The following is a 276,981-nucleotide window of genomic DNA, read 5'->3' on the forward strand; positions in this document are numbered from 1 at the left end:
ATTATCTATCAGCGGGATAAATTGTTCTAGGGAGAGACAGAAAAATATAATACAAGTGTGACTGCAATCAAACTTCTACTAATTCTGGTATATAGTACCTAGGAACCATAGGTTGCATTAGAAATAGGTAGGTAGCTTGATTAAGATGATGATGAAAAGTGCTATAAAGTGGTAAATATTATAAGCATTATTATGAAACTCTCACAGGTAAAATGTCCTTAACTAGATTTAAAGAAAGTAACTCATATATTACATTAAGTGTGAGCTACTGGGCTGAATTTGTGTGGTGGGCATGTGTTCAAATACCACCAAAGTAGGTTTTTTAAATTAAAGAAAAAAAGAAGCCAAAGAAAATGATATTGGGAAAAAAATTCTCCAGTGAGTTCTGCTAGCCTGTGAAATGTGGACTGGACTAACTGGAACTCATCATGGACTGGGGCATTATGTAATGTGAGTAGGGGTAGCAGACTCTGACCTTATATAAAATAAAAATAAGAAATTGAATGTATTAATTGCTATTATGCTAGTGTTTAGAGATCAACAGAGAATTGTACAAACACAGAGTAGTAGGCAGTCCTGCCCTGAAGAGTTTACAATATAGCAGACAAAACAAATACAGAGTAGGGGAAAGGGATAGAAATTATCAGAAATTAACAAACATAGGGTTCTTCCCAATGCTCCTGTGACAAGTGGTTTGCAGCTTCTGAATAGATAGACAAATGGATTAGGAAAACAGATAAGAGAACTGCAACCCAAATTTAGCTTCTAAACTTTCACTGGATGGTGCATTTGTGGGGTGAGGGGAAGGAAGGGCAGTCCTGAAGTCCCTACTCTGGCAAAATTCTGTTGGCTTCAGTGGGACCTTTGCCTCAGGCTCGAGCTCTCTTAGCAGAATTACAATTCACCAGATACATGTATATGACAAAAAGAAAAGGAGTACTTGTGGCACCTTAGAGACTAACCAATTTATTTGAGCATAAGCTTTCGTGAGCTACAGCTCACTTCATCGGATGCATGCAGTAGAAAATACAGTGGGGAGATTTTATACAACACCCATTGTTTCATGTTCTCTGTGTATACAAAATCTCCCCGCTGTATTTTCCGCTGAATGCATCCGACGAAGTGAGCCGCAGCCCACGAAAGCCCACGCTCCAACAAATTCGCTAGTCTCCAAGGTGCCACAAGCCCTCCCCCTCCTTCCGCGGACACAGACCAACACGGCTGCCACTCTGAAACTTGTCATTATTACTGTTGCTGAAGAGGCCGAAGGTCCCAGTGGGGAACGGGGCCCCCTGGTGCCAAGCGCTGCACAGACACAGAGACAATTCTGGCCTCGAGGGGCTTGGCAGCCACAGACGTGAGCAGGGGGTTGGGGGAAGAGAGGGGAGAGGGTCACAGATACAACACTCTGTATCTGTGTGCCAGAAAATCCATGGCAAGAAAACACACACCTGCCCACTAATCCATCTCCAGCAGGATGAGGTCTAACATGCCGAGCAGCTGCAGAACAGTCTCTATTTAAAGGTTTCAGAGTAACAGCCGTGCCAGTCTGCACTCGCAAAAAGAAAAGGAGTACCCGCGGCACCCCAGAGACCAACCAATCCATCTGAGCACAAGTCCTCGCGAGCCGCAGCTCACTCCATCGGATGCACACCGTGGAAACTGCAGAAGACATCATATACACAGAGACCATGAAACAACACCTCTTCCCACCCCACTCTCCTGCTGGTAATAGCTTATCTAAAGTGACCACTCTCCTTACAATGTGTATGATAATCAAGTTGGGCCATTTCCAGCACAAATCCAGGTTTTCTCACCCTCCGCCACAAACTCACTCTCCTGCTGGTAATAGCTCATCCAAACTGACCACTCTCCTTACACATTGTAAGGAGAGTGGTCAGTTTGGATGAGCTATTACCAGCAGGAGTGTGAGTTTGTGTGTGTGGGCGGGGTGTGTGTGTGTGTGTGTGAGAAAACCTGGATTTGTGCTGGAAATGGCCCACCTTGATTTTCATACACATTGTAAGGAGAGTGGTCACTTTGGATAAGCTATTACCAGCAGGAGAGTGAGTTTGTGTGTATGGTTTTTGGGGAAAAAAAAAAAGTGGGGGGGGGAGAAAACCTGGATTTGTGCTGGAAATGGCCCACCTTGATTATCATACACATTGTAAAGAGAGTGGGTAGAGGGTCTCACCTTCAGGTGTGTGTTTTCTTGCCATGGATTTTCTGGCACACTTCGTCGGATGCATTCAGCGGAAAATACAGCGGGGAGATTTTGTATACACAGAGAACATGAAACAATGGGTGTTATATAAAATCTCCCCACTGTATTTTCTACTGCATGCATCTGATGAAGTGAGCTGTAGCTCACGAAAGCTTACGCTCAAATAAATTGGTTAGTCTCTAAGGTGCCACAAGTACTCCTTTTCTTTTTGCGAATACAGACTAACGGCTGTTACTCTGAAACCATGTATATGACAGGTATTCTTCTCTCCTTCTCCATCACGGGCACTTCAGCCAAAAACACAAAACTTTTACACATATAGTTTATCAAGAGTTAACAGGAAATCATCTTCTCAGTCCTCATCTGTCTCTTCTCCCCTCCCTGCTTCCTTTAGTCCTCTAGCAACAAGCATATCTTTGTCCGTTCATATAATATTGCCACTGCAGGTTCAAGAACCTTCTCCTCTGTAGCTCCCGCCATTTGAAACAGGCAGCTTCTTGTGTCTCTCTGCCTCTCCAAACCCTCTTACACAACTCAGCTGAAAAAACTACTTTTTCTCCCTTGCTTCTGGATCTCATTCTCTCCCTCTGCTTTGATATATTATTTAATGATGTATGGTAGGTAGATTATGCAACTTTGTCAAGTGCTTTGAGATACAGTTTTTATGAAAGCTGTTGCTAAAAATTGTTGTGTAAAATTGTACCTGAGCAATCTGCCTCAACTTGAATACATGCTCCACTGGTTTCCTTGCTCTCCCTGCTTATTCCTTTTGCAGCTAAGGCCTGGGCTACACTAAAAAATTAGGTCAACACCCCGAGTGACATAGTTAAGCCAACCTAACCCTCAGTGTAGACAGTGTTAGGTCAATGGAAGAATTTTTCTGTTGACCTAACTACCAACTTTCGGGGAGGTGAATTACCATCCTCTGCCAACAGGAGAAACACTCCTGTCAGTGTAGGTAGTGTCTACATTGACACACTACAAAGGTGCAGTAGCATTTCAAGTTTAGAGAAGCCCTGATCAATCTTTCCTCTTTGCAGACAATAACCCACTTTTGTTAGTAGGTGTTTATTATAGCTTTCTGGGTATAAGCAGCGACCCAGTTCATTTGAATCCTTTTTTGCTTTCTCCCCGAACTTGCATCTCGTTGCAGTTTAATTGTGAGGTGTGAGTTTGGCTAATTTAGTGTTTGTGAAACTAAATGGTTATTTACACTGGTGTTGCATGCTTGAAGTCAATAACGATACAAGATTCTCAAATAACAGGCTCAAATGGAATTATTTAATGAAAGACTAACAATCAGAGATTAGCAGAGCACTATACAGAAAGAAAGCATACTTTATCACCTCTTGTAGGTAGTGAAGAGAAGGCAGTTTGGTCCCTTCCTTAGTACCTGGTGGAATGCTGAAAGTGTTCATTCCCGGCCTAACTTTCCAACCCTTTTCCTTTTATAGGGGGTGAGACAAAGGAAACTCCTTTTTGGAGGGAAAATTGTTTTCCCATGATTAATTTCACTATGTGGTCTGATTTGACATTTTAGTTTTTCCTAATTACTTATGGAATTTCTTGGAATCTTTAGGTTACATGATTGATAAGCTAAAAGGAATTCTAATTCGGTCATTATGATTGACAGCTGTGGCAACTGGCAGTTTTTACTGAGTTAAAAACATCTTTCAATAGATCCTTATTTCACCCATTACAGAAAACTTCTGCAATAATAAGTACCTCTTATCAATCATAGAATGTAATTAAATCATAGGCACCCCTTACCAATTACCCAGTCTTGTTTATACCATATTTCTATTCAGGCTGTCAAGTGATTAAAAAAATTAATCACGATTAATTGTGCTGTTAATAATAGAATACCAATTATTTAAATATTTTTGGATGTTTTTCTACATTTTCAAATATATTGATTTCAGTTACAACACAGAATACAAAGTGTACAGTGCTCACTTTATATTTTATTACAAATATTTGCACTGTAAAAAACAAAAGAAATAGTGTTTTTCAATTCACCCAATACAAGTACTGTAGTCCAAACTCTTTATCATGAAAGTTGAACTTACAAATGTAGAATTATGTACAAAAAATAACTGCATTCAAAAATAAAACAATGTAAACTTTAGAGCCTACAAGTCCATGCTTCAGCCAATCACTCACACAAACAAGTTTGGTTACAATTTGTGGGAGATGCTGCTGCCCATTTCTTGTTTACAATGTCACCTGAAAGTGAGAACAGGCGTTTATATGGCACTGTTGTAGCCTGTGTTGCAAGATATTTATGTGCCAGATGTGCTAAAGATTCACATATCCCTTCATGCTTCAACCACCATTCCAGAGGACATGCATCCATGCTGATGATGGGTTCTGTTCGAAAATGATCCAAGCAGAGTGGACTGACGCATGTTCATTTTCATCATTGGAGTCAGATGCCACCAGCAGAAGGTTGATTTTCTTTTTTGATGGTTCGGGTTCTGTAGTTTCTGCATCAGAGTGTTGCTCTTTTAAGACTCCTGAAAGCATGCTCCACACCTCATCACTCTCAGAGTTTGGACGGCACTTCAGTTTCTTAAATCCTGGGTCGAGCGCTGTTCTGTTTTTAGAAATCTCACATTGGTACCTTCTTTGCATTTTTTCAAATCTGCTGTGAAAGTGTTCTTAAAACAAACATGTGCTGGGTCATCATCCGAGACTGCTATAACATGAAATATGTGGTGTAATGAAGGTAAAACAGAACAGGAGGACATACAATTCTCCCCCAAGGAGTTCAGTCACAAATTTAATTAACACATTATTTTTTTAACGAGTATCATAGAATCATAGAAGATTAGGGTTGGAAGAGAGATCATCTAGTCCAACCCCCTGCTCAAAGCAGAACCAATCCCCATCTAAATCATCCCAGCCAGGGCTTTGTCAAGCCAGGCCTTAAAAACATCTAAGGATGGAGATTTCACCACCTCCCTAGGTAACCCATTCCAGTGCTTCACCACTCTCCTAGTGAAATAGTTTTTCCTAATATCCAACCTAGACCTCCCCCACTGCAACTTAAGACCATTGCTCCTTGTTCTGTCATCTGCTACCACTGAGATTATCAGCATGGAAGCATGTCCTCTGGAATGGTGGCTGAAGCATGAAGGGGCATATGAATGTTTAGTATATCTGGCACTTAAATACCTTGCCGTGCTGGCTACAAAAGTACCATGCAAACACCTGTTCTCACTTTCAGGTGACATTGTAAATAAGAAGCAGGCAGAAGTATGGCCCGTAAATGTAAACAAACTTGTTTTTCTTAGCGATTGGCTGAACAAGAAGTAGGACTGAGTGGATTTGTAGGCTGTAAAGTTTTACATTGTTTTGTTTTTGAGTTAAGTTATGTAACAAAAAAAATCTACATTTGTAAATTACACTTTCACAATAAAGAGATTGCACTACAGTACTTGTCTGAGGTGAATTGAGAAATACTATTTCTTTTTACTATTTTACAGTGCAAATATTTGTAATAAAAATAATAATTTAAAGTGAGCACAGTACACTTTATATTCTGTGTTGTAATAGAAATCAATATATTTGAAAATGTAGAAAAACATCCAAAATATTTAATACATTTCTATTGGTATTCTATTGTTTAACAGTGTGATTAATCACTTAATTGGGGCTTCTCCCCACACCAAGTCCTACTACATAGTTCAAGCCAGACCTGCTGCCTTTGCTGTTATTTCGGTCCTGAGCTCCCCATGACATTCTGATTTTTAAAATCAGCACAATATCAATAAAGTAAACATGAGATGGATTAAGAACTGACTAACTGAAAGATTTCAGATAGCAGTTGTTAAAGAGCAGCCTTCATCAAATGTGGGTATTTTTACTGGGGTCCCGCAGGGATCAGTTCTATGCCTGATGCAATTCAACATTTTAATCAATTATCTGGAAGTAAATGTAAAATCACTGCTGATAAAATTTTTAGATGACAGAAAGATTGTTAGAGTGGTAAATACTGAGGAGGACAGGGCAGTGATACAGAATGATCTAGCTCACATGGTAAACTGGACCCATTTAAACAAAAGAGACTTTACTACAGCCAGATGCAAAGTTATATATCTAGGAACAAGGAATACAGGCTATACCTACAGAATGGGGGAAAGCAGCAACTCTGAAAATAATGTAGGGTGTCATAGCGGACAAGCAGCTCAACATGAGCTCCCGTCCAAAGGTGTGGTAAAAAGGAATAATGTGGTTCTTGGATGTATAAGCGGGAACAGTGAGTAGGAAGGGGGTGATTTTACCTCTGTATATGGCATTGGTGAGACCGATCCTGAAATACTGTGTATTGTTCTGGTGACCACATTTTTAAAAGGATATTAAAAAATTGAAGAGGGTGCAAAAAAGAGCCAAAAAATCATTTGAGGGCTGGAAAAAACACCTCACAGTGAGGGACTTAAAGAGCTCAATCTGTTCAGTTTACCAGAAGGAAGATTGAGAGGTGACTTTACTACAGTATATAAGTAACCTTCAACGGGAGAAAATAGCAGGTTCTAAAGGGCTCTTTAATCTACCAGTTAAATGCATAATATTAACTAACAGCTGGAAGCTGAAGACAGACAAATTCAAATTAGAAATTAGGCACACGATTTTAACTGTGAGGGTGGCTAATCATTGGAACAGACCACAAACAGAAGTAGTAGTTTCCGCATCTCGTGATGTTTTCAAATCAGACTGGATGCTGTGCTGGAAGGTATGCTTTAGTCAGACATGAGTTATAAGTTTTCCCTTGCAAATTGAAACATATGTAAACCTACCTCCATCTAGATAAAAGGTGGAATCCACAGTGTCACCTTGCCCATGACCTGATTTTTTTTACATAATGGAATAGCAGCACCACAAGCTTCACCTATACCCCAAAGTGACCCTCTCTAGGCTGTTCGATTTCTGTAGACTGTCCCTGGCTGCTTTGTCATGGCTGCCAAAAAAGGACAATCAGTACCAATTATTCTGGTGGTTTCTGTGGTACAGACACCAGAACAGGATTGCTATACACCTATTCCTTGGTAGACAACTTTCTGACTCACAAAATAGTTGTATGGAGTCCTTTGGGGTAGATCAGAGCTGTTAAATTACAGATACCCTTGGTCTGTACTTCAGTACTCTTCACATCTGGCAAATGCAGAATGTGAGTGTTTCATTAAATATCTTGTAACAAATGAAGATTACCACATAATGCAATGTAATAAGTTATTGCTGATATCAGATATCTGTATTCTTAGCAGTAGCTCTGCTAAGTAGCATAAAAATGATCAAAATAAATTACAATTCTCAGGTCAGCGGATAAATTATTTCATGGATAAACTGCCAAACAGAAAAATTAAAAAGAAAAGTCTTATCTCAGGCAGAAAGGTTCAGCCACATTGGCAACCCTTGTGCTTTACATTTTTCCAAAGGTTACAGGCAGCATTCAAAAGAAATAATTACATCTGGGGAAAAATAGGGTCACAGGGCCCATTAGTGCTTTTGTCAAAGTCTCTAATTCTTTGAGCTGCATGTGTATTATCTGGGATCATTGAAAGGGATGCTGGTTTAATTTCTGTAATTTGTTACACTTTGGAGGAAAGTGAAATAATTCAGGAAAACAATAATAATCTCATGCATTTCTATAGTGCCTTCCAGGACTCCAGAGTGGTTTGCAAAGTAGATGCTGGTAGTATTTCGTCCACTGCTGATATGAAGCCTCCTCAAAAGTGAAACACGATGGCTTAGCAACAGCATGGAACAGCCTCGAACAGGAAGTGAAGGAGAATCCCGTAACCAATTGAAACTGTCAGGAATTTATGGAGGTGGAACATAATTACCCAAGCTGGAATTTATCCAGGACACAGGGTCAAACTCTTTGACTGTTATGAAAAGTGCCAGAGGCTATTCAAAGACCACAAGATTGGTTTTACATCTCATTGAAAACATAGCAACTCAAGGAACACAGCAGCTCTAAGGCCACACTCAGGTATTGGGTCACTACTAACTCAATGGGAAGATCAGCTCCGACTGAATTACCAAATGCAGCAGGTAGGTTTTCTTTGGAGGTACCCCCTCCAGTACTGATGTAGTCTAGCCCTAGTAGTGACAAGATCCCAGTGGAGATGGGATGGCTGCCATTACACAGACAGCTATGTGCTTTCCATTAGCTGTGTAAAGATGACACATTTGAGTCCTTTATTTAAAGTTGGACCTGATGAACCTAATGTCTCCTTTTGTGTCTTTGCCCCACAATTTGCATGAGTTTGACCCAGTGAAAGCCCTCTGAAGGCATGTTAACCTGTAATACGGAACAATATCCAGATGGTGTTGTTCCGTGTTACCCATCTTGGTGTGCCCATTCATCAGTCCTACAGCCATGCAATGCTATAATATTATAGATGTTGTAATATAATTTCATCTGGTGACCTGAATTAATAGAGACTGAAAATATTTCTGAAACAGGTTTCTAGTAACCCTGGGTTCGAGGGGCCAGATTGTTAGCTGGTGTCAATTGGCATAGCTCCACTGACTTCAACAGAGCTACAAACATTTATACCAGCAGAGGATCTGGCTCAATATTTACCTCACTAGCCACCCACAGCAGATCATGACAGATCACAGACATTAGGAAGGGCCGACTGGATCATCCAATCCTTCCCACTGCGCTATTTGCAAAGCCATCATCTACCCCAGAATGCTCTCTGGTTAGGGCTCAGACTATTCCACTAGGACCCCAAGGTCACAGGATCACGTGTTCTGTGAGTTCCTTTTGATCTCTCCTCTCCCTGTACTCCAGAGAGGGCTGGTACCAGAGAGACTTTTCAGATTTCTTTAGATATCTCTTTAATCAAAAGGAATTTATGAGAGAGAGAGAAAAGTGGATGAGGCTGATTCATTGCAGGGAAGGCCAAAATGCCCTACCATCTTCTCTTCAAACAATCTGACTGAACTCTTCCCACGATGGCTCTGGGGCAGCAAGGCTGTGAGCACTGTGGGTGTGTTTCAATGTCTCAGACTTGTTGCTTTATTCACATAAGGGATGCATATTTACCAAAAATCAAAGGAAATGTTTTTTCCTATTTCTTGGCCATTTGGGATACTCTGAGATTTATTTTATTCACTAGTTGAAAGGAAAATGGAATCAAAGATAGCATCTTTATTCTGTGCCAAGCTCTTTCTTGTGTACCCCAGCGTAGGCTCACACAAAAGAGCTCTGACCACTCTAACTAGGTGCTTATTCTAAATATAGAATGGTTTAGCTTTGGTTACATAATTGCCTAGCGCACTTGGGCACATGACATTATGCTACAAAAGTCTTGTTCTTTCTCCCCCACAACCCCAGCTTCAGGCTGTTTAACTGAGTGCTGTAAGAATAGGATTATTTTGAAGCAATATCACCTAGTTTCTGCAGGGAAGACCAATAGAAATCAGATGCTGACATGCGCAACCCCTTTTGATGGGAACAGTGCCAAGGCTACTGATCTAATGATTAGAGCTAAAGATTGGTAGTCAGGGCTGCTACTGTTTAGCATCTTGTTTAGCAGCAGGGAGTTGTGACTGGAGGGTGACTGAGGGTAGGGAGTTGCCTTCTAGCTGAGCACTAGGCTGATAGCATCAATGATTTTCCAGTTGTCACTCCCAAAATCTGTTCCTGATCAATGATCCGGAATGAGCTCAGTTGAGGTCATGATCTTGCTTGTACTAAAACCAGTGTGACTCTTGCAAAACTCTCAGTGACTCTAAAAGCAGCAGGAGCAGACCTTTAGCTCGTATTGGCTAGATTGTCTCCTACTGTGACCCTGACTAATTATTTTACATTTGGTCTGCACTAATTTCCCTCCTATTTTCACAGTTACCTACATGATCCAAATCTCTCTTCTCATTGTTTGCTCTGTGTCCCATATTAACACCACTTGTGGGGCTCACCTTTGTCAACATTGTTATAAGTATAATGGAGAGGCTCACAATATGCTGGGATGCTTCACTCACTCCCCTTTCAGCTCAGAAACTGCCCTCTGTACTTACACCAACCAGAGCAATCAACCTTAACTTTGCCATTCCCGACTGTGATGTTTAATTTCTCAGCGGGCAATGTTCCACCATTAATCCTCACTGCACTCTTGTCTTTATTTGAGAGTGTATGTATGTGTGTGTGGAGGGTAGGCGAGTCAGACATGGACAGTGAGAAAGAGATTGGGACTGAGTGTAGCAGAAGTCCAAGATATAGTTTTGATCATATTTTGAACATTAAGGAAAATTAACAATATATTGTCTGTTGTCCACCAGGGATCCCAAGAGGAAGGTTTTCTGGGTCACCTGCTTGACAGTTGCTCACAGAAGCTTAGAGAAAATGACATTCATCTTGAGAATAATATATCTAGGAAAGAAGATGGCCAGCAGGAATCTTACTTTGGTACAGGAGTTGAATTGGGCTAGTTTGCTTCAGTGTGGTTTTTTGGGAGGCTGAGACTTTGTACTTCAGAATCCAAGATTTCACGTAAGAAAAAGTTTCTACTTCTTTTAGCTGCAAAAGAAACCTTGAAAATATGAACAGAGTGCAGCCAATGTAGTGATGTTTGCCTGAATCTGCACACAGCCTGAAACAATATCTCTGAGAGATGTGGACTGTATTATTCTCTTTTGTCTCATTCTGCTTTTTTACATCCTTGCTTAGCTATCATTGATTTGTCACCCCCACCCCCTTTGTTTTTGGTAGGATCAGTTCTAAATTCTGTCTCCTCAATTTTATCTTGAATTCTTTTATTTCCCACTACGGATTACACAGCTGCTATTGAAGTCCATCTTATCTTCATTACAGGGATGCTGGTTGGAAAATGGAATTGATTGTCACTGTTTTCCAATGAAAAAATATTTTATCAGAGAATGATATCTATTAAATGTTTCAGTGGGTGGTTATCTAACAAGGTATTTATACCATAGAATCTGAATGCCTCACAGTAATTATGCTAACTCATCAAGATTTTAACATTCTCTTCTTTGGTCCTCTGTTCCCAAGCATGTATTTAGGCTTTTTTGTTTTTCTGTTTATCATCATCATCATCATTCTGGGAAGGCTTTGGTGAAGAGCTTAGTTTTACATTTACTCTTCAATATGGTAAGATTTGTCATCATTCTTATTTCTCACAATAAGGAAATTGCTAGCTGAAGGCCAGCTGCAGAGAAAGCTTTTCCCATCACTCCTGAAAATCTTTCCCTTGTTGTTAACAGTTTTATTGTTACTGATGCGCACAGTTTTCTCTTGGCAGAATTCATGTCCCCAACATATTTTTTCTGTCTGCAGAATATAGGCTCTGGTGGAGAGGCACTACAATTACACCTTTCGTCCACGAGGGGTTGCTGTGGCATCAGAAGAGAAGGCAGCCAGCTGGCAGAGAGGGAGGGGGAAGAGACTGCGCTCCTCACAGTGGGGCCAGGTGAGGAGGCATGGGATGGAGAGAGCGGGGCACACAGGGCTGCTGGGGGGTCATAGAGTAGGGTTCAGAAGGGCTAGTGGGTAGCACAGACTTGGGCACGGTCTCAGGTGCTAGTGGGGTGACACCATTGAGCTGGGGCTGAATGGGAGTGGAGCTGCAGGGCCGCGTGGGGACAGGGGTAGATGTGCCTGACTAAATGGGAGAAGCTAGGTGTCAGCCAGGGTCTGCATGAGGCAGGCTCCCCAACTCCCTAACAATCCCCGCCACAACCTTGTTCCATACTTCTCCCACCCACACTTAACAACCCTCTAGGTTCACTCACAGGCTCCTTCCCTCTCCCTCAGCTCCTCCGTTACCCTTGACTCCCCTAAGGCTTTGGACTGCTTCTGAGGGGATGGGGAAATATGTTTCTGTATTGTAGTTTAAATGAATTACTCATAGTTCTGTATTAATATGCCTAGTAAGGAATCCATTTAAACAAAACAAAAACAGTCCCACCACAAACATTTCCTGAATCTTTTGTGTGTGTGTATTGTTACAGACATTACTTGCTGACTGGCATTTTAAAATAAATTACCAAAATAATTGCAATTGACATGATTATATTGTGCTATTTTGACAGATAAAATATGCAGAATTTTAAAATATTGTGCACAGAATTTTTATTTTTTTGGCGCAGAATTCCCCAAGGAGTAAATGATGCACATATACATTTCAGATAGATACTAGCACTGAGACTGAGGATCATTCCCATCCATCTGTGGTATTTCCAAGATCCCTGTCCCCTGGTTACTCCAGTAGCTTCCATTATATTTTCATGCTGTTTACTTGTTTCAGGGCTTTTAATGATTTGATAAATCTAACAAATCATCAGAAAGTTCATGATCTTGTTTAAGGCAACAAAACTCCAACTCCAGGTACCTGTATTTCATTGGACACTTGATTGGGAAAAAGAAAAGGAGTACTTGTGGCACCTTAGAGACTAACCAATTTATTTGAGCATACGCTTTCGTGAGCTACAGCTCACTTCATCAGTGAGCTGTAGCTCACGAAAGCTTACGCTCAAATAAATTGGTTAGTCTCTAAGGTGCCACAAGTACTCCTTTTCTTTTTGCAAAGACAGACTAACAGGGCTGTTACTCTTGATTGGGAAAGACTGATTGGACAGCAGTTTTATTGCTTTGTTTGAGATAAACTGGCAGCAATTGCAGAAGATGGATTATCTTGCTCCTGCCAAAGAACCTTTACTGCTCATAGTTTATTGCTCCAGAACACATTCAGGATCTGGTCCATACAGAATCCAGGCTGACGAGCAGGTGGTGGTGGAGCCGGCCTCACTCACCAGCAGTGCCCACGTGACAAAACACCCCCCTCCTAATCTCTTCAGTGAACTCGCCTAGGGCCAAACGCCTGTAGTTCTCGAGGGCCCTCCCCATCCTGGGGCCTACGGGGTTGGGACCAGCATAGGACTACAAGGTCCAGCATGCCGTGCGGGGGCGAGGCCGTACCATATGCAGGGAGGAAGTCTCCGTTTTCTCCAGGTAAAAGCATCGAGGTGCCGGGAAGCCGGTAAGTACATGGAGCGGCCCCCTCGACCTGCTGCGGGGAGGGTGGTCCCTGGAGAGAGAGGAGGGAGGCCCCCACTGTCACGGGGGGAGGGGCTGCGCCGCGTGGAATTTAGAACGTTGTGTAACTAATCGGGAGCCGGCCGGTTCGGAGGTGGCGGGCTGGGGCGAACACCCCCCCGCGACCGCGCGCTCGCCGGGCGGCGCGGGTCCGGCCCTGCCGCCAATCCCCGCTTCTCCGTGCCCCTGGCCCTGCCGCCGGACAGCCTCCACCCCTACCCCAGCCTCGTTCTCCCGGTCGTCTCCGCTTCTGGCCTCCACTCGCAGCCGCCCCGCGCCGCGTGTCCTTCTCGGCGCGGCCAGCTTCCCTAAGCAGCGCCCCCTGTGCCGCCCTCCTCTTCTCGCCGCCCGCAGCCCAAGCACGCTGCGTCCCCGCAGCTACCAGCCCCTGCTCTCCCCCAGGCCCCGCCTGGTCGGCTCCGGTAGCGCCTCCTCCCTGGCGCTCGTTTGGAAGGGGGCGCCCTCAGCGTGGGGTCGGTCTCAGAGCCTCTGTAGTCCTCTGCTGTACTCTATGTACTGCTTATTGTATTTTTCACTCCCTGCATCTGATGAAGCGGGTTCTAGCCCACGAAAGCTTATGCCCAAATAAATGTGTTAGTCTCTAAGGTGCCACACGGACTCCTCATTGTTTCTGAGTAGCGGCCGTGTTCGTCTGTATTCGCAAAAAGAAAAGGAGGACTAGTGGCAATTTAGGGACTAACCAATTTATTTGAGCATGAGCTTTCGTGAGCTACAGCTCACTTCATCGGATGCATTCAGTGTTTCTGTCTCGTGTTCACTGGGACACCCACAGTGTTACTCGCTGGTAAAATCTCGTCTTCGGCCCTCCTGCTAAAAGTAAGACGAGGAGCGCAGTTGGCACAGAGACTCTGACCCCTGAAGCAGACTGGTAGTGGGGGTTACCTCACAGCACAGTGCTTACCATTGTAATTACTGCCGCGTTGCCTGAGTTCTCCTTCGCCGGTAATGTAGGGCACCAGAGAAGTTTAGAATACTCTGGACGCTTTCTTTTCACTGCCATGAGGGTAACTGCTGCATCTGTGATTGTGGCTGAAGATCTAGGGTTCCTCATGGAGTGCCATCCTCTGGTTTTAATTTCTATCCTCTGCATGTTGCCTTATCTGAAAGCTGCACCCTCCCACAAAGTTTAATTGAGTTGAGAAAAATCAATGGCCTGATTTTCAGAAGTGTTCGGCACCTCAAGGCCCATTGGCTTTAGGCAGCTGCAGGTGCTCAGGACCTCTTGAAAGTCCAGTCACAAATAAATAGCTTAAATCATATATAAGTTTAACATTTAGTCCTTTCGCTCATATTATTGCAAACATTGAAATGGTGTGAATAGCGCTAGGGTCCCCAGTCTGCATCTTGTTGAGGTCCGTAGTGACTGACGATCGTCGTTATCTGGTGGTTGTTTAATGGCCTATATGAAAAGTTATACAGGCATCATTGGTTTTCTTTGCTGTCTATCTCAGATGAGAGACCAAGGATTGCAGAGGTCAGAGACTTAATTCCTCCTTCATGTGTAGAAGGGATGTCTTTCCGGGGCAAGGCTCAGACACTTTGGTGAATAAACATGCCTTTGCTGCCTGTGCAGTATCTGTGTGCTGACTAATTGGAGACTCCAAGTCAATCCAGCAACTTTCACTAGTATGAAAGTCAATGAAAAGAAAACAAACACAAAACAAAATGTGAAGATGCTAAATATTTTATTATCATTTATTTATTTAATTAATTATTGCAAGCAGGCTCATAGTTGTTCCACACATACAATGCAGGATCTATAGTTACACAAGTCAAATGATTGAATGTGGGAGCTCAGGTCAGTTTGGTTGTAAGTGACACACATGGTACTTAAGCTGCATCATGGACTAAGGCAAGTGAAAGTCAAACAAGCCAGTTTGTCTATAGAGGAAGAGCAGCAGGTGATTCATTAGCAAAGATCTTAATAATGAAAGGCAGTTAGGTTGAGAGGCATATTTCACAGCTGACAGTGTCTTTAAGATACCCCTAGGGATTTCGCAATAGCTCATTTACATGGTAAAGACTCACTGACACCTTACGGAAAACCTTGAGATACAATTGGTTCTGCCAAGTCTATTTCTATCTCTTATATTGGAGTTATTTTTGCCCCCCCCCTTTTTATTACTAAGAGATATTAGCATGAAAACAGGATCTTTCTTGCTTAAGAGCTCAGCTGCTCCTGCTGATTATTTCCCACCTAAAGTTGTCAGCCTCTGCTTGTGATGTTCCAATTAGTGGAAATAGCTGTGATGTCACAAACTGCAGAATGTGGCTTCAGGTGGGAATAAGATGTGGGAACGGATGGACCTATATCCTGTTTTCAGACAAATGTTCTTAATAATAAAGAAGGGAAGAAAACAAACAAAAGAGACACACATGTTTTTTTCTTTGTTAAAAGGAGACACTACCAAGTAGTTTAGGCCTCAAATTTATCAAAAAATAGGACTAGAAATGTTATTAATTCAAACTATTCCATAAAATATTTTGGAGATTGTGGAGAGCCTGGGGCATGTCTGTAATATTTCTATGAAAAGTATATGTGGCTCAGTTTACCTGTTTGATATTATTCTGCTTGATTGCAATGAGTTAAATCAAAGGAGATTGTTGGGGAGAAGCAAACAAGTGATGAAATAATGTCAGAGATGAGATGCTTCTAGAGAGAATACCAACGGTCCTTAAGGGAACCCTGGGGGAGTCATTAATTGGGAAATGCCCACCTGCTTGGCTCCAACCAGGCTTGCAAGTTTATTTTTCCCTGGCCTGAACCTAGGATCAAAGGGACGCTAAACCCTTAAAGACACCTTTGTAGAGAGGAAGGGGGGATAGGCTTTGACAAGGAGATGCTAAGAGAATGTGAGGGGCTGTCTGCTAGGGTATTAGGTTGGGTGGCAGTTACCTAAAACTTGCAAAGAAGGAATAAAGGTTAAGTAAGATTCATGCCGTGTAGACCTTTATTGTTTTAACGCATTTCTGTTCACCGATAATGCCTTGTATTGAAAGGATGAACTGTTCCTTGCTAGTTACAAAGACCCCCAATATACAAAGGGATTTAGGCACCTAAACCCCACATTTAGGTGTTTAAATCCCAGTTTAGGCTCCACTGCAATCCATGAAACTCCTGTGAAATGCTGTAGGTGTTGGTACCTAAGTTTTCAGGGTGAAAGGTTCCTAGGCACCTAAGTTTCTGCCTCTGAGCATGTACATTGCTGCCTCCCTCTAGGCAGCCTGATGCGTATCTCCTGCCTAAGCCCCAGAATGATCCACAAACTGGGGGAAGATAGGCGGATGAATGCCTAACTCCTGTGCGGGGCTTGATCTAGGAGGCATGATCTGGTCCCATGCAAAATCTGGCCCTTGATGAAGGTCCTGGGCAAGATAATGGATTGGCTGCTATGGAACTCGATTAATAAAGAATTAAAGGAGGATAGTATAGTGAATGTCAAGCAACATGCATTTATGGAATATAGATCCTGTTAAACTAACTTGATTTTTTTTTATGAGGGTGTTATAAATTTGATTGATAAAGATAATAGTATATTACATCAACACTAAGACTTCCGAAAGGTGTTTGATATGGTACCATGCAGCATTTTGATTAAAAAACTAGAACAATGTAAAATTGACATGACACACATTAAATGGATTAAAAACTGGCTAGCTGATATGTCTCAAAATGTAATTGTAAATGGGGAACCATCATTGAGTGGGTGGTCCTGCAGAGATTTGGTCTTGGCGTTGTGCTATTTAACATTTTTACCTGGAAGAAAGCATAAAATCATCACTGGTAAAGGTTGCAGATGACGCAAAAATTGAGAGAATGGTAAATAATGAAGAGGACAGGTGGTCGTCTTTTTTTGTATGGCTTGGGTAGGTAGCAACAACTACAAATTTATATCTAGATTTGATAGCCATCACATTGTCCTGGTGAATGTCCTTCAGGCCCCTGTGAAAGGACGAAGGGGACACTTAGATATGGTGGGTTTCAGAGTAACAGCCGTGTTAGTCTGTATTCGCAAAAAGAAAAGGAGTACTTGTGGCACCTTAGAGACTAACCAATTTATTTGAGCATAAGCTTTCGTGAGCTACAGCTCACTTCATCAGTGAGCTGTAGCTCACGAAAGCTTATGCTCAAATAAATTGGTTAGTCTCTAAGGTGCCACAAGTACTCCTTTTCTTTTTAGATATGGTGTGCTCCATTGTTTGTGCCTGGAGACCACAGTTGTATACAGGTGTTTGGTGAGGACAAGTCACTAATACAGAGTGATTTGGATTGCTTGGTAAGCTGAATGCAAACAAACAATATGCATTTTAATATAGCTAAGTGTGTGTGTGTGTGTGTGTGTGTGTGTATATATACACACACACTCGTAGGAAGAAAGAATGTAGGCCATACTTACAGGATAGGGGACTCTATCCTGAGAAGCAGTGACTCTGAAAAAGATTTAGGAGTGGTGGTGGATAATCAGCTGAACATGAGGTCCTAGCGCTATGCTGTGGCCAAAAGGGCTGATGCAATCCTTGGATGCATAGACAGGGGAAGCTGGAGTACAAGTGGAGAGATTGTTTTACCCCTGTATGTAGTGTTGGTGTGGCCGCTGCTGGAATACTGTGTCCAGTTCTGGTGTGCACAATTTATGAAGGATGTTGATAAATTGGAGATGGTTCAGGGATGAACCACCAGAATGATGAAGGGATTAGAAAACATGCCTTAGAGTGATTGACTCAAAGAGCTCAGTCTGTTTAGTGGAACAAAGAGAAGGTTAAGGGGATAACTTGATTACAGTCTGTAAGTTCCTGCGTGGGGAAGAAATATTTAATAATGAGCGGAGAAAAGTGTCCCATGATCCAATGGCTGGAAGTTGAAGCTAGGAAAATTTCAGTTTGGAGATAAATCTTTAACAGTTTGGCATAAATCTTTAACAGTGAGAGTAATTAACCGATGGAACAATTTACCAAGCACTCAGCTGGGATGTGGGAGACCCAAGATTGATTTTCCCCCTCTGTCTCTCTCTCTCTTCCCCTGCCACCTCCTCTGGCTGTTTTGTGTGGAGCAAGGAAGGTGCCTAACTCCTCCCTCAAGAAACAATTTAGGTGTCTAAGCCACCTGTCTCCAGGATCATGGATCACAGAGATAGGTTCCTAATGGTGTGAGAGGGACAGGGCTTAGCACACACCCCTGTTGTCAGCATCTCCCATTGGCTAGTTTAGATGGCTCCCCGCCTAGCATGCTTGCTTTTATGAACTTCATTCTAAGGCACCTAACTCTCCCCATTCATTATATAGGAAGCCTGCGTGCCTAACTCGGGCTTTGTGGGTTGCAGTGTTGTTCTGTGACTTTTTTCTAGGTACCTGAAAGTTAGGCTCTGTGATGTTCAACATTGCGACTCCTAGATTGCTTTTTGGATCCAGGCCAAAGTTTCCAAGTTCCCGATTCCTGTGGGAACCAGACCAAACTGACTGTTCTGAAGGAGCCCCTCTGTGGAACAGGGATGCTGAAGTCTGGGATCTAGTCTAAGAGTGGTAGAGTCATAGGACTCCCCTTGGAGTGAAGTAGAGCCCCAAGGCCTGCCATTAGGGAGAGCGTACTCACAAGTGATTGTAGTGATCTGTGATAGAAGTAAAAAAGAAATGTGGATAATTTTTTTCCTTTAATTGCTGGGTATCTAAACCAGAAGCCTTAGGCTTTCTTAACTGGAGTGAAATTGATTAGAAACGGAAAATGAAACTGACCCTCCTAATTCCATTGCCAAAGATAAATGAAATATAAAAGGAAAAACTGCATCAATGGAATGAGGGGAAAAAAGTACAGTGGATTTGTAAACACTTTCCAGGTTTGAATAATCAAAAGTGTCATTTAATAAAGCAGGGAAGGACAATGTTAGAGGTAAGAGAGAATGTTAAAGAGCTTTTGACACATCATGAAATCCTTTGGGGAGGGGGGAAATCTAGTTAGAGCCTAACATTAAAACAAAACTGCCGAACCCTAAAATGCCTCAATTAATAATAATAGAACTTATAAAATTCATGTTCAAAGCACTTTACAAACATAAGTAGTTAATACAGCCCTTTAAAGAAGGGAAACAGGTATATTATTGTTTTCCCCACTTGATAGGGAAACCGAGAGTGAGAAGTTAAGAGGTTTGCTCAAGATCATACGTTGAGCTAAAGGCAAAACCCGGACTAGAACGCTGGTCTCATGATTACCAGTCTCATATTCTAACTATTGGACCATACTGTCTCAGGCAGGATCATAAATGATTATTCATTTTTTGCCTCTTCCCCTATGATGATGAGAAGGCAGGTATCTTCTTGGCTTGTCACTTTGGCTAGGTCACCCCCTTCTTTGCCTCCTTCTACTGGCTCCCCTTTTCCACTGCGTCAAGCAGAAACTACTTGTTTTTACTTTTAAGGCACTTCATGGAATATCTCTACCCTATCATCTATTGAGACATTGCCCCTCACCCCTCCACTCAATCAATAATGACAGCCTTGCCTGTCCATTTGGAACATTTTTCAACAGGCACCTTTGTGTTTCCCACGATGGGAGGAGCTCCCTGTAAAAATCTGTAACTGTCCTCTTTTAAATCCCCTTTTAAAACCTACTAAAACCTACAAAACTCATGATAATGGTCAGGCAGCTGGTGTGCTGTGACTACTGCTTATTACACTAATCATAACTGACTCACTGTTGCCTTGTGCTCCTGCTGTTTGTTTTATGCTCCTGTTGTCTCTTGTTTTATACTTAGATTGTAAACCCTTTAGGGCTAGGGACCATCTTTTCGTTTTATGTATGTACAGTATCTAGCACAGTGGAGTCCTGATCTTTTATTTGTGGCCTCTAGGTAGTAGACAACTATTGCAGTATAATAACAAGCTTAGAACGGAGCTCCTTGTGCACCTGCCTACTGATCACTATGAAACTAAGGCACAGAGAAGTATAGATTCATAGACATTAAGGTCAGAAGGGACCATTATGATCATCTAGTCTGACCTCCTGCACAATGCAGGCCACAGAATCTTGCCCACCCACTCCTGCAATAAACCTCTCACCTATGTCTGAGCTATTGAAGTCCTCAAATCATGGTTTAAAGACTCCAAGGAGAAGAGAATCCTCCAGCGAGTGATCTGTGCTTCATGCTATAGAGGAAGGAGAAAAACCTCCAGGGCCTCTTCCAATCTGCCCTGGAGGAAAATTCCTTCCTGACCCCAAATATGGCGATCAGCTGAACCCTGAGCATAGGGAAAGATTCACCAGTCAGATACCCAGGAAAGAATTCTCTGTAGTAACTCAGATCCCACTTTGTAAGTATTGTAGCACTGAGGCGGGGGGTTGGTATAGGTATAAGACTACAAGTGCTATTCATTTTGGGTGCAGAACCATGATTCCAGCACCCCTGTACCTGCTAGGCCCCCTCCAAGTCAGTCCTACTCCTCCAAGCACCTCCAACATGTCACAATTTCCCTCTCTTCATACATCAAGTCTGCAAACCATCTTTTGAACCGCTCAGCTCCTTCTCATCACCTCCCTACCCCACAAACTTTCTTCTCAGACCCTCATCAACCTACAACTCTCAGGGTTACCCTCACCAGCATCAGGTATCCCCACTCTCCATCTTATTTCACCTAAGTCCAATCATCCACCTTCATTTTATTCACTCCCCATTTTGGATCTCCCCAAATCACCTGGTTTCCTTCCCAGGACCAAGCAAGCCCCTTTCACACTCGTCCCCCTTGATTAGGACTCTCCTTCCTTCCCTAAACTCCTGAAAATATCCTTCTCTCCCTGGGCTTGTGGTCTTATTATGATCTATACCAGGCATGGGCAAACTTTTTTGCCCGAGGGCCACATCTGGGAATAGAAATTGTGTGGCGGGCCATGAATGCTCACAAAATTGGGTTGGGTACTGGAAGGGGTGAGGGTTCTGGTTGGGGCCAGAAATGAGGAGTTCAGGGTGCAAGAGGGGGCTCCGGGCTGGGGTGGCGGGGGGGGTGAGGGCTCCGACTGGGGGTGTGGCTGGGGTGTGTGGCTGGGGATGAGGAGTTTGGGGTGTAGGAGGGTGCTCCAGGGTGGGACCAAGGGGTTCGGAGGGTGGGAGGGGGATCAGGGCTGGGACAGGAGGTTGGGGCGCAGGGAGAGGCTCAGGAGTGCAGGCTCTGGATGGTGCTTACCTCAAGCAGCTCCCAGAAGTAGCAGCATGTCCCCTCCCCAGCTCCCACACAGAGGCATGGCCAGGCAGCTCTCCAGTCAGTGGCAGAGCAGGGATTACGAAAACTTGGAAGACTTGTTTCCCAGGGCCCCTGCTTTAAGCACTAGACCACACTCTCCTCTCATAGCCAGAGATAGAAACCATGAGGCCTGCACTAATAGGGTCCTCTGCCCTAACAGGCCTTCATATGCTCACTTGACAGCTGATCAACCTGAAAAATGAGTTCTGGAAGGAAGCATTTGGATGACTTTGAATTTTTGGCCAAGGTTGGCCTGAATTGTTCCTCATGTACTCCCTTCTTCCGCTCAAGTGGTGAAGGTTCCTGTTTTGTGTCTCTGCAGTGGTCGCCAGGATGGCCAGAAGGGCCTTGAAACTTGTCTCTCTGGCAGCAGCCAGCTCTGGTTTCTACCTGTACAGCAGCAAGTACCTGGATCCCAATGATTTTGGAGCTGTTCGGGTGGGCAGAGCCATTGCCACAGTAAGTTGCACCCTGGCAGGTTGTGTGAGGGTAGGGTGAGAGATTTACTGGCTGGGTTAGAAGGATCCTCAAGAGGGAAATGTAGTTCACAGGAGCTCAGTCCTGGTGCTTAGTTTACTGTATTGATATATTTCAAGAGCATAGTTGGCTCTGAGCTCCAGGAATTTGGGTTTTTCTCTGTTTTATTATTTGTGTGGGGAAAAGAGGTTAAACACGTAGAAGGGCTAGCCGGTAATTTACAGTGAAGAGGAAGAGAGACGCTGTGACAATGAGTGAACACATACCTTATTGAGGACTCAATCTGGACAGCCCTGTGGGGCCTACACCCACTTTGCTATGGCTCTTTACCCCACATCCCCTTCATCCACTTCTTATCCAGAACTCAGTCCTTTGCATCACCCCACTGCTTTTTCCAGTCATTTTGCTTTGAAGCTGCTTACCACATCCTTGATGGTGGCTCCTCTTTCCCCTGCAATAACAGCTCATTGAAAGGACCATGTTGCTGAATGAATACTGTGTTGGGACCCTGCCTGTAATCTTTGTCTCTAGGGGTCCTTAGTGGGAGGAATTTGGGGAGGGGAAGGTGTCTGAATGTGTTTTGTGGGGGATTATTGTCAGGGAAAGGGTAAAATGGGAGAGGTAAGGCAGGAGACGCATGTGGGGGCAGCACACACACTGTTTCTAAAATAAATGCCGAAGAGCCCCACTAGTCCTGGATGCGTGTTACCTTCATTTCACCACAGATGTTGATCGCAGCATCCAAAAACATGAGCATGGCAGCTGACAGCCAGACAGGTTGTGACCCTCTCCATGAGAGCCCTCTCTGGAGAATCCATTAGCAGCCAGAAACAAGGAAGATCAGTAACTGTGTAGGAGATCAGTCTGCCCTGCACCTCTGTTGTGCCATACGTTTGTCGCTTCAGGCCAGGAATTCCATCACTTACAAGCCCCTGGTGCTAAGCAGCTGTCAGCCTGCATCGTCTGCACTTTTTAAAAACGCTTCATTAGTGAGAATTACAAGGAGTGCCTCCTGAGAGCAGGACTGCAAGAAGTAGGTTCTGTAGCTGATCTCAGAATCCATTACCGTGTATACATGCAGGCTGGAAAGATGTGTAGGCCAGAGCAGAAAGTGATGTGAGGAATGTCTGGGACCTAAGAAGATGTTTGTTTTGGAAGTGTATGGCAGAAACATCAACTCCCACCACCTTATTAAAAATAATGCAAAGTATGGTACTTAGCACTTTATCATTTCAGTGTCCCAGACTAAGGAGTCAGTAGAGGAGGTTTTGGAACAAACTGATAAGTTAAATAGTGATAAGTAACCAGGCCCAGATGGTATTCACCCAAGAGTTCTAAAGGAACTCCAGTATGAAATTGCAGAACTACTAAAGGTGGTATGTAACCTATCACTTAAATCAGCTTCTGTACCAGATGACTGGAGAATAGCTAATGTGATGCTGATTTTTAAAAAAGACTCCAGAGGTGATCTGGCAATTACAGGCCGATAAGCCTAACTTCAGTATCAGGCAAATTGGTTGAAATTCTGTTCTTTACTATAGTTAGCAGACATATAGATGAACATGATTTGTTAGGGAAGAGTCAACATGGCTTTTATAAAGATAAATCATGCCTCACCAATCTATTAGAATTATTTGAGGGGGTCAACAATACTGTATATGGACAAGGGTGATCCTGTGGATACAGTGCACTTGGACTTTAGAAAGCCTTTGACAAGGTCCGTCACCAAAGGCTCTTAAGCAAAGTAAGCAGTCATGGGATAAGAGGGGAGGTCCTCTCATGGATCAGTAATTGGTTAAAAGACAGGAAACCAAGGGTAGGAATATAATGGTCAGTTTTCAGATTGTAGAGAGGTAAATGTGGTGTCTCCCAGGGATATGTACTGGCACCAGTGCTGTTCAACTTATTCATAAATGACCTGGAAAAAAGTGAGGTGGCCAAATTTGCAGATGATACAAAATGACTCATGATAGTTAAGTCCAAAGCAGACTGTGAAGAGCTGGGATCTCACAAAATTAGATGACTGGGCAAGAAAATGGCAGATGAAATTCAATGTTGATAAATGCAGAGTAATGTGCATTAGAAAATATAATCCCAGTTACACATACAAAATGATGGAGTCTAAATTAGCTGTTACCATTCAAGAAAGTGATCTTGGAGTCATTCTCTGAAAACATCTGCTCAGTGTGCAGCGGTAGTCAAAAAAATAACAGGATGTTAGGAACCATTAGGAAAAGGATAGATAATAAGACAGAAAATATCATAATGACACTATATAAATCTATGGTATGCCCACACCTTGAATAGTGTGTGCAGTTCCGGACACCTCATCTCAAAAAAGGTATATTAGAAATGGAAAAGGTACAGAGAAGGTTAACAAAAATGATTAAGGGTACGGAACAGCTTCTTTGTAAAGAGAGATTAAAAAGACTGGGACTATTCAGCTTGGAAAAGAGATGGCTAAGGGGGGATATGACAGAGGTCCATAAAATCATGAATGGTGCGGAGAAAGTGAATGTGGAAGTGTTGTTACTCCTTCACATAACACAAGAACTAGGGGTCACTCAATGGAAATTAATAGGCAGCAGATTTAAAACAAACAAAAGGAAGTACTTCTTCACACAACGCACAGTTAACTTATGGAGCTTGTTGCCAGGGGATGTTGTGAAGGTCAAAAGTATAACTGGGTTAAAAAAAAGAATTAGTTAATGAAGGCTAGGTATATCAATGGCTATTAGCTAAGATGCTCAGGGATGCAACCCCATGTGCTTGGTGTCTGTAGCCTCTGATTGCCGGAAGCTGGGAGTGGATCACTCAATGATTGCCTGTTTTGTTCATTCACTTCAAAGCACCTGTCATTGACCACTGTGGAAATACCGGTGTGACGGGTTCGGTCACAGAGACCCCCTTGGGACTGTCACCTGATGGTCTGAGACTACCTCTGAGCCCATTTTCCCTGCCAGCTTGGGACTCCAGTACCCTGCCTTGTTGAGCCAGACACGCTACCCTGCTGCAAATACAGACTCAGGTCTGAACCATGTCCCCCAGAAGCTGCAGACTTAACTGAATACAGCTTAAGAAGTCCTCCTATCTCTAGCACCCAGATACCCAGTTCTCAATGGGGTCCAAACCACAAATAAATCCGTTTTACTCTGTATAAAGCTTATGCAGGGTAAACTCATAAATTGTTCGCCCTCTATAACACTGATAAAGGGATATGCACAGCTGTTTGCTCCCCCAGGAATTAATTTTATTAAGTATAAAAAGTAGGATTTAAGTGGTTCCGAGTAATAACAGATAGAACTAAGTAAATTACCAAGCAAATTAAAACAAAAGCACGCAAGTCTAAGCCTACTACAGTAAGAAACTAAATGCAAGTAAATCTCACGCTCAGAGATGTTCCAATAAGCTTCTTTCACAGACTAGACTCCTTTCTAGTCTGGGCCCAATCCCTTCCCTGGTACAGTCCTTGTTCCAGCTCAGGTGGTAGCTAGGGGATTTCTCATGATTGCAGCCCCCTTTGTTCTGTTCCACCCCCTTATACATCTTTGGCACAAGGCGGGAATCTTTTGTCTCTTTGGGTCCCCACCCCTCCTTCTAAATAGAAAAGCACCAGGTTTAAGATCGATTCCAGTACCAGGTGACATGGTCACGTGGTCTCTGAGACCCGAAGCCTTCGTTCTTCCAGGCCTGACTCACAGGAAGGCTTGCAAGTAAACCGAGCCTTCTACAGTCAATTGTCTTTGTTGATGGGAGCCATCAAGATTTTAAACCATCATTAATGGCTCGCACTTTGCATAACTACAGTAAGACCTCAGAGTTATATTTTATATTCCTAGTTTCAGATACAAGAATGATACATTCATACAAATAGGATGACCACACTCAGTAGATTCTAAGCTTTGTAATGATACCTTACAAGAGACCTTTTGCATGAAGCATATTCCAGTTGCATGATAGTCACACTTATTAGCATATTTTCATAAAAACATATGGAGTGCAACGTCACAACCAGATACTGGGCTAGATGGACCATTGGTCTGACCCCATATGGCCGTTCTTATGTTCACTGTACAAAAACCACTGATCACCCATACACCCCAGGGGAAACTGAGGTATAGAGAGGTGCAGTGACTTGCCCATGGCCACAGAGGGTGTCGGTGGCAGAGCTGTTAGAAGTCAGCAGTTCATTGCTCCCAGGCTCAATCCACTACTAGACCATGTTGCCTCCACATATTACAGGGTTTTACAGCAGCAGCCGCAAACAGAATATCCCACAATAAAATCTGCTGGTGGTCTCTAGCCCCTGTAAGTACTGGAATACTCTATTTTTTTTAAAAAATGTGTAGAATTCTTTTTAAAATGGTTTATTTCTTCTAACATACACAAGGCCCTGTATGGTCAGGTTGCTCCAGTGTGAATTTCTGCTATGCTGCTGCACTAATGACTCTGCCTTCCCAGCCCTAGGGATCTGCTCTTTATGAGGGTCAGAGGGTGTTAACTCCTTAATTTTCAAGTGTTTCTCCCTAACTATAAGGGATGGAGACTTCTTTAAAATGAGGGCTTAGATTCTATTGCAAACATGTGACTCTGGGAGCTCGGGACCTTGATGTGGGCCTATAATGCCTGTCCTTTAATCCAGCCTGGGCAGACCCCTACTTAGTCGGTAAGCTCCCATAATTGTTTGTGATTTTCTGGGGGGGAGGGAGGGCTTCAATCATGGTAGGTGAACTTCAAAATGTTCAAAACTTATATTCAGAGAAGTACCCAAAAGTGTGGATGCTTAACTCAACCTCTTGGGGCAAAGCCAGGCTGCAGCTAGGGGCACTGTCTCCAGGGACGTGTGCAGGCCAAATTCAGCAGCAACAGTTGTAAACATGAAAAAAAAACGTGGAGAGGGAAGACAACAAATCTGACCTGCCACTATATCCTCAGACCTCTGGCGAGTTTGAGTTTTGCTAGAAGGTTTGCATCAGTTCTCAATTTATCCATGCTTATTCATCTGTCCTTGTTAAACTTCCTTGCTTATGTGGCTTGGGGGAAAACTCTTGCCTGAGCTCAGGTTTGGGGAATCGGGTTTTGCTCATGTCTGGTCAGTCTTTGAGGGACCAGCAGAGAGAAAACACTGAAAGGCAGGGACATTGAGTGGGGACCTCCTCCCAGGAGATGGGGAGATCAGCTGATAACTTGAGGGGAGTGGGAAGCCAGCAACTGGATAACTCAAAGTGGAAGCTCCATCCTCTGAGAATTTTAAAACTAGACTCGACTAAAGGCTGGAAAATGCACTATTGGGCACTAATCCTGCATTGCCATCAAGAGGGACTGGATGATCTCATAGGTGTTCTTATATCTTATGAAGATCAGTTCCTCTGGAGCACAGAGTGCAAAGAACTAATCTTTGATGAAAGTGAGGTGCTCTTCGAGGCCTGGATAGCAGCAAGTCAAAGAAAACCTCTGCATTCTGGATAGCATTAGAAATCTGACAAAGCTGCTTTGTTTGCCCTCTGCTTCTTCCAGGGTCTAACACTGAATCTGCCTTTTCAGAAAGCATCAAGTTAACATCCTATGCCTTAGCTGAAGTGCATCTGAGACACTTTTGGGGATTTAGCAATGTCAGAGTTGCCTATCAGAATCATCATAATACTAATTTGTTGTTCAAGATTACGATGTAATTAGTAACTGCTTAATTAAATTCCCTCTTCCTCTGTAATGCAGGGCATACTGTAGCTGGTTCTTTTCAAGTTGGAAGTGATAATTACCTTCATGGACAAGAGACAACATAAGAACCAGCCCAAACCTTCACCCAAAGCTGATCCAAAGGTCCCCCTGTTCCAAAGCTATTTTTTGATGTTGGAAAATGCTTGGTAAAGTCTTTCTCCAAATACTTCTTCACGTACCTCTGCAGCTCCTGGCTTCAGCAGAGACAGGAAGGGCTGAAAAATCACAAGAAAAGGCTTCTCCTAACAGGTTTCCAACTTCAAAACCAGGAAATATCAGAAACCTCCATTCAAAAAGGGAGGCGCAAAACCCTGTTTGTATCTGATTCCCAACCTCACCCCAGAGCACAGAGCTTTGGGTTGAGGCTTGTCTGAGACTTCCACAGTTTGTCCATTGCTCATGTCTAGTGATTCTCTTTTTAATGCAGAAATGACATTGTCTCCTTTGTCTCCAGAGAGCTGGGCTTGTGAACATATTGGCTGTACTTTGTGTAAGGGGGCCCATCAAGGTTTATAGTGGTGCTGGGCATTCATCCCACCACAGAATCAAATGCCCGTAAGTTTTGAGATTTTGGAAATCATAGAATATCAGGGTTGGAAGGGACCTCAGAAGGTCATCTAGTCCAACCCCCTGCTCAAAGCAGGACCAATCCCCAATTTTTGTCCCAGATGGCCCCCTCAAGGATTGAACTCACAACCCTGGGTTTAGCAGGCCAATGCTCAAACCACTGAGCTATCTCTCCCCCGCACTGAGCTATCCCTCCCCCCAGATCTGTTTGTTGCAGATGGCCCTTGTCATTACAAAGGGACTGAGCCCCGAGGTGGTAGTGGAGATTGAAATCCAGATGGGAATTCTTATTGCACGTGCTACAATTAGACTCGTAGACTTTAAGAACAGAAGGGACTGTTGTGATCATCTAGTCTGATCTGCACATCGCAGGCCACAGAACCTCATGCACCGACTCCTGTAATAGACCCACAACCTCTGGCTGAGTAACTGAAATCCTCAAATCCTGATTAAAAGACTTCCATTACAGAGAATCTGCTATTAAGTGGTTCATAACAACAAGTGTTCCATGCCCAATGCTGCTAGAACTTAGAGAAAATGCTCTGAATATTTCCATCTCCATTCCTGCCCTTCCTGACTGTGGAGAGAGAGAGGAACTTTAGGCCTAGGATAACATTTTCAAAAGCATCTACGTCCCATTTCCAAACGTGATCTAGGATCTTCAGAGCCTAACTCCTCATTAATTTTAATGAAACTTACACTCCTCAGTGCCTGAGTCTCTTGTGGAAATAGGATTTAGGCCCATCGGTCACTTAGGCACTTGAAAAGGGTTACCTTGTCTACATTACAACTTTTAACCTAGTTTATGACCAGTTGCCTGGTCAACTCCAAACATGGTTTGTGTCCACCCAGTCACATTGTTAACAGGGTTAATAACTAGGGTAGCTAAGAGTGTTTCACCCTTGCTGGTAGCTTCGCTACATGGTTGTCTTCCTTAACCAGGTCATAGCATTGTTCTTTTGCATGTAGTTGGATCCCCATATTATATCTTTGTAACCAGGTTGACTGGTTCTCTCTGTGCATTGGACATCCCAGAAAGCATTGCCCCTTCCGCTGCTCTGCTTGCATATCTTTTGGCCACTCTCTCCCCGGCTGAGGCCAGGAGGAAGGGCTAGCTGCCCAGGTTTTCCCAGCACTCACTGGTATGAATACAGCCAGGTAGTGTAGTAGGTGTGAGTACAACAGCTGAAAAGCTGCTACGTGGATACAAACTGAATTGTGCTATTTGTAACCAATGAAGGTGACTGTAATGCTAATCAGTTACCAAACCACAGGAGTAGCTGTGGTACGGATGGGTGGTAGTCTGACCTCTCCTGTACCCATCCCTTCAGTAATGGCTTAGACATCACAATTGACACCATGGCAGCTGTTCTGACATTACCTATCTTGGATTTGCCTTCAGGGATTGGGTAGGAGGAAAAGGGAAAGACTCCCGTTCACATGCAAGCCTCAGGCTGTTTCTGGTTAGTTTCACATCCTGCTTGTCATGTACATTGTGGGGCCTGGCTTGTGGCTAAGACACATGATTGGGTATCCAGGCTTCTTTCAGTTCTGTTCCCGGCTCTGCAATTGACTCACTGAGTGACACTGGCCAAGTCACTTCCCTGCTCTGTCCTTCGATTTTCCCCACTTGGACATTTTCCTGACCTATCTCCCAGGGGGGCTGGGATGTTTAATTCATTAATGCCTGGAAAGTGCTTTGATGGCCTGGAATAGAAGGTGCTCTAGAAGTACAGAGTATTACTTGTTTTTAATAGTTCCATGTTACTGAGTTTCCTGCCCTGCAGGGAATTTTTCCATAAGTGTAAACCACTGATTTTCATTGACATGAATGTTTTTATTTGTATTACTTTTTGTTCCTTGTGACCCTTTTATTTTAAACTAAACTTAAATTTAGGGCCTAAAGCTAAATAGAAAGAGTCCCTTTAATAAAAGTTTGTTGCTTGATCAGAGATTATTGCAGAGTCTTCATACTGTTTCTGGCTTGGTTTTCAGACAGCTGTTATCACCTATGACTACCTCACTTCTCTTCGGAGTGTCCCATATGGATCACAGGAGTATGCCTACCTCAAATCACAGGTAAGGTGACCACAGCACAGGGCTCTGTCCCCAGAGGCTTGGCAAGCAAAGAGAGTTCTACCAAAGGCAATGCAATCCACCGAGCTACTGGCTTAGTCAGTCAGCCACTGGGATGATTCCCACTTCAGGCTCCTTGCTGCTTAGACTGAAGTGGAGCGCTACTGATGTAGTGCACTGAGCTGCTGGGGGAGTGGGAAGACAGGTGGCCTTGTGTTGCTTAGCAACAGCAAGAGAGTCTTGTCTCTGTCCTGCTTGGCCAGTTAGTAGGTGCGGGCTGTAACACAAGGTTTGAGTGAATTAACATGGGGCAGATATGGTGGACGAGTGGTGAATCCTCTGGGATCAGTCAGGGCTGCAGAGCATCCCTGAAGAAACTGAGAAGTAATTGGGCAATCTAAGGGACTCTTCGCTGCCAGGCTTTCTGTCACTGTGTTCTGATGTAACTAATTAATATGAATAAAAATAGCATCTGTAGTGACAGGAATGAAGATATAAAATACAACCTCTCCGCAAAGGGCTCTCAAACTTGTCCAGCAGATCTCTTGTTTCTCAGTTCTGGGCCCTCCCCACCTGCACTGCCAGTGCCCTTCAATCCTGACCCACAGATCCTTGTGTTTCAGTCCTGTCCCTGCCCTGCAGCCCCTCTGCCGAACTAGAGCTGGGGACTCTTCAGAGTAGAGAATATGGATTGTGCTGATCTATGCCAAATTAGGCAGTAATTTTGCAGTAGGACTACCAAGCCTATTTAATTTTTCACCTAACACATGTAGGAGTTAGACTCCTGTGTCCTGAGGTGAAGAGCTAGTGGATTGGGCCATCCATCCCCTTACTACCACCACCAGTGCCCCACACAACTCCTCTTAGTATTTAGTAACATATATTTTGGTTTAACTAATGCAAAGTGCTTAAGAGTGTCTTGCAGAGCAACCTGTGGTTGCTCTCACCTTCTCCTTCAACTAAAGAAATAATGTTTATTGTAGCTCTTCTGATCACAGATGAGTGTCACTGATGCACTTTAAGGAACTGGTAGTAGATGCCAGATTGACAAATTTGGGAGTCTGGAGCTTTCTCTCTGTGTTTGCCCATGTCTCTGCCATCTCCATAACTCTCCAGTAGCCCTGAGGACTATGGCTTGCACTCTTGGATGCTGGGTCCAATCCAGCACTGGTTGGTAGTGAGTGAAAATCACGACTTTCTGGCAGCTGTCCATTAGTCTATGCAAATAGAGGTGGTGGGTTCTCAGTTCAGTTCCTAGTGGACAGGCGTGCACAGCACACGACCTGCCCTCATAATCAACTGACACCTGTGTTGGCAACTTTAGCGTAGTGGCCAAGGACTGAGTGGGAGACTGAACTCTCCTAGAGTTGATCAGGCCTGTGAGCAGTGTGATGGGAGAAAGCTTGCTCTGCCGCTGCCTAAGTTGTAGCTGTTGGCTCAGAAGCCTCCAGATCCCAGGCTTGTCAATCTGGCACCTTCCCCAGCACTAGAAGTGTTTTAAAAAGACTGTACCTTTGAAACTTGGGTCTGCAGAAGGGCTGCATTGTAGCTGCTCGGAGAGAAGCTGAGGTGGTGGAGTTGCCGGTGCTACAGACTGCTTGTAGTTTGACAGCTGTTCCCAGCAGCCCTTGCAAAACTCCAACCTTTTGCCATGTGTCTCCATGGCCTCATTAACCTCTGTCATGCTGCATCTGATGGTTTGCCGATATGTGCTCTGGGCAGCAGAAAAGGGTCCTGTTCATTGGAGCTGTGCTGTACTCTCCCCACTTGGCAGCCAAGACTCGCTGTGTCAGCACTTGTGCCTTGGCAGGATGAGTCAATGCAATGCAAGAGGGCTTAGTGCCATGGCCTGCATTTTCTTCAAGTCTTGGGCTGCTGAGAGGGGAAAGCCAGGGATATGGAGGCTGTGAAGCAAATTCAGGCATAGCATGAGCAGCTGAAACTCCTTCAGTGAGCGTAGTATCCTGGCTTGTCTTGCTGTTGGGGGAGTATAATGGGGAGGAGCATTTTAGCTGACAATAACTAGGAACGTGGCCTTCTAGCACCAGACTTGGGATGGCTGAGCTAGCAAAGTGTCAGATATGCAGAAGACAATGACCCTGCAGTGCGACTGGGGAACGGCATACAGAGTCCTTTGTTTATAGTGCACTGGTCCCAATCCAGCCCCAGATGAGTAGTAACTGAAAGCCTTTACTACCTGACAGCTATTCAGTGGTCTCTGTGGACTGTGTTTGTTGGGTCTCAGTCTGGTGCCTCATGGATGAGTCATCAGAAAATCCACCATCAGACCTGGCACTAATTGGCCTCTTGTTGGCCATCAGTAGTGGCCAAGAGAGACTGCATTGCCTTCTCAGCCTGAGGGTGAGTCCCTCCAGGGGCATGGTGCACTGGCAGGTGGCAGTAAGTGTTTGTGAGGGACACCAGCCCCGGGGGTTGCCCATGCTGCATCTGTTCTGTAGATAAACAGAGGCCATCAGTCTTCAGGGCTCTCAATCTGGCACTGACATCTCCTATCTTGTCAGCCTCCCCACCCCCACCCTTTACTCCGGCAGTGATGCCAGCCTCAACCCCCTGTTTATGTGCTGCTCCCACGACTATTTTTTGTTTCATCGTCCAGGCCTGGACCGATCCAAACGGCCGTTACCACCTTCTCTCTCACATCCCTCGTCAAGGCCCACATCAGTTAACAAAGCTACAAGAAACTAGCCGACTGACAATGGCCCAATAGAGAATGACTTGGGGATAGCTGGTATTTATTTTAAAATATTGTATATATATTCTGACTGGCTGTTTCCTCCCATGTCTTCTGCCCTTTGTATGCTGCTCACTCACTTAGCCTGCCAACTCCATGGGGCAGGGACTGTGTCTGCCTGTGAGTGTAGACAGTACGCAGAACATTGTGGGTGCTGCTGGAATATAAAGAACACGATGCTCGTTCTGTAATAATAATTTCTGTTCAGCAGCTAAACAGGAGACTCTGAATAACCCACTGTTTCAGTCGAGAGATAGGAAACCTCAGTGGCAGCACTAGTTCCTGAGCCTGTTGGGGCCAAACAGGTACATAGTAATTAGGAAACAATTAAATACAAAGCAGATTAAGAAAGAAACAGGTTCCCTGGGGACTCATAGCCAGGTTCCCACTTAGCTCCAAGGAAACCTCTTCAATCTCACTCTCTTTTTCTGTCCCTCATGGGCCACTTTTGATGCTAATGTTCTCAGCTAGGCAGTTCTCAGCACCTCTTGATGATCTGCAAATTGGGGGAGTATTTACTACTTTCTGTGAGACAACAGTGTGAACTGGGATGTAGCCATGTCTCTCTGAGATCTGTTAACCTCATCTTGATGCTCTCACTTCTCTTTGCCTCTCCCTTGCTCCAGCCAAGAGGTGTGGGGAGCTACTTCTCTGCTAGTACCCCATGCCCTTTCCCAGCAACCAAGTGAGATGAGAGCCCTGTCCTTGCCACTCCTTCTGCCAATACTTATAGCTGTCAGTATCAGGAGTGAAACTGGCATGAGCCATGTAAGTTTCACACCTGCCAGAGCAACCCTTCCAATCAACCTTGGTGGCTTGGCAAGCAGGGTAACCCTAATCTTCAGTCTGCAGGGAGGAATCTCATGGCACTCCTGGCACTTCCCTTCAGTTGCTGCTAATGCCAGTAAGTACTGATCCAGTGATGTTGCGGTCATCTGTGGCCATGTTTAGCTCTGGAGACACTGGGTGCTCAGTAAAATGTATATGTGTGTGTCTAGTGTCAGGAGCACCCCGGGAGATCAGTACTTTCACACGTTTATGATATGGTCCTGATCATTCCTGCTGGTTCGCTTAACTTGTTGTTGGTGGGACACATGCTAAAGTGGGCATTGTCTTCTGCTCATCCTCTCGTGTAATTCAGATCACAAGGGAGATGAGGGATGTTGGTTCAGCCACCTTTGTCAGGTTGGTGAATTCTTACCTGATGTCTTTCTTCCTTCTCTGGATTGTGATATTTCTTCACGTTCCCTCTCCTTCTGGGAAAACACAGCCTCTCCGTAATGTCGCTGTCTCTCTAATCTCTCTTTTACCTACCTTGGGGCATTTCGAACAAGCTCATCACAATAGTATCTGGGTGCCACTGTTGATACTTCATAAATGGATGTTGTTGTCTTTCTGCAGATCCCCCCCTTCAGATCTGAAGGTGTCACAAAACACAAAGTTTGTTTCAGGGCTGGCATCAAAGCGTGGTGGTAGTAGCAATTAGATGTGTGCCATCTTGCCCATTGGTACAGAAATGCTGCATGGCCGATGTGACACCCTGGCACCTCCTTATTCACCACTGTCATGTAATTAGGATATGTTTTGTACAAAGTGTGCCTTGTGAGATATCATTCTAAAAGTCTTGAGCTGCTAGATATTAATATCTCATTGGCATGTATGTACTATTGTCGTATGTGAAGTTATGAAGTTTGGCTGTGTATGTGTTACTGAAACATATTGTGAGGTTGAAAACACCCACAAGAAGCCTTTCAGGTACAACAGTAAAAAGGCAAAACAATGTTAATGGCTTATTGAGGAAATGCACACAAGCACAAGGATTACCCTAGGAACTGTGTACAGTAGAAACCTCTCAGAGATAGCACTACACAATGGGAACTATTTGACCCAGGTCACAGCAAAAGAGCTTTCCAGCAAGTGGGAAGAAGATATAAAAGGGGGAAATGACATCATGATGGTACCTCACTCTCCCTACAACAACACACCTGGAAACACCTGAGGAACAAAGACTGAACAGGGGGAAGTAATGATCCCAGGCTAAAGGGATTTCTAGCCTATGTATGAAAACCTGGGAAACCCCAGCTGCAAAGCAAAGGCAGCTTGTGCCTTAAGAATCTGCCAGCCTGCTTATCACTCAGGGTGAGAATTTGCTAATTCATATCTTACCTATCTAGTATGTTAAGATCAGTTTGTGTTGTTAGTTTATTTTCTAGGTAATTTGCTTTAGATCTGTTTGCTATCACCTATAATCACTTAAAAGCTATCTTTTTGTAGTTAATAAACTTATTTTATGTTTTATTAAACATGTGCGTTTGACTAAGGTGTCTGGGGAATATCTCAGCTTGGTTATCACAAGTGTGCATGTCCTCTTCACATTGAGGGAGAGGTGGACTGGGTATTAAACCCATATACAGGCCAGATTTGACCAGGCAGGACAGTAGTGCTCTGGGTCCCAGGCTGGGAGGCTAGTGGTTGGAGAACCTGCATGTAATTGCAGCTGGGTGTGTCCCTACCTGTGTGAATGCTGGTGAAAGTGCAAGCTTGGAGGGCTTTGCAGCTTGTCACAGCAGCACAGTGCTGACACAACAGAAAAAGGCAGACAAATAGCGACAAGTTTTTAAAGTGCTTGTTCACAAGAGTGCCTTGTGTTAAAGGAGGATGTTGATATAATAGGCATCACAGAAACCTGCTGGAGTGAGGACAATCAATGGGACACAGTCATTCTGGGGTGTGATTATGTTGGAAAATACATCGGAAGGAGAGAACAGGTCATGCCGGGTGGGGGAGGGAGGCGGAGGGAGTGGCACTATATGTGAAAGAAAATGTAGAATCAAATGAAATAAAAATCTTAAATGAATCCACATGTTCCATAGAATCTCCATGGATAGTAATTCCATGCTCTAATAAGAATATAACAGTAGGGATCTATTTATCAACCACTTGACCAGGACAGTGATAGTGACGATGAAATGCTAAGGGAGATTAGAGAGGCTATCAAAATAAAGAACTCAATAATAGTGGGGGATTTCAATTATCCCCATATTGACTGGGTACATGTCACTTCAGGACAAAATGCAGAGACAAAATTTCTCGATATTTTAAATGACTGCTTCTTGGAGCAGCTGGTACAGGAACCCACAAGGGGAGGGGCAACTCTCGATCTAGTCCTGAGTGGAGCATAGGATCTGGTCCAAGAGGTAACCATAACAGGACTGCTTGAAAATAGTGACCATAATATAATAACATTTAACATTCCTGTGGTGGGAAGAACACCTCAACAGCCCAACACTGTGGCATTTAATTTCAGAGAGGGGAACTATGCAAAAATGAGGAGGTTAGTTAAACAGAAATTAAAAGGTACAGTGAGTAGAGTGAAATCCCTGCAAGCTGCATGGACACTTTTCAAAGACACTGTCATAAATATAAAGGGAAGGTAAACACCTTTAAAATCCCTCCTGGCCAGAGGAAAAATCCTTTCACCTGTAAAGGGTTAAGAAGCTAGGATAACCTCGCTGGCACCTGACCAAAATGACCAATGAGGAGATAAGATACTTTCAAAAGCTGGGGGGAGGGAGAAACAAAGCCTCTCTCTCTGTCTGTGTGATGCTTTTGCCAGGGACAGAACAGGAATGGCGTGTTAGAACTTAGTAAGTAATCTAGCTAGATATGTGTTAGATTATGATTTCTTTAAATGGCTGAGAAAATAAGCTGTGCTGAATGGAATGGATATTCCTGTCTTTGTGTCTTTTTGTAACTTAAGGTTTTGCCTAGAGGGATTCTCTATGTTTTGAACCTAATTACCCTGTAAGGTATTTACCATCCTGATTTTACAGAGGTGATTCTTTTTACCTTTTCTTATATTAAAATTCTTCTTGTAAGAAATGGAATGCTTTTTTCATTGTTCTTAAGATCCAAGGGTTTGGGTCTGTGGTCACCTATGCAAATTGGTGAGGATTTTTATCTAGCCTTCCCCAGGAAGGGGGCTGCAAGGTTTTGGTGAGGATTTTGGGGGAAAAGACTTTCCCAAACAACTCTTTCCCAGTAACTGGTTAAACGTTTGGTGGTGGCAGCGAAAGTCCAAGGGCAAAAGGTAAAATAGTTTGTACCTTGGGGAAGTTTCAACCTAAGCTGGTAGAAGTAAGATTAGGAGGTTTTCATGCAGGTCCCCATATCTGTACCCTAGAGTTCAGAGTGGGGAAGGAACCTTGACAGACACCATAATAGAGGCTCAACTTAAATGTATACCCCAAATTAAAAACCACAGTAAAAGAACTAAAAAAGAGCCACCGTGGCTTAACAACCATGTAAAAGAAGCAGTGAGAGATAAAAAGGCATCTTTTAAAAAGTGGAAGTCAAATCCTAATGAGGTAAATAGAAAGGAGCATAAACACTGCCAAATTAAATGTAAAAGTGTAATAAGAAAAGCCAAAAAGGAGTTTGAAGAACAGCTAGCCAAAAACTCAAAAGGTAATAACAAAATGTTTAAGTACATCAGAAGCAGGAAGCCTGCTAAACAACCAATGGGGCCCCTGGGCGATCGAGATACAAAAGGAGCATTTAAAGACTATAAAGTCATCGCAGAGAAACTAAATGAATTCTTTGCTTCGGTCTTCATGGCTGAGGATGTTAGGGAGATTCCCAAACCTGAGTCATCTTTTGTAGGTGACAAATCTGAGGAACTGTCACAGATTGAAGTGTCACTAGAGGAGGTTTTGGAATTAACTGAGAAACTGAACAGTAACATGTCACCAGGGTCAGATGGCATTCACCCAAGAGTTCTGAAAGAACTCAAATGTGAAATTGTGGAACAATTAACTATGGTTTGTAACCTGTCCTTTAAATCAGCTACTGAACCCAATGACTGGAAGATAGTTAATGTAACGCCAATATTTAAGAAAGGCTCTAGAGGAGATCCTGGCAATTACAGACTGGTAAGTCTAACGTCAGTACCGGGCAAATTAGTTGAAACAATAGTAAAGAATAAAATTGTCAGACACATAGACGAACATAAATTGTTGCGCAAAAGTCAACATAGTTTCTGTAAAGGGAGATCAGGTGTTACTAATCTATTAGAGTTCTTTGAGGGGGGTCAACAAACATGTGGACAAGGGGGATCCAGTGGACATAGTGTACTTAGATTTCTAGAAAGCCTTTGACAAGGTCCCTCACCAAAGGCTCTTACGTAAATTAAGTTGTCATGGGATAAGAGGGAAGATCCTTTCATGGATTGAGAACTGGTTAAAAGATGGGGAACAAAGGGTAGGAATAAATGGTAAATTTTCAGAATGGAGAGGGATAACTAGTGGTGTTTCCCAAAGGTCAGTCCTAGGACAAATCCTATTCAACTTATTCATAAATGATCTGGAGAAAGGGGTAAACAGTGAGGTGGCAAAGTTTGCAGATGATACTAAACTGCTCAAGATAGTTAAGACCAAAGCAGGCTGTGAAGAAATTCAAAAAGATCTCACAAAACTAAGTGATTGGGCAACAAAATGACAAATGAAATTTAGTGTGGATAAATGTAAAGTAATGCACATTGGAAAAAATAACCCCAACCATACATACAATATGATGGGAGCTAATTTAGCTACAACTAATTGGGAAAGATCTTGGATCGTTGTGGATAGTTCTCTGAAGACATCCACGCAGTGTGCAGTGGCAGTCAAAAAAGCAAACGGGATGTTAGGAATCATTAAAAAAGGGAGAGAGAATAAGATGGAGAATATCTTATTGCCCTTATATAAATCCATGGTATGCCCATATCTTGAATACTGCATACAGATGTGGTCCCCTTGTCTCAAAAAAGATATACTGGCATTAGAAAAGGTTCAGAAAAGGGCAACTAAAATGAGGGGTTTGGAACGGGTCCCGTATGAGGAGAGATTAAAGAAGCTAGGACTTTTCAGCTTGGAAAAGAGGAGACTAAGGGGGGATATGATAGAGGTATATAAAATCATGAGTAGTGTGGAGAAAGTGAATAAGGAAAAGTTATTTACTTGTTCCCATAATATAAGAACTAGGGGCCACCAAATGAAATTAATGGGCAGCAGGTTTAAAACAAATAAAAGGAAGTTCTTCTTCACTCAGGGCACAGTCAACCTGTGGAACTCCTTGCCTGAGGAGGTTGTGAAGGCTAGGACTATAACAGGGTTTAAAAGAGAACTGGATACATTCATGGAGGTTAAGTCCATTAATGGCTATTAGCCAGGATGGGTAAGGAATGGTGTGTCTAGCCTCTGTTTGTCAGAGGTGGAGATGGATGGCAGGAGAGAGATCACTAGATCATTACCTGTTAGGTTCACTCCCTCTGGGGCACCTGGCATTGGCCACTGTCGGTGGACAGGATGCTGGGCTGGATGGACCTTTGGTCTGACCCAGCATGGCCATTCTTATGTTCTTAGTGTGAGAGGAAGCCCGGGCTGGTGGGTCAGAGAGCTCAGTGGTACTCCAGTTCCAGGTGGCACCCCAGCGGGAACCCATCACAGTCGACAGGCTTGAATAGGACAAATATCCCATGATCCATGAGTTTAGTAAAATGTGGGTGCTGAGGACATGGATGTCGTCATATGTTAATGGGGGGGGCAGTGGAAGATGAGGAGGGACGGGATCTGCACTTAGGAAGTCTCTGGACATATTTAGAATCTGTCCATGAATTAACTGTGTTGGCTTCAGAATTGCTTTGTCAGGGAAAAATCATTTGGGGAGGTTAATTACCTTTGAGAGCAGAATTGGGATGTTGTCCTCAGTCAAGCTGCTGGTTATTGGACCTGGGCAATTAGTTGGAAGCTTCCACCTTCTGCTGTCACTATATGAAATACAGAGCTCTTGCTCCTGGGAGGCTATTTCTGGAATCTGTAGTGTTTGCCTCTTGAATGAGGGAGGCATTTATAAAGAGGACATTGGCAATTTGGTGTAGTGGCCAGATTTCCGGAGCCTCCTGTCTCTGGAAGGAAGAGGGAAATGTGTGTAAAGATGGCTTAAGACTTGCAGATGGTTCAGGCTGGAGAAGGAGCCCATGTCTATGATAAGTTTTCGTGATTCTGTAACAGTTGGAAGTTTAAAGACTGAAGCTTTACCTGCACCTGCTAAGGGACGTTCCAAGGAGCTCTCCATGGTGCTGCTCCAGAACAGCTCTGTTAAGGAATCCATGATGCACCATCCCCTTGCAGCTTCATGAGCATATGATCCTTCCACAGATATCCCCTGCCAGTGTATCTCCTCTATTAGCTGAAGGTACCCTCTCTACGGTGTGAGGTGAGTTGAGTTGAGTCTCCGTGGCCCATGTCAGCTGCTGAGGAGGGAGTTGGTGTGGTCATGTGAGAACATTACAGAAAAAACCTGTTTGTGGTGAACTGATCTGCGAACCTCAAATTAATTTTCCGTGAGACCAAACTGCCTTTGGATGGTGAACTGGCTTGGAAGCAGTGACAGAGAGGGCAAAAAGCATTATATCCCATCCCCATTATGTCTTCTCTTCATCATCAGTGAGTGCTGTCGCATGGCCAGCTCCAATGTAGAATGGCCAGCTGGTGGTTTGAGGACTCTGTGTGGGTGTGAGTGCTACAGTCTAGTGAACCACCTGCCAACGTGGGAAATATTAGAACTTTACACTGAAAATGTAACAGATGCTAAAATAAATCCTATAATAAGATACTCCTCCCCCCTTTCAGTCTCATCAATGGACTTACCCATTATGTGATTGTTACTTTGGTCTTGAACTCTTAAGTGCTAGAGATATCAATCCAGTCAGGTTGTGGGCTTAGCTGAACATTCTTATGCACTTCAAGGTGTTTTGTTCAGAGAAAAGGTCTGTTCCATTGACACTTCCTGGGAGGAGAGGAGGAAGGTGAGAGGCAGTAAATAGCACCTCATTTAGTCTGCACCTGGCTTCCTAGTCCTGCACCCTCATGTCTGAACTGGTCATTGGACATCATTCCAGCAGTAGGAATCTAGGAGCAGGTTGTGAACATGTCACTCACACACTGGATCATTCAGCCATCTGAAACTGTCTGATTTGTTGATTATCTGCAGGCTCGTTTGTGATTTTCTCTTTCTTTTTCCCCATACCCTCATGGGGCTGTGTCTCACACGCGTTCTTGCTTCTCGCCTCCAGGTGGGGCTGTTCCTTCACTGTTGGATCACAGACTGTTGGTAGCTTTGTTTCCTTACAGCTTCTTAAAGGTAAATAATAGCCAGAGGAAATTTGAGGAACATCTAGCCAAATGTAGGAATGGAAGCACTAAGACATTCTTGAAGGACAAGCTGCAGAAAGCCTGTGCGTGAATCCATGGATCCTTTTGTAACTCCTGCATGTAAAGGGAGCAATCAGAGTGAAGAAAAAGGTGTTTATTACTATTGTTGTTTTTGTATTTTGACAGCACCTAGAGACCCCATCTGAGATAAGGATCCCATTGTACTAAGTGATGTACATACTTTGGGAGATTGTTCCTGCCCTGAAAAAGACCGCTGTTGAGCTTCATTTCTTTACCTTGGTTTTCACCCCAGAGTAGGAGGGTGCAAATATATTTTCTGGTTTATTCAAGGAGTGACTGTCCAAGATAGGGGCATCAAAAACAAGACAGATGATGCAACTACCTGAGAAATTAAATTACAGTCCGTGACTATGGGCCTGTTCCACTGACATCAGTGGGCTTTGGATCAGGCCCCAGGAACAGATGGCATCTGTCTGAAGGAACTGAGGGCCCAAATGGCTGAACTCCTGGCAGCGTGTGGCTTATTTAAAATCAGCTATTAAAACAAAAGACCCAGAGGGTGGCCAGTGGTGTATCCATCTGTGGGTGTATTCGGCCTTTGCAGTCCCTGGTGGGGCCCTCACTGTCCTATGACATCCTGCTCTGAGGAAAAGAGCAGCAAATATGGGTCCTCCAAGCAAACCTAGAGTGGACTTTCCAGAGCAGCCATTTTGGAAAACAGAGACCTGGTCCTCCAAGGGCTAAAGGCATTAGCAACAGTCAATCAACAAGAGTTGCCTGGCCTTAGCAAGTCAGTTCCTGGCTCGGAGCAGAGGGTGGTGCTCTCGGGCCAAAGGAGCCTGGCAGGTAGCCAGAGTTTATGGCTAGCTGAACTTACACTGATATTGCAAAGGGAGAAGGGCCTGAGGATGTTGGCCAGTGGAGGGGATGGAGACAAATGGGCCCAGCAGGAAGAGGCCCAGTGAGTTGTCAGTAAAGGATTGAGGTGAGTAGCACGTGGCTGCTGTTGATTGGGTCCCTGGATTGGAACCTGGAGTCGTGAGTGGGTTTGGGTTCCCCTACCACCACAGGAAAAGTGGCATAAACTGGAAAAGGGGGCAGAGCTTATTTCGGAGCCCAAACAAAGGGCTGAATTTAAAGGGCCCAGAGCTGAGGCTGAAGACCCTACCAAGGGCAAAGGGATTGTTTGTCTATTGGACTCTTTAGAACCCTGGAAGGGGTTCACTTGACCTCTGTGGCTTGGCCTGAGGGCCAAGCCACTGAAGACCCACCAAAGACAGTTGGCAACCTGCAGGAGCACTAGGGGGGAGAAAAGGACTCTGGTACTGCATGCCGTTGCTCAGAGGTGCTCAGGAGGTGAGGGCCCATTTACACCATCTTAAAACTAGAAACCAAAGTTGGCTTGAGAATTGTAAACCCAAGAGTTTTAGGGATCTGGGGCAAAAACTGGGGATTGGTCCTGCTTTGAGCAGGGGGTTGGACTAGATGACCTCCTGAGGTCCCTTCCAACCTTGATATTCTATGATTCCATGATTTCAGGCTGGGAACAATAGCTAAGAGAATCATAAAGATAGCTGGGGCAAATCAGTGCTGGTAAGGGTAAGTCATGCTTCTCAAGGCTGTATTTATTTGTTTTTTGTTTTATCTTGAGTTCATAAAAATGTACCTGCCCTGAACTCAGTGTATGCTCCAAAAGCTACCAATGTCAGCTTGCAATAATAACTCCCCACTAATATCTACAGACCCCACTTCCAACACTCCACCACCCAAGGAAAAGCTTGGGAAAACAGATAGGCCTTGGAACGTGACCTGATGGTCAGCAAGGTTGAGATTTGTCAGAGTGATAGGGGAAACAACTTACAGATTTAAGGGTCCTGAATTGAGAGCACCCACGTGCTCCTGACATTGAAACTGAGAGACTGTCGCCTTGAATGTTCCAGCTGACCTGAAGCACAAAGAGAGAGGCGGGTCTCTTGGCTGTGCAGGACCCAAACCGTAAAAGACTCCGTAGGCTACTTCCAGCACCTTGAGCTGCAAAGCAAAAGTCAGTCTTCTTGTCAGCTGGGGATGAAGGAAAGCCCTGCTGGTCACTGGATGTCCTGAATCAGCGGAGGATGCAAAAAATCTCCTATGGTTGTGTGACTTATTCACAAGGGTGGGTGAGCCTTCTCAGCCACGAGGTGAGATATCCCTTCTACCTACCCCCAGCATCTCCTCCAGAGGTGAGCATCTTTGAAAGAGTTAAAGGGGAACCAACAACCCTAATTCCTTCCGATTTTCCTTTTCAATTTGTGCCACTGTTCAATATATTTATTAACCATCTGGAAAAGGAGGCAAAGTGACAAAATGATTTACCTTAGTCAAGACTAGGGAGGCCTGTGAAGACTTAAAGACAATGAAGGAATTGATCAACCTGATGCCAGATTAAAATCACTGTAGATAAGAGACAGGTTGTGCACATTGGAAAGGTTCAGTTAAGTTGTTTGTGCGCACATTGGGCTCCCAGGAAAAAGCACTGACTACCCAAGTGCCACTAAGAAGGTGGGAGTGGCCAGAAAAACAAGGAGGAGATGTACGTTATGCTGGATGTCAGAGGCTTTTGATAATGATTATCATCAAATGCACATAATCTACTGAGGGCTGTGGTGTCAGCCAGCATGACTGTGGTTGATGGTGACGTGGCAGGCACCATGCAGTGAAGTTTCCAGATCTGGCTCAATCCTGCAAATCCAGGAATCTCTAGGACAGCCCTTGGGTGGTGCAAGGAAAGGTCAGGGTGTGTACCCCTTTGTGTGTCCATGGAGAGTTTGAGAGCATGGTGTGCTGAGGTGGTTTTGTCTATCCTGGGGACGAGGCTTACAAACATGCAGTGCTACCTTTGAATATAATGCGTGATTGAAGGAAGGCCAGACCTCTGTGGGACTGACGTTGCACAAGAAGTCAAACCGCTCTGTGCTCAGGATTTGGCACTGAGATGATGTCCCCTGGATAATGGGGATGTATAAATGCTGGAGACAAGGCTGGCATTGGATGTTGGGATATTCTGAGTACCAGGGGCCAGGCTAGCATCGGATATCAGGGATAAATGCTGTAGACTTGCTATGCTAAACCAGTGACCTTATCAGATTCTCCCCAAAGTGCGTATGATAAAGGAATGTGCTGGAGGGTAACACACAATTATCTTACCTGTCAAACCAGTGTCTTCATTTAGCCTGTTATGTCAGTGCCCAGGGAATAGCTGTAATGGGCAGTGACTTACAGACACTTCTCTAGGTTGGCATGTATGTTGAAGGTGTCTTAGTGGGTCCTAGGCAGGCGCTGGGGGCTAATGTGGGAGCCACGTTGTTTGCACACTGGAGTGAAAGGCCTGTCCTGAGGGAAGTCTCCTTCGTTTCCATCCATTGAGCACCACGGGTGGGGAGGGATTTTGTCTGCACCAGGCAGAGTGAGAGTCCAGGGGCTGGGATGAAGGAGTCTGTGCTGCTCTGAGCTACAGCAGCTGCTGACTTAGTTCAGGGACAAAACAAAATGGAGAGTTCACGACCAGCTGTGGTGGCCCCTTTTAATGAATAAGGGAATTGTTTGGGTGACCAGTCTAGAAGGGTTTTGGTGTAAGTAAATGTGTGCATGTGAGCATCCGGACAAATGTTTGTGTGCCTTTGTACATGTGTCTGTGGGCTCTAGTGTGTGTTAATATGTGGGTCTGTATGTTCCTGTTGAAATAGCCATTTACAATCAGAATCCCAGCTGCCAAACCAGCCATGGGGCGACCCTTTCCCAGTAGGAGTGAATCCAAGATGGCAGCCAGCTTCCTTGGAACCCTGGGAAAACCTGTCTTTGGGCCCATGTTGCTGCAGCCCTTTGACAGCCCTGTCTCTGTGGCTGCAAATTCTGCTGATGGAAGCTGCTCTGCCTGCTGCACCGGCTCCCTCCTCCACAGCTGTATCGCCCAGACAGGGCTGACACCAGAAACAACTTGTTTTTGTCAGTACGCTGAGCTGATGTGACTTGGAAGTGACCCCCGGGGAGCAGAGAAACACAGCAACAAGGGTCATCTCTACAGAGGCTCTGCGCTGGTCATAGCCGCGTTTTAATGATCGACTTGCACACCCAGAGAGCTTCCTGAGTTATCCCCCTTACCTCAGATCTATTTACTGTCTTGCCAGCTTTGCTGAATTTCAAAGTGCATTGAAAGGGGTCACTGACAAAGATATCTTAAAAAATAATGGTAAAGTAACTTTTCTTTATAATTACTGGCCCCGGGGCTTGAATTTGAAAATTGATTTATTGTTGTGGGGTTGCACAGGAATAGCTGTACGTGCTGGTTTGTTGTATGCTCAAGGGCATCAAGCCCCACAGGCTGGTTTGTTTATTGTCGGGTGCTGGGCTCCACACACAGCTTCTATTGTAGGTTTGCCTGCATGTACCCACTGTTATTATCATTGAGCTCTGTGCTCTGCAGGCTGGATGTTTATTGTAGGGTTGCACTGGGCTTTGCAAACTGGTTTGTGATTGTGGGTTGCTCTGAGAGGAGATTTTTGGAAGCTGTGCTTTCACTGCTGGGATATGTCCACTGTGCCCGCTGCAAGGTAATAGGGATTTCCACAGCCCAACAAGAGGTGACTTGCATGCCCACTGCCCATCACCCTCCTTATTCCTCTGTCTCCCTTCTCCTCCCCATGTTCAGTGCAGCCTCCTCACTCCTGGTTCTTGCATTGGCGTTGGCTTCGGCTTGGCAAAGTCTGCTTCGAGAGTTATTTGCTGTCAGTGCAGGAAGCAGTGATCCCTGACCAAGGGACAACACTAATGAAACCTGGCTTTGGAACTGGGGGAACTGAGAAAGGGGTCTGAGCTGTCTCCTCACACACTGCAGGGCTGGTGTCAGCTATAACTGTCTCCTCCATAGAGGACCCCTCATCACAGTGAGCCCCGTGCCCCTCTTTGCAGTGCTATAACAGCCTACGTGCTCAGAGAGGAGAGGTTTCTGCAGCCTGACAAATTCCAGGGGCTTCCTGGCTGAACACTCCTCCTGTTCCCCAGAGCAAAACCAGCAGCCTGCCTCTTGGTATGTCTACACCAAAATAAAAGACCCATGGCACGGCCGCAGCTGGTCTCGGGCTTCAGGGCTCGGGCTTCAGGGCTGTAAAATTGCTGTATCGATGTCCGGGCTTGGGTGGAAGCCTGGGCTCTGGGACCCTCCCGCCTCACAGGTTCCCATAGCTCGGGCTCCAGCCCGAGTTCGAATGTCTACGCAGCCGTTTTACAGCCTGAGTCAGCTGTAATTGATGAATTGCTGTGTAGATGTACTGTCTGAGGTCAGTGTCAATCAGATTCATCCATGGCTTTCTTTGTTCTTTAGTGACGTCTCTGGGTGGGGACTAGTCTGGACCAGGAGGAGCGGGGAGGTGGTTTTTTGTTTTTTTTGTTTTTTAGTTTGGTGTGTAGGAAAGTAAGAAGCTGCCAACGCTGGCTAGAGCCAAACACTGTGCAAGCTTCCTGCACGCAGCTCTGTTGGTGCCCCTCAATTGACCTGCACTCCTCCAATTCCAGCCCAGCCTGCTTCCCAGCCGTGCTGATACATCTCCCCATCCTATTTCAGTGCTGCTGCCTCTGAATTCTGACCTGCACCCCTTCCATTTTAGCCCTGACCCAAGCTCTGCTAATGTCCCTCAATCCTGACATGCCCTGTGGACCCCCATCCTATTCCAGCCTTGTCCCTCAACTCTGCACCTGAGTCTGGACCTGCAGCACACCTTGCAGGTACAGTATTCCCAGCGCAGATGGCCAATTGTATAGTGGTTTTTCCTAATGCGGTCATTAGGAACTAGGCTACGACCCACCAAATTCTTTATTTTCACTTGGGATCAGAGCCCGTGTTTCCTGAGGTGAAAGGAAAATTCAGCACCTGTTCATCTGGAGCTGCCCTCCTCCTCTCCCTCACCGAGTGTGAGTCTCCCAGGCTACAGGTTATTACGCTCACAGCACACGTGTCCAAGCTGACAGATCAAAGCTCCTTTTCTTGAGCAGAATTCCGAGCAGTGCCTGTATCCGTACTAACCCTAAGGGAAGAGTGCCACCTACTGGATCACCAGCACCACTCTCTGCAGCATCCTGGGTTCTCCTGAGGGTCTCTCATCTGAGAAATGTCAGACTTCAGCTTGCTTAGCATGGTGAAATCTGATGAAGCCATGGCTCAAAAAACTGATTTTTTTTTAAACCACCCTGGAAGCCCATTATATTTCCTATTATTATTATTTAAGTCTAATGCAAGCAAGTGCTTTTTTGCAGAAAATTATTTAAAAAAACCACAGCACACGCTCCTTTTGTGGTGAGACTTTTTCATTTACTTTAAAAAAATATAATTGTGGGACAGACATATGTGCAGTTAATGAAAGAAAGTTCCTTAAATATATAAATACACTGTTGACTGCTTATAATTGTGGGACATATGTGCAGATAATTAAAGAAGAACCAGTGCACAGACTTGGCCACTCCCCGCACAACCGCCACCCTTATGACAGGTGCCCACCACCACCCTTTCCTCACCCGCATTGCTCAACAAATTTCATCTGAAGTTAGAAAATGAATTCTCAGTCACAACATGCCGAGTAATTAACTGCACTGTAATTCCAATGTGCAGTGCTGTCACCCACCATCGGGAGGGGTGGGGAAGGTGCTGGTATTTTGTTGATGATTGAACATTTATTTTCCTCATCATTTTGACACCAGAGGTAATTGCTATTCCTGATATATTCTCTCTCTACCATTACAAAGCACCTGTTAGGGACAAATTAATTATGAAGACTCTCGTTATGGCAGATTAATAGGTCTGTGGAGGAGATTTCTTTCCTTTCCTTCTTCTTTTGGGCAACTGGATACTAAAATCTAACAGCTCCCAGATAGCCGTTAATAGCATGTGTTGTCTGTATGAGCCAACAAAATGTTGTTGCAGATGGGGATTTACAAAAATAAGGACAGCAAATGTAATGGGTTTCCAGGGTTGTTTTTACTGATTAGTTCTTTGTTTGGATTTTTTTTCTTTTTCTTTTTTGTGCTGTGTTCTTCTCAGATCTTGTATGCTAAGCAGGCTCAGGTCTGGTCATGTCATATGGGTGGTCAGTGCCCAAAGAAATCCCAGGGTCTGCAGTAAGCCATAGAGATGGTTCAGTGTTTTCTGAGTCATTACTGACCGTAGGCCCCAGAGTGGTGTAAGGGAGTGCTGTGCTTCTGGAGTTGCTGTTTCTTTGCATGAGATGTAAAGTGCAGTCCTGACTACTTTGTGACCGTACAGGTTCCATGTAAGATTAATTAGGTGTGTTGGATCTTGTGTCTTGGTCAGATTTTTAATTTGGGCTAATTATATGCTGTCTCCTTACATTCCTCCTGAAGTTTCAAAACTGGATACAATTTTTCACTTGCTGGGCCAAACTATTGTTAGTGTGTTCTGCTAAGCAGCTGTTGCATACTACCCCAGAGGTGACTGCATTCCTCTTGTGGAAGTGATTTCTCTCTGAGTGTATGTAATATATACACACACACACATAATAATATGTGATTCTGTCTCCAGGTCGCTGTTGTGTTTAATAAAAGTTTGAAAGAATGTGTCTTTGAGATATCTGCTCTACTCATGAATGTGCTTGCGTTTAACTGCTCACGTAACTTGTGCACACTGTTACCGTGATTGTGCACAAGAATTGAGTCATTGTGCTTTCAAAGGACCAGTTAGTTAGACGTGCACCTCATTAGTGTGTGTGCATGTGGTCCTTCCTGCCTAGTGCTAATAAATGTCAAGTCTTCTGCATATGCATACATATACTTGAGCATAGTGTAACAAAGCGGAGAATGGGCATACTGTAGGTATTTAAGGAGAAGATGTAATCTTAAGTACGATCCTCATCAAACTGATGAGGTTCTTAGCTCTGCACCCTTGTCTCTAGCCTCACTCCAGCTACCAGGTAGGAGTAACTTGGCAGTAGCAGAGCTCTCCTTGATGCAAGATCTGCATCTCCTTGTGCTTATACATGCAACACTGTGCACCTGCCATGGGCAGAATCAAGCCCTCTGTGCTAATTATGGTGCAGCCTTTCATGCAGTGCACTTTGACCAGAGCAGGGAGGCTGCAATGTTTGCCAATGATAAAACCCAAGGAGAGTCCAATGTTTACTCCTTTTCCATTCTCCCTCACTATAGTGGACAATGTTGTCACTGTGACTTCATCCATCTTAGTGGTTTCTCTATGGAATTCATGCATGTTGTACCAGTCAATGTATAGGACAAGAGGATGAATCTGAGACTTCAACTAGTGTCTCCTATGTGGTACAGTATAGCGTTACCTCGAGACTACTAACTCCTGACAGACTTCTCTTCATCTATTCTGCTTCATGGTACTTCTCTTGTTTAGTGCAAATTCTCTGAGATTCTTTGTGGAATGAAGATTTCTTCTTTGTGGAAGTTCACAGTGGTTACGTTTTGCCAACGAGGGCTTATTGTGTTGAGCTGTCTCTTTGGAGTGTCTTTGTGATAGTTGTTAGGATTATCTTTCCAGCAGTTGGAGATGGTTGCCTCCTGGCCTGTGTGTGTTTATGATGGTTGGTTACATCTTGAACAGTATCACCATGTGCTTATACTCTCAAGGCTCTGCAAAACTCAGGCTTTTTTTAATGTCTTGACCAGTGTAGAGTTTGGTTGTCTCTGGTCCAGTTTGTTGATTGTCTCATGGCTGATCTCTATACTCCAGAATCTATTGGTGATATTCTCTCTTCTCTGATGTTTCGAAGTACCGGTTCTTGTCCAAGAGACCTGCCAGGCCTTTCTCTGTCATTCTTGATGATGGTATGATGAGTCTTGACCTTTGCTCCACGTGAGACTCTGATGAAAATCTCTGGATTAATGGATGTTGTAGTAAACTGTGGTGAATGTTGCTGGATTGCAGCTTTGAAAACCTCTGTTCAGTGGATAAACAATTACAACATGGGAAGAAGTAGGGCAAGCATCTCCTAACTTGCCCCATCAAGATGCCTCCGCTCTTCCCTCTCTAGTGATAGTCATCTCTGGTAGTGAGAAGAAAGTTCCATCTCTGTGGTCTTCAGTCCTGGCCTTTGCTCTGAGATGCCCCAGAAGGTCAATTATGGTGGTGTTTTTGCGATGGAGGCATCTCGCCACTATAGATTAGGTCGAAACCCACCAGATCATTTCCTAGGCTACTGAGCAGCCATTAGATAGCAACAACTTTTGGCCCATTTTGTCCAGGGCTTGATTGGCGATCTAAAGGTGAAGGCTTTATATCCCCTTACTAATCGTGTGAGCTTGCACAGTTCCCCAAACATTGGTGTTTTTTCAGGAGACAGCCCCCTGCCTCAGAAACAGAACAAGTAATGACGATGGGTCTGCCATGTATAGAGACACCAAATCTTCTTGAGGTCAGAATTGGACAAGACATATGATAGCTTTAATGGCTAGTGAATTTGAGGCTCCTGTAGTGTGTTTGGCATTTACAAATGCAGCAGGCCTAGATCTTGGAGGTTCACTCACCTCGAACATGGTGTGGGTGAGAAAAGTCAACACTTGGCAATTGAAAGGGGAAAATGGTTAATCCATAAAGATATACAGGGAGAATATAAATTCTGTCCCCTTCATGGTTCAGCTGATCCAAGTCAAAGCGCTGCGAAAGTAGGCTTGATCTGTTTCATTGTGGTCACAGCAGTGATAGGACAGTGGGATCACAGTATAGCTGTGGGGATCGTTTCTATGTGGTGCTGGGTGGGGGAGGTGAAAACACATCAGCACCACAGTGGAAGCAACGTGGTCTACTGTGCACAGTGACTGTTAAACATGGAGCACTCCCCCTACCTCTGCCCAGGATGCTACTTCAATCATCCAGGTCAAATGTTCTTAGAAGTAAAATGATTTATAGGTAGCTGCTATCTCATGGACTCAACTTGAGATCTGAAATCATGCTGGGTTCTCTCTGGCTTCTGCATCACCATCACTGATAAAGATTGTGTGTGGCAAATGCTGCCCTTAGTGACACTGGGTAACTCTGCTGTCTCCAGATTCTGCTTTCATTTACACCTGTGCAACCTTCATGTCTTCAGTGGGAATGCAAGGGTGCAACTGAGGGCGGAATCTGATCTTGTAATTGCAATGTAATGATTCTGCAGATGATGTGTGAGTCAGAATAGATATCAGCTAACTCTCCAGGAACTGTCTCATCTCTATGGGTCTAAGAATAGAGATCGCTCCATCTCCCATAGCTGTGCGGCTTCTGCAGGGCTAATAGACTCCAGCTTCCTTTCCCTTTGCTGGGCTGGCTCTGCAGAGCTAGCAGAAGCAAGAAGCTGGGGAAACTTACTTACTTTTGTCATTGATGTCAGCAACTCTGATGCTGGGCAAGGAACAGCTCTGCTGCGGAAGAAGGAGCCTTTTTTTTTTTTTTTTTTAAACATAGTTGCTTTTAAAAGTAGGATTGTACCTTAGTGGTCACAACTTTCTTACTGCCACTGGCACCAGTGCCACTTACCACTAAGACACAATGCTATAACTATAGCTACAATTTTGTAAAATGGCAGTCTGATCCCATTGTTGTCTCTCCTGGCCCCCTACTTAATCTAATGTAATCTGACTGTGGCATTTCTAACATACTCATGTCTGTAGTATCTGGGCACCCTGGTAACGAATGTATTGAAAGCAGAAGATGGGGAACAGGATGCTATTTCTGAAACATTTCCGAAAGCTCAGAGCTTCCCCTAAGGAGGAGACAATAATAGGGGAAAGGAATTTGTTCCCCCCTCCAGTTTGGTAAATGAGCATTTCATTGGGACATTGAGAGCTCCAGCATGACCACTCTGGAAGCCTTAGGTTGGCCTTCTGGCTTTCAGCTGCTGAGGCAGTGGCAGGTGTGCTGAATGCCATCGGCATGACTGGGCGGCTGGAGCTGTTGGAGCCTGTTTGCTGCATTAGCCTCACTGATGGAGTTACTTGCTGGGAGAGGGGATGTTACAAAAAAGAGAGCGCTGCCTTTGAAGGCCTAATTGTCTGACATTGACTGATTTATTTGAGGTCAGTCATGAGGGAAGGTTCTCCTATAACTTAGTAACTGGATAAAAGATCGGAAACAAACGGTACGAATGAATTGTTGTTTTCACAGTGGGGAGAGGTAAATAGTGGGATCCCCAAGGATCTGTACTGGGACTTATGCTCTTCAGCTTATTCATAAATGATCTGGAAAAGGGGGATAAACAGTGCGGTGACAAAGGTTACGGATGATACGAAATTGACTCAGGATAGCTAAGTCCAAAGCAGACTGTGAAGAGTTACAAAGAAATCTTACAAAACTGGGTAAGAAAATGACAGATGAAATTCAGTGTTGATAAATGCAAAGTAATGTACATTGGAATACATAATCCCAACTATACATACAAAATGATGGGGTCTAAATTAGCCATTACCACTCAAGAAAGAGATGTTGGAGTCATCATGAATAGTTCTCTGAAAACATCTGCTTGATGTGCAGCAGCAATTCAAAAAGCGAACAGAATGTTAGGAACCATTAGGAAAGGGATAGATACTAAAACAGAAAATATCTTAATGCCACTATATAAATCCATGGTACGCCCATGAATACTGTGTGAATACTTGTGATGTTCTGGTCTCCCCAACTCAAAAAAAGATCCACTGGAATTGGAAAAGGTGCAGAGAAGGGCAACAAAAATGATTAAGGCTATGGAACATCTTCCGTGTGAGCAGAGATTAAAAAGTTTTAATCAGTTTGGAAAAGTTTGGAAAGTTTGGAAAGTTTGTTCAGTTTGGAAAAGAGATGACTGAGGGGGGATATGGTTGAGGCCTATAAAATCATGACGGGTGTGGAGAAAGTTAATAAAGAAATGTTATTTACCCCTTCACGTAACAGGAATTGCCCAATGAAATAAACAGGCAGCAGGTTTAAAACAAACATAAGGAAATACTTCACACAAGGCACAGTTAACCTGTGGACCTCGTTGCTGGCATTGTTGTGGAGGCCAGAAGTACAACTAGATTCAAGACAGAATGAGATAAATTCCTAGAGGCTAGGTCTATTAGTGGCTGCTAGCTGAGACAATCAGGGACGCAACCCTGTGCTCTGGGTGTCCCTAAACCTCTGACTGCTAGAAGTTGGAACTGGATGACAGGGAATGGATCACTTGATAAATTGCCCTTTTCTGTTCACTCCCTCTGAAGCACCTGGCACTGGCCACTGTCGGAAGACAGAATACTGGGCTAGATGGACCATTGGTCTGACCTAGTATGGCCGTTCTTATGACAGACAGCTGGTAGGGTGGGATTAGACTGATGGGAAGGTAAGAAAGGTGATGATGTCAGCCTGGATTCTTCTGTGCAGGTGAAATTGATGTGACAGTTCCTTCCCTCCAGCAGCAGCACCTGAGTAGGCAGTTTTCCTGATCACCATGCTTACATGCTAATGGGTACAGAGCACTGGCCACCTTTGGTCCAGATCTTGCTCCCATCACATCACAAGAACCTTTAGATCCTCCCCTTCTCACAAGCAAATATGCATTGTTGTCCCCTCCTCTAGAGGATGTTGGGAAAAAGGTCCTGACTTCACACTGGTGCATCAAGCTGTAGCGTCCTTGAGCATGTATATTTCAGCAGTGCCTGCCACCCTTTTCCTTGGTGTTTTTAAGGCTGCAGAGAAATAGGACACTGGAGAAGTGTTTGGTGAAAGGTTTTCACCTAATCCTAGTGCAGTGGTGGGTTGGGGATCCTCCCAGTTAAAGGCAAAACTTCCATTGACTTCATTGATAACAGGAGCAAGACTGTAATGCTCACAGTTGGTGTATTCTTACTGCCCCATGTTAGTATGGCTGCCTGTGTAGTAAGATTTTTTCCTACACACTAGAAAGTCATGGGTTTGTCTCCCACGCCAGAGCCTGTACCCAACCCAGATGCTGACTGCTTTGCAATGCTAGGGAAGGTGCCATCCTGCAGAGGAGATGTTAAACTTACTAGTCTTTTCTCTGAATCTCTGGGGTATGGTTGTCCAAGTGGAAATTAAGAATCCCCCACAATACCTCTCTCTCTCTCTCTCAAAAAGAAAAGAGTGTGGAGGATAAGCGATTTGGGACATCTGGAGTATGAAAAGCATTGTATAAAGCTCCACTGTGTTCTCTCCCACCTCAGCAGCATGCATGTTCGATGTAGACAAAGGAAGGACTCAATCTAGATTACTGGCTAGCTGGATCAGGGGGAAAGTCAATGGGACCTGGGCTCCTAAGTGTCCAAGTCACTTCTGAAAATGGGACATAAGGTTCTAAGTCATTAGGGACTCTTGAAGATGTTACCTACAGTCAGTTACAGGTGCTGTCGGAGGGCAGCGTCAGACATCATTGCAAGTGCTCAACATTTGCTGCACTAGTGAGGTTGCCTTGATTTTGAGAATAGAAAATACCATGAAATCAAATTAAGTGTGGTAAATGCTAAATAGACACAGTGGTTGCTACTAAATATCTGTCCACCTGCTTACAGCAGGTTTAGCTCAGTCCATTTGAGCATAGTTTTCATAGAGTTGCCAGTCTGGGCATCTGGGTGTGACTATGGATACAGTTTTGAGCATCTGTAAAGAGGTGCTCATACTTTCATCATATCAGCTGAGCTCATGTTGATCAGGAACAAAGTTGCATATCAGCAAAGAAATGTTCTGAGTCCTTTAACTTCCAAGGTGGCAGCATTGCAGTCCTACAGAGGCCCAGAAGAAGCCAGTTGTCAACTGTAATCCATCCCATTCCAACCACTTTCTTTATTAGCATATTCAATGCCATCAAAAGATACTTAAAAATACTGACAAATTGGAGGGATTTCAGAGAAGAGCAACCAATTGATCAGAATGCTGGAGGGACTGATTTACAAGGAGGATTAAAAAAACTGTGTGTAACTCAGCTGAGCAGTGATTAAGTGGGGAACATGATGATTTATTTACACATCGCCATAAATGTGCATGGTGCTTAGCATGAATACAATGATTCTACCCTGAAGAGCTTACAGTCAAAGGGCTTAATCTTGAGCTCTTTATTCAGCTTTTACTCAGTCCTTTCTCCCATTGACTTCAGTGGGAATATTGTCAGAGTGAGGATTTTGGAGATTGAGCCTAAATTAACTCATAACCTAACTTAATGTGTGAAGATAACAGACCTCCGGGTGAGGTCACTTTGATACAACTTTAAAGGATGTATACACCAAGGAAAGAAGAATTATGTAGGATGGTAGCTAGGAACAATGGGATGAAAGTGAGAAAGGGGAAATGCAAGTGGAATATCTCAGTGTGGATTGATCAGGCTGTGGAATTGTCTCCTAAGGCAAGTGGTGGAAACCTCATCACTTGCGTGATGTTATTCATCCAAAGCCTTGAAGAATAGATTGGAGGGAGCAATCCTACCTTGGTCTTTGGGAGCTGGACTAGATGGGATTTGATAGGAATTTTTCCATCTCTTAAGTTCTTCGATTCTATGAAAGTATTGAGTAAAGAAATATCTGTCTCCAGATCATTGGTGGCTTGTGAGCTGTTGGCTCTCTTCCCTATGGAAAGTCTTATTTTATATTCTGTTGCTGTCTCATTACTAGCTTCAGCCTGGGTCTTCCCTTCTGTGCATGCGATGCCTGGATTTGCATCTTCTTCCACTTGTTCTGTGAGCCCTCTGAACTCTGACCCATCTGCCTATCTGGAATCTTCTAGCTCTCGGTTACATGAGGACCTCCAGCTGTTGTAGGCTTCTTCTCAGAGTGAAACCTTCCTTCTTGGTGAAGAAACTCCATACCCCACATCTTGGATTCCACTCTCACCCTCCTTCACGTTGCTCCCAGGGACAGGAATCTTCAGTATTGAGAAGATTTTCTTAATATTTAACCTAAAGTTTCCTGTACTTTAATTTCACCCCTCCCCTCCTTCCTAGATCTCTGTACCAGCCTATACAATCCCTCTCACTCCTTGGTGTCTAGACTTTTCAGGCATCTAGAGGCTGTTAAGTCCCCCTCTAATCTTCAGATGGGTCAGGTGTCATATATTTAGTGTAAATCCAGAAGCCCTTCCTCAGTTTTTAATCCATCCTGGCTCAGACAGTACACCCCCGGCTTCTGATCTGCCTGCTCGTGCTTTTACTCTTTGTCCTGTCTGTCACTCCAGCTCCTTCATTCTTTTTGTTGTCTCAGTTCTCTCCAGCTTGTGTACATCTCCCTGGTCCTGAGGGGCTCTTTCCAGTAGAAAGTGTGTCCCTAATGCATTTCTACCCTATGACGTGATGCCTCCATGTATGCAGCCACAAACTAAAGGCTGGTTTGGCAGCTGTCTTCCACTGTACCTCATGTCTAATCTGCTCCCCCCAGTAATGACCGAACACTAGCTCTGCTTTCCCCATGTCTCCCCACCCTTAAATATCTATGTTTGGGGCAATTTCCCCTCAGATCCATTTGCTACATGTGTCCAGTTTTTTAGTTCCACGTTCTCTTGTTGTTTTCTGACCTTTCCAGGTCCCACTGTTATTTCTGCAGGCACTGGCAGCACCTCCCAATTTAGGAGCATCTGTGAATTTAATTAACTTTTTGATTAGCCCCTTTCTCCCATATTATCATTAAAGATGGCAAATGATAATGATAACACTGATCTCTGGGGCACCCCTCCAGATATCTGACCTCCGCTCAATACAAGGCTGTTTCCTGTGCCCCTTTGTTTACAGTCTTTCTGCCTGTTTCCATTCCCATCCTCCTGCTCTTATCCAAGCCAAGTTGAATTAATTTTGCTCGGAAGATTTTGAGAGATGCTGTGTCAAATTCATTTTCATTTCACCTGCCTTGGAACAGGAGCCGCAGGCGCTGAGATCAATGGATCGAAACACGTGTCTGATTTCATTGCAGCTTCCGTGAATGCCCCTGTGTCCTCTACAGTCATGCTGTTGTGTTACTTCTTATAGGGATACTCCACAGTGAATCATGAAACAGATCTCCAGGCACCCCAGTCCCACTATGACTAAAGGGCACTAGAGGCACAATTGGAAGCACACCGGTGTCGCAAATGGCTGTGCTACACCAGGCCTCTAGACGTGCATATGCTTGTACCAATAGGCCTGGCACTGTCATCTGCTGGTCTAGTTTGAGCTCATCCTAATGTGGAAATCCCATTGCTATCCATGCACATGGATATGGCCCTTGTAGAATCCTGTGAGATTCTGATGTATCTTCAGTGGTAGGTGGGGGCGCTCAGCACCTTGCAGGATTGGATCATTAGCCAATATTCATATCTTGGCTTGCAGAATTGAATCATTTATGCACAGGACCCCAGCGCACAATCATAGGAACTGAAGTGGTCAAATGTCCTGCTCCCACATTCTTTCTGAGAGGACTCCCCTTGAGGCTGAAATCAGCTTTAGGGAGCAAAGGCAGTAACTTGGTGTCTGTGCCTTTAAAAGACAGTTATTGGAACAGATTGGTCCTTTCACCTGTGTGCCTGTACTGTCCTCTTCCTTCTAACTGAAAAAGAAGCTGGAAGAAGTGATGATGATGATGAGCCAAATTCTGCCCTCACTTGAGGCCTGTTGGGCAAGGTGTTCCATTTCCTGGGAGATGAAGGCACCCAACAGCTTGCAGAACTGGGCTCTCCTATCACTCTGTTCCCAACGACTTTGATGAGTTACACTGACAGGAGAGCAGAATTTGGCAGTTTATTTCCCGGTGTTAAAATAAGCCCTTGAGTTACAAAAACTAAATGAAATGTAAAAAAATCTCATTTGCTTTTACTTTTTGCATCTGTCTCCGCTTGGGGCATGGAAGCTGTCGTGGTCAGTTTCACTTTGTTTTCCTCCTCAAGTTCCCTTCTAGGTTCCTAGACTCATGGCTGTTGGGTGTGGGTTCCCCAGGCTGCAAGAGAAGCTTTACATTTTAATAACACAATGCTGTTTTGTAAATTTTTCTCTCTTTAACCAAATCTATAGTTTCTTCAATTAATGTAGGCTGTGGTGGGTCAAGCTATATTATTGACAATAAATCGTGTGGTGGAATATAAAACAAGGGTCATTTTAACCATAGAATCATAAAAGTTAGAAACAGAAATCTCCTATGAGATGATTCTGGCTGGTGCAGGATGGTCCTTTATTGTACAATTCCTGGTCTTTTGTTGAGCCGAGTGAGGTGAGAGTGAGACGGTGGGGATTTAGAAGATAAAGCACCAGACTAGGGAATAGAGGATTTGAGTTCTAGTCCCAGTTCTGCCATTAACTCACCATGTGTGACCTTGTGCAAGTCCCTTCCCTCCTCTGTACTCTAGTTTCCCTCTCAGTAAAATAGGAGAAAGGACCCCCCTTTGTACAGTGCTTTGAGATCTACAGATGAAACGTGCTATAGAAGTGCTAAGTATTTTTATTGCTAAGTATCCCAAATGATGGGGCTTGCACTGCTTCCCTTGGAAGTCTCCTCCACAGACTGATAGACTATAGCAGCCAGGGGGTCTCTCCACACTTGGAGGAGAGGTCATCAGCCTTTGATTGTTTGCTGTGCTGCAGTTTCAGTTGATAAGAGATGCACTGCTACAGACTAGGGACCGAGCAGCGAGGCAGCAGTTCTGCAGAAAAGGACCTAGGGGTTACAGTGGACGAGAAGCTGGATATGAGTCAACAGTGTGCCCTTGTTGCCAAGAAGGCTAACGGCATTTTGGGCTGTATAAGTAGGAGCATTGCCAGCAGATCGAGGGTTGTGATCATTCCCCTCTATTGGACATTGGTGAGGCCTCCTCTGGAGTACTGTGTCCAGTTTTGGGCCCCACACTACAAGAAGGATGTGAAAAAATTGGAAAGAGTCCAGTGGAGGGCAACAAAAATGATTAGGGGGTTGGAGCACATGACTTATGAGGAGAGGCTGAGGGGACTGGGATTAATTAGTCAGCAGAAGAGAAGAATGAGGAGGGATTTGATAGCTGCTTTCATCTACCTGAAAGGGGGTTCCAGACTAGACTGGATCTAGACTGTTCTCAGTGGTAGCAGATGACCGAACAAGGAGTAATGGTCTCAAGTTGCAGTGGGGGAGATTTAGGTTGGATATTAGGAAAAACTTTTTCACTAGAGGGTGGTGAAGCACTGGAATGGGTTACCTAGGGACATGGTGGAACCTCTTTCCTTAGAGGTTTTTAAGGTCAGGCTTGACAAAGCCCTGTCTGGGATGATTTAGTTGGGGATTGGTCCTGCTTTGAGCAGGGGGTTGGACTAGTTGAACTCCTGAGGTCCCTTCCAACCCTGATATTCTGTGATTCACCTTGTGGCTTCCTATACGTTGAATGAACATTCATTTAAAGATTTCCTTAAGCTTGAGTCTGTGTGGGCAGAAGGTTTAGCATCTTCTATTCTTCTTCCTCCCCATATTGCTTCCCTGTATGTGTCTGAGTCAGATCTGCTGACTCTATTGATCAGAATTTTTACTCCTGTCAGCCTAGTAGGAACCAATGTGGCTGTGGGCTAGTGAGCTGGTTACTGTTCTGCCGTATGTGTTGTCAGCTACTTAGGCAGCTAATGTGCCAATCCTGCTGAGTGCCCTCAGCTACCTACTGAACATAAGCTCATGTCTCACAGGGCTGTGTAATATACTGGGTATGTGTGTAGGAGTGAGTGATTAATGTAGCCTGCTAGTAGCTGGGCCGTGCAGCGTATAAGGGACCCTCTGCTAGTGCTGGCTTAAAGAAGTTCTTCTTCTTTTACTTCTTGTGGTAGAGGCCTAAGTTTCTGGAAATGACCAAACTTGGTTCTAGTCTCAGATCCCGCAGGGGATGTGTGAATTATCTAGTAGTTGTGTCTGTTTGTAGCATCAAACTCGTTTCATTTGGGCCATGAGTTTCTGCTGCAGAATCCTCATTATTGGGGATGATGATGTGATGCAGAAAGGACCCAGCTTGACTCTCAGATCCCAGATTCAATTTGTGGTGCTTGAATTTGAAAAGCTCTTCTTTGATTTGGAAACAGAGCCAGTTTGATCTGGAATCGTTATCAGGAGAAAATAAATATGGAATCCACTGCCTCACTGTGCTTTGGTATCCAGCCTTTCCGAGGAGGCCTGAACAGAAGAGTCCGTTGCATTTTATAGGTGGTTAAAGGGGAAACAGCTTCTCCCCTCACTTTGATCCTCCCTCTTAACAGCCCAATTGATAACTAATAGCAATGCAGCCGCTTGTATTAGCTATTTACCCAAAATTGAGCTGGCTAATGAAAATGTTTCTAATTAATATGAGGCAGATGAAAACTCATTACAGCAAGGTCATTGGTAATGAGAGATTATCAGAGCGCAAATGAGCAAGCTTGGAGCAAAATGAAGATGGAGCATGAGCCAGGGAATCAGTACCAGCTGTACATGCACCGAACTGCAAGGAAGGGATGGAGTCCAGCAAGGTGGCTGGTGGTTATGTGAGAGCTTTGCTGCAGTTACCATCAAGTGCCACTTCCCCCCACCTCTCCTGGTTCTGCAGAGGATTTGATTAGCTGGAGAGGTGGGCCTGAGCCGCAAAGTTAGGATTCCCAGGACCAGTACAAATGTCTCCGGAATCCAATGTCATTCAGAACGGGGGGGTTAGGTCAGGCCCCTCTCTAGTCAGTGCGGTTGGTTGTTACAGGTTTGCGAGTTTCAGGGGTGGTGTGAATCTGGGTGTCAGCGTGGTGTGAGGCTGAGTGCCTGTACCAGAGGTGTCAGTTCCAGTGTCTGCATGTTCATGTGAGTTCAGGGCTCGGTTTGTGTGCGTGTGAGCTTGAGTGTCGACGTGCATTTGTACGTGTGTGAGTTTGGGCGTCTGTGTGCACCCTTGACTTTGGGCCTACATGGGAAAAATCTTTTCAAAGTAGATTATTGCTTGCCTTTGTTTCAGCTGCATGTGGGCTATGTATTGTATTGGTGATAAAATGATCCCGCCCCGGCACCAGTTTTTAACTGTTTGGCAGTAAATTCCACAGGGTGATTATGTGCTGTCTGAAGCAAATAGATCCTTTAATTTGCCCTAAATTCACAGGTCAGTCTGGTTTAATTGACTCCTGTCATGTATATAAATTGAACAGATTTGTGAGCGTCCATTCTCTGAATCTTTTTAATCTCTGCTAGGGCTTCTTTAAGTATTAGAGGGGTAGCCACGTTAGTCTGTATCCACAAGAAGTGGGTTTTTTACCCACAAAAGCTTATGCCCAAATAAATCTGTTAGTCTTTAAGGTGCCACCGGACTCCTCATTGTTTTTTAAGGGCTTCTTTAAGTTAATACAGCCCTAACTGGACACAGAGCACCAAATGTTCTCAGTGTTGTGTCATTGTAATACGTTCTGTGTTTTCTATCCCTTGTTTTTAATGCACCCAAACACCTTATTTGCTCTAACTGCAGCTGTATCCTAAGCAAACAACTTTACTGATCTGAATTCCACCTGCCACTGCACTGCCTGATCTCCCAGTGTGTTTGAATCCACCTGAACTTCCTCACAACCTTCTGTAATTTGTATTCACCCAAACTACACAGGACTGTTCTGTGGCTTTACCACCCATATGCATTGTGTAGCCCCGTCACCAGCTTCCTGACTCTAAGAGGTGAGGAAGAGAAAGGGACCAGGGCCAGACCACTTCCACACCACCTCTGGAATGGCTAGTGCTGCTAGTGTCACTGACTCACCCACACCTAGAGCTCATGACCCTGGGAGTCTGTCTGCCCCCCGCAAAGGTGGGAGGGGTTTCTAGGCTATCTCCTCCTGTCCATCCCTGCATATTAGCTGCTGGGATCTGGTTCTTGGCATTATCATCAGACTTCACCAACTGGGTGCCAAAGTTCTGTATCTAATTCGTGGCCTCCATTACTATAGAGCATTCACAAAAAATAATAAGCTTCACAACCTCCCTGTGAAGTAGGTAAGCAGCATTATCCCCATTTTATACACACACAAACTGAGGCCTAGAGAGATCAATAAGTCATTTACCCAAGGTCGCGCAGTAAGTCCGTAGCAGAGGCAGGAACAGAACTGAGATCTCTTGAATCCCACTTCAGTGTCTTAGCCATAAAACTTTCCCTCCTCCTCCTCCTAATTCTCCTCTTCCAAATAATTTAGAAACACATGAAATGGAACACAGGAGCTGCCAGAGTGGATAAGGCCACAACCTAGTCTGCTGTCCTGTCAACAACCATGGCCAGTACCAGATGTTTCAGAGAAAGCTGTAAAGCCCCCTCGTGGATAATTATGCAATAATGTGCCAATAGGGGGGAAGTTTTCTTGATCCCATTCAGTTAGAAGTTGGCTTATCCCCTGATAAATAAAGATTAAAGCAAATTTATTCATTTTTATTCTGTCTAACATAAGTGCAGATGTTCTTGTGACTATGGGGCTAATGATATGGATTGCCTTTGTAAAGTGCTTTGAGATCTGCAGATGAAAAACACTATATAAGACCTAGGTATTATTATTATTTTCAGATTGAATAAATATATAAAGTCTTCTTAATCTTGCTAAACTCTTGGCCTTGGTAGCCTGTGGCAGGGAGTTCTATAGTTTAAGTATGTATTGTGGTTGGTTTTTTTTTCTTAAAAAAGCTTTAAATTTTTTGCCTTTTTATTTGATTGAATGCCCCTTTGTTTGTTGTATCATGAGAGGATAAATAGAAGCGATGGATGTACCTTCTCTATACCAATCATTATTTTATATAACTCCTTCCTGTCCACTCTTTTGCGTCTCCTCTCTAAACTAAACTGTTTTTGTATAGAAGTTTTTCTTAGGCCTTTAATAATTTTTGCTGCCCTTCTCTGGACCTTTTTCTGTTTCTGCTCTATCCTTTTTGAGATGGGATGACCAGCAGGGAAAACATTAGTCAAGGTGAGGATCTATCTAATGGCATTATGATATTTTTAGTATTGTTCTCTATCCCTTTTTTAATACAACCTAACAGCTCGTTTGCTTTTTTGAGTGCCATTGCTCATTGAGCAGGTATTTTCATTGAGCTCTCCACAATGATGCACACAGGTCTTTAGTGGTTACTTTAATTTAGAACCCATCAATGCGTATGAGTAGTACAAATTGTTCCTTCCAATGTGCATAACCTTGGGCTTGTCTACACTGAATTTCATCTGTCACCATGTTGCTTATTCACCTGGCTTTGTTAGGTACTTCTGGAATTCCTGACAGTTTTTTCTGTTCTTGAATAACCCCAGTAATGTCGTATCAGCCGGAAATGTTGCCACCACACTGTTCATCCCTTTGCCAGTTCATTGGCAAATAGAATGAACACCAGCATTAGTGTGTACTTAGTGGGGTAGGTACTCCACTGTTAACCTTTGGCAATGCTGTACATTTACCATTTATTTCTACGCTTTGTTTTCTGTCTCTTAGGTATGTCTACACTGGAAAAAGGAGAGGTGTTAGCATTCGCTACTTTGGATTAAAATAGCAGTGAATATACAGCAACTTGGGTTAGCAGGTTGTGTATAAGCCTTTAGGCCAGTCTGGTGTTGAACTCGTGTTGTTAATCTGAGTTACGAGCCAAGTTGCTGTGTCTTCACTGCCATTTTAACCCTGGTTAGCTAGTGCTAACGCTTTTTTTGCAATATAGACGTACAGTTAGCTGTGTCTACGCTAGTTTCTCCTCTCCAAATCTTCCAGTGTTGCTACCACTGATTCAGCTTCAGTGGGGCAGCAACAGTGGAAGTGCTAGTGTAGACAGGGCTCCTGTGGTCACTAGCATTTACATTGCCACGTTGTCTGACTCTGCTCAGAGCAGGTTTAAAATGAGGTAGTGGTAAAAACACCAATGGCTGCGGGAACCTTGTTGCAACTAGAGATCCCACCTTTGTAACCATTGGTAGAGTTGAATTGGGGTATAGCAAAGCTGAGAATTTTTGAGGGGATGGGGAATAGATTAACGCAGACAAGGCAATAGCCAGTTTCTGATCCATTACCTTTTTTGTTTGTTTGTTTGTTTCTTACTAGTAACAACTTACTTTTCATAATAGCTGTTTGTGAGGGACTTCATTGAAGGCTATTTGAAAGTTCAAATAGATATCTTCCCTTTCTTCTTTATTTATTCCTGTGTTAACAGGCTCAGGGAATTCTAGTATGTGGAGATTAGAGAGGAATGATTTTTTTCCTTCCCCAAATCCATGCCTGTTTGTCTCAGTCATATCACATTCAGCTAGGTGATTTATATAGCTCACTCTATAACTATTGTTTTAACTAATTTACCTGGTATAGAAGTAAGGTTAACTGGGCTATAAGTTCCAGGATCACTCTTGGATCCTTTTTTAAAGACAGGTTACCCTCCAGTTGTCGAGTAAAAGAGCTGATTTTAATGAGAGCTGGTGTATATTGTTAGCAGCTCATCCACTTTTAAAATTCCGTCACAATTCTTGGTGCCTTACACAATGGAAATGCTGCAGTTGTTCCATCAACTTCCTCTTTTGGCACCTCACTGTGTGCAAGTGCCTTATCTGTATTACCCGAAAAGAATCGTTCTGGGGTAGTTCTCTCCCCAACATCCTCCCTCCACTTTTGGTTGCCCAGTGGACCCACCAATTTGCTCACAGGCTTCCAGTTTCTGATACTGTTATTTAAACATTAATATCTATACCAGTGCCTAGAGGTGCCAGTCAGGATCAGGAATTTGTGGTGACTTGTATTTATCTTTGGCTATTTGGCTCCTTCAGATTCCCTCCTAGCTCTCCTAATTCCATCACTCATTTTGCCAGCTATAGCTTAGGCACCTGCTATGGTTTATGCATCTTCCTATGGTTTTTATTTGGGCTGGATTACCCTTTTAAAAGGATCCTTGTTTTATATGAGGAATGTCCCTGAAACTTGCCATTTAACCCTGCTGCTTTTTCTTGTCTTCCCTTGCTTTCTTTTGTGTTTGGAGGAATGCAGACCTGGGATTCTGCCTAGATAATCTAATGGTCCCTCCTGGCCAGAAACACCATGAAATCAAGTTTGTGTTGAAGTATTTTAATTTTCTGACGTGACCTTTTAGGTTCTTTCTAACTCAATTTCTTGCCTTTAAAAGTTAACTAGCACTGATCCCATTTCAGACATCTCACTGTTAGATTTTGTGTGATCTGAGGAGCTGCTGTTCACTACGACTCTCTGGGTAAATTTTTTCAAAAGAGCTTAAGTGATTTAAGAGCATAAGTCTCCCTGAAACTCAGTGGGTCATGTAAATACTTCTGAAAATGTTACCTTCTCTCTTTGCTTGCTGAGTCTAGTGCTTAAGCCATGAGGAGCTTCCACTCAACACTTGGGTGTTATTTCTTTTCTTTCCGCCTTTTATGAAGGGCCATATCAAAATCACTTTGAAAATCCAAGTCAGTTCACTTTACCCTGCATTGGGGCCAATCCATGTGTGTCTGATGCGGGCACTATGGGGCACACGGAAAACTCATCCTGCTGAATCTGAGGGAGGGAGAGAAAAAGAGAGACTCGGAGATGAGAGTGCAGAGAGAGAAGAACACACACACATGCGGGGAGACATTTGTGCTGAAGCACTGTCCAAATGCGGTTTAATCTTGGTGATTCTCAGCATTTGAAATGCATAATTTCCCTGCTAACCGCCTACAGTATGTTTTGTATGACTGCACACGCCCCTGTCTAGCCACCTGCCCCTTTCCCAAATCTTCTCCCTCCTGCCAAGCCAACTGGGAAGCCCTTCTGTATTAGGCCAGCTCTATCCTCTGCAGAGCACATCACAACCACCTCCTCCCTTACAGCCAGCAGAATGCTTTCTGCTTTGTCAAACCCACCCAGAGCACTGAGCATAGGTTCAGAGGCAGGACTGGCACCAATGTCCTGTTTCTGATGGGTTTGGTGACCCCTCTGGAGGACTTTAGCCACCTGTTGCTCTAAAAGGGTTATCTCTCAAATCACCTTCTCTCACAAGCTAAGTTGTGCGTTGGCTTACTGATGGGAAGCCAGGCCAAGGTGAGGAGCTCTGCATTCAGTTCTGAACATGGTGAGGATGGTACTCCTTTTTATGTCTTATGGTAGTGAGTCCCATAGTCTGGGCCCAGCTCCTGGGAAAGTTCTGTCTCCTGCAGTCACGAGCCTACCCCACTGGTTGAAAGCATCACTGTTCTAGTGCAACGTTGCTGTTGTAGGAGATGATGGTTGCAGAGGGACGGAAGAATTCTCAGGTAGTGAGGGCCAGTCCCATGGATGTCTCTGAGTATTGGACAGAGACTTTGAACTGGACTCTGCATTTAGGGCCTGAAGTCAATGGAAAAGCTCCCACCAACTTTTGTGTTGCAGGAGCAGGGGTGTAATTGGGTGCCAGTGCAGAAACCCCAGGTTATTTTAATGTTTGTGGCAACCTGTGTTTCTGAGTGGGCCTGAGGTGTTGAACACATGGGTCAAGTTGACCAGGTCTGTGTCTGATAGGATCAGAAATAAACTTCTGGCTGCTGGCAGATATACATGGGCATTTTATGCCACTTTGGTTATTTGAACATACAATAGCATTGAGGAGTCCAAAAATGCCCTTGCTAGTGGGGATGTTGTAGAGGAAGCAGATTCTTAGCAGTGTTTCCCTATTCCTGCCAACAACATCTCATTCTTACCAAGGATCAGCTTTCGTCGGCTTCAATTGGGTGCTGGTTTGGGCAGGCACTGAGAGCTGGTGGATGCTGCTGCTTGTGTTTGATGTAAAGGAGGGGTGGAGCTGAGTGTTGTCTTTGTTCTGCTGGCATTTCAGCCCATGTCTCACCAGCTGTCCTAAAGGCTACAGTTAGATATTCACTAATATTAGAAAGAGAGAGAACTGAGCCACGGGGACTCTGCAGGTGAGGGCTTTGGAGGGGCAGTTGCCCATGACAACCCTCTAAGTTGGGTCTTGGAGGAACTACCTGTGCCATTTCAGGGCATTTCTATTTAAATCTTGCAGTTTCTTAGAGGTGGAGCAGAAGTGTCTGGTGATCAGTGGTATCGAATGCTGCAGAGGGGTCTAGCAGGATGTGTGTGGTGCTCTTCCCTTGTCTATAGTCAGGAGGAGATCATCCACCAGAGGAACAAGTGCCTTCTATGTCCCATACTCTGGTTTGAAGCCTGACTGGCAGCTATCCAGGATCCTGGCAGCTAACAGTGGATACTGGAGACCATTTTTTGCCAGCTTTTTCATTCGGTCGCTAAGAAAAGGGAAGTTTAGATAGTGGATGGTGGGTTCGTGAGGTCTCTACATCAAACTGGTCCCGTTAGCACTGATTGGACTATTGCCATATGTTTTATGGCTAATGGTAGATTCCCCTCATCATCAGTCTGTCTGTTAGTGGGGGTCCCAGATATACTGTACTTTCTTTCACCACCCAGGAAAGGCAGGGCCAGAGAACCAGACGGTGGCCCTGGGAGCCAATAGTGCTTCCATCAGTACTTCCAGCATAACAGGGCTAAATCTGTGGAAGGAGGAGAGTATTGTTTTGATTTTCTGCTGCTGCTCCTGGTGTCTTGAGAGCCCCTCTCAGATGTGGGTGCCTTTCTCTGAGCAGTAGGATGATAACTTCTCACAGTGCAAGGTGGTGTGTGCTGGAGTTAGTTGGAGTTTCCTAAGGGGTGGCAAAATTCTGCAGGGCATGCCTTTGCTGTCTCTGGGGCAGAGGAGAGGGGGGCTATCTTTACCTCCTCCACAGCAGGGGCACACATGTGCAGACATTCCTTGGATCTGGGTTGGGCTGCATTTTCTCTCAAGTTTTTTCTTCCTACTGTTTTTTGTCTCGGGTTGCCCAATAACCTTGGTGATCTGTGTGGGCAATGGGGCAAGAGAGGGGGCTTCGAGGCTAAAATATCAGATGGGAACAGGTGTGCCTCACTGATTCTCCCGTTCTTTTGCCTCTAGGATGGGTGGACATTTCTGTGAGTAAATGACTCCCAGCCTCAGTCCCGTGCTTCCTGTGCCAGCCTGGTGCTAGTGTCCTGTCCTGCTACACAGAAGACTTGGATTCTATTCCCAGCACCAATCCCTCACCCCCCTGGCCTGCCTAGTGCTTAGTGATGGTGAAGAGACTAGAGCCCTGCCCTGCTATACAAGAGACTGGGGTTCAGTCCCTAGCTCCAGTCTCTCCCTTTCTAGGCCAGCCTGATACATGAGGCTCTGCAGTGCCATGCAGGAGACTGGGTTTGATGCCCAGTGTCTTGTGTCAGTCCCTGCATCCTCCCGATGCTTAGTGCTCTGCAGAAAGCCATGCAGGTTTGGTTTGGCTCTCTCGCCTGGCAGGGGCTACAAGTCGTGTGGGGGCAGCATATTCCTGGTTCCCATTTTGTCTCTGTGAGCTCACAGGGCTCTGACCTGACCTTCTTCCCACATTGGAGATCCTAGAACACAAGTGGGGCTGGACGGGTTTAATTCAAACCGGCTGCCCCCAGCCTGCCCTTCCTCTCCCCTAGAATACAGGCGAACTCTGGGGAGCTGTAGACAGCAATTGCCTCCCACTGCCTTCACTGGCTGCTGGATTTTTTCTCCTCTGCTGGAGACCGTGTGTCGAGGACAATTATCCAAGCTGCATAAAAGCTGTTTTCCTATAATGGGCTGAACTCCTTGTACTGTGACAAACTGTCCAGCTGCTCTGGCTCCCTCCTGGTCTCTCTCATCCTTATTACTCCGTCTCTGCCTCTTTTGCTGTTTCTTTCTCTTTCATTCCTTCTGTTCCTCACTCCCTTTCTCTGCCTGTCTCCCTCGTCTCTCCCCATACACATACACACAAGGCAGAGGCAGGGGAACAGCCAGGTCAAGAACCTAGTTGCCACAACAAAAGAATCAAAGGAGTCCAATAAAATGTAGCACACTCTTACCTGTGACTGCAGCCCCGGCAACCTGAGCGTTTTGTGTATGTAAGTCTCAGGGCACTTTTTTGCTGTGGCAGGTGTGTGCACTTTTGTAGTTGGGTTACACTCGCAAAGGTGTGTGTGCACGCACATGTAAGCTTATGTGTGTGTGTTGACACATCTGTCTACCCGTCTGATCTATTTCGGGTTTTCTGGAGTGCCCAACGCCATAGTATCTATGTGATTCATAGGTCTATGAGGTCTACATACAGTACCCCTCATGTACCTCCTGAGTCTTCTGCTCTGCTCCATTCCCCTTCTGTTAAGTTATTGTTGTTTATAGTGAGAAATGCTTTGTCGTAGAAGAGGGTTTTGCAGGGTCCCCGGAAAGGAGTCAGACTCTGGATTGGTTTGACCTTCTCTAGCAGCTCGTTTCACAGCTGAATCCCCTTGATTGAGAGAGATTTGTCTCTGACTCCTGCATGCTTCCTCTGGCCTTGGTGAGGTGCATTGTCCCAAAGGAGAGATGCTGTTACTGACGTAGCTGCGTGAGGGCTGGGAAGATCAGGACCAGGTGTTGAACTGGTATGGAAGTGGACTGGACGCCAGTGGAGGGATTGGAGCTCAGGGACAAAGCATTTACAGCAGTCCATCCCATTGAGAGTGTCTCTGTGTGAGCACATGCTAGTTATTTTCAGAGAGTGGAAACTCATTTTGCAAAATGCTGCCTGCACTGATCTGTCCTGGGGTGTTAAATGGTTGATGTCCTCTACCTCAACCTCCCCCAAGGATGTTTAACTTCTTGAGCCCCCTCCAGGCATTCTTGTTTCAGAGTCCCCTCACCTGCTGGCAAGGGGCTGGAGGATGTGCCCTGCTCTGTCTAAAGGGACCCTAGTGCTCTGCCAGGATACCAAGGAGTTTAGGGTCCAAATTTGTACTCCCCGAGTGAGATACTGGATTCAGTTTTCAAGCTTGACTTGTCTGGAGTTGGCATTGAGGGGCTCTTGGTATCACAGGGAGGTCTCCCTGTTCCACTATTCTGTTCTACGCAGGTTCTTATACCATGATAATTACTATAGCATCGGAGCGCTTTCCAGTAGCGCTAAGCAACCCGGTTAATCTCTGTCATGTATGGTTCATTCTCTCTCAGCCTTACAAGAGGAGAATTGTGTGTGCAATATAGGGTTTGGGGGTTGTTTTTTTTAAAGTAGTCACTGCTCTAGGTTTATACAGGAGAAGGCTGGTCAAAGAAATATGTCTTGCACTTGAAGCAGAAGATGGTGAGGCTTGTGACGGTCTGTAGTTCCACAACCTCTGAGCAGCCCCTGAGAAAACTCCATCTCCAGCACAGACAAGCTTTATGGTCAAGAATTTCACTGTGCCAGAGAAGCAGAGTTGTTGAGCAATGGTCTTCATTCTGGAGCTTTATGTGATCTTTTACATATGCTGGGCCTGGGCCATGGAGCACCTTGAATCATAGAATCGTATGACTGAAAGGGACCTCGAGAGGTCTTCTAGTCCAGTCCCTTGCACTCATGGCAGGTCTAAGGATTATCTAGACCAGTGGTGTCCAATACGTTCACCACTAGCCACATGTGGCTAATAGGCTATTGAATTGTGGCTAATGCATGTGGCTTTTTTATAATGTAGCTAATAAGAAAAATTCAAAACTACAAGTGTGGCTAGCATCGAATTTCTATTGGCCATGGCTGATCTAGACCATCCCTAATAGGTGTTTGTCTAACTTGCTCTTAAAAATCTCCAATGACAGAGACTCCGCAACCTCCCTAGGCAATTTTTTCCAGTACTTAACCATCCTGATAATTAGAAAGTTTTTCCTAATGTCCAACCTAAACTGCCCTTGCTGCAATTTAAGGCCATTACTTCTTGTCCTATCCTCAGAGATTAAAGAGAACAATTTTTCTCCCTCTTCCTTGTAAAAAGCTTTTATGTACTTGAAAACTGTTGAAGACTGAGAGCCAAGTCTGAGGACTGAATGTCCTGTATTGCAGCTTACTGGATGTGAGACTGGATGTAAAATCCCACATTGTTGTATTCATTGATCAATAATTCATAATGCTATAAGAAGAGTATTCAAGCCAAGCACTTAAAAGTTAGGAAATGCAGAGTTTAGGTTGAAAGCTCAGCCTTAACTCTGCCCATTACTCCATTGCTTATGTTTTAATATATAGGGTATGTCTGCACTGCAGCTGGGAGGTGTAATTCCCAGCTCGGGTAGATATACACATATTAGCTCTGATCTAGCTAGCGGGCTAACAATAGCAGAGTGGCTCTGGTGGTAAGGGCAGTGGCTTGGGGTAGCTGCCCGAGTGCAATCCTGTCTGAGATCCTAGGTACAAGTCTGAACTACTGCCTTTGCCACTGTGGCCACACTGCTATTTTTAGCACATGAGCTCGATCACAGCTAGCATGTGTAAGTCTACACAAGCTGGGAATTATACTTCCCAGCTGAAATGCAGACATAGCCTATATGTTAAAACATAAGCAGTGGGTTAGTGAGCAGAGTAAAGGCTGAGCTTGCAATCTGAGCTCTGTATTTCCTACCTTTTTAGTGCTTGTTTTTGTTTTTTGTTTTAAACTTTTGAAAGTTACGCTAATGCTATTTTTTTGCTGGTCATTTCTCCGGGTATTGTGAATATCTGAGTAACTGGGTGTGAACTGCTAGGAGCTGACGTTTGTGGCAATGTCACTGAAAAAGGGAGCTCACTTCAGAATTGCTTTTCTGTTTGGAATTTTGACTGACTGATGCTGTGAGGTATTAGCCACTTTCATGCAGATAGCAGAAAAGCATAGATTTGCATGGGTCTTTTTACTTGTAAATTTGCTGGAATTCTAATAATGTAGCAGGATAAAGTCAGTCACAGTTTATTACCTTCCTGAATGTTGAGTGTGCCTGTGCCCCAGACACGGAGCTTTCATAGTAATAGTGTAAGGCAGAATAAATCATGGCTATTAAAGGGTCAGGTGACTGGTACACTTCTGTGATACAGAGTCAAGGTCATTGGTTGAAATCAAGACCTGGCCAGTGGACTTTTACACTTGTTTGCGGTGTTGTTGTAGCCATCTAGTTTGAATTTGAGAGGTCTCCTAATTCCTAGTGTCCACTTCACTGAAACCACACTGTAATTGGCATGAATAGGCCCCTGGTGGCTGTCTGAGCAGAGAGGCAAGGACGAACAGGCCCTGGAGAGCACCCTACCCCAGTGCATGGGGAAGGTCACAGTGGGTTGGTGGAACAGCACGAGCGCTAAGCTGGCTTTGCCACCGAACAGGTTGTAGCTATTCTGCTGCTAAATAAGATCCGGTTGCCAAGGAGCTGCCCATCAGCACCATTTACCCCGCTAAATTGACAGAAAATACTTTGTGTTTTTGTTTTGCTGTGTCTTTAAATAGAATGTCTTCCTCTGAGGAAGTTTCTGTGCTGACACCCTCAGGATGGCATCTGTCTTCCCCCCGCTTTACTCCACTGCACTCACACTGAGAACAGAGCCACACGTGTGTGCTTTAAATGGGAGAAATGGTCCTGACTTTTGCCTTACGCTGTGGCACGCCTCCCATTGGCTCTGTGTCAGTTCCTGTTCATCAGCAAACCCTGTTCCCAGAATTTAGCTGACAATAGGTGATGCAGGTGCATCACCAAGGAAACAAACAAACAAAAGGCAGCTGCATTTGAAACCTAGGGGAGTAAAAGTGTGTGTGTAAGTGTGTGCAGGGGGGAGGGAGGGAGCAAAGATGGAGGGAGGAATAAGGAGCAAAGAGTTGGAGAAAGGGGCTGGCTGATGTTTTGATCTCTATGCAGGTACATCTGCGCTCTGCGGAACGCCTCCGGGACCTGTGCTGTGCCAACAGAGGCACCTTCATCAAAGTGGGACAGCATCTGGGGGCACTCGACTACCTTCTGCCTGAGGAATACACTCGCACCCTCAAGATACTACACAGCCAGGCCCCACAGAGCAGCATGCAGGAAATTGAACAAGTGATCCGTGAGGACCTGGGCAAAGAGGTATGAGGCACTGAAGCCCTCACTGGCCTGCCAGGCCAGCCAGCTGCAGCATGGCAACGCTGGGCCACTGGCCAGAGGGAAACAGGAGCAATGAGCTGCTTGGTGATTTTCCTTCATAGATGGAAACATGACAAGGGAGTTCAGGACACCGGCCTTGTGCTTTGGAAGACTTAGATGAAGAGAGACTGCTGTGGGAGTCATCTTATCCTAGCTCTGGGGCAAGTCTGGTATTTCCCACACATTGCTGGGTATGGCTGGCAAAGTCTAGTGAGAATTACAGGGAAGTGGGGAGAGGGTTGCCAGGCAGGAATGAGGGACATCAGCAGAACTGTACGTGCAAGGGTCCAGGACAAGAATAGCAGGGGTGTTGGAGGTCAGGATTGAGGGCCATGAGTAGAGCTATGGGGTTCCCCAGGATTGGAACCGGGGGTGTTGCAGTTGAGAAGCAAGATGCATTGGCAGATCTGTGTGTGGGCAGATAGCACTGCCTCTGGCTGTTCTCTACCATGTCTAGCTGGCACTGACAGCCCTTTACTTTCACAAGCCCCTAATTAACCCCAGATGAAAAAAATAAATAATTTCCTTTAATAACAGCATAAATCACTTTTGCTGCTGACACTAAGGCAACAGAGTAGCAAAGGAAGCTGTGCCATTAACTCTTGGGGCCTGGGAGTGAAGTAACTGTGATATCCTGCGGCTTTTCAACTCCTCCCTCATGGTGACAGCTCTACCCCCAGGCTGAGGAGTGCCTTGGATGTAGGGAGTAGGCCATAGGGAATGTGGGTGTGGAGCAGAGCAGTGGGGATGGGAGTGTATGTGGGGAGAAGGGGCAGCTTTATGCCTTGGTAATGGTAGAGAATGTATGTGGGGGTAAATGGGTCAGAGTGCTGGGGGAGAGTTGGGTAGTGTGGGAGCAAGGAGTGCGTGTCAGGTACTTTGTTATGGCTACGTGTGTGGGAACGTGTTGGGGAGAGTGTGCCTGGCTGTGTGGGTAGTATGGCTAGGTGTGTGTACCTGGGAGTCTGTAGGGAGGTGTTCCTGGCGGATATGTAGGGGGTTGGGGTGGGTCTGGCTCTGTGTAAGTTGTAGGGGTGGCTATTCGTCAATGACATGAGGGATTGGATAAGGGGGTTGGATATTCATGAATGACAGTGAGCATTTCCCCATAGTTCAACTGCAAAGAGTTAATGTCAGCTTCTGATCGGCCTTCATATTGCCTGTGTGAGACCAGCCCCCACCCAGCTTCATCACATGGTTAGTACCAGCTGGATTTGTAGCACAGCAAATAGATGGAGGGAGAGAAACAGGCCAGGGTAACCACTTCCTGCAGTACCCATCCTCTAGCTGCTCTGTAGAGTAGAGGTTCAGCCAGCCTTCCCCTGTGGTGGGTGGAGAGGGAAGCTGGGCTGGGATTAGACAGTATTAAAACACAAAAGCAGCCGCCTCTGTGCTGCTTCTCTCTGTAGCTGAATGGGGCGCTCAGTGACAGGGCCTTTTCTTCTCTCTCAAATGCATTTTCAGCTGCCACTGATCCGCCCTGGTTTCTTTCAGCGTTTCAGGAGTTAGATGAGCTTTCCATGCCTCATTGATTCCCAGCGAGGCAGCTCGAATCCCCCTCTCAGCAGCAGCCTTTCCTCTTAGCATTCATTTCACTCACATGGGCAGTGTTGGGGTGATCTTTAATTTTAAAGAGACAGAGGAAGCAAATAGGAATGCTAAAGAAAGAGAGAAAAGGGTATTAAAAGAGACAGAGAAGAAAGAATCAGACAGACATAAGGGAAGAAAAATGGAGAAAAAGAAAGGCACTGGTAAGGGAGGTCAGAGGTAGTTGCTTGAGTCCATTAGTTATAGGCAACTGAGTCAAGGTAGTTAAAAACAAAAAGGGCTTTGAGAAGCCTAATCTGCTGAAGGCCTCCTTGCTGGAGCCTGTAGAAAGTCGTGGGATAACACCGCGGATGAAGTTAGTCCGTGCGTAGAAATATGCTCACCACAATTTAAAAACAAAATGTTGAATTGAAAATTGGGATTTGGGTAAGAGGGTGGGAGTGAGAGATGGAATATTGAAATATTCCCTTGGTGGGTCAGGAACCCAGAGTCAACAGCATGATGCCTGGAAACCTGCAGCTAAATTAGCAGGAGTTTGCAATGGGATGTGGTAGGGAGGGGGAAAAAAACCAATAATACTGACTTGAATATGCAGCAGCACCTTCTCTAGGTGGCCTTAACGTGACCCCACCTAGAATAGTTTCTTAAAAAGTGACCAGTAGGGTTAATTACTCCAGCCAGGACAAGTTAGACATTTGAGAACTCACTACCCAAAGAATTAAATTTAAATGTAAGAGAGAAATTAAAATTATGAAATGCATAGACCAGTCAAAAGACTGAAATAACAACACTTTGAAAGAATAAAATTATAGAGAATATATGTGCATTGCAGGAAGTGCCAAGAACAACAACAGTGTTGGGAGGTGTGTGACACAGACTGTGTGTGTGTGTGTGTGTGAGAGTGAGACACAGAGACCATGTGTGTGAGAGTGTGTGTGTGTGTGTCAGTGTCAGAGAGAGAGAGACACACACACACACACAGACTGTGTGCGTTCTGGCTGCTGGGGAAATTTCTTAGAGATGCCTGTCTGCTGTTTCTTCAAGGCACTTGCTGAAAGCTCTCTTCCTCTTGAACTATGCATCCCCACTCTGTGGAGTTGGGGTACATGGGCAGGGAGGAGGGGGAGAGACAGACAGACAGAGATTGTGTGTGCTGGCTGTTGGGGAAGTCTCTGAGAGACCATGCAGTGTCTCTTTAAGGCACTCACTCACCCGAAGGCTTGTTCAGACCTCAGAGCTGCTGTGAGTCCTGAGCCCTGTCCCCTCCCCTCTACCTTGCTCTGCGGAGATGGGGTACAGGGGCTGGGGGAGGGACCTTCCTCCCCTCCTTCCCTGCACAGCCAGAAGGAGGGTCCTGGGAACAGCTGCAGAAGCCACGTGGCTGCAAAGCAGCCTGGGGGAGGGGCACCTGAACACACACTGCCTGCTGGATGTGCGTGGCTCTGCTAATCAACTGCGCGGCACTTGAATCTCTCCTGGGTGGCCACCCAACCATGCAGCTTATAGGGAACACAGGTGGGAACTGTTAGACAGCGTCAGAGGGAGGGAAAGTTTATTCAACTCTGATTTTTATCCGTTCTTTTAATGTAACTTGACAAGGCATGTGCCTCATCCCCAAAGTTTTCTTCTCCTCCACCCCTCTTTACATATACTTTCGGAATGTAGCCAAACTACTTTCAGTGGAACCTGAGACCAGACAAAAGGTTGAAGGATTTATGAGGAGCTCTAAAAAGTGAATCTTTTCCGGTAGTACCAAATCAGTAAACTTTAAAACTAGATCGTAAAAAAAAAAAAATTAACAATGTACTTCAGAAATGGGGGGAGGGAGGAGGAACTGGCTGGCTCGGGAACTGGGGAGTGGGATACAGGCCTTTCCTCTCTAGAACACTTGTTCAGTCTGGTTGGGGGTGTGGGATCCTGGAGCATAGAGCACCTGTTTAGGTTCAGCTCAGGTCATTCCCTTTGATAGCTGTTCAGTGGTGTGGGAGAAAGGAGTTGGTGGGTCTGCATGCAGATCTTAATGGGCAGGTGCCTCTGTCATATAACCCTCCCTCGGCATTGGCACTAATGGGCCAAAGAGTGACTGGACCATTGAGATTGCTCTCCCCAGTCATCCTCAGAGGGGGTCCATTAGTTTTTCTAATCTATGTATTTCCAGAGCATCTTTCACCATAGTATCCTGGTCTCCCTCCTGGATGGGGACCAATTCAGCAGCCTGTGCAACAACTCCTTTCCTCCATGTGTCTGGCTCCAATGCTGTCCATCCCACCCCCAAATATGACTCTCTATTGCCTGATGTGTTGATTATATAGTAATTCCCAGTTAGCATTCTGTGGTTTGGCAGGGTTCTCATGACCAGACCCAGAAATATCATAGTTATTACAAGAACCCCGGTATGCACCAACAAGACAAGTCAGTAATTATTTTTATTAGCATGGTTAGCAAAATCACAAACATTCTAACCCAGCAAAATAGATAATACAAGATGGCCAAAACGCCCCGTGTCTGAGCATCAGTATATTCACACTCTTTTACAAAAACCGGAAGTGTTAGTCATCATCCTCAGCAGCAGCAACTGTGTCGTCACCCTGGCATTTCCTGAGGCGCGCAGGCTGCGATAGAATTTTTATATTGTGTTATGCTGACGCCCGCTGTGCCTCATGCATATTCGGTACGGGAGCGATTTCTGACCCTTTTCCTTATCTGTATTTCCTCACCCTTTTAATGTTGGGGTGCCCTACCCCCATAGCTTACTAGGCCTTTTACCTCAAGCTCATTAACAAACACGTCAATTAGTTACCATGGCATTCTTGTGGTTGGACAGCTGCTAATATTCCTAACTTAAAATATCTAGAGCTGGTATAAATTAACATCTTGGGTTACCTGTCAACAGTTTAGTCATACTTGTTTATTACAGTGTTTTATCCTGTATGATCGACGGTTACTCCTGGTTAGCTGCTTATGCTAAGGCTTTTGGGGCCTTATGCCTGGATTAGTTTAGCTAATCTATAGTTTTACAGGCCTTGAGGCTTGTAGGCTTGTTGCATTACTGCCTCAACTTATACCTATGCCTTTCCTAGCAAATACGTATACCTATAGGCTACACTTCAGGACTGGTCCTCTGGTTTCCAGTGCACTGCCAAGTGGCTTAGACTCCTTGACATCTCTCCCTTCCAGCCACACTGCATGTCCCGACTCATTGTCTTACCTCTGGTTCCAATGCACCTCTCAGTGCAACCACATATCTGGCCCTCCTGCACACCCCAACAGGCCTGAGCTTGTCCCCTCCCATCCAGCCCCACAATGGTCCCCATCCTGCCCAGATTGAAATGCTCACACAGCTCAGTTCTGGTCAACTCTCCAGCCCATCCTCACATACAGGCCCTTTTTAATCTGTTTGAGTCTCACCTTTCAGCCTTTCCCGCAGACCCCTCAGTCCCCTCCTCTGACTGACATAAATCTAGGCGTTTGTCCAGCTCACTTATATTCACAGCTCTGACCCCTCCCCTGATCACTTTACTTATTCCAGATTTTTTTCCCCTTTGTGGAGAGTCATTGTGCCCAAATGCCCTCTCTACTCCCAGCTTCCTCATGTAGATCATGTCCCCTGGTTTTCAAACCAGGTCTTTCTGGACTTTCCTGATCCCTGCAGAAGTTTCTGTCAGCTCCTCTCAATCTCCTTTGGTAGGTTCCAGTGAGCCCAGACCTCTGATTCCCTGCTCCTGGAGCCTGTCCGGGGACCTCTAATAAAGATGGCTTCTGAGCCAGGATGGAGTTTAACTTATCCTCCAAACAGAACCACCAAACAGGCCTATTAGAAATCAAAGCTGGAGACTTTCCAAGCCCTGCCATCCACCCAAGTGCAGACTGAGGGGGCTGCCTCTCTGAGGTACCGGGCCTGCTCCTGCCCAGCTGTTCAAAGAGTTCTGCTCCTAATGCCCAGTAGATGGCAGACCAGCCCTGGCCTGCTGGAGAGTGCCTTGTTATAGAAGAGACAGCTGAAGGCCTTGCAGGGACTTGGGCGGAACTCCTTGTCAGGCACTGGGGTGTGTGAAGAGGGATTCTGGCACTTCCTCCTCCACTGAAGTCTCATCATACATTTCTCTAGCCCCAGCCCCATACTAATAATAGGTAAAGCTCCTATTGAATTTTACACTCTTATTGGTGCCAGGGTTGAATGTGACAGCCAGGGCTGAGGTGATTTCTGATCAGTGCTCTTTGCTTAGGGTGACCAGAGAGCAAATGTGAAAAATCAGGACACTTTTTTGAGGGGAAGGGGGAATGATATAGTTGCATATGTAAGACAAAGCCCCTAATATTGGGATGATTCCTGACAATATTGAGATGTCTGGTCACTCTGTCTTCACTGAACATGGGACCCCAGTGAAAATGACACGCCTCAGCCTCTGCACCGCTCCATGTGCACACGCACATCTGGGTTGATTTACACAACTCTGGTGTATGTGTGTCCGTCCCCCCCCCTTCCCTGAGAACACTCCCGCCTCTGATGCTCAAACCTGGGGACTATTACCTCAGGTGCTGTGTCCGATCTCAGCTGATGGGGAAGTGCATGAGGAGTAAGGCTTTTCTCTCGTGAAGCCAGACCCAAACCATAGGCGGCTTGATAGCTTAAGGGCCCAGCTTTGTAAGGGGCCTCCACCCAGTCCCACCTTGTGGGAGTAGGTGGTGGAACACAGCTGTCTCGCTACCTGATGTGTGAGTGCTGTCAGGGAGCCCATCATTTTCACCTACAATTACTTGCAGTTTCTCCTTGCTGCCTATGGCCTGCTTTGCTGTGAAATGAGCCAGCTCATGTGCTGAGCAGAGCAGGTCATGGGGAAGGGTGCCAGGCCCCCCTCTTTGTCAATGGGTGGGTATGACAGAAGCACATCTTGTGCTGTAGCTCAGGTGGGCTTGCTTTGTAGAGACAGCTTTAGTTCAGGGGTCCCCATGCTCTGGGCAAGGGCCCTGCTCTTGTCATATGCCTTGCTTTTGTACCTGTCATGGCCCCGAGGCTGTGATGTGAAGTGAAATACTCTTCACCAGATAGATTGTCTTCCCTACTGGCGGAGATGTGACCTGGGAGGACAGGGAACTACATTCGTATAGCTTCTTTTGCTCCTAAGGACCCCAAGGTGCTTTCCAGATCATATGTACCAGGATCATTCACTCAGCACTGAAATGCATCCATATCTCTGATGGAACATAGTTGCTGTTGAACACTGCACAGAGCCATTTGATAGGAAGTGGCAAAGAATCACACAGCTATTTGAAGCTGCCGGGAGATGGGGCAGAGGCTAGGGAGAGTTGGAATGGGGCCAGGACAATGGGACTAACACCCTGACATTTGCCATGTGACCTTTAATGTCCACATGTACCCATGATCTGGGATGACATGAGATCTCTAATAACCCTACATGATCAGGGCCTTGTTTTTGTGTCTCCTCTGGCTTTGCATGACTCTTGCAGAATCAGTTTACAGAAAGGGTCAGACAGCCTCATGGGTGAGTGCGTCTCACAAATTGATGCAGTCTGGAGCAGAGAAGAAATTACATAGATTTTCTGGACTCCTATTCAGCTCTTCTCTTCTTTCCTTCCTTTCCCACAAACCACATTCTGTGCTGCACATCATGGCAGCCTTTGCTGTGGCTGAGAAAAACAGGAGGAAGGGCTCTCTTCCCTCTGAAACCCATCAGCAGAGTCTCGAGCTTTGGAAGGGTTTTTCTTTCTCCTGAGCTACAGAGCTGCTGAAGCACTGTACATCTCCCTGGGAGAGCAATTGAGCCTTCAGATGGCCTGATGGGACTACAGTGCATGTCCTATATAATGTCATGTTGTCCCCGAGGGTATATGCTCCACATTCTGCAGCTGGCCCTGTAATGCTACCCTTAGAGAGGGAGCCACATGCCTTGCTGGGTCACATGGTCCCTAGAGTAGGCTGCTGCAAATTCTGTGGTGGGCCCCAGGAGTGCATTGCATGTCTGGCAGTGTTGCACAGTCCTGGGGGAGTATGGCTGATTCTGCAGTGGGGCCCATCTGTGATCCCAGGGGATTTGCCACAGCTATTGCACAGTCCTGTGGCAGTGGGTCTCATACCCTGCAGTACTGTCATTTGGCCTGAGGGAATACCTGGTCACTCTCACGATTCTAGGAGGTGCATCGTTGCATGCCCTGCATCGCTGTGTGATCCTGGGGATTGTGCTGTGTGTTCTGTGCTACAACTACCATAATACCTCCAGGCCAAAAGCTCAGCTTCTTTTCAGTTCTGTTTCAGAACTTGAGTGCTCTGCTGGCCCTCTATCAACATCATCTTAATACTGGGTGACCCTCGCAGCAGGGAAATGCTGGGCTGGAGTTGAACCCAGAAAGCTGCTGCTGTTCCCCCCATGCACGTTATTCACTGGCACTGGGAGTTGTAATAAGGTTGATGAGTCTGAGTTCTCTTTGCATTTTGTCTTCTCTTCCTCCTCATTGTGGATGACAGTCTGACTCCATCACTCATCTGCCTTGAAGATGGGATCTCAGGGCTATTGCCCTGATGGCTGGAGGTGATGAAGATGAGGATGATGGCGAAACGAGAGGGGAGGTTGTGCCCATTCCAGCGACCCCCCCCGCCTTCCAAGCAGCTATCGATAAAAACCACATTTATATGAAAACTATAATGAGGAATAAAAAAGCTCACTTTTTTCAATAACCCGGCATATAAAAAGATTTTTATCAATTATGAAAAAATTTTTGGCCATAAAACAGTAATTTAAAGAGTCTGAGATAGATGGCAAGAAGCATTAATGTCACCCAGAACAAATGGGCTTGCATTAGTCAACTGAAAGGCAGTGGAGACTGGTTGTGCTGGTGTTGCTGCTACCTCTGCTCTCACCGGCCTGTTTGCTCGCCTGTCAGGAAAGTGATGCCTGTTGCTGGCAATCCTCAAAGAAGCCACCTGCAGCCATGGCTGGGCCCTCACGGAGATGAGTAACCTCTCTGGTGGCACAGAGGTATGGAATGTGTTTTGCCACAGGGCACTGAGCATATGAGGACGGCCATGCTGCCTGCCAGGACTTTGGCTCTTGTTAGACCCACACATTTTTCCCTTTATGTCCTCTCTGTCACTTTGTAGCAGCCACTGTTACTGACATTCCCTCCAACATGGTACTTGACACCCCCACAATCACTGCTCATGCCATGCAACCCCAGTTGTCATTGTTACCCTTGGAACAAGAGCACCCTAATTACAAGCTCTGGCTGCATGGCCTGGAGAGACTCATTCTTTTGGTTCTTGGCTACTGTAAGAGGATCTTACTGCATGCAGCTAACATCAGTCACTTGCTGGAGACTCCATTCCCATCACCCAAGTTAAGGATGGCTTTGGTGAACTGTCTGGGGGATAATCTTCTTTGGTTTTCTTCCACCTGCCTGTCTATGGCTTAATGCTTGGGATGTAATGGATTAAGCGGTCAGTTGCTTTTCTGAGTTTGGCCTTCTTATCTCCCAAGGGCAAGGGTGAAAGCCCCATCTCTTGGCACATTTGGAATCAGATGAGAAAAAGTCCTGGGGAACATACTATAGGGAATAATCCTGCCCTTGCTTCTTGGGGGATGCACTCGGCCTTTCCTTCTCTAATTTACAATTTTATTAGGTGTCCACATTGTAGCATATAATAATCTTGTTGGATTTTGACAGCTACGTCCCCTCATGAGGTGTCAGGTGTGGGGGATGGGTTTTCCAAAGAGGTCTCCTTAACTTGTGATTGCTCAAGATCTTGATGACGTGTCATCATTGTGCCACATCTTGTCTGCTGATGTGCATTACAGTCATGCTAAATCTCTTCTCATGGTATCCATGTCCCTTGGGGTTCTGGAATGACAGATCAGGCTTTGATTAGAGGGCGTGTTCTGTAGATGAATGGCTAAGCCTGGATCTTTAACAGGGCAATTGTAAAACCTGCCTCAGCACATGGATAATCCTTTCTGTCCCCAATGTTAACAGGAAGTAGCTGTGTTCAGCTGGGGCTAACATTCCTCATGTGGTGGCACCATGATACTCTCATCCGATCAGGCTCACAAGGGTATATTTCACCTGTCCAGGAACCTGGATATCTGTTTAATACACAAAGGGACTGAGTTTGTGATCAGGACAGGGACAACAGCACTCTAGACTGCCATGCTGAGATCTGGGTACTGTTTCCAGGCATGCGGCAGACACACTCTGAAAGGATTCTCATGTGGTCCTCCAACTTGGAGATTGGCTAGACCCAGTTCTCTTGATTTCCTCCTGCCTGTATACTAAGATCTCCCATTTGCCCCCCATGGATTCTTCCCTTCAAGATGGCAGTCTCCACCTGTGTACCTAGCTCTCCCGGTTGGATTCATTGACCCATCTGCAGAGTGTGTGCATCTTCTGATAGGACTTACCACAGAAGGATGCTTGTGTCATTAAGATGAAATAAGGGAATCGTGGGCTCCAACCCTGGCATGTCCGGGTCTCCTTATGAAGCCAAATGATAAAGCAAGGTTTTTTTTGTTAGTTTATAAAGTGAATCAGTAGTCTAATTAGTGCTGCTGAATGGCCCATCCTGAGAGGCAGATCCTAGTTCCAAGGGAGAATGCTGAACCATATAAAGTACGTCAAGCTTGCCAGCAGCTGCTCCTCACTGCTCACAAGCTGCTCTGGGTAGGAATGATAGAAGCCGTTGGCCGGGTGCAATGTTCAGATGAAAGCTAAAGCTGAGAACATGAACTTTTGTGGTTGAGAATTGTAAGGAGCTACCCAAAGATCTCAAAGCACTTTCCAGACAGTGATTGAAGCCTTCCAACCCCCTGGATGTAGGTCAGAATTAGAGAGGGAGGAAGAGTGCTCAACATTGTCCATCAATATTCGGTACTGTTTTTAAGCTAATTATGTGGATTTTGTATTCATGTCTTGTGAACATTGGAGTCATCTGGTTTTTCCGGCAGGAAGGTTCACCAGACACACTTTTCAGAGTCACACCTGAGGATTTGGAGCAAGTGGAATTATAAATTCACACATGCTGCTGTTCACAGAGGGAGCGTGTGCATGTGCCTCCAATCAGGGAACCGACACAATACCACATGATTTATTTTACCAATCGCAACCAGCCAGCTGTGCTCGAATAGTGAATTCTTGCCAAGGGCTGTTCACCATCCTCCCCTCTAAGGTTAAAATAATTAGCAAAAAATTTTCCAAATAATGAACTGGACAATTTCAGGTAGTGAATAATTTTTGAGGAAATATCAGCCATGAGCAGGAAAAGAAGCTGCACTTTTCAGAGACAGTAATGGATGCGACTTACTGGCCGATGTCTATTAAATGCTCTTCCCATTATAAGAGGGCTAGAGTGATTAAAATTCCTGGGGCCCTTTTATGGAGATGAACTGACAAGGGTAAATCCCACTGTAGATAACTGTTGTGCTTCCCTCAGTCCCCTTCCCTTGTGAGCTGCCAAGTGTCTTTGACTTTGTCCCTGCTAGAGCGTGAAGCTCCATATCCAAGCCTCCGAATGGCTGGTGTCTTCCAAGCGGCCTCTGGAAGCCCAGCCTGTCACTGTGTGCGGGAGGCATGGCCTGGTTTCCTGCTGTCCATCTTTTGGTTTCTGAGTTTGAAAGAGGCCTGGCCTGCTGTAGATGGATCCTGGATCAAAGGCCCTTTGCCATTGTCTGTAATCTGGGGGGTGACTCTCGTTCGGATGAGGTGACTGCCTCAGGGGAACAGGCTAACTAATGCGTGATTCCAAATAGCTCAGCCGAGGAGGGAGGGAGCACATTTGGCTTGGGCTGATTCTGTCAGCAAAGGTTCTCCTTTACATCTCCTGTGTGAGCGTAGTGCTGGTGAAAGATGCTGGGTTCACAGCCTGGGTGACTTGATGTCCCTTACCTGACTAAAGAACAGTGGTAGCATGAGCAGCAGCACAAGCTTCCTTCACTCTATCTGGCCCCTAGTGCCTTTGACAAGGAGGGAGCTCCAAGGGGAGCTCAGTCTCTGGGTCGCTTACAGTGCTTGGCCGCTCTGCTGAGACACCTTGCAAGGGTGCATTGTTCAGTTGTGAAGCAGTTTTTGAGATGCAGATACCTGTCCTGCTAAGAACTGGACAGAGACACAACCATCTCTGTTCATGTCATCCCGAGATGGTAATGACTGGTCAGTACTGACCTAGGTTGGATTGCAGCCAGTGGCCTGCAGGTTTCTCCCCCCAGCAAATATTTTTCAGCTGTATCAGCCAGGTGGGAATAGGAGGATTGGATATTGGTCTTTAGATACGATGGTGCCGGGTGCAATAGAAATGTAGGTAGACAGCTAGAGATTAATCTCCCACCTCCTTCTTCTTAGCTCAGCTTTCCTCCTTGAAATGGATTCCAGCAGCACACCTTGCAAGGGGAAACCCATGTCTGAGGGGTAAGAGAAATGCACTATTCCCTACTGGACCCCCAGGCCGGGAGCCCTTCCCTTGCAGAGTATGTCGCCCTGCCACCGTGGCAGCAGTGCTGGGCCCATAAGTGCAGTTGATTTATGTTAACTGTTGAAACGATAATGTTTAATCTGTAAAGTGCTAATCTATTTTTTATGTTGATTATGAATAGGCCAGCTGTGCCTACTTTCCTATTCATAGAGTTTAGTGAACAAGCCCATTTTACAGGCCGGGCTCAGAGGGTGATTTACATGCAAGCAGACACTGCTTTAAGGCAAGTAAATCAGCTGAGTTTCGCCACTGAACCAGACCCCTGGCAGCTCAACCAGGAGACAGGGAGGAAGGGGGGAAGGGAAAGAATGGAAGGAAGGAGGAGAAATCGAGAGAGCAGTGGAGGGAGAGAAGGGAATAGAGACAGAAAAAGGAGGAAGATATGGGAGAGGGGGAGCAAAGGGAAGGTTAGCTCAGTTCTTGAAAGGGTGCTGCAGGGAGTGGAGTGGCTGACTCAACGGAGGACTTTCTCTTCTGAGTCAGTATTAGCCACAGCATGCTGCTAGAGGGTACTGTGCTTCTGGGAGTAGTGTTGTTGGCTTAGTAGGGAGCCAGTACAGTACTGACCCCATTCCCCAGAGTGGTGCGAAGGGAGGCTATGTTATAGGGAGTGGGGTGAGTGATTCAGTAGAGGGAGCTTTCCCTTCTGTAATTTTTATAGATCTCAGAGCATTTTTCATATGAGTAGGTCACAAGCAATTTTCCTTCTAATTTTTTCAGGCTGTGTGCCCAAAAAATTTGTTCTGTGCAAATCTTTGAAGCAGAGTTCAAATTTGTGTGCTATGCGGCAAATGCGCCCAAGTGAGTAAAATGCTTATACATTTAAAAAGTTTTAATTTGCAATTTGTGATAATAGTTTTACACCATGTTATTTTATAAATGTCATTTTTAAATACTTAGAAAAAGGAAATTTAACCATTCTTCATGAAGCAGAAGTTAGTTTTAAGCATTATGCTTTATGATCTTTTTTATAGGCAATCACGAGCATATATCAAGCACATATTAATCATGATCATTATCAGTCCATAGGCTTCTACTCATTGGGGTCCACTTTCACCTTTCATTCTATACACATGTCCGAAAAGATTTTGATAAACATATAATAAAGACAATTTAATAAGTATGCCATTATGTCAATTTATATGGGTTTTCAGATAGAGACATCATAAGTAAAAAAAGAAAAACAAGAGTGCGTGTGTTAAATTTAAAATTTTCCTAAAAAATATCAATAAATGATTATCAGCCAAGAATAAGATATGTAATTACAGATGCATTGTAACTTCCTTATTGGTTGAAATGTCCAAGACTGCTAAACTAACCTACTGTTTTTCCCTGTGATCTTTTTAATTTGCCCATTCAATATAAACTCTGTCCCGATCTATCAGTCCTCCGTCCAGCTGGTAACTCTTAATACACATCAGCATGTCCAAATGATCAACTTGTAAATGATTCCGTAGTTTGTTTTTTAGAGTGTTAGTTAAGCTAACGCCACGCTCACAGTCTGCACTTGATGCTAGGAATGTTCCTCCAATATCCATCAACTTTGCAAGATCCAGAAACTGTTCGTTCTGGTGAGCAAATGTCACCATATCCAGGAAACTTAAAACCAATTGGCTTTTGATTCTTTCGGCTACTGCAAACTTGAAGTCATTGCATTGACTGACTATAACAATCTCTTCAGCAAGAAAGTCTTTGTATTTTGAACATAGGGATTTGACCTGATGAATTCCAAAATTGAAGTCACACTTAACTATTGCTGCACAATCAAAAGCAGACCACTCCTGGACTTCATCCTCTGGAAACCTGTCTTCCAAATTTGCACACAAGATGTTTATGAAAGTTATTATGGAACTGGTATAAATTTCATTATTTTCTTGAGAGCTCATATCTAAGAGAGCCTTAACTTTGTCACTCCATAAGACTGAATCTACAAGGTACTGTCTACTGATCTTGTTCAGTTTACCTTGGGCAAGGTAAAATGCTTCAAGAGGTGTAAGGCCCCATTTTTGGAGCAGCGTGAATAGTGAAGCCAGCTCCAACAAAACATCATTCAAACATCATTCAAACATCATTCAAACATCATTTCTAATGTTATTCGGTATTCCATGGTATTCAGCTTTTTGTGCCAGTATTTAGAAACTTGATCAGTATCTTTGTCTTGCTCAAAATATTCCAGAAGAGGATTATAGTTGCGAATAATTGCTCAAAGTGCCTAGATAACCAGCGCACTTCATTGAGTGGCCTGAAAGCCACTGACTCACATTCAGAAGCATCCATTATTTCCTGCAATTTGCATTTTTGTGGATGACCGACAGAACACCATGTAGACAGTTCTCATTAAGGTTGCGATGTCTCTTATCAGCTTGACCTCTTTCCATGCATCGGAAATCCCCAAGTCTTCCCAGTGTGCAATACAATGTTGCTGGACTAAGTGTGGAATATCACATTTCAGCTGAGCCGCCACGCCATTGAGTTTGCCCAACATCACAGAGGCACCATCAGATGTGAACATCACCATTTTCATTAGATCAAGTTGGTGTTTTTTATAAAACTCTTTCATTGCAGACACTATTGAAACAGCATCACATTCTTGCAATCATAATAGTCCACCAAACGAAATTTTATAGTCTGCAGAATTTATGGATCTATATTTAAAGTAGAGTATGAAGTATCTGTTAATGGATATATCAGTGCTTTCATCAACAGCTAGAGTATGAAACATTGCCGATGCTATTTCATGCATGAGGTCATTTTGGACAATGCAGTTGATAATTTCAGGAAATTCGAAAGCATAATTTTTACTTCTCCAGCTCGCTGGTATGCACACATACTTTTCCATATGGTCATTAATATCCTGAACAGAAAGCATTTAGCTGTTCATTTTAATAGCCAACAACACACTGTCAATAAGTACCTTGATTTCTTCTGGGTTTGAGCGCTTGCATTCAAGATTAATTTTCCTCCTCTGCTTTTCAGCTGGACTTTCAAGAATCATGGTAAGTAATCTTCTCCGTAAGGAAAGGTTTTTGTTTCCAAGTCTTGTTACACCATCTGTATGAGACTTACTTGACAGATGACACTTTAACAAATCCAACTTCCATACGTTGTTCCACATTTTTCCTGTTGAAAATTCTCCCGAAGCTCTGGCATCTCGACAATATACACAAACCACTCCGTTGTCCTCATCGTATGTGAATATTTAACGAAGTTTAACAAGCATTACACTATGTGACTTCGGTGTAATCGTCTCTATAATCTCATCCAGCCATCCAGATTTAAATGAAGTCGCTGTTCTTTTATGCTTTAGATGTCTACACAGTGACATTTTGGGATTGATTTTTTACCAGATTGGTTTATTTAAAATTAATACTTTTATTATATGGCTGCTATTTCAATGCACTTAACAGCGTGACTCAACAAAAGGGCAATCAGGAGATCATTCAGATCAGGATACCGGAAGTTTGTGCATAGCTCCAATCATGTCCATGCATCTGTGGCAAAAAAACTCGGGAAAATGGTAAAACATCACGAGTAAATGTATGAAGTCCAATGCCTTTGAAAGATTTCAATCACGAAAACAACACTTACCTTTGTTCATTTCTGGGAAATCTTTGCAGTTCCTTAGCAACTATGGCCAGGCATTTTGATTTATTCGCCCGTACTTGAGTTTGTACACAGCCAAATGAACAGACTACAAGGAGATGTGTGGGTCCTTACCATCCCGACGTGATCAACGTTCCACGTTTGAAATGCTGATGGGGAGGGGTACGATCCATGCCGTCCTTTCCCTTCCCCCCACTTGCCAGCTAGTAGAATCTAGCTGTGTTGATAGACGGTGGGCGAACAATGTCAAAAGTCGCCTATAAATGATATTTCAGCCTGGCTCTGATGTAGTATTTCATTTTTTGTGTGCACAGTGTTTTGCCGTGTGCCCGGGGTTTAGGATCTGTCACATGCACAGCTTAAAGGGAACAGTGGTCACAAGGATTATTAACCCAACTGTCTTGGCCAGATTCCATTGTGAGACATTCCATTTTTCCTCCCTCAATTCCATTTGATTCTTCTTCACTTCTGTTCTGAACTGTTGTGTCGCGTACTGTGCAGCTGTGCATCTATTGCTTGCTCTGGCACATCCATAAACAGAGGTTTCAAGATCCTATCGATGCCTACTCAACTTTACATTACTAATACAGACTAATACGGCTGCTACTCTGAAAACTACTCAACTTTGGTAACTAGCTTAGAAAATCTGAATTAGCTATGAAGTCACAGGTCTTTGGTAATAGCCCTATCACACCCACATCCCCACGCATGCACTCCACAGCCATAGATGACCCACACAACCCAGTACATCTCCATATACACCACGAACCTCCACACCCATACTCCTACAATCCAAGCAATTCAATTCAGGAAGACTTTATTACACTGACAATCTATATAATTATTGTGAAAGTGTAAGGAAGGAACAGAGGTGGGTGCAGTCTGTTTGGGATAGGGCTTCACACTCTGTTTTGGGTTTCTGTCTGTCAGAAATGTCTATTCCCGATCCAGTGGCAGGCTGCTGCATAGTGTGATGCCATCTCTACTGTTCCTCTGCTTTTTAACCCGGGGTCAGGCATGTTTTTGACTCATTGCTTTCTGATGAGAGGCCTGTAAACATTCCTGATCACTTGAAGAAATATCTTTCTCACACAATCCCTTGTATATTGGACACTAAAAGGTGTCTCTATGTCTCAGTCTCTGTGAACTATCAAACATCTACTGCACCATCCTACTAGACATATATAAATCTCACTGCTCACACTGCTCCTTCCTGTGTGTTCCCAAATGCGTATGTTGCCATCCCATCAACCATTAATACATCCCACCCCACACACCGCTCCTCCCCCCGCACTCCCAAACACCTACAGCGCCATTCCGCCAGCCACGAATACATCCCACCCCACACACCGCTCCTCTCCATGTGCTTCCAAACTCATCTAGTGCTGTCCCGCTAGACAGTACATCCCACCCAAGCACAATAAACCTCACTCAGCATTCATCTATGTGTTCCACACACGGATGCACCCCCTGATCTGTACACGCCCATTACACTCCCCTAATTCTCCTGTGCAACCCAAATGCATACAGTACCATTTCACCCACCCCTTCTTACCCACCAAATGGGTACATCCATTCCAACCCGCAGATATCCATGACTACTGCCCCATGCCACATAAACCTACTCCAAGACACTACCCCACCCCCTCTTATACTTCCCAAAGCCCCCGATCTTTAGAAGTTGAAGCAGAATTTCAGAGGATTTCAGGTGATTTCTGTTCCCTATGGTACCTATATCCTCAGGCACTGGCAGCTGGTTCTTTCTCACAGGGCAGCATCTGTTGATGCTGGTGAAGCATACTGCTGACGGGACTCTCGGGCAGCTCTACAGACAGATACAGAGCCTTTGTCTCCCTACCTGAGACTAACTCTGTGTCAACCCATACCCCTCTGTCTGTCAGCCTTTCCTGGCTTCCAGAGTTTGTGGAATCACCTGCAAGATGGGGCATAGTGCCCACGGGGAGATGGGGTTAGGTACCCAATTGCTCCTGGCTCCCTTTTTCCTCTAGTCCTCACCTACCTGTTCAATGCCCCATCTAGCCCCCTGTCTGTGTCACTTCCTTCTCACAAAGGTTCTTCAATCTCTTTGCAGTGCACAAGCAGAATCTTTTGTGGCGATACATCAAAAGGTGTTCCATAGTAATTGGCTCAAAGGATTGTGGGTACCTGTGAGATCCTCAGGTGCCCACTGCGTGTGGCTGAACAGAAATGGGCCCCCCTGTTTGTGGTGGGGGGGTGATTATTATTGTAGCACCTAGGAGCCCTATTCATGGACCAGGATCCCATTGTGCTGGGCACTGTACAGGCAGAACACAAAATGGCCTCCACCCCAAGGAGCTTACACTCTAAGTATAAAACAAGAGACTAGGGATGGATGCAGACACACAGAGATGGATACAGACACACAGATGAGGGAGTACAAGGAAAGAATGGGACAATATTGGTCAGTATGATATGCAGTAGTCTTAGCACACCAGAGACTTAACCATTGTCAAGTGTTTTGTAGGCATCACAGCAAAGGAGAGTTTTAAGGAGGGACTTGAAGATGGATAATGAGGTACCCTTGTGGATGTTTACAGGGAGCTCCTCCCAAGCATGAGGGACAGCACGGGAGAAAGCACAAAGGTGCTTGTTTGAAAATTTAACAAGTGGATGATGGAGGCTAGTATCATGGGAGTTGAGTCAACATCTCTAGCGAAGGAGAGATGATGGGTAGAGTGGGGAAAGGTCATCATGCATGGCTGTAAGGGGGTTGCACCTGTCCCCCATGTCTCCCTATCCATCAGGGAGGGTGGCCACACCCGTTTGCTACCATGCCTCTGGACCGACTCAGTTCAGAGGGGAATTGTTGTTAGGCCTAAATCTGAAGTCCAGGCCAGGCAGCAATTGAGTCTGTAAGCCCCAGGCCCCATACAGGGCAGAGCAGCCAACAGCCAAGGGCGGTGGCCTGCAGTCAGGCAGAGCAATAATTGAGTCTGGAGGTCCTGGCCCTCCACCAAGTGAGGGTGGGGGGGCAGCAAGCAGTTAAGGGCTCTGCCCTGCCGTCCAGCAGAGGAGCAGCAGCATATCTATACGCCCAGGGTCCTCAGTCAGGGCGGGGCGGCAAACAATTAAGGGCTCTGTTGGCCTGCAGTCTGGCAGAGCCCAAGTGAGTCTATAGGCCTGGGGCCCTCACTCTGGGTGCGGCGGCAAACAGTTAATGGCCCTGCTTGCTGTCGGCAGAGCAGTAGTGAGTCTAGGGAGCCCAGGCCCTCAAGGAGGGTGGGACACCAACAGCTAAGGGGCTCTGGCCTTTGGTCAGGGCAGAGCAACATAGCAGCCTAGGGCAGTGGTTCTCAGCCAGAGACCTGGGGTCCTTTCAGGGGCTGCAAACAGGTTTCAGGGGGCCCGCCATGCATGACCAGTATTAGACTTGGTAGGACCCAGGGCAGAAAGCCAAAGCCCCGCTGCGCAGGATTGCAACCCGGCGCCCCAAGTCCCACCACCCCGGGCTAAAGTCGAAGCCTGAGCAACTTAGCTTTGTGATGCCCCCTGTGTCATGGGGCCCTGAGCAATTGCACTGCTTACTACCCACTAAAGGTGATTCTGGATTTTATATGCAGAAAATCAGTTGTTGTGGCTAGAACCCCTCGTCTAGAGGGGTGAGTTCTCTTGCGGGGCAGACAGCAAAACCATCTGGCATCCTAGCTTGGGTGGATGACAGATCAACACAGGCCTCTTGACTTAATGGTGGGGAGGCTGCCAGACCCCCAGGGCCAGGGTGGCAGCAGGACACAGGCCCACCCGACTTCAGTGCACCCCAGCCCAGGGCCATAACAGTGGTGGAATGTTCTGCCACTGAATCAGCAAGGAATCTGGCCGCAACACGCTGACTGGCTGGAAGTCCGTAATGCAGCCAACACCTATTTGGCACGGGCGTCTTCCTACATGGGGTCAATGTTCGTCTCGCTGGGGTAAACGGCTAGTAGCAGCCCCAACAGCTCCTCAGCATCTCCAATGTCTGGCAGCTCTGACAGTCTCTCCGGGTCTCTGGCACTGTAGCAGCCTCAGTCGGGTCCGAGCTCCAGCAGCAGATGGGAGACGTCCTGCTCCCCTGGCAGCACTCCTCCAACTGAGCTGGAGGGCCCGCCTTTTATACTTCCGGGTCCTGCTCTGCCCCTCTGCTTCCGGTGGGGCGGTCGCGGGTGTCACGGCTCTGCCTGCCAGCAGATGCTCGCAGATGTCTCCCTGCCCATCAGGGAGGGAGGCCCCACCCCCTTGCTACAATAGCTTTGAAAGTGAAGACAAGTAACTGATGATTGATGTGATAGAGAAGAGGGAGCTCGTGCAGGGATGACTTAAAAGAGACAGGCTAGGAAATTATCTTTGCAGCAGCAGCATTCTGAATGGCTATGAGCAAGGCAAGATTGCATTTGTCAAGGCCAGAGAATAGGAGGTGCAGTAATCAAGATGTGAGATATGGATGACTTTTAGCTATGTGGATGGGTAGGAAAGGCCTTATCGTAGAGAGGTTATGCAGAAAGAATCTACAAGACTTAGGGCGAGCCTGGGTTTGAGAACTGAGAGAGCAGTCTGAGTCAGTGATGACATCCAGGTTACGGGCCTGAGTGAGTCAAGATAGAGGTGTTGTCCACAGCGTTCGAGAAAAGAGGTAGGAGGGATGGCTTGGTGGGGAAGAGTAGGAGAGTCATGTTGAGTTTGAGTGGACAGCTAGACATCCATGTGGAGATATCAGAGAGACAGGCTGAGATTTTGGACAGAAGGAGACTAGTTTGGAGTAGAGAGGTAGATCTATGAATCAACAGCATAGAGAAGTTAGTTGAATTTGTATTTGTGTGGATGAGATTACCCAGAGGTAAGGTGTAGAGGGACAAGAGAAGGGGACCAAGGACAGAATCCAATGGAACCATCATAGAAATTTGGAATGGGGATGAGGAGCATCCTCTAGAGGATGCACTGAAGGAGTAGTTAGAGAGGTAGGAGGACCCCTAGGAAAGGACAGAGTCATGGAAGTCAAGGGAGGACAACATTTTAAGAAGAGGAGCATGGTCAACATTGCCAAAGGTGGCTGACAGGTCAGGAGGATGAGGATGGAGGACTGGTTCTGAGATTTGGCTAAGAAGAGGCCGTTAGAGACTATGGCAAGAGCAGTTTCAGTTGAGTGCAAAGAGCAGAAGCCAGGTTGGAGAGGGCTAGAATGGAATTGGAGGAGATTAACTCCAGATAGTGATTGTAAACTGTGGGCTCAGTGAGTTGGAAGATGAAAGAGAGATGGGGGAGTAGTCGGAGAGGCAAGTGGGGTAAAGGGTGGAGGTTTTTATGATGGAAGAGACGAAAGCATGTTGAAATCATGAGGGGAAAGAGCCAGAGAAGTGTGAGAGGTTAAGGAGAAGAGTAAAGAAGGGGATGAGAGTGGGTGCAAGGGAAGTCAGGAGATGGGATGAGGTTGCTGGGACAAGTGGAGGGGTTAGAGGAGGAGAGCAGAGGAGAAACCTCTGTATCTGTGACAGGGGTGAAGGAGGGGAGGAGAGCGGAGGTGAACTGAGGGGAGGGGCAAGTTCATATTGCATTTTGTCAGCTTTTTACATCACAACTGTGGAGAGATTTGAGTCTGGCCTGCTAAAAGGTGGCAGTGACAGGCCCAGTGCTATTCAGGCTCCTCAGACATGGCCCCTACATTGCTGGAACGTAAGGTTTCTCCTTATTCCCCATCAGCAAGGCAGAATCTCAAGCTCTCCTAATTTTCCACCAGGGACCCTTTGACTGTCTCCGTCTCTTGTTCCCTCACTGCTCACGCACTCTGTGTGTGTGTGTGTCTTTCACTCCCTGTGTGGGTCCTGGGGACCTGATCAGCCTGGCCTTTGTCTAGAACATTGCTGGGCTGGGCGCTTGTCAGATTACTCTGTAGCTGGGAAGTGTCTGAGTGGTGCCTAGGACTCTTCCTAGTGCTCTGATCCTCACACCTGGAGGGAGCCACTGGAGGAGCCAGCTGGGCTTTCTGGCTTCCTCTCCTTCTGCTTCTAGCTAGGGCTTCTGCTGCTGCTTAGGGTGGTGCCTCCCCTCAGTTGCCCCTGCGTGACCCTGAGGGATTATAAGCTAGTTCGTAGGAGGTCCTCTCTTTCTGATAGACTGCAGGGACATTCCTGGTATGCTTGTGCCTTCAGCCGTGGGGCATGGGAGCTGTGGTGATGCAAGGAGCCTGCTGGAGCTCCAGACCAGTAGAATCTCCATGTGGACTGTGCAGTCTTCTCCCTCCCATGGGCTCTGGAACAGGGCAATCCCAGTGCAGAGCTGGGCAGATGCAGGTTGTGCTAGAGGTGGAAGAGGCTGTTGGCAGAAGGAAGCAGAGGGAGAGTGCGATCCTTGTCCAGCTTGCTCCCGGAGACACGAGGATGGGGATCTGCATTTAGAAGCAGGGAGAGTCCTTCAAATTAAAAATTAAAAGAATTGGCTGAAGTTGGGGAAGTTGTGCTCTCTCAAAGGGCCACAATTCCGATCCATCTCTGAGATTGACAGACACAGCTCTGTCCTGACAGGTGGAGATAGGGAGAAGCAGGCAAGGTAATATTTCTTCAAAAAGAAAGAGAAGGCAGCAGATTTAATGAGCATCGTTCAATTCAAGTGAGAGACAGCTCAAGATAAAAGAGCAAATTAGAAAAAAGGTAAGTGTGTTTGGGGAGCGTGAGAGAGTGTCTGTGCCTGCTGGGGAGGGCAGTGTTAGAAGGAACAGGGCACTTCACAAATCACTGGCCCTTTGGTAGGGGTGTGATGGGGATATGGTCACCCCTGCTGGTGTTGCATAAAGATGCTCCTTTTTTATTTTGTTTTTAGACCTGCGTGAATGTTGTACAGGGCAAAAAGCTTATAGAACTCAAAATAGCGCTGAATATGCCTTATAAGGGGTATTGATCTTCAGGCTTCAAGGCATATGCTGACTACCAGCTGTGGTCAGAAAGGAATTTTTTTCTCCCCCACAAGCCATTTCTTAATTATTGTAGGATTATAATGGGGACTAGCACTGTTCAGGAGCATATAATAATGACCGTTGTCGGAGATGGGTTACAGGATGGATCATTGGCTTGATCCAATGCAGAAGCAGGTGGGACCAAAAATCTGTTCTGCTGTGGCAAGAAGTGAGATCCTGAACTAGGTGGATCGTTGATGTGATATGGTATGGCAGGAAGTAGGAGAACTACCGTAATGAAACCATTGGCCTGATCTAGTGTGGTAGATTGTGGGATACCGGGTCAGATGAACCATTGGTCTGTTATGCTGCAGCATTAGGTAGGATATATCCACTGACTCCATTGACCCAAAGTTTTCCCTTCTGCCAGCTCTGCAGAGCCAGCACAGCTATGGAAGAGTCACTTGGATTCTTTTCCTGCTTATGTATCATCAGCAAAACAATCAGCTAAGTTTCAGCAACACAATCTTTCTTACTGGTGCCTCCATATGAGGCAGAAAGAGCCCAGCTGGAGTTCTGAATCTGATCCTGAACTTGGGGTGCTTGCATTGAAGAAAACCATCTATAATGTTTTAAGTGGTACTGGTTTGATCTGGACTGATGACCATATTTCCTCTCTAGGCCTCCCCATTTGTATGTGCAGAGTGGGCACTGATATAGCTGACTTTGTGAGCACAAGTGTGGAGATTTTGCATGCACAAAATTGTGGGTCTAGTTCAGAGGTTGGTTCTGAAACATCACAGATCAACTGTTCCCTGTCCCTCGCCTACTTTAAATTTTTGTGCTACAGGATGTGTTGTGCTGGACTTAAAGTAATTTCTGGACCCTTTCATGTCCCACTGCCCAGCTGCACATCTGCTTTATGTCAAAGGTTCACTGTACTGCTGCCCAGCTTTTGTGATGCCTTGTGGAGATCAGCACCTGGTTGAAGAGCAGCTGGCTGAAGCTGGACCAGATCAAGGTGATGCTAGCGGGAAGAGGGATGTGTTTTAATGAAGTCTCCTCCATAACTGATCCCATCCATTGAAAGCACCTGCCCTTAAGATAGCTAAACTGGTCTGTAGACTTAGAGGTCTTCAACTCTGTACTGCACTTGGACACCCAAATAGCCACAGTGGCAAAGGACACCCACTTCCATCTGCAGTGTCCAGAAGACGCCTGGTCCTCTCAGACTTAGATCTGGCTATGGCAATCCACACTCTCATATAATCTAGGAATAAAACTCCATGCTCTGTGAAAGCGCCAGCTAATTCAGAATGCAGCAGCCCACCTGCTCAGCAACACATGTTGCTGGGATCTCACCAGCCCAATTTGCCACTCTGCATTGGTTTCCCATTGAGCACAGTTCAGTTTAAGATTGCTGTCCTAATTTCCATCCCCAGCATGGAATTAGTCCTTGCTACCCTAGGGACTTCCCAAGACTGCTCCCTTCCATAGGAGCGGAGGAACTGTTGACCAACACGGGGAGAAGTGCTCATGACTGTGAGAGACGGAACCTTCATTGGAACTCGGCCTAGATCATGGAACTCCTTGCTGATGAATGATCACTAACCTCTTAGAGCTACGTGCAAAGCCCACCTCTCTGCCCAGGCTTTATGGCCATAGTGCATTTACTCTCCCCAGCACTCTCATGCTCTATTATTCTTTAACAACAGTAATATAAAGGGACAGTACAACCCTCAACCTGCCATTTCCCATCAGGGAAGAAAAAGAGAGAGGTCATAAGAATGGCCATACTGGGTCAAAACAATGGTCCATCTAGCCCAGTGTCCTGTCTTCCAACAGTGGCCACTGACAGATGCTTCAAAGGGAATGAACAGATCAGGACAATTAACAAGTGATCCATCCCCTGTTGTCCAGTCCCAGCTTCTGGCAGTCAGAGGTTTAGGGACATCTGGAGCATGGAGTTGTGGCCGTGCCCATCTTGGCTAACATCCTTGGGCCTATCCTCCACAAACGTATCTAAATTTTTTTAACCTCAGTTCTACATCATTTTTCTTAATCTTGAGTTTCATTGATATCAAGGGAATGGGCACCAGCATAAGAACCTAGATAGATTCTAGCTAGGCATGCAGGGTAGGGTGGGATTGTCTGGTTTGAATGGCATCCCAGCCGGGGGCTCAGGTCAGCCTCTTGGGGAGTGAGGGGGTGGTCTATATGCAATATGCACTGGTGCTGTCTTCTCATTGCTGTCCCACCTCTTGCCCTTGCAAATGTCACATGTGGATGTTGGTTTTTAATCCAGGATTAGTAATTTTCTCAGGTAGTGTTGTCTTGTCTTAAAAATCTGACTTTAATCAGGGAAATAAATGAAGGTGCCATGTGTTTGCCTGAGCACAGATGTTAAGCAGCAGTAAACGGGAATGGAATAAAAGGTACTTTCCCCCAAAGCATTGGTCTGTAGAAATTAGAAAATACTGACTCAGGATAATAACTGATGCTGATTGCCGTATGGCTCAGCAAACTGCAGACTGAGAAGGGGCAGGGGGACTTGCTGCACACAGGCTTTCCCACCAGGCTCTCTCTGGCAGAGTGAGACCAGAAGAAAAGGGTGCAGGAGAGGAAAGGGCAGTTGAACAGAGACTAGACAGAATCCTGGACAATGGACTCCAGGGGAACAGTCCTGTGTTGGTCTCCAGGAGGTGGAATAGAGGGCATCTCCTTGTACAGTTTGTTCCTTCTCTCGTGACAATGACTTTCTGATCAGGAAGCATCGTTGATGGAATTCGAGACGGTCTTCTTCAGCTGTGCAGAGCACCAAGTGTGTAGAGAAGTACAAGGGAATGGGGTGCAGAGCTACAGCAGGGTCACAGGAGAGAAAAGAAGAAGCCATTGGCTTGGTTCATACTGATTGGTGCGAGGGGTCCACATTGCTCAAACCCTGGGCAGGCAGGTAAGGATTCCCCCCAGAGTAGGATGCATGGCATTTACACTGTTGCACTCCCCAGGGTTTCCATTGTGAGGTGGCCTTATCTTGTGGCTGGATCTGCTACCCCGATATGCTGAATTGACATTTCCTAGGTGCCCTGGTCACACCCTCTTCTGGTTATCACCACCCACTTCTGGGAATGCATCAGCTGGTTATGGGTCCCACGATGGAATGGGAATGTTATGAGCATCTAGCACCATGGTGATCCTCAAGTGGGAGGACATCTTGCTGCCTGGGAGCCTGTGACAGGGTCTGCACTAGCTTCTCTGGGTGAATCAAACCTTGTATCTTCATGGTAACCTTGGCTTCAATAGGTGACACTGAGGAAGAGGTGAAGAACAAGTCATGCCACCTGTTGAAGGTGGTGATGCCTTTTGTAATATGTCAGGGATGGGGAATTGGCACTGTAGCACAGATGTGAGCCTGAGGACACAGATGAGACTTCTAGCCATCTAGATGAGCAACAGTTTGTGTCCAGTGGAAAGAGCTGGGAAAAGGAAAAGGCGTTCACCTGTATTTCCTGAGATGGTGAGAGAAAACAGGATGTTCCCCATCTTAGCTAAGGAGAAGGATCTGGGAGCGATTTACAGGATGTGGAAATTACACCTGTGGGTGTCCAGAAGCAGATAGGACTGGGACATGTATGTACAGTAGAAGGTGGTAAATCCAGAACATGGCTGTAGCATAGGTAGCGGAGGAACATCTTTAGAGTGGTGAACAAGTGTGGTGATAAGGAAGCTAAGAAGCCATCCTGGGTCAGCCATGCACCAGCAGCCATTTCATCTTGTGCTGTGATTGCCTCAAATCACGTACACTAAGCAGGGTTGGTTCTGGTAAGTATTTAGTAGCAGATTCTCACTAGTGCAAATTGAAGTGCAAATAATACTTAGTCCTGCCATGAATAATACTTAGTCCTGCCATGAGTGCAGGGGACTGGACTAGATGACCTCTCGAGGTCCCTTCCAGTCCTATGATTCTATGAAGTTGTCCATGTCCCTTGCCCAGGAGAACTCTCTGGAGCACTAAGGTGTTACAGGAAATGCTGCTACTGATTCAATGCTATTCTATTTGAGTCACTACCCAACCCTCCAGCACGTTGCTAAGGGATGCTGTGGTACTGGAGGTGCCATATTTCAGACGAGACTGTAAAATGGAGGCTGTGACTCTTTATATAATTAAAGCTCTCTTTGCATCTTGTGCAAGAGTTGGGGTGTTGGTCCCAGCAAAGTGGACAGATTCTGCCTCCCTGTAATTTGAACTGATACACTATCCTTCTTGACTTCCTTTATGTAATGTTGCTGCGCGTTATTAAACAGTTGCCATGTTACACCCAAGAGGTAGATGCATTTCAGTACTGGGTGAAATTACATGCATGTGTATGAATGTTTGCAGTCTTAATACTCTTTTAGCATAGTATTTTGTATGTTATGTATATACAAAGTCAACCACTCAACATTTAGGAAATGTTATATTTATGGCTGCCTGGGCAATCTTAATTCCGCTTCCTTGTGGGTATGCAATTATGATACAGACTTGCCTAATGTCACATGGGAAGTCTACAGTAGAATCAAGATTAGAATTCTTCTTTCTTGAATCCCAGTCTAGTGCCTTAAACACAAGAGATCATTCTTTCTCCTCTTGAAATCTGCCTCATTCACTGGTCATCCTGAGTTACTGAGTGCAGTTACTGAGACAGAAGTCCTGGAGAACAAACTCTGTGTGATTATGTCATTAAAGACTGTCATAATGAATACATCCAAGGGGAATTAAGTGTATATAAGTGCTTCAGGATCAGTTGGGATGAAAGCCACTCTACAGTAGATATATAAGATATTATAAAAAAATTGAGTTAATAAATACACACTGTCGACAGCTGAGTTTGGGTCCCATCAATTAGGCTTGGTATTCATTAGTGGGGGAGAAGTATAGTCAGATTTCACTGACTCAACCAGGCCTTCTGTAAATTGTGGTCTGTTTGCTCTGACATTTGATGAATTATTCTTCATAATCCACTGTCTGCTGTGATAAATCTAATCTTTCAATTTTTGGTGTCTTAATAACTCCTCAAGTAACACTGAGACATTTTGTTTCTGGGTGGGGAACACAAGTAGCTGGGATGAAAGAGAGCAGACATGACAGATAAAGGTAATGGTTTGGAGTCTGGGAAGTGGGGGTCTCTGCCCTGGCATGACATGTTCTTGCCCCATCAGCCTTGGTCCTGTAGACTTGCGGGGAGCAAGTAGTCCATAGTGCCATGCCACAGATGGCCAAGTATTGGTGAAAAGGTGACAGGAACAGAATGAGTGTTGACATATCCTGGACCTACTCCAGCAAGGGAACATCAGGTTTTGAGTTCAGAGAAGATGCTAGCCTCAGAAGTGAAAACTCCAAAAGTGCCTGTCTCCAAGAGGCTTTAGAAATACGGTAGCAGACCCTCGCAGTCCGCAGAATGAGATGAGTTGGTGGCTCTTCTAGGAATTGGTGAGCCCTTCAGCTGTTGTACTTGCTAGCATTAAAGTGCCTCATTTTATCTAAGAGTCCTGACTCTGTGTTTGTTTGGCTAATACAGAAGTCCAGGGAAGGCTACCCTCCCAACCCTAGACGGGAGGGAGACCCTTTCTCCCTAACACTCTCAGTCTGTTTCCAAGTGAGCAGGCATCCACTTCACAAAATCGTCTCTCACTTTTGTTACTGATTGGGTCCCTCAGTGGCTGTCTCATCTGAGAGACCAAGAACTGACCAAGCTATGAACTCCCTTTACTCCTGGAGGGGTCCTGCAACATGAGCTCACTGACCTCAACTGCCCTTTAAAAACCATTTTACTTGTGTACTCTTGAAGCTATGTTCTTTTTTGCATTTTGCTCTGCTTGAAATAGGGAACTACCTGATCATTTGCACATTGTGTTTCTTAGTCACTGGTTGGTGCTATTGAGTCTGGGCTTGTGATATTTCAAAGGGAAAGTTTAAATGGGAACAACCAACAATCCTATTGTCAAATAAAAATGTTAAAAATTGTGGAGGGCTATTAATATTAATAAACCTCACTCAATCTTTGTTCAGGCAAAACTCTTGTTGACTTCAGTGGGAATTTGCCTTAGCATGAGCAGGATCTGGCTCTCTACAGTTTGTAAATCTCTGTTTAAAAAGAAACTCCCATATTTTGGGTCTAAAAAACTGTAGAATGTCATTTTCATCCCCCACAGTGTTTCTGGGTCTGTTGAGTGCCCAGTCCTGCTAGGTTCCTCTCCCCTTGAATTCTAGGACTACCTGCTCCAAGAAGCAGTCATTAATGGTGTCTAGAAATTTTATCTCTTCATCCTGTCCTGAGGTGACACGTTCCTAGTCAATATAGGGATAGGTGTAATCTCCGATCATTGCGTTTTCTGTTTTTGTAAACTCTCTACTGTCCCTGAGCATTTCACCATCTTGGTCAGGTGGTCAGCAGTGTATTCCTACTGCTATACCCTTATTATTCAAGCATGGAATTTCTAGCCATAGAAATTCTGTGGTATAGTTTGAGTCATTTAAGATTTTTACTATAGTTGGCTATGCTTTCTTTCACATACCAGTGTCTCTCCCCCACCAGCACAAAAAACTCTATCATTCTTATATATTTGTACCCTGGTATTACTGTGTCCCATTGATTATCATTGTTCCACCAAGTTTCTGTGATGCCTATTATATCAATATCCTTATTTAATACCTGGTGTTTACCTTCACCTCTCTTAGTATTTAGATGAATAGCATGTGTCTAAAGCACTTATAGAATCCATGTTCCTCTGCAGGCACAAGAACTATGTCCTGCTTTTAATCCACCTTAGATCTGCTGAGCAAAGGGAAGCCCTACATTCAGTTTGATTTCTGTCTGGCTGGATGTAGCACGATAACTTGTGAAAATTGCATCCAATCCTTCCCCAAATTTCAGGGAATGTTCTTGACAGCGATTGACAGAATGCTGTTGATTTTTGTGGAAATTGGAAAACTGGCAAAGCCTGATTTCCACTAAAATCCCCAGTTCGTCCCTCAGTATACAGGGCTGACGTGGTGACTGCATAGAGGCCAGTGGGAGGAGAGCAGAGTCTGGATACAGGAGTGAGGCAGTAATCTCAGGGTTTGGGTATAGGGTTTGGGTTGGGTTAGAGTTAGTGGGCCCTGAACCCAGCTCTGACCAGCTCCCCCTCACCCCGGCCCCTTCCTTACCTCCTGATGAGAACCCTATTGATTATGGTGAAAATCGGAAAACCAGAAATGCCTGATTTTAGTGGAAATCAGGATTTTCCAGTGGATTTTGGTGAAAACAGAATTCTGACTGGGGCCAGAGGGGTGCGGGTCCCAGCTATAGTGAGGATGAAGGCCGGGCTGGGTGTACAACCAGCTAGTAAACTGCCTTAGATCCTGTCCCCAATTATGGATGCACAGTGGTGTTTGGCACCTGCTCTTTCCAGATAGCCACACCCAGAGCTGTGATTGAGGTGGGAATGTTAGTGCTCTCTGTTTCAGGAGTGAAATATTAGCACAGCCACTGTGTCAGCACAACCACGGTGTCAAGGTAACTGCTGGTGCTGGGGAACAAGCCACAGGAGATAGCTTTCATACAAACACAAGGTTAAATCCCCATCACTTTCTCACTGTATGATCCTCCATGGTCTCATCATTGTCAATGCATGATCGCTAGTTGTCTCATCCCCCTCACTGCATGATCCCCCACTTCTTGAATGACTTTGCCCAAGCTTTCCCAGACTCATTTGGCTATGCTATTGTCTGGGACCAAAATGAGACAGCTAGCAGCCACTGGTCATCCCATGCATCATCATCTGTGATGACTGTGCCGAGACACGAGGCTCCCAGTGAATGCTAGGCTCCCCAGCCAGCCTCATCTTGAATTCCAGGCCATTTCACAGGTTACAATTTTCAGAAATGCATGAATCAAGAGCTGCAATATCCAGGAGTCAGGAGCAAGAATTTTTAATGAATCTGTAAACTCAGGCGTCAACACTATGACTGGAGAATTGGTAATATAGTACCTATTTTTAAGAAAAGGAAGTGATCTGGGAAACTACGGGCCTGTTAGTTTGACCTCAATTGTATGCAGGGTCTTAGAACAAATTTTGAAAGAGAAAGTAGTTAAGGACATAGAGGTAAATAGTAATTGGGATAAACTACAACATGGTTGTACAAAAGGTAGATCGTGCTAGACCAACCTGATCTCCTTCTTTGAGCAGATAACTGATTTTTTTAATCAAAGGAAATGCTGTAGATCTAATCTACCTGGATTCCAATAAGGCATTTGATATAGTTCCACATGGGAAATTATTAATTAAATTGGAGAAGATGGGGATTGATATGAGAACTGAAAGGTGGGTAAAGAACTGGTTAAAGGAGAGACTACAATGGGTCATACTGAAATGTGAGCTGTCAGGCTGGAGGGAAGTTACGAATGGAGTTCCTCAGGGATCGGTCTTGGGAACAATTTTATTTAACATTTTCATTAATGATCTTGGCACAAAAAGTGGGTGTGCGCTAATAAAATTTGTGGATGTCACAAAGTTGGGAGGTACTTCCAATGTGGAGGAGAACCAGAATATCATACAAGAAAATCTGGATGACCTTGAAAACTGGAGTAATAGAAATGGGATGACATTTAATAGTGCAAAGTGTAAGGTTATGCACTTAGGGACTTACAACAGGAATTTTTGCTATAAGTTGGGGACATATCTTGGACTATAAGGTGGATAGAAAGCTGGCGAGATCATCGGGCTCAATGTGTAGTGATCAATGGCTCCATGTCTAGTAACCTAAATTGGCAGCTGGTATCAAGCGGAGTACCCCAAGGGTCAGTCCTGGGGCAGTTTTGTTCAATATCTTCATTAATGATCTGGAGGATGGTGTGGATTGCACCCTCAGCAAGTTTGCAGATGACACTAAACTGGGAGGAGTGGTAGATATGCTGGAAGGTAGGGATAGGATTCAGAGGGACCTAGACAAATTAGAGGATTGGGCCAAAAGAAATCTGATGAGGTTCAACAAGGACACAAGTGCAGAGGCCTGCACTTAGGACGGAAGAATCCCATGCATTGCTACAGACTAGGGACCGAGCAGCTAGGCAGTAGTTCTGCAGAAAAGGACCTAGGGGTTACAGTGGATGAGAAGCTGGGTATGAGTCAACAGTGTGCCCTTGTTGCCAAGAAGGCTAACAGCATTTTGGGCTGTGTAAGTAGGAGCATTGCCAGCAGATCGAGGGACGTGATCATTTCCTTCTATTCAGCATTGGTGAGGCCTCCTCTGGAATACTGTGTCCAGTTTTGGGCCCCACATTACAAGAAGGATGTGGAAAAATTGGAAAGAGTCCAGCGGAGGGCAACAAAACGATTAAATTTGTTAGTCTCTGAGGTGCCACAAGTACTCCTTTTCTTTTTTAAAAAATGATTATGGGGCTGGAGCACATGATTTATGAGGAGAGGCTGAGGGGACTGGGATTATTTAGTCTGCAGAAGAGAAGAATGAGGGGGGATTTGGTAGCTGCTTTTAACTACCTGAAAGGGGGTTCCAAAGAGGATAGATCTAGACTGTTCTCAGTGGTACCAGATGACAGAAGTGGATGCGACTGCCTATAATGATGCGACTGCCTATAATGGCACATAGCTGATCTGCGACTGCCAGTAGCAAATGTCTCCAATTGCTGGTGATGGGAAACTAGATGGGAAGAGCTCTAAGTTACTACAGAGAATTCTTTCCAAGGTGTCTGGCTGTTTGGGTCTTGCCGAAATGCTCAGGGTCCAACTGGTCACCATATTTGGGGTTGGGGAGGAATTTTCCCCTGGGTCAGATTGGCAGAGACGGTGGGGGGTTTTCACCTTCCTCTGCAGCATGGGGCATGGGTTACTTGCAGCTTTAAACTAAGTAGTGTAAATGGTGGAATTTCTGTAGCTTGAAGTCTTTAAATCATGATTTGAGGACTTCAGTAACTCAGCCAGAGGTTATGGGTCTATTACAGGAGCGGGTGGTTGAGGTTCCATGGCCTGCGATGTGCAGGAGGTCAGACTAGATGATCATGATGGTGCCTTCTGGCCTTTAAAGTCTGAGAGACTCCAGGGTTTTATTCCTGGCCCTGCCGCTGTCTCGCTGTAGGGCTCTGCGTGAGTCACTTCTCTGTGCGTGTCGGTTTGCGATCTGTAAAATGGGAATAACACTGAACCCTCACTTCCCCTTTATTAAAGTTTTGAGCTCCTGTGAGGGCATGAGACTCTGGAACGTGCAGAGTGTTAGTAAATGGCACAGCTCTCATGCCCCTATGTGCTGTTGCTTCTCAGTCGTTGCTGCTCCCTGAAGCCTGGCAAGGGAGTGAAATGTTCCCCAGGTCCCATGTTAGGCACTCAGAGCCTCCCACTAGTTCCCCCTTCATTCCAAACCCCTATTTTCAAGCATTTACACATTTTTTTAAAACAAAAGCGACCCTTTGATCCCAGCCATGAGTGATCAATAAAGCTCCAGTCGCCCTGGTTGCATGACTCAGTTACTCATGCTTGTGCTCTGGCGAAGTCCCAGCTCTGTGGTTTCATGCAGTGTCCTCTGCATTCTCAGGTGAAGACAGGATTCGTTATTTCGGGTCCTACCAAGCAGCTGCTGTGACCTAGGCCAGTGTTTGGTGAAGTGATCCTTTATATCCAATCCCCACTTCTAAAGGGGTTGTGAGGCTGAGTTAATGAACTGCGAGGGAGAAGAGTGCATAGAAATCCTTGGGGGCAGGAGGTTCAAAGGCCCTCTGCACTGGGAAATTGAGGCTTTGAAATTGTTTTCATTTCAATGAGAGTTAGATGCCTAAGTGCTTTGGTCACTTTTGGAAAGGGGACTTAGGCTCGTAAATCACTGATACACTTTTGAAAACATTCCCTTTAATCTCTCTCTGCCTCTATTCCACATCTGTAAAATGGGGATAATGATACTTCTTGTCTGTCTATTTTGATTATAAGTTCTTTGGGACCAGGACTGTTTTTTTCTACGTGTTTGTACAGCACCTAGTACAATGGGGCTCCAGTCTTATTTGGGACCTCTAGACATTACCACAATACAAATAATAATAATAAATAGCTATACTAATTGTAATTAATCAGTACCTAGATAATAGTGGAAGAGCCTTTAAAGCAACTCCCTGCAGCTTGAATACTAATCATGAAATGATCTTGCATGTTTAAAATTAAACAAGCCTAGTTTTTAAGGATTAAACATTCCGTGCCACATTTTCAAGCTAGTTAAGTGCAATGGCACGTGCAGTTGCCAGGAGAGCATGTGCTGAATGGGGAGCTGCACATGCAGCTGGCTAATTAGAGACCCCGGCACGTGCAGGTATCCTGGTCACCTGTCTGGCTGCAAGTAACTATGCATGCAGTTGGGCACCTGACTTGTTTGAAGATGTGGCCCTGAAGTTCCCCTTCTCAGGTTAAACCTGCTTGGAAACTGTTTTCCCACCTCGTTCTACACAGTTTCCACACCTGCTGCCAGGGTCACAAATGGCATCAGCCAGTTTGTCTTGTCTTCATGAGACCTGGTGTGTCTGAGGTAGACCTGGGAACCCTTTAGGTATGACATAGGTGCTCCCTCCTGCCATCCCCTGAGGATATTACTGAGCATGCTGCCTCCACAGCTACAGCCACAGCCTTTTGCCTTTGTGGAGTGGCTGAGACCCTGTGCCAGAGGGAGAGAGGAAGTAGGGACTGGCCTCCTCTTCCCCACCTGCCAGTGCTGGGAGCATGACTCGCTTTGTCTCTGAGCCAGCCAAACGCTATGGACTCTCATTGGCTGCAGTGGGAGGGAGATGTCAGAGGAAATGCCAGCACCTGGTCACACACTCTCCCACTTGCCTGGGACCTTCTGGGGCATACAGCAGCTGAGTGGCCTGCAGCAGAGACAAGAGCGGCTGCCCTCTGTGAAAGGACTGGACTGGGAAAGGACGTTTTCATGATGAATGAGGGAAGTTTGTTGAGCAGGGGGCCTGTGGCCCAGAGCTAATTGTGCTGCCACTTTATCTCATCCTAACACCTGCTCACGTGAAGCCCCTGCTGCCAATACATCTCCCCTCTCCGCAGCTCCTGGAGAGGCCATCAATTCTCTTGCTACGTCTGAGCTCTTCCCTGTGCTGCCCTAGCATGGAGAGTGCACGCATGCATGTGTGTGTGTATGTCTGTGGTTTTCTGCCTGAACAAGCTCAGCTGGCCACTGTGGCTAGCCTGGATCTCCCTGTGCTGGGTGGTCATAGCAATTCAGGCTATTTATAAAAAGAGACCCTTCTGTCTGAGAGATTCCATGGGAGCAGCTGTCTGTGCACCGTATTTAGTGGGAAACCACCGGCTCAGCAGGGGATATATGCCTCACACCAGCCATTAGTGCTGGGAGGAGCCTATGTTGGTATTTTTATTTTCAGAGTGTATTCGATGCTGGCAAAAGTGGCTGGGCTGACAGCCCAGGGGACTAAAGGCCTCTAAAACCACAGGGCAGGCACCATCTGGGCAGGGTCAATACAAATTTATACCACATACTGTCCCCCCAAATGTGCCTCAACACCACATTCAGGCCACTTGACCCGCACTCCTGTGTTTTAACCACTAGACGATGTTGTTTCAATAATAGATGGACCAGTGATATTGTCCGGTGTGGCTGGAAGTATGATACTGGACCACCGAGCTCCCCAGAGCCATCCAGTCCCCCTCACAAGGGCTTAGTTTTCTAAAATAATCTGAAGTCAGAAACTCCAAATCCAGTGAATTATTGGGAAGGAAGAAAGGAAAAGAAAGAAAGAACCCTGATTTTTTTCATCTGGAGAGAGGAATTTTGATAAGTTTGAATTGTGGACCCACTGGAATTAAAAAATACATAACTACTTATTTTTAAATGCAGTTGTTTTACTTAATTGGTTTTGCCGCCAGGACCAAAAGGAATAAAATACATTAAAAAAAGGTGCCTTCCCAGTGAGGCGGCTGAAGCTCCCTTTGAATACAATTGAAACCAGTAGTTTTAGTGGAAGATGCCGCAGGGAGTGGAAGGGAGGTTGCTGTTCTCAGCAGCTGCATCAGGGAACAAGCTGCTCCTGGGACAGTGGTTTCCCCCATTCTCCATCAGCATAAAGAATTTCTGTTTAACGCATTGCATGAAGGCCCGTTTAGAAGGGCTTTATTCATATTTAATTGCCATCTTGCGGCAGTTCCCATTTTTCATTACCTTTTAAAAAGCAGGTGTCAAGGTTCCTTCCCCACTCTGAACTCTAGGGTACAGATGTGGGGACCTGCATGAAAACCTCCTAAGCTTACTTTTACCAGCTTAGGTTAAAACTTCCCCAAGGTACAAATGAATTTTACCTTTCCCCTTGGATTTCCACTGCCACCTCCCAACCCTTGCACCCCACTTCCTGGGGAAGGTTTAGTAAAAATCCTCACCAATTTGCATAGGTGACCACAGACCCAAACCCTTGGATCTTACAACAATGAAAAGCATTCAGTTTTCTTACAAGAAGACTTTTAATAGAAGTAAAGGAATCACCTGTGTAAAATCAGGGTGGTAGATACCTTACAGGGTAATTAGATTCAAAACATAGAGAATCCCTCTAGGCAAAACCTTAAGTTGCAAAAAAGACACACAGACAGGAATAGTCATTCTATTCAGCACAGCTCTTTTCTCAGCCATTTAAAGAAATCGTAATCTAACACATACCTAACTAGATTACTTACTAAAAGTTCTAAGACTCCATTCCTGTTCTGTCCCCGGCAAAAGCAGCATACCGACAGACACAGACCCTTTGTTTCTCTCCCTCCTCCCAGCTTTTGAAAGTATCTTGTCTCCTCATTGGTCATTTTGGTCAGGTGCCAGCGAGGTTACCTTTAGCTTCTTAACCCTTTACAGGTGAGAGGATTTTTCCTCTGGCCAGGAGGGATTTTAAAGGGGTTTACCCTTCCCTTTATATTTATGATACGCCCCCCAAATCTCAGCTAGGGTGAAACGCTGGCTGGGATTTCTTCCTGGAGCTCTAGGAAATACAGAGTTAATAAGACACATGCATCTCTAAATATAGTACCAAGTCCTATACTATACTATAAAGTACTATAAAGACTAACAATATTTTCCACATCTCAAGGACGATTTTAACCAGTTGATTCTGGGAAACTTTCACGGGAGAGTGCATCAGCCACTTTGTTAGAAGCTCCTGAGATGTGTTGGATGTCGAAATCAAAATCTTGGAGAGCTAAACTCCACCGAATAAGTTTTTTGTTATTTCCCATGGCAGTATGAAGCCACTGTAGCACATCATGGTCGGTTTGCAGGTGGAAACGCCGTCCCCAAACATATGGGCGTAGCTTTTCCAGGGCATAGACAATGGCGTAACATTCTTTTTCACTGACTGACCAGTTGTTTTCCCTCTCAGACAGTTTTTTGCTGAGAAACACTACAGGGTGGAATTCTTGATCAGGTCCTTTCTGCATTAAAACTGCTCCCACACCACGCTCGGACACATCTGTGGTTACTAGGAACGGTTTGTCAAAGTCTGGGGCCCTTAGTACAGGGTCAGACATGAGTGTCGCTTTAAGGTGGTTAAAGGCCTTTGGCCTGTAGGGGGCTGATAGTTCCTTGACCCACCTGGTGTCCAAGGTAAATCACTCTGTTTAGGCCTATTTGACACTTCTTAGCCTTAACAGTTAGTCCTGCCTCCCTTATGCACTCAAGGACTTTTTGTAGATGTTCTAGGTGTTCTGCCCAGGATCCGAAAATATGGCCACATCGTCAAGGTAGGCGACTGCATATTCTCCTAATCCCGCTAGGAGACCATCTACAAGTCTTTGGAAGGTGGCGGGTGCATTTCGCAGCCCGAAAGGGAGGATATTAAATTTATACAGCCCGAGATGTGTGATGAAGGCTGACCTTTCCTTGGCGGATTCATCTAGCGGTACCTGCCAGTACCCCTTGGTTAAATCCAAGGTAGAGATGAACTGGGCTCATCCCAGTTTCTCTAATAGTTCATCTGTGCGTGGCATTGGATAGTTGTCTGGGCGAGTTACAGCATTTAGCTTACAGTAGTCCACGCAAAAACGTATCTCCCCATCTGGTTTGGGAACTAGAACCACTGGAGATGCCCATGCACTTCCAGAGGGGCAGATTACACCCATCTGTAACATATCCTGGATCTCCCGGTCTATAGCAGTTTTAGCTTGAGGAGACAACCGGTAAGGTTGGACTTTAATTGGCTGAGCATTACCTGTGTCAATGGAGTGGTATGCCCGTTCAGTCAGTCCTGGGGTGGCTGAGAACGTTGGCGCGTAGCTAGTGCACAGCTCCTTGATCTGCTGTCGCTGCATACGCCCAAGGGTCATGGAGAGGTTCACCTCTTCCACACCACCAGCACTTTTCCCTTCGTAGTAGACACCTTCAGGCCACTCAGCGTCGTCTCCTCCCTGTGCTGTAAACTGACAAACCTTTAATTCTCTGGAATAAAAGGGCTTTAGAGAATTAATATGGTACCCCTTAGGCTTTCGGTTGGAGGTGGGGAATGCTATGAGATAATTAACAGCTCCCAGGCGCTCCTGGACCGTGAATGGCCCTTCCCATGATGCTTCCATTTTATTGGCCTGGAGCGCCTTTAAGACCATGACCTGGTCCCCTACTTTGAAGGAACGCTCTCTGGCATGTTTATCATACCAGGCTTTTTGCTCTTTTTGAGCATCCTGTAAGTTTTCTCTAGCAAGGGCTAAAGAGGTTCGGAGGGTGTTTTGTAGGTTGGTTACAAAGTCCAGAATGTTAGTTCCTGCAGAAGGTGTAAATTCCTCCCATTGCTGCTTCACCAACTATAATGGCCCCTTAACCTCACGGCCATATACAAGTTCAAATGGGGAAAACCCTAAACTGGGATGTGGTACCGCTCTGTAGGCAAAGAGCAACTGCTGCAACACTAGGTCCCAATCATTGGAGTGCTCATTTACGAATTTACGTATCATGGCCCCCAGAGTTCCATTAAACTACTCCACCATGCCATTTGTTTGATGGTGGTAAGGAGTGGCAACCAAGTGATTTACCCCATGAGCTTCCCAGAGGTTTTCCATAGTTCCTGCCAGGAAATTAGTCCCTGCATCTGTGAGGATGTCGGAGGGCCAACCTACCCTGGCAAAAATGTCTGCTCGTGCCTGGCACACACTTTTAGCCCTGGTGTTGCTTAGAGCTACTGCTTCCGGCCACCGGGTGGCAAAATCCACAAAAGTCAGTATGTACTGCTTCCCTCTGGGTGTCTTTTTCGGAAAAGGACCCAGAATATCCACAGCTACTCACTGAAATGGAACTTCAATGATGGGGAGTGGCTGGAGAGGGGCTTTGACCTGGTCTTGGGGTTTTCCCACTCTTTGGCATACTTCACAAGACCGGACATAGGTAGAAACATCCTTGCCCATTCCCTCCCAGTGGAATGACCCCCCCCCAAACGATCTTTGGTCCTGTTCACCCCAGCATGGCCACTAGGGTGATCGTGAGCTAAGCTCAAGAGCTTGGCCCGGTGTTTAGTTGGAACTACCAACTGTCTCTGAGGATGCCAGTCTTCCTGGTGTCCACCAGAAAGAGTTTCCTTGTATAAAAGTCCTCTTTCTACAACAAACCTGGATCGATTAGAAGAGCTGAGAGGCGGTGGGTTGCTCCGTGCCGCCGTCCAAGCTCTCTGGAGGCTTTCATCTGCTTCCTGTTCGGTCTGGAACTGTTCCCTTGATGCTGGAGACATCAGTTCCTCATTGGATTGTGGACCTATGCTTGGTCCCTCTGGAAGCGATGTAGGGGATGGGGCTGTTTTCGTTGACTGTGAAACGCTCTCCACTGGGACACTATGTTGGGGTTCAGGCTCTGGCTGAGCCTCTTGTGTAGGGTTATGGGCTGCTGCTGGTTCAGGTTCGGTGTGGCCCTCTGGTGTTGAGGTTGCAAATACTGGATTCAGTGCTGGCAATGGGTCTGGTGCTGGTTGTTCCGCTGGTTCCGGTTCTGGGACTGGTTTCGTCTGGGTCTCTGGGACTGGATCTACTACTGCTATTGCAGACATTGGCCTGGCGTCCGGGTCCATCACCTCTGACCGGGTCCTGATAGAAGTTTCCGGAACAGAGCTAGGCCTCACGGCTTGTTTAGCCTTGCTGCGGCTGACCATTCCCACCCTCTTGACTAGCTTCACATGATTGGCCAAGTCTTCCTCCAACAGCATGGGGATGGGATAATCATCATAGACTGCAAAAGTCCACGTTCCTGACCAGCCCTGGTATTGGACAGGCAACTTGGCTGTAGGCAAATTGAAAGAGTTGAACTTGAAGGGTCGAATCGTCACTTGGATCTCTGGGTTGATTAAATTGGGATCCACTAAGGAAGCATGGATAGCTGACACTTGTGCTCTGGTGTCCCTCCACGCGGTGACCTTCTTCCTGCCCACACTCACAGTTTCCCTCCGCTCCAAGGGTATCTGGGAGGTATCTGGGCCTGCGGATCTTTCGTGTGATTCCGGTGCAATGAACTGTAATCTGTTGGGGTTCTTGGGGCAATTGGCCTTTACATGCCCCGGCTCGTTACATTTAAAACATCGTCCAGCTGACGGGTCACTGGGGCGAGGTGGTTTGCTGGAGAACGGGGTGGTGGGATGATAAGGTGTCTGGAGGGTTCTTTGGGAGGTAGGTGGGGCCTTGGGCGGCCCCTGGTAATAGGGTGTGGTCTGGGGTTGTCCCTTCTGGTCTCCGCTCCAACTGCGACCAGTTTTCTTCTTCTCGGCCACCTCCACCCATCTGGCTCCAATCTCTCCTGCTTCGATTACAGTTTTGGGCTTCCCATCTAGGATGTATCTTTCTATTTCCTCAGGAACACCCTCTAAGAATTGTTTTATTTGCATTAGGAAGGGCAAATTTACTGGAAATTCAACACTTGCTCCTGATATCCAGGCATCCCAATGTTTCATAATGTGGTAGGCATGTCGGGTAAATGACACGTCTGGTTTCCACCTTAGGGCTCTGAACTTCCGACGAGAATGCTCGGGTGTTATTCCCATTCTGACTCTTGCCTTGTATTTAAACAGTTCATACTTGTTCATGTGTTCTTTAGGCATTTCAGCCGCCACCTCAGCTAAGGGTCCACTGCTCTACCATGTGTTGGTCAGTAGAGATGCTGTACCCAAGGCAGGCCCTTTCGAAGTTTTCTAAGTATCATCGCCTGCCTCATCGTATCATCGCCTGCCTTGTAGGTGGGGAACTTTCTGGGATGGGAAGTGGTACCTGGAGAAGGATTGCTAGGGTTTGTTGGTATATTCTGCTGAGCCTTTACCTTCTCCATCTCCAGTTCATGCTTCCTCTCTTTTTCCTTCTCCTCCACATGCTTCCTCTCTTTTTCCTTCTTCTCCTACACATGCTTCCTTGCCTCCATTTCCCTCCTGTGGGCAGCCTCCTGTACCTCCTTCTCCAGCCGCATGAGTTCTATCTGTCTTTCATGTTCCATTTGTTTTTCTTCAGCCTGAAATCTGGCTAATTCCAGCTTTTGTTGAGCCGTGGATTCTGTCATCCTAACCTCTCTGTTTTTAACTAACTTTACACCCGAGGTTTAGAAATAAACAAACAAAACTTGGCTGTAAAATTTTGCTGTGCTGGAATAGGATACCTATTCTCTGATAGTGATTGTCAGCCTACAGAAAAAGACAATTCCCTTTGTCTCTGCTCTGGCCCCAAATCAAAGCAAAAAACCTCCAACTACTTGGAAACCTGCTTACCAGCAGCCCAAAGGAAAAAAAAATCCTTTTCAAACCTGTGCTCCTTGTAAAAAAAACCCCAAAATCGTAAAAAAACCCCAAACCCTGCCACTTTTGTCTCCAGGCAAATGGGTAGAACACCCCCCTATTTACTTTTAGGGAAAAACAAAAAAAACCTCTGGTTTGCGAAGACTGTGAATTTCCCTGCAGGAGGTTAACTACTCTGCCTCCAGGCAAAGAAAACCTGCAATTCATGAAGATAATCCCCTTTTCTCTCTGCTCTGGCCCCAAAGCAGAGAAAAAACTGGCTGCTTTCAGTTGGACCTCCTTTCCAGCAGCTCCAAAGGAAAAAAAAATATGTCCTTTTTAAAATCTGTTTTTCTGGTTCAAAAAATCTCAAATTGATCTCAAAAGGATTTCAGGTTAATCCCACCACTCTGCCACCATGTCAAGGTTCCTTCGCCACTCTGAACTCTAGGGTACAGATGTGGGGACCTGCATGAAAACCTCCTAACTTTTACCAGCTTAGGTTAAAACTTCCCCAAGGTACAAATGAATTTTACCCTTTGCCCTGGGATTTCTACTGCCACCACCAAACTTTTATCTGGGTTTATTGGGAAACGTAGTTTGGACACATCTTTCCCCCCAAAATCCTCCCAACCCTTGCACCCCACTTCCTGGGGAAGGTTTAGTAAAAATCCTCACCAATTTGCATAGGTGACCACAGACCCAAACCCTTGGATCTTAGAACAATGAAAAAACATTCAGTTTTCTTACAAGAAGACTTTTAATAGAAGTAAAGGAATCACCTCTGTAAAATCAGGATGGTAGATACCTTACAGGGTAATTAGATTCAAAACATAGAGAATCCCTCTAGGCAAAACCTTAAGTTACAAAAAAGACACACAGACAGGAATAGTCATTCTATTCAGCACAACTCTTTTCTCAGCCATTTAAAGAAACCGTAATCTAACACATACCTAACTAGATTACTTACTAAAAGTTCTAAGACTCCATTCCTGTTCTGTCCCCGGCAAAAGCAGCATACCGATAGACACAGACCCTTTGTTTTTCTCCCTCCTCCCAGCTTTTGAAAGTATCTTGTCTCCTCATTGGTCATTTTGGTCAGGTGCCAGCGAGGTTACCTTTAGCTTCTTAACCCTTTACAGGTGAGAGGATTTTTCCTCTGGCCAGGAGGGATTTTAAAGGGGTTTACCTTTCCCTTTATATTTATGACAGCAGGGGATAAAAATGCAGGGGCACTCAGTTTCCCCCCTCACTCCCCATAAATTATGTGCTTCTCCACTGTTCACATTAGTGCGAGCCAAGCACAGTGGAAAAAGAGGTTGGGCAAGCACCCCCCACCCAGCTCTGCTGATGCATCTCTGTCCTGAACTGAGACACCATCCCAGAACTGCTCCAAACCTGGGTTCCCTATACCCACAGACTTGATCAGGCTTACTCCTGACCCACAACCCACCTGGCTATTCCAATGCTGGGCCTCTCACGCATAGTGCTGCTGAGACACATCTCGTCTGCCCCACCACATGCCTTGCTATCCTGTCCTGGGCCTTTCCTGAGACTGTCAATCATCTGAATTTTGGGACTGAGAAAATGCCCCTTGGAGAGCTACCTGTGGCCTAAAAATATTTGAAACCCAGATCTATGGAAGGGCAAACAATAGTTCAGTAACCCAACAGCCAAGCTAGCCGCCAGCCACAAATTAATAATGCATGGTGACATAGCTGGCGTTAACAAAGCACATGATAGTCTTCTGATATCCCTTCTACAATGTAAGTGCCACCAAGGTATTCAGGATCTTATGATGTGCCATGTAGTGTAATGTTAAATAAAAATATGGAATTCTGTGTAAAGGGACAGACAGTTTGGCCCCTCACCCAGCATAGGCAACTCCTGCCCGGTGCCCACTGTAATCACCCCATTCTGCACACAAACAGCTTGGGGTTAGCATCAGCAGTGACTGAAAGTCGTTGCCACCTGCTGGCTGTTAAATATCTTGTGTGAAGGAACTGCTGGGTCTCTGTCCAGTGCCTAGTGACACAGGTGTTCTGCTCACAATTGGCAGCATCACAGTCGGAGCCCCCACTTTCTTGTTGGCAGTCACCACAATGGTGTCAAGTACTGACTAGGCTCTAGAGGGGCCCCATCAGGTCAGGGATGAGGAACAGGGGTGGAATGGAAGGGATAAGCGGCAGAGCCACGACCCATGCTGTACCTGGTCTGTGGATGTAGGGTTTCAGTCTCTAGGAGGTTTCCCTGTGGGACTGGCTCTGTTAATCCTTGCAAGTGTGCTCACTTCTCTTCCTCTTCTCCTGGCAGATCAAAGAGCTCTTTGTGAGTTTTGAGGACACTCCCCTGGGAGCAGCATCCCTGGCCCAGGTCCACAAGGCGGTGCTGCAGGATGGGAGGACAGTGGCAGTGAAAGTCCAGCACCCGAAAGTTCAGGCTCAAAGCGCCAAGGACATTTTGTTGATGGAGGTAAGCCAGAGCACCTTCCGTGCAAACATGCTGGGCCAAATTCACTCTAGGTGGCCCTTGATGGGCCAGATTCACCCAGATGGTAGATACCACTGATCTCTATTGGGGTATGAGCATAATGACCTGCGCCCTGTATCCCAAAACGCTCTACAAAGATAAATTATATGGTTAGAGCCTTACAAAAATAAAACACAAAATCAGTGAGGGCTGCACTGTCAGGGATGAGATTGTGTGGATGGAGGGATTGGAGTCTAGTGCTGGATGAGCAGATGGGGAGAAAGGGAGCTGGGGGGAGGGGAAAAAGAAGAGAGCGAAAAGGTCTGTGAGAAAGACCTGAGTAAGTCCATGGAGGTTTCAGAAACAAGAGGCCAAGTCCTGAAATCCTTACACTGGCCCAACTCCAGTTAACTTTGGGATCTGGCCCAAAGAGGGCATTTTCTGACTGGATTCTGAAATGCATGGGGAGTAACTAGAGTTGTCTGATCATGGGGATGAAGAGGTTGTGTTCTCCTGTGCTTGTGAGAAAGTGGGCAGTGGCATCCTGCACATTCAGGGGTCCAGAGAGCAGGACCTGGGCAGGCTGAGGAGCAGAGAGTTGCAATAGCGAAGAGGAGGAGGAATGTGCCCCTGGCATGGTCAGACCTGCTCAGCCTGCAGGTTTCCTTGCAGTCAGGGCTGTAAGAGTTACAATGAAAAAATTATTCCCTTTGACTGATATTTCTGATTGCATCAGTCACTCTGACGAGATCTCTTCTGCACTTTGCGTGTGAGTTACATAGAGGCTACCAGGATGACCATGGCATGCTTCGCTTAAGTCCAGGACCACATGGAAGAGGCTGAGTAGAGTCAGGGCAGGAGGAAGAACAAGAAAGATGACAAAGTGTGAGATCGGGACAAGAGGAAATTGTGTGTGAAGGATCCAGGGTCCAGACCCTCAAGTAGGTCTACACAGCCCATGGGAGTGAGCCTCCCAGCTTGGGTGGACAGACTTGGATTAGTGGGGCTCACGCTAGGGCCCTAAAAATAGCTGTGTAGACAGTGCTTTGAAGTTGCGGCTCGGGCTGTGAAGTCTGGGCCAGCGGGCTGTGTAGATATACCCAGCGGCACATTCTCTCCATTAACATAGGCAGTTACCAGCACATTCCCCAGTGTGTAGCTGTGACGTGCTGGATTGGATTTCTTTTTGCCAGTTGGACTATTAGGAGACATTTAAATAAATACATTTACGACTCTTTCTTCTCTGTTTTGGAAAGCTTGAAACTAAAAAAATCTATTTCCTTCCTGAAATGTATTATTCTCCTTCCTGTTCACATACTCTGGTTTGTCCCAGTAGGGATGCCAGCAAGCGTCTGTTACGTATGCACTCACATTACTGTAGGGTCACTTGTGAGTGCTAGGTTGTTGTGAATGCTAGTGCTTGTTACTGTACAGTTGCTCATGAATGCTCCCGGCATATATTGTCTTGTTTTTGAAAGGTTTCTTGTAAGTGCTGAGCTGCACACGTTGGCTTGCTGTTATTGTAGGGTTGTGTGCCTGTGCCTGGCCTTTGCCATGGGTTTTTTCAGACTCTGTTTAGATTCATGCTGATTTACATCATCTGAGGATCTGGCCCTTTAAGAATTACACATACTTTGCAACTAGATAGGAGGTCGCATTTAGGACCATTTAAATACTGATTGATACAGTCTCCTACAGAGAGTGATGAGAGAGAATCAGAAAAGCTGGATGGAAAATTTACAATTTCACTGCCTTTATTTGCGGGTTCCATAGCATCATTGCTGACTCTTTAAAAATCAGGACAGCACCTGATAAATCCAGAGGGAGATCCCACTCAACTCTCCCTACATCCACCTTATTCCAGGACTGTATTCTAGACAGCTCTTGAAAAGGGCCAGACAAATTGTTATTAAGTATGTCCTTGTTAATTTTAAAGTCATTAAATCGACTTGAATCATTATTTTAAAAAGCAGAAAACAGCGTGTAAATGTTCGGCTCACAAGCATTAGTGCAGTAATCCTGCAGCCCTGGAAAGTTTTTGTGCAGATGTACACGGAGATCACTGGTTACATTTCATTTGGGTGACATAACTTTGAGAGAATTTATGCCCCCAGACATAATGGGAGAAAATCATTCAATAAGATCTGAAACCCAGTGATTACATTTTTAAAAGGACACCGTAGACTGAGTTTAGGACTGACATTTAGATAAGAGAAGTTGGAGGGGGGTGTGAATAAATGGTTTCACACAGCTGAACAGGAGCAGAAATGGTTCATTAATTTATTTTTGTTTTACATTTCAATGGTATCTGCTTTTCTGTGTGTTGCAAACATTCCCACTGCAGTGCAGGAAACCCTAACTCACAGTGTTGAGCCAGGAAGTGAAACAGTCTAGATTCACACACAGACGGGTCTATTTTCATTTTCCTGGCTTAGTGGAGAACAAAACAGATGGTATAAACCATGCAAAGTGAATTACTTTTTATAAAGTCTTTTCATTTTAGGACTCTCAGGTGGCTTTAATAACAAACTGAATTTTTTTTTTTTTAAAGATATGGGTCCAGATCCTCAGCTGCTGTCAGTTGGCTACTGAAATCAGTAGAGCTGCAGCAATTTACACAGCTTTACTTGAGTTTTATGCTGACTGTGTCCCTTAACTGAACACAGGAATTTTTTGCTAGAACATTTTATAACTAGGATTATGCCACCAAATGCAGTCTCTTGTATTTGAAGAACCATCTTGCTGGGCCATCCTCTATTTCCTCTAGGAAGGACTGTCCATCACTTGCCCCCCTAGATTTCCTCTTTCTGGTCTTGTACTTTATTAAGTATTTGTGTAAACAGAAATGTCCATTAAACATTTAAGTTAAGATTTGCAAAGTCGCCTAAGGAGTCTGACTGCCCAGTAACTATTCATTTTAATGGGAACTGGGTATCCAGATCCCTTAGGCAGCATTGCCAATTTCAGTCTGACAGGTTAATAAGTCAAAACCCCAGGACAGCTGAGGGTGGGCTCTGACCCTCGAAGGGAGTGTTTTTGCAAGGGCTGCAGCCTTCTATCTGTAAAGAAAATTGGCCTTCATTTCTGAACTGCCCAGTGGCATTTTCCTGTGTCCGCGAAGTTCTTGCTTAGCAGCGTAAGGAGTAACGTAAAGGTGACAGGCCTTATTTTAGATGTTCCTATTTCACATTAGCTGAAGGCCATTAAATGAAACTGAACAGTGATTCATCAAATCACAGGAATCAGACATTCAAAAAAGACCTTATGGGTCACTTAGTCTGACCCCTTCAGGGACCAGAGTGATCACACCATACAGCCTATCCTCCAGGGCTTTGCCTTGTCTAGTTTTAAACGCACCATGCAGTGGGGCTCCTACTGCTTCCCTTGGGTGGCTTTCCTACCATTTAACAGCTCAGCAGGCATGTTGGTCACAGCTAGTGCGGGTGCAGCAGACCAGACCTTGTCTTCCAGGAGAAGGCCATTGCATTGCCCTGTTGCACCATGACAGTGCATTAGCCCCAGAGGTATTTGGAGCGGTTTGGTTTTTTGGTCCTCAGGCAATGTGGGACAAAGCAGGTTTGCCCTGTGACAACAGGGGTAGGTAGGGGACAGGCACTTCCTGTGACTCGTTCTCTCCCTTGCCAGGTTCGGAGCACTGAAGGTGGGAGCTGTACTCAGCCTCAGTTAAGAGCAAGGGGCTCCTGACTGGAGAGGAAAGCAGCCAGGTGCAGCTCTGGGTGCTGGGAGCTGTGTATTGCTGCCGGGTCCTGTAATGCTGCCTGCTGAGCAGCTCGGGAGCAGTGGTGCAGCTGGTCCGTCACTTTCTTGATTTCAGATTCTCTTGCTGACCGTGAAGCAGATCTTCCCAGACTTTGAGTTCATGTGGCTGGTGGATGAAGCTAAGAAGAATTTGCCCCTGGAGTTGGATTTCCTCAATGAGGGGAGGAATGCTGAAAAGGTGGCCCACATGCTCAAGGACTTTGATTTCCTGAAGGTAGGAGAGCGCGTGCATGTCACACGTGTATGTGCTAATTTATGTGCATGCGCAGGCAGGAGTCAGGGATGGCACATCAGCTCACTGCGGGAGGACAATGATGTATAGCAACAATCTTCTGTTTTGAAGTGAATGTAATGCTGGTGATAGTGCTGGATCACCAGTGCTGGAGACTGACGGCCCGATCAGGCCCATCAATGTGCCTCATCCGTGACCTGGAGGAATGAGGTGGAGTGAGAGGGGAGTTCAGTTCCCATGGCCCAGTCGGTGCTGGGCTTCTCTGCTGAGACCAGCTAGGAACTGAGTTGAGACTCACCAACTCGTTTTCGTACTGCAGGCCACTGAAGACCTGGCAGATGGTAACAGCTTTCTGTCACTACCACGCTGGGCTGGTTCAAACTTTGGATTTAGGGATGAAAGTCCCTGTACCCTGTGACTCATCGTCTCTGAGCCAGCCAGCCCTGCTCACATCTGGGTTAGATTGTCACCTCCTGGGCCAGGGAGATTGATTCCATCAATTCTTCGCCTCGTCATGAGCGCTGTGAATTTGCCATTAGCTGCTGGGCCATCTGATGGCATCTTTCCTGGGTTTCCTCTGAAGCAAGGGCTAGAAATGGAGTTCAAACAGAAGAGCTGGGCTGTAACTAATGAAGTCAGGTTGGGACAGGTATGCTGAGCGAGAGAGCCCATGCATATTGCAGTGGGAGGAAGGACACTTCCCCTTGAGTCCACCCCCACTGCACACAGACACCCTCATCACCCAGTGTACGTACAGAACCCCTCTCCAGGTGTGCACATCCATAGCCAAACACACAACTCCCTTATGCACACACTGTGTCTACCCTATGTACTGATGCACAGCTACAGCAACACACACATCTGTCTCCTCAAAAACCACCACACTTATCTGCCCACATGCACACTTACGTAGTCCTCTCATGCTCATCACCATATAGACAGCCATGTGTGTATGTGCGTACGCCCACAGGTTCCCCACTGAAATGTTCAGGGTGTGCACAAATTCACCCCACATACGCACACTGAAATGCGCATGCACAACGCCCATCCTCATGCTTCCACATGTGCATACAAACACACCTTTTCATATGCACACTCAGACACTGGCATGCAAATGCATTTGCACACACACACACACGTACGAACAAATGCACTCACATGACACAAGCACATATGCACGCATGCATCAGCACAATTCTCTCCCTTTGCCTTTCACTTCCTGGTGGAAGTGACAGATGCCCAAGACCATGTGAGTTTTCATCAGATTTTGCAGGGTGTTGCTTCCCTCGTCCCTCCTGCCTGTCCTGCCATTCCTCATATCCTGGCTGTGGACATGAGACGATCCTTTTGGAGCTCAGTGGCATCATGTGACTGCTTTTCCCTAGACACAGTTACAACCCAGTAGGACATTGGGGTGGCAGGAGACCAAGGACCAACAATTCTGCTGAGGAGATGCTTATCAAAAGTGATGCATCTTGGAGAGCTGTGTCCATCGCTGTGTAAGTAGGATATTATGGAGTAAATCCCCATGGACATGGCCAATCAGGTCCTCATGGTTTAAAGAACTGTCAGGATATTTATACAGGTAACAATAACAGATGGCAAGATGGCTAAATAGTGGATTCTCCCATCTGACCTGCTGATTCTGAGATGTGTTCATCAACACGTAGGCAACAGGAGATTTGGGCTCCTGTATCATTAATTTTCCTTAACACACAACTAAGCTAGGGAGTGGATTTTTGCTGTGAACCCAGTTGAGCTTTTAAAGCCAGAGATAAATTGTTTCCATGCACTGGCATTATAGCCAAACATCTGTGAGTAATTCAAGAATCACCAAAATGTTTGTCTCACATCTCCAAATGCTTGTATGGGGCTTAGTAACCCTTATAACCCTCCACTGTAAATCTCAAGATGGGGATGAGTGTCAGCTTGGAATTGAAATCCTCTAAGGCCATTGGGATCAGTGTGTTTAGGAGCTAGTGCTGCAGGTAACTGCAGGAGCTTGGGAACCTGTTAATTTTGGAGTCCGTGTCCAGTGGCTGTGGGGCTTTTAACTTCCTGACAAGTTTCAAAATAATCAAAGTCCAGATGGGATGGATCTAGGGGAGACTGAGTGTAAGTGCCCTTGTCTTTCATGTTGGACATATGGCTTCAAATCCCAGGCAGCCAACACATGATGGCTGTAGGGAGCATTGCACAGCAGGACTGAGGGGCCCTGGAAGAGCTGGCTGAAAGGGACCCGGGACAGAATAGCAGGGGCTGCTAGGGGACAGGATTGAGGTGTGGTGGGCATAGGACTGGAATAGCAGGGAAGGCTGCAGGTCAGGAGTGACGAGTATTCATGGACCTGTGAGGAGAACAAGAACTGGAGTTCTAGAGGGCAGCAGATGAGGTTGGAGGCACTTTCACTAACCACTGCCCCTCAGAACTGAAGTTATAAAACAAATGCAGTCAGCTTAGGGGTTGTGATGAGCTACAATGGCATGGCTGGTTCCCCTGGCCTCAGTCATACTAGGTGGGCAGCACTGCTTCCCTCTCCCAGGCTTGCCTCAGGGTCATGGACCCTTGCTGTGGACGGTAGTGGGCCCACTCCGTAGTGTAGAGTATCCATTCAGCTAAGGTGGCTCCCACTTAGCCCTGCTACTGGAGGGTGCCGTGAGGTGAAGCTCTTTCCAGTGGGAGCATTGGCAATCTGGCTCGCTCGGCGACAGCAGGAGTCTCAGCCTGCACAGAACGTGGTAGGAGATGCAAGCTGGTGCTTATGGAAAAGGAGCCAAGCTGGTTTAGGACTCCAGTTATGCCGAGTCTCCGTGTAACACTGGGGCCAGTTACTTCACTCAGCCCGATTTACTGCAGCTTGAGCAGAAAGCACTGTGGCGTTTTTTGCGGTTGTGTGACAATGTCACATGTGCAATGAGATGCCTACGGGTCTCCCAGGGTTTCCGTGACAAACCCCTTATTTGTGAGGCTTAATTTTTCTCCCGTTTCAATTGCTGACAGCCTGAAGTGCATGGCGCTTGTCTGCCTGGGCCCATTGATGTTCCAAAGGGCACCGTCGAGATACTAATGATGATTACTTATCATTTATAGAGCTGTGTAAGTATGCACTGTGCACAACAAATAAGAACTGGGGTTCTTGCCTGGAGGAACTGACAGTGTGATTCAGACGCATGCAACAGGTAATAGTTAAATGTCTGACCCTTAGAAGGGCTGATCGTCGAACAACACCGACGAACAACAGTGGATGTCGCAAGTGCTCAGTGCCTTGGAGAGTCAGGCCTTATATGTGGACAGGAGATGGAGTTGCTGAGACCGTTGTGGTTTTAAAGTGCCTGGTATTATGTCTAGGTGCGTTGTCTCTGCCCACACTCACTGTGCTGAGGGGAGAGGCCTGTGGTCTCCAGTGCTTTTCATCAGCATTAAATGCAGTTAAAGTAACCAAGGAAAAGCACCCATGTGGGTGGATGTGTTGGCATCCCTTGTTGCATGTAGGGAGAGAACATGGGTCCCTTTTCACCTCCACTATAAAGTTCCTTTCTTCCTTCCTCTTTTCCTCACTGGTGCATGATTCCCTTGCTGTTGCTGTCCCATGATTTGGCCGAACGTTCCATTGTCCCATTCCAGGTCCCTAGGATCTACTGGGAGCTGTCTACCAGGCGCGTCCTTCTCATGGAGTTTGTGGAAGGTGGGCAGGTGAATGACAGGGCCTATATGGAGAGGAACAGCATCGACGTCAATGAGGTAAATTGTCACCCATCTCTGAGGTCAGATGCTGAGGGTGTTGCATAGAGATGGAAATGGTGATGTTATTAGACGTGGTATCGCTGAGGCTGATCGTCCATGAAGAACCAAAAAGGGATGACACGCACATAAATAGAACAGCATCTGCGGTGGCACATCTGAGAGAGAACTCTCAATTCTTGTGCTTCAGGGCATAAGAGATGACCACTTGCTGGGATCAGAAAGGTTCCCCCCAACCCATCTACCCTGTAGGATTGCAGAGTAGTATGGATTGACTAAAGGGAGTTCACATCTTTCTCTGCAGTCTGTGCTGTGGTTCGTTGTAGGAGACAGGACACTGGGTGAGTACCTTGCTCAGATAATAGGCGGACTGTTGGTTTGTTCCATGATGGCAATTCATGTTATCCTAGGAAACAGAGTCACCTTCTAACACAGCATCCTTCCTCTTCTCTCTTCTGCATTTTGGCAGGACTTTAACCTTCTCTAAAGTGGGGGTGCTGGTGGGACTTTTGCCTTTAAGTTGAAACATTGTTGGAATTTAGCTTACGTCCCTGTCATAAATATAAAGGGAAGGGTAAACACCTTTAAAATCCCTCCTGGCCAGAGGAAAAACCCTTTCACCTGTAAAGGGTTAAGAAGCTAGGATAACCTCGCTGGCACCTGACCAAAATGACCAATGAGGAGACAAGATACTTTCAAAAGCTGGGGGGAGGGAGAAACAAAGCCTCTCTCTCTCTCTGTGTGATGCTTTCGCTGGGGACAGAACAGGAATGGCGTGTTAGAACTTAGTAAGTAATCTAGCTAGATGTGCGTTAGATTCTGTTTTTTTTAAATGGCTGAGAAAATAAGCTGTGCTGAATGGAATGGATATTCCTGTTTTTGTGTCTTTTTGTAACTTAAGGTTTTGCCTAGAGGGATTCTCTATGTTTTGAGATAGATGTATTTACCATCCTGATTTTACAAAGGTGATTCTTTTTACTCCTATTAAAATTCTTCTTTTAAGAAACTGAATGTTTTTTTCATTGTTCTTAAGATCCAAGGGTTTGGGTCTGTGTTCACCTATGCAAATTGGTGAGGATTTTTATCAAATCTTCCCCAGGAAAGGGGGTGTAAGATTTGGGAGGATTTTGGCGGGAAAGATGTTTCCAAACGGACTTGTTCCCAGTAACCGGTGTTAGACATTTGGTGGTGGCAGCGAAAGTCCAAGGGCAAAAGGTAAAATAGTTTGTACCTTGGGGAAGTTTAAACCTAAGCTGGTAAAAGTAAGCTTAGGAGATTTTCATGAAGGTCCCCACATCTGTACCCTAGAGTTCAGAGTGGGGAAGGAACCTTGACAGTCCCTAACAAGTTTTAGGGGTCTCTGCATGGCTTTGGATAGCATCTTTTGAAAGAGCCATAGAACAGAGGTCATAGCAGATCATGGTTATTAAAGAGTTTGCAAGAGTCACAGTGTTAACCTTGGTGTGCTTCTCAGATTCCAATTGCGTCATTATATTCTGCTTCCCTAAATCTCCTTCCCTAAATCTAGTCCCCTCTGTCGTTGAAACTGAGAACAGTTTTCCTCATCACTTCCTGTCCTAAACAGTTGTATAATGTTGCTACACACTATTAAACAGCTGCCATGTTTCATCCCAGAGGTGGCAGCATTTCAGTGAAGGGTGAAGTGTTTTCTATGTATGGAAGTTGATAAAGCATTTTGGGTTCCTTGACATGAAAGGGACTGGAGGAAAGCAAGATATTACCACCTGAAAGGGCTGAGAACAGGCCGGGGGGAAGGTTTTTGAGCCATTGAATGATGTGTCAACCCTCCCTTCCCAATCTGTGAGTGTTGATTGAGTCTGTGCTGCCAGCCTTTTCCCCTGTGCACTATTGATGAGCCTCAAAGCACCACTTGGTTGACTAGCTATCAAAGAGCTACAGCATAAAATCAATTGTACTTAATCTGTCCCTCCGCTCGTCTGAAGTCTGGACGCCTCGTCCCTCCCCTCCCTTTTTATCCGTGGCAGAGTTCACTCACCGTCAATTAAGGATGTTCCACAGAACAGCTGGGGGAAGGGAACTATGTGTGTGTTAGCCCCTTCTAGGCTAGGAAGTTGTCTGTATCCCCTCAACTGTTCCCAGAAGGCATCAGACACCTCCCTGACTACCGAGGCACACAGAGTTGTCAGGGCAGCATTGGGCAGGTGGGGACCAGGACTAGTGTCTTCCTACCCTTCCCAGCTGATCTGCATTTCACCTGTTCCTTTATGTTGTAGTGAGGTGAGCCAATGAGAGGCAACTGTCCCTTTCCCAATAAAGGGAGGCAGCTGCTTTCTGAAATATGTCTGCTGGGGAGTTCAGTTGGGAAAGTGTGAGGAACAAAGCAAGGCAAACATTGATGCTGAATTTGAGAGGAGGCACGCCCTTCCCAGCCATAGGCTTCTTGTCATGTCGGACAAGACAAGGGCAAGTGCAGAATACTTTGTATTTTCCTTGCAAAATGGCTGGTCAGGCCCCCATTTTTATTCAGAGAGCTTCCTCACCCAGCTCCCCCTGGCAGCTGACAGCGTAGTCCCTCACTCACTTGCACACACGTTCTTTGCATGGCACATGCAGCTGGCTGAGACAGTGGAACCTCTCTAATAGCACTTGCACCCAAGTGCAGGGCTCCCGTCTGGGAGCTGCAGTTCAGGCCCTTAGCCTTGCCATGCACGTTTGCATCCCTAGGCTGTGTCACGGGGTTCACTCACTGCAGGTGCACCTCCTTGTGGCCAGGCATGGTGTAGCGGCTGTCTCCCCAGTGGCACCCACTGCCAACGGTTGTGCCGTCGCTGTGGTGGTCTCTCTTCCTGCAGCTTGGCCCTCCAGTCAGGTAGTGCTTTAGTCCACCCCTTCCAGGATAACAGAGTCCAGCCAAGCTATAGTCCAAAGACCTTACAGCATGTCTTCCCTCTGTCTCTGGGCTCTGTGGTCCTTACTGTCTTGGGGATTCTGTCTACTCTTGGTTCCTGCCCAGAAACTCGGTAGTTTGACAGCAAGGTTTACTCCTTGCTGCCTCCCTGGATGGCTTCTTACTTCTTCTGTTTCCCCAAGAGTGAGTGCAGACTCTCTCCTGGCAGCCCCTTTCTATTACAAACTTCCCAGCTTTATAATCACCACCCAGCCCCTCCCCAGCTGGTCTTCATGATCAGTTCAGCCTAGCTTTCTCTGTCCCTCTCTCTTGCAGGTGCTGCCGGGTATGTTAATTGGCCTCTCATGCCCACGGTAACCCCTTCTGGGCCTGTGTGGGGTACGTGCCCCATCACAGGTTGGTTGAGGTCTGCATCCGAACCCCACAGCATTGGGGATGTGTCTCATCAGCAGTGTGCACAGCACACACATTGCCTTCCTTGTGTAGGCTTTGCTATAGGGAAGTTGCCTTGTGTTTACCAAGATAAATGCATCTGTGACTAGCGCTGTGAAATGTCTGGTCTGTGAAGAGCTGTCCCAGTGTGACTCACAAGGCGCTGATGGTTCATTGACTTTGCAAGCAAGGGAGACTAAAAGAGCCTGGTCCCCAGCAGATCCTTCACCCTCCTCCGTTCACCTTAACCCAGTGGGGACTTCGCAGCCTTGCTTTGATCAATCACATAATCAGGCTTGGCCACCAATTTGTTCCAGACAGGAGCAGCCAGCTCTAGTCATGGAAACATAATTAGGAAACATCTCAGCATGGTTAGCCCTGAGATCCAGCCTTTCCTGTTGGACTGATCTCTGTGGTGGGTGCCTGTTCCTCAGCACTCAAGCTGCTCTGTGAGAGAAACTCCTTTCAGAGTGAACTCGATGCTGGTGAGTGGTGCCAAATTGACAGCCTGAAGACTGAAGGCCTCTCTGCCTTCCACTGCTCTGAAGCAACTCCTTCTAGGGAGGAGCGGGGAGTTCACGTTCCATGACCTGTTCAGTGTTTGGCCTCACTGCTGGGGCTGGTAACGTAGAGTGCCAATGCCTGACTTGAACTGGCAACCTAGAGGTCTGGCACTTAAAATCCATAGTGAAAGGTACTTTAAAAACACCATAGACAAAGAGAGAGAGAGAGAGAGCGGACAGCTCCATATCCCATTATCTCTTGAGCCCTCTGATCCACCCTGCTCCTTGCTTCTGCCCTGAGGCTGCACTGGAATTGGTAACCTAGAAGAACAAGGGTCTATATTTCATGCCCAACCCCCTGAGCCAGCCACTTGGTGACTTTTCTTAAAGACTGGGGTCAACCCTCTCCCTCCCTGCTTGCTGCTGGAGCCCCCATATCTTGTATTGTTAGGGTCCGGCCAGCATAGAAGAGCTCCTGCTGCAAAAGAGCAAATCAACAAGGAGCTCCATTGATATTTTGGAGATGGAGATTGTCATGCTATAAGTAGGGATAGCCTTTAGAAAGATGTGACCACCTACTAGCTTGATTTTGGCCTGCTCCCAGAAAAGGCCTAGTCAGCCATTCAGATGTGCCTTCTCCCTTCCTTTGGGGAGATGTGTCTTATGCAGCTCTCTTCACCCTGAGATAAAGTCCTTGCACAAAGCCTGATGATAGGAGAATGTCAGAAGCAGAGATGAGTCTGATCCACAACATTCTGATCCAGATTGTAACATTCCCCAAGTCTTGAGGAGTTTGGATCTGGGGTTTGGTTTTGGCCCATTAGAAATAGGTCCCAGAGCAACATTTGGATCCACATTTGGAAGTGAGCTTCTCCAAGTTCTAGGGTGGTGGGTCCACCTCAGCTCTGGAAACCTGGAGAGTCAGTGCAAGTTGAGCCTCCTAAAATCCAGCTGCTTATCTGACTCCTATCCTAACAGCTTGGGGTTGCAAATTTGTCTGGGAAAGCCCGGGTGGGGAAGTGGGGCAGGCATTCTTGTCAGCTTTTCAGGGTTTCCTGCTCCTGATCAGACTGGAATCTCCACAAGCATTGCCTTTCCCTGGGGCAATTTGGTGCCCGGATGTAACAGAATAATATAAAGACTAAGCTAACTGCACATTTTCCAATTCACAAAAGCTTTTGGTGGCGTGGAGGATGGGAGGGGTTTATTTGGAGCCTTGTTGGAAATTTGAGCTGGCTCTTATTCCAACTATCCGTATTTACACTGTTGGGAAGGCCACATTACCACATCTCAGCATGTTGGTGCCATGTTGAGATGAAACCTCCCAGTATGCTGGCTTTGTGTCAGCCTCAAAGATATTGTCGTGATGTTTCCCGTGGTTGGTTTTAAAAAAGGTCTGCCTCTGTGGGGTGCAAAAACCCATGGGCTATTGTTGGCCTGGTCAGTCGGTGCAGTTACTGCAGCTCTGTGCTTGGACGGAGTATTTACGCAGGCCATCTCGATTCCTGTAGACACCACTTAGCTGCTCACTTACACACGTGCAGTTTTAAATAAACAATTAACTCTTTTATTATCAACAAAACAATAGTATGGAGCTGCGGGTAAAATTTTTCTCTCGGGCACTCTTCTTCCATAGCGTTTTTAACTGGGTGGGGAGGAGAGGAGACCTTAGCAAGCAGGATTTCTCTCATGCAGTAACGCAGCCTTGAAGAGCAAGCTGAGCCTCTCTCCTCTAAATGGAAAGGATCCCTGAGGTGAAAGCTCCCTTCAAACCAGGTTACTGACATTTACTTAATGCTGTCTGTAGCGGGATTATCATTAAAGCTGCCCAAAAGCACATTAATCTCTCTGGAGCTGTCCAAGCGCTGGACTGTAATGGCATTTAATCAGAGAAGGCTTTGATTTCTAAAGACAAGTGCAAACACTGAAATATCTGCCTGTGGAACAGTTACCTATTCATGTGCAAGCACAGCTGAGGAGGAGAACACAGCTGGGATATTGACGGTGGGAGGGGAGCATGGGTCTCAGAGAAATTAGCTTGCTGTAATCAAGAGGCAAGGAAGGGTGTGTGGGGATAAGACCGGGATCTATTTGGAAATGGACTGTCTCTGTTTCAGGAGATCAGAGCATTTGTGGGCCAGGACAGGGGAGAGCAAACAGGGATCCAGGAACTTATGGCATGTTTGCTGCAGGAAAGTAAAGAAGAATGAGGCTGTTTAGAATACGTCCTTCTAAAGAACCCCCTCCCTGATGGAGCAGGTGCCCCCACGCTGCACGCACTCAAATGTTAATCGACTCACTTAAAGAGACTTGTCCCCATAAAACTTGCAGTCCTTCTTATCCGAACCTTTCTGTTTGGGCTTCTCCTGTTTATCCCAATGGAGGTTCTGTTACCTGTCTTACCCAGAGAGCTCTTGGTCAGCAGATTGTGCAAGTTGCAGGTGTTGTAAATGAACATACAGCTCACGGGTTGAGCTGTAGCTGGTGTAACTAACTAGCACAGCTCAACTGTCCAATTGTAGATTCCACTGAGAGATTCACAACTTGTAGTTTGTGCTGTGACGATTAGTTACACAAGCCATCCAGTCGGGGAACACAAATGGTACCGTGTGCCTCCTGTCGCTAGCCACCTGCCTGTAGATTGTGAATGTTACAAATAACATTCAGTCAATGATATATTTTATATTCATCAAAAGTAAAAGCAAACCACTAAGAAACCTAAGCTGAGTAACTGCATGCACCTGTTGCTATAATCTTTGTTCTTCGACACCGCATCTCTTTCTTGCTGTTTGCTGTCTCCACACATTGAATAATCTGAAATAGTAAGCTCTTCAGGGGTGGGACCGGTTCTTCCTCTTTGTTTTGTAAAGTGTCTGGCACTCTTCTGAGTGCTGAAAAATACACAATGTGAAATGTTCTCTTAAGGTGGGATTCCTCACTGTACCCAGTACCAATGTAAGACCTATGTGTCACTTATACGCAAGTGGGATTTCCGTGGTGCACTTGGCTAGCCCCCTGCACAGAGGTGGAGTCCTCCGTTGTGTATACCAAAGCTGGACCCTCTCATTTCTTGAGCATGTGTGTTCATAATGCTGGAGTGTTTGCAGAAAGGGAGCACAGAAAAGAATGCTGAAGCGGTCAGCTGCTTTTGCTGCTTATACCTCACCCTTCAGTTTGGGGAGCAGTTTCCTTAAAAATCATTTTAATTTGCCCCTGCTAAATCTTAGTGCAAAAAGTGCCAGCCACTAGAAAGGGGAGAGAGCGAGCGCGAGAGCTGCTACTGGCAATACAGGCTCCTGAGCAGTACAAAGACACCCAGCAAATGGTTAAAACAGAGACGAGGGCTGTTCAGACTGTAAGTCAATCTCAAGCATCAACATCAATCAGTTCCCAAGGAGTCTTGGAGATGCACTTTACATTAAATTCAAAGAACTATACTCCATATAAAGCTAGGGGAAAGTGAGCCCTGACTCCATTTCAGATGTCACAAAGTTAAAGCACAAATGTATACAATAAATAAATAACACCTCTATGCCCTTCCCTACCCCGCTCCATAGCACTTTGCAAATTCTAATGAGTTTAATCTTGCAACTGCTCAGGGAGGTGATTAGTATCATTCTCCCCATTATTCTGATGGGGAAACTGAGGCACCGAGAGGGGAAATGATTTTCTCACAAGCACAGAGTGAGGCAGAGCTGGGAATAGAACCCAGGAGTCTTGAATACATCTACATCTTAACTTCATCCTTCTTCCTCAAATGTTATCTCAACGTGACACTGTGTCAGTGTGCAATGATAAGGTTGTACTACACAAAGATGCTGTATCTTGATTTTAACTACTCAGTGTTGGAGAGGAAAGCTCAAGACCTATGGTCTCTCATCCCAAACCCTCACTGAGGACCATTTCAGAGCCATGATGCTGAGCAGCTCCAGATCAGGGCTTTACGTCTCCAATGCCCTTTCCTAATTTCACACCAGTTTAACTGGGTCTCTGCAATGGCAGGATTTTTTTTTTTTAAATGACCAAAAAAAGCAACACACTCACAAATCCAATTAACCTTCGATTAAGGTTCCAGAATCGATGCTATTCTTTTGGCCTGAGGAGGTAATATTGAGCCCTGAGAAATGAGCTGCACAACGACCTTTACTTTTAATGAGATCAATAGAAGTTAGTGTCGCCATCTCTTAAAATAATTAGCAAATATTACAGATGAATTAGGGCAAACAGCTAGTATCTGCTCCTGATCTAAAGAGACAGGAACAAATGCAGGAGAGACAGGAAAGGACACTGTCCTATCAGCCAGCACCCCCGGGATTCTTCTGTGACAGGCAATGAGTTCAGGGCTTTGTAGCGTCCTTTGATTCTTTTAACTCTTTCTTTGTTACTGTTACTTGCCCCGCCAATTTTGTGGCATGTTGTCTTAACCATTTAACAGCAATGGTTATAGTTTGCAATATTTTACATTTTAAGGCTACAGTCTCTGCCCTAGCCTTACAAATTACATGTTTCTTCTCCATTCTATTTTTTAAACTCTGTGGGGATTTGCAGGGAGGAGTTAAGGGGGTTCCCTAGCTCATGGTTTTTTGTCATGTTAGATTGTGATTCCTACAGCTTGCTTACTCACCAGATCAGCGGTCGGGGTCACCAGTGTTGTCAGACGCCACCAGTGTGATGCTCTGCTCTATCCAGTGTTGATAACAGTCAGCTGCGTGCGTGTGTTTCCTCTGTGTGCTGCCCCGGCTCTGCGCAGATAGCTGACACAGCAGACCCCGAGAGAACCCCCAATGACTACAGACTCTGATAAGGTACAAAGGCACCCGGCCAGGTTTAATGTCAAATGAAACACAGTCTCTAGCTCCCCGGATCAGATGTCTACAGTTCTGCTAGTACATATGTGCTACCTGACAATGGACACAGCTCAGTCAGCGGCGGGACACTCCACTGCTCCCTAGGCCGGACAAAGACACCGCCCCAGGGATGTATTCTTATACACAGGTACAAACAAGTTACACATCACTCCTGACGTACTGAGGTGCAACCCCGCTACGTAGCAAGGTACAACCGCTCTACACAGTAAGGTGCCGCCTCTCACCTTGTACATGTTGGTTTGAACAAAACAACTCTATCCTTCATCTTACCCTTTTGCCCCTGTCTTTGGGGTAGGTCAGCTTGTTCCTTGTTAAGTGTGTGGAATGTGCAAGTATCAGAGTGTTCTGGTATCTCTAGCATCCAGTACCTTATTTATTTATTTACTTATATATATATACAGATATTTGCTGCATCAGTCCTTTCCTTGCCAGCTGCCTTGCCTTGCCTCTGGCTCACAGCTTAACTGTGCTTTATGTTAGCAAAGTCTTGACCATTACTTTAGTTCAGGCCTTAGGCCTCATACCAGGTCTCTGATATAAGGGTTTATGTTTCAGGGCCTCATCTTACTACAATAGCTACTGCCACTCGTTGGGGGTGGTTTAAGTATGTCAACAGGAGAGCTCTCTCCCGTCGGCATAGAGCGGCTACACGAGAGATCTTACAGCAGCGCAGCTGCATCGGTACAGCTGTGCCACTGTAAGCTCACTATGGTAGACCTGGCCTCAGTAGCTCTTTTCCCTCCTCAGTGTTCACACCCATCAGATGTTTGTAGACTGTTCTTGTGTCCCTTCCCTTTCATCCCTTAGCCAATCTAGACATCGTTAGCTCTGTTAATCTTTCCTCCTAAGTGTATTCCTCCTCCCCCCTAATCATTTACCGTGTTGTTCTCTGAGCTCCTTCCAGTTTGTCTACATCTTTCTGTTAATAAGGTGCCCAGAAGTGAAGGCAGGATTCCAGGCATGCCCACGTTATTATTATTTATTATTGTATTATTGTATCACAGCAACATCTAAAGACCCTGGTGCTGACTGGGGCCTCACTGTGCTGGATGCTGTGACCTCTCTGTGCCATGATGCCATGCCTGGGCTGTGCTTCCATAGATCACTGCAAACTGCTATCTAATTCGTTGTCGACCATCACCCCTATGGTTGGGCTCTCTCAGCCTCGCAATTTGCCAGATTTCTCCCTCCCAGTGAGTAGCTGGTTCTCAGGGGCTATTTTCCTATATCTGTTAGCTGCCTTCTTCCAAGTTGAATCTCATTTTATTCCCTGTTTTTTACCTTGCTGCTGGGTCAGTGTGGGAGGGATAAGGTCAGCAGTGATAAGGGTGGGACACCTTATCCAGGACCGGCAGCACTGGAGTGTCTTGAGGGGGTAGATTGCAGTTTCCTCCAATTGATTTTCCAAGTGGTGTTTTTTTGTTTTATTTTTAAAGAATTATATGCAGTGAATTGATCGTGAATATTCCAGAATCAAAATGGGTTGCATTGTGGTGATTGGTCAGGTAAAATCCTATGCTGTTATTTGTGTTCCCTAAGTGGATGAGCATTCAAGCACTCCCGGCACAGACTGTGACGCTCTGGGACTCCCTTTCTGTGAACCATTGATCATGCCACTAAAGCTTGGTCATGGGGATGTTGGTGGAAAGTGAGCACAAAAGAGGCAACTGTGGCCAAACCAGCAAATTCCCTTTGAAATTCCAGCCACATTCACTGGAAGGAGTTTGTATTAATAGGCACAGACTCACAGTCACGTGCGTATGCTTACTGAACAACACACACACGGACATGCAGCGCATGCTCCCCGTGACACACATGTGCACCCACACAGACACATTACATACACCCTCCTATCACTTGCTCTAAAGCCCATGGAGATTCCAGTTCTAGGGTCTAGCTGCAGCAAGGCCTCCATGCAGCTAGCTGGGTGGCCTGAGTCCCAGGTGCCTGCTTCCCTGAGTGTGTAGGGCAGGAAGAGGGGTGATGTGCTATGCAGCTGCCAGCTCAGCTGGTCTCACACTTCAGCTGGACATTCTGTGAGGGCAAAGGCTTCTCTAGAGCAGGCTCAGGGAAAGGCTCCGATGTGCCACATTGGCTGCTCAGGGCTGCACTGAGGGGAGAAGGTAGAGGGACAGGAGGACGGGCAGGGGATCTCCTGATGGAATCCTAGTCTGCTCACATTGTAGGTCCTCACAGCACTTGAAGAGGAAGGCAGGGTATAGGACATGGGTGTTTGGGATAGGAATTCACTTGTGGGTAGCAGTCACTGGGTTGGGGCTCCTGTCCTTCTCACTTACACCCTTTTTCTGTCTCACTCCCTGCATTGTACTAGCACTTAGGTGGGAATCTGGGCCCTGACTTAAAGGGCTACCCAACTATTCCAGCTCTGGGCCCTCACACACAGCTTTGCCGATGCCCATCAATCCTGACTTGCAGTAACCCTGGCTATTCCAAGCCTCCAAAATCTACAAAGTTTAATCTGAGACAGCGAAATTTAGTTCACTTTGGACCCAAGACAGAATTTGAACCCAGCTGTCCTGAATTGAAAAGCTGATGCTGTAATCTGAGGTGAAGCCGGATCCATTCCAACTGGTCTGTGAACCCAGCGTAGGTTCTGTCCCATCATCTAAATGAATTAACAGATTAAGAAGGACCTTTTGTGCTGCCTTTCCCTGATTTTTGTGCAGTTATTAGCTGGCTCTTTTAACACACCACAGCATGTTGTACTTTGATCCCACCAGCTTTCATAAACTAAACAGGTTTGATCGGGGTCAGTGCTTGGATCACTCTAAGTATCACCTAGTTGTTGCAGTGGGTTGTGTTGGTGATTCAGGTGGTGCTCTCTCCCTTCAATCAATACTGGTAATAATGCCCCCATGTGATGTTAGGGGTCAGTACTGGCCCCACTTCGTTAGCATGGTGATAGGGGAGCTGTGCTGCTGAAGATGTTGTTGATTCCTCACCAGTGGGAGTCATTCAGGAACTTTCCATAGAAATTGGGGTCTTAATTCCAAATTCCAGTTTGGGTGGCATTCTGATCCTCCATAGTCATCCTGCAGAGTCAACAAAATATGAGGATCTTCGTTTCTTGTCCTAATGCGACACTGCGCACTGTAGCTCTGTGGCTGGCAAACAGCTGCCTCATCCCACCCCAGAGGCGGATGCATTTCAGTGGCTGGCAAAGTGATCCCTGAAAAGCACTATGTGATGTTTATTTGTGCACAGGTGTTTGGCATTTGAATCCCTGTTGCCCCTTTTTTTTTTGGGATCCCTTTCTCCTTCCAGGGGGGCTGCCTGCGGTGAAGGGTTTAGCATGCTGGTTACACTGTATTCAGCATGGGGAGCGGTAGGAATCGTTTATAGTGATTGCCTTTTAATTGCCCGTTTGGTGTCCTGCGGGGGGCTCTTTGGAACTTTCGGGGTGGGGGACAGCTGTGAGGTTGGGGCTCGGGTATGTGTTACTGAGGGGTTGCGCGAGTGCACTGGGGGGCCTGGCGCTGCTCCTGCCCCAGCGAGACACTGGGCTTAGGGGCTATTTACTTACTCCCAGGAGGCTTTTAACTGTGATAAAATCACCCGCTGATAAGGTGGCCAGAGTATGGGGGGGACATGGCCGTGACAGGATGATTTAAACAGCCTCTTTCTGTCGCTTCATCTTCCCAGACATCATAAATCAGATTAGCACTGGACTGAGGAGGGGGTGGGAGGAGGACTGAGCAATGTAGGGAGGGAGACACTCCCTTTATAGAAACCAGCCATAGTCTCTCCCAGGCAGACCCCACCCAGAGAGAAAGATGCCTCCCTGTCTGTCTCAGATGTGCACCCTGGGACAAGACTGCCCCATCCATTCCCAGACAGATGTTCCTCTCCTGTGTCTGTCCCTTGATGCCCAGTTCTGCCTTGACAGATGCCCCAGTCAGACACCTTCCACCATGGCTGCTCCAACATATACCTCCTCATCTGCCCCTGTGTCTTTCCTCTCCACTAATGGGTGCCCCTGTTTCTACCCAGATGGAGCCAGCCTTTGTGCCAATTCCTTCCAGTTATGCCATAGACAATCACTTTACACTTGTCCCCACAAACCCCTCCATGTTTGTCCCATGGATGGATACCCCCATATTTCTGAATGCCCCAAGCCATCAGACCCCAGGGTATGTGCCAGGAGCTGGCTCCTCACTGCTCCCTGTAGTCATCAGTCCCTGGCATACATGCTGCAGGCAGACTCTCCCCTCCCCGTAGTTGTTAGACCGTAGAGTAGCTGGCAGCCCCATCCCGTGCCGTGACTGCCTACTGTCTCTTTTCAGATCTCTCGCAATCTGGGGAAGCTGTACAGTGAAATGATCTTTGTGAACGGATTCATACACTGTGACCCGCACCCGGGCAATGTGCTTGTGAGGAAGTGCCCAGCAACCGGCAAGGCCCACATTATACTGCTGGACCATGGGCTCTACCAGGTATGTGAGCGTGGAGAGTGTTGGGAGCCAGCAGGCTGATGCTATGCACTGTCTTTGGGGAGCTGTCACTCATGCCTGTGTGCTTCAGGCCAGAATAGAGCTGAGAGTCTCCTATGTCACCCAGCCAGTCATTGCCCTGGTGAATTAAAGAGGCACCCCAGGTGTGCCGATCCTCCTTGTGGATTTTTCCTATAGCTCCTACCACCCTTTAATGGGATTTTATGCCTGGAAGCTTGAAATATCAGACATGGAGGTGATTAAAGGCGCCCACTAGTTGGGATAGGTTTTCCCCTCTGTGCCCTGGTGCTGTTGATTGATTTCCACTGGGGAACATGGCCCTCCCGCCCCAGGTCCTGACAGAGAAGTTCCGCTTGGACTATTGCCGGCTCTGGCAGTCCCTGATCAAGACTGATATGAAGAGGGTGCAGAAGTACAGCCGACGGCTAGGGGCAGGTGACCTGTATCCACTCTTCGCATGCATGCTCACCGCCAGGTCCTGGGACTCTGTCAACAGGGGCATTGACCGGTCTCCAGTCACAGCCAATGAGGTAAGTCCTGGTTGCATTCTGTGTTCCTGTGGTGTCTTTCTCCATTATAACCACCTAGTTAATTGACATTAATATTAATGGCTGCCCTAGCAGGCCTATTGAGAGGCTGCATGGAGAGCTGGACTAAAGGTGGCCTGGAATCCCTTTGCTATGCACTTGAATGGCTGAATTTAGTCCCCTAGTCTCTCACACACACTCGTCACAGGTCAGTTAAATTTCCCATAAGATTTTCTTGATTAAATAAATTACCAGCTCTGGTAGAGGAAACCTTTGTAAATTAGCCCTTCTCTGAAAATTTTCCTGAGTGCAGCTGTGCAGGGAGCACACCAAGCTGGGTATGGGGCAGAGGAGACATCGGGGCTCGGCGCGGGAGCATAATATATATTAGTGTTAATTGCTAGTCATGTGAATGACTGTCAGCGCTGATGCATGCTTATCAAAAATCTTTGGAAATGACAGAGGTTGTTTGGTACGGAAGGTAAGTCAAGGTTGCTTAAGTGCAAATCCCATCAACCCAATCATGAAAAATCTGGAAAATCACCAGTTAAGTTCTTCCTCTTCCTTCTGTCCACGTGTCACGAGTCCTTCTATACTTATGTACATCTGTCTACAACTCACAGCACCCACCTTCATCACACTAATGAACAAATTGGCAACCATGTTGTTTGTAGAAGAAATCAGGCAGGCGTATGGCAGTAATAGGTGGGCCAGTGTTTGTGGGGGGAAGCATGTTGTGTCCCATGGCTTATTTTAATTTGGGTGTAAGAAGCTTTCGTTATTGTAGTGGCAAAGTTCGGCAGGAGGGCAGGGGTAGAGGACAGAATGAGCTGGCTTTGAATTGCTTGGTAAGCGGTGTCTGTGAAGATGTAATATGCAGGTAAGAATTCATAAAGAAGGGTTAAAATTGGCTGTTGTGAAATTATGTGGTGGAAATTCCTCGCTCTTTGTGGGTTCGTGCTTGATTTTTGTGGTCAGAGTTAAGGTTTGCTCTGGTGGGTCACAAATACCATACTGCTCCCCTATGACACCAGGAGGTGAGTTTACGTTTAAAGGGAAGGCAGCTCCTTTCTTTCGGTTTTGGGGTGAAACAGAGAGGTTAATAGCAGCAGCGAGAACCAGACATTATGGAGGTAGGTACCATGTAACACACAGCTCTGATGATGCTCTTAAATGCTGTCTTGCAGCACCCTCTGCTTCTCCAGATCTGCTGGCACACCGGAGGCCTTATCTTGTGTACCATCTGCTATTCCAGACTTTGTCCTTTTCAGAAAACACCAGCTATGATGACATAATGTGGTTGTTTTGTGATGGGGACAAATACCCTTATTTAGCACTAGACTGAGATGTACCAGACTTATTTAATTGTGATCTGTGTGGGATCCACATCCAGGGGGAATGGTAATGTAGTAAGCATGCTGGGGGAAGGGGGAATGAATAGTACTTATCCCGTGAAATGTGTGCCCGTGCCCACAGCGCCAGCTTCTTCCTTTCCCCAGGGGTGATCAACCCCTGTTCAGCCCCAGGCCCCACCACACTCCACCCCTTCCCCGAAGGCCCCACCCCTGTCCCGCCTCTTCCCACCCTGCTCTGCTCCCACCCCTCATCTTCTGGTCCAGTTCCACCCCCTCCCCCAAGCATGCCCCGTCCCCCCCTCCCCCAGCTCCTCTTGCACACCACGGAACATCTGATCGTGGCGCGTGGGAGGTGCTGGCAGGGAGAGGGAGGAGTTCATCGGCGGGGCCACTGGCAGGTGGGAGGCGCTGGGGGAAAAGTGGGGAGCTGGCTGCTGGTGAGTGCTAAGCACCCACTAATTTTTTTCCGTGGGTGCTCCAGCCCTGGAGCACCCATGAAGACAGCACCTGTGCCCAAATCAAATATGGGAATTGCTCATCACCATCCCCCAAAACACCCATGTTTCTATCCAGGCTCTGAAGGGCTGACATTACCCCATTACGAGGTTCAAGATTCCACTTGCCGTTTTAACTTGTTGCTAGGAAACTCAATGAATATCCAGGCCCTTGCTCAAATTCCCAGATTTTCGTGGAAGCAAAGGGTAAAAATACAACTGTGATAATCTCAAACACACAATTTTTTGATCTTTAAATTTCTGCTCTCTCTGGAACTGCCGTCTCATGAGTTGTTGAGTCCTATAGATTGTCAACTGGCATAAGCACATGCCCTTATTGAATATGTTTCAGATTACCCAGTAACATTTAGCCTAAAAGGAAGGGGGTTTTTTTTAGTATAGTTAACCTGTGGAACTACTTGCCACATGATATTAATGAGATAAAGATGTTACGGATAACAACAACAAAAAAAGGATTAGATATTTTGTATAAAAGGGAATATCCTCTGCAGTGATGGTAGTTGGGATAAATCAGGGATTTTCAAACTGGGGGTCGGGACCCCTCAGGGGGCGCGAGGTTATTACATGGGGGGTCGTGAGCTGTCAGCCTCCACCCCAAACCCTGCATTGCCTATGACATTTATAATGGTGTTAAATATATAAAAAGTGTTTTTAATTTATAAGGGGCGGGGGGTCGCACTCAGAGGCTTGCTGTGTGAAAGGGGTCTCCAGTACAAAAGTTTGAGAACCACTAGGATAAATTGATGAGGATCCTCATGTTTCAGGGCATAAGCTGGAGTCAGGAAGGAATTTCACCATAAGGGATAATGTTAAACATTTAGGTATACTGAGAGTTATTAAGCTGCCTTCTGAAGTAATTGGCATTGGTCACTGTCAGAGACAGGACACTAGATGAGATGGATCATTGTCTGAAGAAAGCAGCAGCAGATAGGGTACTGGACGAAGTGAACAACTGGTCTGACCTGGTGGAGGTACGCACCAGACTTATGAGACTTGTTATGGTTCTGCAAGTCTTGTGTACATGATAGAAGGGTCTCAAAACCAGTATGGGGGAAAAGTACAGCCCCAGTCAAACCCACTGTGGAAGAGAAATTATTTTATAACTGTCCCTTCCCCCTCCAACCATAACCCTCAGGGCCGTCCCTACCCATACGCAAAGTATGCAGCTGTGTAGGGTGCCCTGCGCAGCTGCGTGCTGCTTCAGCCCCTGCCTCATCTCTTCCCCATGGCCCCTGCCCCAGCCCCGCCCCCACTCCCCTGAGGACTGCAGCAGGGCAGGGCCTGCACTCACCTGTGGCGGGAAGTGCAGCAACCCAGCTCCTGCCGTGCCACTGGTGAGTGCTGGGGCTCGGTTCCTCCCTGCCCCCCAAGCCAGCACCCCGTGGAGACCTTGGGCCTCACATCCCACCTTGCGGGGGCACTGCATAGGGCTCCAGAATAGCTAGGGACGGCCCTGATAACCCTGATTCTATGTAAGAATCTATTTCTGCTGCATTCTGCGTGTGACGTGCTGGGTTCTGAACCCTTCAAATGCTCCAGTGACCTTTTTCTGGATTTTCTGGTTCATGCCACAGCTGCTGGAGGATGCAGGGAAAGCCCATGTGTGTGAAGATCCATTACACTGCCCTAGGTTCATTGGGATTCTTGTTGAGTAGGACTGACAGCTCTAGCAAGAGCCAGGAGTGTGTAAGCAGGAAATGGACAAGCTTCCCCACAACGGCTCAGCCATGCATCTCATTCCTGATCTGCAGCACCTCCTGCAACTCCAGTCCTAGGCTCCCACACATGCAGCTCTGCTAGTGCACCTCTAGGCTCACCCTGCTATCTCGGTCCAGGCCCCGCTTTGCCAAGGAGGGAATATTGAGATGGGGTTGATCCCTGTTACGGGGTTGGTTTGGTTTTGGAGGGAGAGCCCATCTCTGGTAGCTCAGAGCCCCCCCAAAGAGTTTGGCTGTAGGCCAACACCAGGATTCATCGCAAGGCTTCTCTTTCCCAGGATGTTCCTCGTATGGTTGTCAGGGAGACCGACATGAGGGACAGTTGCCTCTTGGGCAGGGTGTTTGGGGCTGGAGTCAGGGACACTGGGAGCCCTTCTCACATGCCAGGCGTTGGGCACAATCTGTTCAGTACTAGAGCTGGACAGGACTCAGTTTTCCTGTACTGCAAAAAGAATTCAAAACTTCTTCCTGTTCCGCACTGAGACAGAGCCCTTACATGAAAAAGGCACTCGCAGAGAACAGCAGCCAATTGCCCAGTGGTTAGGGCCCTCACTGGGGATGTGGGAAACCCAACTTCCAGTTCCTGCTCTTTCTGACTGGAACCCAGCTCTCCTGCCCCCAAGGTGAGTGCTCTAAGCCCTAGGCATGTGGCTGTCCTGGGGTGGGGTTGTCTCTCTCTCTGCCCAGAGAGTCCCTCCCACACGTGAGAACCCTTCTGGACTCAAGTTAGTGGAAATTGGCCCTTTCCTGTGGGGAAAAAAAAGAAAAAGGTCCACTGAAAAATTCCTGACCAGCGCAATTCAGTACCCTGTTATTGCTTAGCTATTGCTTAGCTTACAAACTACTAGCTAGAGCAGAAAGGTAAAGTGCCTGGGCTGGGCGGCCATCTGATATGTTTTGCTGGTGTGGGGAATCCTCCCTAAACGCCCAGTTAAGTCCTGCTTGGTGCCTGCAGCACTCTCCCACTGCAGGCAGTGTTTCCGGCTGGGGGCGGGTGTGGTGAAGCTTGGGTTGAAGGCAGCAGGGGCCATGACGAGCTATATACAGGCCTGGGTGCTTCTGACCTAGGGTCCGAGAGGAGAGACACTTCTGATGGTAGCAAGTCCCTTTGACTCTGAAAGGCTCTTAACCCCGTATGGTGAAGTCTCCGTATCACGATGTGACTTGCTATGCAGGTGAGAGTGAGGGTGGGGAATAAAGCATTGAGAACCCTGCAGAGGCAACTTGCCCAGCTGCTGGGGCACAGAGTCACTGAGCAACCCGCTGTGGCTGACCCGGGAGCTGCAGCCAGCTGCAGGCCAGGAAGCCACTTGAAGGCAGCAAATGGGAGCGAATTGCGAAGTCGGTCAAGACAGACTCAATCAGGCTCTCATGGGTGAGGTTGGCTCTCTCCACCTGCTCTGTTTGCTCTGCCCCAGTCTCCTGTGCAGACAGGCCTCTGCAGAGAGGCAGCAGGTGGAGGCTGGAGCCCGTTAGCTGCTGGGATACAGATGCAATCTCCTCAGCAGACGCTTTTTCCAGTCTGCCCTGCAGAAGCAGCAGTAGACTCCGATGGCTTTGTTAACATCTCTCTCCTCTCTTTCTTCCCCATTCCCCTCTGCTGTGACGGTGCTCAGGATGTGGAGATCCGGACCAATGCTGCCGCTTACCTACCTCAGATCAACCAGCTCCTCAACAATGTGCCCCGCCAGATGCTGCTGCTGCTAAAGACCAATGATTTGCTAAGGGGGATTGAGTCAGCCCTACACACACGGGCCAGTGCCAGCTCCTTCCTCAATATGTCTCGCTGCTGCATTAGAGCCGTCTCCACGTGAGTCTCTGAGACAGGAGCTCTGGCTTCCACTGGGCCCTTCCTGCCTCTTGTCCCCTAGTTAGATTCTGCAGAGATGGCGGCTCTGGAACTTCTAAAACAGCCCTGTCTTACCTGAACCTTCCCCTCATTAGCATGTCTGTCAAGGCCCCACCCCCTTTTTTCTTTCTCAATCTCATCTTCTTTCTCCCCTGTCCTACCCCTCACCCGGGTCTCCATAGGGAAGGACCTCTCAGCAGGAACTTGGAGCCAGATAGAAATGGGGGGAAAGCAGGGGAAGCTGGAAATATTGGGGATTTCGTACTAAATTTTTTATTGTGGAATCATAATTCCTCCCAGATCTGATTAATGTCCCCACCGGAAATGGCTGATGGAAAAAGAACCCAAACTTCACAGCTGCCTGTCTCACAGCATGGCCTTGTGGTTAGGGGGTGCGGCTCCTGGGTTCTATCCCTGATTCTGACATTGGCTGCCAATCAAAGAGTAAGTCAGTCATCTAGATATTAGATATTAAGGTCAGAAGGGACCATTATGATCATCTAGTCTGACCTCCTGCACAATGCAGACCACAAAATCTCATCCACCCACTCCTGCGATAAACCTCTCACCTATGTCTGAGCTATTGAAGTCCTCAAATCATGGTTTAAAGACTTCAAGGAGCAGAGAATCCTCCAGCAAGTGACCCGTGCCCCATGCTACAGAGGAAGGCAAAAAACCTCCAGGACCTCTTTCCTCCAGGGCAGATTGGAAATTCCTTCCCGACCCCAAATATGGCGATCAGCTGAACCCTGAGCATATGGACAAGATTCACCAGCCAGATAACATGATCTAATTTCTCTGTGCCACAGTTTCCTCATCTGCACAGTAGGGATAACAATTACGTGTCTGCCTCACAAGGGTGTCGTGATGCTCTGTTAACTTGAGTTACTGGAGAGGGGCCCAGTACTGTGTTTACAAGAGTCAGGAGAGTGCATGTTTTCCAGCACTGTTGAGAGCCTTAGGCGAGAGGTCCTGGAGCAGTGTTAGCAGTGATGGTTCTCTATAAGGACCAGTCGAATGTTGTGTTGTTCAGGGATCTGATTACATAAACACAAACCATGTGGTGAGTGCTTATCATTAACTATTATTATTGATAATGATAGTTAGCACTTGGATAGCCCCCTGCAATGTCAAACACTTTGACTAATGGAATAATGTCCCTGGGATGGGGGAAGGAAGGTGCTATCACCCCACCACCCCACTAAAGATGGGTAGATGGAGGCATAGAACAGGGAAGGCAAAGACAAGTCAGCACCAGCTGTGGAAACAGAACCCAGGAGTTCGTAACTCCTGATCTCAAGCTCCTTGCACTTGTGCAGCCTTTCTCCTCTCTCCCATTTTTGCTGGGAGGGACCGTTCCTCTCCTGGGGAACATTTAACCCGGGAAACCCTGACCTACCAGCCAATTGGGATCCCACAGAGGTAGGGCTACTCAAAGGCTGGGATCCTCGCAGACAACTGGCACCCAGGGGCGGGGGAAGGGGGTAGGGGAAGGTGCTCCTGGTGTTCAAGATCCAAGATCTATCCTGCTGCTGGGCTGTGTCCTGGGAGATTAATGCAGCTGTTTCTCTCCCTTGCCCAGGTATCAGAGGAGCAAGTCTCACTCCCTGTACAGAAAGGCCAAGATCTCTCTCTTAGAAGCTCTGAGCCTGTGGCAGATCAACTTATATGAACTCTTCCTGCGGCTGAAGGGGTCCCGGCTGGGTAACTGGGTCATTGCTTTCCTGAGCCGGATGCACCATTCTCCGTACTGACAGGAACTGGTGGGAGAAGCCTGGGCAATTATTGCTCGCCTCCATTCTCCGCAGCACACTTGCCTTCCTGACCATTCCTGTCCGTACTCCACAAAGGCTATTGAGACTCTTTTCTTGTAACGCATGGTGCTGGCCGTGGCTGTCAGAGCATAAGCTTCTCTATAGCAGAGAGGGATGGGAGAGCAGGGGCTCTGGGAGTCAGGACTCCTCGGTTCTATTCTAGCAATGAGAGAGGTGGGAGTATGATATAGTGGGCAGGGCAGGGGGCCTGGGAGTCTCTCTGTTCCCAGCTCTGGGAAGTACCATTATGGAAACATCCTGTAGACTTGAATAGGAAAGGAGAACTTTTTCTAGCCCCTTCCCCTTTTAAACCATCCTATAGCATTTAAGAGAAATGCATCCCTGCCCTAGAATTCTCCAAGATAGTTCAAACCCCCTAGAGAGGAAATAATTCCTTATGGAATCCAATAGCGTTTTCAGTAGTTTGTACCGAATCCTATTGGTTTAATGCCTGTGACATCTACAGGAATTTTCTCTAAGGGGAGAATGATCTAGTGGTTAGAGCAGGGGACTGTGAGCCAGGACTCCTAGGTACTATTCCCAACTCTGAGAGGGAATGGGAACTAATGGTGAGAGCAAGGGTCTGGAAGCCAGGATTTTTCTGGATTCTATTCCCAGCTCTGCTATGGAGTCACTGTGTCATTTTGGGCAAGTGCTTTCCTTGCCTCAGTTTCCCCACATGTAACATGGAGGTAATGCTACAAACTCTCCTCTGAACTCCTCAGGGAGCAGGTGCCATGGAATCTCATCTGAGAACTCACATCTTGTGGCTGGTGATGTATGTGCATTGTACTGTACTGTCGCACAGGAAAATAAATAGGGTGTCATGTTAGAGTCCTGCAAGGGGAGAAGTGTGTGGCTACCCACCCCTTTCACCCCAGCCCCATTTTTAGGTTTCCCCTTCCCTGAGCGTAACCTGTCACTTGGTGCTGTTAGTCCCTTACAAGCCCAATCAACCGCTGCTCTGTTCGCTCCACCACCTCCCCCCGTCTGATGGACGTGGTCCAGCTCAAGGTCAGCTGCTGCTGAGTCAGGCATGCGTTCCTGTGGGGGTGATGGAGCCTGCCCGGGTAACTCACCACCCTTACCTCACCACCCTCCCCCGGCCACAGGAACGTGCTGCCAGAGCCAGCACTGCCGTAGTGTTACGCGTGGAGCGGCTCTGCTCAGAACTGCTTGCGACGTTGTGCAGCTCCTGGCTCAGACGGAAACCTGCCACTTCTCGGAGTACGGGCCTCATCGCTCTGAGCCCACAACCAGGACACAAGTCCTAGAATGCCTTGCGCAGAGGCCTCACTTCTGCCACGTGTCACCAGGTTCTCCTCCCACATGCCCGCTCTCTCTGGAACGTCCTGCAAACAGAAGTGATGGACACAGGCTCAGTGTGGTCAGACTTGTGGGGTCCTCCCCACACTGCCAGGGACGGCTGAGAAGGGGATGCTGGGAAACAAACTGCACATGGGGTCAGGGGAAGGGAGGGGCTTTTCAGGCTGCCGCATGGACCATCTCTGCAAGGGGCGCCTCCCCTGTTGGGCACAAAGTGGCTGTTTGAGCAGCTTGCCCTGTCAACAGGTTTGACTGAGTGAGGTGCTTGTCAGCACGGGAGAATGAGGCCTGGGGAGGGGCTGCTTGTGAAAGAGACTGGCTTCCTTGTTGGCATGATTCTGAAAGCCAAACCACGGAGCATGTTTGTTCACGTGAGAGGGAATGCGTGTATGACTGCTGGGGAGTGTCGACCTGTGACACAGGACGTGTGGAAATCTGTCACTGAGTGGGGGAGAGAATGTGTGCAGGTCGGAAGCATACCCTGTGAGTGCACGTGAATGTGTCCGTGATGCGAAAGTATCTCTGAATATGTTGAAGCAGGTGTGTGCATGTGCATCTGGCTGGTTACTACAAAGAAGTGTGTTAGCCACAGTGTCTGAAGTGTGTGTGTTTCCTACCAACTGCAGTCTAAACCTCAACCCGTCCCTCACATCCAGGCCAACCCCCCTGCCTGTTCTCATTAGCCTGTCAGCTGGTAACCAGGTTGCCTAGGGTCTTAGCTGACAGGAGGAGCAGGAACAAGGAGCTGAGGTCTCCCTACGTGTGTAAGGAGAACCAGTTAGAGCAAGAAGCCCTGTCAAACCTTTCCCCAGCATTCTAGCCCAGTTCAGAGATGCATCCAGGCCAAACCTCTGAAAGGTCTGGGTTTCACTGTTGCTTGAATTCTCCTGCAAACTGACCTGTGATAATTTTAGTGATGGGAGCCTGAGTTAGCAAGGAGCTATGGAAGCCCCTGGCGATCGATCCTGCAGCCCTTACATGAGAGAGTCTTGCTCACGCAAATAGTCTCACTGAGGTCCATGCAATTACTTATGTGATTGCAGTTTGTTGGCTAGAGGAACTGGGTTATGAAGAAATAGCTGTCTTACTCCCTTGTAAGGAACTGAAAATCACACAGTGAAGTCCAGTGAATCCTGTGCTCATGGTCACCTATTGAACAGGGCATGTTCTCGCAGCTCCTGCAGCTCCTTCACACTAACCATTCTAAACACACCCATCACAGTAGTGTCTGGGCTCCACCTGTGAGGGGCAGGTCCTCTTCATTCCCCCATTTTCCAGACAGTGAGCAGATTCTGTGAGATGGTGCAACTTCCCCAAAGGCATAGCTGATGTTTGTAGCAGAAGATGGGACCACACCCCATGCTCTACTTATACCCAACCCTGTGCCTTCACCACACCAGCATCCATCCTCTCAGCTGCTAATGGCAATCCCAAGCAGCCCCTGCTGTACAGGCCAAAGAGAACCAGCAGCCCTTTCAGGTGTTGTTACTGACAGGTTGTGGTGAGTAAAGAGCAGGTTCTGTTTCACAGAGCTTTGCCTATTGCCACCCATCCCTACTGAACAGGGAGAGTAGCTGATTTTTAGCAAGGGTTGTAGGGCAGGGCTTGAGCAGTGTGGTTTTCATCCAGCCCTTCTCCTCAAAGTGAAGGCGAGCTTTGCCAGAGGAGGGTGTGAACTGAGTGCTCAGGGGCCAGCCCTGTGGTGTTCCTCTGCTGTCTATGTCTCTGCTTAAAGCTCTCACACCTAAAAACAATGGCTTTCAAAGGGGCGTCCTTGTTGTCTTGGTTTGTGGCTGTTGGATGGTGGCAGCTCTGCCTCCCCTTTCTGTGGTCTGGAATGATCTCTCATTCTCCGCCCCCCCCCCCCCCAAAAAAAAAAAAAACACCTCGCCCGCTCACAGGCCTCCATGCAGTTTCCCTCCCTGGGTTATATTTCAAGGGAACCGAAATTTCTTTTTGATCCTTAGTTCCTTATTTCTGCCCTAGCTCCCTCTGCTGGCTCTATGGCAGCACAACACAAACCAAGGCCAGAGACAATGTATGCACCCAGCCAGGGTCCTGTGTGCCACAGGGACTAACCTACGCCTGGAAGTGGACTCCAGAGTCTGATGCTACTTTATGGGCGTGCTTACTGGGGCACTGAAGTTTGATCCGGAGCCAAACTGGAGCAGCGCAACTGTGATGGGTCTGTCCCACCTCTTATAATATTAAATGCCATCCTATATTTTAAAGGACCTCCCATCCTAGTGATTATCAAAGCCCTTTACAAACTGCATGCTGTAGCGACAGGAATCATTTCATCCAAATCCAGCCACCTCTGGGATGGAGCGAGGCAGCTGTTTAACAACTCCACCACACAGCCTGAGAGTAGAGGACATGAAGTGAAACAGAATCCCATATCCAGCTGAAATAGCACAGAGAATCCAGGAGGGAAGAAAAACATTTACGGAGAGAGAATTTAGCCAGGTTTTTAACCAACTGCTCCCTGTAGCACAACTTCCTCAGCACCATCACCACCTCAGGCCACCCCCAGCAATGGAACCACCCAGTCCCATCCATCTCCCGGAGTAGCACCAACCCCCCAACATCAAGCTGAACCCGCAATATCAGTGCACCCCCATCATCACCCCCCCAAATCAATGATTGCCATCTCCCTTCCCGTCTCTTGGGAGGGCTCTTCTGCTGCAGCACCTGTGCCTTTGCCAGCCCTGGAAGGGGCAGTGGGCAGGGCTGCAGGGCTCCAGGAGGTAAATGGGAGAGAGGTTCAGACCTGGGCCAAAGCAGAGAGGCTCAGCCACACTGACTGGGCTCCCCTCATTCTCCATGGTGAGGCTGCACCAGGGAGAGTGAGAGCCAGGTGGGCTCAGACCAGAGCTCCCACCAGGGCAGCCACCTCCTCCTCCCTTTGCTCCCTGGATGGAGGGCACCCCCAACTCTGCTCCAGCTCCTTGCTGCCGCCAGCTAGCAGGGACTGTGTAGGGCTGCTGCAAACATGAAAGGGGGCCTTCCCTGGGTCAGCTCACCAGCCGGGGACTGACTAGGGACACCAAGTGCAATCACACCTGCCCAGCCCTAGGACCAGTTCTGGGCCTGGTAAATGTTTGCATGGGGCGATGGAGGGAAGCCCAGCTAATTGTCTCCGTGTCCAAAGGCAAAGACACAACACACGCAAATGGCACAGCAGCGATGCACATGAATGTGTGAGTATACTGGGGGTGGGGGTGGGGGTGAGGATGCGCTGTACTGAGGGGATTACTTTGTCCTGCTGGACATACCACGCCGGTGGCAGCACTGTTCTGCCTCAACTGCAAGCTGTACCCAGCCCTCTGAGCCACAAAGTGGGCACCAAGTCTGAGTCACTCTCCTGGGCAAATCTGTGTCTAATGGGGACTCCAGAGCCTGCAGCATCCTGACCTAATCAAGTGGTGATGGGAAGTAAGAGCAGGCAGAGGGGCCGTAATCTGAGCAGGCAGAGCTGGCTACACCCCCAGCAGCCAGTACAGGACTCTGAGTATGGGCAACAGGCTGGCTTTAGATCTCGTAAACAGGAAAGCAGTGCTGATGGTCTCAGATCCACCCCAAAGAGCCAGGTCCTCCCCTGACTCCCGCAGGCCTAGCCTCAGGGCACTATTGCTTTAGGAGCACAGAGGCGCTTCTCCAGGAGTCCTGCAAAATCCCTCATGCTGCCTTTCTGAAAGCTCTGCAATGTACTTTCAGCATCCTCTAGGCAATGCTTGCAATTGTATCCCAAGCCCGGCGTTATCCTGCAGATCGTCATCAGACAGCCCAGTGTCTTAAAGAAACTGCAACGTCTCTGTCAGAGCTGGATATTAGTGCTTCAGTACAGTTCAGAAGGGGATTTGGTCCTTGTCATGGGGTGCTGCCTTCCAGCACACCGTCTTGTAGCCCTGTGGGTGCATTGCACCCAGAAACCCCCCGCTCCCTCCCCCAGTTCTTCCAGTCCCTTACTCCAACTTATCCGGTTCAAAACAGGTACTCTCGTCATGGTGTCTGATGTGTGTCTTGTCTGTAATACGTAACTCGCTTTGTTAGTCATCTCATTCACCCCCATCTTGGGCCGCATAAGAGTCCTAGGCAGCTTTCTTGTCCTGGTCCCCTTCCTGGAGCTGGGACTGTACTTCAAATGGTCACCCTCTCAAAACAGGAGTCCTCAGCTATCCTGGAACAGATAATACTTCAGCGAAACAGTCACCTGCTCTCTCCTTAAGGTAGGTGCCCAGCCCTCCTTCTGGAGCTGTGTAATTCAGGCAGTTATTACTCCCCTCCATGGAGCTGGGTTGTAATTTAGCCTGCTGTAGGGCCTTAGCCAGCTTCTCCCTCAGCTGGCCCCTTTTCCCCAATTCATTCTCCAGCTCAGTGAGTTCAGCGGGCAGCCTTCGCCTACTGGTGTCTCCCCTGCTACGAGGTCCCCCTCTTTACAGCTCATTCTACGTGGCTGGGTGAGAGAAGAGCCTTGCCCTGCCCAAGTCTCCTGGCCCAGAGCCCTTAAAGAATCAGTGATGGGATTTCTTCCCTAACCATCCCAGGACCACTTCCTCTCTGTCAGTATCACCAAGGTCCCTGTATGAAAACATCAGACCTTTCAAAATCTTAAAGGGCTGCACCCCATGACCAGCATGGGCTGAACCCTAGGTGTCACTATCCTTATGGGACATACTACCCTGTCATACTCTGTGTGAGTGAACATGGGTGGGGTGATGGAAGTGGCTCTGGTGAAGTGTGCTGCGGTGGACAGGAACAGTTCAGGCAGCAATGGGGAAAGCTCCTTCCACATTTTCCCTCCACTATGCCTTTAGTCTCTCTGTTAACACGTTTAACAGAAGAGCTAATTGGTGCCTCTTGTCACGTGGCCTAAGAAATTAAAAGGAACAGTCACAAGGGTGAAATGCCTGGAAACTGCATGGAGACTATTTTAAAAAGCCATAATAGAGGCTCAAACTAAATGTATACCCCCAAAATAATAAAAAAAAAAAAGTAACAAGGACCAAAAAAATGCCAATATGACTAAACAACAGAATAAAAGAGATGGTTAGTGACAAAAAGGCATCCTTTCAAAATTGGAAGTCAAAGCCTACTGCGGAAAACAGAAAGGAGCATAACCTCTGTCAAGTCAAGTGTAAAAATATAACTAGGCTGGCCAAAAACAGAATTTGAAGAGTAACTAGCTTAGGAGACAAAAACTGACAGCAGAACTTTTTAAAAGTACATCAGAAGCAGGAAACCTGCCAGGCAATGGGGCCACTGAATGATCGAGGTGTTAAAGGAGCACACCAGAAAGACAAGGCCGTTGCAGAGAAGCTGAATGAATTCTTTGCATCTGTCTTCTCTGCAGAGGACAGGGGAGAGATCCTCGCATATTGCTTTTAGGTGACAAATTGGAGGAACTGTCCCAGACTGAGGTGTCAATAGAGGGGGTTTTGGAACAAAGTGATCATTTAAACAGTAATAAGTCACCAATGCCCGATGGTATTCACCCAAGAGTTCTGAAGGAACTCGGATATGAAGTTGCAGAGCTACTGACTGTGGTGTGTAAACTACTGCTTAAATCTGCCTCTGAACCAGACGGCTAATGTAACACTTTTTTTTTTTTTTTTTTAAAGGCTTCAGCGGCGATCGTGGCAATTACATGCTGGTAGGCCTAACTTCAGTGTCAGGCAAATTGGTTGAAAATATAGTAAAAGAACAGAATTATCAGACACACAGATGAACATGTCACATTGGGGAAAAGTCAACACATCTTTTGTAAAGGGAAATTTTGCCTAGCCAATCTATTAGGATTCTTTGAGGCTGTTGACAAGCATGTGGACAAGGTTGATTCAGTGGCTATAGCGTACTTGGGCTTTCAAAAAGCCTTTGATAAGTTCCCACACCAAAGGCTCTTAAGCAAGGTAAGCGGCCATGGGATAAGAGGGAAGGTCTAGTGGATCAGTAACTGATTAAAAGATAGAAAACAAAGGATAGAAATAAATGGTCAGTTTTCATAATGGAGAGAGGTAAATAGCAGGGTCCCCCAAGGATGTGTACTGGGACCCATGCTGTGCAACATATTTATAAATGATCTGCAAAAGGGGGGTAAACAGTGAGGTGGCAAAATTTGCAGGGGATACAAAATTACTCAAGATAGTGAAGTCCAAAGCAGACTGCGAAAAGATACAAAGGAATATCACAATAGTGGATGACTGGGTGACAAAATGACAGATGAAATTCAATGTTGATAAATGCAAAGTAATGTACATTGAAGAACATAATTCCAATTGTACATACAAAATGATGGGGGTCTAAATTAGCTGTTACCACTCAAGAAAGCGATCTTGTAGTCATGTTCTTTGAAAACATCCATACAATGCACAGCAACAGTCAAGAAAGCTAGCAGAATGTTAGGAACTATTAGGAAAGGGATAGATAAAACAGAAAATATCATAAAGCCATTATATAAATTCATGGTACGCCTGCATTTTGAGTATTGCATGCACTTTTGGTCACCCAAGCTCATAAAAGACATACTAGAATAGGAAAAGGTGCAGAGAAGGACAATGAAAATGATTAGGGATATGGAACCGCTTCCATATGAGGAAAGATTAAAAAGATGGATTGTTCAGCTTGAAAAAGAGATGACGAAGGGGGCATATGATAGAGGTCTATATAATCGTGAATGATGTGGAAAAAGTGAATAGGGAAGTGTTATTTACCCCTTCACATAACACAAGAACCAGGGCGTCACCCAATAAAATTAATAACCAGCAGGTTTAAAACAAACAAAAGGAAGTATTTCTTCATACAATGCACAGTCAACTTGTGGACCTCATTGCCATGGGATGTTGTGAAGGCCAAAAGTACAACTTGGTTAAAAAAAGAGTTAGATAAGTCCATGGAGGCTAGGTCTATCAATGGCTATTGGCCAAGATGGCCAGGGATGCAACCCCATGATCTGGATGTCCCCAAGCCTCCAAATGCCAGAAGCTGGGACTGGATGGCAGCGGATGGATCACTTTAAATTATCTTGTTTTGCTGATTCACTCTGAAGCATCTGGCACTGGTTACTGTCAGAGACAAGCTACTGGGCTAGAGGGCCATTGCTCTGACCCAGTATGGCCATTCTTATAAGAACCTACCGCTTACCTCAAACAAGTAATTGAGCAGATGATAAAATCAGTCTGCAGTGACCTCGTCTGGATTCAAAGCAACAACCTAGAGATGAAAGACTCTGTCATCTCGCTGCCACACCCTGAGCTTCCCCAGTGACCGCTGGGAAACAATTCAATGATGATGCTTTACAAGCCAGCTTGCCTTCTGCACTCCTTTGTATGCAGGGTCCTGCAGCCAGTCCACATGAATTGTCTTGCATTGTGCTAGATGAAGTAAACCTGAAAGGGCCAAATGCTTTTTGCTCCATCTAATCCCTAATCCTTTTGCATTAGCTGTTCAAGGTGGTAATTACCATTCTGCCCCTGTCCGTGGCAAGGGGAATTAGCCTTGGCTGATTTGCTGCAGTGTTATACTGTCCGAACCAATAATAACTTTGTTGACATTCCAAACATGAAGCGAAATCTATTTGAAAAGCAGCACGAGGACTTGCAGGCTCTACGCTTTGGCTGATATTAATTTTCCAACAAGGGGCCACGGGGGCGGGGAGGGAGGGCAGCGCTGGAAAAGAACAGCCCTTCCAAGGAGTAAATACCAAACAGCATGCCACTAAATTGATTTACACATGTTAAAACGTTTCCGCTTCTGGATTTATCTGACTGCTCTTTGTCTGGCTGTGAAAGAGGCAAACCTAGATCTTGTATCAGACAAGACGACAGCTGGGGGGACCATGAAAAGGGTTGCCCTTGTAGCTAATGTGCCTTATGAACATAGTTGTGCCTTTGCGTGTTATTTTCTGAGGCTCTTCGCTGCTCAGGAATTTCAAAGCCTCTTTGCTGTTTTTTTTTCTGGAGCTTTCATGTGGCTGCTCTCCCATCCCCCCTTCTGTGTGAGTAGTCGTAGGTCTTTCAATTTTTTTAACCAGTCAGCAGCAGCTGCCACTCTACCCAGAATGATGAGCTGTCAACTACAGAGTGACCTGGTGTCATAAATATAAAGGGAAGGGTAAACCCCTTTGAAATCCCTCCTGGCCAGGGGAAAGCTCCTCTCACCTGTAAAGGGTTAAGAAGCTAAAGGTAACCTCGCTGGCACCTGACCAAAATGACCAATGAGGAGACAAGATACTTTCAAAAGCTGGGAGGAGGGAGAGAAACAAAGGGTCTGTGTCTGTCTGTAGTCGTCTTGGCCGGGGACAGAACAGGAATGGAGTCTTAGAACTTTTAGTAAGTAATCTAGCTAGGTATGTGTTAGATTATGATTTCTTTAAATGGCTGAGAAAAGAATTGTGCTGAATAGAATAACTATTTCTGTCTGTGTATCTTTTTTGTAACTTAAGGTTTTGCCTAGAGGGGTTCTCTATGTTTTTGAATCTAATTACCCTGTAAGATATCTACCATCCTGATTTTACAGGGGGGATTTCTTTATTTCTATTTACTTCTATTTTTTATTAAAAGTCTTCTTGTAAAACACTGAATGCTTTTTCATTGTTCTCAGATCCAAGGGTTTGGGTTTGTGGTCACCTGTGCAAATTGGTGAGGCTTTTTATCCAACATTTCCCAGGAAAGGGGGGGTGCAAGTGTTGGGAGGATTGTTCATTGTTCTTAAGATCCAAGGGTCTGGGTCTGTAGTCACCTAGACAAATTGGTGAGGCTTTTTACCAAACCTTGTCCAGGAAGTGGGGTGCAAGGTTTTGGGAAGTATTTTGGGGGGAAGGACGCGTCCAAACAGCTCTTCCCCAGTAACCAGTATTAGTTTGGTGGTGGTAGCGGCCTGTCCAAGGTGTAATATTTTGTACCTTGGGGAAGTTTTGACCTAAGCTGGTAAAGATAAGCTTAGGAGGTTTTTCATGCAGGTCCCCACATCTGTACCCTAGAGTTCAGAGTGGGGGAGGAACCTTGACACCTGGTTACACAAGCTAGAGAAGTGGAGAGGAATAACCATGTCTGACTCGGCTTCCCAGCTCCTCTGAAAGAGGAAAATCTTCCAGGGCTGAGGTAATCCTGGTGCTGCTGGGATGCACTGCTCATCTGCCAGGCCATGTATAATCAAGGTCAAGGAGACTGCCGTTTTCCAACTCACTCCTCTTTAGCACGTGTATATGTCTGGGGTGCGGAAGGCTAAGGTGTGCATAGGATAATGATAACCCACTTGTGTGCAGTGTGTCTGCTGTTGGTGCTGGGCTCCTCTCTTGAGCTGTTCTCTTTAATGGGAGGTGACTAAATGGGTCATATGCAGATGTACAAGTAGGCTTGCAACATACTCTGCATGGCTGTTTGTCACAACTTGTGTTGGGCTCCTCCGAGCTGTGCTCCTATCTCATCGGATTCCACTTCACCAAGGCAAGCGGTGCAGTTCCAAGGTAGAATCCCACACAAGGCATTCCGTTTAAATAGACAACTCTTAACAGCGCCCCCTACAGGGCACCATTCAGCCCGCTCTCTCCTTAATTCAAACACCCAGGAAGATACATGGGGAAAGGGATCTCATGAACTTCCTGTGAAAATAACAATACTTGGCCCTTTCAAAGCAAGCACAAATATTATTTAATTAAATCTCACTACTTTCCCACTGCAAAATGTCACTGTCACCATTTGCCAATGGGGAAACTGAAGCACAGAGAGGCGGTGGTCCAGCTCCTCAAAGGTAGTTAGACATTAAGATTGGAACAACCCCCCCACCGCGGTTTGCCAGGCCAGAGGTACTGCACCCACCTTCTACACAACTTTGAAGAGGCACGTTAACCACGACACCCCAACATTGTCCAGTGATTTCAACGTCTCTGGACGAATCACATCCACCCCTGCTGCGTTACCACTGCAAAGGCACTTTACCACCGTAAGGACCTCAACAACAGAAATAGAGCCGATCTCACCGGAGGTTTCCAGTACTGCCTCCTGAAGGGAGGGCGTATCCATCGGGTTGAGGAGTTCTTCAAAGTGCTTCTTCTACCTCTCAACAATCCCCTCAGTCGAGGTCAGTGTTTCACCACCCTTGCTGAGAACAGCTTGGGCAATGTCCCGCCGATCCCTCCTAAGGCGACAAATGGTTTGAGGCTGTCCGGTAGTCATTCTCCATGGTCTTTCCAAACTCCTCCTAAGCCCAGGTTTTCACTTCAGTGACAGCCACAGCCTTCTTTGCCAGCTGGTACCTCTCAGCTGTATCAGGAGTCCATTTCACGAGCATTTCTTGGAAGGCCTCCTTCTTCGCCTTGACAGTTCCCCTCACCACTGGTGTCCACTAGCGGGTCCTAGGGTTGCCACCATGACAGGCACTGAAGGTAAAGTGGCAAAAGAGAATCAGGCCCAGTGTGGCAGGGCAGATTTATTTAGGAAACACATTTTAAATGTTGCTTACTTATGTGTCTGGAGTTTTGAGCTCAACATCAATCTAAAGAAAGAAAGAAATGGGTTTATTTGGAGGGTGGCTGCCCAGCAGAGCTAACTGCTGCGAGGCACTCGGCTCCAGGAAGTCGCGAGCCTCCTGTCAGCTGACTCCTTAATAGCGCCTCTAACTTTAATAAAACGAAGATGGAAGAGATTGCTAAATGGCGGCTAATAAATAAAGTGACGCGCAGGGAGCCTAGTAATATAATATTGCTCTTAAAGGAAATATGAAAAATAGTAATCATGGCCATTGTTATTACTATCTTGTCCTTCAATGTGCCTAAACTATCCATCACACTGATAAGGCTGAAAGAAATAACCAGCGTTTAGCAATACAAGATGCATATTTTACAACGCAGTCGGTCACAGCATATATGCAGCTGCCTTTTCCGCATCCATTCTGTGCCGGAAACTTTTTCACTTTGCTGCCTCCTATGGGTGTTGGATAAATCAACAGTACTGAAGCAGAAAGATCCCACCAGTGCAGCCACCCACAGGGAAATAATCATCCTTCATCAGAATGAATGGAACCCTGAGTAGGACAGCAAGAAGGCAACATGGGCTGGGGATTTATTTTGATGTCTCCACATATCTAAAATACACTGCAGTCAGCCATATAGGGTGGTAGCCTGTCTCAGTTGAGCCTTGAGTGGAGGAAAGTCCATTGAAAGCATCTTGCCACTGGTAGCTTTGCACAAGATGTTGACAGTATTACAGTCGTAGAATTTTACTCTGAAGAAATGGTATGTTGCTTAACTTACTATTTTTCAATTATGTTCTCAGTTGATGAGCATTAATAAGTATAGAATAATACGAAATAAAGACTGGCAAGATGTTCTTAGGTCAGCTACTCCAAGCCTCTGCCTTGTAGCTTTGTTCCCCACAGTGCATTCTCCAGGCCTATGGCCAGTCCAGTTTACATGATTCATGCAAAGAGATTTCCATCACTTTCGTGAGGAGACTATTCCACTGCCTCGCTGTTAGGAATAATATTCCTGGTATTCAGCTTACAGTCAGTTTTGTTCAGTGTCTTCTCATTCCTGCCCCTGGCAAATCCACCCCCACTCCCACACAACTCCTCTTTTTCTGTTGAAGTCGACTAGGCATCAGACACGGAGCCAGGAATTCCTAAATTCTAATCCTGGACCTACCCCAACAATTAGTGTGGCCTTGGGTGAGTCCCTCAACCTCTCTTCCTCAGCTTCACTGTCTGTAAAAAGGGGATAATCATTTTTTTACCATAGTGACATATCCTGGGTGATGTGAGAGTTCATTATTATATGTGTGCAAAGCTGATGGAAGATCACAGTTGCTGAATACTATTGTTGGCATTTACCCTCTTCAAACGTTAAAGAGGCTCCGGACCCTGAAACTCAAGCATCCAAATGAAATATTGTTAAACAGGAAACATAAATCCCACTCAAGCATTGGCATGCTGAGTGAAGGCTGCCACTCGGGTTTTAACTCAGCCTCATTATGTAGGCACTGTAGCAAGGCTGGTCTTCTACCCAAGGACCTCACAACACTAAGTCATGTTATATGTCCCAGATGGTTCCTTACAAATAAATTGTATAGCAGCTGCAGAGGCCTCTGAACATAGAGACCCCAACGTGGTTCTCTGCCTCTCTAACAGAACAGCCTCCATGGTTGAAATCTCCATGGTCTATACCAGGGGTGGGCAAACTTTTTGGCCCGAGGGCCACATCTGGGAATAGAAATTGTATGGTGGACCATGAATGCTCACAAAAATTGGGGTTGCGGTGCGGGAGGGGGGAGGGCTCTGGTTGGGGGTGTGGGCTCTGGGGTGGGACCAGAAATGAGGAGTTTAGGGTGTGGGAGGGGGCTCCGGGCGGGGGAGTGGGGTGTGTGTGTGTTGGGGGGCTGAGGGCTCCGACTCGGGGTGCGGGCTCGGGTGGGGCTGGGAATTATGGGATTGGGGTGCAGGAGGGGGCTCTGGGCTGGGATTGAGGGGTTCAGAGGGCAGGAAGGGGATCACGGCTGGGGGTTGGGGCATGGAGAGAGGCTCAGGGGTGCAAGCTCCAAGTGGCACTTATCTCAAGTGGCTGCTGGAAGCAGTGGCATGTCCCTTCTCCGGCTTCTATGTGAGGCATGGCCCGGCGGCTCTGCATGCTGCCCCGTCTGTGGGCACCACCCCTGCAGTTCCCATTGGCTTTGGTTCCTGGCCGATGGGAGCTGCAGGGGCAGTGCTTGGGGTGGGGGCAGGGGACAGAGTGGAGGCCCCTGGCTGCCCCTATGGCGTAGGAGCTGGAGTGGGGGCTATGCTGCTGCTTCTGGGAGCTGTGTGGCACAGCCCACGACCCTGCTCCCCATCTGGAGTGTTGGAGCTGGGCAAGCCCCAGACCCTGCTCCCGAATGGGAGCTTGAGGGTCAGATTAAACTGGCTGGCAGTCCGGATCTGGCCCTTGGGCCGTAGTTTTCCCACCCCTGGTTTATACAGCTGCCCAGATATCCCGCCATTAGGGGGCAGTCTAAGGAGAAGTAGGGGTGCTTCCTGGGAGGTGAAGAAGACTGGCATGGGTCTGTCACATTGGTAAAATAAATATTTTTTTAGTGACATATGAATTGCTGAAGCGACAGCCCAGGTCAAACTCCTGCATCATGTTGTCTCATCACTCACTGCTCAGTGCTATAGCAATGGCATTGTGTCAAGCCAAAATAAGTTTGAGGAATGCTTTATTGGTCCCTGTGATGGAGTGTTCAGGCCACCCCACCCCTGAAGGGGTTAAGGTGGCCCAGAAGAGGCCAATTAACCTTCATAGTTGCACCTGGAGGTAGGCACAGGGCTGTATAAATTACTAACTGCTGCTGATGCCCAGCTGGGAGGGAAGCTGGGTAAGGAATATAAACAGAGGAAGTTTATAGCAGCAGAGGGCTGTAAGGGGAGGATCTGCAGTCACTTGCTAGTAGCGGAGGGGAGAGAAGAAGAACTAGCCCTAGCCCTAGCCCTAGCCCTAGCCCTAGCCCTAGCCCTAGCCCTAGCGTCGATCCCAGATGAAATGTGAATAAAGAAAGTCTGAGGAAGCCCAGGGGAACAGCAGCAAGGAGGGAGACTGTGCAGACCGTGGCTGCTGGTTATAGGGTCCCTGGTCTGGAACCCAGTGTAGAGGAAGGGCCTGGGTTTCCCTACTAATCACTGGAAAGTGGTGCAGGACTGTTGGAGGCACCATGCAGACAGCTGGTCTGGTGAGACTTTGATACCCCAGAAGGGGAGACCATATGTTGACCTAGCTGGAGGGATGAGTCGCAAAGAGGGGGCACTGTGAACTACAAGAAGAGTGACTGCTACAGCGAAGGAGTGACCATTGGCAGGGGGTGCCATATGGGAAGAAACAAGCTATGCCATACCCAGTCAGGAGGGGGCACTCTTGTGGTGAGTGGAAACCCATTACAGTCCCCTCAAAATTAGGACCACCCTCATCTTAGTCCAAGTCCCAGAGGGATGAGCATCCATGTCAGAAAAATCATCAGTGGCACTGGTGTGAAATGGTCCCCCTCTGACTGTCTCAGCAGGAAGGTCAAGTATTGAGTAGGTTATGGAGTCTGAACTCCCCTCTCATATCTAGAGGAAGGTTCTTCCAGGGAGGACTAAGGAGCATTGGTCATTCAAAGGCATAGATAACCAAGCTGCCTTCTGACTTCCAAATTCATGCACTAGTGCAGGATAGTGCAAGCATGTGTTTGAATTTTGCACTGCTGCTACTCAGCCTGTCCTTGCTGTGTGTGTAAAGAGGACCAATGTCTGCTCACCCCCAGGACTGTGTATCTGGCACCCTTCGCCAGCTGGAAACATTCACAAAAAATGAAAAGCATGATGAAGTTTGGGGAATAGCCCAGAAAAAGTGGGCCAGGATATTTCCCGACAATCCTCACATTCCCCTCTTTCCACTGCCATAAACTGTCATAGGAAAGCAGAGGCAAATGCTTCATCTCTAGACCTGACTGGAGCTTTGGCAAGAAGTTCTGAGAACAATTGGTAATTTAAGGGTTCTGGGGCATTTTATCAAGAAAAGATGGTAAATCAACCTGCCCAGGATTTGAGTGGCGGTCTCCCATGAGGGACAGCAGAGAATGTCGACTGCTAGCCACTCATCAGTTGAGCAAATATGGACAACTGTATAAAGGCCCTGTGGTGACAACTAATGAGCACCATCCACTCCCACTGATCTGGCCCCATTTGGACAAGGTGAATGGTCAGCCAGCAGCTGAGAACTTCCAACTTATTCCACAAAACTTCCCCCAGTGCCACCAATCATTTGGCCCCCATCCCAGCTGTCCCCTTCAGACAGTGACAGCGAACTGCAAAGACAATTACCCAGCCGCCAAGTTAAATTAGCACTGTTGGGCTCTCTCTCACACACTGAAGCACTTACCTGAAATTAGCAGCGGTCGGCACTTTGCAGAGGTGAATACGATTGTGATTATGAATGCACTTCTTGTTTGTCTTTTCAGTGCCGAAATCCTGTCAGCGAGGAGAAGCGATAATAACATGCTATTAAGTTCTTTCTGGATAATGTAATTCAGGAGTCAGGAGGCAGTTTGGTCATTTATGCCTATGTAAAGCTTAGAATAAATTTTTCGGTGTCATTATCTTCTATTTCAAAGAGCCTATTCCAAATATCAATATACAGACCCTTCTCTCCACCACTTCACACTTGTTTTTCTGGGCTTCTCCCACCTTTTATTCTTGTTGGCTCTGAATTTTCAGGGATTTTATTTTTGTTTCCAGCGGTCATTCGCTGCCCTGCTCCCCTCCCCCGCACCTCTCTCCCTCCCTTTCCCTTTAGAGTGAATTTAGGAATTTGCTAATATTTATTTAGCATCTATAAATTGAGACCAGCTCCTCACAGATGCTGAGCACCTGGGAAATGGCTGCCCGTGATAGCAGAGGAGGTCCATTCAAATCTCAATACTGGAAGAGTGCAGTACATTCTTTCGAGACGAAGAGAGAACAGCCAGGCCTGTGATATTTCACAGTAGGCATGTTCTCTTCCCCCCCCACCCCACCCCGTGCCATTTGGTAAATATCTAAATACACCGTAGAGTATTTAGTGATATTCCTGTTCTGTTATAAAGCAGGAGCAGAACTGCTGCAAGGGCCCATGGGGGCTAGTGGGTTAATAGAGTCACTGCTCAGTTCTGGAGAGTGGGAGTCAAATCCACTGAGATCACATGTGCAATGAATTTAGTTCCCTCAGCCTAGCCCCCAGGGAACATTTGTCCATATTGCCAAATTATCATGTAATTCAACTGAATAGCAGGCTGTGCTTTGTCAGGCGCAGGATGGGAAAAGCTGGCAGTGCTGCAGATCCCGGCTGAGGAGTATTGGCAGAGCTGTGTGGGGGCTCAGACCTGGAATAGCAGGGGGAGTTTCAAGTCAGAGATGAGGAGCATCAGTAGAGCTGTGCAGGGAGCTTTCACTTTACTGTCTGCTCTACAATTGATGGTAGGCAGCACTATTGGGCCCTCAACTTCATGTGCCCCAAAAACATTCATAGCCTGTAAGGTCTCTCCTGTCACAAGGAGATGGCAGGTTTCTGGAAGAACTGACTTCCCTTCTGACCCTCCAATGCATCTGACCAACCTGTGCATTTGGGTGAGTTTCACTCTCCCTCCAGGGCCAAGTAAAATCCAATCAGAGCCTCTTCCTGCACTGGTGTCTCACCCAGAGCCCCTGCTGGGCAACTCGGCTGATCTTTGCCAAAACCCAGAGCAGGAACAAGTCTCACAGTCTGTCAGCAGAGAAAGAATCTTGGCCACGTCCAAGGCTGGCCAAGCACAAGAAACTGAGAAACTTCAGGTGTGGAATGGTAGAACCTCTCCTGGCTACAAGTGTTATCTATGGCCATATCAAGAATGCAGCTTGCATGGGGAATATCGAGGTCCTTCTCAGAGGTGCCTTCAGTTTCTGATGCTGCTAACTGCAGAGAATGTGCCCCACTGCATGCCAAATGTCAGGTCCAGGAGCTGTCACCATGTATGGTGTCCTGGAAACGGCCCTCAATTTCTCAGATTCAAGGCTTGTTTCAGCTTCATAGCAGACTTCCTTGGACCAACGTACCTCTACTTCTCTCCACCTCAGATTGTTGTCTGAAAACTCTAGTGTTCCCCCTCCCCACCCTTTCATGGCCTAATCAGCACATGGGGTGCTCAGTCTCCAGGATCGCAACGTGCTATCCTGGAGCCACATGGAGCTTTGTGCTGAAATAGCTGCGGTCTATAGTGTAACACAGTTCTTTGTGTGAGGTACAGGCTGCGACATGCTGACTTATGTGCATGTGAATAGTCATGGCCACTGTTGCTGTCCTTTGAAGACACACACCTGAGCAGGTCTGGGAATGTAGCTGTTCCTTCTCTGGCTTGCATGCATAGACACCACTGCCTCCTACTGGACTTCAGAAATACTTATTAATTATGATCAACTCTCCCAGTTTGCCCTCTGTTGGCCTCTTGTTAACTGGCTAATTTTTCATAGGCATCACAGTAGTAGGTTAGTGGCCTTGAAGTCTAGTTCAGGGCATGTGTTCCATAAGTCCATGGAAAGAAACCCATGCACATTTGCCAGAGACACAATCAAATGGCTAATACGTTCCCTTTCCTGAAAGAGCTTCTCTGTCAGCCCTGCTGAGTGAGTCCTTTGTTCTCAGAAGCAAAGATCATAGACTATCAGGGTTGGAAGGGACCTCAGGAGGTCATCTAGTCCAACCACCTGCTCAAAGGACCAATCCCCAATTTTTGCCCCAGATCCCTAAATGGCCCCCTCAAGTATTGAACGTACAACCCTGGGTTTAGCAGGCCAATGTTCAAACCACTGAGCTATCCCCCCCGATCATGAGCTCCATGCTCTGGCAGACAGCACCCCAGCATATGTGACTGCGTGGTACGTGGTCATGGATCGCTAGAATACTCCCTTCTCAGGAGCAGAGCCAGAGGAGGCATGTGCCATGCATTAGTAGCAGCAGCAGCAGCTAGCCTGTTCTGGATGGGTTCTTGCTCCCTCTCCCTGGGCACAGCCTCTCCACATGAGTTATATGCTGAGCTTTATGCATCATTATGTTCTTTGCTCACGCTTTTGTCAAGTGGGTGCTTCAGCGTATGCAGTTAATGGATATTTTCGCCCTGAAATAGCCCCCAGGAAAGAAAGCACAGAGGCTCCTTAACAGATGCAACTTCAACACCAGCCTACACTACAGGCATGAAAACAGACAGATGTCTCTGAGTGAATGCAGCAAAAATTACCATCCAGAACTGGGGCTGGAAAACAATCAGGCTCCTCTTCTGCATGCATAGGGCACAACTGAAGAGGAGACTTTTATTTCATTAAGTTAATTGGCAACAGTCTCTGAATTGCCAGACGTGGCCTTAACTTTGCCTCTGGGTCCTGGAAAACGCTCTCTGCCATGTTTAAAAATATAAAGGCAAAGGCATAACACTCCTTCTGTTTCCTGCATGCTGTCTGTCATTGCTGTGGAGCTGATGGAAGGGGAAATGTTCTTCCTTTCGGCCCTTGTTTTTCCCAGGGAGGGACGCAGGATTTCCCCCACTGAGGAGAGAAAGTCTGTAGGATGCAAATAAGATTCAGCCCCACTCTGTATTGTGGAAGGAGCTAACAGCTTCTAAAAGGAGATGACTGGGACTCAAGTGCCAGCCAAACCAGAGGGAGGAGCCAGGATGTTAGCATGCGTGGTCTCATTTGCATAGAAGGTATAATATAATCTGCTTGGAGTACAGGCCCATTCGTCTATCAGTGCCTAGAAGGTTCTCTACCTATTTACCACGGTGGGCTGCTTATGCAGCTCTCTGTGTTATGTGGGCTGCATCCACACACTATATATACGGTCTGTATGGCCCTTAGGATGTCACATGGGCCGCAGCTGTGTGCTGATTGGGCCGTGAGTGGTATAGTGGCATGGCCTCGTTGCTGTATATGGAATGACATAAGCAGCATACAGGGTGCGGTCTCTTTGGGCTTGAAGCTGTGGCTCTATTTACATAGCTGATGTGGCTTTGTACGCCTACCTGTGTTGGGGTTTGGCCCCACTTGCACAGGGACTTAGATTGATTGCACAAAGGCTGTGAGTGCAGTATCAGCTGCAAGTCACTAGCTATGGTAAGGTCACACCTGTGTGGCTCTCCCTGTTGATGCTGTGCACAGTGTCAAACTGCAGTCTGCTACAAGGGAAAAAGAAGTAGCAGAAAAACAGGATTGGACGTTCCAAGGGCTATGTCCTGTGCAGCATCCATGGTTTAAATGAGCAAGGCCCAGCTGCCTGCTCAGAGTGCAACTGGCCTGGTCTGCCCAGCCCAAGCCCATGGCTGCCCTCATCCAGCCTGTCTGCTCTCCCCATGCACAGGCAGCTTACAAAGCCCAGTTTCTCTCCCTCTCATCCCATCTGCAATAGACCTTCTCAGCCCCGCTCCTTCTTGCCTCTAGCTGCTCCCCCAGCCCAGATCCCCTCTTCTTCCCACATGGGGACAGCCCTCCCAGGCTGACTCCCCTCTCCCCCTTTGCATGTGGCCAGCCAATCCAACTCTGCTTCAGGCTCAGTGGGTAGTGATGTCATAATTCCATGATGCTCTGCCATTCCCGAGCACCTTCCGTGCAAGGATCCGAAAGCCTTTAGCAAACAGGAAATTAGTTTAGCCTCACCAATTCCTGGCAGTTGGGAAAGATTATTCTCCCCATTGTACATATAGGGAAACTGAGGCACGGATCAGACAAATGACTTGCCCAAGGACGGTGTTTACAGCAAGGCTGGGAATTAAGTTCAGTCTCCCTCTTCCTTAGTTCTGTGCTTTCACCACTAGACAATATTTTCTCCTTTCTTGTCCTAACTTTATGAAGCTGATCTGGATGAATCCCCTACCACGGTAGGTTGGGATGAGGAGTCTGTTCCTTCCACCAGCAGTCTGGACAAAGTGGCATTTGAATTGGGCAGCAGAGTGGCTGGGCAGGATAAGGGCCTGTCTGGTATGTACTAGTTCTTAGCCTCAGCTGGGGATTCAAGGTTAACGTGCTGCTGTGTCTGTGGTATAGAAGGGGATCATCATCTGTTTTAGGTCACTCCTGAAAATAAGATTACTGGGTTTCCAGCGCCGGCACAGCCGAGAACTATCACACACTGTGGGACAGGTCAAGTCTGCAGCAGCCCCATACTTGATGAGAATGTTCCCTGGGGTCCAAGTGCAGAAGCTCTATTAGCCACGGTTAAACTATCAAGCCAGTAGCAAGAGTAATGCTGTCTGCCCCAGCCACTAGGGGGTAACTATTACTGCTGCTCACATACCGCCCACAGTATGAGCATGCATGATGCAGTTCACGTGCAGGGCTTTTTTTCCAGCCATCTGCTGATGGGATTTTTTTTTGCTTTTTTGTCTGATTGTTGTTTTAAAACCCTATTTAACAGTGGAAATAAGTAAATCCACCCTCACTCACTGTGTCTTCGGCCAATCAAACTGCAGGAGCCAGGGAGACTTCCCAGTGCACGGGTGCCAGAGGATTGTGTCAGTCCCCTGCATGTTGATGGGCCTTTTGCTTGATGAGATTATCCATTCAGAAAATGAGGAGACAATCTTCAGAGGAACAGACTAGGAGGAGGTGGCAGAGTTAATCTCACTGTTCAAGGGCGGCCATTGTGGCGGGAGACAGTAGGCAAGAGTCTAAGAAACAACACTCCATATGGAGGGGAAGGCACAGGGGATGGGGAATGGAACAAAAATAAACAGACACAGAGAAAAGTTAAGGACCCTTGACCCACTGTGAGTGACAGGAGGGGATCCCTCCATCCCAGCAGCAAGGAACTCATAACTCACCATCCCAAGGGACCACTTCAAGCTCTCTGCCAGGAGATAGAGGGCACTGTGTTCAGAACCAGGACAAGTGCAGAGCTCAGTGTAGCAGTTAGTGTCTATATATCACTACTGCCCTCTGCTGGATGGAATCAGAACTATTTGATCATGTGTCACATGCCCCGTTTGGCTAAGAGAGATTTTCCTTTAGCTCAAGTGGTAGAGGGGACTCTGCTTTTGAAAAAGAATTTGAGCTCTCGCCTGCCTTATAAAGGCCGTGCTGAGTGACTACAGTATGATATATAGAGATGGCTAGCAACTCTTGGGTAGACACATTTCATTACTCCAAAAAATTCAACCTGGGTTTTACATCAGACCCATTGCGCGCTGGGGCAGAGGGTTTTATCATTCTGCATGCATCTTCAGCTTGGTCAGCCATATCCAGTGAAACTTGTTAGTTCTCTACCTTATACTGAATCTTAACATGTTAATTTAAGGCTTCCACTAACCCGAGGGACACTTCCACATAGCTCCTTGTAATACAAGTGCTTTGAGATCTATGGATGAAAAGCATTGAAATTTCTAAGTGTCAGTGCCTGAGATACAAAATAAATAACCACTGGGGAAGCAACAATGGCAGTTAAAATGTCTGTTTTATCTTGTCATGGCAGGCATCAGCAGGCAGCACTCTGACAAATAATCTCCCAAGTTATTTTTCCTAGTGTAACCCTTCTGCCAGGCCGAGTTGATAGCAGCAAGGGCTGGGTTCACTACATAGAAGTTCCCTCTCAACCACGCAATGCAAAACCAGCTTGAGCCCCCACCCAATCTTACACACACCCCTGGGCACCTCAGAGAGGCAATACTTCCCCTCTTGCAAGCACAGAGTCTCGGTGTAGCAGAAGATCTTTAATAACGAGAGGTAAACGACATCAGCATCAAATTGAGAAAAGACCACAACTAGGGTTCATAAACCAAACCATGAGCAAAGACCCACCCCAGCAAATTGGGCCATGTCCTTTCCCTTTGGTTCTTGAGTCCTGCAACCCAAAAATCACCAAATTGGGGGGGGGGTGTTAAGGGGCATCTTATGTGGCCCAAGGCCAACTGCCTCGCCTCTCCATGGGGTTCAGCTGCAGCCTTCACCGCAAGTCGCTCCGCTCCACCAGCCGTCCTACAAGCCACTCCGCCAGCTGCTCCGCTCCACCAGCCATCCCGTGAGCCACTCTACCCCACTAGCCGTCCCATGAACTGCTCTGCTCTGCTCCACCAGCCACTCTGCAATATATCTTCAGGCCCCCCACTACTTAACACAGCACTCAGTGATTTCATAGCTCTTAGTGATTTTAACTCTTTTGTGATTTCAGCTTATAGTAGGGGAACCTCAGTGCTAGTACACCATTGGTCTAAAGTGAATTCAGCTCAGTAGTCCGTAACTAGACTCCTAATAGAATCAAAATTATCTCTAATATTCCAGTGAAGAAGATGCAATTGGTGTTTCAGGCCACCAAAGCAGACCCAAGCCACCTCTCTCAATTTACTGGGTTTTGGAACCCATGTCCTTTGTCTAGCAAGTGCTACTTAGTTGATGGCGAGTCCCTCCATCATAAAACAATTCCACTGTCCTTGATTCACATAATCAGGGTAATAACACTTTATTCTTCCTGTCCCAGTAATAGAGAAACTGGTGATCCCACAGCAGCCATTTGGGCTGCTGTGGGCTCATGCTAGGCGGGGTGGGTGTGCCTATGCAAACAAGATCAGCCCCTGAAGTTCTTTTCCACAACTTGTCACAATTCACCACCAGATGTCAGGGTAGAGCTCATCCTGACTCTGCTTACATCAGCATGTGAGCAAATGCTCAGTTTTGGGAAGACATGCTGTGTGGTGTTAGTCTGGGTTATGCAAGTCTCCGTGTAGAGGTGGTCAGTGTGGGACAGGGAGTTTTGTGAGCAGCTGGAGAGTTTGTTCTTTGCCTTGGTATCTGAGTTAATTCTTGAGGAGGAATTGCTGGCCATTGGGCTGAGAAGATCCCTGAAAGAAGGGTTTACCCTGCAGGCTATTTGACCACCTCTGTTCTGGGACTGGTTTATATGTGTAAATAAAACAAGTTACACGCCGAATAAATCCAGATGCCACATCACTATTTCTCCTCCACTGGGAAGCTGGCCTGTAGGGCCCTGAAGATCTGCTAAGACAGAGGCAAGGGGCAACACCAGAGCCAGAGAAGGACACTGGTGTTGGAAGGAGCAAAGTTAACCTTAGTATAATTTTCAAAACACTCTTTTGAAAGTAGGAACTTCCAGAGGGGATCAGACCAGCAGCCCATCTAGGTTAGTATCCCCACTCTAACAGGGGCCAGCACCAGTGCTTCAGAAGAAGGCACAAGAAACTCAATAGTGGACTTGCATTTAAGGGAAATTTATTCCTACCCCTCTATCTAATCAGTGCTTGGCATAAGCCCTGAAACAGGTGTTTATCTCTTCTGATTTTTTTAAAAAAAATCCTGTCTAATGTAACCGAAAGTCTCTTATTCATATTTATATAGTGCTTTACAAATACTGAATTATTGTTACAGGGTGAGCAGGCCCTTTTCGAGGTTCTCAAGCTCTAGATCCCATTTGTGGCTGGTTTTCCTCCTGGATATAGGAAGGCCTGTTGGGAAGTTGGATAGAAAGCACTTCCTACCATCAACGAGGGAAATACATCCTGGTGAGTGCAGCAGCTGGCTGAGGTAATTCTCCAGAGACGGGGTTGTGGCCAGGGCTGGCAGGGATCGCTATGGAGAGGGATCTGGGAAGGAGGCTGTGAGGGGGTTGGCTAGAGAAGGCCAAGAGAGAGGCCCACATGCAGATAGATGGGAAGTTGTCCTGGGAATCGTGAAGTGAGGTGGTTTGGCGCTTAAGGTGGGCAACTGATCCATTGTACAGAGTTCCGGGGTCCAGGCCTGGAGCGGAGGGAGACCCTGGGCTTCCCTACAATGCTACCTACTGGTGGGTTTGTAACTCCTGTGGGTTTGTAACTCACAGCTGACAAAGTAAGTCCAACAATTATCTCCAGATTTCCTCCAGTGACTTGGAGTAATGTGATTATCCCTACGTCACAGATAGGGACACTGAGGCACAGAGTGTTTACTTGACCTGTGACAAGTTCACACAGCAAGCTAATGGCAAATGGAGGAATATAACCAGGAGTTCTGAGCTTCTTGTCCCATGCCGAGTCCACTAAGTCAACTCCCCTTTCTTTGAGTGAATGCTCTTCCTCCACCTGTACCCCACCTTCCCTTGCTGCCTTCAACCACAATGCAGCGTTGTTGATTGTCTAACTAGTGATGGAACTTCTGAGGTTCCAACATCCATTCTGATACCCCCCCCCAAAGTCAGACCCTTACCCCCTCACTTCCTTGTTACAATGAATTTTGTGCTGGTGAAAGATACTCTCATAGCAGCACTGGACACTGACCATTTCTGACTACTCCCAGAACAGGGACAGCCCAGGCAATGGCAGGGCGAGGTCTCCGCAGGCTACTCTGTGCCCCAACCCTAGGCTGGAGGGATTTCCCTCTAGGGATGAAAGGAGCGTTCTGTTCCTGCGTCCCATTCAGTCTGTGTCCAGTCTGCCGAGGCTGCCAGCATGAGGGATAATTTGTTCCAGCTGTAGTGATGGTGTGTGTGATATGGACTCCTGCCCACTAGAAACTGGACTAAAACTCATGAGCCCATTTCACACGTCATTTCTGATTATGAGCTTTATTTCTAAATATGCTGTCTCTTACCACACTGAGAACTTTACCACTGCACCCACTGCTTGAGAGTGATTTCAAAAAACTGACTAGAATAGAATGCAGTGGGGAACATCCTCTAGGTTCTTAATGCCTGGTTTACAGAGTTTAATTACAAATCCACCATTAAATCAAAAAGAAAAATAAGAGCCACTGCCTGGGTAGGACCTACACAAAAACACAGCTCTCACTTGCTAGATTATTAGATGCCCTCATGCCTTCTGACAAACGAGGCAATTCTGAAAGGCCAAGAACTCCTTCAAGCTGACTAATTAAGACAGACTCTTACATCTCCTTATTCAATATATTCAGAGCAGCCTGTACCATGTATGAGGTTCCCACATCTGCTACCCAGGATGTGGTTGGTAGCGTAGGATGCGCCAGGATACTTCTACCTACACCCAGAGATAAACCCATTGGTTGATCTGTAGTGACCTCACTGAGGAGTCAAATCCTCTTGCAAAGAATGGAGAGTTGAACAAAGAAATGCAAGGGATGATTAGCCTTTGGCATTTCCCTTCTGTGGTGCTGTCAGGGGTGAGATAGACGTGTGGGGAGGGAGCCTGTGCCCCTTGAGCTGGGCAGAGGGAGATGCAAGGGATGTTAAAAGCTGCCCTGCCATTACAGATGGGACAAAATGGGAGGCTGGCTAGCACACACACATAATAATCAGCAACTTGTTAAGGATTCTAATCAGGCAGAAATATTTTCCCGTCAGCTCATTACAGACTGTAAGGAGGTCACAGCTCTGGGTCATGGCTGCTTTTCCTCCTGCTAGAGATAACAAATGCATTTGCTGGAGCCTTTGGTAGCTCGTTTGTTACGATATGTGAGCAATAGGCAAGGGGGGGGGTGGGAAGGGGGACAATCAAGGGGTGGGTCGGAGCAGGCAGACTACCAGAAGGAGTGAGTGTTGCTAACAGGCAATTTGAAGTCAGGGAGAGTGCGTCCTTTGGTGCCTTCTGCAGCATCACTGGCATTTCTCAGCTTCCCCAGCTAAGGCCCCTGCAATGTTTACACAGTGGGATATTGAGGCAGCCCCTCTCAAAAAAAGCCAGTTAAAGGGCTAATTGGGGGGAACACATTGCCCCAGCCAGCAATGGGAATAATGATACATTGAGCTGCACCTCTCACTCCATAGCTTTTCACAGACTTGACACATGGCTACGCATGGATCACTTCATCCAGCCTTGGCAATGGGATGCAGTAGACAATGCTGGGGTGGAGCGTGGCAGCTGTCAAACAGCCCCACATCAGTTTTGGGCAGGAACTGAAGATGGCAGAATATAATAACCCAATTTGGCATGGACCCTTTCAAGTGGTCTGTGTTCTACAGTGCTCTCTGGCTGTAGGTTTCTTCTTCTGATTTGCTCCAGCTGAGTTGGAAAAACCACAGAGCAGAAGGGAGGCTGGACTAGAGAATAGTCAAGCACCCAGGGAAGGTGAGAGTAGGGGGCAGCAGGGAGCAGCACGGCCTAGAAGTTGCAGCAGGAGTTGAGGCGGAGTGAGGAATCCATAGGCTTAGGAACGGATAGTTGCTTTCAGGAGGGAAGGGGCAGGGACAGGCAACAGACCGATGGGGGTGGGGTTGAGGGAGTGGCAGCCAAAGTGAGGAGCAGAACACTGCTCCTTTAAGAGAAGGGGAAGGAGTAGGGTGACCAGACAACAAATGCGAGAAATCAGGACGGGGGTGGGGGAGCAATAGGAGCCTATATAAGAAAAAGACCTAAATATAGGGACTGTCCCTATAAAATTGGGACATCTGGTCACCCTAGGACGGAGACACAGGGAGCAGCAGTTGGAGTTCTTGGTCTTTTCCCAGAATGGGAGGGGGACTAGAGAAAAGGTCCCATTCAGGAGGAGCTGGGAGGCAAAGGACTTTCAGCACCTCTCAGAGGACCAGTGAGTAGGCGACTGCAGCAGCGAAGGGGCCCTGCCAAGGGGCAGGAGTTGAGCAGTGGGAACTGATTCTCCTGCACGGTAGGGAGGTTGCCAGTGAGCTCCATGGAGCTGGATGCAGCTGCTGCAACCATACATCTACCCACAAGAGAACAGCCAAGAGTGTAACAGTGACTTCTGATTTTGGGTGCCCTGCTCAGGACACCTAAAAGGCTTTGACTCTCAGAGAGCGGGTGCCCAATACTACCTGAAAGTTAGTGCCCTTTAAGGTGTCTCAGGGTGGACATCCAAACATTAAGACATGAAAATCACTAGTCACCCTTAAATCTTGTTCAGCACCTTTAGTAGCACTGTACCCAATGCACCCCCCCACTACTGAGTCACCCATGACAATCCCTGAAGCACAGCTCTCTCTTGGGGGCCATATTGACTTGGAGAGAAATTGCTGAGCCATCTCCACTCCCTGCAGCACAGTTCCCTTTAGCCCAGGACTGGGTACGTCTACACTTCAAGTGGGAGTGTAATTCCTAGCTGGAGGAGACATACCCACACTAGCTGTGACTGAGCCAATGCACTAAAAATAGAGGGTAGCATAGTGGGGTGAGCAGCAGGAGGGAGTAGTCTCCCTGAGTACATACCCGTCCCCCGCCAAGACACTAGGCACATACTTGGGGTGACTAGCCCTTCAGGCTGCTGTTGCTACACTCAGTTCTTAGTGCACTAACTTGATAAGAGCTAGCGTGGGTATGTCTCTTTGAGCTGGGAATTACACCCCCAGCTTGACATGTAGACGTACCCTAAGTCTGACTCAGAACAGTGCCACCTACTGACTCGCCAGCCCCACTGCCTCTCTCCTCGCAAAAGCCTTTTCCTCTCCCTAGAGTCTTGGCAGAATGAGGCACAACACTCACTAGAAAAGGCCCAGCCAGATTTAAAATATTATCCAAATCCACTATTTAGCACAAACTATGTTGCAATAAGCAAGAATGGACATGTGTGCTGATATTAGTACCAGGCCGTACTGACCTGCCATAAGCTGCTGATATTGACCAAGAGAAGCAATGCTCAACAAAGAGATCCATGGCAGGCTATATTTGTCACTGAGGTAGCCTGTGGCCTCGCTAATCCTTCTGTGTCATCCACTCAGTAACCTCTCAGAGATTCCTGTGGATCTGCACAAGCATCTGCTTGCAGAGGCAATTGCCGTCTTCCCTTCAATGTCAGCTGCAAAGGTCACCATCAAGATGGAAGCAAAGGCCTTTGATGAGACAGACCCTGAAGTGACCGACACTTGGTGGCAAAACAGCCTCTGGATAAACTCGTTTTTCCAAACTTACCACCCACTTTGTCATCAAGAAATTAAATAACCCTTCTATGATTCATAGATTCCAAGCCCAGAAGGGATCACTGTGATCATCTAGTCTGACCTCCTATATAACCCAGGCCATAGAATTCCCCCCAAATAACTCCCCCAGGTCATAGCATTTTAGAAAGCATTCAATCTTGATTTAAAAATTGCCAGTGATGGAGAATCCACCATGATCCTCAGTAAATTGCTCCAATGGTTAATTATCCTCACTGTCAAAAATGTACATCTTATTTCCAGTCTGAATTTGTCTAGCTTCAGCTTTCAGCCATTGGATCTTGTTATTCCTTTCTCTGCTAGACTGAAGAGCCCATTACTAAATATTTGTTTCCCATGTAGGTACTTATAGCCTGTAATCAAGTCACCCCCTTAACCTTCTCTTGGTTAATCTAAATAGATTGAGTTCTTTGAGTCTATCCCTGTAAGGCAGGTTTTCTAATCCTTTCATCATTCTTGTGGCTCTTCTCTGAACTGTCTCCAGTTTATCAACATCCTTCCTGAATTGTGGGCACCGGAACTGGACACACATTCCAGCAGCAGTCACAACAGTCACAAATACCGAGGTAAAATAATCTCTCTACTCCTACCCAAGATTCGCTTGTTTATGCATCCCAGGATCGCATTCGCTCTTCTAGCCATAGTCTCATATTGGGCACTCACATGCAGCTGATTGTCCACCATGACCCCCAAATCATTTTCAGAGTCGCTGCTTCCCAGGACAGAGTCCCCCATCCTGTAAGTATGGCCTGCATTCTTTGTTCCTAAATAGATACATTTACTTTTAGCTAAATTAAAATGCAAAATATTGTTTGCTTATGCCCATTTACCAAATGATCCAGATCACTGTGAATCAGTGACCTGTCCTCTTCATTATTTACCACTCTGCCAATTTTGTGTCATCTGCAAACTTTATTGATGATGATTTTACACTTTCTTGCAGATGATTGATAAAAAAGTTAAATAGCGTAAGGTCAAGAACTTTGCCCTGCGAGCTCCTTCTGGGAACACACTTACTTGATGATGATTGCCCATTTACGATTACATTTTGAGACTGGTCTGGACTTTATTGTGCTTGCACATTACAAATGTGATCAAGTCATGGTCGTTTGCACATAAGTTACCATTATTTTTAATTCTGTGATCAATTCCTCTTACAAATAAAGAATTTCACCATGTTGGTTGTAAGACTTTTTGAGTTAGGAAATTGTCATCTCTAATGTTTAGAAATTCCAAGGATGTTTTAGTACTGGCAGCATGAGACGTGGAGCATATGTCACTCAAATTGAAATCCCTATGATCACACAATTTTTTCCCTACACATTATAGATAGGTACTTAAGGAGGTGGTCATCCTGTTCCCTAGTGTGCTTTGGTGGTCTGTGGCACATGCTAACTAATACCTCATTTTGTGCTTTATCTGGAAGGACATTGATCCATAAACATTCAAGATAATTTTCTTCCAAGTTATCAGTGACTTGGAAACAGGTAATGCCATTTTTGACATAAAATGCCACCCCCCTCCCCTTTTTGCCCACTCAATCCTTGCTAAATAGGTTATAACCATTGATTTTAACATTCCAGTCATGCAAATTATCCCACCAGGTTTCAGTAATACCAACTAGAGCATATTTATGCTCAGAAATGAGCAATTCTAATTCCTCTTGTTTGTTACCAAGACTCCTAGCATTGTTTTATAGGCAGTTCTAGAATTTATTCTCTTCATGTGCTTTGGTTTCTTGATTAATTTTATTTCCAACACCATGATTTTATGCTCAGTGCTCATGTCTTCCTTCTTTTTACCCTCCCCTTTTGCTTTTAGTTTAACCCTCTCCTGACTACCTTAGCCAGCCTGCCCCAAGGAGAGTGGTCCCCCTTCTACTGAGATGGAAGCCATCCAAACCATACTGCCCCCTCTCCCCACAGAAGGTGGACCAATGTTCCATAAAATCAAAACCTTCCACCCGACACCACTTACCTAGCCAGCGGTTCACTTCCAGAATCTTCTGCCTTCTGTCTTCTTTCACTTGTGGGCAGGAAGTATCCCAGAGAAGATCGCTTGGACATTCTTTTTTTCAGCATGTTTTCAAGTTCCCTGAAATTATCTACGGTCTGTGAGCTAGCCCACATTGCAATGTCATTAGTTCCTATAGGAGCCATCACCAATGGATCCTTGCCTGTCGACTTCAGAAGCCTAACCAATCTTAGAGTGACACCTTGTGTCTTGATTCTGGGGAGGCAGCACAGTGTCCTGTTGTCCCTCTGTCTCTTGCAGAATATTCTTTTGATTCATATAGGACCTGCAAAATAGCCAGACCTTTATATAGGGTCTACCCAAAAACATCATCTTTGTCCCTCAGCTGTGCTTTTGTTCCTCTGTTAACTAACCTATGTCTGTTCCCAAGCTGTGCTGCTGGGGCTGGAGATGCTGCTTCACTGAGAAAGAAGTGAATATGGCATTTTTTGATGTTAATTTCAAAGCCCTATAGAACCGCAAGGAACAACCAAAAACCTAACATGACGATTTCCAGATTGGAAAGGCATAAACAGGGTGTGGAGATGTCTGATATTCGAGAAGGGTTTGTAAACAACCAGAAAGTGACAATTAGAATTAAATTCAAGATCCCCCTTGGGCTCTTGTCATCTGCCTCCAGGGATGAGGAAGAAAACCCAGGGGATTTCTGCTGGAGGCCACTAGAGTGGAGAGTGCTTTGTCTCTGGCCATTGTAAACTAGTTCTCTCCCCTCCCCGAAAGAAGCTTATACAGGAGGCTTGGTAGCTGTGTCTGTAGAAAGGAGGGATTGTGGTGTAGCTGGGGGAATGCCTACTTCCCATGGCATTGTTTTCCTGCTTCCCACTCCTGCGTGAATTCTCAGTAGGTCCATGGGTGTGTCTACACAGCCCACAGCAACATGCCTCCCAGCCTGGGGTGACAGATTTGGGTTAGCAGGGCTTGAGCGGGCTCTCTCGCAATAACTGTATAGACAGTGCTTTGAAGTTGTGGCTTGGGCTGGAGCTCCAGCTCTGAAGCCTAGGGAAGGGGGGTTGGGTTTGAGAACCCATTCGTGCTTTCTTTAAGATATTGGTATGCCATATGCCAGACTACTAGCCTAATCAACGCTTAGGAGGACAGCTAGATATACATGTCTGCAGTACCCAACGGCTACTACTCCCAACACCGCTGGAGATGTCAGTCACTAGGCACTGAAGACTCACTCTTTGTCCTCATGAACAGAGCTGCTAACGTTGCTCCTGAAAGCATCTTTTCATTCTGTTTCTATAGCACCTATCACAAGGAGGTCCTGGTCTGTGACTGGGGTGCCTCGGTGCTACCCCAATACAAATAGTATTAGTTACAGATAATATCTTCTGTGTCCCTCTGTAGCACCCGGAATCACAAAGGATGTCACACATAAGCTCACAGGGCCTGATCCTTCCCCGCCTTTTGTTGTCATTCAAACCTGTGCTGTGTGTAAAATGCTACCAGATCAGACTTAGAATCATAGAATCATAGACTTTAAGGTCTGAAGGGACCATTATGATCGTCTAGTCTGACCTCCTGCACAATGCAGGCCAGACTCTCACCCACCCACTCCTGTAACAAATTACAAATCTATGTCTGAGCTACTGAAGTCCTCAAATCATGGTTTAAAGACTTTGAGGTGCAGAGAATCCTCCAGCAAGTGATCTGTGCCCCATGCTGCAGAGGAAGGTGAAAAACCCCCAGGGCCTCTGCCAATCTGCCCTGGAGGAAAATTCCTTCCCGACCCCAAATATGGGGATCAGCTAAACTCTGAGCAGGTGGGCAAGACTCACCAGCCAGACACCCAGGAAAGAATTCTCTGTAGTAAATCAGATCCCACCCCATCTAACATCCCATCACAGGCCATTGGGTATATCTACTGCTAATAGTCAAAGATCAATTAATTGCCAAAATTAGGCTATCCCATCATATCATCCCTTACATAAACTTATCAAGCTTAGTCTTGAAGCCAGATACGTCTTTTGCCCTCACTGATTCCCTTGGAAGGCTGTTCCAGAACTTCACTCCTCTGGTGGTTAGAAACCTTCGTCTAATTTAAAGTCTACACTTCCTGATGGCCAGGTTATATCCATTTGTTCTTGTGTCCACATTGGTACTGAGCTTAAATAATTCTTCTCCCTCTGTGGTATTTATCCTTCTGATATATTTATAGAGAGCAATCATATCTCGCCTCAGCCTTCTTTTGGTTAGGCTAAACAAGCCAAGCTCTTTGAGTCTCCTTTCATAAGACAGGTTTTCCATTCCTCGGATCATCCTAGTAGTCCTTCTCTGTACCTGTTCCAGTTCGAATTCATCTTTCTTAAAGATGGGAGACCAGAACTGCACACAATATTCCAGATGAGGTCTCACCAGTGCCTTGTATAACGGTACTAACATCTCCTTATCTTTACAGACTTGTACCCTCGCTTACTCCAACTTTACACCCAGTCCGCACGGGTGTGAATGCCTCCAGCAGGCACAAGGCAGGGGAGAGCTAGGCCCATACCCACTTGCTAATGTGTAACTAACACTCTCTCCCTTACAATTCCATCCCGTCTGCACTGGCTTATTTTAGGGTTGCCCGCTTGCAGTGCTGGTAGAGAGTATCTTGTGATGGGCTGAGTATTACCCATTGAAGTTTGGAATTACTCCTACCCTGAAGGGCCCCTTGTGGTCAGTGTATTGATTCCTGCACTTCGGTTTGCACCAATAACTCATTCTTTGCCTAAAATAAACCTTGTACCCTCATAACCCAGGGCATCCTGGTGGGGAGCTTGCTTGGACGACACCAGTTCTGAGGCCAGAAAGAGGGTGTCAACCTTCAGGGGTAATGCAGCACCATTCTCCAGTACAAGTGCCCTTGAAAAAAGCCAGTGGTTTGGGAGTGTCACAGTTTCAGGGTTAACTGCACTTTTGACCCCATTCCCAGTCTTCCTTGAGGGGACACTCTTAAGGTTTCTGGCTTCCAGCTGTTACCTCTATTGGGCAGGGACCTGCCTCTCTCCCGCCACACTCCCTCCCTCCCTTTAGGCTTACCGTCCCTCTGCACCTCACTGTGGTTTCCCCAGTATGTCTGACTGGGGTCCAGCACCTGGGGTTAACCTCTCTCCAGGGGCTATAACAGTGTACAGCAGTTACCAGCCAGCCTTCACAAAGCAAACGGCATTTATTCTTAGGGTAACAGCATTACAGAGAAAACAGAACAGAACCTATGCGACTGCTAAAAGCTTACCAGACACTGCCTCCAACTCCAACACTGGGCTCTATAAGTGTCTGTCTATCAAAGCCCATAAGCAGGTTTGCCCCCCTGGGTTACAAGTCCATTCCAGTTTTTAGATCAGAAACCAGAACCCCGATTGGACAGCTCAGCTGTTTATTAACACAGCTTGGCCTGTGGTCTCCCGTCTCTGGGAACAGGTAATCACCAGTCAGTGACCCTCTCCTCAGGACGTAGCTTCAAAAGGCTGGGTTTGTGCATAAGCTGAGTTGTGGATTTTGCATTAACTACTGCCTAGGGATCCCCCCCACTTAACACTTATTGTCCCCAAAGTCCATGCCTGTCTGGCACATCTCAATAGAGTTTTTTAAACGCCTGACACTTCCCAGGACTCACATCTGTCACAGGGAGGCTGATAGCGTAGGAGTGAAATTATTCTGCTTAGCCCTTAGCTGATGCCCTTGTCTTGCACATGGCACAAGTGGATGGGTTTTATATGGGTCAGCAAAAATGAGCGACTTAAATGAGCTGGTTTCAGAAACGGGGGATCATAGATAGGTTCCGATTTTATATAACTGCAGATCTGGAGGTGCTGCTGTTTCCCACACACAGACACCATCTCTTGCCACACTGTCTCCTTCTCTCTAGGTCTCAGGATTCTGTTACCACTTTATTTCTGCCATTTGCAGCTCTCTGTGCCCTGAAATGTACCTTGAGGTAACAACAAAAGCCCACTGCTTCAACTTGCTGCCCTGGAACATTTCAGGTCAAAATAAACTGAGGGCTCTTCATCTGTCCTTCATTCGGGCTTGTGGGATGCAGGATGAACCCATGACCATGGGGAAGACCCCAGAGATTTCAGGATGAGCCAGTGCCCTCTTCTCCTACAGCTGAAGATCACTCCAAAGGCCTGGGACCTTTGCAAGGCTTGTTCAGGTCGGGGCATCAGAAAGGCTAAGGCTGAAGAGAGTTAATGAAATTTCATCTACCCCTTTTTATTCTAGGCTCTCCCTCCCCCTCCAAAGGATTGACTCAAATCCATCCTTGTGAGACAGAAAAACTGACCTGCTCTCTCACCTCTAGATGAGGGCCCCTCACAGCTGGGAGATTGAAGCAAACACAGACATATGTGAGCTAGCGTTGATTTAGCTAGATCAAAGCTAGCTTGAGTAACAATAGAAATGAAGCCAAAGCTTCAGTTCATGCTAGCTTTGATCTAGCTACAGTAGAACCTCAGAGTTCTGAACACCTCAGGAAGGGAGGTTGTTCGTAACTCTGAACAAAATGTTATGGCTGTTCTTTCAAAAGTTTACAGCTGGACATTGACTTAATACAGCTTTGAAACTTTACTATGCAGAAGAAAAATACTGCTTTCCCATTATTGTTTAGTAGTTTACATTTAACACACCACTGTACTGTGTTTACTTTCTTTTCTATTTTTTTGTCTCTGCTGCTGCCTGATTGTGTACGTCTGATTCTAAATAGGGTGACCAGATAGCAAGTGTAAAAAATCGGGACAGCGGGTGGGGTATAATAGGTGTCTATATAAGAAAAAGCCCTCAAAATTGGGACTGTCCCTTTAAAATTGGGACATCTGGTCACCCTAATTCCAAGTGAGGTGTGGTTGACTGGTCAGTTCGTAACTCTGTTTTTTGTAACTCTCTGGTTTTACTGTACATCAAAGCTAGCTTGGGTATGTCCACACGTGCTGCAGTCACACTTCCTGATTGCAGTGTAGACATACCCTGTCAGTCTCCAGGGTTGTCAATGCAATAGAAAATCCACACAAAAAACATAAAGGCCCAAATACTGAGAAGTGCATGTGGTTTCTCACTGTATGTATCTGTGGGCATGCACTGCCCTGACTCATGCACTATGGGCATTTCATGCACGAGCTCTTTGGCCTGCACACTGAAGAACTGGCCATCTTGCGGGCTCTAGTGTGGATTCAGCACCAGAGTCCTTTGGCAAATGCCCAAGTTGACCAGATCATACATTTTCTTCCCTTCCTGCCTGACCTGGCTGGCTGGGGTGGATCAGGGGTCCTTCCCTCTGAGTGGGGAGTCAAACCTGCTCGGGATAGCTCAGTGGTTTGAGCATTAGCCTGCTAAACTCAGGGTTGTGAGTTCAATCCTTGAGGGGGGCATTTAGGGATCTATCTGGGGCAAAAATTGGGGATTGGTCCTGCTTTGAGCAGGGGGTTGGACTAGATGACCTCATGAGGTCCCTTCCAACCCTGATATTCTATGATTCTCTCTCAGGAGTGATCGATAAAATACCTGGTGCCATTCAAATGCTCCTGGATTTCTGCTGAGTTGCTGCTGCAAAAACGACATGTTCTTCCCATTTTCCCTGCCTTCCCCTCCCCCCTCTCTTTTAAAACACTCCACTGAATGATTAGATTTGCAAATGAGCGGGCAGGCAAATGGCAACAAAAAGGAGCTGGAGAGGAGAAGCTCAGGTATAATTACTGTAATTAACTTGAGCAGCAGGGGCACAGCCAGTGTTGGGTGCATCACTGCACGATGCTGTGGGCAAGGGATGGCGCAGGACGCCACGACAGACAAAGGTAGACTTTGTCTAGCCACCACGAGCCTCCCTCAACGTTGCAGCCTCTCTCAGGAAAGAGCCTAGTCTGAGAAACAGCTCCCAGGACTATGGGTCTTGGGCTGGGGGCTCCGAAGGAGGGATCGCCTGGTCTATCAGGAATGACCTCTTCCCAAACAGCATGCAGCAAAACGCAGTAGGAGCTAGGCAGCAGCCTGGCTGTGAGGGCTTTGTTTGTGTCTAACTCCAGCTAGAAATAACTCTCCACACCCACCTCATGGGGGAGCTGAACCCGTGAGGTGGTGAGCACCTTCAACTCCCAATGACTCCAATAAGAGATGAGGGCGCTGAGCACTTTGCAGGATTGGATTCCTGCAAGACAGAGGAAAGCCAAGCTAAATCAACCCTAAAACAATCCCTTCCCCAATCCCACCCCAGCTGTAATGCCCCATGAGAAGTGAGCAGCCGCACTGCCTTTCCTCCCTTGTCCTGGGGGTGGGGCTGGGAAGCCACATCATGGTCCTAGGGGTTGACAGCCATGTGCTGACAGTGGGGATTTTGTTCAGGAATATGAAGACAATTCTGGAGCATCAGCACCCTCGCGGGACAGAGCTGGGAAAATTGGGCCCAGCAGGCAGCTCCTCGTGAAGGCCTTTTTACTGTCAAACTAGTTAACAGCCTGTCTGCTGGCAGCTGGGCCGGGCTAATTGCAGAATAGGCACTAATTGTCCCACTTATTGGTGGACTGAATGGGCCGCGGAGCATGAACTGTCCTTGCACCCTAAAGGGGCTCACTCTAGGTCTGGGCAGCGGCACATTGGGGTGAGTGCGTGTCCCTGCCCCCATGTTAATCTCAACAATAGGAAGGGTTTCTACATATTCAACATATCATTCCCATTTCTCCTAGTTACGCCCCTTGGGTACATCTCCCTCTTTGGAGTTTACACGTCTCAAATTCATGCCTCCCTCCCAACCTAATCTGTCTTGCACTTTGGAAGCACAGCAACCCCCAGCTGAGAACACTGTGGAGTAAGACTTTCCCAGCATGCTCTCTGCCTGCACACACCCACTCAACCCAATGCTTGGCAATCCCAGTTATTTGTGCAGGGAGTTCCCTCGTCCTCTGCTTGCTAAACAGAGCCAGAGGGGGATTGATTTAAAATAAAACTGTTACGGACGTTAATTGCCATTGATCCAATGCTTTGAATCATTGAGAATGGTATTGGCTCCTGGTTTTTTTATTATCTTTTAAGGCTTGAGCTTACAGTTTATTAGACAGAGGCTTTAGATTTAAAGTACAAGAGTGTTCACGAGGCTCCCACAGAGACAAGATTTTTGTTTTTGAAATTATTATTCTCTTCCCTCTTGAGCCTACACAGGCCAACGAGGTTTGGCATTCACGTATTTTTCCTAGCAGGTGCGATTGGGGTGAGAATGGAAGGGTGGGGATGGGATTGCAGGACAGCACTTGTGTAATGTACTGTTGAGCACTAGTGGCTCTGCCCACAGGAGTAAGAGAAGTGCTGCAAGCAGTTTCTTGTTTAGCTTAAGTGGTAATGGCCTTTGTTTTCGGAGCTGAAAGGCAACAGCTCTAGTTCGTGTTCCCCAGGTGACAGCAATCAAGATTGGATGTTTTTCTAAAAGTTATGCTCTTGGAATTATATGGGGGGAAGTTCTGTGGCCTGTGCTATAGGGTGGTCAGACTAGATGCTCACAATGGTCCCTTTTAGTCTAGGAATCCATGAATCTGTGTGTGTTTTGTCTAGGAATTGAAGTGTTATAGAGGAATGGAACTGTCACTTACGTTTGTCACATTTGAAAGTGGCAAAATTCTCACTGTTTGCGGAAAGAGCATGAAGGAGGCATGTGGAGGGGTGTGTGGAGCTAAGACTTATATGCACAGCTTTTCTTTAGACTTATCGCCACTGATCACAAGGGACTGGCTCAAACTTCAGACTCAGGCTGTGTCTGAGGGAGCAGCTGGATGGGTACAGCTCAGCATTTTAAACCCTGGTCTCATGGCACTTCACATCAGTGAATTAAACTTCTCTCTGTGAAGTAGGGAAGTGCTACTATTCTCATTTTACAATGGACAAACAAAATCAGAGACAGGCATAATGGCTTGTCTACTATTAGTCAGCAGTAGAGCCATGAATAGAACCCAGGAAGTCCGAGTTCATATCTCCTGGGTTAGATGCTAGACCAGACTTCCTCCCATTAATATAATCCAGCCTGGTTGACTGGGTTCCCTGCTTTCTTCTGCAGACAGAAGTTTAAGAGCTTTACACATTGCAGGCAACTGTCAAGGAATCTCAAATTGCAATTTTCTCTCTCATCACCAGGATGATAAAAGGCAGAAATGCTGATTTTTCCCCTCTTCTGTACTACAATAAGTGCGTTTAGGTATTTTTAGTAAGTAAATTCGACAAAATGCAGAAGCTGCTAAATATAGCAGGTTTGGCTTTTTATTTCACATTAAATTCCATCTGCAAGAACTCTGCCCCACGCATTTGGGAAGGAAATGGAGCAACTCAACAGCAATATATACGTTTTTGGTAGAAAAAGTGGTTCGATTTCATTAATTCACAGCTATATTCCAGCATCACACTGGGCGGTGCTGAAGTGATGTCCGAAAAGGCTCTTTTATTTAAATCGAGGGTTTTTACCATTTCTTTGTGTCCCCCCAATAGGACTGTCATAAATAAATATCATGACATTTATGAGTAGGTGAGGGTTGGGTGGAAAACAGGGGATGGACAAAAAGAAAAACATACAATAAGTGTGGCCCCAACAAACCACATGATGACCTTCACCTCAGTCATTTCATTCTGTTTCTGCAACCCTGCTCCTGTCCCTTGGCTGTTCTTTTTCTCCTTAAGCCTCAATCGCGCATTCAAATCCCCAGAGATGGATTCTTCAGCCCAGGCAAACTTGATTACAGAACTGGGACCTCAGGCTGCAAGGTTTTCAGGGGTGGAATCTGACTAACTAGATGCCTGTAAAAGGCCTAGAACACTTCTGGAGTAGGGCCATACATAATAAGGGATGTCGTAAGTTTGCAACACAATGGGGTGATGCATCAAATTGCATTCAAAAATGTCTGCTTGCAATGCAAGCAAGGGTTTTGTAGGTTCTCTTGGAAAGTGATTGCAGGCCCCATAAATATTCTATAAGCCACAGAGTTTGTGGGGTGTGGAATTGTCCTGACACAACTGAGACAATTGTTCCCAGAAACACTGGATCACGCCTGGCTGTTTCGGGGGGAGGGGTGTCAAAGCCTGGGGTGTCAAAGCCTTCCCCAGCCTATGCGACCCGCTGCCCATGGTTAGTGTACGTGTAATGGTTGAGCTGGGGTACTGATACTGTGCCTTGTTGACAATAAACCTTCACCACTGAACTGAGCCTGTGGTCCTTATGATTAACATCGAGGTCTGCTGAATCAGCATGCTCTGCTGGTGCAACTAACACCGGACCTCCATGAACAGCGTAGGTGCAACACACAGACACACGCAGCAGCACTAATAACAATTCTCTCCTTCCCTCCCACAGTCACATGTTCCTCTTTCCTTCTCTCCATTCTCCTGTCACTCCTTCCCTCTCCTGAGAAGCCTTTGCAGAGAGAAGCAGAGAGTCCTATGCTTTCATGTCAGAGCCCATGGGCAGCCAGCCTCTCCCTCCTCCCTCTGCTCTCAAACCTGGTGCCAATAGGGGAGAATTTTCAAAGTAAAATTACAAAGCTCTCTGGCTAATGTTCTACCTATTCTCATCCAGCAGGTGGTTGGAGGCTGGTTCCACACCACTCCCTCTCAGCTCTCCTGCTGGGCATGCCAGAAAGAAATGAATATCCCTCCCATACAGCTGCCTCCAGCCCTGGGCTGCCAGCAGCAGGGCTGGTTCTAGGGGTGGGCGAGCAGGCTGGTCGCCTTGGGCACCAGTTTCAGGGGGCACTGTCCCACTGCACTGCTCCCTTCCCCCCCCAACCCTTTTTTTTTGGCTCCCTTTCCAATTGGTTGACTGGGGTTTTTATTTCATAGAATCATAGAATCATAGAATATCAGGGTTGGAAGAGACCTCAGGAGGTCATCTAGTCCAACCCCCTGCTCAAAGCAGCACCAATCCCCAATTAAATCATCCCAGCCAGGGCTTTGTCAAGCCTGACCTTAAAAACTTCTAAGGAAGGAGATTCTACCACCTCCCTAGGTAACGCATTCCAGTGTTTCACCACCCTCCTAGTGAAAAAGTTTTTCCTAATATCCAACCTAAACCTCCCCCACTGCAACTTGAGACCATGACTCCTTGTCCTGTCCTCTTCTACCACTGAGAATAGTCTAGAACCATCCTCTCTGGAACCACCTCTCAGGTAGTTGAAAGCAGCTATCAAATCCCCCCTCATTCTTCTCTTCTGCAGACTATACAATCCCAGTTCCCTCAGCCTCTCCTCATAAGTCATGTGTTCCAGACCCCTAATCATTTTTGTTGCCCTTCACTGGACTCTCTCCAATTTATCCACATCCTTCTTGTAGTGTGGGGCCCAAAACTGGACACAGTACTCCAGATGAGGCCTCACCAATGTCGAATAGAGGGGGACGATCACGTCCCTCGATCTGCTCGCTATGCCCCTACTTATACATCCCAAAATGCCATTGGCCTTCTTGGCAACAAGGGCACACTGCTGACTCATATCCAGCTTCTCGTCCACTGTCACCCCTAGGTCCTTTTCCGCAGAACTGCTGCCTAGCCATTTGGTCCCTAGTCTGTAGCTGTGCATTGGATTCTTCTGTCCTAAGTGCAGGACTCTGCACTTATCCTTATTGAACCTCATCAGATTTCTTTTGGCCCAATCCTCCAATTTGTCTAGATCCCTCTGTATCCTATCCCTGTCCTCCAGCGTATCTACCACTCCTCCCAGTTTAGTATCATCCGCAAATTTGTTGAGAGTGCAATCCACACCATCCTCCAGATCATTTATGAAGATATTGAACAAAACCGGCCCCAGGACCGACCCCTGGGGCACTCCACTTGACACCGGCTGCCAACTAGACATGGAGCCATTGATCACTACCCGTTGAGCCCGACAATCTAGCCAACTTTCTACCCACCTTATAGTGCATTCATCCAGCCCATACTTCTTTAACTTGCTGACAAGAATACTGTGGGAGACCGTGTCAAATCTTTGCTAAAGTCAAGAAACTATACATCCACTGCTTTCCCTTCATCCACAGAACCAGTGATCTCATCATAGAAGGTGATTAGATTAGTCAGGCATGACCTTCCCTTGGTGAATCCATGCTGACTGTTCCTGATCACTTTCCTCTCATGTAAGTGCTTCAGGATTGATTCTTTGAGGACCTGCTCCATGATTTTTCCGGGGACTGAGGTGAGGCTGACTGGCCTGTAGTTCCCAGGATCCTCCTTCTTCCCTTTTTTAAAGATTGGCATTACATTAGCCTTTTTCCAGTCATCCGGGACTTACCCCGTTCGCCACGAGTTTTCAAAGATAATGGCCAATGGCTCTGCAATCACAGCCGCCAATTCCTTTAGCACCCTCGGATGCAACTCCTCCGGCCCCATGGACTTGTGCACGTCCAGCTTTTCTAAATAGTCCCTAACCACCTCTTTCTCCACAGAGGGCTGCCCCATGTTGTGATGCCCAGCGCAGCAGTCTGGGAGCTGACCTTGTTCGTGAAGACAGAGGCAAAAAAAGCATTGAGTACATTAGCTTTTTCCACATCCTCTGTCACTAGGTTGCCTCCCTCATTCATTAAGGGGCCCACACTTTCCTTGGCTTTCTTCTTGTTGCCAACATACCTGAAGAAACCCTTCTTGTTACTTTTGACATCTCTCGCTAGCTGTAGCTCCAGGTGCGATTTGGCCCTCCTGATTTCATTCCTACATGCCCGAGCAATATTTTTATACTCTTCCCTGGTCATATGTCCAACCTTCCACTTCTTGTAAGCTTCTTTTTTATGTTTAAGATCTGCTAGGATTTCACCATTAAGCCAAGCTGGTCGCCTGCCATATTTACTATTCTTTCGACTCATCGGGATGTTTTGTCCCTGTAACCTCAACAGGGATTCCTTGAAATACAGCCAGCTCTCCTGGACTCCTTTCCATTCTAAATTTATTTATTTAAGTCCCCTGTCCGTCCGTCTCCCCTTGCTGCTGGGGTGGGAGATTGTGTGAAAACGTTTTCCACCCTGGCTGACAAAACAGCTAAGGCTCCTGGCTGCCAGAGCAGTCATTTCTCAGGCAGGCTTTTGGGGGACAATCCTTCTGTGGGAGCAGAAGGGGTCCCCTGGCAAAGAGCCCAGCTCCAGGTCCTGACCACAGAATGCAGGTAGAGATGAGAGCGTGCCCTCTCCTGCTGGAGCTGGGTAACTTGTACACCAGGTAAGCTAGCTGCACCCAGCGACTATTCCTCTCCTTGGTGATCAGGACAGCTGGGGATGGATCAGTTGCCATGGGACAAGCCACCTCAGTCTCTTTTAAATCTCCTGAGTCCTACACTGACTGGTGCTGGGAGGAACCAATCAGATGCTGGGCAAAGCCAGGCCCAAGGGTGGGGAGGAATCTGAAGGTTTTTACTCTCCTGTAAAGTGCTGGTACTGATAGAGATTGTCATAAATATAAAGGGAAGGGTAAACCCATTTGAAATCCCTCCTGGCCAGGGGAAAGCTCCTCTCACCTGTAAAGGGTTAAGAAGCTAAAGGTAACCTCGCTGGCACCTGACCAAAATGACCAATGAGGAGACAAGATACTTTCAAAAGCTGGGAGGAGGGAGAGAAACAAAGGGTCTGTCTGTCTGTATGCTGCTCTTGCCAGGGACAGAACAGGAATGGAGTCTTAGAACTTTTAGTAAGTAATCTAGCTAGGTATGTGTTAGATTATGATTTCTTTAAATGGCTGAGAAAAGAATTGTGCTGAATAGAATAACTATTTCTGTCTGTGTATCTTTTTTGTAACTTAAGGTTTTGCCTAGAGGGGTTCTCTATGTTTTGAATCTAATTACCCTGTAAGATATCTACCATCCTGATTTTACAGGGGGGATTTCTTTATTTCTATTTACTTCTATTTTTTATTAAAAGTCTTCTTGTAAAAAACTGAAGGCTTTTTCATTGTTCTCAGATCCAAGGGTTTGGGTATGTGGTCACCTATGCAAATTGGTGAGGCTTTTTATCCAACATTTCCCAGGAAAGTGGGGGGTGCAAGTGTTGGGAGGATTGTTCATTGTTCTTAAGATCCAAGGGTCTGGGTCTGTAGTCACCTAGGCAAATTGGTGAGGCTTTTTACCAAACCTTGTCCAGGAAGTGGGGTGCAAGGTTTTGGGAAGTATTTTGGGGGGAAGGATGCGTCCAAACAGCTCTTCCCCAGTAACCAGTATTAGTTTGGTGGTGGTAGCGGCCAGTCCAAGGACAATGGGTGTAATATTTTGTACCTTGGGGAAGTTTTGACCTAAGCTGGTAAAGATAAGCTTAGGAGGTTTTTCATGCAGGTCCCCACATCTGTACCCTAGAGTTCAGAGTGGGGGAGGAACCTTGACAGAGATGCTCAGCCTTGAGCGCAAATTGAAACTGCTCAGCCTGCTCCATTCATCAGGATCTTCTCTGTATGGCTGCTTACACCTCAGTTAATGAGCAGCCCAGAGAAAGGCACAGCAGGGGTGGCCACAGAACCAGGGGAGTTTTATCTCCCCACTGCTCTTCCTGCCTGCTCTACCCTGCCACTCTTGCACCTCCCCCATCCTATTATTAATTATTATTATTATTATTTGTGTAAACCAGGTCTGAATGAGCTTTCCCCTGACATCTAGTGATGAGCTGGGAGGAAGCAGCTTCAGGACCAGACAGTATTTGCATATACACACCTACTCTGCCTAGGTATTTAGCAGAGGGACCTGTTTTGCCAAAGTGATCTGTTTTGGCAGGTGTTGGGTTACAAGTGCAGGGGTAAGGAAATGTTGTTATCCTTATTGCGCGAGTAAAGAGCAGCAGAACTGTGCTTAGCCTGTCCTGATTGAGGGGGGTCACCCAAAACAGAACCTAACTCATTAATCAGGGAGTACGGATGCCAACACCCAGCGAAGGAGAGAAAGGGTGGGGAATCTTTGGGGGGTGTTGGCCTATTATTCTTGCAGGCATTCTGTGCCTAAAAATTCTGTGCATAGCATTTTAAAATTCTGCAAATTTTATTTGTCAAATAAATGTGGAGGGTGCAGTATAGCACTGGGGAGCACAGGCCACTGCTCTGCACAGAGGGGGGAGATCACTGTGCAGCCCCTCCCCCACCTCCCAGCATGACATGGACTCAGTGGTGAGGCTGCACCCAACCCTGACTCAGTGCAAGGACTGGGCCTGCCTCACAAATGCCCCAGGGCCCTTCCCCTCCATGCCAGGTATACTAGGTGTGGGCAGGAAGGCTCAGCAAGGCAGTAGAGGGGCTTAGTGCGGGGGGGATCCAGGTGTGGGTTGAGAAGATTCTGTGTGGGGAAATCTGGGTGTGTGTGGCTCAGTGGGGGATCCAGGTGTGTTGGAATCTGGATGCATAGAGGTTTGTTGGGGGGGTTCTGTGTGCAACAGTAATGGGACTCTGTGCGGGGCTCCAGGTGAAGGTGGTTGGGGCTCGGCGGGGGGGTCGGGTGGGGGCAGATAGAGCTGGGACGAGGGGTCTGGGTGTGGGGGGCTAAGTGAGGTGTCCAGATGCTGGGGGAGTGGGGCTCAGTGGGATGGGGATCCACGTGCAGCTGGTTGGGGCTTGGTTGGGTGGGGATCCGGATGCAGGTGGCTCATCGGGGTGGTCCAGGTGCAATGGGAGTGGGGCTCATTGGGGGTGGGTTCTGAGTGCGGCGAGGCTCGGTGGTGGGTCTGGGTATGAGGGGGTCTGGATGCACAGGGGTTGGATGGATGGGGGAGCAGCTCCCTGTACAGGGATCCCTCCCTTTGCAACTGAAGAGTGATGAGTGCAGGAAGCGGCAGGGGAGGGGGGGAATTTGTAGAGCTTCCCTCAGCCAGGGGAGAAATCTATGGGTGGGTGTGACCCAGCCCTGGATGCTGGGCAGGGGAAGAGGAAGTCTTGCATCCTCCCAAGCCCTGCCAGGACTAGCAGCTGAGCCCAGCGCAGGGAGTAGGAGCCACCAGCCGGGTCTTCCCCAGTCCCACCCCTTGCCCCATAGTGATTTACCTCTCTGCTGGCTGCCCTGGGCACCCGAAACATACTGCTGGGGAGGGTCGCATGACCCCTCTTGTGGCTTCCCTTTGCTTCCCTGTCAGAAAGTCATTTTTCTGTGGGGAAGCAAATACATTTGCTGGGGACATAAATTCTATCCATGCGCAGTGGTGCAGAATTCCCCCAGGAGTAGCCTAAGGAGTCCTAAGCACTAACTGATCCTTCTCTGCCGTTTTAAGGATAGGACTGAATAGACTCAGTTGAATGTCCTTGGTTTGTTCAGTGACCACTAGAGCTGTAATCACATTGAAAGAACTGGCATAAGCAGTGAGGTCCCCCACTACCTGCTGAGAGCTAGATTAAGTGGTGGAACTTCAGATGTGACATCAGAGGAGGGGGTGGTGGCAGCGGGATGGCATCTAGCAGCAGCAGAGAGTGGTAGTGGCCAACAGCAGGACCAGTGGGCAGCAACGGCAGAGTGAAGAGCAGCAACTGAGAGCCTCTCACAGAGGTGGCTGCCATAGCTGAGGCATTGCTTGATGCCTTCCCACCCACGTAAGGTGGGAGGTGAACTCACGTGAATACACCTCTGCACTCTGAGTCTTCACTGACGAAGGACAATAACTGTGAGTGGGGTGCAGTGGAGGGAGAGGGGTGGTGGTGTGTTAAAGGAACATTTGTTTGTTGGACTTTCACACTGCAAGCTGAAAACCTGAGGTAAAGGACACTGCCCAATGTACTCTGGGGTGGGTGGTTGCTCATGATCATATGCTTTCGAATCGTGGCTGTGGTGTTTTCCCAAATTAATGCTTGGTACCTTTTCCCTTTTTATTAAAAGATTTTTTTTTTTGCTATACAAAGACTGAGTACTTGCGAGTATTGCCTCTTAGAAGCACCCAGGGGTGGTGTTTAATGTTTCCAGATTACGGGGTGGGGGTTTGAGCTGGGTCTGTTTTGTATTGTTAAAGGGAAACCCTAGATATTGAATCTGGTCCTTGTCGCTGTCAACGCTACTCTGCAGAAGGATTACATTTGTATTATGGAAGTGCCTAGGGTCCCCAGTCATGGAACAGTGACCCCTCTGTGCTGGGCAGCACACAAATACACCTCTACTCTGATATAACGTGGTCCTCAGGAGCCAAAAAATCTTACTGTGTTATAGGTGAAACCGCGTTATATCAAACTTGCTTTGGCCTTGAGCATTTCCATTATTAATAGTCACTTACGGCCCCCTGACTGCCTCCCAAGACTCCACCCCCTATCTAAGCCCCCCTGCTCCTTGTCCCCTGACAACCCCCTCCAGAGACCCCCCTGTCCCTAAGCACCCCCAGGACCCCACCCCCTACCCAACCCCCCTGCTCCCTGTCCCCTGACTGCCCTGACCCCTATCCACACCCCTGCCCCCTGACAGGCTCCCCAGGACTCCCACACCCTATCCAATGACTCCTGTTCCCCATCCCCTGAGCGCCTGCCCCCCCAGAACCTCTGAACCATCCAACCCCCCCCGCTCCCTGTCCCCTGACCACTCCCTGAGACCCTCTACCCCTTATCCAATCCCTCAGCCCCAGCCCAGCACCCTTAACACACCGCTCAGAGCAGTGTATCGGAGCCAGACACGCTGATGCGCTGATCTGCCGGAGTGCACAGCCCCGCCCCGCAGAGCACTGCTTTACCACGTTCTATCCGAATTCGTGTTATATTGGGTCACGTTATATCGGGGTAGAGGTGTACATAACAGAGATGGCCCCAGCCTCAAAGACCTTATTGCCTATCTGCTCTTCTTGGCCCCTACTGCCTGCTTATTGCACCTCCATCATCTTTTCTGCCTCCTGCACCCCTCCCATCCAATTGCTCCCTCGCCTTGCTGCTCTTCCTGGATCTGGACTTTCCACAGCTGGTGGTGTCAGCAATCCAGGGCTCTGGTGTGGGCCCTCCTCTGTTTCATGGGTGGCATCCACTCTGATACTGTGCAGGAAAGGACAGACTTTTCAAGGTTGCTGTATATGAGGTGTGACAAAGTTCCTGCTCTACCTCGGTGGGTCTTGCGTTTATTGGCGGATTAGCTCGTCTTGGAGCTTCACGGCAGCTCTCAGCTTGGCCGTTTTTCTGAACCCACAGTCCAGGTCAACTCCTCCTGTGTCTGACCAAGAGTTGGGAGGATTTGGGGGGAACCCGGGCCCGCCCTCCACTCCAGGTTCCAGCCTAGGGCCCTGTGGAATGCAGCTGTCTAGAGTGCCTCCTGGAACAGCTGTGCGACAGCTACAATTCCCTGGGCTACTTCCCCGTGGCCTCCTCCCAACACCTTCTTTATCCTCACCATAGGACCTTCCTCCTGGTGTCTGATAATGCTTGTACACCTCAGTCCTCCAACAGTCCACATTCTCACTCTCAGCTCCGAATGCCTCTTGCTCCCAGCTCCTCACACGCACACCACAAGCTGAAGCGAGCTCCTTTTCAAAACTCAGGTGCCCAGATTAGCCTTCCTTAATTGATTCTAGCAGCTTCTTGATTGGCTGCAGGTGTTCTAATCAGCCTGTCTTAATTGTCTCCAGAAGGTTCCTGATTGTTCTAGAACCTTCCCTGTTAAGGAGCCGGAATCGTTCTTCACTCGCTCCTGAGCTATTTGCTTTCCTTTCTTTCCTAAAGCCCCCCGGCCCGGACTTTTCACACTTTTCCTTTTGCTTAGTTTCCCCCCCCGCGTTTGGGCCGGACGCTTTGTTTTTTTGGTTTCGTTTTTTTTCGTTCTTTTGAGCTGCGTCAGTGTGCTGGCCGGTCGCCAGCACCCCCCCCCCCCCCCCCCCCGATGCCTGCTTTTGGACTTTGCTCCTTGCTTACTTGAAACCCCCGGAGGAGTGGGGGAGGACTGCCAACCTGCTGTCCGGAGAGGGGAGTGGACCCCCCCAGACCCAGCTGTTTTGCTTTTTGCCTGGACTTTCTCCGAGAGCCTTGGGACAGAGCCAACAGCTGTAGCAGACGCAAGAGGCCGGTGAACTCCCGGGCAGCTATGAATCATCGTGGAGAGAGGCCGTAAGACTGAGGGATTTCTTTTGAATTTCTACCCTCGGGGGGGGGGAGTTGACTGCATTTCAGCTGCGCCTGCGGCGGCACAGGGGTGTAGCAGGGAGCTACCCCCAGATCCATCGGTGCCCCCAACCCCCCCCACCACTATTACAACTATCACGGCCCCCGCTGCTTCGTCCCTGCTGGCAATCTGCCATCTGCCTTCGGATCCAGCTGTTTGCTTTGGACTTTGCCTTTTGGACCAGGCATAACAACCAACCAAGCGAGACTCTTTGGACACTTGTGGTGGGTTGTCCTCCCCCCACCCCCCCCCCCCCCGGATTGTTTACCCCATAGCCTACCCCTACTACCGGACCCCGATTTTTGCCCCCCCCCCCCTCCCAGTGTTTCCCTGTCTCTCCCTGCTTACAATGGCAGAGAAGGAGGGACGCAAGGCCCCTCCACCGAAATTGGTTGCCCCTTCCCCATCTACCCTCCTGCCCACCCCTCAAGATTTCCCCACCGCCTCCATTGTTAGAACCCCTGCCACCGCCCCCGCTGGGGCATCGGCAGTGGGAGGCACCGGGGCGATTACTACTGCTGCTCTGGTTCCTGCCCCACTAGATTCTAGGAACCCCCCCCCAGTTAGACGGAAAAATCGAAGCGGGCCAAAAGGGAAGGGCCCCGCTAATGCCGCTGGACCCTCCGTGGCGGAGGCCGCCCCCACCACAGTGGCCTCGTCATCGATCGCGGCACCCCTCCCAGCTGTTCCCTCCACCAGCTCTGCGACCATCCCTCCCCCGGCCCCCAGGACGTATGCCCGGGTGGCGACAGGCCCCCCCTCACCTGCCGCCTCCTCATCTCGCCCTCCCACTGCCTCCGCTGCCATTACTAGTAGTCGGGGCCCTCTTCCCGCCCTGACCAGGAGGCACGGTGTTCGTTGCCTCCTAGTACCCGCCTCGCCCCACGTGGAGGCATACGTGCAGGCGTTGGCGAAAGTGGTAGGACCCATGGCCATTGTGGCGGCCTCCAAGATGTATGGGAAGGTCGTTCTCTTTCTGGCCTCGGAGACTGCCGCCCAGGAGGCGGTGGAGAAGGGCCTAGTGGTGGGGGGGGTGTTTCTCCCCCTGGAACCGCTAGAAGATCTGGGCGTTCGCTTCGTCCTCACCTCCGTTCCTCCCTTTTTACCTAATGTTGCCCTGTTACCTGCTCTTTCTGCCCTGGGGAAGCTTGTTTCTGTTATTAGCCCTCTCCCGTTAGGCTGCAAGGACCCCGCCCTCCGTCACGTCCTATCGTTCCGCCGGCAAGTGCAGATTTTACTGCCGGCGGGGGTGCGTGACGGAGAGGCGCTCGAGGGGTCCTTCCTAGTTCCCTACCAGGGAGCCCGCTATAGGGTCTTTTATTCCACCGGAGAGGCCCGGTGCTACCTCTGCCGCTCGGCAGGGCATGTCCGCAGGGACTGCCCTTTGGCCCGGGGGAGAGGGGCACCTGAGACCCCCGAGACCCGGCGGGATATCGGCCCTGTTGTTGCCGACACCCCTGGCCACCCGGCACCCGACACCACCCCCCCTCCCACCCGATCCACCGCTGCCCCCGTCCGGGCCCAAGAGGCACCCCTCCAACAACGCCCGGGCGACCACGGGAGTCCCACTCTTGCCGTAACCACCTCGGCAGAGCCTATGGAGGGGGGTGTGGCAAAGCTTTTACCGGGTGCAGGAGAGGGCTCGCCCCAAGGAGAACCCCCCGCCCCTAATGTTGCCTTGCCGCTACCCCCCCATACCCCTGAACCTCTGCCTCCGCGCCCCGCTCCGTCCCCTGCTACTCAACCCCCGGACGACGCCATGGAGGGCTGGACTGTAGTCCAGGGGAAGCGAGGCAAGCGGAGGGCTCGAGCTCCGCTGCATTCATCTGACGCGGAAGCCCCCCGGAAGACCAGGAAGGGAGGTACCGACCTTGAGCCTCCCGCCTCGGCCACGAGTGAGATCCATTCACTGGTGTCGGAAGGTGAAGATAGACCAGCATTGGAGGGTGGAATCCCCCCTCCGCGGGGGACCCTCCCCTCCGAAGCCCCGGGGGAGGCCCCTTCTGACCAGATGCCACCTGAACTCCCAATGAACCCCGACGTGACCGCCGAGGCGGGCCCTAGCGGAGAGGCCCCTGGGGTGGTGGGAGTTGGCCTCTCCTCTGTGTACGCAGAGATTGAAGCCCTGGATTTGACCCCGGTCACCCAGGGAGGGGATGACTTACTGCCGGCCGGCCTCGATTTGGGCAATCTCACCCCAGGCCCCCTCTCCCCATGTTCTTTCCCCCTGACTGCCTTTCCGGGTGAGCACCCCACGGAACGTGGTTTACCACCTGAGGCCATGGCTGCCACGATCACCCCGGAGCCAGTACCTAGCATTCCTCGGAGCCCCCTCCCTTGCCCCTTAACCCCCGACCCTACTCGGGAGGCACCTTTTTTTTGCTGCTCGCCTCCTGAAGCCCAGGGCCTTACCTCTGCCCCTGCCCCCACCCCTATTCCGGTTCAGTTTCCCTCCTCCTGCAAGGCTACCGCCGCCCCTGGGGTTATTTTTTTTCCGCCTTTTGCAGATTCCCCCCAGGGAGCAGTCTTTACGTTTTCTAGTTGCGACTCCCCAGGAGTTGCACCTTTCCCCCTGCCATCCCCGTCCGCCCCGAGGCACGAGATGGAGTTAATAACCCCAGCCTGCCAGATACCCCGTCGGCGGTCCGCACCCTGCCTACCCGCCTTAGCGGACCACGAAGCTGTATCAAAAGCCCCACCAGGGACTGCTCTGGGACTTGTAACCCTACCCCCCCATGAGCTGCAGCATGCACTACGGGAGTTCTTGAAACGATGCCGTGGTGCCCGCGATAGGGCACAGCTGGCTCTCCAGCAATGGGGGGACTTTGATCGACTCCTTCGGGCCGCGAGAGCCCTTATGAGGGAGGGTAGAGGGCAAGGGAAGGGCGGTGCCGCGGCCTACGAGCGGGCCCGCAGCTTCCGGAAAGAGTTACTTACTCACGGGATGGGACACGGGTTGCTACGCGACCCGCCGGGGGCCATGAGTACCCCCACCACTGAGAACTCCCCACCCCCCCAGCCCTCCGCATGACACCTCTCATCATTGTAACCCTGAACACCAGGGGCTGTAGGATGGCTCTCCGCAGGTCCCAGGTGCTCTCCTACCTTCGGGAGGGGGGGTACTCTGTGGTTTTCCTGCAGGAGACCCACACGGACCCAACCGCCGAGGATAGGTGGCGGCTGGAGTGGGGGGACGGGGTATACTTCAGCCACTGCACGGCTTGGCAAGCTGGAGTGGCGACCCTGTTCTCCCCCACCCTGCGGCCCGAGGTGCTAGGAGTCACTGAGGCCGTGCCGGGCCACTTGTTGCACCTCCGAGTTCGTCTGGAGGGGCTCGTGGTCAATTTTGTTAATATCTATGCCCCGCAAGTGAGTTCACAGCGGCCGCAATTCTACCAGCAGGTGTCCGAATTTCTTGACACCCTAGATCCACACGAGTGCCTGATCCTGGGAGGGGACTTTAACACCACCCTCGAGGAGCGGGACCGCTCGGGGGCCGAGCCGAGCCCGGCCGCCGCGACCATTCTCCGAGACATAGTCGACTGTCACTCCCTAGTGGACGTCTGGCGTGACCATCACCCAGATGATATTTCCACGTTTACCTTCGTTCGGGTGGAGGCCCGTCGGTCACACCGCTCTCGGTTGGACCGTATTTATCTATCCCGTCTCCATCTTTCACAGGCCCACTCCTCCACCATTCGGCCGGCCCCTTTTTCCGACCATCATTTGGTTGCCGTCACGGTCTCCCTCCGTGCAGAGGGACCGGGGCCGGCTTACTGGCATTTTAACAACAGCCTGTTGGAGGACGAGAGCTTTGTGATGTCCTTCCGGGAGTTTTGGCTGGCCTGGCGGGAACAGTGGCGTGCCTTTCCCTCGGTGCGGCGCTGGTGGGATTTAGGGAAGGTACGTGCCAAGCTCTTCTGCCGCAACTACACTCGGGGCACCAGCCGACGGAGAAATGCGGCGATAGAGCAGTTGGAACGGGAGGTCTTAGAGCTGGAGAGGCGCCTGGCCGCCAGCCCCGGGGACCCGTCCCTCTGCGGAGCGTGCCGGGAGAAGCGGGAGGAACTTCGAGCCCTCGAGAACCACCGGGCCCGAGGTGCCTTTGTCCGGTCCCGCATCCGCCTCCTTCAGGAGATGGATCGCGGCTCCCGCTTCTTCTATGCCCTGGAGAAAACGAGGGGGGCCAAAAAACACGTCACCTGCCTTCTAGCGGACGACGGCACCCCCCTCACGGATCCGGAGGAGATGTGTGGGAGGGCCCGTGACTTCTACGCGAACCTTTTCTCCCCGGATCCGACCGATCCTGGCGCTTGCGGGGTGCTCTGGGAGGAACTCCCCACGGTCAGCGTGGGCGACCGAGACCGGCTAGAGCTGCCTCTCACCCTGGCCGAGTTCTCGGAAGCCCTCCGTCGCATGCCCACCAATAAATCTCCGGGTATGGACGGGCTGACCGTGGAGTTTTACCGCGCGTTCTGGGACATCCTTGGCCCAGACCTAGTCGCTGTCTGGGCTGAGTCCTTGCAGGGCGGGGTCCTCCCTCTCTCGTGCAGACGAGCGGTGCTCGCCTTGCTGCCGAAGAGGGGGGACCTCCGCGACTTACGAAACTGGCGTCCCCTCTCACTCCTTAACACGGATTACAAAATCGTAGCGAAAGCAATCTCGCTGCGGCTAGGGTCCGTGATGGCGGACGTGATTCACCCAGACCAGACCTATACTGTCCCGGGTCGCAGCATTTTCGACAACCTCTTTTTAGTCCGAGACCTTTTGGAACTCGGGCGGAGAGACGGTTTGTCGTTCGCCCTCCTGTCTCTCGATCAAGAGAAGGCTTTCGATAGGGTAGATCATGGGTATCTCCTGAGCACCCTGCGAGCGTTTGGATTCGGACCTCAGTTTGTGAGTTTTCTCCGGGTGCTGTACGCCTCCGCGGAGTGTCTGGTTAGGCTCAACTGGACCCTGACCGAACCGGTCAGCTTCGGGCGAGGGGTGCGGCAGGGGTGTCCCCTTTCAGGCCAGCTGTACGCTCTGGCGATCGAGCCTTTCCTCTGTCTCCTCCGCAGGAGGTTGACGGGGTTGGTGCTGCGGGAGCCGGAGCTGCGGCTGGTCCTGTCGGCGTACGCCGATGACGTCCTCCTCGTGGTCCAGGACCCGGGCGACTTGGCGCGAGTGGAGGCCTGCCAAGCCATCTTTTCGGCAGCCTCCTCCGCCCGAGTCAACTGGGTCAAGAGCTCTGGCTTGGCGGTGGGGGGCTGGCGGCAGGTGAGCTCCCTCCCACCCGCGCTTCAGACCATCCGGTGGAGTGCCGGCCCTCTGCTCTATCTCGGCGTTTACCTTTCTGCCACGCACCCTTCTCCGCCGGAGAACTGGCAAAATTTGGAAGGCGGCGTGATTGAGCGGATCAGGAAATGGACGAGGCTACTCCGATGTCTCTCCCTTCGGGGGAGAGCACTGGTGCTTAACCAACTAGTCCTGTCCACGCTCTGGTACCGGCTCAACACCCTAGCCCCGGCCCCGGGTTTCCTGTCCCACCTCCGGAGATTGATTCTGGAGTTCTTTTGGTCAGGATTGCACTGGGCCCCTGTTGGAGTTCTCCACTTGCCCCTGAAGGAAGGAGGGCAGAACCTGAAGTGTCTGTACACTCAGGTCCGCGTTTTCCGCCTCCAGGCCCTGCAGAGGCTCCTTTATAGTGCAGGTAGTTCGACGTGGAGCGTATTGGCGCATGCCTTTTTACGCCGTTTCCATGGGCTCCGATATGACCGACAGCTCTTTTATCTTTGCCCGAGAGGTTTTCCGCGAGACCTCTCCGGGCTGCCGGATTTCTACCAGGACCTCCTCCGGGCCTGGAAACTGTTTTCAACGACCAGGTCCGTGGCGGCCATCGTGGGGGCAGATCTCCTCACGGAGCCCCTGCTACACAACCCCCAACTTTGTGTGCAGGCGGCGGAGTCCCGCACGGTGCGCCAGAGGTTGGTCCTGGCGGGAGTTACGAGGGTCGGGGACCTCCTGGACTACGACCGGGGGGACTGGCTGGATCCCCTGACGCTCGCTCGACGCATGGGGCTCTCCAGCCTTCGCACCCCCCGGCGCGTGCTTCAGGAGGTGGAGGCCGCTCTGACCCCCGCCGCTCGGGCTTATGTTAGCCGAGCCTTGTGCGAGGGCGCACCCCGCCCATCCCTTACCCCAGGCCCGCCGGACCTTTCCATCGGGCCCCTACCCTGCCGATCCCAACACACCCCTCATCCTTTCACTGCAAGCCGGCTGCATGAACTGCAACCGGTCGGTTTTCAAGTTGCATCACGGCAATATTTATATACACTCACACTCCATACCCTTCATGCCCGCACCCTGGTGTCCCGCCCCGATACGAAGTGGCGAGATCTCTTACCACCTTTGGAGGGTGAGCAACCTCGGTGGGCCAGCCTGTACTCCACCTTGGTCCCGAGGCCCGTCGGGGACATCAGTTGGCGGCTCCTTCACGGGGCTGTGAGCACGGGCGTGTTTTTGACGCGTTTTACCTCCCTTCCGGAGACTTGCCCTTTTTGCAACGTGAGGGAAACCCTGGCGCACGTCTATTTAGAGTGTGCCAGATTGCAGCCTCTTTTTCGGCTCCTCACAAATATTCCTTTGCGCTTTTGGCTTCATTTCTCCCCCCACCTCTTTATCTATTCACTCCCCATCCGTGGCCCCACCAAGTCGCGGGATCTCCTGGTTAGCCTCCTCCTAGCCTTGGCTAAAACAGCCATTTATAAGACCAGAGAGCGGAGGTTGGCTCATGAGGCGTCCTGCGATTGTGAGGCCGTTTTCCGATTCTCAGTACATTCACGTATCCGGGCGGAGTTCCTCTGGGCAGCGTCCACCGACTCCCTTGACACCTTCGAGGAGCGGTGGGCGCTGTCCGGGGTTCTCTGCTCGGTGACCCCGTCCGGTTCCCTCCGTCTGACCCTCTGAATGAGGGGAAGAGCGAGAGCCGCCGGCCACAGCCGTTAGTTGCTGTGAATACCATTATTACTGTCTTCTAGGAGGGGTCCTATAATACATGGGTGTACCCCCCTCCCTCCCAACCACCCACCCCGCAGCCGTGCCCATCTTGTTGGGCACTCTCAGGAGAGGGAGGGTCAGTGACCCTGGGCGCGGCACTAGGTAACTCGAGAGGGTGGAAGACCACGAGTGTCGAGGAAGCCCCCCCGCTCTAGGCCACCAGGTACCTCAGGAGGGTGGAAGACCACGAGTGTCGAGGAAGCCCCCCCGCTCTGGGCCTGGGCTAACCTGAACACCTCTCCCTCCTGAAAGCTGTTGTATACCTTCTGATTGCGTTGTTTTGTTGCTAAGTTTTTCTTTATCCTTTTGTATTCTTTGTAATTGTTACAAATAAATTTCCTTTCTGTTTTAAAAAAAAAAAAAAAAAAAAAAAAAAAAAAAAAACCTTCCCTGTTACCTTTTCAGGGAAAAGGGACCTACTTAGCCTGGGGCTAATATATCTGCCTTCTATTACTCTCCTATAGCCATCTGGCACGACCCTGTCACAGGGGACTATGACCCCAGTCTCAGTACTGAGCTCCTCAGGGCATGGCACATCCCTAGGGTACAAAACCCAGGCCTCATGGGTAGGCAGCTGAGGGGAAGTTCAGCTGTTCTCAGCCAGGGCCGGAGGTAGGGAGGCTGGTGTGGAAGTGAAGGGTAGGGGAAGAAGAGAGGATCCTATGAGCTCCCCAAAATAGCCTCTTCAACCTATCAAACTAAAGGGGGCTCAGATAGGCAGAGCTGCTTCCTGGGAGGAAAACATAGCCCAGGAATCTCTTGCTGACTATGGTGTCTGGGTGCTAATGGTGAGGAGTTTGGGGAGAGCTCAAATGGGCCACATGGAGCAGTGTCAGAGGATAGCCCTGCGAGAAACCTTGATCTCTTTCACAAAGGCAATGCACCATATGCACTGGACCAAACCCTATGTCATGAAACTGAAGAGCAGAGTGAAGGGACTGTCACCTGCTAAAGGGCAGGTCCTTTGTCAGAATAGGAGGTCAGAGCAAGACACAGCCATTTGGGTCACATGTCACCCTGCACCCCAGGATTCCTGTTCTCTCCCATCCATGTGCATTGCACAAGGCCTGGGTCTCCCCTGCCTTGCATCTTGTGTCATTGTTTACACTTGTGCCAAGTGAGGGGAGAATTCTGAGCTGGTGGCATTTTACAGCCACTGTGCCCAGGTGTAGATGACAACACAAGGTTCAGGGCAGGGGACAGTCCGGCCTTAGGCATTTGAAAGGTATGACGAATGTCCCACCAGAACATTGTGGTAAACTGTTTTGGAATAAAGAGGTGGAAACCATCGACCTGGATTGAATGAACACTGGGTGCTGCCCGGAGGAGAAGAACCTGGCCTCGATCTGTGCCCATTTAGTGCCGTGGGGCATCACCCCTCCCCTCAGAACCTTAACGTTGGTGGACACCTGTTGTTTGGATTTATCTTGCAAAATAAATATTTGATAAAACCAAATATTGCTAAAGGCCATACTGAGCCATTAACTTATTCCTTTAAGCAATAGAACAAACAAAGCAACTTCATTAGTTGTAATATAATCTGCGTGTGTGCATGCATAGAGCTCCTGCCTCTGCAAGATAGAATCTGACTTGCTTAGATAAGTGTGGGGACCTCTAGAGGGGAGAGAGATAAAACCAAATACAATTACAGCTAATGAAGATTTTCCTGTAGCCCAAAGGGGTGGGGGGGGGGCGGCTGTTTGATTGGAGATTCCTGATCTCCATTCCTCCAAGGACCCTGAAATCTGTGTGGCCACAAGCTCATCACACAAGGCAGAGTGGAGTCTGAGACTTTATCCCCTAGCCCAGTTTAGGACTAAATTTAGTGCACCATTGCAGCAGAGAACTGCAAAACTTACAAAGTCAGGGAATTTTCAGTTAAGGGTCCAGCAACAACCTGACCTCTGACCTCTGCCTGCTTCTGCATTAAAAAAACATAATCTCACAGGGGCAGGGGATGGGGTGAAAGTCAGGGCATGAGGGACTGTGGTGAAAAGGGGGAGAGTTGGGACCAGACACCAAGGTGAAAGGGAAGAGAATAGGTGCTGTACATTTGCAGGATGTGGTGCCCGTTTCCTCTCAGAATAGTGCTCATCATTGCTCTGTGGGTCTTGGTAAGAAATGTAATAGTAATAGAAAAATAACAATACTTTGCCTTTCTCCGGGTGCTTCTGTCTGATGATCTCAAAGTGCTTTACAAACTTTTCATTAACTAAGCTTCTCAACCCCCTATGTAGATCGGTCTTATTCTTGTTTTATAGATGTGGAAACTAAGACACAAAGATCCCACAGCAGAGCCAAGCAAAGGACCCAGAAGCCCAGTCTCCCAGGCCCGTGCATTAACTACAATACTGTCCTTCCAAGTAGTTACCTCTATTAGAGAGGGGAAGTGATTGCTCAAAGACAGAGGCAGAGCCAAGACTAGAACCCAGGCGTCTGGACCCCATGGCTAGGGAACACTACCATCTTTTACCAATCCAGGTGCATTTGGGGCCATTTTCATTCTTGGGATTGCGCCTCCTGTCCTGCTGAGTCACAGGTTCATCTAGCTAAGTCACACCGTGAGGGCATTAAGCATTTGGGGACTTGGTTACTCTAGGTTTTGGCACTGGACTTAGGCCAATCATCCCAGATTTTTGGTGAAGTTTGGGCCTGGTCAGAACCTTCCAGCCCTTCTTTACTCCTTTTGTTTGTCTGCCATCTCTGCATCATTTACCTCAACACATACTTCCTGAGAGCACTTGGCCATCAAAACCTGCCCTGCTGGCAATGGAAAGGCATTGCGGCTGTGGTCTGATTTCCCTCCCCGAGCTATCACCCCTCAGAAGGGTAACTCAGAGCAGTGATGTCATGACATTTAACATCTGACATACTCTTGGTAGATGAAAATCTGGTCCTGTGAGGAGGAAAAAGGTGAGGCCATGGATGGTAAATTTTCTCCCACCCCCACTCCTTTCCTCAAAGCAGAGGCTTCTCTGACTCTTTTCACTGGTGGATAGGGCTGTCACACCATGTTAAGTCAGCCATGTCTCGCAGCATGTCCCTGCCACTCCCCACGCCCCCTCTGTCTGTGAGGTGAGCCAGGGAAACACAGTTTGCTACAAAGTGGGGCTCTCTCCTGCCTCACCCTCCGCCAGGCCAGAGAAGAAGCAGTGGCTTTCACAGCCAGAGAAACGGTTTGTTTATTTGTGTCCTCATGTGACACAAATCCCTCCCCCTCTGCACTGACTGAAAGGTACAGACTGGGGTTCCTTGAATAACGACTGCAACACAGCTGTCACGAAGCTACACACCATGGCCATTTAGAATTCATGGTAGCAGCTAGGATAGAACTCAGGTCTTCCTGTTCCAAAAAACACAAGCCTCTACCATTGGAGCTAGAGGAAAATCTCTGTTAACTTTGCAGGGTCTATGCCTCATAGTAGAGTATATGGTTGCCAACTCTGACTGAAGCAATTCCGGGAGATTTTGTCCCCTAAAATGACATAATATCATTTTCTTAAAATTTCCTATTAAAATCTCTCGGATTGCTTTCAACAGTCACCAGGAGAGCAATGCTGATTCCAGGAGACTCCAGGCCAATCCTGGAGGGTTGGCAACATTAGTGGAGCAGCTCTGATTCCCTCCAGTAGAGGACAGCGATGCACACACCAGCCAATCATTCTAGTATGTTCAATGTTAAGCAGAGGTGGATTAAGATTTATTGGGGGCTTTGGCACAAAGACCATTTCGGCCTCCCACACCCCAGTGGCCCAGCGGCACTGGAACTAGGGGAATCAGGGGGGCCATGGCTCCCCCCCTTTTAAAAGTGAGAGGACCCTGCCTGACCACTTTTTAACATGGGTGTAGTATAGGGTTGCCAACTTCCTTTTTGTAGAAAACCGAACACCCTTGCCCCACCCCCAGCTCTGAGGCCCCCACCCCGGCCCTGCCCCTTCTCTGAGGCCCTGCCCCCACTCACTCCATCCTTCCTTCCTCTGTCGCTCACTCTCCCCCATCCTCACTCATTCATGCGTTTTCTTCCGGCTGGCTAGGGGGTTGGGGTGTGGGAGGGAGCTCCGGGCTGGGGCAGGGGGTATGGATGCAAGAGGGGGTGAGGGCTCGGGCTGGGGGTGTAGGCTCTGGGGTGGGGCCAGGGATGAGGGGTTTGGTGTGTAGGAGGGGGCTCCAGGCTGGGGCAGGAGGTTGGGGTGTGGGATGGGGGGTGGGCTCCAGGAGGGAGTTTGGGTGCAGGAGGGGGTTCTGAGCTGAGGCGGGGGTTGGGGCACAGGAGGAGGTTTGGGGTATGGGCTCAAAGCAGCGCTGACCTCAGGCAGCTTCCAGGAAGCGGTGACATGTCCCTCCAGCTCACAGGCAGAAGGGGTCAGAGAGCCTCTGCGCACTGTCCTCGCCCACAAGTGCTGCTCCCACAACTGCCACTGGCCACGTTCCTGGCCAATAGGAGCTGTGGAGCCAGTGCTCGGGATGGTGGCAGTGCACGGAACCTCCCTGGCTGCGCCTCTGCCTAGGAGGTGGAGGCACACGTTGCTGCTTCCTGGGAGTCACCCGAGATCAACGTCGTCCACAGTCTGAACCCCCTCCCATGCCCCAACCCCCTGTCTTAGCTTGGCCGCCTGGAGACCACAACCTGAACCCCCTCCCATGCCCCAGCATGCCTGGGACCAACCGGACTTTTAATGGTCCAGTCTCTGGTCAGCACCGCTGCCGCCATGGTCCCTTTTCGACCAGGCCTGGATGCCTGACGACGCTAGTGTAGTAACCTCGGGCAGGCATGGAGCGGCGGTGGCATGGGCTGTGCTTCACTGAGGGGAAGCTGATAAGGTGCTCAGCTCCCCTGCCATGATGCGCAGCCCCAGCTAGCGATGTTAGTGTCTTCCTGGTGTGGGGCTGAGGTGGACTTAGCCCCCATTTGCTATGGGGCCCCACCCCCTGCTCCTCTCCTCCCTGAGGCCTCATCCCCTGGCCAGGCCAGAAGCTGAAGCCAGGCTGTGGTAAGAGCTGCCCAGGGAGCCCAGGCTGCTGTGGGGAGCCTGGAACTATCCACCTGCCCTGCGTGGCGCACCGCAGGGGGCAGGGACGTGTGTCAGGGACTGCTTTTGGACCCCCCAGCCTCAACACCAACAGTTCTGGCACCGGTGGCTTCTCCACTTCTACACAGGTTCCAGCGCTCCAGCGGGGTCTCCCAAATTGGCCAGGCCCCCTGGGCATGGGCCCCATGGGCATGTGCATTAATCCACCACTGGTGTTAAGGAGTAAGTCCCAGGATCGATTTAGCTCTCAGTAGCCCCAAGTTGGCTGTTTGTTTGCTCTGGGTTACTGATTCTGCTTCCAAATCAAATGTTTGGTGTAGTCATAACTGATTTCTTAGTGCCAGGGAAATGGGATGGCTCTCACCATCAGTGTATAAATGTAAAAGGCGGCTGGGGCAGGAGTTGAGCCAGATCCCCAAGGAAGGATGGAAAATGCTCCCACCCCCTTCAGCCTGGCTGGGCCTGTAATGACAACCTACCTGATGGCTGCTTGGTGCTTCCTGTGTGAAATGAGCTGGTGGTTCTCAGTCCAATTCCAGTAGACAGGTGACCTCACTTCAGAAGCCACCATCACCACAGCTGGCGCAAACTGGTCCCCTGGTAGGAAGTCTCAGAACAGAGAGCAAGCATCTGGGTGTTGGTGACTGAGCCTCCCCTTGCATTGTCAGAGGAGGGGGCCTCCAGGCCACAGTGGAGCCATAGTGGGGAAAGGGAGCTTCCACTGCTGCTTCCTGGGTTGTACCTGTTCGGTGGTAAACCAAAAAGCCAAGTCTAGGTTCCAATATCAAATACACCTGCATCAATCCAAAGTGACTCCACGGAAGTTAGTAACTCCACCAAAGTTAGTGGAGTTACTCTGGATTGACACCAGTATAATCAGGACCACAAACTGGATCTCAGTCTCAGAGCTGTCAAAACAGCACCTTCACCACTTCCAAATTCACTAACGTCTCTGCCTTGGAAATGTGAACTAGATTCAAACCCTGCTGCCACGCCCTCCAGCTCCCCCTCCCAAATTGGTCCCATGCCCCCATTGCCTGTGAATGAGGCTGGAGCATGTGGCTGGAGTTCACGCTGAGTGCCACAGGGATCTAGAATAAATACCGCCATGTAATAGATTTTTATCCACTGCCTCGCTGTAATCCCCACCTGAATCCCTTCCAAATTGCAGTCAGGCGGCTGTTTGTACAACTCAAACATTGATTCAGCTGCCTCTAGGAAGGGATGGAGGGTGCGTGAGCGGGAGGGAGTGCCAGTCAGGGAGCTGGGATAATGGGGTTTATTGGTTGCACACTGAAGGGTTAAATTCTTTTTGCAGCGTTGGGTGCTCCTTCCACACGCAGGATGAGGAGGTATTTATAGAAAGGATAATTGTTTGAGAAAGAAAAGTGGCACCTCAAGGAGCTCTCCTGTTGCTGTGCAGGGGGGACATGAAAAATGGGACTCCGGCAGCTCCTAGGCAGGGGTGTACCACGTATACACACGTTGGCAGCAGAGCCGCTCCGGGGGGAGGAACAGGAGCTCCGAGGGGAGGAACAGGAGCTCCGAGGGGCTGGGGAACATGTAGAGTACAGAACGGAAGGGCTGGGGCTGGTGGAGCGTGGATGTTCTTGGACGCTGAGCTGCAGCCACAGCTGTGCCTCAGAGCACGAGGCCCATTGTCACGCTGTGCCCTGCAGGCTGTGTGGTGATTCACCTTCACGGGTGCTTCATAAAACGCAATACACTTAGCACTTTGCAACCGTACAGAAAATTAATTCTTCCTCTTTGCTCCTTGTCCTTCCCCTCCCCAACAACAGCAGTAATGTAGTGTCATTAGCCCTATGCTATAGATGGGGAAACTGAGGCATGGTTATCCCACGAGACTAGAATAGAGAGGGGCAGGGATTTGCCTGAGGTGACAGAGGAAGGGAGTATCACAGCTACGGCTAAGGACTCTGGGAGTTTCTGGCTCCTGTTCTCAGGCCCTTCTTTTTAGTTTCTTGATGAAAATGTGTGTGTCAGATCCCTCCCTGCAGCCTCATTCCCCCTGCAGACCTGTGTGGCGCTCCCTAATTAATGGCTATGCCTCATCTCTTCCTCTACTGATCACTAGTTTAGGAGCAGCTCTTCTCACATCAAGGCAGGCTGCAGGTTCTAGCTGGGTGCTGCCGATTCAGCTGTGATGTGGCTCTGAGATGAGGGGCAGCCTCATGACAGCAGGGTGTGTGGGGCAGGAAAACAGCGCCAGCACCCACCCAGTGAATACACACGGCTTAAGAATGACAGACACTCCCAGCTGCAGTACGTACACACACCCCAACGCCATTTACCTGGGGCTCCACTGAGAGAACTACACTCTATTTCAGTGGGTTTTCTTTGTTTTCAAGTCCTGCACTTATATCTGGTGATCACAAAAGTACGAGGCTGAATCTTTGAGAGCAGGGCAGAATATGAGCTGGTTTGTGCCAATGCACCTCAGCCCTGCCCTCCCTTTCCCCCAGCTATTGCATTCTCCTCCCCCTTCGCCCAGATCAGCCAATGCTTCTTTCGTCCTGACCTGCCGCACTCCCGCCTATTCTAGCCCTGCTTAGAACATCTGACACACTGGCCTGTGAAAAGCACGCGGCAGAAAATGCGGGGAAAGAGAGAGGATACTGGAGACTCCTTGGAGAGAATGCAAAGGGCTGGTCGATACTGAACGCAGACGCTCAGTGCCCTCGCCCTGGAGTCACTATTTCATCTGTAGCTGTTCACAGGGGCACAACCTTGTCCCCTGTGCACAAGGGGTTAATCCAGGTTTCCTTTCCTGTCCTCTGAACAAATGTGCACAGGGAAGGGCTCTGGAAGAGTGCCTGGGCTCCGAGGCAGTGGCTGTGTGGGACTCTTTGGGCATGTTACCCTGCTTGCTTTCCGCTCCTAAAGATTCTCGGCTGATCAACAGACCTTCCCGCAGGTGGCTCTACTTTATTTCTGCTTATCCATCCCACGCGCTCTCAGCAGCATTATTTTCCCTCTACGCAATATCCCACTGACACAGATGGGATCTATACCCAGGCCTGCCACAGACGTGGAGGGCCCTGACCCAGCAAAAGTTCCCTGGTGGAGAGGGGATCCCTGCCGGGGTGCCACACTCAGTGTGCTGCATGCCAGGTCCTTGTACCTGCACCCAGCACGTAGGCTTGTTTCTTTGGGGGAGTGAGTGTGGGCCTGGTGGAGCTATGACTGTGTAGCTCCAACAGCCATTCCCTCTGTGTAGGGGGAGAGAACCAGTCACCGCGGGTACTGCGGGCTTCAGCTTCCTGCTGGGTAGTTCCACTCCCATTCTGCGGCCTGGCATGAAGGAGGATAATTTATCCTCCTCCCGCACCATCCCCACTGTGGATCATGTGGAGTAGACCAGTTACTCAGACCAAGTTGTGGTCAAGGGAGTGGCCCATGTGCCAAGTCATGAGTGTGATTTAAGTAGCCACTGTGTCTTGCCCTATGCTTTGTACAGCATGGAGCTGGTGATTAATGAGTGATAAGTAAACCAAGCCCTGTTTCCTTTCTGCTTGTGCCAGAGGGTCAGATCTGCAGCCTACAATGGTCCGACTGGCATTGGGATAGCTCCACAGAGTCCTCAGCAGATATGGCTTGGCAGAGAGCTGTGCTCAAAATCCCCATGGAACATGCATGTATGGGGGAGCTGCAGAAAGCTGTGGCCCCACATAAATAGCAACCTTCAGTGCGTAGAACAGATTCGACTCCAGCCCCTGAAAAATACTGAGAAAAGCGGTAGGGAGGGATGGGAATTCCCTGGCTGAGACATATTCAGCCTCATTCTGGTGCCAGGGGATAGATAACTGGTGTGTGGTGGGGTCTCTTGGGCTGCTGTCCCCTACAAATAGTCACTGAGGTGCAGTTTAACCAAAGCCACATTTGAGCAAGTGTAAGCGGGGGAATAGTCCCGCTATTGTGGGGAACTTTCCTGGCTTCTGCACTACCCCGGTGATGTGGGCTAGCGAAAGAATCTGAGTCCTCACTCCCACTTCCTTTACCCAGTGGCCTCCCTGCTCTTGAGGACTCCCTTTCCACTATCCTGTCTGACAGAGTCCTCATAACCCCAATAAGGCTGGGCCCAGGATTCCTGGGGGGCTTGACCCCCAGCCTTGCTGTGGTCACCTAGGACAGGGGCTAGGGTGTCCCCACTCGGGGGTACTCTCTCTGCATTGGGCACCTCTCTGACCCACTGACCATTACATACAAGTTAAAGCAAATGCCAGTTATTTAATCAACAATTAATTTTAAAAAGAATAAGGAAAAATGGGAAAGGTTAAAGGAAATACATCAACCTGCTCTGTGGCAGGGAACATCACAAACAGTGTCTTTGGAACGTCCGGGCAGTTCACAGTCTGTTCCTTGTAAGTCCCAGGCCGCCTTCTCAGGCCCTGGCTGTGCTGCAGGGATGCTGTGGGCTGGACACTTGCTCTGGTGGTGGCCACACGCTCTCAGGCTCTAAGTGGTAGGACCCTTCTTCCCAGTGTCGCCCCCGCCCTGTCGGGGTTACGATCCAAGCCTGGCCTGCAGAGCCCCTTGCCTGAGGCGTCTCCCTGTGCAGGGCCTGCTGCCCAGGGTCCCCCTCGGTCTCCCCAGCTGCTCACCGCACCCAGCTCCGGACTGCTCCAGCCCCAGCTTCACCACTCTGTCTCTGTGCTACTGCTGCTCTGCCTCCAGCTCCCTGGGCTGCTTCTTTGGCCCCTCTGCCTCTGGTTGCTGTTGCTCTGCTCCCAGGACAGGTCTGCTCTGCAGCCTGCTTCTGTGACTCTGCTCCCAGCACTGACCTGCTTCCTGGGGGGCTTTTCTGGCCCCTCTGGCTCTGGTTGCTGCAGCTCTCCTCCCAGGGCAAGTCTGCTCTCTCTGGGCTGGCCTCTGGCTTTGGGTCTGCAGCTCTGCTGCCAGGACAGGGTCTGCTCTCTCTGGATCTGGCACGGCTCTGCTCCCCAGCTCAGCTTGCACCCCTGCTTTCTCTTTAGCTCGGCCCCACTCTGTCTGACTCAGGCAATTCCAGCTCAATTCCAATTCAGGACAGGACCTCCCTGGCCTCCTGATTCCCTGATTAGCCTGCCCACCCTCTCATTCAGGCTGACCTGGAGCATTGGCCTCTCCCCATTGTTCCTGGGGACTATCGGTCTCCGGGTCCTGATTTCCCGTAGACCCCCCTTTTTAATACTGGGAGCGAGCCCACCAAAACACCCGCACTGTATGTTAATAAGGGGGCAACAGTCCCTTACACAAGGCCTCAAGTTCAGCCTGCCAGGCGTGTTCATATACCAGGGAAACATCTGAGCAGTTCCCAGCTGGGGTAATTGGGCCCAGGGCTGATTTTCGCACCTACATCAGATAGGTGGGCTGCAGTTGCAGGAATGAGGTATGAGGGTTGTATGGGGATGGTGGCAGCATGCGGGGGAGTGAAAAGGTGGTGATGGAGGCATTTGGCTAATAGCTGGACTTACTTAGCCACAAAGACCAAGCTGAAATGTATGGAGCGAGAGGAGAGGAATGCTAGCTCGGTTCCAGGAGAATCCTGGTGGAGTCAGAACAGCCAAAAATCCAGGGTCATCTTGGGAAAGGGTGGGAAAGGAATAGAGGTGTCCACTCACTGAGATAGCGAGAGGCTTACGGCTGCTCAGTGCTGGAGAAAGTAACTGAGTCTCCTAGAGCTCGGAGCCCTGCTTGAAAATGATGGCGGCTGACAGATCTGGGATTAATCTAAAGGTTTCAGCTCTCTGAGCACCAAGTGGAAATTTGCCTGGAAACCACAATGCACGAGCTGAGTGTGACAAAAGCACTGCTTGGAACGGGGGGGAGAGGAAGGGGGTCAAGGTTGGAGGGCTCTTACATCCCCATTATCTACAGAGGCTGGAGACCTAGTCTCCTGCACTCCCAGAGATGCACTGGGCAAAAAGGGAAAGTATTGCATGCTATTGAGAGTGTTATGAAATAGGCCACATTTTTTCTCATTAGGCCTAAATTTTCAAACACAGCCTCCGATGTGGGCACAATTTTGCATTTCTAATTAGATGTGAATGCAAAACTGCACCCACAATTATCAGTACTCACAATTGCACATAGCTACCTGATTGCATGCTCAAAGCAGACGGGTGTGTAAATGGCTGTAGCTGTGGGCACAAATAGCTGTACGCATGCTGTGTCTGCATTTAATTATGGGTGCAAGGCAGCACTTGCAGTATTGGAGAGTGAGTTGAAGCCTGCCTAAGAATCAGAGCCATGATCCATTTTATACAGACATGTATATTCCCCCACAACAAATGCTGATAGCTTATATTAAGGCTGCTCGAGTATACTTCCCCACAACACAACCCCTCAAAAACAAAGATATAATAAATTAAGGCAGCATTCACATCCAATATCGATCTGCGAGCATACCCACACACCAGTACCCTCTCTAACACATTTACTTTCACATCAACAATACTATCATCCTCACTGCACACATCAAAGAACTGACCATCACAGTGCAATACACAACCTTAACTCCAATCTGTTAATTTGTTAGATTGTTATGCAACCTTCTTTGAATGTACATCCTCCATGCACTGGTATATGGTTTTGTTAAGGAATATGGATACTGTCGTTGAGCAGATTATTTTAAAGTCACAAGGCCCCATCATTAGCTGGCGTAAATCAATGTGGCTCCATTGACTTCAATGGCACTTTGCCCATTTACACCAGCTAAAGATCTAGCCCTTAATATCAATCTATAATAGATGCTTGTCTGTGTTTCTCTCTAGCCAAGGTATTTGGAGTACATAATCAGCTTTGCATTCTTTTCCTGGCTCCCATACGGTATAACTGTAATTTTCAGACCATAATTGTTATTAAATGATTAAATCATGTAGCATGGGAAGGGTAGTTTAAGGTTGTGCATTGTAGTCTGATTTCCAGTTCCTTAGGTGTGCACTGAGGCTGATAGTACTTGAATTAAAGTTGGTGTGGTAGGGTGAGTCCTGAGTGTGCACGGTGTACAAATTGCACACGCAAGTGGTTCTGGTCACCCAGCTTCACAGAAACAAATCATGACCCAATCTGACAATGTGCCCCTCACAGTGATGGAAGCCATGAGAAGGGATTCTCACTTCCCTGCTCCACGGACGCAATCATTCTCACAGCCACCACAGCAGTCTCACCCCAGGTCTCAGAAAAGCTTGAAGGACTGAATTGCAACAAAGCTACCGCTAATTCTGGAAGAGGCTTTGGAGCAGGAGGGTGACACTGCAGCTGGAGTCTGTTTGCCCATCTAATCTATTAATCTAGATCTATTTTTGGATTTCTCTAACGTGCTGTAATGAAGAGTGTGAACTCAGTGCTGAGTCCCTACAAGGCTGTATAGCTAGTTTGTCTGGAATACAGTGGCAGCTCTCCCACTCTTTTAACAGGGGCCGCATGTGCTCCCGTTTATACCCATGTAATACATTGGGTTAGTGGGTGATTGTCTCCCTCTATCAGCTGGCCCGAGGAACTGTAACAGCTTGCTGCTTACAGCTAGTGAATGAAGTTACTCCTACAGTTCAAATCCCTGCCATAAGAGATAATTCTACTATTCCTAATAGATTGCTGTTACGAAGTTGTACCAGGGAGGCCTGCCCCTTTAAGGGCCAGAAGGCGTCGGGACAATTGGCTCTGTTCCGTTAGCCCTGTCCTGCTGCACCTGTGCTGGACTTGGACTTAAGAGGAAGGAAGCCCCGCAGTAGTGAGCTGGCTGGAGAGTGGAAGGTTGTGAGGAGCTAGATGAGTGCAAAAGGCAGGCAGAGGTCTGTAAAAGACTCTTAAGCAGGAATGCCTGGGACTGGCTGTTTGGGAAAGAGCAGGGAATGATGTGAAAGAGCACAGGAATGGCTGAGAGGAGATGGTAAGGAGCCCAGGCAGGGTGGAAGCTGAGCCCAGAGGGTGGGCAGAGGAATGCCTGAATTAGAGGAGAGAAGACAGACTCCATGGGAAGGAGAGAAGGGGCACAGTTTGGGACTGGGACAAAGATTTTGTGCTTTGATGTTTTGGGACTTGAGCCAGGCCATTGCTATAAGAAAGGGGACTGCCAGCTGAGCCTAGTGGGGCCAGAGTTGCTTGTCTTTGGGTGTTGTTTTCAGACTTGGGTTCCCTGGGAAGGCTGCCCTTTTGTTCATGACTTTGCTGAAGGGTCGAGTCACTGACAAATCACCTTTACAGTGGGAGTAGGGTGGAGATTGTTGTGGGGAAACTGAGGCAGAGCGGGTGCAATGCTGGGTCTTTCTGTGAGGGGTTGTTTTAGGATGGTGAGTCATGTAATATGCACTCTGATATCCAGCCTAGATTTTCACTGTTTTATGTTCATCCCATTACTCCCAGTTATGCCCCCTTATACAACCCTCTCTTTGGTGTGTACTCCCTTCCAGGGCTTCTAGACAACTGCCATGTCTCTCACTCACTTGTCTTTTTATTATGATTTAAATAATTGCTATCAATCACTATTAGTTACTATCAGGTATGTTTCTAAGGTGCCCACTCCAGCCATGCTGTATATATAACTTGAACTCTTTTAATTTTATCTTGTAAATCAGATCCAGACTTTCTTCATCATTTATGTTGCTTTTCTCTGAAGTCCCTCTGATGTGTCAATATCTTTCTGGGACTGAGGTACATGGAAACGTCCTTTCCAAGCTCAGCTTGGCAGCGAAGTTAGTTGCTTTGAGATCTAAGGATGGAAAGCACCGTATAAGTGCTATGTATTGTCAGGAGCTTCAGAAAAGGGACTCTGTGGACGACCATTGCGTTTTGCCTTTGTTCCCCCTCCATGATGTCCGCAATAGTGCATCTCAGTTACAGATGATGGCAGTTTCTCTTTGCTGTGAGCTCAGCCTGGAGGCAGGAGGTGAGCGTATGATGGAAAATGCTGTGAGTTTCACAGAGCACTCCATTGCCTGTGCTTTCTCACAACCCAGAGGTTTGATGAGGGAATTCTTTGGCTTGATGTTTTAAGCATCAGAAAGAGTGACTCGGGGCACATCCACACTGCAATCGCGGGGTTTGATTGCAACTCACGTAGACATACCTGAGCTAGCTTTGATTTAGTTATCGGAGCAGTGACGACATGGCAGCTCAGGCTTCAGCATGGGGTAGCCATTCTAGTCATTATGGGGCAGTGGGGGGCAGCTTGTGTAACTTGTGATGCAGCCTGTCCTTCTGTGACTTCACTGCTCTGCTACCCGAGCATGCTACATTAAAGCCAGCTCGGGTACATCTGCACGCGCTGCAATCACACCTCGTGACTGCAGTGTAGCGAGACTGTCTGTGACTCTGGGAAGAATTCAGGACGGGTGAATGAGCTTGGATAAAATAATAACAAACCTGACCTTCGCCCAGAACATGAAGTGACACTGTCTCCCAATTCCTGTCCTCTCCCGACTTGCCTGAAGCTTGGAAAAGTTGGAAATGTAATTGTAAAACATTTTGCTTTGTCAGGTGTCTCTGCTTATCCAAACTATCTCCACACATGGGCTGGATCGTGCCAGCCTAACCCACAGTGTAGTGAGGGAGGTGAATAGGGAGAAGAAGCCATTTGCCCTCTTGTGTAGGGGCTGGGCACAATTCATGTCCTTCTGCCCCCAATATGTGGGGGGTGGGGATCTAGTGCAGACAGAGTGACAGGTTCCCCAAAGTAGGAAGGGCAAAGCAAGGGCGGGGACATATCCCTCTCTCCACCCAACAGTGGAGCTAGGTGGCAGAGCATGCTGCATCCCATGTAATGGGATAGCAAGGGCCACAGGAGGTCGTGTGCTTGCCTTTGGTCAAGTGCCTCTGGGAGTATCCACCAACATGCAATCCATCTCTAGGCCCCAGCCTACACTGTAAGCAATGGCTGGAAGCTGCTATATTCCCTCAAACTGGGAATTTCCCCAAACCAGATTCTCTTTGGCAGGATTCATGGTGCTTCCAGCTTGGACCATAAAGATAGTGATAAGAAAAGGAAGACTTGTGGCACCTTAGAGACTAACACATTTATTTGAGCATAAGCTTTCGTGAGCTACAGCTCACTTCATCGGATACATTCAGTGGAAAATACAGTGCGGAGATTTATATACACAGAGAACATGAAACAATGGGTGTTACCATACACACTGTAAGGAGAGTGATCACTTAAGATGAGCTAATACCAGCAGGAGAGCATAGGGCCTGAGGAGGAAGTCTACATAGCCAGACAATCCTGCTGTCAGGGTGCCAATGTCTGAGATGATGGGGCGCCCAGGATTTCCAGGTTTGTGGATCTTGGGTAGCAGATAGAATACCCCACGTCGGGGTTCCAGGGGTGTGTCTGTGCGGATTTGTTCTTGTGCTTTTTCAGGGAGTTTCTTGAGCAAATGCTGTAGTTTCTTTTGGTAACCCTCAGTGGGATCAGAGGGTAATGGCTTGTAGAAAGTGGTGTTGGAGAGCTGCCGAGCAGCCTCTTGTTCATATTCCAACCTATTCGTGATGACGACAGCACCTCCTTTGTCTCAGAGACAAACACCTACAAGATCTCTATCAAGCATTGTTACAACTATAATACCCATCTGCTGAAGTGAAGAAACAGATTGACAGAGCCAGAAGAGTACCCAGAAGTCCCCTACTACAGGACAGGCCCAACAAAGAAAATAACAGAACGCCACTAGCCATCACCTTCAGCCCCCAACTAAAACTTCTCCAACGCATCATCAAGGATCTACAACTTATCCAGAAGGACGACCCATCACTCTCACAGATCTTGGGAAACAGGCCAGTCCTTGCTTACAGATAGCCCCTCTACCTGAAGCAAATACTCACCAGCAACCACACACCACACAACAGAACCACTAACCCAGGAACCTATCCTTGCAACAAAGCCCGTTGCCAACTGTGTCCACATATCTATTCAGGGGACACCATCACAGGGCCTACTCACATCAGCCACACTATCAGAGGCTCGTTCACCTGCACATCTACCAATGTGATATATGCCATCATGTGCCAGCAGTGCCCCTCTGCCATGTACATTGGTCAAACTGGACAATCTCTACGTAAAAGAATAAATGGACACAAATCAGACGTCAAGAATTATAACATTCATAAACCAGTCGGAGAACACTTCAATCTCTTTGGTCACTCGATTACAGACCTAAAAGTCGCATTATTACAACAAAAAGACTTCAAAAACAGACTCCCAGGAGAGACTGCTGAACTGGAATTAATTTGCAAACTGGATACAATTAACTTAGGCTTGAATAGAGACTGGGAGTGGATGGGTCATTACACAAAATAAAACTATTTCCCTCCCCCCCCCCATTGTTCCTCAGACGTTCTTGTCAACTGCTGGAAATGGCCCACTGATTATCACTACAAAAAGTTTTCTCTGCCCACCCCCTCGCTCTCCTGCTGGTATTAGCTCGCCTTACCTGATCACTCTCCTTACAGTGTGTATGATAACACCATTGTTTCATGTTCTCTGCGTATATAAATCTCCCCACTGTATTTTCCACTGACTGCATCCGATGAAGTGAGCTGTAGCTCACGAAAGCTTATGCTCAGATAAATTGGTTAGTCTCTAAGGTGCCACAAGTCCTCCTTTTCTTTTTGCGAATACAGACTAACACGGCTGCTACTCTGAAAGATGGTGATGGAATTTTGGTTCCTCCATTTCCTGTCACTGTCAGAACCAGGAAGTGAGAAGCAGCACTTACAAGGAGGATTGGCTCTAGCGATGGATGAAGGTCTGGCAGGTTCATGGGACTTTTCTGAGCCAGTCATCCCCTACATAGTGATATTGGCAGAGAGACCCTGAGATCTGTGGAGTGAGTGGCAGCACTGACAGGCCATTCACAATTCTTACTTTGGTACACTGCTGCCTAGCTTCTAGGTATCTAGGAAGTGAAAAGGCCAGTGACCACAGGTACACAGCTGGTTGGGTGCCCACCAATTGGGGCGTCGGTCAGCACTTGGTTTTGAAGGGAGGCCAGCCAGCATCCTGCAAGCTGAGCTTTCAGGACATGGAAGTGCTTGAAAATATGTGAGGACTGCTGGGATGTCATCACATCAAAACATTTAGTGGCGATGTCAGGACTCTGCATCATCAGTGGGACAAAGGGTCATTTCTGACATTGTGATGCAACAAGATGACGATGTACAATGTATTTGTCCAGTAGGCCTAACGTACAAAGGTGTCCATACTTCTCCAGCAAGCAGGTTCCCACATTGTCCCAGGGAAGATTCCACCTGAGCCCACAGGTGGTCTGCAGGCAGCATCCACCTCTGGAGCAAGGGTTGAAAATTAGCCCACGATAGCAGCACTCCATGCAGATGTTGAGCTAGGCATCCTCGCTCTTGGAAATGTCCCGGTAGGTGGGGGCAAAAGTCCATTGAGTTAAGCTGCTAAGCAGAGGTGGTCTTAGGTGAGAACTTCAATTCCAAATCCCACACAGTCAGGGAAAGTCTGAATCTCGATCTGTTTCTGTTTTGCGACTAGCTCTGGAGAAGTTTGTATTTGGATCCAAACTTTGTAGCTCAGATTATTCCCTGCTGCAAAGTGAACACGCTGAAACGATCACTTTCCAATTTATCCCAGCCCCTCGCCCTCTGCACCCCACTGGACTATCACCACCTCCCCTGCCAGGGCATTGCTGGCATGAGTATGCATTTGTGGCTCTTGGTGATTGATTGGAGGTGAGATTAAATGCTCCAGCCCTACCTGTGTGAGCACAGGAAAGCACCCAGCTGTCACCAGGTGTTTAGACAATAAATCACTTGGATTTACTCCCCATATGACTCTCTAAAGCTGGAAGTGTAAACAGGCTGTGTCAGTGATGGAGCATCACCCACGAACACAGACACAACAAGAGCACCATGTCAGGCATTAATTCTCCTTTAGTCATTGCTGTAGTAAAAATGTTCTGGAGTCTTAGCATGGAAAGCTATAGACTCTCTCTGTTTATTCCTGTACCTGCCTGTTGAGCCTCTTCTTCTCTGCCTTGGGGAAGGAGCTCCTTCTGCACTGAAACTCCAGCCTATCCTGGATCTGAACTTTTCTGTAGTTCAAGGTGTTTGGATGCATCCACTCTTGGAAGGATCAATAGATGTTTTAATGGCCCAAGCAATGCCATGTTTATGCATTTTTGAGATCCTGCCTTACCTGGAGCTTCTGATATTCTAGACTATGAGCTAGGCGCCATACTGCTACTAAGAGATAATAATACTTTGTGCTTTTCATCTTCAAAGCACTGTACAAACTTCATCCAAATAATCCTCCCTGGAAGAAGTAGAGAAGCAGTGCAGTCCAGTGAACTGGGCATGCTTGGGACCCTAGAGACTTGGGTTCTGCTCCTGGCTCTGCCACAGACTGACTGTCTGATCTTGTGCAAGTTACTCTCCCTCTCTCGCTCTTTACACATGTTTTCCCATCTGTCAAATGGGGATAATGAGATTTACATAATAAAGCATCTCTTGTGGGTATGATCACTTGGGCGATAATCCAAGAGAGAAAATTCAAATAATAAATATGAAGTTAAATGAGAACAAATAAAACCCAGCCAACATGTGGAACTGATCAGCTCAAAAGATCTGCTGTGTAAGGAATAGCTACCCTCCTCCAACAGCTATTCTCTCGTCCCTGAGTCAGAGTTCTTCCTTGTGTACTTTCAGTTACACCAGGGATGAAGTTGTTCCCTTGTACGTATTGACGTCTTGCTCCCCGAACCCTCCTGACAAATCTACTGCGTTCAGTTTAATTGAGATTGCAAGGAATAGGGACCTTTCCTTTTTACCCAACATGATTAACTATGGTAATATGTATATCATGAGATTTGTTTTACTGGTGGAGAAACTGAGGCACAGAGCAGGGAACTGAGTTACCCAAGACCACACAGCGAGTCAGTGTCAGAGCAAGAATTTGTCTCACACCACTGGACAATGCCCCTTTAACATTTTCAATCCCATGCAGGGGCTGAATCCCTCTTCTGAAAGAAAACTCAGTAATATGATAAAACCAACACAGAGGACTCACAAAAGGGAAAAATACTTGGGTAACCCAATAACATCAAGGCCTGATGCGGCTGGGTCCATTATATCGTTGTTAGATGCTTACAAGAGACAGGCCATATATGATCTGAACATGTGGAATCGATTCCTGTGTGTGGATGAATTGAGAAGTTTAGTGACTGAGATTTGAAGTTAAACGATACAGTTGATTTCTAATCCGACAGGCAGCACTGAGAATGAAAACATTACAGAAAAAAATTGTTTAGGTCCAAGTGTGGCCAATGTAGCCTGCAGTCTTTCAGGGCAATAGAAATGATAAGAAGCCCAGAAAGGCTTGCATATCAAGAGAGATGGAAAAGATAAGGACTGTTAGATTTGTGGGGAGGGACACGATCGAATTATATAAAATAATGATGGGAGAAAGAAGGGAAATCAGGGTTGCTTATTTACCAAAAGTCATAATACGAGAACAATGGCAGCATTGAGTGAAACAAGTTTAAAGAGAATAGAAAGAATATGTTACCAATCTGTGATTTGTTGTAGAGATTAATAGGATTCCAGACAGGATTATCCATTTATATGGTCAGGAATAATATTGGCAGTTACCATAGAGAAGTTTTAACAAGCATAGAACATTAGCTAATCATGCTTGGGATATTTTTCCATGGGTGGCTTGTTACATAATGGTTCACAATGTGGGATTTACAGCTTCCTCTAAAACATAGAATATTGGCAGTCTTCAGAGATGAGATGTTGGGCTGGATGGCCTGATTGGGACTGAAGAGACCTATGTTTATCATTAATACAGAGGTGTAGACTACAGAGACTGCTGGTCCTAGCATGCCCTGAAGCATTGTATTCTGGGAACTGTAGTCACTGCAGGCTCCATATTAAAGATGTGAACACCTGTAGCTGGCTCCATTGTATGGCATTAGGTGCAGCCTGAGGGCAAGTACTGGCAAGTAGTCCCTGCAGCCCGTTGTCTGTCTGAAGAATATTTGAGCGGTGCTGATTTAGGCACTAGTTTGCACCAGCTCTTTGGAGGAATATTTGCTCTGCAGTCTAGTTCTCCCCAGTCATCCCTGCCCTCAGTACTCCTTTCCTGGAACCAAACCCCTATCTGTTCCCATTCCCTTTTGGCTGTTTTTTGCTAGTCCCAAAGTCCGTGCAGACTCAATGCTGCTGGAATGACCCACGATCGCTGCCTAAGGCAGCTGAGCCTAGGAGTTCTTGTGTTCACCCTGTCCTGCAGCAGGGCACCCTGTGTGCCGGAGAGAAGCTCCAGTAACAGCATCCGCTTCCCTCAGCCGCGCTCGTATGCCCATGCCCTTTCCCCATCCCTTCCCTGGTTCTGGCCGCAAGGGAGCAATTATGCTCTCATCGATCCCTCATCTCCTGGAATCGCCCTGTGCGCACCAGCGCAGTGTCAGAATCAATAGAGCAGGCTTTGTACAGAGACTGTGCTGTGGCCAAGGAGGCAAACTGCTCACTGGACAGGTTACGATGAAATAATATTGTGTCAGGAGGTAAGGCAGCAGAGAGACTGGCAGTAAAGATTTTCCCCTATCGCCACAGGGAGAGCACGAGTTTGATCAGATTTAGAGGCAGGCTCAATAGCTGTTGCTTTAGATCGTGCTGGAGATAAAATGTAACAGGAGGAACGTAGGAAAGAATAATTTAAAAAATACAAAGCAGTATGGACAAGTGTCCTTTAAACCCATCTGCTCAGAACTACACTGACAGAGAACCAAAGGGGAATAAAAACATCCCTGGGTCTCCAGTCAGAGAGAGGGAGAGAGTGTGCCTAGTGATTAGAGTAGGGGACCAGACACTGGACTCCTGGGTTCTAGTCCCAGCTGTGCCAGGGACTCACATTGTGTCCTCAGGAATGTCATGTAGGGCTTATTTACAGGGTGGGATAATGCGCACTGGGGTGCCCCCAGAAATGTTTGACATGGTACAATACACACAGCTGCATCGCTCACTTTACTTTTTTGTGGCACCACTCAGGTTGTAACAGGGGGGCCGCCAGGTCAAATTTCAGGGAATGCTGTTGCAATCTGGTGCTCCAGTTTGCAGCGCCATGCAGTTAGGGGTCTGATCAAACAGGGCCTGGGGCAAACTGACCCTCACACCTCCTCTGGGCAGCCATGGTCTGATCTGAGCATAATGTACATAAGGCTGCAGGTGCCACGGATGCACGCTACGGGGGTGTGATTTCTAAAGCTCGCTAACATGTTGCATGTTAATTGGTCCAAGTGGATCCTGTGGATGTATGTCTAATGGTCTCTCCTGTGCTTTAAGGTAGAGCTGCTTGAAACAGTCCTGTGTTAAAGTGCCCTAGGGAACACTTAACCTGCACCAACAGCATCTACATGGACCAATTAAAGTGCAACACATCAGTGTGCTTTAGAAATCACTGCCCTGTCGGGCGCATTACCCTGCATGTATACATGCCCTTAGACTAAAGTTTTCAAAATTGTCCACTAACTTTGGATGCTGCACTAGTGAGCTCTCAGGTGCAGCGCATCATGTCATAGATTGGCTGGCCCTTTAAGAGAGTGAGGCTCATTCTTGCCTATGACCTAGCACTGATCCCTTCCATCCCCCCATGAGGACTCAATTACAATTAGTGATCTCAGCTGTGGAAGGGTCAGGGAGAACTACATAGAGAAGGACAAGAACTCAGTCATAGAGCAGACCTAGGAGACAGAAATAATGGGAGACCCCACCTTGGGGAAGGCTGGGTGAAGTCAGGCTGGAGAGAACCACAGGGAGCAGGTCAGGCTCCTGTGCAGGACCCTGAAAGAAGGAGGGATATTCCTGAGAGAAGCTGGTGGAGTCCCTGGGGAAGGGATGCAGTGAGGTAACCTGCCAGGATGAAGCAGTACAGAAGAACTCTGTAGGGTCCAGGAGTAAGGGCAAAGAGCAGAGCCCTCTGATGTAGCTCAAGAGGGGTAGAAGAATTTTTGGTTTGGACATTTACTTGGATTTACAGTTGGACTTTTCTTACCCTGGAAAGGGATTGAACTTAAGAGGTGACCTGGCTGGAGGGCTGGGCCATGGAAGTCCAGACAGAGACAGGCCAACATGGGGCTGAAGACGTGATCAATGGACAGCATTAGAGCTGCAGTCCCCTGTTATGCCATGCCCTGATGATCTGGAATGCTCTGACGGTGAGTGCAATTGTTTACACACCAGGGGTATGTGAGGGAGTGAGCAGGCCCAGGCCCTCCCTTGGCCCCTGTCATAAATATAAAGGGAAGGGTAAACCCCTTTGAAATCCCTCCTGGCCAGGGGAAAGCTCCTCTCACCTGTAAAGGGTTAAGAAGCTAAAGGTAACCTCGCTGGCACCTGACCAAAATGACCAATGAGGAGACAAGATACTTTCAAAAGCTGGGAGGAGGGAGAGAAACAAAGGGTCTGGGTCTGTCTATATGCCGGTCTTTACCAGGGATAGACCAGGAATGGAGTCTTAGAACTTTTAGTAAGCTAATCTAGCTAGGTATGTGTTAGATTATGATTTCTTTAAATGGCTGAGAAAAGAATTGTGCTGAATAGAATAACTATTTCTGTCTAAGTATCTTTTTTGTAACTTAAGGTTTTGCCTAGAGGGGTTCTCTATGTTTTTGAATCTAATTACCCTGTAAGATATCTACCATCCTGATTTTACAGGGGGGATTTCTTTATTTCTATTTACTTCTATTTTTTATTAAAAGTCTTCTTGTAAAAAAACTGAATGCTTTTTCATTGTTCTCAAATCCAAGGGTTTGGGTCTGTGGTCACCTATGCAAATTGGTGAGGCTTTTTATCCAACATTTCCCAGGAAAGGGGGGGTGCAAGTGTTGGGAGGATTGTTCATTGTTCTTAAGATCCAAGGGTCTGGGTCTGTAGTCACTTAGGCAAATTGGTGAGGCTTTTTACCAAACCTTGTCCAGGAAGTGGGGTGCAAGGTTTTGGGAAGTATTTTGGGGGGAAGGACGCGTCCAAACAGCTCTTCCCCAGTAACCAGTATTAGTTTGGTGGTGGTAGCGGCCAGTCCAAGGACAACGGGTGGAATATTTTGTACCTTGGGGAAGTTTTGACCTAAGCTGGTAAAGATAAGCTTAGGAGGTTTTCATGCAGGTCCCCACATCTGTACCCTAGAGTTCAGAGTGGGGGAGGAACCTTGACAGCCCCTGACTGGGGTTGGAAATTTGGCCTGGACACCTCTCTGTCATGATGGAAATGTGGCTGAGCCAAATTTGCACGGAGCATGTGCCTGCTTGGGTCTCCATCTTTGCAGTCATTTGGATGCTCATGGGCACTGGGCAAGTCTTCTGGTGCCCAGGAGGGTGGGAGAATTTGGATCCAGGCTTGTGGTGCTTTCTCAGGAAGTGGAGATGTTGCAGGAGAGTGGGACCTGGGGCTCCCAGAACTGCCTGACTCCTGGTGGGAGTGGTGCTCTTCCACCTGACTGCCTCTCTGGTGAGAGTTCAGGGCTGGGTGTGGGGTGGGGAGACCGTGGGGCTGGGTACAGAGGGGAGAGTTCAGAACTGGGTGTGGGGCAGGAGGAGGGGAATGCACATAGAGCTGGGTTCAGAGGGATTGTGTAGCTCTGGAGGCAGAGGGAGAGTATGTGGGAGAGAGTATGGGGTGGGATATAGGGAAGGGAGAGTTCTGGCCCCATCCTCAGGAAAACTCAGGTTGTGCCCCTGTTACCCTCTCTCTGAAGTTGGCTGGCTTGATTGGGATTCAGCACCTCTGTCAATCAAGCCCAACCTGTCTCAAAGCGGGCACCCTGAAATTAGCATCCACTTCTGACTTTGGTCTCAGTTTCTCCCTCTGTAAAATGGGGATAATGATACTAACAGCCCTTGCTGGGGTAAAGACCTTAGAAGTGTGCTTTGCATCTTCAATCAGGCTAATGGATGAGACCACCTGAAAGAAGGGTTCCCAGAAGTCTCAGCTGCTGTGCTTGTGCCAAAAGCAGCCAGACCCATGAGATGATGCAAGGTAAATGCACTCACTCAATATTAACATACCCTCAGTGCTATCTGTGTGTGTGTGGGGGGGGGGGGGGGCGGGAAGGCTTGCAGCTCAGGACTGAGGGGCATTGATTGAGGTGTGTGGATCTGTAGTTTGCTCAGCACTTGCCCACTGTGCCTGGCTCCATGACATGCTATCAGCCAAATTTATGACTTAGTCACACGCTCAGTCACTCCATGTATCAGGCCTAAAGAGCACACTGAGATGGTGGTGCTGAGTGCTATGGAGAGCCAGCTATGGAGTTGCTCATTTTCTGTGTGCAAATGGGAAGCAGATCCTGTGAGCTGGGCTGGGAAGCAGCGAGCAGTGCAAGGTGGCAAATGAAGGGAGCAATGTTTTGGCTGGCCATGGGGAAAGAAAGAGAGAATGGCCACTCCCCCTCTCTGCACTGTACAGCTGCCCATCTCCACTGGTCCATGATGCTTCATCACTGCTGAGAAGAAAACCCTCCGATGCGTGAGCAGAATATCTGCTCCAAGAGATACACAGCGCCTGCACTTCCATTCTGCGTTCACTAATTCACCACACGGTGTCACCGTAGAGTGCCTGTGACAGCTGCTCAGGCCGTTCTTTGGGCCACGCTGTGGCAGTCAGCTACCAGGAATCCAGCCAAGGCTTGGCGTGGCAAATAAAAATGGGATGTATGCACACACTTGCACACGCACCAGTGTTGACACATCATACTGTGGAAGCAAAGCAGTGTGGGTCGCTATGCAAATGATGTGACTACAGCGACAAAGGAGCTGACCTCCAGCCGTGCCTGTGGGTTCCTCTAGGCCAATTTTGCTCCAGCCTTTCTGGCCTGGAACCCATCCCCCTGGGGTCGGGTGGAGTTGGGTAGTGGTAGAAAGCCAGGTGGCAGACACTGGGCTTGACTCCAAAGGGCTAATACCTTTTGCTTTGAGACCCTGAACAAGGCTACCCTATTTCAGTAGGGTAGCTCACTTCTCAAGAGACACATTTAACTAGGCCTTTGAGGACTCCTTCACTATAGCCTTTCATCACGGTAGAAATGGGTCTGGCCCCAACCCCAGACGCAAACAGTTTGTGGGTAGCTTAGATGCTGATCCAAATCTGGTGGTGACCGCTTGGGGCCCATCACCAACTTACAGCAAACCCCCTTTGATGAAAAGCAGACCAGAATGCAGCTCTGCCTCCTACTGAAAAGGCATAGAAGTGCTCTGCCTAATCAAGTCAAGGGAGATGAAAGTTTGTGTAATAGAGGAGGGCTGCATGCATACAGACACCATGATCCTCATCAGGGATCCAAATTGGGACAAGCCTCTGCTGCTTGAACTGTAAACTTCCTTAGCTGTAAGTTGCAGGCTGTTTTAGTCACAGGGCTAGCCAGTAGAGGGACACATGAGCGTACATACACTATGCCTGCATTTTATATTTGTAACATACAATGGATCTATATTGTATGATACAAATATAGAGCACACGTAGTGTGCGCAGTCTGCAGTGCAAATATCATGGGGGGGCACTGGTCCGGAAAGGACCTTTTTCCCCTACGAAAGGTGGTGTTGTGGATTTTTTTTCCTTCAAAAAAAATTGTTTTGGCAATTTGAAAAACCCCAAACCTGATTTATTTTTTTATTTGGACAAAAATGGACACTGTTTTCACAAATGTTGGCTTTGTCAGATAAACCATTTTATGACAGAAAAATGTTTTGACAAAATCTTCATCGAGCTCTAATCATGACACAGAACACTGTCTCCTTATCAGAGGCAATTTCTGCCCTGAAATCCCATGATCAAACACCTGGCTAAGACAATGAACATTTGCCACTTATAAAATCTGGCTCTTCTGTAAATACTAGTTAACTGCTGAAGTGTATTCACATTTTATGGATATTCCAAGGCACACAGCCTTGTAAAGTCTAGGGCAAAGACATATTAATATAGTCTGCTGAAAACTTTATTACTACAATACTCTAATAGATTCCAAGGCCAGAAGGGACCACTGTGGTCATCTAGTCTGACCTCCTGTATAACACCGGCCATGGAACTTCCCCCAAATAAGATCTACGTCAAATGAGAATTATTTTAAACATCCAGTCTTGATTTAAAAATTGTTAGTAGTGGAGAATGACCCTTGATTCAATTGTTCCAATGTTAAAAAATTTACACCTTCTTCCCCATCTGAATTTGTCTAGCTTCAACATCCAGCCATTGTACTTTTTCTCTGCTAGATTGAAGAGCCCATTGTTAAATATTTGTTCCCCATGTAGCTACTTGCAGACTGTAATCCAGTCACTCCTTAACCTTCTCTTTGTTAGTCTAAATAGACTCAAGGAGCCCAATCATGAGAACACATGTTTTCTAATGTTTTAATCATGTGGGTGGCTTTTCTCTGAACAGTCTCCAGTTTATCAACATACTTCTTGAATTGTGGTCACCAGAACTGGACCCAGTATTCCAGCAGTGGTCGCATCAATGCCAAATCCAAAGGTACAAAATAACGTCTCTAATCCTGCTTGAGATTCCTTAGTTTATGCATCCCAGGATCACATTAGCACTTTTGGCCATAGCACTGCATTGGGAGCTCATGTTCAGTTGATTATCATGACCCGCGTGTCCCCCCACCCATCTCTTTTAGAGTCACAGCTTCCAAGGATAGTCTCCCATCCTGTAAGCTTGGCCTACATTCTTTGGTCCTGGATGTATGCATTTAGTGTGATAAAACCCACCCTATTTGCGCCCAGTTTACCGATCGATCCATATCCCTCTGTATCAGTGACCAGTCCTCTTCATTCCACATTTACCATTTCCCCCCAACATTTGCATGATCTTCACGCTTTATCAGTGACTATTTTGTTTTCTACCAGGTCATTGATAAAAATGTTAAATAGTGTAGAGCTAAGAACTGATTCTTGTTGGATCCCACTAGAAACACATCCACTCCATGACGATTCCCTATTTACAATTCCATTTTGAGAATTATCAGTTAGCCAGTTTTTAATCCACTTAATTTCTGACATGTTAATTTTGTATTGTTCGAGGGGTGTTTTGTTTACCCAAAATGTCATCTGATACCAAGTTAAATGCCATACAGAAGTCTAAAGTCTTGTCTGAATTAACAATTAGTTTGTGGCAAGCTGGAGTGTAAATCTGCCCTACATTAGTGTACTGCATACTAAGTGTCCATGTAGACTCTACTGCAGTGCTCTAAAAGTTCCATAGTGCACTTTGATCTACCTTGCTTTGAAACAGGAGTAAACTTCTAGTGCATGGCAGCAGGGTCCATGTGACTGCTCAGTGTGCAGCAGGCTTGTGTGGGGTAGATTTATACCTCAGCTCGCTGTGAATTAAGCGTTCATTTAGACAAGCCCTAAATATATTACATCAACGCTATTGTAATCTCATAAAAATTGAGTTAGTTTGATAGGATCTATTTTTTTTTTCTACAAGCCCCTGTTGGTTGACATAACTATATTACCCTACCTTAATTCTTTATTAATGGGGTCTGGCTTGGGATTGATGTCAGATTGAAAGGCCTATAATTAGCTGGGACATCCCATTTACCCTTTTTAAATATTGGCACAACATTAGTTTTCTTCCAGTTTTCTGGAACATTCCCAGTGTTCCAAGTCTTACTGAAATTCAGCATTCACAGTCCAGTGAGCTCCTTGCCCAGCTCTATCTATCACTCTTGGATGCAAGTTCTCTGGACCTGCTAATTTAAATGTTGTTGTCGTCGTCATCATACTATATGACTATATCCGCTGACGTCTTCCAAAATAGCAACAGGAATATTTATTGAACTCTTTCGCCTTCTCTGCATTATATTGAATCTACCATTTCCACCTAGAAATGGAACAATACCATTGTTAGGATTCTTTTTGTTTTTATAAAAAAAAAACAAACCGAAACAAAACACAACCCTCCTACTGTCCTTAACTCTGCTGGCCATAGATTTCTCCTGGCGTCCCTTTGCTTCTTTTATTAACATACTACAATCCCTAGCTTCTGATTTAGATTCATTATCAATTTCCCTTTTTCTGTTTTGTTTTGTTTTCTGTAGCTGCCCTCAATTTCCCTCTAAGCCAGATCAGTTTAAGACAATACAGCCTTTCCCCTGGATTTTTGGGATTGTGGCTCTTTGAGCACCAAGTAAAGGGTTTTTTAACAATTCCCTATTATCATTCACATTTTTCTGTTTACATTTTTCCTCCCAGCTGATTTGGTTCATAAATGTTTTCAGCTGTTCACAACTTTGTAAAATTGGTCCCCTTTAAAGCACCAAGTACATTATTCAGTTTGCACATTACAAATGTGATCAGGTGATAATCTCTTTATACCTAAACTACTACTAATTTTTATGTCTGTGACCAATTCCTCTGTCTGTCAAGATGAGGGCTAATATACAATTTCCTGGTGTTGGATGCAAAACTCTTTGTTAGGAAATTGTCAGCTATAATGCTAAGAAATTTCAAGGATGTTTGAGTACCAGTAGCAGAAGCCTCCAGCATATGTCACTCAAATTGAACTCCCTCCGGATTACACAGCTTTCCCCCCTACACATTATAGATAGGCGATAGATAAAAATACCCAAATGCTGGAAAGCCAGGAAATTCTAAGTGAAGATTAATTATGTTAAAAACAAAACAACAATGGAAAGTCTAGAAATTCAGAGTTAAGATTGCCCCAAATAACTTTACCTCTGTCCCTTGCCTTGTCACAATGAGCACGCCTCAAGGGATGTAGAGTGGTTGTTTGAGTATTCCACTTTATTTCCATTTCTTCTTTGTCCTACATATGCAATAGGAGAGCTCATAAACTTGTTTTAAAACTTCTTTACAATCTTCAGAAAGCTTTGCATTGATAGTAGCATCTGCCATCAAATGGAATATCCCAATAGATGGGAAGTCTGGCCGGTGAGGAGACTATCAGCACCCCCTCAATGCTTTGACAACTGCATCACTCACATAGCCAAACAGGTAGCCACCATTCCAGAGGACATGCTTCCATGCTGATGATGAGTTCTGCTTGATAATTATCCAAAGTAGTGCGGACTGATGCACATTTATTTTCATCATCTGTGTCAGATGCCACCAACAGAAGGCTGATTTTTCTTTTTTGGTGGTTTGGGTTCTGTAGTTCTTGCAGCAGAGTGTTGCTCTTTAGACTTCTGAAAGCATACTCCACACCTCATCCCTCTCAGATTTTGGAAGAGCTTCTTAAACCTTGGGTGGAGTGCTGTAGCTATCTTTAGAAATCTCACATTGGTACCTTCTTTGCATTTTGTCAAATCTGCTGTGAAAGTGTTCTTAAATTGGACATGTGCTTGGTTGTCACTCAAGACTGTCATAACACAATATATGGCAGAATGTGGGTGACACCATGGAGCAGGAGTCGTACAATTTTCCCCTATGGAGTTCAGTCACAAATTAATTTAACACTCGGTTTTAAAAAAAAAAAAAAAGCATCAGCATGGAAGCATGTCCTCTGGAATAGTGGCTGAAGCATGAAGGGGCATACGGATGTTTAGCACATCTGGCACATAAATACCTTGCAACACCAGCTACAAAAGTGTCATGCAAACACCTGTTTTCACTTTCAGGTGATATTGTAAACAAGAAGCAGGCAGCATTATCTCCGGTAAATGTAAACAAACTTGTTTGTCTTAGCGATTGGCTGAACAAGAAGTAGGACTGAGTAGACTAAAGTTTTACATTGCTTTGTTTTTGAGTGCAGTTATGTAACAAAAACAAAGCTACATTTGTAAGTGGAATTTTCACAAAGAGATTGCGCTAAGGTACTTGTATGAGGTGAACTAAAAAATACTATGTCTTATCTTTTTTACAGTGCAAGTATTTGTAATAAAAAATAATAAAGTGAGCACTTTATTCTGAGTTGTAATGGAAATCAATATATTTGAAAATGTAGAAAAATATTTATAAATTGGTATTCTATTATTTAACAGTGCCATTAAAATTGTGATTAGTCACACTTTTAATCAGATTATTTAGTTTTGAGTTAATCGCTTGAGTTAACTGTGATTGACAGCTCTAATCAGAACCGAAGGTTTGAACAGTAGAGTGCAAGACAATTTCTTATCTGAGACACAAAATGGCCAGCAGCATGATGGAGTCCATACTGACTCGGAGGGAATAACACTCCTTACTGAGACACTAGCAGCATATCCTACTGTTTCAGTCTATGCCTGGATCGAATCCACTGCTCTTAGCTTGAGATTTCCAGGAAGAGTATAGCTCAAGGCAGTATGGCTGCAAGTCATGCAGCTTTTCTGTTTGGGGTCCTCTATTTAAATACTTTTCCCAGTGGGGAATGGATAGGTGAGGGAAAACCCCATGTCCATGCTTCACACACTGCAAATAGAAATTCCCCATTGAACGGCCTCCCATTGCTTTCTCGCCGCTCCTGCTGTGCTTCAATCTACAAGTCCCCGTAAACGTCTCCTGTAAATGCTGCTTGCTGGGAACAGCTGGTCTCCTGATGACCCATGCGTAGGGAGCTTCCAAGGGCTTTGGTGGGGGATCAGACCCCAGCCTGAACATCAGGATCCCATGGTGGAGACAGAAGAGGGGTACCCTTTACAACTCTCTTCTAGCCACAGGAAACACCCCTCTTCAGGGCCACAAGGTGTGAGCATGTATTCCTGGATTTCAGTGTCAAAGCAATGTGCTCAGATGGACAAGTACAATCTTCCTTTCAGCTGCCTGGGTTTTTATGGCAGCAGAAATGCAACATAAGGGAGAGTGGAGCAATCTGAAGACCTTGAAATAGGGGCTTTTTCTTCCTGTTCCCTAAAAGGGGTACCCTGCACCCAAATCTTCCCCCCACATCTATCCAATATAAAGTTACAGCAAATCCACACCATGGGTCTGGTGATTCATGGCCAGAGGTGTTCCTAGCTATGCAAGGCCAGCAACTAAGGGATCTAAGGGTACACCTATGCTGCAAAAAACAACAACAAAAAAACACAACCCCAATGCACCATGGCAGTGAATCTCAGAGCCCTGGTCAACTGACTTAGGCTCGCATTACAGGGCTAAAAATAGCAGTGTAGATGGTGGGGCCTGGTCTGAAGCCCAGGCTCTGAGACTTGTGGGGAGGATCTTGAAGCCAGGCTTCAGCCAGAATCTGTATGTCTACACTGCTATTTTTAGCCCCATTGCATGAGTCCAAATCAATGGACCTGGGTTCTGAGAGTCATGATTGCGCAGCTATTTTTGCTTTGTAGATGCATCCTAAGGATTTGTTATTAGTCTTTGTGAAGCTAAACTAGGCCCCTTTAAATCTACACATTTCTTCCTTAGGCATAGTCCCGGCTTTGCTGCCACCTTCCTCCAATCTGTGATCCTGGGGACAGGGCCACAGGATGGTACTGCTGCCACCCTCAGCAGCAGCCAGTCCTGGAATGGAAGCATACACTCCTATGAGACCATTTCCTAGCCACCCTCCATAGAAACTCAAACACAACATCTCGAGGTGGGGGTACCTTTCCCTTACCCCATCAGTTTATCTACAGAGAGACCACTGGGCTCACATCGCCACCTAGAGCTACACCAGCAGAGACACCAGAACCTGCTCTGTTCTGCTGGACTTCACCCAGTCTAGTATGAAGTGTCTAGACTGGGGCTCCCAGCTCTTCCCTAAGGGAGATAATTCTATGCTCTAATATGCATAATAATTAGGAGGTATTTTATGACCTCTTACATTTTCCTTTTATTACTTTCCCTCCAGTGATATCACCATAGACCTCCCTAATGGATTCCCCCTCTCTCCTCCTCTTCACAGAGACTCTCATTCAGGGCTGTTTGACAAATCCAGTAAACCTCACCTGGCAGAAACATTTAGACTAAAAGCTCCTCTAAACCAGTGTGTCTTCCCCCTTCTTTGTAAATCCAGTGCACGTTAAATGAAACTCATAGGCTTCTTGAAGCTGTCTGTGTTATTATTGGAACTGATGCACATTCCCTCTAACCAATCTATTTTTATTTGAAGCACTTATGCTGTATGAAACCAAGCATAATAACTACAGTCAATATAGATATATTTGTTTTTATTTAAACTCATAAGTGTGCTAAAAGCAATAATTGCTTTCCCTACTGCAAACCAATATACACATATAATAGATAGAAAGTGTATGGATCAGTCAAAACAGGAGTGTCCGCTTACCCAAAGGGCTGCTTCTAAAAACCACTGAGAGTTATTATTACAGACAGCTTCAGGGGACAGTGGGGCTTCAGAAGCAACATGCTCAGCACTGCGCTGGGGGGGATCAAGGCTGGTGTATGGATGGTAGTAGTTCTATTCAGCTGGAAGGATAATGCTACAATATTTGTCTCTGAGAGTTAGTGGGCAGCTGAGGAGTGTGGCAGGGACAGCAAAGGGAGACTAGCTCCCACCCCAACTAACAAAATGGAGATTCATTCTTACCACAACATTTAGTTATTGAAAATGTTCCAGCTTCTTCTTAGCATATATGCAACATGCCTGAGGTGGCACAGGACCAGAATTTATCACTGAATTTGGTCCACTGTGTCCCAGCCAAGCACTAGCAGCTTTGCTTTCAACTTAAACAACAGCACCTCTGGATTCTGTGATTTCTCTCTCCCGCTGGGCCCAGACAGAACCTTGCCAGGAGCTGGGGGAGGTGAAATTCTTTGTACACACGGTGGTGGTGACTCTCAGTGGTATAAACGCTGGGACTGGGAGATGCTTCGTCTCCTCAGAGTCCCATTGTAGCTTTGCACATTCTGCCTGGCTTCCTGGTTTTTCAATTAGGAGTAAAACGAGCTGCTGCAAATTCCTTTCTCTCCTGGAATGGCCAGGTGTACTTCTGAGACCCTCAGATGGATGGTGCTGTTTAAGTGCTAAAGATTGTAGCATGGGAGTGTGTTTGCTCTGTGTTGGACAGAAGCCAAACTGCTCAAATGTGTGCCATAGACCCTATACTAACGGCTAATGGAGATTCTCCTCTAGGTTTACATGTTAAAGTGCCCCACTTCAAAAACCAAAACCCCATCACTGCTGTTGCTATGAATTTCTGAGGGGCCAGTGTGTCGAGAGTAGTGGCAGCAAGGAGGCTCCTGGATCCCACCTGTGAACAATATTACAGGGAGGAAGGAATCTTCTTCTTTGCCTATGTGCAATGTGCCTCAGGGGGCACGTGACCAGGATTCGTCACCAAATTTGGTCCACTGGTTGGATCATTAGCTTCCCAGGCTGGGTATTGATGGGGTGTGCGACAAGAACACTGATCCATGCCCCCGAGGAGGAAGGAATGGAAGAGTGTCTCAGAAAATGTCTCACACACGAATGAGCCTGTGGAAAAGTCATAGATACTGTGGTGATGAGCATCAGTGTAAAGCCCTAAGACAGACAGCCTGATAAAGGCTTCCTGTGGCAACTGACCCCACTTCTGGCTCACAGCTGGGCCAGGAAAGCTAAACAGAGCCTCTGTGTGCTGGAGCAAGACTGTGGTTACAGATAATGGTGCCATGCCACTCCACACGGGATAACAAGTCCTGCACGGCATCTACCCTATGCCCCAGGAAAGGAAGCAATATCACTTATTAATTTCATACCCAGGTCCCACTTAGCTTCCTGCATGTGTCCTCCCTCACTAACGTTTTTAAGTAATCACAGAAGAAAGAACTTGTCCTTTCTGTTGCCCCAGGCACAGGAGTGGCATTGCTGTCACTGTGTAGTGTAGGATGGCAGGAAGGGTGGGCTGTGAACATGTAGGTCAGAGCTCACGTTCCTTCATCCAGCTGGTGACTCCCCCATTCCATCATTCTCAGCTCTCGCTCTTGCATGACTCGGAAGAGTGATATGGGTTAGCTAATGGGCTGACTAAGCTTGAGCTAAACTTAACCACTTTGCCGACTCAAGACAAAACCGTGGTGTAGCTGTATTTTAGTGCTCTGGACTCAGGCTATTTTCCTGTCATGTCCTAGGTGTGGGGAGGCTTCCGCCATTGGGATATCTACAAGATGTAGCTCTGGGTTTGTGGAAAGCTTTGGCACCATTTCGGCACGGCACATGCTTTAGTGTCGGGGAGGTTCAGGCACATGGTAATCTCCATTTAGAACCATTTCCAAGGCCAAATGAACAACAGCTGCACATGGCTGAGGATATTGGTTTGAAAAATGGTGGCAAGTGGGGAGAGACACCACCTTGGGGAGCTGTTGTGTGATATTGAGCCTATCAGCTCTTGGTGCGTGGTTCAGATCTCAGCCAGGTCAGTACTGACTAGAAGCAGCTACCGCATGACAGTTGTTTGGTAGCTTCTGCGTGAAAAGTGGTGGTTGGTCTCCGAGCAGTTCCTAGCGGACAAGAGTCTAAGTCACCAGTGCTCCTCTTATGATTGGCAGTAACTAGCCACCTTGCAGGAGACACGGCGGAGGCCAAAGAGTGGGTAGATCATGGAGCCTCAGCCTCTCACCCCTAAAGCTAAGTAAAATAGGCAGTGTGGGGGGCAGCTTGTTCCCCCTCTGCCATTGCTGTACCTTTTTTGGGGGGCTAAATAGGGGGCTTCTTTCTCCAGAGCTGCCAGCCCAGCTCCTTTCATCAGCAATAACTTACCTTAGCAATATGAGAGAGAAAGAGAGAGAATCTCAAGAATGAAGAAAGGGATGGGGGTGTGAAGGAGTCAGGGTGAGATTTTAAAAGTAAAACACCAAAAGAAGTTGTGGAAGGGATATCCTCTAGCTGCCATTGAAATCAACAGTCACTGCCCCCCGTCCTGATTCTCACCTGCCTTTTTCCCTGGGTCGTCACTGACACCTGCACAAGAGGAGTGCAAAAGGAGTGTCAAATGCTATCATTTGGATCCTGGTGTGTTTGATGCTCACTTTGTGCAGGTGTAGAGGATGGTGACACCAGGTATGGGGCATAATTCCAAGCGGAATTCAATTGGCCCTAGTTAATTATTTTGCCATGCAGTGTATTGGAGTAAATACCCTCAGTGGGCAAGGCCTGGGTATGATGCAGAGGTTACTTACATTGCTAAGTGCAGGGGGAGCACCTAGCAATACTCTGCAGTGCCTCCCACTGGCAGGAGCGTAGGCCCTGGTCTGTGGGCTTAACCCAGCCCTCCTTGGATGGAGGAGGACAGTGAAAGTGGTGATGACAGAAGGACGAAGTCCCCTCCCTCTAATGGTAACTTCACATCATATTTAGTATTACTATGGGCCAGACTCTGATCTCTGTTGTTTTCCTGAAATAAATCCAAAGCTGGACATCAGTTTGGTTCTTTCAGATTTACACTGTCATCACAGAGCAGAATCTGGCTCCGGGGGTACTATGTGATCAGCTTTTCATAGCAGGACTTTGAAACTAGCTCAGCCAAATGTTCACTCCTTTGTAGCTGCGATATCTTCCCCTGCCTGCTTGGGCTGAAAGCTTGTGGTTAGTTGGGAAGAGCATCTGTGTTTTCTAGCAGCCAGGTGCTAAGCAAACCATGGACACTGATCTCTGCTGCTCTTTCCTCACCTCCCTAAAATCCTCCTTTCCATTCCCATCACTAGTACAGAGAGAGGCTGCTTGTCTTTCCTAATGGCTCCCACAGCAGCCACTCACTTGGGTCCCACTTGCATGGCTTGTGAAGGCTTGAAGTAGGAGACTCCAGCTGTGGGTCAAGATACCACCCCCTTGGAGTTAAAATATACAAATCTTGCCACCACTGCTAATCTCTCTCTCATCTCTGTTGCTTTAACATCTCAAGTGCTTTTATTTTAGCAAATGGCTCTGCTGCTGTCATTGCATGGCACTTGCGTGTACAGATGTGCCTGGGGCGCCGTTCAGAAATGAACCAGCTGCAAGTCATGTAGCTGGCTCAGGGTGTGCAGAGTGGGCAGCTGTGGGGGCTCACGGGGCAGGGGCCCAATGAGAAAGTTCAAAGGGCCAGGGATGAGGGACAGGCAGGGAGCACCCTCATAGAATCATAGAAGATTAGGGTTGGAAGAGACCTCAGGAGATCATCTAGTCCAACCCCCTGCTCAAAGCAGGACCAACCTCAACTAAATCATCCCAGCCAGGGTTTTGTCAAGCCGGGCCTTAAAAACCTCTAAGGATGGAGATTCCACCACCTCCCTAGGTAACCTATTCCAGTGCTTTACCACCCTCCTAGTGAAATAGTTTTTCCTAATATCCAACCTAGTCCTTCCCCATTGCAACTTGAGACCATTGCTTCTTGTTCTGTCATCTGCCACCACTGAGAACAGCCTAGAGCTCCATCCTCTTTGGAATCCCCCTTCAGGTAGTTGAAGGCTGCTGTCAAATCCCCCCTCATTCTTCTCTTCTGCAGACTAAATAAACCCAGTTCCCTCAGGCTCTCCCCATAAGCCATGTGCCCCAACCCCCTAATAATTTTTGTTGCCCTCCTCTAGACTCCCTCCAATTTGTTGACATCCTTTCTGTAGTGGCAAGCAGAACCCTCTCAATAAAGGCCCAAGAGTAGGGCAGTAAAGCTGCTGACACCTCCTGGATTATGCGTTGGGGCATATAAGAGATGGAGAGCCCCAGGTGCGGACCAAGCACAAGGGAATCCACCCAGTCCCTCCCAGTCGTAGTCCAGGAGGTGTCCGATTCTGGTGATTCCTTCTAGGACCAACCTCTGGTGCACTGAGGGGGACTCTGTTACTTGCACACCAAGTTGACCTAGCCCAGAAGTAAGTCAGGGAGCAGAGCAGCGGCTGGTCTGGTCCCTGATGGCTAAGCCTAGTACACACATAAGAAAGTGACAATCCCCGCTCCAAAGAGCTTGCAGCAGAAACAGATGATGAGACACAACAGGTGAGATAAACCAACAAACAGGGGTTAGGACAAGGTAACAGTGACATGATCATAATTGGTGTAATAAACAGCAGTTATGACACACCCATTCCCTAGCCTTTGCCAAGTGTTAAAATCCTGCAGAAGAGCATAGTATTACTATATAGTTAGCTCTCTCCCCACCTTCAACGTACTGGCCCTCTTTTGTCATCCCTATTTCCTAAGGGGATATAATTCTATCAGATACACTATTGAGAGTGCCCCAAGATCACCTGAGCAAGAATCAGACAGAGAAACTCATACCATTAGCTTTGGAAGGCAAAGCTGATTGATCCATAAGTGTCTATTCAGGCGGCTTCAGCCTGGAGTACCTCCCTGGCTAATCCATTTACCATCCTGTTTGCATGTTTGCTGAGGTCTTCAGACTGGCTTTATGAAAGGGAGGATTTCTCTGTAATGAGAGGAAACAAACAAGATAAAAAGGCAGAGATAAGCGACAAGACAGGATTTCAATCCTAACCTCCGTTTAAATTGAGTGGCTGTCAATACTAATAACATAAAACCAGCAGTGAAGTGTGGCTGACATACACTGGGCTATGGAATGCTCAGACATCTGAAAATTCGATCAGAAATTGCAGCAGAAAATGCAATCAGTGTGTCTGGAAGTTTTGTTTCATTCATTTGTTTTATATCTGCTGGGAATCAGGAAGAATCTTCACCATGTTTGCATAGCACATTTGTTCACTGGTGAGTCCTTTCCCAATCATTTGACCCCATGAGGTTCTTTACAGGTATAGCTAAGTTCTGGTGTTAAGGCAAGGTGTGTAACTGAGTATGCCTCCAAGTATGTCCCTTTACTACATCTCTGCCAGTGAGCTGTATGTGGGGTATAGGAATCATTCACAGCACCATTGATCAGGAGCCCCTGAAAAGTATGTATTTGATATGTGGGGTGCTGCAGGTCAGGATTGAGGGTATCAGCAGAGCTATGTTGCAACCCAGGACTAGAATAGCAGGGGGTGATGCAGGTCAGGACTGGGGGGCCTTGGGGAAGCTGCATGGAGAGCCAGGAGTGGAATATCAGGTAGTGCTGCTAGTCCATAATGAAGTGCCCTAAAGTCAGTGGGAGTGGGGGGTGCCCCTGCAGGACCATGCCCTAAATTAGACTGAACATAGTGGGGGGTGACAATAAAACAAAGGGTGAGGGGTAAGTATGGGAGGTCACGTGTTCAACAAGGAAAGATCAGGAGCACAAGTTGCAACAAACTATATTCATAAACACGCAGCTTGAAGGCACAACTTGGATGCTGATGCAGAAAGGGAGTTCTTGGCAGTACCGTCATGGGCCAGTCAACTTTAGAAGCTACCTAGAAAATAGTTTCTGGTTACCCTTCTATACTGCCTCTGTTTTCCTTTTATTTCCCCTATTGCCCAAACCCAGGGCAAATTGCATCCGTCTCCTCTCTGGCCTCCCCAACTTCCCCACTCTCTTCAGTTCTATTCAAATCTATCTTTGTTACCCACCACCCAGCCCACGTCACCCTGCCCTGTGTGTGTGCTGTAACAGCAGCCACTGGAGTAAATGGAAACTGACCGCTGTCAGGGGATGGCTGAGTTTGCTCTATGAAATCCAATTTTATCATCTGAGGGCATCTTTTACTTTAGTCCTCAGTGCTAATAGGACTCTCTATGGTGCATGCATTTTTGGTGGTGTTAATGATGTGCTACTGAACTCCTGTCCATTAAATCAAATCAAATTCCTCACAATGATCTTTGGCATCCTTCCTGTTCTGTGCCCCTCTTACATCCCTGTCCGACCATCTGCATGTGCAGGACTGCTCTGCAACGCAAGCATGCATTGGATTTCCAGTGGCACTATTTCAGACTTTACGAAATGTTCGAGGGATGAACCGTCCCTTCGGGGAAATGAAACCAATAATACATGGCCCACCCCTCCCAAAGTCCCATCGTGTGTTGTTAGTATATGTCTCACTGAATTATCTGCTGTACCCCACACTGTCTAGCCTTTCACATCTTCCCCCACTGCGCACACGCTGTGGGAAATGCGGGTGTAGTTCTTCCCAGCATTTTTCCTCTCCTTGCTTGCGTGCTTTGAGAAGCGGTGAAATATCTGACCATGCTGACCTTTAGAGCAACTTCACTGGCACCGGAGGAGCACAAGAGCGGTGTGGGAAATGGTTGTCCTGTCTCATGAAAATTTTCCCTGTCCTGAATTGAGATGAAAAGTTGAAATCTTGAACATTTTCATGAATCAAAAGTCTGTGGAAAACAGTTGATTTGGGTCAATCACATTTTTCTTTCAATAATTTTCAGACCTTTTTTCATTTACATTTTGACCAGGTTTAAATTTTTAAGGAAATTGTTACTCTAATTTGCTTAAAATGTCAACAGGAAATTCATTTTGATCTAGAAAACCAGATTTTTTTTGTTGTTTAGGAAATGTCAGAATGTCATGTTTCAACAGTTCCAACATTTTGCAAAAAAACCCTACAAATCAAGAAATTTGTTGAAATCGATCCTTTCCTGCAAAAAGTTGGCATTTTTTGATGAAATTTTTTTTGTCAAACAGTTCCTTACCAGCTCTATTTAGTGTGCATTAAAACAAGTGGAGAAGTTTACCCCTCAGAACAGGTGTTCAGGTTCTCTGCAAACTCAGGCAGGTGTCTGTATTGGTCGCATTTGCTTCACCTTTTGAAGGTTTGCTTTGTAGCCATAACAGCTAGAGATTTACTACTTTTTATATGAAAGCCGTTAAAAAGTCCATCAATACCCTTGTAGCTAGTCCTTCATGACCTGCTGCGACATACCCCACACTTTGGGAAAGATTGCTCTCCTGAGTGGTATCTGCCCTTTTCAGTCGCAGAATCATGTGAACAGCTGAACTTCATGCATCCCTCAGGGCCTGGGCAGTGCTGGATGAAGGCAGCAGCAGGCAGCTCAGCCTTGCTGGCTTTGTTTTCATTTGAAAACAACAAAGATAATATTTCCCTCCTCACCACACTCCCTTTGTCCTTTTTTCTTGTGTGTGTTTGGAGTCAGAGTTTCGGCTATAACTAGGTCAGGGAGCCTAAGTAGGTCATGTTCGCTTCCTAAACATGGTAAATCTGGAAGCAGAGCTCAGAAAGGAAGGGCTGACTGTGTAAACAAAAGGCAAGCTGCTGGCCTAGTGGGAGGGGCTGTGTTTGGAGTGACATGAAAGGGCAGCATGCTGCCATCCAGAGCCTGAGAAACACCAGAGTGAACACAGAGGAGGGGAACCGAGGGCAGGGAACGGGGTCTGGGCTGAGGGTGAGGGCAGTGTCTGAGGGGGATGAGGAGTGGGAATGGGGCTGGAAAGACAGCAGGGTCTGAGAGAGAGAGAGAGAGAAATAGGGTGAAGGCAGAGAGTAAGGACTGTGGATGAGAAGCGGAGAGCAAGAAGTGGTCTGAGGTCAGAGGGGGCTGGGGGTAAGGGGTGGGAGGAGGCAACTGTCTAGGGTGGAATTCATCAGTCACAGTGATAGGCACCAAGAAGGCCCCTGCATGATCCAGCCCTGTGTACCACTACTCTTCTCTAGAGAGGGGGTCTGGAAGATGGGACAACTAGGTAAGAGGGAAAGGGGTTGTGACTGTGCTGAGGCCTCTCCAATGCTCCTCATTTCAAGGGGTGTCACTCATTTTAGCTCCAGAAGTCCCTACATTCCATGCAAATTTGGTGTCCCCTCACGGTTGTTATTGAAAGTGATTTTCATCAGAAATACAGCACAACAAAGCCAAGGTACCTGAGCTACTGACACTAAAGGGTGGGAGGAATCCCACAGCATTTTAAGCTTCCTGCATATATCGTTTTTTGGGTCTTTGTCTCATAATGTGTCACACATTTGGGCCTTGGCAGGGTGAGAATTATGCATGCTCCCCACCCTGTGGGACCCCTAACACTAATGTTCTGCAGAAACTTGGGGATTTCTTTTTCCCATCTGTGGCTCCTCTGTGCCATTATCACAAAGCAAGGCACTTATTTGCTGCGTGTCATGGGTGCAGACCCTGGTGCAGCAATGCAGGGCACGTCTGCCATGCTGCTGAATGCTGGGGATACGTCCATGCACACAGGTGCATTGCCTCCTGAACTAAGCAGAATGCTGAGTGTGATGGGACGGACTGCCAAGTGCCAACTCTCAGCCAGCCGCTCCAGGTAATGCCCTAAGATTTGGTGTGAATGGACAGCAGCTACACGGGGCCAGAAGAGTAGCAGTGAAGGGTTAAATGAGCTTACTTGGTTTGTCTTTTTGTCTTAGCATCCTCTAGCATGGCTGCAAAAATGCACTGGGGTGATGCGCAATGGCTGCAGTGGGCCAGTCAGAACCCGCACTCGCTCTCAGCTGTTCGGAGAGCTTCAGGCTCCTACGCTCCAACTCTCACCCAAGGGTCCTTCTCCCTTAGGCTCCAATTAAAGGTATTTTAGTTTTCTCCTTCCCTGGAGTGTATTCATTCTGACTTGGGCTGTCATTGGCTAGAGACAGCTCGGCCTATTTCTCCCCATTTGTGCTGGGAGGTGCTGTACTGAGCACCACAGTGATTTACCTCTAGGGACAGGGATGGGTTTGGACTCTAAGGAGAGAAGGAAGAAAGACCCAAGGAAACCTTAGCGAGGAAAGATTTATTCATAAATGACAACAAGACTCTTTTGCCTGTGCCAGAAGCAGAGTTTTTGCTGTGAGGATTGTATGCAGCTTTGATTCTAGCAGCAGAAATCCAGTGATCGTCTCTGGGACACTGCTCTTCTTTTCCTGGAATGCCTATAAAGTCATGCATGTAGGGGCTCTGTAAGTAAATATTATAAGCAGGAGACCTTTCTCAGTGATGCAGTGGATGGGTTGGGGGTGCGCTGATGCGCTGCCAATATTTTAACAAAAGGCATCAACATGCATATAATCTGTGGTAAGCCTCGTGTCCCGGTTGCATATGCTACAAGACTGAGGTGGGGGAAGGGATGGAAGTATCTGTTCGTTTGTTTCCCTGTTTTTTTAAAAAAATCACTGTTTTGAAACTAGGAGGAAGAGGGAGAGGCTGCACCCCGAGACAAACAAAATGTAACAGGGTGGTTCACCTCTTCAGGCTGAAGGTCTGGGGCTAGGCAACCCTGACGACTAAGGAGGCACACCTGTGTTGGGTCAGGCTCTTCCACTATGACAGCAGCAGGAAGTTGCAATGGAGGTTTGCTGTGTGGGGTTTTTGTTTGGTTTTTGTTTTTGAGAGAGATCATACTGCTGAGTCTGTCAAGGAGAGGAGATGTGGCTGAAAGCTCTGGAAGAGAGACCCCCTAAGGGCAGAAGTTAAGGCCTAGTAGGGCCCGACAGTGGTGTTGTTTTGGAAAAGGAGACGTGAATAAAAAGCTGGACAGAAGAACCTGTGAGCCTGCTTTGCTGTGGGTGTAGTTGAAGAGCCCCGAGGAGTGGGGACCTTGTTAGCAGGACACCTCAGGGGACCATGTGGGGGCTCAGGGAAGCTGACAGGAGAAGGAAGCCAGAGTCAGAAGGCTGAGCTTCAGCTAGAAAAGGCCAGGACTGGTGGCTTTGTGAGAAGCAGAGTGGGACAGAAGAAGAGCTCTGTGTATGTTAGAAGAGCCAGAGTTGAGCATGAACCTTTCTGTGGTGGTGATGGACTCTATTCTGAGACCCTGAGATTGTTTTGAACTGCTGCTGTTAGCAAACCAGCTGTGGGTGGGGGATGCTGTTAGTCATGAGATAAACAATGTGGAGTGCTCAAGGGGCCCTGCAGAGGGGAAACAGAGACAGGGCACCACAAAACCAACTCTAGTCACAAAGTGGGGTGCTTAAGAGGGAGCTGCCCTGGTACACATACTTAGGTGAATTGCTCTTTGCTAGGACGTTTGCTTGCTACTGAAATCCCGACTCAGTCTAGTGATATCATGGTGCAGTGTTCAGCTTGGAGTAGGGACTGGGTTGGGATCTTCTATAGCACAGTGCGAGTGTCCTACCTGGGGAAGTTGTTTGGAAAATATTAGCTCTTTGCAGCAAACTGTAAGGTGATTATTTTCAAAATAAATAATCCAGGATCCTTTTCTGGTGACATGTATAGGGTCACAAAATAATTATACGAAAGTACTTTGGACATATCCTCAAGAGAGGAGGTTAAAAAAACATGTATTTTGGTGCTAAAACTGATACAACAGCGAAACATGCAGATTTTTCAGGAGGAGGATTTTTCCCAGTAATTTAGTGTTCTATATGATGCTGGCAGACAAGGTGCCAGCTCATGCTAAGGTCCCATGCCTCCGCTGAATACTGACAAATACATTGTTGGAATCAGTCTGGCTGACCTGTGTGTTAATACTGATAAAATAGTAATAGAAAGGTAAGAATGTGTTCAGTGTTCAGACTTTATGGAATGCTTGTGAGTTGCTGCATGCATAAATTTCTCTGTATCGCATATTCATAAAATCATAGAAGTGTAGGACTGGAAAGGACCTCAAGAGGTTTTCTAGTCCAGTCCCCTGCACACAAGGCAAGGCTAAGTATTATCCAGACCATCCCTGACAGCTGTTTGTCTAACCTGCTCTTAAAAATCCAGTGCTTAACCACCCTGACAGGAAGTTTTTACTAATATCCAAGCTAAACCACTCTTGCTGCAATTGAAGCCCATTGTTTCTTGTCCTATCTTCAGAGGTTAAAAAGAACAATTTTTCTCCCTCCTCCTCGTAACAACCTTTTATATACTTGAAAACTGTTATCATGTCCCCTCTCAGTCTTTTCTTCCCTCATAGTTCATGTTTTCAAGACCTTTAATCATTTTTGTTGCTCTTCTCTGGACTTTCTCCAATTTGTTCACATCTGTACTGAAATGTGGCGCCCAGAACTGGACACAATACCCTAGTTGTGGCCCAATCAGTGTGGAGTAGGTACTGTAAGGTAATATTTGAGCATTTGTATTGTAAGCCTCTATGACCTAGGACCGGTCTACGCTTAAAAATCTGCAGTGGCACGGTTGCACTGGTGCAGCTACGCCGCTGTAGCGCTTTAGTGAAGATGCTACTGCGCCAATGGGAGAGCTTATCCCATTGGTGTAGTTAATCCACCTCTCCAAGAGGTGGTAGCTACGTTCACATGAGACGCCCTCCCGTTGACATAGAGCTGTCTGCACTGGAGGTCAGGTTGGTATAGCTGTGTCGCTCCGGGATGTGGATTTTTCACACCCCTGAGTGTCCTAGTTATACTGATGTAAGTTTGTAGTGTGGACCTGGCCTATGTCAGTCACCAGACAGGAGAAACACACTAACTAGTGTGGAGTGCTGGTCTCCAATAAAAGGTGTTACATACTCCCCAATAGAAAAGTCCGTCAACACTGTGGGCCATTAAAAAAGACAAAAGACTTTGTTGTTCAGCTATTCCTCCCATGCAGATGAGTCATGCAAGTGGATTCCTCCCATCAGCTGAGTTTGGAGCTCAGAGCATAGGGGTGGAAGGGAATAAAACCCCCGAACAAGAAGGAACTGTATCTCTGTGCGGTGTGGACTCTGAGGGGCAATGTTTTCTAAGCATGAGCAGCAGAACCCCAGTGCTTTGCCTGGGTTAGCCCTGAAGAACATACAGAGCTTGTTTAGCATAAAAGCTTTTATTACCTTTTGAATTTATGATTGTAAGTCATTTGTGTATGTATGTTTACCTGCTTTAACCTTGTACATAGCTCTCTTATTTCCTTTTCCTATTATTAAATGTTTAGATAGTTTATAATAGGATTGGCTACAGGCATTGTCTTTGGTGTGAGATCTAAGGTACAGTTGACCTGGGGTGACTGGTCCTTTTGGGACTGGGAGTAACCTGAATAGTACTGTGATTCTTGATGTAAGGGACCATCTATCACAAAGGTAGGTTAAAACTGCGTGGTGAGACAGATCGTAGTACCCAAGCGAACTGTGTGTGACTCTGTGTTAAGGCTGTTTTAGTGCCTGAGGAATTTACACTTGATAATTGGTTGATGTAATCTAAGTATAGAACTCAAAACCAGTTTGGAGCTTGTGCCCTGAGGTTGGTACTCATGCTCTTTAGCTACTGCAAGGCAGTTTGACGCTGGCATAGTCAGTAGGATTCACATTTCACAGGCCAATTAAGTTTATAGATCATAACCCCAGTGCTTTTGAGAGTTGGATATTGGTATGGAGAGTTTTAAAGGCTAAAGAATAGATACAGGGCTTGAGCCACAGTTGTATGATGGTCTTGTGAAAAAAGACCTTGAAAGTTTGTGCTTGCAGAGGGGAATATCCTGTAAAAAGAAAACTGCCGTTCAGGAGCTGAGAGCATTTCTCTTAAGTTTTGACCAGGTGCCCAGGGAAGAAGATGTGGTGAAGCCCAAGGACCCTCCTTCCCCAAATTTCACAGAGACCACCCTAAGGGAACTGGTCCAACTGCAGCACCTGAGAGCCCAGGAGGAACACGGGCACCGGAGACTGATGGTGGAATTGCAGATCAGGGAGGCCAAAGCAGCTGAGGCAGTTGAAGAAAGAGCCCACCGGAAGCTAATGGAAGCTCAAGCTATGCAGCTCAAAATACTAGTGCAGCAAAAGTAGCTTCCCCAGCAAGTCGCTTCCCCAGCTTCCCCCCCGCCCCACCCTGCCACACACACACAACACAAGGAAGTGGGGAAAAGTCCAATTTATAAAGAAACTATGCAGAAGAGTTCCTTTGAGACACGATGTGGGATGCACAGCAATCCAGTGGATAAACAGATGCCTATCCTCTTAACCAGATTAACTGGGAAAACTAGACAAGTTTTTAATAACATGGGGGAGGGTGATGCTAAGATGTATAAAAAATGTATAGAAAATGTCTTGAAAAGGTTTAAGATTACCCTGAGACCTATCAATTGAAGTATAGACATCTCAGAATGTTTGACAATGTCCCTCATGTTGAATATGTACATAACGTGTAATTTTATGAGAAAATGGGTTATGGAGGGGATGAAGGTGATTATGGAAAACTGTTTGATCTGATTGCCCAGGAGGAACTGTTATGGATAGTTACAGAGGAGGGAAAGGCAGCTGTTTGTGACAAAAAACTGTGCACAGTTTGAGGCTGTAGAAATGTCTGATAATCATACCCTGCCCACACTCCCCCCTCCTCCTGTGGTTCCCTTCCCAGAGCGCTCTGTCTTGTTTGGCCCAGGCTGGCTGGGGCAGGCTGGCCTGTCTCCCGCAGGGAGTCAGGACATCTGGTGCTGGGGCTGTGCCACCTTGCGCCCTGGGGCCGGGATAGCTGCTGCCCGGCTCTCTGGGGCTGGCTGCGCCTCCCAGAGCACCGGGACTGGGGCCTTGCCCCCTGGCTGCCCAGGTCAGGGGCCGTTGTGGGGGTGCTCAGGGCTCCTGCGGGGGAGGGAGGGATAAAAGGGGGGACAGATGGGGAGGGTCCGGGCCTTGGGCACAAGGGGAGGGATTGGACGCTAGCCTCCCCCAACAGCCGGGTCACCAGCGCCCATGTTTACTGCCCCTTTAATTGATTTGGTCAGGAAGGGTAAGGAAGAGACTCCTCTGGAGAGCAGTGAGATTTGGGAGGGTTTAAGCCCAACCCACAAGCAGGAGATGTTGCCCTCTTAAAACACCCCAGGCTGGTATTTTCCAACCTGTCCGGTCTAACTAACAAAATAGTGCATTCCATTGAAACTACAGGACGCTGCTCTGCTCCTAGCAGAGTACACTATGCTAAAGGAGAAATGCAAAAACAGATTCAGGAGGAGGTGGAGGTGAGTCTGAAATAAAAAAAGCCTCTGGGTGTCTCCTATTGCGATGGTACCTAAAAGGGCCAAAACCATGATGTTCTGTGTGGATTTTAGAAGGGTAAACACCATTACCCAACCTGATCCTAACCCGACACCCCAGCTAGAGGATCTACTGGATCTGTTGGGGGTGTGTGCAAAATTCAGAAGTACTACTCTAGATTTGACTTGGGGGTGTTGGCAAATTCCTTTAGATGTTGATGCCCAGGAAGAGTCAGCTTTCATCGTGGAATGGGGCCGATATGAGTTTAAGGTTATGTCTTTTGGATTAATTAATGGAGGGGTTACCTTTCAGAGGCCTGTCAATGAGGTGCTGTAGGGTTTACAGACCTTTTCCAGAGCCTGTGTACACCTGAACCATGTGGGAATAGTATTGCAGAGGCTTAGAGAAGCCAACCTCACTGTGAAGGTGTCCAAATGTAAAGTGGGGGTCCACTGAGATACTTTATTTAGGACACAGAGTGGTTAGTGGGTTTGTTCACCCTGACTCTTTACAAGTAGAAGCCATTCAGAATTGGCCTGTCCCATGTACCAAGAAGCAGGTCCAATCCTTTATTGGTATGGCCAATTATTATTGGAGGTTTGTAAAGGGGTTTAGCGACATTGTGGCTCCCATAACAAACAAGGAGAAGCCAGACCTGGTGATGAGTAATGAGGCCTGTGAGAAAGGCTTCAAGGACAGAAAAGAGGCTTTGTCTACCCAGCCAGCTTTAGTCAGCCCCAATTTCAGCAAACCCTTTGTGCTGTGCACTGATGCTTCTAACACTGGGTTAGGCTCAGTACCACTGCAGGCTGTGATAGGGCACAAGAGGCACCCCATGGCCTTCTTGAGAAAAAACTGACCTCCACTGACCAGAAGTATGCTGTCACTGAGAGGGGATGTTATGTCATAGTTTGGACTATTAAGCAACTTAAGCTTTATCTGTATAATAGAAAATTGTGAGGTTTCGATGGACAACTCACCACCAGTATGATTGCACCAGCCCTAGAGGAATATGACATGGAAATAGTCCACATCATGGGAAAAGAAAATATAATGGCAGATAGCTTAGCAAGAATAGGGGGATCCTGAGGCATATTCAGGAGCATCAGTGACACCCCTTCCTACACCATCTTTCAGTGGGGGGTCATGCTGGCAGACCAGGTGCCTGCTCATGCCAAGGTCCCCATGTCTCCACTGAATACTGACCAATACATATCTGAATCTATCTGGCTCACCTGTATGTTAGTACTGTTAAATAGGTATTAGAATGATAAGAAAGTGTTTAGTGTTTATGGAATGCTTGTGAGTTGCTGCTTGTGGGTAATATTTGAGTGTTTGTATTGTAAGCCTCTATGACTATGTCAGTCATCAGAGAGGAGAGAGCGTCTAACTAGCACAGAGTGCTGGTCTCCAACAGAATGTGTTACGTCCTCCCAACAGGAAATGGTCTTGTTTCCTTTTCCTGTTACTAAATGTTGAGATAGCTTATTATAGGATTGGCTACAATTGTTGTCCTTGGTGTGAGATCTAAGGTACAATAGACCTGGGGTGACTGGTCCTTTGGGACTGGGAGTAACCTGAATAGTGCTGTGATTCTTGATGTAAGGCACCATTGATCGCAAAGGTAGATTTACCTGGGTGGCGAGGCAGATTGGCATACCCAGGGGGACTGTCTGTGACTCCACATAAGGCTGTTCTAGTGCCTGAGGAGTTTACACTCAATAATTGGTTGGTAAAATCGGCAAGGGATGGAAGAGACTTTGCTTTGGGTTTGACTGTTCTTTGGTTTATTTGAGAATAAATCAGACCCCCAAAAGGGTTTGCTATTGGATACAAGCCTCTGGATCGTTCCAGGGAACCTGTGAAGGGGAAATCAAGGCTGGGTGCTGCAGAACCATGCTTGGCCAGCAGGGAGTGCTACAGGGCAGGCACATCCTTTGACAAGTGTTCACTTCTCCAGAATGTGGAATGTAGACAGTGTGGCTGTTAGTATATAGGCCTGTTTCTTAGCCTGGGATAGAATTTTGGGTTTGACTTTTTGATATTTTTACTAATATATGTGTGAACAAAGATACTGTGTGTTATATCTACCCACAAGCAGATGGGATGATAAGAGATGGAACTAAAGTGTTACAGGATATGGTGGGAGTGTAATATACGAGCATACACTGAAAGGCTGCCCGGCTCTTTTCTCAAGCCAAGGTCGAGCGACCAGTTAGAAAGGGCAAGGGGATCAATGGGGGAAGCATAAGACACACTAAAAGCCAAAGAAAGGCCTGGCCTTGGCTGGAGCCCAACCTCAGTCCTTACCCCTTCTGTGGAATACAAAAGAGGTGGGGAGAGAGACCCCAGATTTACGACCCTCTAAATGGGAACGTGACCGTAAGTTGTAAGGGGTGTGACCAGGGGCTTGCACTGCGGGTATATTTGGGCCTCCTAAGGAGGCGGAGGTGGGAATGGGGAACGGGGACACAGGCAAGGCTCTGCAGTGTCACAGCTGGGAAGGGGGACATGGGGTGAAGGGTCTGTGGTGTCAGAGCTGGGAACGGAACACTGTGAAACAGAGTCAGCTGGCTTGTAGAGCTATGAATATGCTTGCTTGAAACTAACCCCAGTGAACATCGCGTTGCCTTCACAAACTAATACGACAACTGGCATTTATGTTGGCCAGTCTCAGTAAGTGATTTGCACAGACGATACCACATACACTGCCCTTTTTAGCTTTCAGGACAGGTGCTCTAAGTCAAAGGGTGGAGGCCCATTGGTTGATCTGGAAGAAACGTTGCATGGCTGCTGTCTGTATCTGTGCTGTGGAGAATGGACTTTAAGTAGCTGTCTCACTCTGGCTCCTGCCAGTGCTAAACCCACAACTGAATGCACCCACACACAGCCAATTAACGGACAGTCATCTTGAAGCCATTTAGGATTAAAAATACCCCGTGGCAGTTGGCTTCCTTTCAGATATTCGGGGGAGAAAATCACTTCCATTCCCCTACAACAAGGTATTGCTAAAGAACCGATGGTCTGACGGTCGTCGGGGCTGAGCACCCACAAGTCTCATTCAAGTCAATTGGAGCTGCTGGTGCTCAGCCCCTCTGAATAGCCTGAATAGCAGGCTACAGGAAAGCTATTCTTGCTGTTGCTGTATGCTGCTAGATGTGTGGATGAAAAGTTCTGCATCAGACCTAAGCATTATTATTATTTCTGAGATAAGAAAGTGAAGAGCCACCCCTCTCCGTTGCTGTTGGATGGCAGTAGATAACATTCACCAATTGCCATGAGTTGGTAAGATTTGGGGCTGAAGTATTGCTGTCCCATTGCTTGCAAAAGGTGTACTTTAAAAGTATCAGCATTTATTCACTCCTGTGTTTGTGTCTGCTGTGCTTCATCAGGTAGGTCTTGGCCCTTTAGGAAGATGCTCAGGTGTCTGGCCAGGCCATATGCACAAGGTCTAAATGAAGGACAGAAAGAAGCAGAAAATAGAGGCACTGGATGACTATCCAGTCCCTTCTTTATTATTTTAGCTGTACCCAATGGCGTCTCTAAACCTGAAGGGTTAAAGATTATATCTTTTCTGCACTGACTGTTCCCTGTTCACTGACAGACTTCTAACCATCTTCTATGTTGAGGGCACCATTCCAAGCTACCAATCAGCAATGTTCCTGAAAACAAAGCAATGTCCCTTCATTTTCATCCAGGCCTCTCTGGGGCAATATTGGAGGGAAATGAAATGTGTTTCCTATTAGGAGAAATAGTACTGAAAAGTGAGAAGCCAAAGTAAATGTACAATAAAGGGACACAGAAGGGTGTCCGAGAGAGATGGTTCATAGCCCTGTTAGTAGCACCAGGGGATTTCACTTTGCATTTGTATAGGCCATTTAGCTGAGGCTTTGCTCAGCTAGTCAGGGAAGGACTGCGATGCTAAACTTCCCCTTTGAGCCCCATGTCAGAGGCTGACAAACAATCAGCATGTTAAATAAGGCAGTGCAAGGAGGTGGCTGCAGGCATGAAAGATCCAGGCCACCAAATGGTGTTGCTACCACTGGAAGAAGAAATGGGCACTTATAAAAATGTGTTATGGGGCAAGTGTTGTGTCACAGCTGATAGGCTAACAGCTCTAGCAGAGTGCCGTACATCCTCCTGGAATTCATGTATGCTCCACATAGTATACATATGGAACAAGATCTTTCACCAAGAGGTCTCAGAGCCAGGGATGAATAATGCAGACTTTATCTCCTGCCAGTGACAGGCAGGGTCGTGATATGGCTGTTCTTCAATTGTATACAGCAAGGCTTCACAGCAGGAAGAGAAGAGAAAACAAGTCACATGTCTCGTGGAAATTTCAAGGGCATTGTGATGGCCTGGAGGTCACTCTGTCACACCTCCTTTTGGTCAGGCATGGCACTGCAGGTTGGCCCTGCCTCAGTTTCCCTTCTGAGGAAGGCAATAACTCTATTTCAGGCCCTGTTAACTCAAAGCCCTCTACAACAAGAATCCCAAATGAACAAATGGTTATTCTGTCTTCCAGGGTTCCTCTGAAGCCCATATCTGGGCTCTCTTCTCAGTCACTTCAGGATTACCTCTGCCTCTTCTAACAGGAGCCCCCAGCCGTCCTCCTGGAGCTGGGTTGTAATTTAGCCTGCTGTAGGGCCTTAGCCAGTTTCTGTCTCAGCCGGCCCCTTCATCCCGAATTAGTACTTAGATTCAGCAGGCCCATCATCTCCTGCTGGTGTTTGCCCTGCTCTGAGATGTCAGGCAGCCTTTATGCTGGTCCCCTTATCCCAGCTCATCCCCAATTAGCTAAGGGGAGGGAGGCGCCTTGCCCTACCCTCTCTGCAAGGCTCCTGGCCCCAGGCTCTTAAAAAAACAGTAATGGGATTTTCTCCCAAACACTTCTTACTCTCTGACTTCTTCCTCTCTCCCAATATCTCCCAGGTTCTCATGTGTGTGTGTGTATATACATATATATATATATATATATATATATATATATATATATATATATATATATATATATATATATATATATATATATATATATATAAAAATCATTAGACCTTTAAAACCCTTAAAGGTTCATTCAGTGTGGTGGGGTGGGTTGTCCGCAAGGTACTACTGCCTTACAGGGCAGATCACCTCATTACGAGCATGTTGGGGAGAGAGAATGTAATCCAATTTGGAACTTAGCCAAGACTCTGGGTTGAACAAATATGTTGTTTATTTCTTAACCATCCTGAGGGTTTCTAAGATGGAAGGTAGGAGCTGAGAAACCAAGGATGAATATCCTAATGTTGTCAAACTTTTCTGTGTCACTTGTCCCTGTGATATCAGAGCCTCACAAACATGAATGAATTTAGCTTAACATCAACCCCATGATGCAGGGAAGCATGTTCTCAACTGTCCTTTTATCCTTAGAAGTGATCCCTACTGGACCAGGCTTCTCAAACTTTTTCTTTCTGAGCCCACCCCCCGCCCGCATGCTATAAAAACTCCACAGCCCTTCTGTGCCACAACTGTTTTCTGCATATAAAAGCCAGGGCCGGCATTAACAACCATGCCACAGAGGCCCCATGAAGCTAAGTTGCTCGAGCTTCTGCTTTGGCCTCAGGCTTTAGCTCTGCGCAGCAGGGCTTAGGCTTTCTGCCGTGGGCCCCAGCAAGTCTAAAACTGGTCCTGCTTGGTGGACCCTCTGAAACCTGCTAGAGGCCCCCTAGGGGGCCCTGGACCTCTGGTTGAGAACCACTGCTGTAAGAGGTGCCTTGCCAGGGAAGCTAGAACTTCTCTTTGCTCTGAGAGTGGCAGATTTAGTTGCTGTTCATTTACATTTTCAACAAGGAAAGGGCAGCAATATCCAGTTTTGGAGATCCTGAGTAATTTTAGTGAGTCCCAAAGACTGGGCTGGATCAAGTGCAATTCTCACTCCCTTCACTTTTCATGAGCATGGGGGTCACAGTGAGAGAGCGGCCAACCTTGGCCTGTCTTACAACAAATTTATTTAACAGCCATCAGCTGGTTTGGTCTCTTCTAATGTTCCCTCTAATTTTTGACGGGCCATGTGCACAAAAAATTTCTTCTGTGCAAATTTCTGTGCACATGGTGTTTCGCCGTGTGCACTGGGTTTAGGATCTGTGTGTACGCGCCACACACGCAAAGCTTAGAGGGAACAGTGGTCTCTTCTCTTTCTGCTCTCCACTCGATGCCCTGCTGAGATAGACTCCTCCGTCCTCTCAGCCTCCCCTTGGTGTATCTATAGATTGTTCCTCCTGAGCTGTACTAAATCTTGCTCTTGTTTTGGGATGGGAGAGATACGGCTGTTTCTTTTCATGCTCCCCCTGCCAATCATCTGAGGCCTGCTGCACAGCCTCTTTGGGCACGTAGTGCTGACCCTGACCCTTGTGATGATCTAGAATTCTGCCTGGTGGGGGCTTCTGCCTGAAATCAGGAAGAAAAGGCAACAGATGAGTTGGAATCTCTGAATCCACAAAAATGATACTTAATTTAAAAGCATGATCGGCAATTTATTCCTCCTGTGTCTCTCTTTTATGGAAAGTGATGGTCAGTAAAGATGTGACCATAGCTGTACTTTAATGTGCACATGGCTGAAGTGTTTCACAATAGACTTTTATATCACAGAATCATAGATGTGGGGTTGGAAGGGACCTCAAGAACTCACCAATTTCAGCCTCCTGAGCTGATGCAGGACCAAGTAAGCCTAGACTATCCCTGCCAGGTGTTTGTCCAACCTTTTCTTAAAAACCTCCAATGATGGGGATTCCACAACCTCCCTGGGAAGCCTATTCCAGTGCTTAACTATCCTTATAGTTAGAAAGCGTCCCCTAATAGCTAACCTAAATCTCCCTTGCTACGGATTAAGCCCCTAACTACTTGTCCTACCTTCAGTGGACATGGAGAAAAATTGATCACTATGCTCTTTATAATACCCTTAACATATATGAAGACTTGTCAGATCCCCCATCAATCTTCTTTTCTCAATATTAGACATGCCAAGTTTTTTTAACCTTTCCTCATAGGTCAAGTTTTCTAAACCTTTTCTCACTTTTGATATCACAGAACTTCTCTTGATTCTCTCCAATTTGTCCCCATCTTTCCTAAAGTTTGATAACCAGAATTGGACACAGTACTCCAGCTGAGGCTTCACCAGTGCTAAGTAGAGCAGGACAATTACCTCCTGTGTCTTGAAAACAACACTCCTGTTAATATACCCCAGAATGATATTAGACTTTTTTGCAACTGCTTCACGGTATTGACTCATTCAGTTTGTGACCAACTATGACCCCCAGATTCTTTTCAGCAGTACAATCACCTAGCCAGTTATTCCCCATTTTGTAGTTGTACATTTGATTTTTTCTTCTTAAGTGTAAAGTACTTCACTTGTCTTTATTTAATTTAATCTTGTTGATTTCAGACCAATTTTCCAATTTGTCAAAGTGGTTTTGAATTCTAATTCTGTCCTCCAAAGTGCTTGCAACCCCTCCTACCTTGGTGTCATCTGCAAATTTTATAAACATACTTTCCACTCCATTATTCAAACTATTAACAGAAAATATTTAATAGTACCAGACCCAGGCCTGACCTCTGCAGAACCCCACTAGATATACTCTTCTAGTTTGACAATGAATCATTGATAACTACTCTTTAAGTATGGGCTTTCAGCCGGCTGTGTGCCCAAAAGTTTTGTTCCTTAGACATGCTCTGGCATAGGATTCTTCCACCGTGAGTTAACCAGCATGGAATGAAATCTTGAGAGGTCACAGATCAATTGTCTTGATCTGTTTTTCTCAGAACTAACAGGTCACCATGGTCAGTGGATCTGGGCTGGGAAGCTCTATTGAAAATAGAATCTATACTCATGGCTCAGGTTTCTCCACTGAAATAATACAACAACACACTGCAGAGTTATTTGCAATATCTCTGCGATGCAGCCCAGACAGCATATAATGTGGAGTAAATGTTGTTTGGTTACAGAAAGAACACTGATAAATGTCTGGTCATTAAGGTCAGACCATGGAAAATGGAAACAAACTGCTCTGAAGAGGGAGTGGGGAAAGAAAAGAAAAAGCTTAAAATTCAGTACCATGGACAGGAGCACTTACATTCTGTTATAATGCAGTCTGGGCAAAGAGCTTACTTCAGTGTTACATGCTGAAGCGAAATAATACACAGGTTATTTTAAGCCTCTTGGCACAAAGAGTTTACAAAAGCACCAAGTGGTTGCTGCACACCCACCTGTTTTGAAGTGAGTTGGGGAAAAATATTTCAAGTCCTTTACAAGAGCACTTAGCAAAATGGCAGATTTAATCATCTGCACTGACACTGACAGCACTTTTCATCCAAGGGTCACAAGGCACTCTATACAGCAATTAACAAAGGGAGCTTCACAATCCAATCCTCCCCCTTATGAGATAGGTAAACTTCATTCTCCCCCCTTTACAGATGGAGAAACAGACACAGAGTTGCCCCAGGTTGCACAGTGGATCAGGAATCATAGAATCATAGAATATCAGGGTTGGAAGGGACCTCAGGAGATCATCTAGTCCAACCCCCTGCTCAAAGCAGGACCAATCCCCAATTAAATCATCCCAGCCAGGGCTTTGTCAAGCCTGACCTTAAAAACTTCTAAGGAAGGAGATTCTACCACCTCCCTAGGTAATGCATTCCAGTGTTTCACCACCCTCCTAGTGAAAAAGTTTTTCCTAATATCCAGCCTAAACCTCCTCCACTGCAACTTGAGACCATTACTCCTTGTCCTGTCCTCTTCTACCACTGAGAATAGTCTAGAACCATCCTCTCTGGAACCACCTCTCAGGTAGTTGAAAGCAGCTATCAAATCCCTCCTCATTCTTCTCTTCTGCAGACTAAACAATCCCAGTTCCCTCAGCCTCTCCTCATAAGTCATGTGTTCCAGACCCCTAATCATTTTTGTTGCCCTTTGCTGGACTCTCTCCAGTTTATCCACATCCTTCTTGTAGTGTGGGGCCCAAAACTGGACACAGTACTCCAGATGAGGCCTCACCAATGCTGAATAGAGGGTGACGATCACATCCCTCAATCTGCTCGCTATGCCCCTACTTATACATCCCAAAATGCATTGGCCTTCTTGGCAACAAGGGCACACTGCTGACTCATATCCGGCTTCTCGTCCACTGTCACCCCTAGGTCCTTTTCTGCAGGAACAGAATTGGGAATAGAACCAAGGAGTCCTGAGACTCAATAGACTTCTTTAGCCCCTAGAAAACACTCCTGAGGTTTCCACCTCCTAAACCTCAACTCACTATTGCCTTGGGACTTTTTAAAGAAAATCTCTTCACCTAAACAAGCCCCGTCAGAATCACTGATGTAACTGATCTGGAGCGACAAGTTTTCGGAGGAGGATTTCACAGCTAGTAGTATAGTCCTGCAAGGCAGAAATTCTGAGCTCTGGCCCTTCTCCCACTCTTGACATTTATATGAGAGGGTTGTTGCTTTTCTGTATCAAGGCAGCGTAGTGCCTGCGTGGTGCTGGGTTTATTCCTTTTATTCTTGAAAAGTGTTATTTACAACAACAAAACCCATCGCCGCTTAAAATATATATTAATATTTTTTGCACTTTTCCACTCGATTGTCAGGCATATCCCATGTTGTTTTGCAGCTCCCCAGACAGGTGGAGACAGAGCAGTTAGGCTCTGATGAGTTCTGTCTGGTAAGCTGGCTGTTGATTGACTGATTAGCTTCTCTGTATGGCAAGTGTTTCTCTCTGCTCCATCATTAAAGATGCATCATAACCCCTTCCAGGAGCTCCTTTTTGAAAGAAGGAGCAATTTTGAGTGCTTCACGGTAGGGAGGCTCTCGTTAACATGGGCGGCATTTAGAGAGGTGAAATATATTTAGGAGCCTGGTATCAGAAGCTGCCAAACAGCCAATGATACAACCCAGAAAGATTGGTGTGTACATATTTGCTACTTTTAAAAATTCCAATTCTGTTAACCACCCTTTAGTTTAATCAGATTTTTCACATACACAGCCCCATTTATTAGAGGTCCCCAGAACCCCTTCCCAAATGTATGTTAGTTAATTCTTGAACACACCTGGGAAGCAGGTGAATATTACCCTCATTTTGCATATGGAGGAAAGGAGGCACAGAGAGGTGAAGTCACTGTGAGAGATCCTGACCAAACTGGTATTGGAATGCTGGATTCCTGGTGCTCAGTCACCTCATCTCACCACTAAACCATGCTCTTCTTCCACAGCTATAGAAATAGAGCCGAGAAATCCTGACTACCCGTCCTCTGTTATAACTACTCGCTGATGCTGCTTCCTTTTCCCATCACTGCTGATTTGATTGCCAAGATCTTTTTGTAAGAGCTTGTCTACAAGGGAAAGTTCTACTAGCAGAAGTAGTTTTATTGTAGCCATGTTGGTCTCAGGATATTAGCAAGACAAGGTGGGCGAGGTCTTTTCTTTTATTGGACCAACTTCTGTGGGTGAGAGAGAGACAAGTTGGTCCAAAAAAAATATTACATTGTCTACCTTGTCTCTCTAACATCGGTATAAGGTAAGGGGTGAATTTAAACCAATATAGTTATATTTTGGTGCAACTCCACATGTGGACACTTATTATTCCAGCATAAGAGGATCTTTTTTGAGTTAGTTTATGTTTCTATGCAAAGGACTTAAGCTATACCAAAAAAGTCACTCTTACTCCAGAATAAGTGTGTCCACTTGGGGAGTCATATTGGAATAGCTAGATTGGTTTAACTAGATTTGGTATAGTTATAGTGGTATAACAGTTAAAGATTTCCCATGTAGACAAGCCCTAAAATAATCATTCACCTGTGCAGCCAGTGCTCTCTCCCTGCTCCTTGCTACAACTTACTGATGCCACATCAGCTTTTGTGGTGATGGATTATGGTGCACAGACATTGATTGTGCTATTGCTATGTGAATTGGGTAGGCAGAAAGGGACCAGGAAGGGAGAGGCTGCTGTCCATGCACCAGCATCTTGGCAAGCAGTAGTGGTGGGGAAAGGAAATGGAGGAAACATACTCGCTGGCTGGGGTTATGCTGGAGTCTTCTATTGTTAAGAAGCTTGCCTGTGAGTGGAGGGGTATTTCACAGAGAGCTTTATGTGATCACTGATTCTTTGTGAAAGGAGTCTGCATCAGTCTGTTCAGGACACAGCAGTTTAGCCCTGACTGTCACTTGCCCAGCTGAGTTCTGGTTGTAATTGTCCCCTTGACTTAATCCTTGGAGATTCTCGCTGAGAAGCCTGACTGGCTAGACAAAAATTCATTAATTAGAGCCATTTGGAAGCCTTTCATTTTACCTTGAATAGTGATATAAAATATAGGAATCAGAGACTATATGGGTCTTTTGGCTCTTTTTCTGCCCCTCACTCCCCAATAGCCCAATCATTTCCCAGAGGTGATTCTGACTTTTCCCTTACAAGAGACCCATGCTGAGAGGCATCATAGCATCATTTAACCAGCTACATACTAGCCACTTGTAATGTTTTGCTACCATGCACGTTTTTGATTCAAAGAGTATGGAGGTTAAGCCTTTCATAGTAGTCTTTCTAGGGATCCCATCACTGCGTTCTTTCCCCAGGGTGCCCCCTGGACTAGGCCCCCTCACTCACCTAGGCTTCTGCTTTGTGGTGTCTAGGTATTCTACCACACTGGTCCAATCATAAGAGGCTGAGTCCTCCGGCTGAGCTATGGATAGTCTGCCCCTTCCAGGGTTGTCAATAAACACAAAGAAATTATCTCCCAAGAGTGGTAAAGCTCTCTTCCTTCAAAGTGCTTCTGTTGAGTTGTGTTCCCTGCTAGGCTCACTGGATAGTTGTACTTTCATCCAGTCCTTATTCCAAGAGCTGAGGACTAGAGACCTGTTCCCACTGTTTTGCCATCAACTGTGCTGTGGTTCTCCCTTGTAAGCTCCTCTTTCCAAATTTGACATCTCATGCAGGTGTGGCAGGGTGGGGCCACCTCAGCCCATATTAGCTCATTAACCCTGTGTTTCCCGGTATAGGGTTTATATACCCCATCAGAGATCCATATGTCATTCTGTATGGTGGGAATCTATTCTTTATAGGGATCCATACGTCATTTGGTATGGCTGTGATGCACATCATTCTGCATGTTGGGGATCCATTGTCTGTAGGGATCTAAGCATCATTACATTAGAGATCTGATGTCTATAGGGGCCTATCTTTCGTTCTGTTTGGAGGATATGCTCTTTCTCTCTAGAGATCCACATGTCATTATGTGTAGTGTGGATCCATGCTCTGTAGGGATCTACACATCATGATGATGTAGATCCACTCTGTAGGGATGTATGTATCATTGTGGGAGAAAGAGAAGGGGATCGGAGGAAGAGACAGTTCAGCTGATCTTAATGGTGGCTTTCTGGGCAATTCCAGATCAGAGTAGATCAGCTCCTAAGAATGTTTCGTCAAGGTACCCTCAATCAGAGGAATGTTGGCTGCAGCATAGTATCTTGAGATTGTATTGGTGGTGGTGTGAGATCCCTAGGCTCTGCGAGTTGTGAGAAGGCCATCCCAATCCTCAGGGTATAAAGTAACAACACAAGGAGTGACTGGATGGGCTTTCTGCTGTGAAATAACCTCTTTAACATCCACTTTCCTCCTTGACCATTGCCCTTTGACACAACCAAAGCTCTTGCAGCCTTGCCCAAGACTGTTCAGTGCAAAATCTCAGCCCCTTTAGAAATTCTGTTAATGTTGTAGATCTTGCTCTCCCCTTGAGCTGCAACGGTGCAGTGCCAGCCAATCTGGAGGTGGGGGGAGAGGAGACCTGCTAGCTGCAGCCTTTGCTTATTTACAGTGTATTTTTATCTCCCTTTCAATCTTTTCTCTTTTTTATTTAAATATTTGATGTCAGTTCGTTTATTGTTATGACAAATGATTTTTTCATTCCAAAAACTGAAAGTGCTAGAGATGCCAGCCTCACTGGGGCATCTGTTTCCTACTTCTAATTAGTCCCTTTTCCCACTCACTTGCATCCCAAACACAGAGATGTGTGGCTTTTTTCTTTTAATCTACCTGTGGCACCATCCACTACAGTATGCCAATCCTTCTGCTTTCTGGGTGATATGCTGAGGCACACACCTCCTAGGGGGACTTCACTGCCAGAGGCAGCTAACAAGGAAAGGCTCTGGTGCTTGGATATGGTTTACTACCAGGTGCCATGCCCAGGAATGAGTATAATTTGCCCCAGAGACAGGTTGAAGCCTTCCCTCTCAGTTGGCAAGTGTTCATCATGTAGATTAAACCTGGTTCTTGGTGCCAAACAAGCATCCTGTGCTAGGGTTGCCATATCACTTATCCAGCCCTTTCTTTGCTCTCCCTTGCCTCTGTGAAATGGCATTATTCCATTTTTCCTCAACAATTTTTGTGTAAGGGGTGGGAAAATGTTGACAGTTTTTTGAAAATATTAGGACCAGATCTGCAAGGGGCCGGGCACCCTCCACTCCTATTGACTGCACACAATGTCATCTCCCAGTGATTTCAAAGTGAATTGAGCATGCTTAGTACCTTAGAGGGATTGGTCAGTTAATGTCCTTTCTCCTGGATTTGGTGTGGGAACTCTGATCTTAATGGTGGCTTTCTGGACAACTCCAGATCAGAGTTGATCAGCTCCTAAGAATGTTTCATCAAGTTGCCCTCAATCAGAGGAATGTTGGCTGCAGTGTAGTATCTCGAGGTTGTATTGGTGATGGTGTGAGATCCCTGCACTCTGCGAGTTGTGGGAGGGCCATCCTAATCCTCAGGGTATAAAATAGCATTCTATTGGCCATATCACAGAGGCCAGAACTCTCTGGACCCTCTCACATAGTAACATAATGGAGGGTTGCACAGATGTCAGTCTTCTCACTCCAGTAACAGATGGCGAAATGACTCCGCACAGGCCTGCAGCCAGTTTGGTACAGAAATCTCACGTTGCTGTACAAGGAGCAGAAGGGTGTAGGCCTCCACCAAAGAGAGGAAGTCCTCAGGGTGGTGCAGTGAGTTATAGCTAAGTGGGAAGGATTTAAACTGAACAGGGGCATATTTTGACTTAATATCCGGGAACGTACCCTACTGGTGAGATCTGCGAGGATATGGAATAGTATTGCAAGGGAAGGAGGGTGGAAGACCCATCATTTGGGACATTTAAAATGAGACTGTAGAGAGCCCTAGAACAGAGGTTCTCAAACTGTGGTGGCCTGGGCACCGCACACGGGAGAATGAAGGGCCACCCACCTAATGAGTGGAGTCACACGGGCATGGCTCCACTAATCAGGTGCCTGGACCCTAGAGAAAATGCACATGTAAGGTGAGGTGGGGGCCTTGCTGGGAATAAGAGGTGGGTGGGAGGAATCTGGGACGTGCAGGGCGTTGGTGGCCAGAGAAAGAGGCGACCTTCCCCAGTTCCAGGGCTGTGGCTGCCGGGGAGAGACCCCCCCTCCTTCCTAGCCTGAGCTCAAGGGCTGCCGCGGTGTGGGAGATGCCCCTCCTTCCCAGCCCCAGCTCGAGGGCTGCCATGGTGGGGGAAGAGACCCCCCTCCTTCCCAGCCCCAGCTCGAGGGCTGCCATGGTGGGGGAAGAGACCCCCCTCCTTCCCAGCCCCAGCTCGAGGGCTGCCATGGCGGGGGAGAGAGGGAGAAACCCCCACTCCTTCCCAGCCCCAGCTCTGGGGCTGCCGTGGTAGGGGAGAGAGGACACATGCATTGCATTAGAAAGGTAAGACTACTGATTTTAAAATATGAGTTGTGTGCTTTTATTTATAGAACAAAAAACATTAATTATTATTAAGGTTTTTTTTATATAGTGCTTTTATCCAAAGCTCTTTACAATAGTTAGCTAATGGTACAAACAACGTTTGGAAAGATCATTAAGGGTCCGCCGAGACCCTCAGAAATTTTCAAGTGGTCCGCAAAAAAAAAAAACTTTTGAGAACCACTGCACTAGAGAATAGACTGAAGGGAATAACCCTGCGTTGGCCATGGGGCAGATGGGCAAGATGTGACTTAATTGATCTTTTCCATCTCAAATTACTATGGGGGTATGATCCTTTGAAGGGCTCAGCATCCTTAATGCCTATTGAAGTCGATGAGAGGTAAAAGCACTGAGCCCTTTGAAAGTGATTCTATATATTGTTTCCATATACTTACAAACTTTCCTTTCTCTGAAATCTTCACATTGTCTGAATGTTTGAGTGTACCACATGCCTTGCTCCCTGCACTCCCTGTTTTCCAAAGGCTGCATTAATTCTGTCCATGGATGCTTAGGAGATGCTATGGAAATGTATCTCTCGCCTTTAGGGACAGCGTCGGTCGGTCAATCAGATTGTTCTCCCAGCTCAACGTTCTGAGACCCATGGAGCTTGCGTTGGTTGGACTGTTCCATTTGAGGGAGGGAGGGGAAAACATGTTCCATATTAATCTTCATTTCAATGAAGTTGTTTTAGTTCATGCTTTATTACAGCGCTTTGTAATGATGCATTTGTAACGGCAGCCCCTGGGGCAGCAATTGCATGTGGCAGGCTGAGTGCCTAAACTGCTCCTGAGACTGATTTTAGTCATACAGAATGAGGTACTCCCAGGCGCACCATCTGAATTTATAATACCAATTTATATGGTGCCCTGAAGCAAACTTTGTATTTGGTCTGGATGCAAGAGCCCTGCTGGAGATGGTGAACTGCCCTCCCTTTCTGTTGTCCTCTCCCTGACTAGTTATTTAGATTTCCAACATGCCTGCCTTAACATCTAGCACAGCACAGAGAATATAAAAACACACCTTGGCTGACTACAGCAAGCATCAATAAAGTGTCACCAATACAATTTGCATCTTAACAAGACTGAGCTCTTGAAAAACCCTTCTCATCTGCCAACGTGGTCTCCATCATTACCATGATTGTAACCTTTCACTATTCTACCCTACTCCAGGAAAATCCTGGCAGAGCAGATGAATTTTAAAGTGTGTCACCAAATCCACAGAAGGGTGGGTGATCTGGGAGTTCCAGATCTGGGAGTTCCAGATCACCCTGGTCCTAACCCCTCCTATTTATAACATGAGTGAGTTTGTCAGCCCGAGCTCCTTCGATGATCTCTATAGTTGTGTCACTTGACAAGTGAGGTGGGTGTCTTGTTAGATGGGGTCTAGACTACCTAGAGCCAGATTTTCAATGGTAGATATGCACCTAAAGATGCAAATAGGTGTCTAGTGGGATTTTTAAAAGTGCCTAAGCAGGCTAGGTGCCTAACTCCCATTATCTTTGAAAGTCTGGCCCTTAGTACTTTAAAAGTCAGAACCAAACTTCACCCAGAAATCAACTAGTGGCCAATGCAGATTATGGAGCACAGGGTAATGGACTATCTGCACAAAACACTGCTTAATAAATGGGAACCTATGTCCTGTACTTTCTATCTGGTTTAATGCTGTAGCTCTGCGCCAAACATCTTCCAATAACCCAATCACAAGAGTAAAAGAGGATTCTTCTTTATAACAATGAGAAGGACATTTTGGTCCTCTTCCTTGCTTTGAGTTCGGATAGGTAGGTAGATGAGAAACTCCAATCTATCTCATCCCTGCCAATGGTCTCTTAGTATGAATTAAGAGACCACAGTCTTAGTATGAATTAAGTATGAACTGTGGTCTCTTAGCCCTGGTCTACACTAGGACTTTAGGTCGAATTTAGCAGCGTTAAATTGATGTAAACCTGCACCCGTCCACACGATGAAGCCCTTTAGTTCGACTTAAAGGGGTCTTAAAATCGATTTCCATACTCCACCCCTGACAAGTGGATTAGCGCTTAAATTGGCCTTGCCGGGTTGAATTTGGGGTACTGTGGACACAATTCGACGGTATTGGCCTCCGGGAGCTATCCCAGATGACGATGGTGTCTACACTACGGAATAATGATGATGATGACGATGACAGTTACCAGTCATATTGCACCGTCTGCTGCCAGAAGGCAATGGGTTGCTGCTACTGTGTAGCAATGCAGTACCGCGTCTGCTAGCACCCAGGAGACATATGGTGACAGTGAGATGAGCGGGCTCCATGCTTGCCGTGGTATGGCGTCTGCATGGGTAACCCAGGAAAAAAGGCGCAAAACGATTGTCTGCCCTTTCTTTCATGGAGGGAGGGAGGGAAGAGACATGTACCCAGAACCACCCACGACAATGTTTTAGCCCCATCAGGCATTGGGATCTCAACCCAGAATTCCAATGGGCAGCAGAGACTGCGGGAACTGTGGGATAGCTACCCACAGTGCAACACTCCGGAAGTCGACGCTTGCCTGAGTACTGTGGAAGCACTCCGCCAAGTTAATGCACTTAATGCACTTAGAGCATTTTCTGTGGGGACACACACACTCGAATATATAAAACCGATTTCTAAAAAAACCGACTTCTATAAATTCGACCTTATTCCGTAGTGTAGACATACCCTTAGTATGAACACAACTGTGGTTCTGGACGACCATACTTAAAAGTGAGGAGGGGTTTATTCAGCCTGGCTATGAATGAGAAAACTCCCACCCATGGACAGAGGTATCTTTATTGTCACTGGCTTACAAAAGGTGAAAATAATGAATAGTTTCATTTTGTTTTCCTTTTCCTAACCTGAATGTATGATTTTAAAATGGGACAGTCCAACCATTTGAATACTGAACAGGTGACATAGGGTTTATTTCCTAGCATGAGGGGTCTGCTATAGACAAACTGTGATTATTTAAAGAGGTGTCAGTACCCCATGGCAAACTGTAAGGAACACCCTATTGAGAAAAAAACACTGCTGGGGTTGTTTAACACTCTAGTGGCTGCACATCATTTGATGGCTGAGTGTGGCTCTGAACAGGCTGAAGGGTGTTAGAGTTGCTGTGGTGACAGCTTGTCCCTGGCGAGAAGTGGAAAGAGTGTCCTTCACTGACACCCTTCCTCCTGTTGCTGCTGCAGGGCTCAGGAGGGATTCCTCCTTGCGCAGAACATGGATGAGTCTGGAATGAGGACTTTAGATTGGGTACAAAGTGGTGGATACTGGAGAACACACCAACAATACAAACAAAGATGCCAATCAGCTTGTATATCCCATCTTGTCTGTAAGAAGCATAGCCTAGAGATTAGAGCAGGGGATTGAAAGCTAGGATTCTTGAGTTCTGTTCATAGCTGTGACACTCACATGATGTGTGATCTTGGACAAATCACTTAACCTCTGTGCCTCTGTTTCCCAATGAGTTAAAGGGGAATCATGCTACTGCCCCGCTTTTCAATGTGGTTGTGAGGCTACATTCAACCAAGTTTCTGAGCTGCTTTGAACTCCTCAGCTGAACAGGGCTTGTGCCTGGGTGCACCAGCCTTGTTCTCTGGCTGTTCTTTAGAAAGAGACTTTTCTTTAACATGTGCTAGATCCACCATTCTTAAACACAGGCCCTTCCAGCTTTCACATGTTTTTCATGCTCCTTTTCTTCTTTGTAGTCAAAAAAGGAGTTCCTTCTCCCAGCCTTGCTTCCTGTCTTCTGTTCTTCCTTGAACCTGCTGACTTTTTGACACCACATTTGTTTCCATGGCAGCACCCTGTGATGTCATCAGTGTAGGATAATGACTTTGCTGCAGGATTCAGCAAGAGGAGAAGGTAGCATTCACATGGAAAGTGCTGTGTGCAGAACAGATTTTGCTCTTATAGAACTAGGGCAGGTGTCCTGTTCGTAGCCCAGCAAGTGGGATTAACTCTCTGCTCAGCTGTCCAACAGGTGGACAAGGTGATATAGCAAAGCAGGGTGGGGATTGAAGGTCCAATCAGAAGAGAGCCATGGAACTCTTTGGAACCCTGGTAATCAGAAAAAAGAGTGAGAGCTCTGAGGAGGGAGAGATCCACCCCAAGTTAGAACTGAAACTAGGCGCTTTCTGTTTATATAGAAACTTTTCGGGGTTTGAATCTGGTGGGCCTCTCAAGAATCAAACTTTGGGGAGAGAAAACTTAATCGCTGAAAGGCTTATATTTTATAACCGGCCTGTTTCACCAGGGTACAGAGCTGTAGAAGTGCTAAGCCCTGTTATTTCCTTCTCCTCAGACTGAAAGGTAATTGAATTACATCAGGACCATTGCTATTTTCAAAGTTTTCTGCTGCTTCTCCCTTCCCATGTGACGGGATCATCCACACACAAAGGATGGTATTATTAGGTGAGGAGCAAACATCAGGAACCAGCAAACCTCCAAAGATCTCATTTCCAAGCCAACAAACATCCTTGGTAACAAAGCAGGATCGAGAGTTAGGCAGCGCATGTGGGGGTGACAGTTAACTAGAGCACGTGGGCAAAGGCCTACTGGATTTTCGTGACCAGAGAGATTGAAGTGTTCTCCGACTGGTTTATGAATGTTATAATTCTTGACATCTGATTTGTGTCCATTTATTCTTTTACGTAGAGACTGTCCAGTTTGACCAATGTACATGGCAGAGGGGCATTGCTGGCACATGATGGCATATATCACATTGGTGGATGTGCAGGTATACGAGCCTCTGATAGTGTGGCTGATGTTATTAGGCCCTGTGATGGTGTCCCCTGAATAGATATGTGGGCACAATTGGCAACGGGCTTTGTTGCAAGGATAAGTTCCTGGGTTAGTGGTTCTGGTCACGCAATCACAGACATGAAGGTCGCTATCTTAAAACAAAAAAACTTCAAATCCAGACTCCAGCGAGAAACTGCTGAATTGGAATTCATTTGCAAATTGGATACTATTAATTTAGGCTTAAATAGAGACTGGGAGTGGCTAAGTCATTATGCAAGGTAGCCTATTTCCTCTTGATTTTTCCTACCCTCCCCCTCCAGATGTTCTGGTTTAACTTGGATTTAAACTTGGAGAGTGGTCAGTTTGGATGAGCTATTACCAGCAGGAGAGTGAGTTTGTGTGTGTATGGGGGTGGGGGGGATGTGTGAGAACCTGGATTTGTGCTGGAAATGGCCCACCTTAATTATGCACATTGTAGGGAGAATGGTCACTTTGGATGAGCTATTACCAGCAGGATAGTGAATTTGTGTGGAGGGGTGGAGGGTGAGAAAACCTGGATTTGTGCTGGAAATGGCCCACCTGATGATCACTTTAGATAAGCTATTACCAGCTGGACAATGGGGTGGGAGGAGGTATTTTTTCATATTCTCTGTGTATATATAAAGTCTGCTGCAGTTTCCACGGCATGCATCTGATGAAGTGAGCTGTAGCTCACGAAAGCTCATGCTCAAATAAATTGGTTAGTCTCTAAGGTGCCACAAGTACTCCTTTTCTTTTTGCGAATACAGACTAACACGGCTGTTACTCTGAAATCTGGGTAAGTAATGCAGCTTGAGAGTGATACTATCCATCTAAAAGTGGAACCATCCAGGACAAGCCATCCCAGATCCTGCAGATTCACTCTCTGGATTTGGTCCTTCTCAGCTTCAGCCATTCCATTTGCTGCTATGAATCTGTTTGACTGTACAAGCAAAGCAGGATTGATCCTGGTTAATTTTTATAGGGGAGGTATAGGGAGCCCTTTGGAAGTGGTTGAAGGTGGATCTCTTTTCCCTCTGAGCCAGTGCCATCCCTGTGGTGCCAGGGGATGCTAGGCTGCTGGGAGCGGCATGGGTGACTCTATAGAGATCCGGTTTCTTTCTGAGTCAGTGCTAGGGGGCAATGTGTGTCTTTGGGTGAGATGAAAAACTGTCTTCCACATGGCAGCGGAGAGCAGTAGGCCATAGTGGTGGCCTTCAAATATCTTTTCTTAAATTGCAAACTGTAAAAAATGTGCACTCACAACCTACATGTCACAGTCACACTTACTCATATAAACACACACATACAATATGCCCTCACACATACTGACATACAGTCTTCTAGTTTCTAAGTCACTCACGTATATGCTCTCTGGCTACATTTATACACTCATACACCACTAATGCTTATATGCTCTTTACACATTCATTCTCTTCAGCATGCAAGTTGTCTCACTCTCACATGCTCACACTTATGCACTCAAGCTCCCATGTCTGATTTATAGGCCTACATTCTCACATTCACACTCTCTTTTGCACACAGACACTTGCTGTCCCTCACACACATACACTAAACAAAATGTTGCATTATAAAATAGCGTCATTCACATGATGTAAAGTGTCCATATAGCTATTAAGCAAATGCACTTCAGCACACTTGTAGGAGGTGGAAAGGCATTGCAAATCAGTAGTTAAGAGATACAATCCTGTGGCTTGGCCAGAATAATTTCTGAGCTGGACCTCCTGCTGAAGTGAAAAATGACGTTTACAGGAGAAAGGCTTAGAACTAATCCCCTGAAATGATGGTAAAGTGAATTCTTTCCAGGCTCTGCTAAGATTACTCTTTCCCTGAGTCTGTTATTCCTTATTATTGTAATGAGTTCTGCTCTCCAAAGTGAGATAAGGTCACCATTCAGATAAGATCAGTTCTGTTTGGCACAACTGAGAGGATTTGATCACAGTTGGGACTGAGGCTTCTAAGTTCACCTTGGGTGCAGAAAAGACACTAAAAGTGCTAAGCTAGCTAATATATATGATTTATATTTTTATATATATATATATATATAAGAGCAAGCGTGATAAATTCCCCTGTTAGCTTTGTTACACAGCCTTCTCTGCCATGGTCTCAGTGGCAACTTTCCCTTGGACCCCATCTCCATTAAACTTAGGGTAATGACCCTGTCACACAGACATTTGACTTCAGTGTCAATCTTATGTCAAAGAATCAATGGATGCCATTCAGAAAACCTAAGGGAAAAGCCCGAACACATAGTAGGGGACAATTCTGCATTGCGACCCTATAAGGGATTAGGTGGAACCTGATAGATCTTCTCCATCCCTTGTTTTACATGACTACGATGTATTAAATTATTTTCTAAAGTCAGTTTTGTGCTGGTGAAAGGTAACAGATCTGGAGTCTCATTCTCTCTGTCCCAAGAACAGGTATAGCACAGTGACAGGCAAACTTCCTATATCCCTTCTAAGCAACACAATAGCAAATGTGGCTCACCCCTGCCCTGAAGGAACCAGCACCTGGTTAGAGAGAAGGTTTCTCTCCATGGTGCAGACAATCCTGACCGCTTTGTTTAGACAGCTAACAAAGGGCACAGTGACTGTGCAGACCATTCGTTACTGAAAATTGGACTATGGCCCCCAAATCATTTCACCCAGGCCACCTAACGGCCATCAGATGAAAACAACATAGTCACTGCCCATCGGAACTGGCTTGGAACTAGTGCCTAGAAATGACAGGCTCTGTGGCTCATTCCCTGGTCCAGCCACTACCTCCCACCTTGGGTCATAGTGGAACCCATTCTCTGATCCCAGGGCTTCCATATACCTGCCTACTAAAGCTGCAGGGGCAGAGCTGAGCCTGCTGTGCAGTGATTCCTCTGGGCCACCGGGGATTGCTGTGGTGCAGTCTCCCTTCCCCTGATCTCAGTGCTCCCACTGCTGGCTGAGCAGCCCGGCATCATGGGGTTCGCCCTGGCAGAAGGGAGGCGGTGGTTGCTGAGTGCACCAGGGCTGTGCGGGAAGGCAGGTGAGAGGCTGCAGAAAAGTTGCTGTACTAGGTCCCCCTCATCTTGCCCCACCCTCCAGCCTGTCTCAGGGCCTACTGCCCCCAACAAGCCCCAGGCTCCCCCTCCACAGGCTGCTGTGACTCCCAGATCTTCAGGGGCTTCCTAAGGTTGCCAGGTGTCCGGTTTTGGACTGGAACACCTGGTCGAAAAGGGACACTGGTGGCTCTGGTCAGCACCATTAAAAGTCCGGTCGGTGGGCTCCCTGCCTGTCGTGACTCCACGCGGCTCCTGGAAGCAATGGCATGTTCCCGCTCCAGCCCCTTTGTGGGAACTGCAGCCAATGGGAGGTGTGAGGGTGGTGCTTGGGGTGGTGGGGCAGCATGCGGATCCCCCTGGCTGCCCCTACGCGTAAGAGCCGGAGGGGGAACATGTCGCTGCTTCTGGGAGCGGCTTGAGGTGAGTGTTGCCCGGAGCCTGCACCCCTGACCCCCTCCCATGCCCCAACCCCCCTGCCACATTCCTGATTCCCCCCCGAACCCCTCAATCCCAGCCCGGAGCACCCTCCTACACGCCAAACCCCTCATCCCCAGCTCTACCCCAGAACCCACACCCCAGCTGGAGCCCTCGCTCCCCCTGTGCCCATACGCCCATCCCTAACCCTCACCCCCTGCACCCCAACCCCCTGACCCAGCCCAGAGCCCCCTCCTGCACCCTGAACCCCTCATTTCTGGCCCCACCCCGGAACCCGCACACCCAGCCCAGAGCACATAGCCCCTCCCACACTCCAACCCCCTTGCCTCAGCCTGGAGCCCCCTCCTGCATCCCAAACCCCTCGGCTCAACCCCCCCCAGCCCAGAGCCCCCTCTTGCACTCCAAATCCCTTGTCCCTGGCCGCACCCCAGAGCCCATACCCCCTCCTGCACCCCAACCCCCTGAGCCAGCCCAGGGAAAATGAGCAAGTGAGTGAGTGTGGGGAGAGCGAGTGACAGAGTGGGGGATGAAGTGAGTGGAGAAGGGGCAGGGGCAGGGCCTTGGACAAGGGGTGGGGCAGGGGGCGGGGTAAGGGTGTTTGGTTTTGTGCCAGTAGAAAGTTGGCAACCCTAGGGATTCCTCCAGCTCCGCGACCTTCCCCCATCTCTTTGTGCAGAGTGCCAGGCTTAGAGCCCAGCCTCACCGTGCACCCACCTCCTTGCCTGCAAGTGGCTCTAAGGGGGAAACCAGTGATTGTTTCCCACCCAGACAATGCCACACGTGGATCTGCATGAGACTTGGCAGCTCTTCAGACCTCCTTGAGCAGGCTGGTCCCTCCAACCCAGAGTGAGCTGGAGTCTGTGCCTGGGGGTGAAGGGCCCCATTTCCCATTCGCCAATGCCCCTGAGCCAGCCGGCCAGTCCCACCCCCAACATGGGCCTGAATAGCAAGGGGCTCTAGAGATGAATAGCTGCATTCCCAGCGCTGACCCAATCAGCTCCACAAAATCTTTTTTCACTGAGAAAAGTGTGGGAACTGAAGTAATCCCCTCAACTGTGCCTCTGGGTGTATCTGTGCAGTAGCTAGAGGTGTAATTCCCAGCTCGGGTAGGTGTACAGGTGCTAGTCCTGGTTGAGCTAGTGTGCTAAAATTATCAATGTAGCCACTGCTACAGGGCAGTGGCTTGGGCTAGCCACCTGAATACAACACTGCTCAGTCCCTGGTGTGTACTTGGGTAGCTAGCCGGAGCCATCAAATGGATTGCATGGCCACACTGCTATGTGTAGATATTATGTTGCGCAGAGCTAGCATGTAAAGTTATCCAAGCTGGGAGTTACACATCCCAATTGCTATGTAGGCAAACCCTTAAGGTGTGCTGCCTGAGAACCAGACATCAGGAAGGCTGTATATTAATAAATAGCATCATTGTGACGCACCTCATGTGGTCTATGTTTCTCTACATTTGAAGTGTTGATTGTTTTTATCTGTCCCCACATCTCCACTTAAAACCTGTGTCCCATGGCCCAGCCTGTGTTTCTGAATCCTAAGCTGTGCCCCTGCATTTCCAAATATACCTCTGCCCCACAAGTTGTGCTCCTGCACCCCAAGATGTGTCCCATGCTTTCGCACAGAATCCATATTTTAAGGGATGCCCATATCTCAAGCTTTACATATGTTCTCCAAGTTGTACTTACATACCCCAAGCTGTGTCTCTGCTTCTGAAGTTGTGATTCATTGGGCTAAGTTTGACCCAAATTGACAAATGTGACCCCACATGCCAGCAATTCCCTAAGAGGGTACGCCTACATTGCAATTAGACACCTGTGGTTGGTCCATTCCAGCTGACTCTGGCTCATGAGGCTCAGGGTAAGGGACTGTTTAATTGTGGTGTAGACGTTTGGGCCCGGGCTGCAGCCCAGGCTCTAGGACCTTGTGAGGTGGGAGGGTCCCAGAGCTTGGGCTCTTTCCTGAACCCGAATGTCTAAACCACAGTTAAACAGCCTCTTAGCCTGAGCCCCATGAGCCTGAGTCAGCTGGCATGGGTCAGCCGAAGGTGTCTAATTGCAGGGTAGACCTATCCTCTGGGGTCCCAGGAGCAAAGAGCTGGCATGTTGCTTACAGGAAGTAAGATTTCAAGCACTTTATGCCAACGTGCGTGTCTGACCAGCACATTTTGCTGGATCTGGAATAAAATGATGCATCAGGAGAAAGAATGAAATAGAAGGTTAAGGGAAATTAATTTGGAAAGGGAGAAGGAGACAAGACCAGAGAAGAGTGACTCAGTGGTCTATGCTTAGTCCTTTCTGCCAGCTTTATTTACAGGGTTCTCCACTTTACATTTGAGATCCTGGTGGTTGAAGGGGAGAATGCAGAGGCTGTGTCAGGATGGAAGGATCCCTGGGCAGGTGAGCAGGAGTGTCCGTGTTGTTGATGAGCTGGAAGGGACTTGTGTAAGTTCCCTGTTAATAAACCCACCACTGGGCCTCACGGAAATGCATCTCAGCTTTCATTTAAAAAGAATCTTTCCTGCCCTTTTAATCACAAAGAACTTTGAAAATGTAACTAATGCCAACTGATTATTTGACAGATTTGGAGGAGGTGGACAGAGCATTTTATCATGGGCACGTCATGGGATCTGCCCACTGAGACAGAATTTTTTTGGGGGAACCCTTGTGAAAATGTTGGCAGCAAGTGGGTGCTTTGTATTGGGGAGTGTAACAGTGTTGGCAGGGTGGAAGGAGCCTCACTGAGGAATGGTCTCACCCCTTTCACATAAATGGTTTGTAAACTCCTGGTTGGTGCTGGGATTGACAGTATGAGAAGCAAGGGATTTGAGGGAACTATTGGTTCAAAAAACCTGCTCCTCCAGTTGAGTACTTAGAGTGTAATTCACATGCACTACACTGCACACTGCTTTCCTGATCTCTCTACTCCCCAGCACAGACCTGCTCTGCAGCATTAAAGGACCTTCCCTGCTTTCCCCACAGCTACCTATTGTGCTCATTCCACAAAAGTGGAGGTGCATTGGTCTGAAATATGCACAATAAGACATCTGGAAACAGTAGAACTATTATCTGTCATATCATCCCTGGCTCATATACCATAGTTTGAATAAAAAATCATATTGGCCTCTTACTCAGTTAGGTGAAGCCTCCTGCCTCCCTGTACTCATTTATAAACCTGTAGGATCTGGGAGTCCTAGACTGATAGAATAAACAGACCAGCCCCTTTATGAAAGCTTGCCATTTCCCCCACGGTCCTGGAGGGTCAGATGGAGAAGCATTCAGAAAGATGGTTCGCATCATTGGAAGAATCTGTTCATGAGGCCAGGTCCAGGAATTCAGTCAAGTTGGGGCACCAAGATTACTGTTCTCTCATTGTTTCTGAATCTATGGGTGTGTGACAGGAAATAGGGTATAGAGCAGTGGTTCTCAGTCAGAAGTACGTGTGCCCCTGGGAGTAGCAGAGGTCTTCCAGGGGTTACATCAACTCATTTAGATATTTGCCTAGTTTTACAACAGGCTACATAAAAAGCACTAGCGAAGTCAGTACAAACTAAAATTTCATACAGACAATGACTTGTTTATACTGCTGTATATACTATACACTGAAATGTAAGTACAATATTTATATTCCAATTGACTTATTTTATAATTATGTAAATAGGGTTTGAATGAACTCTCTTCTGACAGCTAGTTGTGGGAGGGGGAGAGACTTCAGGAGCAAACTGTATTTATATGAAGACACCTACTCTGCATAGGTATCCAACAGATTGAGCTGTATTGCTCAAAGTGATCAACTTTGGCTGCTGTTGGGTTACAAATTACTTTAGTACTGAATGCAGGGGTTGTGAAATGTTGTTATCAATGTTATTGTCTTTATTGTATGAATAAAGGGGAGTAGAACTTTGCTTAACCTGTCCCAAATGACTGAGTCACCCTCAGCTGAAAGGACCTTGTTAAGCCAGGGTCTCGAATGCCAAAGCTCTGTGAAAGTAAGAGGGGTGGGGACTGGTGTCCCAGCCAGGAGGTGTGGACTCTCCCTAAGGATCCCTGGTCTGGTTTAACCTATTCCTCCTCCCTGATCAAAGATAGAGCTAATCAGGTTTCATTAGGAGCCTTTTGTTATTTCAAGTACTCAATAAGAGCTGAAATCACTTGTGGTAGGACAGTATTTCTGCCTAGCCTGCTGAGAGCTAAAAATCATGAAGAGACTGATCTACAGAGGTCACGGCAGAGAGGCAGGTGGCAGCAGAAGGTAACTGATGGGTGGCGAGTGAAAGTGGCAAACGGCCGGCAGGAGCGGCTGGCAGGGTGTCCAGGCAGCGAGGAACAGCAGTGCATGCTTTTAGCTCTGGAGGGGGTTGGTTCAATCGCTGGTGTGTTGGCCAAGAGGGTAGACAGCACAGTTGGTAGGTAGCTACATGGTGCTGGAAGTACTGAGGTATTTGGAACTCCAAAACATTACCTCAATAGACATTTCTGGGAAGTGCTGGTTCACCAAGACTATGAGCTAGAGAGGATAAAGAAAAGTACCATGAGTCAGATTTTGTTCCAGTTATGCAAGTCTAAATCTGTAGTAACCTCACTGAAGTAAATGAAGTTGCTCCTCATTTACTTCAGTGTAACTGAGACCAGAATTTGGCACCATGCCCCCATTAGGGGACTGATAGATTGCACTGCTCTTATGTGGTCCACATAAAACAGAAGGCTGAAGGGCATCCTGTTTTTGCACAGATCTCATTGCTCTTATGCTTACCCTATAAAGCAAAAGGCTGAAGGGCATATTGTTTTTGCACAGACTACTTCTGGGACACAGTCTTGATCTAAGCACTATGCTCTTGATGCAGGAAGACCATTGTCACCTTGTTGAAATTGTCGGCAACTGACCCCCAAGACATCTGAATTTGTTAGGAGATGTGCGGAACTGTTGAAAGCTATGCAGCCATTTCACTTTCTTACATGATTAAGTCACCAGTGAAGTTCTTTTGTGTTTTACAGAGATACCATCCCTGGGGATTCCTAATACTACTTTGGACTATTTAATGCTGTTGCATGGCTGTTATACACCTCAGAGGCAGCTGTAGTTCTGCATTGTAAAAAGTGATCAATATGCTCTGTAAGTAATAATAATTATTTATTATTTATTGAGCCATGTGAGTTGGCTAAGGGCTGTGCAAACACAGAGAAAGACAGGGGCCTTAATTCTTTTCTAGGATGCGAAAGAGAAGGAAGGGCAGGTATCTTTCCAATCTGTCCATAGGGTAAATGCATTTAGAATCATAGAATATCAGGGTTGGAAGGGACCTCAGGAGGTCATCTAGTCCAACCCCCTGCTCAAAGCAGGACCAATCCCCAATTAAATCATCCCAGCCAGGGCTTTGTCAAGCCTGACCTTAAAAACTTCTAAGGAAGGAGATTCTACCACCTCCCTAGGTAACGCATTCCAGTGTTTCACCACCCTCCTAGTGAAAAAGTTTTTCCTAATATCCAACCTACACCTCCCCCACTACAACTTGAGACCATGACTCCTTGTCCTGTCCTCTTCTACCACTGAGAATAGTCTAGAACCATCCTCTCTGGAACCACCTCTCAGGTAGTTGAAAGCAGCTACCAAATCCCCCCTCATTCTTCTCTTCTGCAGACTAAACAATCCCAGTTCCCTCAGCCTCTCCTCATAAGTCATGTGTTCCAGACCCCTAATCATTTTTGTTGCCCTTCGTTGGACTCTCTCCAGTTTATCCACATCCTTCTTGTAGTGTGGGGCCCAAAACTGGACACAGTACTCCAGATGAGGCCTCACCAATGTTGAATAGAGGGGGACGATCACATCCCTCGATCTGCTCGCTATGCCCCTACTTATACATCCCAAAATGCCATTGGCCTTCTTGGCAACAAGGGCACACTGCTGACTCATATCCAGCTTCTCGTCCACTGTCACCCCTAGGTCCTTTTCCGCAGAACTGCTGCCTAGCCATTCGGTCCCTAGACTGTAGCTGTGCATTGGGTTCTTCCGTCCTAAGTG

General features: G+C 47.2%; 1 protein-coding gene across 6 annotated transcripts; it reads left to right on the forward strand.

Moving 5' to 3' along the window:
* Window positions 1-13,156: 13,156 nt before the first annotated feature.
* On the forward strand, window positions 13,157-155,298 carry ADCK1 (aarF domain containing kinase 1). 6 transcript variants are annotated; one of them, XM_073349309.1, is made up of 11 exons: window positions 13,157-13,236; window positions 21,862-21,998; window positions 30,297-30,380; window positions 72,930-73,133; window positions 116,776-116,934; window positions 120,767-120,925; window positions 124,568-124,684; window positions 137,682-137,831; window positions 138,182-138,379; window positions 143,581-143,774; window positions 145,396-155,298. In XM_073349309.1, exons 1-11 carry the CDS (start codon window positions 13,179-13,181, stop codon window positions 145,565-145,567), a joined length of 1,632 nt encoding a protein of 543 aa, XP_073205410.1. In that variant the 5' UTR covers window positions 13,157-13,178; the 3' UTR covers window positions 145,568-155,298. The 6 variants fall into 6 exon arrangements, with proteins under 6 accessions (XP_073205410.1, XP_073205414.1, XP_073205416.1 ...); XM_073349313.1 differs by lacking the exon at window positions 138,182-138,379; XM_073349315.1 differs by lacking the exon at window positions 21,862-21,998 and having other exon boundaries at window positions 13,233-13,236.
* Window positions 155,299-276,981: the final 121,683 nt, after the last annotated feature.

Source organism: Lepidochelys kempii, chromosome 6, assembly GCF_965140265.1.
Source record: "Lepidochelys kempii isolate rLepKem1 chromosome 6, rLepKem1.hap2, whole genome shotgun sequence".
In the NCBI taxonomy this organism is placed as follows: Eukaryota; Metazoa; Chordata; order Testudines; family Cheloniidae; genus Lepidochelys; species Lepidochelys kempii.

Excerpts from the sequence above, each read along its gene's own strand:
- ADCK1 (XM_073349309.1), top strand. The coding sequence starts at position 13,179 with ATGCAGGGAGGAAGTCTCCGTTTTCTCCAGGTAAAAGCATCGAGGTGC. Across the intron at positions 120,926-124,567 it reads AGGACTTTGATTTCCTGAAG|GTCCCTAGGATCTACTGGGA; the intron begins GTAGGAGAGCGC and ends GTCCCATTCCAG. Across the intron at positions 124,685-137,681 it reads ACAGCATCGACGTCAATGAG|ATCTCTCGCAATCTGGGGAA; the intron begins GTAAATTGTCAC and ends GTCTCTTTTCAG.